The sequence below is a fragment of the Acipenser ruthenus genome, chromosome 18 (genome assembly GCF_902713425.1).
Source record: "Acipenser ruthenus chromosome 18, fAciRut3.2 maternal haplotype, whole genome shotgun sequence".
NCBI lineage: Eukaryota > Metazoa > Chordata > Actinopteri > Acipenseriformes > Acipenseridae > Acipenser > Acipenser ruthenus.
Genome location: NC_081206.1, coordinates 23,938,423 through 24,163,777, shown reverse-complemented (window position 1 = coordinate 24,163,777; position 225,355 = coordinate 23,938,423). Strand labels below are relative to the sequence as shown.

The 225,355-nt window shown below is 36.6% G+C and overlaps 9 protein-coding genes across 30 annotated transcripts; 4 read left to right on the top strand and 5 right to left on the bottom strand.

Annotated features, from left to right (window-relative positions):
- Positions 1-20,988: 20,988 nt before the first annotated feature.
- Positions 20,989-42,965, bottom strand: LOC117418231 (iron-sulfur protein NUBPL-like). 2 transcript variants are annotated; one of them, XM_058991628.1, is made up of 11 exons: positions 42,721-42,965; positions 41,369-41,516; positions 40,767-40,801; positions 40,194-40,284; positions 39,686-39,725; positions 39,159-39,249; positions 38,014-38,107; positions 31,118-31,203; positions 24,192-24,312; positions 23,377-23,459; positions 20,989-22,339 (listed from the first exon to the last, which is right to left on the bottom strand). In XM_058991628.1, the coding sequence occupies exons 1-11, from the start codon at positions 42,847-42,849 to the stop codon at positions 22,277-22,279; spliced, it is 981 nt and encodes a 326-aa protein (XP_058847611.1). In that variant the 5' UTR covers positions 42,850-42,965; the 3' UTR covers positions 20,989-22,276. The 2 variants fall into 2 exon arrangements, with proteins under 2 accessions (XP_058847611.1, XP_058847612.1); XM_058991629.1 differs by lacking the exon at positions 42,721-42,965 and adding an exon at positions 41,992-42,327.
- Positions 42,966-43,017: 52 nt separating this feature from the next.
- Positions 43,018-47,188, top strand: LOC117418238 (D-aminoacyl-tRNA deacylase 2-like). Its single transcript, XM_034031049.3, has 3 exons — positions 43,018-43,475; positions 44,011-44,080; positions 45,036-47,188. Exons 1-3 carry the CDS (start codon positions 43,365-43,367, stop codon positions 45,359-45,361), a joined length of 507 nt encoding a protein of 168 aa, XP_033886940.3. The 5' UTR covers positions 43,018-43,364; the 3' UTR covers positions 45,362-47,188.
- Positions 47,189-47,584: 396 nt separating this feature from the next.
- On the top strand, positions 47,585-79,190 carry LOC117418221 (HEAT repeat-containing protein 5A-like). Of its 2 annotated transcripts, XM_058991626.1 has the most exons (37): positions 47,585-47,791; positions 50,112-50,322; positions 50,941-51,152; positions 52,273-52,381; positions 53,513-53,662; positions 54,433-54,604; positions 55,332-55,489; positions 56,243-56,492; positions 57,022-57,177; positions 58,450-58,700; positions 58,899-59,010; positions 59,451-59,603; positions 60,425-60,524; positions 61,337-61,446; positions 62,532-62,695; positions 62,782-62,957; positions 63,077-63,182; positions 63,362-63,552; positions 64,119-64,278; positions 64,832-65,021; positions 65,331-65,500; positions 66,143-66,169; positions 68,413-68,557; positions 68,770-68,949; positions 69,575-69,814; positions 70,362-70,543; positions 70,713-70,781; positions 71,026-71,205; positions 71,308-71,527; positions 72,021-72,260; positions 73,717-73,844; positions 73,993-74,140; positions 74,679-74,951; positions 75,395-75,619; positions 76,034-76,185; positions 76,401-76,614; positions 77,154-79,190. In XM_058991626.1, the coding sequence occupies exons 2-37, from the start codon at positions 50,197-50,199 to the stop codon at positions 77,459-77,461; spliced, it is 6,147 nt and encodes a 2,048-aa protein (XP_058847609.1). In that variant the 5' UTR covers positions 47,585-47,791; positions 50,112-50,196; the 3' UTR covers positions 77,462-79,190. The 2 variants fall into 2 exon arrangements, with proteins under 2 accessions (XP_058847609.1, XP_058847610.1); XM_058991627.1 differs by lacking the exon at positions 66,143-66,169.
- Positions 79,191-80,885: 1,695 nt separating this feature from the next.
- Positions 80,886-113,593, top strand: LOC117418245 (E3 ubiquitin-protein ligase HECTD1-like). 13 transcript variants are annotated; one of them, XM_058991614.1, is made up of 42 exons: positions 80,886-81,028; positions 83,410-83,690; positions 87,898-88,132; positions 88,358-88,585; positions 88,701-88,982; positions 89,219-89,489; positions 89,802-89,878; positions 90,857-90,955; positions 91,057-91,171; positions 91,675-91,846; positions 91,983-92,121; positions 93,313-93,483; positions 93,987-94,227; positions 94,587-94,862; positions 95,371-95,447; positions 95,800-95,934; positions 96,232-96,378; positions 96,499-96,593; positions 96,683-96,788; positions 97,245-97,379; positions 97,490-97,629; positions 98,187-98,510; positions 99,359-99,525; positions 99,815-99,991; positions 102,106-102,921; positions 103,778-103,999; positions 104,244-104,422; positions 104,833-104,989; positions 105,164-105,386; positions 105,530-105,584; positions 105,835-106,017; positions 106,506-106,719; positions 107,088-107,173; positions 107,436-107,563; positions 108,093-108,294; positions 108,844-108,981; positions 109,759-110,366; positions 111,011-111,089; positions 111,181-111,274; positions 111,634-111,784; positions 112,196-112,340; positions 112,604-113,593. In XM_058991614.1, exons 2-42 carry the CDS (start codon positions 83,551-83,553, stop codon positions 112,739-112,741), a joined length of 7,767 nt encoding a protein of 2,588 aa, XP_058847597.1. In that variant the 5' UTR covers positions 80,886-81,028; positions 83,410-83,550; the 3' UTR covers positions 112,742-113,593. The 13 variants fall into 13 exon arrangements, with proteins under 13 accessions (XP_058847597.1, XP_058847595.1, XP_058847607.1 ...); XM_058991612.1 differs by having other exon boundaries at positions 93,984-94,227; XM_058991621.1 differs by having other exon boundaries at positions 80,887-81,028; positions 94,005-94,227; positions 94,587-94,850; positions 102,247-102,921.
- Positions 113,594-113,777: 184 nt separating this feature from the next.
- LOC117418289 (AP-4 complex subunit sigma-1) lies at positions 113,778-124,154 on the bottom strand. Of its 2 annotated transcripts, none has more exons than XM_034031190.3 (6): positions 123,986-124,154; positions 119,138-119,314; positions 117,672-117,758; positions 115,879-115,947; positions 115,157-115,168; positions 113,778-114,303 (listed from the first exon to the last, which is right to left on the bottom strand). In XM_034031190.3, the coding sequence occupies exons 2-6, from the start codon at positions 119,273-119,275 to the stop codon at positions 114,175-114,177; spliced, it is 435 nt and encodes a 144-aa protein (XP_033887081.1). In that variant the 5' UTR covers positions 119,276-119,314; positions 123,986-124,154; the 3' UTR covers positions 113,778-114,174. The 2 variants fall into 2 exon arrangements, with proteins under 2 accessions (XP_033887081.1, XP_034783559.1); XM_034927668.2 differs by lacking the exon at positions 123,986-124,154 and adding an exon at positions 123,210-123,277.
- LOC117418281 (striatin-3-like) lies at positions 123,344-148,335 on the top strand. The gene is made up of 16 exons (XM_034031178.3): positions 123,344-123,844; positions 134,253-134,356; positions 134,920-134,993; positions 136,889-136,970; positions 137,210-137,386; positions 138,072-138,222; positions 138,436-138,577; positions 140,635-140,768; positions 141,229-141,404; positions 141,901-141,948; positions 143,770-143,891; positions 144,224-144,391; positions 145,020-145,160; positions 145,762-145,869; positions 146,468-146,554; positions 146,637-148,335. The coding sequence occupies exons 1-16, from the start codon at positions 123,596-123,598 to the stop codon at positions 146,804-146,806; spliced, it is 2,133 nt and encodes a 710-aa protein (XP_033887069.3). The 5' UTR covers positions 123,344-123,595; the 3' UTR covers positions 146,807-148,335.
- Positions 148,336-149,347: 1,012 nt separating this feature from the next.
- LOC117418355 (cochlin-like) lies at positions 149,348-160,197 on the bottom strand. 4 transcript variants are annotated; one of them, XM_058991609.1, is made up of 12 exons: positions 160,011-160,197; positions 159,076-159,127; positions 157,732-157,776; positions 156,519-156,675; positions 154,407-154,540; positions 153,583-153,645; positions 153,277-153,327; positions 153,047-153,194; positions 152,208-152,311; positions 151,638-151,864; positions 150,867-151,383; positions 149,348-150,252 (listed from the first exon to the last, which is right to left on the bottom strand). In XM_058991609.1, exons 2-12 carry the CDS (start codon positions 159,107-159,109, stop codon positions 150,080-150,082), a joined length of 1,653 nt encoding a protein of 550 aa, XP_058847592.1. In that variant the 5' UTR covers positions 159,110-159,127; positions 160,011-160,197; the 3' UTR covers positions 149,348-150,079. The 4 variants fall into 4 exon arrangements, with proteins under 4 accessions (XP_058847592.1, XP_034761356.2, XP_058847593.1 ...); XM_034905465.2 differs by having other exon boundaries at positions 160,027-160,196; XM_058991610.1 differs by lacking the exon at positions 159,076-159,127 and adding an exon at positions 157,040-157,147 and having other exon boundaries at positions 160,027-160,196.
- Positions 160,198-169,543: 9,346 nt separating this feature from the next.
- Positions 169,544-202,188, bottom strand: LOC117422901 (sec1 family domain-containing protein 1). 4 transcript variants are annotated; one of them, XM_034038138.2, is made up of 25 exons: positions 202,072-202,188; positions 201,074-201,144; positions 200,481-200,569; positions 200,149-200,239; positions 199,922-200,044; positions 199,610-199,697; positions 199,047-199,136; positions 197,257-197,312; positions 196,379-196,464; positions 195,341-195,440; positions 190,409-190,548; positions 188,448-188,538; positions 187,497-187,570; positions 187,024-187,105; positions 184,549-184,645; positions 181,384-181,454; positions 181,149-181,228; positions 180,800-180,862; positions 179,067-179,142; positions 178,620-178,673; positions 174,059-174,111; positions 172,346-172,379; positions 171,150-171,215; positions 170,177-170,245; positions 169,544-169,793 (listed from the first exon to the last, which is right to left on the bottom strand). In XM_034038138.2, the coding sequence occupies exons 1-25, from the start codon at positions 202,100-202,102 to the stop codon at positions 169,770-169,772; spliced, it is 1,899 nt and encodes a 632-aa protein (XP_033894029.1). In that variant the 5' UTR covers positions 202,103-202,188; the 3' UTR covers positions 169,544-169,769. The 4 variants fall into 4 exon arrangements, with proteins under 4 accessions (XP_033894029.1, XP_033894038.1, XP_058847591.1 ...); XM_034038147.3 differs by having other exon boundaries at positions 202,076-202,170; XM_058991608.1 differs by lacking the exon at positions 202,072-202,188 and adding an exon at positions 202,047-202,068.
- Positions 202,189-202,793: 605 nt separating this feature from the next.
- On the bottom strand, positions 202,794-212,848 carry LOC117424722 (G2/M phase-specific E3 ubiquitin-protein ligase-like). Its single transcript, XM_058991606.1, has 15 exons — positions 212,703-212,848; positions 211,970-212,063; positions 210,973-211,070; positions 210,673-210,774; positions 209,040-209,164; positions 208,735-208,903; positions 208,361-208,467; positions 207,950-208,066; positions 207,339-207,463; positions 206,972-207,104; positions 206,350-206,663; positions 205,718-205,899; positions 204,969-205,141; positions 204,663-204,874; positions 202,794-204,033 (listed from the first exon to the last, which is right to left on the bottom strand). Exons 2-15 carry the CDS (start codon positions 212,013-212,015, stop codon positions 203,798-203,800), a joined length of 2,139 nt encoding a protein of 712 aa, XP_058847589.1. The 5' UTR covers positions 212,016-212,063; positions 212,703-212,848; the 3' UTR covers positions 202,794-203,797.
- Between the last annotated feature and the right edge of the window lie 12,507 nt (positions 212,849-225,355).

The following is a 225,355-nucleotide window of genomic DNA, read 5'->3' as shown; positions in this document are numbered from 1 at the left end:
GTAGCTTATCTTTGATCCCTTGGCTATGTCTTTATCTGCTACCAGATCTCAGGTTCACAGCTAGAGTTATTGGCGCCTGTTTAGTGTGTTCACTACAAAATTGTTCCTGAATAAATGAGCTCATAGTAAAACCTAGGCTGGATTAAAATGCACTTTCCCAGTTAAAATGTATATGCCTGCCTGGTTAACTCCGGCCACAATGGTTTCCATTGCTTTCAGACACACTTGCTCTTCTCCTGGCAAGCATGACAATGTCACAGTGTCCATTTTTTCTAAGTATAATGCTATAATAAAAAGCACTTCAGCTATCACAACAACAGTTATTTGATAAAATACTGGACATTTACAATTACAGACCTGGATACTGGTATGTGCCTGTTTAGAGGAAGGTTTAGTCATTATTGTTTTATTCTAACACTTTTTTTTCAAAATGGTTGTGTATCACTGGTATGTTTCTCTTTTTTTTTCTTAGTTGCATATCAGATTTTCAAACTGCTCTGTTAAAACATTTAAAAAAGTTAGGAGAAAGGTAAGGAAAGTTTACTTTTCTTTACTCTCCTAAATATGTTATCAGTGTGCTTCTGGTTAAAGGTGTCTGGCAACATAATTGCATTGTTTTCTTGGTACAGTATAATGAAACCATTTTCAATACACAAAATACACATATTAATAATTCACTATGTAACACAATTTTTGTTCCTGGGTAGTAAGTGTTATTTCCTAATTGCTTATGCCTCAAAAGTATAGAAAATGGCTATTATTCCCCACAAACTTTGCTTTTGTGACCAGGACAGTGATATTTTGAGATTTACCTATTTCCAATGAGAAAACGGGCGAATTTGTGTCTTTTTTGTTCACATAAAGTCAGAAAAAAACAACATATGAATCCAAATTTACATGTATTTATACTAAAGTAATACAAAAACTGACTACAAAAGATTTAGAAGTGAGTAGTTTTTCGAGATTTACGATTATACTGTAAATCACTTTCACGAATCAGCCCCCAAATGTAGTCTCCCATCATGTTCTTGTTATACTGTCCTTCATTGACAACTCATCCAGGAGCCTCAAAGCCATGCTGCTCCATAATGGTAACAAGTACCCGTCTCTTCCCCTGGCTCACTCGGTGCACCTCAAAGAGGATTACAACAGCATCAAGACCTTGCTGGACGCCTTGAAGTATGATGAGTACGACTGGGACCCCCGGAAGGTGCTGATGCCACCACTGCACATCAAATTGGGCCTTATGAAACAATTTGTCAGAGCTCTAGATAAGGAGTCGGCAGCCTTCAAGTACCTTCTAGACTTCTTCCCTAAGCTGTCTGAGGCAAAGGTCAAAGCCGGTGTCTTTGTCGGACCACAGATAAAGAAGATCCTGGAGTGCAATGAATTCCCCAAGAAGCTCACTAGTAAGGAGAAAGCAGCTTGGAACAGCTTTGTCGCAGTGGTTCGGGGCTTCCTGGGCAATCACAAGGCCGAAAACTATGTGAGCTGGTTGAGACTCTGGTGAAGAACTACGGCACAATGGGCTGTAGGATGTCCCTCAATGTCCATATCCTTGATGCTCATCTTGATAAATTCAAGGAAAACATGGGAGCGTACTCGGAGGAGCAAGGCGAGCGCTTCCACCAGGATATACTGGACTTTGAACGCCGCTACCAAGGACAGTATAACGAGAACATGATGGGAGACTACATTTGGGGGCTGATTCGTGAAAGTGATTTACAGTATAATCGTAAATCTCGAAAAACTACTCACTTCTAAATCTTTTGTTGTCATTTTTGTATTACTTGTTGTTTTTTTCTGACATTATGTGAACGAAAAGACTCAAATTCGCCCGTTTTCTCATTGGAAATAGGTACATTTCAAAATATCACTGTCCTGGTCACAAAAGCAAAGTTTGTGGGGAATAATAGCCATTTTCTATACTTTTGAGGCATAAGCAATTAGGAAATAACACTTACTACCCAGGAACCAAAAAAAAAAAAAATTTGTTACACGGTGCTTAGCCTAATCATTATATTAATCATAAGGATGATTAATATCATAATTATTTTATTTTATTATTATTATTATTATTTTTTTGTATGAAATGTTAAATGCTCAGAATGCTCAGATTTTAATACTTGGTTTCCGATCCTTCAGCACAGATTCGTCCTTTTTCGTGACATTTCTGTTCGCCATTGTGAAGTGTACATGTAGTTGTCATGGATTTCCTTACAGACTAGACATGCAACATACCTCGTTTCATCCTCTTAAAATGAGAGAAAATTCAAACAAAACCCACGATGCAGTCATATTCTATCAATATACCTTTTATATTATAGATGCATGTTTGGAAACAGTCTCTGTGCTTGTTTTTAAAATGTTTCTGTGTCTGCTTTATTTTTTTTACTCTGTTAGAATCCATCTCTCCCATCTAACTAATTCTGGCCTGAAGGAATATCGTACTGTATAGACAAACAGACTTGTGTGTTTTTTTTTTTATGTAGATGTCTTTGAGTCACAGTGGTTGTGCCTGTTGATGGTGAAGACACTTGCAAGGTTTTTAAATTATTTCAGGTAATTTCCTCTGGACTGTTCTCATTAATCAATCCAATTTGACAATCGATATGTCAACCTTCTCCTGCAAACTCTTAGCTTTCTCTTGTGCTTTCCTCTGTCTCTGCCCATTAGTGGTATGTAAGAGAATCCGTGATGGTCATTCCAGTCTGCAATGGAGGTACTGGAATAGAAACATGCAGAGTCAGATCTGCCTGCCGAAATGAGCCTAGTCTAGCTGCTCTGCTCAGTCCACTGCAATAAAAAAACATATAGACATATGGGGATTCTTTTTGTGAAGATGATAAACATACACATATCAAATTAGAAAGCAGACCATCTGCACATTCCAATCTCGCTTTTAGGTTCCGTGTTTTATAACAGACATTAATCATTTAACATGATTGCTTGTTTTAGCATGCCTAAGCACTTCTAAAGGTTTACCACAGTAACTTTGCATGGTAATTTAGCAGTTATCCCATGCTTTTCCCATGGTTGTTATACATTTCCTCTCTGTGCTTTATGCTAATATGTGTCTTATCATTCTCTCACTATGCTCTATTACACTTTGTTATGCTTTCACTCTGGGAAAACATTTATAACGGAAGTGCTACACAGAAGATTGAAATGTCATTATAGAAAAAAAAACAAACAGGTATATTATAACCCTGTGCAAAAAGGGAGTTAGGAACAAACTGACTTATCATAAGATAATCTCAAATCTGACTTCCGATGAAACTAGGCATTCCTCATAAACCAGTTTTGATTACAAGAAGACAAATGGCACAGAAACTAGGAGCCCAGCCCTAATGAAGCCATTCATGATATAAATAGCAAGCTGCTGTGTAAACCTACACATTAAGAGCAGCTCAGCCTTGATACAGCCATGAGTAGGGTAACGTCTGATTTAAAATCTAAACAGAAGGAAGTCTAAATAAATAAATAATTCTGGATAATACAGCTAACTTTTGAGTTATTTTAATATGCAAACAGTATACACAGACTACTCATAGATGAATAAATTATACACTATATTACAGACTGGTCAATAGCATATTGCATGACCATAGTCACATGAATCATGGCACAGGAAAACCCAAGGAAAACTGAAAACACTTTTTAAAATAGGAGATCTTGTAATTTATTATTGATATTTATCATGGTAAAAACTGCTTGATGAAAATATGTTTCCTCAGCCTGTTTCACAATTAATTTGGTTTTGTGGAACAGTTTATCGTTGGGAAAAGCTTTACTTAGTAATGTTGTTGCTTGTTTTTGTTCAAAATATTAGTTACTTAATGTCTCATCCGCGTGGGGATTAGCTAGCTGACATAATATATCCTAGTTGAAAGTCATACAGCTAATGAGCAATAAAATGGCTATTTATCATATTGTGTGACAATGTCAAATGACATGAACATAATGTCATGCATCTCATGAGTGCTGCAGGTAGATTATCAGGTTACAGAAATGAGTCACACAATGAGAAACCAGAATTAACTTTGCTGAAGTAATATTGCAAAGTGCACATATATCTGGGCTGTGGTGAGTATGCCAATTCAGGTCTTGACATTTGTTTTTGTAAAATGCATATATAGAATAAACGCAATTAAAAAAAACAACACATTTTTAAAACTTGCACACTGTTAAAAAGAACAGTGTAAACCGATTTCTTACAATACTGACCACAAACCTCATGGGTCTGATAACACACCTATTATATACCAGCAAGAAATACAGGGAGAGCTGCTTCACTACCTAGGGAGACCAATACTCTATCATTGAGGAGAAAAGTGTAGAATAATACAATATTAAAAAAGTAAAATATAGTTACCTCTGGATTGTTTTTTCCACAATCTAAATAAACCTATAACCCGTCGAAGGTGGCTGGATGCAGTGACCGGCAGTTTGTTGAATTGAGGAAGCCCAGAACTGCAGCTGCTCAAAGTGAATATGCAATGTTTAGCAAAAACATGGAAGGCTCAAGTCAATATGCTGTAAATCAAACATAGGCACACACAAAAGTAAAACAAATTAGCGAAAATAAGCCAAAGGATGTTATCCAAAATCCAGGGAGCTAGGAAACGAATATTTCAGTACAACACAATAGACACATAAATAAAAATAATTTCATTCTGCGTTGGTGGGGCCAGACTTGTATAAAATATGTATCTTTACTGAACAAACTGTTCATTTTGAGGTCTGTAAAAAGGCCTGAAATAGAAGACAAATGCATTATAATACAATTTTAAATGTAATGGTGTTATGTATTTACAGCTTTAAAATAACCATAATAACTAATTTCTGGGTTAATTATTCAGTCTCTACACTGAAATCGTGGCATGATACTATCAATACAAATTAGAAAATGTAAGCAGCAGAGAAGGCCTTTCCTATGTATCTGCAGACCCAGTGCTCTGGGTAGCACAAGCAGTGGGAGTCCAAGGATTAGACAAGCAGGGAGATGAACTGCTCCCACTTCCCCAAATAATGTGCTTCCTCCAGGGCAACCAAACTGAAAATGAGCTTGTTTTACATTGCAACAACGTTCAGTGCCCGTTTTAAAGAACGGTGTGCTGATCTTCCGCAGAATAAAATATAGTACAAGCTATTTTAAGCCCAGGGCCCATTGGTAAAAAATAGCTTTTCAAGCAGGAAAATCCATTTAACTGATGGGGGAGTTGGGTGTGGATGGGACTATTAAAGTAAACCCCCAGTGTTTGTATATGACAAAACCTCCAGCACTTCATATCTTTAGGCATGCTGCTTTTTATTATTATTATTTTACACACTCACAGAAACCACAGCAAAAGAACAGGCCTCTGCACCTCATGACCCTTTTCACACCACAGCTGGTAACAGTTACCAGACTTTGGTTGCAACTGGTGGAAAAGATGTCAAGTCAAGGTAGACCTTGCATTATTTTACAGAGCCAAAGCATAAACAGGGCCAAGCTTCCCTGCAACCTGTTAATTTCAACACCTTTTATTTGAACCACGGCAAGCAGCCCAATTACGGGTACCTCAGGACTGTAAGTTCACAGTGATTTAGCTAGGGTAACTGTAAGTTCACGGTGATTTAGTCAGGGTGACTGCATGTTCAGGGTGATTTAGCCAGGGTAACTGCAAGTTCAGGGTGACTATGCCAGGCCTTGTTTGTAACAGGTGAGACTCTGAATTCCCACAGCTTCCATGTTGGAACCCTCGCAGGAAGTGCCTGGAACTCAAAGAGCTGTGTATTCAATAAATACAGAGCAACATTTTCCACATCCCACAGGATTGGACTTTTGCCATTGCACAATGCGAAAAACATGTAGGCTGTAAAAATGGAATTGCTCGTAAGCATCTCAGAATGGGAATCAAACACGTTCAAAGCTGCGCGAAAAAACGTCTCTTAATTTTATTGCTTAAACGATCCCTATTAAAAAGCTGCAATAACTGGCCCTGTAGCCAGCTCTATGTACTGCATCTAGGCCCTTATCTACAGGTTCAGAAAGTTAGGCGAAATGGCAAAGTAAAATCTTTTTTCAGCATTCATGTGGTTTTTTTCATGCCATGCTCTGCACCATTTCCCACGGTTTAACCATTGTCCTTTACTTTAACTGCTGAGATTTTTTTTTTAGTTTGTCCTCTTCTTTGTAAACAGAGACCCACTGCTGAGAATATTGTATGATGGTTTTCATTGTGTAAATTCAAATACTGTGGCACTTTTCCTGGTTTCATTTTTAATATAATCCTTGTCTGCTTTACTAAATCCCTGGCCCCTGAGTCTCCACTGTACTTCGAATATTGCTGAAACAAACATCAATAAAAAAAATCTAATTAACAAGATAGACAGCAAGAGAACTGAGCCCAGCAGTCTGAAGGTTCTTCACTCAGTTATGAGGACATTGTATTTATTTATACTCTTATTACCAGGAAAACCTAGGAGATGGTGCACCTACCGAACATATGCAAAACTGGTACAACATTAAAGATATCCCTTTACTATTATTGCCCCTTAGTAGAAAACCATTGCATTGCCATTGTAATTCTATTGCTTGATAGCAAAGATCATTTATAGGTAAAATGTACTGTTAATTTCTAGATTTTAAAATAGAGCTAATAAAGAAAAAGTGGTAGCATGTGCTCTAAGCCAAATCCTACTGAATTTGTATACCTGCACAAGTTTGTACTTGAAAGAAATAATCATTTTGTATCAGCTTCATTAAAAAGAAAAAAAAAACTATCTGTATCTGAGGGAATATACTGATAGCTTTCCTAGACAGGATCCTGGGAAGACACAGTAATAGCATTACAGTACATGTTACCATGAGACAGTGACAAAGTTAAAAATGCAATGCAATACAGAAAATGCATTAAAGAAACAAAATCAAATCTCTGGCCAACAGCCAGAAATTGCAATATACTGCAATCTTCACAAATCATTTCGTAGATGTCCAATGATGTCTTTATTGTCGAGAGTAATCCAATGAAACTGGTGTCTCAGTGGGAAAAGGAAGCCAGCCCAATATGATTGTAGGTTTTCCCTAAATAAAGACATATACAGACGTGCTCAAATTTGTTGGTACCCTTACAGCTCATTGAAATAATGCTTCATTCCTCCTGAAAAGTGATGAAATTAAAATCTATTTTATCATGTATACTTGCATGCCTTTGGTATGTCATAAAATAAAGCAAAGAAGCTGTGAAATGAATTATTGCTTATTCTACAAAGATATTCTAAAATGGCCTGGACACATTTGTTGGTACCCCTTAGAAAAGATAATAAATAATTGGATTATAGTGATATTTCAAACTAATTAGTTTATTTAATTAGTATCACACATGTCTCCAATCTTGTAATCAGTCATTCAGCCTATTTAAATGGAGAAAAGTAGTCACTGTGCTGTCTGGTATCATTGTGTGCACCACACTGAACATGGACCAGAGAAAGCAAAGGAGAGAGTTGTCTGAGGAGATCAGAAAGAAAATAATAGACAAGCATGGTAAAGGTAAAGGCTACAAGACCATCTCCAAGCAGCTTGATGTTCCTGTGACAACAGTTGCAAATATTATTAAGAAGTTTAAGGTCCATGGAACTGTAGGCAACCTCCCTGGGCGCGGCCGCAAGAGGAAAATCAACCTCAGATTGAACAGAAGGATAGTGCGAATGGTAGAAAAAGAACCAAGGATAACTGCCAAAGAGATACAAGCTGAACTCCAAGGTGAAGGTACGTCAGTTTCTGATCGCACCATCCGTCGCTTTTTGAGCGAAAGTGGGCTCCATGGAAGAAGACCCAGGAGGACTCCACTTTTGAAAGAAAAACATAAAAAAGCCAGACTGGAATTTGCTAAAATGCATATTGACAAGCCACAATCCTTCTGGGAGAATGTCCTTTGGACAGATGAGTCAAAACTGGAGCTTTTTGGCAAGTCACATCACGTCACAGACGAAAAAATGAAGCTTTCAAAGAAAAGAACACCATACCTACAGTGAAACATGGAGGAGGCTCGGTTATGTTTTGGGGCTGCTTTGCTGCGCCTGGCACAGGGTGCCTTGAATCTGTGCAGGGCACAATGAAATCTCAAGACTATCAAGGCATTCTGGAGCGAAACGTACTGCCCAGTGTCAGAAAGCTCTGTCTCAGTCGCAGGTCATGGGTCCTCCAACAGGATAATGACCCAAAACACACAGCTAAAAGCACCCAAGAATGGATAAGAACAAAACATTGGACTATTCTGAAGTGGCCTTCTATGAGTCCTGATCTGAATCCTATCGAACATCTATGGAAAGAGCTGAAACTTGCAGTCTGGAGAAGGCACCCATCAAACCTGAGACAGCTGGAGCAGTTTGCTCAGGAAGAGTGGGCCAAACTACCTGTTAACAGGTGCAGAAGTCTCATTGAGAGCTACAGAAAACGTTTGATTGCAGTGATTGCCTCTAAAGGTTGTGCAACAAAATATTAGGTTAGCGGTCCCATCATTTTTGTCCATGCCATTTTCATTTGTTTTATTATTTACAATATTATGTTGAATAAAAAATCAAAAGCAAAGTCTGATTTCTATTAAATATGGAATAAACAATGGTGGATGCCAATTACTTTTGTCAGTTTCAAGTTATTTCAGAGAAAATTGTGCATTCTTCGTTTTTTGTGGAGGGGTACCAACAAATTTGAGCACGTCTGTATTGGCCATTCATCCTTTTTCTTTGAAAATGGATTTGCATAATGTAGAATCACTTGAGATACAGAAGACTTGCTATTTATTTATTGTTTCTATTTTTCATTGGCTGTACAGTAACCAGTCTGACATGATATATTATAAATAACATTAGTTAAATAACATTTAAAAAACAATGAGTTTCTTGAGAACGTCTTGAATACAAAACATCTGTTCCCAGTTGATTTAATATTATCATTTAATAACACCAGGCAAACTTAATCATTCAGTCCCATAAGCCCTTGTACTATGTACTGGCAATAGCATAATACCATCACACTGATGAGAGGCATGCCATTACTCTCTTTAGAGGGGGTGGGTTGAGTATGTCGATTTTCTTGGGTCATCGTGTGCCTTCTTTTACCCTGTGCAACAAGAAATGAAGTCCAGTTTTAAGAATGACTATCTTAGCTTAAAATACAGACTATAACATGGAATGGCATTCCATGGCTCGCCTGCTGTGTTTGGGTCTTGGTGGGGAAGGTCATTTGAACAAATGAAAACCTCAAAGGCCATTCTACTTTGCCCTGGCCCTGTCATAGACTGTAAGGGAGAACATGCATTCTTCCCTGACATAAATCATATTTTGGAAGTCTCAATCTGAAGTCAATCTAAGCCTATGGTAAGATAAGGGAAGTAATTGCTTAAAGCAGATGTCCCATAAAACCACTTCTTTTCAGTTTAGGTTCTTTAAGAAGCAATATGTTATAAATGGCTGCTAAATTCTAGAGTTTTTATCTACAGTGCAAATAACAATTTCAACAGTTGTTCTCAAATGTAAGACAAACAGCAGTTTTGATCACAGAATCTGATTATACACTATAGCCTGCATATGGTACGGTATTTGTGCAATTCGCACAATTAATTATGTAGCTTTACTGTATTTCCTGTGTACTGATAACATGCAAGAAAACCTAATGAAGCTAATATTTAACATGAGATAACCTTCTTAAACATGCAAAAAAAAAAATTTATACCTGTATGGGAAAACTACATCTTTACAATGTTCCGTTCTAGGGAAGCTTGGGAAAAAACGAAACAAGCTTGGATCAGATGTAGGCCACCTAAAATGAACAGCATTAACCACGCAATGAGTCAGACACAACTTGTATTGAAATCCAGACATTTGACACACAATTAACCCTTAAAAAGTTACACAACAGAACAAATTACTATTCAAGTCAGTATCTCCTGGAGCACTTAGATAAATCTCTTTGTGAGAGGCATACTTGCAAACACCCAGACACTAATATGCAAATTTTTTTTTTAATTGACTTCTGTGACTGAATATTGAAAACCTCTTTACGTTACCTCCAGCCTCAACATGATGCATAAAAAACCCATTCATCAACCTCTGCCATGGCCTCCAGTGACTCTGTGAGTGCCGGGTACTGCCTGCAGATTCCCTTGAGCTGGACTTCTGGCTTTAGGTGTACAAAATCCACCAAGATGCTCAGGTGGCTGACACCCAGTAGGTTTCTCCCCTCTGTCCTCAGCCACAGGGGGCGCTGAGGTCCAGACGCCAGCTCTCGTACCTCTCCACGTCTCTCTCTGGCGGGTGATCTTGCCTTGCCTCGGCAGGACTCAGCAGATCCCATTTCTAACACCAAGTGTAACAAGTGTGTTCTGATACTGTGTGGGCAACCGCTGAGAAACGAGAGACACAGAGGGTTTGTAGTTAAAACACCACTCAGGCATCCAGGTTTTAGTAGGAATCACAGGGGTTGCAGGCAGTTGCAGTTATTGGTGGCTGCCACTAGGGTACCAGCAATGGTATCCCTACTATGGAAGGAAATACACGCACGTGTACATAATAATACAAAAATCCAAAACAAAACACAATGATAAAAACAGCTAAAAGGGAGGTCCCGCTTCAGGAACCTTCCCTCTGCACAAACTAAATTACATTTTTGTGGGATTATAATTCCCCTAAATTAATCCTGGTTTAAACCGTGTTGTAGCTCACCCTGGTTCCACACACAGTGGTGAGGGTTCTTCTCCTTCAGGCTTGCAGATGAAAATACCAACCAAACGAAGAGCAAACGAAAAACAAAGAAACAGTCTCTTTTTAAAGGCAGGTGACCAGGGTTAATTGATTACCAATTCTTCAATTGACACCTGGCAACCTGCTGCGAATTCCTTTCAGTTATCTAAATTAAACTCACCTTTTTTATTTACAAACAAAACCACCACCAAAATACATTAAATTACAGGGGCAGGCCTCAGCCCTGCCACACATGTGTATTTACAGTTTATGTGACTATAAAACTTAGTGGTGAAATATGAGGGCTGTTCAACTGATCAGAAATCTGGATGTACAGCTATCTCACGAGATCTCATTGACATGCCTGGCCGATTTCAAGCAATGGATAAACGTGTATGAATCAGATACCCATTTACTGATATGTGCCGATAGTAAATCCTGCCTGCTCTGACAGTCCTTTCCCACTGGACTGAAGATAACAGAAGGGGCCGGGTTGGAATATCAGCTTCAGTTCTCTCAGCCACTGCGGCTTGCTAGGGTGACTCATCGGCTGCAAAACGCTTCTGTGTTGCAGTGGATTAGAAAAAAAGGATAAACTATTTGCTCTTTCGCTTTTCAAAGGCCTAATTTAGTTTTGGAAAAACCGCAGTGAATCACCCATCTTTAAAATGTTAAGAGTTGCAGACATTCTACAGATGTCTGAATTTATATAGGCGATTAAGAAAGGGGGGTTTGATTCAAGTTTTTAACCAGTTTTAACACTAGAGACCACTGCTAATGTTCTCTTACCACTTTCATGGAGCAGTTTTACTATAATAGGTACAGTATGCATCCCGATTTTCAACATATCAAATCTTAAAAAAGAGTATGTTTGGGCAATAGTAGATAGAACATGTCAATTAACTTTTCTGATGACATAAAAAATCGAAATCATAAAACCCTTACTGAGTTTTTGAGCATTTTCAAGAAGCATGAACATTTTTAAGAAAAAAAAATAAATAGTAATAATAATAACTGAAAAACAGAAGCCCTGTTTATGGATGAGTTGTGAATCAGTTTTGTGGATAAAACATTAGGACATGGTTGTAGATTTTTCTACATTCATTATCAACCTGAGTGATTCAAAAAGACAACTCCAGAAGAAAGGAGTCGTTATTGTATCTGTATGGAAATTGGCATGAGGCGTACACTGGGTCTGCAGCACTCATTTTAAACTATCCTTTGTTGCTTGTGATGCAAGAATGTAAAATAAGTTTAGTAGATTAGTGACTCAAGACTGGTATAGAAGTTTTGAACTAAAAAGAATGTGACACTGACTAACAATTTTGAAAGACCTAGAATCTTGACTAATGGCCAATTAACTTGATCAGATGAAGGGGCACAGTAAAAGTGAAACTGTTTTCTTGAGGAAGTTGAACCAACAGCAGTCTGTATGATCTACAACTTGAATATCTGCCAGGAGAAAAAAAAAAAGAAACACAATGAAGTTCTTTTGTTTGACTTTTATAGGATTAATTTACTGAAAATGTACTTACGTTGACTAATATTGCCAAAAAAATGTAATAAAGAAATCACTTCCCTATTATGGTGTTATTGTTTACCTTTGATTCAAACATGATATTTTCATTCAAGCAAGAAGTGTTTCAAATGTGTCTAGTACATATTAATGAAGTGCAATCGTGTATTTAACATTCATGTATTTGAGAAGTGTTTTTCTCCATTTTATCTGAGTTCAAATCTGTCTCATGTAGTTTCACTTCAGTCCCTGCTGGTCAAATGAATCCGTTGATTTAGTTCAATTGGTAACAGCTGCAGTTTGCTATAAAAGAGGCCTGGGACTGTACAAGCATGGAGACTGAGTAATGCTCATACTCTGAGGAGGGAGGTCTCTCCAGGTCAAGGTTAAGGTAAATTGAAGGGGCCAGTTTGGGGAAGCAAGCAGGCTGTCTGGTAGATAAGCATTAGCTTTTCTGAACATTTCTTTCAGTACTGATAATGCAAAACAAAACCCTTTACATTAAGGGACACTTAGTTGATGCACTAAAAACACCAACAAAGGTGGAATTACAATCTCAACTGATTTGCATATTTAAAGGTGTATTTCAACATTTCGATGATCTGAGTGTGTGTGAGTGGTGGGGGGAAGGGTATGTCTGTGTGTCAAACGTACATATTTACATGTGCATACGCTTGCTGTTGAATGTTACTGATAGCACACATTTTCTCTTTATAACTGTGCAAGCAATGAATTCCATTGTCATAAATTTTTACACAGCTATACAAGTTATTACAGACACTTTAGTAAAACACTTTACTGACTATCTGTGTTACATATTGGTATATGGTATTGGTAAAATCTGTATGAACTGTCATGATTTTTTGTGGCCTTATTGATTTAGGAGCTGTGCCAATATCGTAAATGTTAATACATAATCCACTATAGGTTTGTATGAATACGGTTATGCCCCAGATATATATGTGTGTGTTACAGAAGTCAGGTCTATAATTATACAGCATTTACATTAAATAAATGCAGCCTGTGACCACAGTGTTTGTTTCCCTCATACTGTAGCTGCACTCTTGAATTTTTCTACCCAAGGCTAAAGACCGCAGTTTCATATTTCCCTGTCAGTCAATGGGTACCTGGCAGCTACTCATACCAAGCCTTTCCCAGCTGAAGGTGTGGTTTATTCAGCATGTACAGTAATAATGTGTATTCATGGGATTTAGTTAGTGATGAGAATAAACAATTAAAAACCAGGAAGGGCTGGAATCATGTATGATGTTATATCAGGACAAAGAAAACAATGCAGAATCAATATGGGTCAGAATAATGGACACAAATTCAAAGGGCATAATAATAGGAGCACGCTATAGACTGCCAAATTCAGACGCTGAGCAAAATAATCTGTTGTACAATGACATTCGAAATGCGTGTAGAAAAGGAGAAGCCATACTAATGGGGGATTTCAACTTCCCTTGTATAAAATGGGAAAACCCGATGGGGGGCACGACGGACGAAATTGAAATGGTGGAAATGACAAATGACTGCTTCCTAAAGCAATTTGTCAAGGCACCGACTAGAGGGGAGGCATGCCTTGACTTAGTCTTTTCAAATAATGAAGACAGAATAATTAAAACAGAGGTCAGAGAGCCATTGGCAAACTCAGACCACAACATGGTCTCATTTGAAATATCTTTTAAAACCCCAAAAGTAATGACTAAAGCTAAGGTTTACAATTTTAGAAAAGCAAACTACGAAGGTATGAAACAGAAACTAATAGAAGTAGATTGGAGTAAAATAGAGAAAAAGGATGGCTGTTTTTTAAAAATGTAGTACTAGAGGCACAAAACAATTACATCCCAAAAGTAGACAAATCTAAATCTAAAACAAAATGGCCAAAATGGTTTAATAGATCAATTAAAAAAAATATTCAGCGAAAAAAGGCACTTTACAGGGCGTTTAAAAGGGACCAAAAACAAAGCACACAGAAAGAGTACTTGGAACTGCAAACACAAGTCAAAAAGGAAGTTAGAAAGGCCAAGAGAGAGATAGAAATCAATATTGCTGAGGGGGCTAAAACCAATTCCAAAATGTTTTTCCAATATTATAACAGCAAGAGAACATTCAAAGAGGAGGTTAAATGTCTAAGAGACACAAATGGCAAAATCATAGATGAAGAAAAAAAAAATAGCAAATATATTAAATGATTACTTTTCACAGGTTTTTACAAAGGAGAACACGGACAACATGCCCCACATGTCGACCTGTTCCTATCCAATTTTAAATAACTTTAGCATAACAGAGGCAGAAGTGTTAAAGGGACTAGGAGCTCTTAAAATAAACAAATCCCCTGGGCCGGATGAGATCCTCCCAATAGTACTCAAAGAAATGAAAGAAGTTATTTACAAACCGCTAACCAAGATCATGCAACAGTCTCTTGACACAGGGGTTGTACCGACAGACTGGAAAATAGCAAACATAATACCGATCCACAAAAAGGGAGACAAAACCGAACCAGGTAACTACAGACCAGTAAGCCTGACTTCTATTATATGTAAACTTATGGAAACTATAATAAGATCCAAAATGGAAAATTACCTATATGGTAACAATATCCTGGGAGACAGCCAGCATGGTTTTAGGAAAGGGAGATCATGTCTAACTAACCTACTTGACTTTTTTGAGGATGCAACATTGAAAATGGATAACTGCAAAGCATACAACATGGTCTATTTAAATTTCCAGAAAGCTTTTGACAAAGTCCCGCATAAAAGATTAATTCTCAAACTGAATGCAGTAGGGATTCAAGGAAATGCATGCACATGGATTAGGGAGTGGTTAACATGTAAAAAACAGAACAAAAATAGTAGGAGTGGCAAACACTGTTGAAGCAGCAAAGGTCATTCAAAATGATCTAGACAGCATTCAGAATTGGGCAGACACATGGCAAATGAAATTTAATAGAGAAAAGTGTAAAGTATTGCATGCGGGCAATAAAAATGTGCATTATAAATATCATATGGGAGATAGTGAAATTGAAGAAGGTAACTATGAAAAAGACCTAGGAGTTTATGTTGACTCAGAAATGTCTTCATCTAGACAATGTGGGGAAGCTATAAAAAAGGCTAACAAGATGCTCGGATATATTGTGAGAAGTGTTGAATTTAAATCAAGGGAAGTAATGTTAAAACTCTACAATGCATTAGTAAGACCTCACCTAGAATATTGTGTTCAGTTCTGGTCACCTCGTTACAAAAAGGATGTTGCTGCTCTAGAAAGAGTGCAAAGAAGAGCAACCAGAATTATCCCAGGTTTAAAAGGCATGTCGTATGCAGACAGGCTAAAAGAATTGAATCTATTCAGTCTTGAACAAAGAAGACTACGCGGTGATCTGATTCAAACATTCAAAATCCTAAAAGGTATAGACAATGTCAACCCGGGGGACTTCTTTGACTTGAAAAAAGAAAAAAGGACCAGGGGTCATAAATGGAGATTAGATAAAGGGGCATTCCGAACAGAAAATAGGAGGTACTTTTTTACACAGAGAATTGTGAGGGTCTGGAACCAACTCCCCAGTAATGTTGTTGAAGCTGACACCCTGGGATCCTTCAAGAAGCTGCTTGATGAGATTCTGGGATCAATAAGCTACTAACAACCAAACGAGCAAGATGAGCTGAATGGCCTCCTCTCGTTTGTAAACTTTCTTATTTTCTTATGTTCTTATGCACTGCCAGTAATATAAATAGGACAGCCTGCAATTTACTGTATACCAGTATTTCATATAAAACAACAACAAATAACAGTCATAAAAAAAAATACATTTCAAGAATATTGTAGAAAGTCTGTAAATAATCACAAACACATCACATAACGTGAACTGGTATGAGATTATAATCAGGCACAGTAATCATCTTCTTTCCCCAGAAGCTCTTCCTGCCCTGCCCTTATTACAAACCATGACACCCGGCCAGCCAGGACCTTCAGACAGCAGCTCTGCTGAGTGACATGAGACAGCGCCTTGAATAGTTTTGAAATGACAAGCTAATGCTGGCACAATGTTATTGGTTTGGCTGTTAAATTCCCATAAAATACAGTGAGCAAGCTAGGTTTTCCAGAGATGTAGAGTCAATCTTGTTGACAGAAACTCAAAAACTGTCAGACAGTTTTTTTATTTTCTTATGGCTTATATAGAGCATACCTTCCCTTCTGAGGAAGTGTACATAGTGAAAATGTAAATTGCAAAACATGAGTTTGGTTTTATCAGTATGTTAAAATGAATGCAGTGAACAAAATCGCACACTACCATTTAAAACTTAACTTAAAATTGTATGTTTTAAAACACAGTGAAATTACAGATCAGTGTTCTGAATTTATAGGTGAAATTTTCACAGGCAGACGTCTCTAGAAAAAATACAGTACTGAATATTATTAAAGATATACCGGAATACTGGTGTGTTTATGGTTGTTTTTCTTAAAATATCACTGATTTCAGCCTTGCTAAATGAATGTCTTCTCTATACGGTATCTAAAATGGATCATTAATTTTACGTACATCAGTATTAGACACTTGAACATTATTTGCTGTGCCAAAACCATGGCTTGTTAAAAGGGCACTAACTGCATAGCAACATACAATGTATTTGTATTTGCTTGCGATTGTAAGTCGCCCTGGATAAGGGCGTCTGCTAAGAAATAAATAATAATAATAACATAAAAATGAGGTAGTATTTGACACGGACACTAGTACTGCTTAGTAAAAAAGAACTTTTATTTACAACCATATGCATATTACTTTGAACTGTACACCATAAAAAGCAAACCTCAAAATCCCCATCAAACACATATGGTTTAGAAACATGTTATCGTTTCCCCATTAAATCATGAATTGATTACGACAGCCTTATCAATGTCATAAAACTAAGGGTTTGCCAATTATTGCTTCATTTTTACTGCGCTTCGAAAATGTTTTTAAATCTGAGTCAGTTCGTGCAGAGAGGGTATTACCCCTACAAAAATGCACCACAAACTCTAAATCTAACGTTTTATTTTATTTTTTTAAAGCAAATATGCACCATTTACAACTATTTCAAAATTGTATCTGCCTTTTTTTAGAATCCCTGTGCCTGTTTTTTTAATCACAAACAAGCTATTTGTATATTTGTATTACAAGAAAAAAAAATGCTGAAAATTTCAGTTAATTCTCAGAAATACAGTAGCAATACATCTGTGTGGGCAATGCATTGCCTCTTTTGATTACCTTTGGTGGGGAAAAAACAGAATCTAGGCAGGTCCTGTACACAGTTCATTAATATTCAAAAAGGTTGCAGCTCAGATCTCAGCCTTAACAAATGATATCCAAGGATAGGAGAATGAAAACAACAGTCCCTTTTCTTTCAAGGAAAAAGAACGGCTGCAGTGTGTGCCCTGGATAAAAAAAAAAAATGACTGGAGGAGTAATGCATACAGAAGTTCCATTTAAGATGCTTCCAGGAACACTTAATAGGACATTTTTCTTTGTTTGGCAACCAAAGTAAGAAAGATTGCTTACGACTGCAATCATGTTAACTAGAAATACCAATTGGATGTATTATTGTTCTTTCCTTCTATTTTGATCATATAAATGTATCTGAAACTGAAAATGATGTAACGTCATACAAAATCTGTATAAAACACACACAAACCATCTCTGTCATTATCCGTCTTTTGCATTCCACAGATTCTTCAGAGGTATTGTGTAATTGGTGTACCTTCAGGGGATAGCTTTATGAGTTCATGTGTATTTTTTTTTATAAACTGATACTGTATTATAAACGTCTAGATGTCACATGATCTAAACAAAGAGATAGAGAGATAGCTCTATTGCAAACCTCTTTCTACCATATTTTTTATTGTATTCAGATATGTTAGAGGGACAATACACCCTATCTGGGACGTGTTATTTAGATTTGTTTATGTTATTCAACAAAATTATCTAAATGCTGTCTGTTTATACATTAATATAGTTCATGTTGCAGCCTTGTGTCATTTTTAACAATTGGATGGCAAAAAAATGGCATGCTACTGGTCAACTATTTCAATATTGCAGACCTGTATAAAGGTCTAACAGTAACTCCACTCAAAATGACAGACCAGGAAATTAGAAAACTCACATATTTTCCATCTAGACATCTATTTCATCTGTCAATGATAATACCCAATGATAATACCCTGCCCCCCTCAGAAATACCAGATGTTTCCAGTTGTTTTCCTTAGAACCCATGTTTACAGGCTCCTTTGTAGATTAATTACGGGTCTAAATTGCAGGTAATGGGAATGGAAGAATGTTTTAAAGAAAACTCAGAGGTGTAGGGTGAGTTTAGAAACACATTTGTATATGCAAATTCACTTTCAGACACAGAAGAGGTATTAACAAATCAAAAGCAGTGCTGGGACTGAGTAACACAGGGCTGGGACTGAAATAAAATAGAAAGCCTGAATCAAAATATAGAGAGCTAAGTAAAGGGACCCTAAGAGGTGTGCACCAGCCATTTCTTCCAGAAACAAGATCTTCCATTGCATATCAACTCAATGTTTCAGGGGGAAATACATTACTGGTGCACACCCATCATTACACAAATTCTACCTTGCTCACAGACTACCCCAAAGTATTCATTTAATAAGTACATGCATAACTGTAGCATAATACAGGTGAAATCACCTTGAAAAATCATCGTTACCAGTTTGTTACCATCATAATTACTGTAAATCCTGTTTGTCACTCTCTGGGTAACATGAAGAATGACCCAGCTCTCTATATACTGCAGAACAGTTGCCTTGAGCTTTGAAAGGTTTATTAGGACGCATAAAGAGATGCAATATTAAAATGAGTTTGTGGTTTATATATTAGTTAAGCTAGTGGAAATATCTTCCAAAGAGGATGATTTTATAATGACCTTTCTGTGTTGTATTTGCACATACATAATAAGTATCCATGAAATATTAAATGCGCTTGCCTTTTAAATTTTAAAAAAATACTTTGATGATGGTCTTTTGAGTGGGTATTTTATGTAATGCTACACGGGGCAACCTTACCACAGACTGTTGGAGCAATAACTCTATGTCATAATTAAATACAAAAGGCTGTGTCTTGGGTACTAGAATGCTTGAGCAAACCCATGCAATTAAGTCATTTTTCTGAAACAGGCATTAATGCAGAGTGGACAGTCCCTCGGGTTTATAATGCCAAGCAACAAAAAAGCACTGAAATTCAGTTTGATGTTTTTTTTTTTTTTTAAACAGAAACATATAGACAGAATTTTATTTCATTTTGAGTTTGAAAATTTGACTGTCTGCACTATGCTGCATTATAGCTTTGACACAATACCATCATTACTGTGAGGGGGTGAAAATACCGTAAGTACGGTAATTTCAGCAATGCTTGATTTAATAACTGCTGCTTGCACTGTGCTAGTCAAGGTCAAATGCATTATTCTTTCTGCAAACTGCAATAGAAAGTCATGCACTTTCATTGTTTTTATACATTCTGTTTCAATAAGATTTAAAGATTAGATTGTAACATGGACAATAAAGCATGTTCCAGCTTCATAAAATGGTGCTTTGTATCTAATGGAGGTTTCCGTTAACACACAGCAGCACGTGGTGGCTAAATAAAGTAATTAGACTTTATTTTATTTTAGAAAATGAGTGATATAACTAGCAAAACATTAGTCACGAGACCCTTACAAGATTGCTATTTATATACGTTTTTTCTTGCCCAATTCTGTAAGTTCACCTCCTGTGTTACAAGAAAACCCCACCTGACCCTTGTCCTGATCCACACTAAGACTTGCTGTGAATCCGATTTACATCCAGAATTTTCAATTCACATTCAATATGTATGGATTTAATTATTACTAATATTTAATCATTATTAATATTACCTGTATGTGACTATATTAAAACACCCCTTCCTTATCCTTAAAATCCGAGGGCCGAGAATAACCGAGGCCAAGGCAAAACTAAATATCCTTGAGCTAGCTTGAGTACTTCTAAACACTTATTAACTGCCAAACGTGAATGTGCTGCTCAGTGCACTGAAGGAAGTACAAATACAGTACAGGCCCTCCCAATGTAACACAAGTTCGATCCACCTCTCTTTTCTTTTGAGTCGACGGCACAACCTGAATATGATAACGGCCACTCTCATTATAGGATCATTCTCCATTGAGAACCCCTATTTCTTCAGGAGAAATAAAGTCATGAATTTCATTGTAGCGATACCCAAGGTGACGCAATCAGTGACATGCACAATGTACAGTCCAATTTGGAAAGCTTTTTGACTCTGCATGATACATCTGAATGGCAGCTGCCAATACCTCTTGTAAATATGCAGTGTTACACAAGACAACTGGAAATTATTAAATAAGAGATTTTAATCGTAACAAGGATTGGAAACAGGGTAATTCCACAGTATTTATTTCAAGCAACAGTTTACTGCTGTACCCATAAAAATAGAAAAATCTACAAAAAAAGTCTTGTGCCCTTCAAGGTTTTAGTACATTTTTTAATTGTATACAGCAGTATAGCATACAGAAAATATAGTTGAATGGTTCAGCTCTTTCTATATATCCTGCAGTCCACAGAATTTGTAAATAGAAATACAAATAGGGAGAAATCACCTGCAAATCCTTCTCAATAATCCATTATAAAACGCTTCTGAAAGAGCTATTGTGGTATACAGGAACAATATGGGGGCTGCTCAGAGCTGAGAGAGCCAGGTCTGGCACGTATTGGCGGTTCATTCATTTGTGGGTGGCGAACTGGCTCCATGCACTCATACACACTTCCGGAAAGTCAATTAAATGTAGCTTTGTTTTAACATCTGCATGTCCTGTCCTGTTTATGGTAATCATGTGGGTGAAGGGAGTCTTTGCCCGTGAAACCAGAATATTTAGAAATGTTTATTTGTATCATTTTGTATTGCATGAATGATGATTCTATAGTAGATGTAATCATTTGTGTTGCTGAGATCAGTGGCATGCATATAAATGGTAATGGGGAAACCTAGAAATGAGATCTGTCAGATATGCACTACCCACTGATATAAGCAAAAGAGATTATTTAATGATGATGAGACTAGAAATACAGCTTCCTTGCAAAAGAGCAGGATTATGAATTGATGCAAACCATGCTTAATTATGTCTGTTAAACGATTTCTGTACTGTCTTTGTGAAATGCATCAAAGCAGGGTATTAAATACAGAAATGATACTACAGTAGTTAGAGGGCACACAAACAGGTGGAGTACACACACCACAATGGCATCTGCCATTTAAAAAAGGACAAAATTCTCTTACATTTTTCAACATAACATTATACAGCCAGTTGGTCACTTAACACTGTGACTAACAATTATGTCTTGTTTATCTTGAATATATTAGACTTTATTAGTGACATGGTCCTGACACTTCCATGTGCAAACCCCTTACCATTTAAAATATCATAAATATGTTCAAGGAAAATCCAGACTTGATTTCGTATTTATAGTCACCTTTATATTTTACTTTTGTATTTGTTTAAAATTGTATACAGATTATGAAATAATTCAATTACAGTGCATCAAATAAATATAAATGGTGAATCAATAGCCCAAAAAAACAGTTTGTTTTCAGTTAAATGTTTAGTAAATTACTACGCCTTTAAAATTTCTATTTTCTTTTACAACCTTCAATGTAATCACTTTACTATGCAATTTCTCATCGAATAACAATGGCTGCCAACTAAAGCACATAACAGAGAACAAGAGAGTTAACTTTATTCATGACAGACTTATTTACAGTAAAGAACTGTAATGCGATGAATCATCTTTTCCCTGAATGTATTTAAACAGAAAGTAGATCTGCCTTTATTACAATTTGCTTTTATGCATTTCAAAATGTGACAGCCGTGTAATAACAGGAGTTCTATTCGCTTTCAGAGGGGTCTGATGTCCACACCATCGCTGAACAAGCTACTCAGCACTGACAAGGCTGCTCCTGCCCAGATTTCCGCATTTCAGCATTCCTGGCACTCAGGCTGATAGAGCTGGCAGTCTTTTCACTACTTGAGCAGCAACCTTCAGGTAGGCTTTGGCCTGGAACAAAGAAACGATACTAATACCATTACTGCTGTATTTGCCAGACGAAAAGCCTGTAATGAATTATAAAGGACTTGGACCTCCAACTTTAAAATCTATAGAAAAGTCAATGGGCTGCGTACAGTGTGTTAGACTTGAAAACACTCTTTAAACTTTTAGTAGGTGTAACCGATATTGAAAGTAACTGTAAAATAGATGGATTAGGAACTGTATTCTACTTGACATGAATTCAAATTCAATATGCAAATTATTGATGCAGTCCATTGCCTTTTTCGTAGCATTTAAAAGGCATTTCAATCACCCACAATAAGACATACAGGGGCCTCCAGTATATTCCCATTGCCGGGAATATGTACCACAGCATGGGATAATAAATCCCTGGTAACGAACATAAAATTAAGATATTGATATTATTAATGCATCGTTAAAAATTACACTTTATTGAGAAAAGCACACACAGATTTTGTGATCACTGCACAATGTAGTGATCAGATCCACTAGAAGGAGTCTCTAAGTCGACATTTTAGTTGGTCAGCATTTCTTTATATCCTGCACCTGCCTATTTTTCTGTGGTTTAGAGGTCGAGGGATAAGAAGGGCCAACCGCACATAGTAAAAATCTAATTTGGGACGGATGCCATACCTCTATGGTAGATACAGGGACAGGAAACCATAGAAACAGCCCCCCCCCCCCCCCCCATCTTCTGATCTGGTGTTTGAGAAGAAAACAGACACTCCATTTATTGTGAATGATTGTGAAAGTAGAGTGGTAATTAGGGATGTCATTTAGTTACTGGCAAGTATAGAGTAGTTACAGGCCCTGATGAAAAGCTGGTAATTATATTAAATGGCTGGCAAACAGCAACCTAGAGTTTACTACTATGACCTGAACTCTTCAGAAAAAAGTTTAAATCACTATCATGCATATTTCATTCGTAATAACCGTGCATAACACTGATGGATGCATTGGCCAAAAGGTTTGTCTTCGTGTCATTTTGGACGAATGGATAAACGTCTTTATAAAATACAACAAACCTCTGGGCTGTCTGGCTTGGACACAACCACTGGCTGCCCTTTATCTGACATCTCTCTTATATTAATGTGTAATGGGATATCTCCTGCAAACAGACAAAGAAATATATTTCAAAGGGTCACCCCACATTTTAGGCAGCTTTCACATTTAAATTGCTGCAGTATTGACTTTGGTGCAAAACATACAGGTGTGGATTACTTCCAAGTTATACTTCTATGTTGCTAAACTCCACAGGCAACATTACAGTTCTGTTCTGTACAAATTTATTTTTTAAAACCTACAAAGACAATATTTTATTGTGTAATAATTGTATGTTTATATATATATGCTTCAAATATAACTGTATATATGTACAAACAGCTTAGCTTTCTTGTAAGATACCTGTGATCAAACAACCTAAAGAATCATAGAATACACTGGTGTGCAAAGTATGAAGCCAATGTCTCAAAGTGGCCATGACACTGAAAATATAAAAGTATATTTTATGAGATATTAACATCTGAAGTAGCGGTGGGTTGACAAGAATATATGAAGGTACAGTCCATACTCCTTAACATAGGCTTACACATGAAATAAATCACATTTAAATGTTGGACTATGAATAATGTATTACTGCATTACAGTAAGTAAAGCACAGTAATCCACTGAGGTCTTCTAAAGTGACAGTTCTGCCCAAGACTATGAGCTATTCCAGTTTTTACTGTAAGCCTAGTTAGACACAAATTGACTTATACTTACACTACAATAAATCATGGAATCAAACTGCTATGCAACAGGGTTATTATTTCCATCCCTGGACTTGTTACTGTATCCTTACCCAAGACTTCCACTCCAATGCTGTTTGCCAGCTCCGTTGCCCCATCTTCTCCAAATATATGGGTTTTGTGGTTGCAGTTCGGACAGTGGAACACACTCATGTTTTGGACAAGACCGAGAATCTGGAAGAATGAACAGATGCTTCAATGAGTAAAACATGATAGAGAGGGCTAGGTGGGGCAGGGGGTAATAAACTAGGGACATTTTTGGAAGCAAGAGATAAAATCGGGCTTAGGTCCAGTTTGGTAGACCCATCTTATACCTCAAAGGTTAAACACAGTTCACTAAATACACTGCATGTAAACACTGCCATTTAAAAAAGGAATGCGAAGGGATTACCAATGGCAGACTTAGTTGCTCTTACCTTAATTACTGTGGATGCTTCACATAGATGAACTGCCATGATTCTAGCGAGAGCAGGCAGATTGCCTTATTTGTCCTTGCTTGAAATAACCAGAATTAAGAAACAAATGCACTTTAAGAAGAAGAAAAACAAAAAACAAAACAAAGCCAAAATAAAAAGCAGCAGCAAGAAGCACCTCTTGATTTATGATCACTGCAGGGCTCCAGCAGTACCACTGCTGGGATGCCCAGACTGAATTAGGTCACTTCTACATTTTTTGTTTGTCTATTTAAAAAAAAAAATGAAAAGCAGATCCAGCATCATCTCTATTCAAGACAGACACTTCACACAAATCAATGCTATACAGGGGTCGCTGTAATTTATATCAAGTTTATTGTCCTCTTTGAAGAGATGAAATAAGATTGGAGCAGATCTGTACACCTTAATAATTGGAGGGTACTTTAACATGACAGCAATAATTAGCATCTGCAACTAAAGTGTGTGAACAAGCAATGAAGCTAAAATAGTCATTAGTGTGCCATGTCCAACTTCGGCAAGGCTAAAGCAAACCTACTGCTTACTTCATTATCCATTTAAATCTTACCTTTGCAATTCCACGACATTGTCTTTCCTGTTACTTTTTCATTTAATTTTCTTTGGCACTGCAAGCTGCCACGCTAATCTGCTAAGGCTAATTTGTTTTGTAAATTTTGTAAATGTAATTTGTTGAAAGTGAATCAAATGGTGGTGTACTTTGCAATGGAACTGAACGCACCAGAGTCTGTAGAAAAAGCTATTGACATATTTATTTACTGTAAAAAAAATTAAAATAATAATAATAATAATAATAATAATAATAATAATAATAATAATAATGTATCTGTATAAAGACAGCAATCATCTTTAAATAAATGTGCATAACCCAGTAGATCTTTTAACTGATAAGCCCTGCAATCATTACTGGGTGCAAAATGATAATCAATGCAAGACAGATGTGTCTGGATAAAGTAAGCGTGTTTTTTTTTTTTTTATCGTAAAGCCCAACTTCTGTTTGCACAATACCCCCCAGCAGCAGCTCATACTATTTAGAAAGATGGCCCTTCAGATAACAATGCTTTTTTTCGCTTCTGATTTTAATAGTTGTTGACAGCTGTTTTGTAACTTTCCAAATGTGTATTTTATTTCTAAAGCTACCAGTACCTAAAGGGGTGGGGAGTTTGTTCAGCCATTTTACACAAACCTTAAATTGAGAAGTAATTAGAAAGCAACAGTCTTAGCATACCAGGTCTACACACAATGTCCAGTATGAGGGCTGGGCAGTATATCGCTGGTTGTAAAAGCAAAGTCTACTAACTCCGTTTACGTGCCCACATACGTGGTTAAACGAGGCCCAACATGTCAGCATGGCCTGCTATGTCGTGTACTATATTGAAGCCTGAAATTGAGGGAATTAATCTGGCAGGGTATTAACAAATTTTTTCCACCAAGTGGATGATATCAGCCTTTTCATTCATGACCCCATGCAACACATTATACACAGGTCCACTGAAATTGCATCCAAGCCCTGTTCCCTTGCTTATTATACAAACCCTTCTGAAAATTGAAGTCTAAAACCCTTCACTATATAAAACGCCTGCACTGCCAGGCAGCACCTCTGACACACTGACAACCTACTACCAATCCTCCCATAATTAGAGGCACTGCAAAGCTCAGATTGCTTTGACACCCCACTGTTATGTAATTTTGAATAGCTAAGGTTAGTCTGAAACACTTAAGGGGAGACGGATCAAACCCCCCCCCCCCATCCCACCCCAATAATTTGAAAAGTATTATCCCTTCAGGATGTTAACACTGATTCAGTTTTTTTTCCTAAATCCTTGCAGTGCAGCTAAATACATTCCAGAAGTCCCTAAAATAAGCCTATTAAAAATGTTGTGTTGAAATGACAGCCAGCAAGTTATTGCATTTGACAGCTTCAATTAGTCTGTTGTGGGGCATATGTCAGCAGCAACACTAGGACTGCTGAACGGAGTAGAATTACTGAGTGAAGGACAAACATGTGAACAGTTCACAAACTGCAACTTATGATCCTCTGAGTTTTACCTTCTTCCGAAAATCAAGTGTACGCAGGGATCTAACACGCCCACGTTTAGCAGCGACAACTTGAAAGAAACTTTTATTCTGAGTGAGTTCTGCCGCGTACTGGCTAAATGAAATGAGAATTTACTTAATAGTAACAATTTAAGAAACCATGTCTATTTCAATATACACAGTACAGTATATATGATCACCTAAACTAGGCAGAGACCTCCTCTTTCCAGAGAGATTTATTTTTATTTGTCAATGCAAGTGCACCCGCGTATGCTCAGTCTCTAAATGTGAAGAAACAAAAACACATTTGGAATAAAATATCTGACATAGCAATATCTCAAAGTGCAATATCTTCCAAGTGCTATATTTCTAAAGTATTGGGATTATGTTTTGAGCTAGACAGGCTGCCCAGATAATGGTCCCAGCTAACGACACAGCTGAAGCCCAGGCTAACGGATTGGAACCAAGTCTGCACCTGTACCTCTCCCATCAATCTTGGTTCCACCTTGTCAGAGCAGGGAGGGGAGTGCCAGTAGTACAGAGCTCCTAAACAGCTAATTCTGCAAGGAAATACACTGTCATACCTGCACCCGTTCAAAATGCCACAGGAAGAAAGAACAAAGCACAAAAACAAGGGCATTCACAATCAGTTGACAAGCAGGAAAGGATATAAATGCAAAGCAGTATTTCAGAAAAGAAAAACAGCAACCTGTTTCTATTAATCAATGCTTTTGTGGTGCAGAGATTTAAATGTGTATTTTATTTTCACAAGAAACCTACTGTACATTTCATCGAAATTTAATTATGTTTGCTTTTTCACATGTCCACATCAGTCCATGTAATCTAGGCTTTACATCAACCCTCCTTTAACATACTGTATGTTATTCAAATATTCTGAAAATATTATGAAACTGCAACAATGTAACTAGAAGTATCATTAAATCAAAACCAACAATGGACCAATTATGTACCCAGATAACATTTAAAACACCCAGCACAAACACCTTATTATGTTGACCTTTCTTGGCCTGGATCACTTCCTGGACTCTTGATCGACGGCTCACATAACTACCCATAAATACACGCCCATCTTGGCTCATTCCTTTACCGTATGGTCATAGATGCCACAAAGTGTGGATTGGGCGCCTTATGTTTCTGTGTGATCTGCATGACTCGTTTTGAACTAGACAGCATGACAGCTCAATCCATCAATTTGACTCTTATACCAAAACTTGAACAGGCTTTATAAATGTGCGCTTCAGTGCCAATGGAGGTCTGGTTTGATTGAATGGCCTATCTTGCACACAACAAATCCATGTACTGAAAGACGCAGCGGCACAAAAACACGAAACAAACCGCCTGTGTTCATATTCATAGGCTTTCCTTCCTAACCCTTTAGTCTGTACAGTGCCGGAGGGCATACCTACCCATCAATGGATCAAGCATACCACTCTACATTTTGGCAACCTGCTGTTTCGATAATGCTTAAAAAGGAAAACACTAACCCTCTCATCAGGTTACTTCAGTTTATCAAAAAGCTTTGGCCACCTTATTTAGCTCTGAAGGCAAACAACCCTCGCCATCTATTGCTCAGTGCTCAAGTCATGCCCAACTGATGAATGAACCAAGCAAACAGCAAGACAAAGAAAAGACGTAAACACCCCACCTGCCATTAATCACATGGACACCCCAGACTGGCCTATAAACTATCCATGGTTAAGATTAGGGGCACACAACCCACCATCTATTCACTTCTGACTAATAACCTGTCAGGACCCGATGGGTCAGCAGAGTCAAGCTGCACTCCGTACAGAAAAATGTACTTGGTGTACATAAAATCTGTCATCAATTATGATTTAGGATGGTGAAAAATATATTAATGTGGTAATGCTAGCTAATAACTGCTCCAGTACAATATGCATTCGAAATATTTGCAAAACATGAATATCCTAGATTTGTTGGCATCCCTTTGTGATATTTACATGTGTGACTTACCTTGTGTCCAGTGCTGCCACGTGTTAATTTTCACTGCATGCCACTCACTTTCGTAATCGGAATTTGCTGCACACACCCATTATACCGTATTACTTTGAATTAACGGCGCTGCGTTTATTTTAAATTGCTAAAAACAGTTTTTGCCGCTTATTCAAGGGCGGCAGTAATTATAAGCACTATGGTTTTTGAAAGGTGCAATTTTTTATTGAGGTATTTGGGGGAGGCGTATATTGAAGTATATTTCTGCGGATACAACTTGATCAGGATGGCGAAGAAGGCCTACAACTTTAAACTGAAAGCTGTTGAGCTCGCAGATCAGATCAGTGTTTGACTAAATGAGGACACATACCAGTCTAGGGTGGAGAGAGAAACAACAACAAGAGAGAAATGTCAATTCAACACTGAGCAGGTAGGGGAAAATAAACCTTTCTTACAACAGTTTCTAAGCAGGGCTGAACTCTAATATATATACACGATGCGTTTCTTTCTCTTCAACCAGTAAGACAATCTCCTGGTCCAGGTAGGGCTTCGGTGAGGAAGATGATCCCGTGGCTATCCCCTAACAGCAACGCGACAGCGAGAGCTACACTAGCTTCTCCTTGACACTCAAAACATCACACCCCCCACTCTCTGAACTTCCTGTCTGTATCAGTACATAGTGCTGTGTACCTACGGTATTCTTTTTTTGTTCGGGTTCCATAAACTTTACAGTAAAATACCGGTATGCTCCAGTGTGGAATTGTATGCTTTTAAATACATTTTATTCAAGTTTATTCAATTAATCTTGTTTCTATTTGTTACATTACTGTGTTTTGTAGGCATTTCTTTATTAAGTGCTGCATTTATTTGAGCTGGGGTAGGGAAAAAAAATGTACACGTTTCATTATTGAGAGTGCCGTTTATTCGAGGACGGCGTCTATTACAAATCTGATAACCGAGTGAGGCGCTTATTCAAGGGCAACGGTAATTCAAAGTAATACGGTATATATGCTTTATCATTAACACTAATCAAACCTGGATTAAAATGTAATAAGCCCCCTTGGGTTGAGGGCCGTCACACTGTTTTGTGAATCAGGTGAGCCACATAGCCCCCTAACAGACTGGAAAAAAAAAACATTCCTGTTTCCTTGCATCTGCTGCTAGCATGCAGTACAAAAGTGTATGACCCCATACACATGTTATTTTGTGTCTACCAATATGCAAAAGGGCATTATATATTTGATCAATTTGTCCATGAGTTATTGTGTGACAAATACAAACAATATTAAACAGTTAGAGAAGGAGAAGGTAGATTGAAAGAGAATGTATCCACCTTGACAGGGCAGGCCTAATCATTTTAAATGCATCATGTGACCTCAGTTGGTGGCCTTCTTGGTTCTAGTCAGCAATACCAACATCAGCATGGATTAGAACAAAATGATCTCTACTCTGCAGCCTGTTGTACTTTTTTGTACATTCAAATCATGCTGTTTTTTGATCAAACCAATTTTCATTACTTAAAAACACACAAAAAAAACCCTCAAACTGGAAATGTAATCTATAATAATATTTAACAAATAATATTAAAGTTATTCTTTGCTCACATAATACAATCCACAACAAGCACCTCTGGCACCAAGCCAAGATCATGTAGTGACAAAGCAGTGAAATAGAAAACAGAAGACCAAGCAGGACAGGTATTACACTAACGCTGTGACTAAATTCTAATTACTTACTGGCAGGTAAAAATGATGGGCTTTTTTCCCCAGCAGTGAAGTACTTTAATTCTGCTGTGAGTAATCATAGAAATAGACTGATCATAAAAAAACACATATTCCAATGGCATAGCACACATGTAATCAAATAAATTTAGATTAACTCTTCAAGGGGCTGCCGCTGCTGCATACATTTACTATATTTATTTGTAAGGTAAAGTAACTGTCTAGTGTAACAATTATTCTCAGTTAATTACAGCACTAGAGTGCTTTCTTACAGGATTCAGCTTTTTACAAGAATGATCAGTCTGAAACACACTTCACTCCATTATGTGTGACAGTGGTTATGTGTACCTCCAGCAGTGTTGAGGAGTAACGCATTAGTGTAATTGGATTACACTTTTCAGTAACTTGTAACTGTAATGGCTCATTTTACAGAGAGGTAAAGAATGTGGTAATGGATTACATTTTACATGAACAAATAAGAAGTTGGTTTTAGTTACATTTAAAAAAAAAAAAAAAGAAGAAAAGGACTACGGCTAATACATAACATGGAAATAAGAAAGAACTTCATGTTTCATTGAATCAGTCCTGTCCTGGTGACTGGAGATATTTACCATTTAAGAGTCATACTGTCCATATTAAAATGTCAAAACCAAAATTTAAAACTGGCCAAAAGCTAAAACAGAATTTTTACTAAATGTATCTCCCTTACCAGTATCTCCTTCTTACACCAAGAAGCAATTATCTTATCACATCAGCAAGCAAATGCAGTGCTGAGAAAGGAAAGCTGTAAATGCTCACAGGCACATTGACTTTTCTGAACATCTCTGCTCCTCTCCGCGCATCCAGTAGAGCGATGTCTTGTGGAGTTGACACGATCACAGCGCCTGGAAGAGATCACACATTAACAAGCCCTTCAGTTTACATTCACATTTAAATAGGTGGTAAAATCGAAGAAGCAGAAACCCTTTCCTGTTACTGCCCTGAATCCTGGGTGACGCTTTCAGCTGTGTGGGCCACCAGTTCATTCAATGAGCAGCAACAGGCAGTTTTAGTGAACTGACATTAAATGGGTGGAAAGGAACACATAGGAGCCCATAAAAGTTTTGTAAAAACAAACCGAATGCTCCTATGTGAAGCTGAATGGCTCATTCTAAAGATGTTATTGGTTCACAACAAGTTTGACAACGGCTTTGCCAAATTAACTGCCAAACGGCTGATTTATCAGCAGGCCATAACATCAGTCACTCAAAGCACAAAGGGTCAACATTGTTCCTCACTTTATCACTGCAGGCTTTTCAGTTCCCCCAAAGACAAAGTGGGGAGTTTTTTTTAATCCAAGTTGCATAGGATTGGAAAGCATTTTACTTGGGGGCGACAGGCAGGATAGTTACTTGGGGGAGTGGCAACTGGAACGTGGTACACAACATGAAAGGAGATAAAGACGGCATATACCTAAAAGACAATGTTGGACAACATAAAATACTCTAGGATGTAAATAACATATATAGGTATCTGTATCCAGGTTTGGGCATGAAAATATTACAAATATATTTTTTATACTAATTTGACTTAAGTCTGAAAACAAACATGTTTATTATACAATACATGTATAATGTTTGTTCAAATATGTTTCCTTTCGTTGGGTAAGGGACAATGGAAGAGGAAACAGACACAATCAGGATGATTATTATTATTATTATTTATTTCTTAGCAGACGCTCTTATCCAGGGCGACTTACAATCGTAAGCAAAAACATTTCAAGCGTTACAATACAAGTAATACAATAAGAGCAAGAAATACAATAACTTTTGTTCAAGTAAAGTACAAGTTTGACAAACCACAATTCAATAATACAGCAGGTAATAGTGATAGTTACATCAGGATATGATTAAATAGTGATAGTTACATCAGGATGTGAGTAAATACAAGGTAATACAGGTTAAAAACTTGGCAGATTACAGTATTCTGAAGTACAGGATTAAATGCAGTAAAATAGGGGCTGATAAGAGCAAAATAAAGCACATTTACATGAAGGGTGATAGTGTCCCAGGATACAAACAGAGGAGTTCTACAGGTGCTCTTTGAAGAGGTGAGTCTTAAGGAGGCGCCGGAATGTGGTCAGGGACTGGGCAGTCCTGACATCTGTAGGAAGGTCATTCCACCACTGCGGAGCAAGGGTGGAGAAGGAGCGGGCTTTGGAGGCAGGGGAGCGTAGCGGTGGTAGAGCTAGTCTTCTAGTGCAGGCGGAGCGGAGAGGTCGAGTGGGGGTGTAGGGAGAGATGAGGGTCTGGAGGTAGCTGGGTGCAGACTGGTCAAGGCATCTGTAGGCTAGTACAAGAGTCTTGAACTGGATGCGAGCGGTGATCGGGAGCCAGTGGAGCGAGCGGAGTAGTGGAGTAGCGTGGGCGAAGCGAGGCAGCAATATAAAATGATCTCTCGTACAGTTTGGGAAAATGTATTGATTATTAACCACGCCACTGTTAAAAAAAGGCTGTTATTGCTGGGTCAAGTAGTAGCAATAATTCCTGACTATGGATGTAGATAGCAGGCAGGACACACTATAAAGAAAATTAATAAGATTACATTTTATGTTGATTCTTTCTTTATGATAACATAGCAATATAAAATTAGTTTTGCTGCACTACGACTTCCAAAATGTTAAACAGTGAGCAAACTAATGAAATATAAAAAAGCAATAAATAATACATGATCAGAGATTTGAGGATAACAAGAGGGATTGTGGGATGAGACAATTATTTCTATGCAACTGTCCATCACCATTGTAGTGCAAAAAGACTCATTGTAGTGCAAAATCCCCCGCTGAAGAGTGCAGGTAAAACCTCAGCAGAACACATTTCTCATCACAATCACTCATACAGAATGCCAATAGTAGGAAAAGAGAAGTACTGTGTGGAACACTGCTCAGCCCCTCCGCTGCCAAGTGCAATGGGAAAAGAAGAACGGATGGATGCTTTGCTTGACATACAATACCCGCCAGTATTAAAACTCTCAGCTGGCAGAGGATATACAAGAATAGAATAAAGAGGCTGGCTGTTGGCCAGGGCTAAATATGGATAAATAAGCATGATTGCAGGGTAAAACATTCAGCTGTCTCTTATTATTGAGATTCCTTCTGACATCTTATTGACACCTGTCAAAAGGTTTTAAAAGCCTGGATCCTAGTCTCAGCCACGATGAGCCATAGCTAACTACATGCTGATTTACAGTGAGAGACTGTGTTCTAGCAGCCTCTTAAATTCTATTAGCACAATTAGAGTTTTTATACATCGATGTTCTCTGGTATATTGAAATATCTAAAACAAATCTGAAGTGACACCATTCATGTTTGGAGTAATAAGAACACAAATAATTGTGCACTGATGCAACAAGGGTCGAGGCAATTTCAGATTTGTTTGTGCTGTCCAGGAGGCTGAGCAGTAGGTTATAGTTTTATAGTTTAGTATTTTATTTTATATACAATGACCCATAGGGAAAGACAGAGTGTTTTTCATCAATAATATAAGATTTCTTGAGAAAGATTTGCAGTATAGAAAAAAGCTGGGAGGCAGAGTATAATTGATAGCACCTTATTCATAGAGTTGGAGAGTGAGCTGAAATGAGTTTTCTAAGGCAATTTATCTTTACTGTCATATATATGTATATATTGAAATGATCAGGCAGCAATATATAATGGTGAGATTCAACCTAATGCTATGAGGTCAGAAATAAAAACAGGGAAATGACACCGGTAAATCCTGATAAATTCACCGTACTCAATAAAAAACGTATCATCTTATCCAAAATCTAGTATAATCACAATTATACCAGTAAATGATCACACACATTAATTAGCTATTTTCCTATGATCATCAAAACATGCAGGCATTAGCTGCGAGTTCATGCTTTTCAACTTTGAGCTTTTTCACCGGAATGTGCATTCACGTACAAACCTTTGTTTGAACATGGCAAAACCACATTGGTGGAGGAATGTAACCAAGAGGAACGGGCATGTATGGGAATGCTGCCCCTCAATATCGTGGCACTTGTGATCCTGCATGCAAGATCCTGCTCACATTGTAGCAGAATATTCTATTGGCACTCATTTATACCTTATGTATTGTATGTTTTTTTTTATTAATTATTTACATTATTCTACATTAAAGCATTGCATTCTTTCTCTCTTCTAAAAATACCAAATTGCAAGCTCCATTAGGAGGAAGATTCCTGATCTTGTTTTTTCTCCAATCCATTCATCTCCAAATCTGTTTCTTTCTTTTGATAATGCTACTTTATATTCCCAGCACAGTATTCTGACCTTAATTATGAAGCGTAGCATCTCCTCCGATGCTGTTATGTTATTACCTGCAATGCTGCATCTTAGAACTCTTATTTCAGTATAGCTGCATTCAGTGGAAACAGCAATTCGGTTTTCTATGATCATTAAAATGTGTATCTTGATATGCAGGTCACAGTACACTATGTATCATGTCTTGGTCCTGATGGGTTACATGCATACAGAGATGGAATAAAACCATCATTAGGTAGACTATTTTGTAAAACAAAAAAAAAAAACACCACCCCACAAATGATGTAAGGGAACATAAGGGAACTATAAATCACATTTATTAAGCATTATATTTCCATTTGCTTATACAAATCTGATGCCATTTTGCAATGATGTGCACAGCAATGAAGGTGGAGGCACCAAATAATATTTAGCAATAATATTTGAGGGCCACCACCACTGGTCATAATGGATCTTTAGCAGGCGCCTAGAAATGGTGTTGCACGGACTGTTAGAGAGAACACATGTTGTCTGCATTTTCACAGGGACATACTACACTCAGCACTCACATATCTATCTATCTATATATACAGTGCCTTGCAAAAGTATTCAGACCCCTGACCAATTCTCTCATATTACTGAATTACAAATGGTACATTGAAATTTCGTTCTGTTTGATATTTTATTTTAAAACACTGAAACTCAAAATCAATTATTGTAAGGTGACATTGGTTTTATGTTGGGAAATATTTTTAAGAAAAATAAAAAACTGAAATATCTTGCTTGCATAAAGTATTCAACCCCCACACATTAATATTTGGTAGAGCCACCTTTAGCTGCAATAACAGCTTTAAGTCTTTTGGGGTAAGTATGTACCAGCTTTGCACACAGTGTTGGAGTGATTTTGGCCCATTCTTCTTGGCAGATTTGCTCCAGGTTGTTCAGGTTGGTTGGACGACGCTTGTGGACCGCAATTTTCAAATAGTGCCACAGATTCTCAATGGGATTGAGATCAGGACTTTGACTGGGCCACTGTAGGACATTCACCTTTTTGTTCTTGAGCCACTCCAATGTTGCTTTGGCCTTGTGCTTGGGATCATTGTCCTGCTGAAAGGTGAATTTCCTCCCAAGCTTCAGTTTTTTAGCAGACTGAAGCAGGTTCTCTTGCAGTATTTCCCTGTATTTTGCTCCATCCATTCTTCCTTCAATTTTAACAAGATGCCCAGTCCCTGCTGATGAGAAGCATCCCCACTGCATGATGCTGCCACCACCATACTTCACTGTAGGGATGGTGTGTCTTGAGGCTGGGCAGTGTTAGGTTTGCGCCACACATAGCGCTTTGAGTTTTGGCCAAAAAGCTCTATCTTGGTCTCATCTGACCACAAAAACGTTTCCCACATCGCAGCTGGGTCACTCTCATGCTTTCTGGCAAACTCCAGACGTGCTTTCAGATGGTACTTTTTGAGTAACGGCTTCTTTCTTGCCACCCTCCCATACAGGCCAGTGTTATGCAGAGCTCTTGATATGGTTGACTGGTGCACCATTACTCCACTCCCAGCCACTGAACTCTGTAGCTCCTTCAAAGTGATTGTTGGCCTCTCTGTGGCTTCTCTCACAAGTCTCCTTCTTGTTTGAGCGCTGAGTTGTGAGGGACGGCCTTTTCTTGGCAGTGCCTGGGTGGTGTGATGCAGCTTCCACTTCCTGATTACTGATCCAACTGTGCTCACTGGGATATCCAAACACTTGGATATTATTTTGTACCCTTTCCCTAATCTATGTATTTGTATTACTTTATCTCTAACTTCTGTAGAATGCTCTTTGGTCTTCATTTTCCTTCAGATTCACAGCCTGGCCAATGATCCTTAAACAGTGGGGTTTTTATCCAGAAAATGTGACAGCAACTTTAATGGTTCACAGGTGGAGGCCAATGGTAAGTAATTGTGTCCTCGTTAGGGCAATTTCTTTCATCGGTGTAAACTGGGAGCTTCCACAGCACAGGGGTTGAATACTTATGCAAGCAAGACATTTCAGTTTTTTATTTTTCTTAAAAATATTTCCCAACATAAAACCAATGTCACTTACAATAATTGATTTTGAGTTTCAGTGTTTTAAAATAAAATATCAAACAGAACAAAATTTCAATGTACCATTTGTAATTCAGTAATATGAGAGAATTGGTCAGGGGTCTGAATACTTTTGCAAGGCACTGTATATATAATCTGTGACCAAATACATACATGTTTACACAACAGACCTTTCACAGCTGTCAATGTTCGTCTATGTGATGATGCCCCCTTGTGGACAGAAGTCGACAGAAATTGAATTTAAAAGGATTTTTTTATTTATTTGGTGTGTCCTAGAGAGGCTATCCCTACAGGTGGAGTAAGATGAGCTCATCATGGGATCGGAATTTGACACAGTCAAGGTGTAAACCTGTGCTTCCCGGAGTGCTTTACTCACCCAGTACATCTGCCAAATGAGCCTTTACCAGGTATTCTGAATTAACTGAACACATGTATCCAGGGGTTTCACATAAAACAGAACACTGTAGCTTTAAATGTAGCTCATCTCCATAAAAAAAACGAACCCACTGGTTATTATAATTTAATTGCCTTCTGTGTGTCTATTTTCTACATGATTTACTCTAACTCTAATAGAAACAGACCAGCAGATTGTTCAATTCCTTTTCCAGACTTCATTTCATTGGTACAGCATACAGTATATTAAAATCACTCCGCATGACAACCTCCAACATGCATTCTGATTAGCCGAGACAGCTGCCCATGAATTATAATTGTATATGTTCAGAAGCTTCCTGTCCAATCAGATTACTCCACTCAATCACATACTCTGACCTTTTTGTTTTACTAAGGATCACTGGCAGATTTATAAAGCTTTTGCACAGTTTATTCACCTTTTCATTTTCAATAGAATTAGAGATTTTAAATAGGTGACCATAAAGAATCTGTTAACATTTAGAAGATAGTGTTTTATACAGAGCTTTACTGTAACATACTGTAAGTAACATGAAGGAGATAGCAAAATGCAACATTAAATCCATTACAATGACTTCTTTCTGACTCATAATTAAGCAATATAGAACGACAGGGTGCGTGTGTCGTTGTGGGATATTGCTACACCTCAATTGCAATGTGCCTTCAATCACCCAAGAACTGTCAACATTCCACAATGACACACACCCTGAAGTGCCATATTGCAATTATGCAATGGCTATGAGGTCATTTGAAATCTAAAACAACTATCAAAAATAGGCCTAAAAAGAACCGTGGCAACGTCCGGAGATATGATTATTATGTCACATAGGCCATTGACATGAATAGAAGGACAATGGCTGCAGTTGTATAATATAACACACACCGTAGAGAATAATTTAGGCTAGTTTCTCTACCTGAAATTGGGATATTCTGAGTGATTGATAGCTGCACATCCCCTGTACCTGGAGGCATGTCTATCACCAGATAGTCCAGCTGTCCCCATTCTACCTGCCATAGGACGACACAAGAAGGCAATAGCTTAAAAACACAAAGGAATACAACAGAGAAGCAGTGAGCAGGATTTCCTTCTGCATGACCTTCACTCTTTATCTTTAATCTTTATTTTGTTTTTTATTCGGTCTGTATCGACCACAGGCATACACTACACACGCCTAAACCAAGGCTTATATCATAAATAAAAGTCAATGGAAAAAAATATCAAAGTCTTTACGTGCAATATGCACAGTTCTGTGAAAGCAAAATCAAACTGTTACAAAGCTAGTTAAAAACAAACAATCTGGGCACCGTTTTGAGTCCTTACATGAACTTTCTAGGTTTTTTTTTGTTTTTTTTTCAGTCCTCAAAACTAATAGGAATTTTACTTGGCAGTAAAGATCTTAATAATTCTACAAACAGTACTTTTGTTTTTCCAAGTAGTCTTGACTAAAATGCTTCATATAAACCACAGCTCACAGCCAGCGTGAATGCCGTCCTTCAGATGAGGACCGAAATCCTATAGTAAGTGACTCTGCAGCAGCAGTTACTCACACATAAATTTACCTCCTAGTCTCTGTAAGTCGCTTTGGATAAAAGTGTCTGCTAAAGGACTAATTAATAAGAATTATTATTATTAGTAGAGACTAAGCAGCTAAAGGTCCTGGTTTCATTTGACATTAAAGCTTGATGACAGATCCATAGACACATGAGAATAAGGAGAGTTGAAATGACCAGTGGCTAGCCTTGTCATTTGTTCAGTCCTGTTTAACAAAAGCCAATGTTACATGCACTTGTGTGGTTTACTCTTTTTAGTACAGCTTACCAAGGGTTGTTAAGGCATTGAGATGGAACTTCACCTTGCCTGTATCACCCTAAGTCTCCAATTCTGTCAATTAACAAGCACCACAATTCATCATAAAGATTCAAACAAAGAGAATGTATATACATCAAGAATCACTTTGAAGCTATAGAATATACTTTGTAGTTGTCTCTTCGCAAAGCCTTAGTTCCAAAACAACACAACCTTATTTTGAGGATCAAGCAAAGTACCATATCTCCTTACCTGTCGTAATAACCTCTCTATTGCAGACATGACCATGAGTCCTCTCCACACAATAGGTGCAGTCTCCTCAACAAGAAAGCCCATTGACATGCTGGTAGAGAGAAAAAAAAAAAATCTCGGCAATGCTTCAGAACCCCTTATGAAATCCAACTACACAAAGTTATCCAGCACCACATATGAATTCATTTTTTAAATGCATTTGTTTTGTTTCAGTTCTTACTTTAGATTATATATATATATATATATATATATATATATATATATATATATATATATATATATATATATATATATATATATATATATATATATTTTTTTTTTTTTAAAGCGATGATGCAGATTTTCTTTTGTATTATAAAATGTATTAATTTAATATTTATTCAAGTTCTTTTGCAGATTTCCCTGGTAGAAGTCCTGGTATGTTTTTTTTTTTGCCATTTTTCAAATCCAGCTGAATACTAAAATAATCTTGAAATAATAATTGTTGAATTTTTTTTACATTCATTTTTAAATTATGAAATACTTACCAAAGAACACCATAATTCACCAGCGGTCTCATTAGGTTTTCTGCAATAATACAAATAATAAAACAAATGTTATGTAAATTTATATATAAATTTACATAACCACCATTGTCATTGTCATGGTTATTATAATTACATTATTTAAAAAATAGTTAGCGTAAGTTAATTTGGATATCCCTCCAGAAAGCAGGTAATACTATTTTCACTTTAGTTTTACACTTTCAAATATTGAAAATAGCCACAAAAAAGTAGTTTTGGACACATAATAAATATATTATTTATTTAAAAAATTGCCCATTGCTGTATCTATGGAAAATGACATCCTCATATGAGTCTGTGATGCATTATCATCTTTACATGTCCTCATATGAGGTCGCCGTGCATGAAAGGGTTAACAGCACTGATCTATTGGAGGTGTGTGTGGAACCACAGCAGCACCGTAGATAATTTAATATCAAGCACTGTTCCTATAAATCGCTAATAAAGAAAGTGAAATGGCAGTCAGACATACTGTCAGTCAGTTCTGGGTTGCCTCTCAGATTCATCAGTTTGGGGATCGATGGACCATAAATATCTGCATCCAGTAATCCCACTGATTTACTCTGTCACAGCAGAAACAGGATTATAAGGGTGTGTATTTCATAAAGCAGTTTTTGTCAAGTATTTATAAATTGGGATAGAAGAGGGATTAATCATGGAAAATCACGATGTTAATCTTACAAATCTTGTAAATAACAACCCTGGCATACTTTTGAATTAATTAACTTTCTGAGTTGCATTGTGTTAGTTTTGTAACATTTCAAAATTACTCCTTCATATAATACATACAGTTTCTAAGTAGTATGGCGAAGATATACTCCTAATAGAATGTCAATGTGTAATGAGAGACTACCGGCATTACAACAGATGCCATGCAAGGAAAACTCAAAGAGGTGTTTGTAATCCAGGGATTCAAAAAAAAATATTGTGCATTATTTTAAATGATACATATACAGTTAAATAAAAATATCACATTGACTTCATTTGAAGCCGAGGTGTGTGGAACAGTATAATCCTGGTTTCAAAAGATGAATGCAATACTTACAGAATCATTTGCTGCTATTCCAAGGGCCAAGTTCACTGCAGCAAAAAGAAAGTACATTTTTTAAAGATAGAGTCCCCCTATCAAGTGCATATTGAATTTAATTTACTACATGAATTGCAAAACATGCCAGTGAGCAAGTTGCATTAACACTGTATTTTATCTAATAATTTCTGCTCACCATTATGTCACTGCAAAATGAGTTACTGAATAGCTGTCTGGGAGCTGTACTCTATGTAGTTATGCTGACTTATTAGACGATAACAGTGGTCCCTGGCATTTTACTGAAATGTTAGAGAACTGAAAACAAGTAAACAGCAGATGGCGCTCTTACTACTACAGTACTCGATTTACATCATGCTGCAGTCTTACTCCACTAACAAGACACAACACTGCATCAGCAATATGCAGTAAACATGAAAGCTGAATGTTGAAACTGCAGGATACCATGTAGGGTAAAAAAAAAAAAAAAAATACCAGGCAAGACTGCTCCTCCTAATGTCATCATAGTACATTAGCACTCCCTTAAAGATCATCTGTGTAAGAGACACCCTGTGAAGACCTTCAGATCAGACGCATTAAGAGGCCTGTAATAAGACTCTTACCTGCTGTGGTGGATTTCCCAACACCCCCTTTGCCTGAAGCGACTACCACAACCTGCTTCACCCCCAGTATGGGTTTCTGTTTAGGAAGTCCTCGTGCCATGTGCTGCCTTTGTCTCTCCTGCGCAGACTGTCCAGCAGGACCCGAAGACTGAGGGGGAAAAAGAGCAAAAAGTCAAACGCATGAATCCAAACAGGGAGTTTCATTCTTTATCATCACTGACATGGATGAGCACACTTTGTGACAAAGTTTTTTTTTCTCTTTTTCTGGTTCATTATTAAAATTTATAAATTAAAATTAAAATTAAAATTAAAAATAATAATAATAATAATAATAATAATAATAATAATAATAATAATAATAATAATAACATATTATACATGTCAAAACATTGTGTGGTTTTCCAAACAGAGTGGTTTGTGTATATCTCTTTAAAACCAGTTAAGTGCCAGAAAATAAGATGGAAAACAAACTGCTGTTCCCGCTGGGGTTTGAAAGAAACGTCCTTACTGCCAGCAGTGGGTTAGAGACAGACAGCCTGAGACAGAGAATGAGAACCCACTGTGTCTCCAAGACAGGATTTCAAGAAGTGCCAAACCGCCTTCATAATTTGGACAATACTTACAATAAACATGACCAAGTTGTAATTAGGCTATACGACAAATAACAGCTTCCTTTCAAAAAACAATCAGTTAAATTCCCCTGATAACATTGTTGGCTGCTTTCACTGGTGTCACTCTGACCTGGCTCCCTTAGAAAAACACATGTCACTGCTTATACATGTGGATAGCTGACAGAAAGCTGACCAGACTGCTAGCCTGCCAGTGTGGGTGACTTTGTTACTTAGTGAAGAGACCTAACAACACATGTTGCTCTATATAATCTGCCTTGTGTAAACTAGCCAATCATTTGTTATAGTTAAGATCTCTCCTAACTTGAAATCTGGGATTTTAAATGCCACACACAAGTACAATCAATAGCAAAATAAGTGGCCAATTCCACAGCAGGTTGAGCCATTCCTGGTTTTATTTAGACTGGATTGTTTGTGGAACTGTACTGTCTTATTAAACACAGGTGTGTCCAATTAAGATCAGCTTGCTAGGTCGTGCCCAGCATACCATTTGCTATATTTATTCTTTGGATTAAAAGTGTGGTTATTGTTCTGATTGCAAAATTGTTACACGAGCTTTCAAATGCTGCTTGTCAGATTGATTCATTATTCAATTGAAAACATTACACGTTGGCTTACAAAGAACAGCCTATTGCTGATTGCCATACAAGTTCAGTTGTTGTAAAGAAAATGTAATATTTACCAAGTTGAAATTACTTGATCACAATATGTCACAATGCTCACCTTGAAACGAAGGGAATGTTTTCTGCATGCTGCAGAGATGACAATGTGCTCATCACACCTGATGGCTGCCTTCACTTTACTGCAATTAATGACGTGTTTGTGGAAATGAAACACTCTGCTGTAAATCATTTTTTGTTTTCAGATTAACTTTTAACATCCATTTTGAAAACATGCAACATCCAGCAGTCAAGTTCGTTGTCGATTACTGATGACGTTTTTAAAACCCACGGGCGTCAACACAACCCGAGCTTTGACGTATAAATTAAGTTCAAAGAAATGGCAAAGTGAAAGTCGCCGAGCAGCGTTTCAGGTGTCGCTGCAGTGTTTCTGTTAATATTTCACAAAGTTGCAACTTCCACGCTCTCTGTTACATAGTGTCAGATTAATAATTAGACTGTAGCATTGTCAAGATGCTCATAAACCCCTCCTCAAGCATAAACCTATGCATGTAGCCTCGGTCTCGTCCTAGGTTTGAAGAAACGTGATCAAATATTGCTGCAAATTAATTCAGTAATGTATAACTAATTATACAAAATATTTGAATTGTAAAATAAACAGTCAAATACTGTTTACTTGAGCCGCTGTATCGAAGTGTGTAGGGTTTTGGCTTCCAGAGGGAGTGTTTTTCAAGTTACACAGACAAAATGATAGAATCAGACAGGGCTGTAGTTGCACGAAGTTTAGTTCAGCAATGCCTGTATGGCAGACTGCAAGTGAAGCCACCAACACAGGACTCGGAAGCAGAATGGGTTGAGGTACTGTAAACTACAGTTTGTTTTTGGTATATTTTTAAGCGTTTCTGCAGTGATCAGACATGTTTTATGTGTTAGCATTAGTCGTATTTACATGACACCTGACCGGAATATAAAAAAATGCATTAAGGTACTATTTCATCATTATTTAATTTTAATACAATCAAGTTGTATTTACATATATATATTTAATGCAGCAGCAAAGCAGATGGTATGTGATGTATATTTGACAGTGGATTATGTTTAAAAACTGTTTTTAAATCACGGTTTGTGTTAAATAGATGTCATGAAGGTGGTTCCCTACCAAATCTCCTGGTAATCTAAACGCACATCTGCGTGCTGGCCCTGAGTCTATAATCCTACTAAAAACAGCACCTTGGAATTGGCTGCACCACATCAAAGGAAATAAACAGGGGACCCTGTTTATGGTTTTGTTTTTAGGAATGTGCACACACTAAATAAAAAACCTGAGAGTACATTTTGGATATTACAGGATTTGAATAACAACGTGTTCTGACTTTATCTTTTTTTGTTTTAGATTCAGAGAGGAATGGTGATTTATATCTGCTTTTTCAAAGGGGCAACTGAAGAGACAATCCCTAAAATAGGTACAGTATATTTTTAAATGCATCACTACACCAGCTTCTTATGTGCTACTAGTGATCTAAAAAAAAAAAAAAAAAAAAAGATCGACTGGGCTCATGTTTAACATGGGGTAAAATATTCTATGGTATGGTATAACTGGGCATACTAGAAGATGTTAATATAATTTAAAGTAATTGTAGCTAGCTAGCTACAATTTTCTACAACACACACATTGTAGAATCCATTAACTAGAGGTCTCAAATGTGTAGTTTTGAAAGGAACCTATGTTTTAGCAAGCATGTATTTTCATTTTAAAACAACTATCTGGTACTACACTAGGTTAACAAAATCTCTGTTTGGATGACCTACTTTCTTGGTTATATAGCCTGGAGACTTGTCTCCACCCCTTTCAGGGCCTTCTTTCCTGTCATTAACCAACTAGATGTTTACCCTATTGACTGACATGTTTTCAGCCAGTAACAGACTTTGACCCAGAAGACACTGCTAAAATGAAATGACCCAGGAAGGCCATATATATATACTTTCTTGTGAGAAAGGCATAGCAACTTTTTTTTTAACCTAGCGTCATGTTTTAAAATGTATGCATCTTTGCTACAACAGGTGTTTATTTCAAAACTACACATTGTAAACATATATATAGTAAGGGAAATGTACATCAGGTAAGATTTATGAAATATCTTCATTACTAATTTAATTTTGAATTGGGCACAGCATGAAGGTAAAAATAATGGTTCAAGGTAAAGCACCAGATAAACCTTTGCTAGGGTGTTAAAATTGCAATACTATGTTAATTGTAACATTTAAGGTCTGTTTTTCATTTTACAGAAAGTAGCACTTTTACATCTAGTTTTTACTTGGACTACCTTACCTTACCTTAGATTAGTGCTAAGCTGCCTCTTTCAAGCAACACAGACTGTAAACACTTTTTGATAAGCACTGTATTAATTGTATTCACAGTGAGCACACTATTAAACGTGAAGCTGTGCGAGACAGAGACTGGTAGGTATGTGTCTGTTCTCGACCTGCCTGGGAATGTTCTGATAGTCCCACAGGCTACCCTGGGCGGTAAAGCCAAAGGAAAGAGCATGCAGTACCACGCCAACATCGGGAAGGAGGAGGGAATGCAGCTCTATGCCAGCTTTGTGGCTCAGTGTGAAAAAGAGCTCTCATCTTCCAGCAAATGCACTGAATCAGGAGTATTGGTCAAACATGGGACCTATGGGAATAGACAAGTATTGAAACTGGACACCAATGGACCTTATACACATTTGATTGAATTTTAACTGCATCACTCCTGATTTCTGTCCTGTTTCCGTTACCTCGTTTTTGTTTTGGGGCCAGGTGTTGCGACACGTCTTTTTATATTTCTGTTCCAAATTACATTTGTGAGATTCAAAATAAATATATTGCTGCTAAATCAAATGTAGCTATCAACTTTCTCAGTATCTCATCAGTTTGTGGAATTTTTTTTAACTAATGCTGAAATGTCATACTCCAGATGTTGTTTTATATATATATATATTTTTAATATCTAGTTATGTGAGAGAAAATTAAACAATATAGCAAACCTTAACGTGACATTACAATGTGATCTGATGCCCAAAAAAGTCAGATTGCAGTATCACATCAGTATCGGCGTCTACTATGTATTATAAAAATTTGCTTTACAGTATCATATCAGAATTATTTAGAATGGCCTGAATATGCCCTTTTATTAGACAAAATCATCCACTGTTTTATTTAAAATGTAATTTGAGAAAGAAATATGAACAACCTTACCAACTAAGAGGAATAAAAAATAGTTCTTAAACCATTAAAGAATTACAGTCAAACTTTATTTAAACCACCAGGACTACTGAAGTGGCACTAACATCCCTGTTGGCTCTTAGTGTCATAACTACTACATTCACATCTTTGCATCAAGAAATGTGATTTTTCTCAGTACATTTTGCATCATCCACGAGAATAATGTTGTTATATAATGACTATGGTTACATGTAATATAAAATGAATAATTACCATGCATTCCTGAAAGAAATATACACCTAAAATTAAAGAAAATACAATCCTTTTGCATGATGTTGTTCTGCTGTAAATGTGTTGCTGATAATGTTTGCTGTTTCCTTTCCTCTCAGAAATTGCTATTGATGTATTATTGCAGCTTGTGATTGCAACAGGGTTACGCTCGCCTTGGGTTGAAAACATGCATGGCTATAGCCACAAAACAAACGTTGAGGGGCAAGGGTCATGCATCAGCGCGCCCTGGGATGAAAATATGTAGCGTGAAACGATCGTGTCTAACCCGAATCTCACCCCGTAGATTGTAGAGCAAGGCAAATTTGAATGCAGTCAGGGCTGAACTCGGGTGAGTCACCCCGGGGCCGCCCTGTGTCGACTCGACCCGGGGTTGGATGGTGTAGTGTGAAAGTGGCTTAAGTTGTGAGAAAAGAACAAACAAAGCAGATCTTACTTCCAGAGCTCGGCAACTCTACGAAATCAACCCACCCTGAACTTAAGCAACCCCAGCCCTAAAACCTAACCCTAACCGAATACCTAACCCTAAACCTAACCATTAAAAACCATCTGATGCCCTCTGGACAGTTTGATGTGGTTATTCCTTTGTACTGCTATCAGAGATGCCGATTCGAGGTGTACCATCAAAATTGGTATGTGGGAAATCGGACACTGATTTTTGTGTTCCTAGTGCCTATTCAATGGGAAGACTATTTTGATTTGCACACCGAAAATAGATCGCTTCATTTTTGCCCAGTCACCGGTCGGGTGCCATAAGCATTTTCATAACAAATCGGTAAAGATTCTTAAGTTAATTCTTAAGTCAAGGTTCTGAAAAGTATCTGAACGGTGTTCCGGCTCGAATACACCAGTGTTCATAGGGAAAGTCTTAATAGATGTAAGAAATTGTATTGTATTATAGGCCTATATTGATACTGCTACAGCCAAGGTAGTTTGCTTTAAATTCAGTTTTGGTAAGTGGCATTAAACCAAAGTGTCTTTAGAAGCTATAGCAGGGAGATAATTTAAGACAGTCATCAGAAGCTGAAGTTGATTGGTGAAATATTCTTTATTGTTATTAAAGGTAGTCAATGTTGTTTGTGTTTTAAGGTGATTGCTGTTGTTATTTCCAAGTTTGACTTAGATGTCAGAATTTGTGACTTACTCTTGGCCCTTTGTACGCTCATAAAACCTTCAAACTCTTAAGGAGTATGGCTATTGGTTGAATGAACAGATATCACTGCTGACAAGTCCACTTTTCTCACCTTTTTAGTCAGAAACACCGTAGAAAAAGAATATAACAAGAAGAAGAATGTTTCCCACATTTGTTTTTTTTTTTTAATTATATTAGTTCGTTTCATTATATTACACCACAGTAATTGGCGACCTAGCCTACTGTAAAATGGCACAGGATCCCTAGGTCGTTACTTAACTGACGCCGATATCTAGTTGTTTTCAACTGCTGTATTTTTAAGCTCTGTGATCGATTCTCTCTCCCTGATTCCATTGATGTGCTCGTTGATTCTGAGTTCGACTGCCTTCTCCCGACTCGCAGTATTTCACACTGCTGTCTGAGTTCAGGCAGCTGCTGCGGTGTCTCAGCGCGTCTTTTTCAAAGCATTCCTTTGCTGTCACTACACCGGACACCCCAGGCTTTTGGAACTAGGAAACAAGAGGATTTCCGAATTCACGATCAACAGGTAAAGACGGAAAACCTCTTTTTTTGTAATTGGTGCGATTCTTGTAATTGGCTGGCATGCTTTCTGGAGAAGGGGTGTATGCAGTGTCCCTGCCTCTCTCTTGTCCAGGCCGGGGTTGTATGCCACCCTTACACGGGGCTGACTTCTTTTACATTTATATATTTTTTGTATTTTCCGATGGTGATTTACAAATACAAATTCTCGTTAAAAAATATATGTATTTTACTATTAGTATATTTTTTTCTATAATAATGCATATGAATGATTTAGAATGAATAATTGGCTCTTTAAAGTCTGATAACACAAATCCCACTGGTTAATTATTTGTGCTACTTATTTATTTGTAAATAAATAAACACCTAAATAATTATGTTCACCTTTATACCATCAAAAGTTTTGCATCTTTGAAATACTGAAAGATAACTCGTTTCCTGTTTGAACCAATACATTTATAAAATGAATAAAAGAACGCCGAGAACAAGTAGTGCGTTTCAGGCTGGTTTATCAGATTTTACGGATTTGTTTGTTTGGGTGTTTTAACATCTGGAAATACAGCGGTGGTTTCTGTCAATGTAAATCTGCTAGAAAGCGTGTTATAAATAATGCAACACTGTTTCTAATTGAAGCACATTTTCATTAGTTAAAATAGACTTGAGTGAAGAATACGATTGTCCAAGAGTTAATTGAGATTATTTTGTTCCCTAGTCAAAAAATACCGAGTCAGTGCATCAGCAGGGAGTGATATCGTAGCGATCCGCCCAAGACAATATTGTATAATTTCTGGTCTGAGGACCCCCCCAGACATTCATCAACACCCATTGGCAGAATACATAAAAAAATACATGGTAATAAAGGTTCCATGCAAGTACAACTGAAGGATGTAAATTTGCTTGGCAGTTGCTGATGTGCAATGATTAACTGTGCTTAAATTAGCAATATGATGTGTAGGATTGCTAATGAGCTGAATTGGTTGCACAAGCACCTTACAGGCTACTTGTAGTATTTGTATGTGCATCTGATGTACCCCCATCAGCACATGGAGTTATATGTAAAGCATCCAGTTTTGACGCACCCACGCCATCCTTTACCTTACTAACATGCAACACACAAATTGACCTCATACTGAGATTTGACATGCAGCCTTCAAGTTGAGATGTTTTGATCGTTTTGTGAAATCATAGTTGCGTCAGAGTGTGAGCTGTGCTTATCGATGTCCCTGTGCTGCTTTCCTCCGTAGATGTTTTTGAAAGGGTAACTTCCGAGTTTAGAGATGGATTGAAAAAATAATTTTGCTACGAGTCAGGTTGCATAGGAAAATTACTGTAATGTTATATTCCAGGCAGTCATGGGCATGGAGAGACTGTACAGATAAGCAATATTGCTGTAAAAATTGTTATTGGCAAAAGGTTTCAATCAGGACAAATCACAAAACAAAACCGGACTAAAAATAAACAGCACTGAAATTCATATGAATTCATTCATTAATCTGCAAAGCTGATCTCTGTATGAAATTGAGCTAAGGTATAAGCTGTGATTTCTCTTATGATAGTCTCTCTTAATGGCATTGGTGCATCAGTTAAACATAAAGCTGTATGTGTCAGAGAAGGATACTGTAATGGCTGCAAATGGACGTGTGAAGTAAAAATGGCTTTTAAGTGCTGTACATAATTCACCCAGCACTATTTACCAGGAAATAAATTGATTTATGCCTCTATATGTGTCAAAGTTTGAGAAAGCTCTGCTAATTAGTTACAGTGCCATTCTACCAGTAGTTGGAGCAGTGCTGTGCTGAAACTGAGCTAGTGTACAAAGGTTACATTGGCACTAATTTCTCACGGTGGGGGAGGGGGGTTACCTGTGAAAGAGACTTTCTCCAGAGAGCTGTGGTAATGTATCCAGCAGTTGCAGCTGTGCACCTGCTATGCACAGGACTCATGAATTATTCAGCCAGGCATTCACACTGTGTTACACACTGTCTTGTCTACAGTATGGCTCAGCTTACATTGTAATATTGATACTATCTAGTATGTCTAGTGTGTTCAGCAGTCTTCTGCGACCTTCAGAAACAGATTTTGAGATATTGAAACTCTTGCAAAGCTAGAATGGCAAGAAATAGTTCTGTGTTGGAGGTGTATTATTTGTGGTCAGTAATCATTTTATTTCCATCCCAAATGTCAGAGTTCTTGAAAACATTAGCTGGAAGAAACAATTCCACATATGGTGTTTCTTCATCTCCACATTTCATTTACTGATCAGTTTTTCTGAGTTTAAAAGAAAACCAAGCATTGCATTTTTTTAAGCTTTTTTTTTTTTGTTACAGATGCTGAAATGCTGTTGCATTAGCAGTAAGAAGCCCTGTTTTTTCTGTTGGCTGGGTGTTAAGCTGTTGTCACAGAGAGGGAGGAATGGAGTTGGCCCATGGCCTGTTGCTAAATGAAGAAGTCTGCAGTCAACTCAGCGAGCATCAGAAGGCAGAGTTTGTATTCGAATGGCTGAGATTCCTAAAGAAACTTTTAATTGCTGCTGACAGGGTAAGTAGGACCACTCTGTAATGTGGACAAGGTTTGCATGATTGGAGCTGGGCATGTCTCATCAATTAGGCAGCTTCTCTTCTGCAAGTCATCATAGCCTCATCTGAACTCTCCTGGTTCATTTTTAAGTATTCTCTGAGTGCCTGAGTACTGAGCCTAGGTTAAAGCAAAGTGTTGTGTCTGCTCTTGCTTTTTACTGGTCCATACAACGGCGTTAGCGAGGATCCTACCACATACTAGATGTACCTGACACATTTACAGTCTCAGTTTCATGGGCTTCCTCTAGGATTTTGTATTGAATACAAGGAACGTATAAATCCTGCATTGGATCTGCCAGAACATACTGCTAGACTTTAACAAGTAAGGAATTGATATTAGTGGCCAATGAGCCAGATTATTTAGAGAAGGATGGCAGCAGTGCCTGAACTCTTAAAATCGGCTCCTCTCCTGGCACTATGGGTATTACAGTAAGTTGACATTAAGCTTTGGTACTCTCTATGCACAATGATACCAAATTCTGTCTAGTGTAGTTTTGTAACATCCAGGCTTAATCCTTAGTGTCAATGTATTAACTGTGTTTTTTAAATCTTTGTCTGTGCTTTGGTTATGTGTCTCTAGGCTGATTTAAAGGAGAAACAGAAGAAACTTGTGGAACAATTGACAGCTCTGCTGAACAGCTCTCCAGGGCCTCCCACCCGCAGGCTCATTGCCAAGAACCTTGGAGTGCTCTACAGCGTAGGGGACACGTTCTCTGTGTACCAAACTGTGGATAAATGCAATGAAATCATTCGCAGCAAGGATGATTCCCCCAGCTATCTACCCACCAAACTGTGAGTCCAATATAGGTGCTGCTAGAAACCTGTATTCATTAAAATGGGTGATAATCTGAAAAATCTACTGGACTGCTCCGGATTTACACAAACAGTACCCCTATTCTAAGCATGATGGGTCATTTTATGGAGCTTACCCTACACAATATACCATAACAGTAAAAATGAAACCCACGATTGCTTGGGGAACCATACAATATAAAATGCTTTAAACATGTGTAGGTGAACGATTATCCGTTTTGCTGAATGTTGTAACAGAACAGTTCTGTCTGGAAACTGTACCTTATGCCACCTGAAATGTGGAAATGTTTTCGGTTCTAGTGTTGGAATGCAGCAGAAAAGCTATTCAGATCAACTTCCATTATTATTACTTCAATTGCATGTGAACTGGAGCTGAATTCTGTCTTACAGGCTGCACTTTTTAAATTATATATATATATATATAATTTAAAATCACAATAGATTAACATCCCCAGTAAAAGAGATATAATGAACGTCTGTATATATTTCACACTTTTTTGAGCTATAGCTTGAGAAAGATCCTAGTAACCTCAGCTGCAGAAATGGAAGCTTTGTCTTTGCAACCACTTGTCTGTTTTTCATAAACAGTCCTCTGCATTTGTTTTGCTATGCTATTCTACATGCAGCTCAGTGTTGGTGACCTACTTTCATGATACTGACATCTGTAAAGTGTTGATTTTATATGTTAAATGTATTTGAGATTGACCAACCAAATATACATAGTAGTGCACTGGTTATCACTGAATCTGTTTCTAGTTCAGTTATCAGTGGAGATAAACTAACTAGACACTGATTGTGAACTGTAATTATTTTACATATTAAAAATAAACCACCACAAAATATCCTTATTACTTGAGGCAGCAGGGATGTAGCGGGGGGAAATATGCAATAAAATGTATTGAAAGCAGTAACATTTTTCTGTTAAAGTTGACACTGCTAAGAAAAACGTAAACATCAGCTTTTTTAATGTACTTATTTAGTATTTTCTTCAGGAGCACATTTTTTTCCTTTTTTTTTTATAAAGATTTTTTTATTATTTTGCAGTCATATAAATGTCAGTAGACTGACAGGTTGATTAAACTTTATATTGTAATTTCAGTGCTGCAGTTGCATGCTTGGGTGCCTTGTATGAGCAACTGGGCAGGTTGCTGGGGAATTCCTTCACTGACACCGTAGGGAACTTGCTGAAAGCAATGAAGAGTGCAGAGGTAAGGAAGAGAAAATCAATCACGGAGTACAAAATGATAGGAAACATTACTATGGAGCTGTGCGAGCTACTGAGCCAAGGCTGCTGATTGTGGGTGTGAGCATCCAGATTACCCAGCGACTCGCTGCTTGACCTTGAACTACGCAGTACACCACCCAGCTGTAGAACTGGGTAAGGCTAGGGACTTCATAGAAATGACACATTGCATGCATCTATTTTGTAATCATATATGATTGTATATCTAATCCTATATAGAGAGATGAATGCATAGTGGTTTATTGGATCAGTGTATGTGTCCTATTACTTTCTAGTCTTGAAATACTTGATTTACACTAGGATAAATAATTATAACCCCACGTGTAGCAGTCCAGTGTATAGCCACTGAAAGGACACTGCAGCACTAGAGCAGAAGCGACAGAGGCAGAAATAGGGAAGCATCAAACAATATAAGTAAGGTTTCCAGGGGAGCAGTCCAAAGATAAATTGATGATTGATGCTTGGTGTGTTGGTGGTGGTTGTATATTTTGGGGCTATTTGTTGTATTGACTTGAAACAACGACAAATTAAGAATTTGTGTATAACTTTAACCTCCTATCCAATATAGCTATCACAATTGCTCCAAAATGTCTGACTGGATTTCTTTTACATTCGTATAAATGTGTGCCATTTTAGTTTGTAGAGAATCTGATCCAAGGTAACTTACAAGTGGCCATTTTTAGCAGGTGTGTTCATAATTTTGTACCTGAGATGTATTGTATTCTCTCCAGCACTGAGTAAAATTGAATGGGTTGGTCAAATGCCAATAATACATTTCTCACTATCTGTGAATATTGTAACCATGAGTGTCCAAAGATGAATCCAAATATGTATTTTTCCAACCAAACAAATCTAGTGAAATCTTTAATACCAGAAATCAGAATTAAGCGGCCACCTGTCCTGTACAACTGATTGACAAAGGCAACTTGAATAAGACCCTCAAACCTTTTAGTCCTTTTGGTGACCAGTTACTTCAGATTTAATTGTTAAACATGACAATCTATAAATCTATGTCCTGGTACATGTCTGATGTTTAGATTTCTAGAATTTAGCAATAAGCTTCCATTTTCCTGAATCCTTCTGTCTTCTCTGCTAGTCGCAGGGCCGTTATGAGATTATGTTGAGCTTGGAGAAGATTCTTCGTGGTCAAGGAGTGAGTGCTGTACCGTGTCACAGAGATATCTACAAAGCTGCTCGTTCCTGTCTGACTGATCGGTCCATGGCAGTTAGATGTGCTGCTGCTAAGGTATGCCATGCCATGGCATAACATGCCACATCGCCATAGACTGAAAGGAAATCGTTTCTGTGCTGAAAACTCAATTGGTCTACTATCTGTACTTGTGTACAGCATACTGTGTTGTGTACAATACATACACCTAAGTGAAAAAACTAAAAAACAGATACATGTATCTGCTAAAGACGTAGTTTATAGCTAAAGAAACTTGTGTTGACAACATCAAGAGCCAAGAGGTTACCAATACAAGTGATGGGCAGCTTGAATTAGCTACCAGTATGGAAAGATTTGACCTATGAAATCAGGTGTGGCAACAATTCCGAAATTCATTGAGAGTTTCAGTCTGAGACCCAGCAAAAATCAAAGAAAAATGAAAATGCCTTCCCCTGGGTTTAGATGAAAATGCAGACTGCGGAGTAATATGAGAGCCAGTTTTGCTTGCAGTAGCTGAACAAGGGGTTGTCTTCTGCAGCACTTATTTTAATAAGCACTGTGCCGATTTCTGCTGATACTGTAGGGCTTGAAGATTTGTTTGTTAAATAAAAAATATGCCGCTTTTCTAATGATTTATATACATTACACTGCAGTGTTTGATATTTAAACTGGTCCTGTTAAAGCTTCAAACTGACTTTCCCATATAATATTTGAGCATGTCTTATTTATTTATTATTTTTCACTGTAGCATGATCCAAAAGGTAAAGGTAGCATAAATGGTTTTGTAAGTATCTGTAATTTCCTTCCCACCTTAGACTCCCCTATTTAATACACATTTTCCCCCACAGTGTCTCTTTGAACTTCAAAACGAGGCTGTTTTTATGTGGAGCTCTGAGCTGGAGAATGTATCTACACTGTGCTTTAAGGCCTTTGAGGGCTCTAATTATGATGTGCGGGTGGCAGTTTCAAAGCTTTTAGGCACAATTCTTGCTACAGCTGTAATGCCTAAGCAAGCTCCAGGTAAGAGAAAGAAAAAAGAGCTTTGTTTATGCTCTTAAAGTAGTATTTTTGATAACTAATGGCTTCTGTTGTTAAGATATTGAAGTTAAAATATCATGAGAGTATAGTAAAATTACATACTTTTAAATTTTTGTTTTAATTAAAAAAAAAAAAAAATTACATACATGTTACAACTGTGAGACGATAACACTACTTAAGAGTCCTGACCCTTTCACTGAGAACAATTTTAATTCACTGTGTTTTTGGACGGACAGAGAATTGGGACTTAGGAATTGGTCCATGGTCTCACTTTTCTTATCTCAGGTCAATAAGTAAACATTGAAAAATGAGCAGCTGTCTGAACAAGATGCAATTGCATAGCTGTGCCCTCGTGGCTAATGGGAATTAAAGTGTGTTTAGTACTACAGAATGCTATTCAGATAGGTGACGCAGCTTTTAGCTTTTTAGGCAGTAGGCAATAGGCCACTGTACTTGAGAAATGGCAGACTCCCATTTGTCTCAAATTCAGAATTATATTTATGGTAACTGTATTTTACTTTGAATGTATGGAAATACAGTTTATTGCGTCTATTGGGGCTTATTGGTACTACCAATAAAAAGAAAATGCTGTATCTTTTTTGTTTCTGTTGTCGTTGTCGTCGTTGTCATTAGTACTGTGATTTTAATGTGCGGGTGTGATATCAGCCTCTTCACTGCATTCCCCTCTCCCATGATCTTCCCCGTTCAGGCCCAAGGCAAAGTTTTCGTAAGAGCTCCTTGGAGGATGTCATGGACCTCCTGGCCACAGGTTTCCTCCGCGGGGGTTCTGGGTTCCTGCGAGCCAGCGGAGATATGCTGAAGGGGACCAGCTCAGTCAGCAGGGACGTCAAAGTCGGTGTAACTCAGGTTGGTTCCTGAGCTTTTGTGGTGCCAAAGGACTGCCATTTGTTTATGAACTTGCCTGCAGAGCAGATGCTTTCAGAGCAAGTGCAGGCATCCATGAGGAAGATATTTTTAGAACATGTTGGTGTTCAGTCTTCAGTCTTAACCCATAACTTGCTGGGTGGTTTGTACAAAGTGCCAGTCTTTTTTTTTGTCTTGATTTTGTCAACATGTTTACTGTTTGTTTACTGCACTGTGAATAGTAGGCATACAAAAGGACTGATCTGAGCATCTAAGTGCACATTGTACTGTATAACTGTTTCTTTAGAAAAATAAAGGGTTCTCTTGGTTGTAGCTGTAACCTACACACTGCAGTCTGCTTGCAATTAAGCCTTTCTACTGTATGTAGCTGTTCTGAAAGTCGTGTAACACCAGAAAGCATTTTCTGACCATTTTTTTTAAAGGGGCGAAATTCAATCAAACGTAATCTGGGGGGAAAGGCATTTTTGGAAAAAGCACATTAAAACGCCATTAACAAAATTGAAATGGATTTACATGCTTTCTGTTAATTTTAATGGATTTGTATTTTCCTAAACACCTTTTTTCCAAGCTAAATGTTAATAAAAATTGGGCCCTTTGGTGAATGTGATATTTTGCAAGCCAAGAAATTTTCACCAAGTTACTGACTCAAACTTAATGTTATGTTGTTAGTTGGACTACAAACATATTGCATGTTTAATTGCCTTGAGGGTTTGACTGTATTTCAACTCCTTGTAGTCCTGTGTTGTGTTCGTCTCAACACTCGGGGGCCAGTGGCTGGAAAGGAATTTCTCTACCTTACTCGAACACATCCTGGAGCTGGTTTCCCATCCCAAAGCAACGCAGACCCAGATGGATGCTATCTGCTGTCGACGCTGTATCTCCTTTATCCTGCGAGCCACTGTGGGGGCCCTGCTCGGAGAGAAAGCACAAATCACAGCTGCCAAAGAGATTTGCCAGGCAGTAGGAAAACAAAAGAAAGCTGTAGGTACGGGAAAGAGGCTATTTTGGTTTTGATTGATCATCATTGTGTCGGCATGAATGCCAGAGCCTGAGAAACAGGAATGCATTCTGGGCTAAGGCCCTTTCCTTCAACACTTGGACGCAGGTTGAAATCTAACACAAGGCAGTGTTTTCAAAATCTTTAGTAATATCCCAGAAATTCTGTTTGAAGCTGAAAGGAATATAAATTACACGCTACACAAATTTCACAGACCTCGGTGAGCGCTAAATTAAAATACCCATCTTAGGCAAGGTAGTCCAAGATTTACACTCAAATATATACATTTTGAAACCTTTTAATAATGCAGTTGTTTGTGATGGTTATCCAAATGGATACAGTGATTAAAACATTTCAGTAGTTTCCCTTGTGATCAATACATACCTGTTTTTTTATTACCTTAGGTGCAGCAATCCTTTGTAATCTTTCTCTCTGTTAACTAAGGCATCTGAAGGACAGATTTTCCCTAGTAACATTTTGAGTGATCATTCCATTATCTTGTCTTTTTAAATGGTAGATGCAGCCATGAGCGACAGCAACATAGAGACAAGAGTGGGAACGACGGATGTATGTGCGAGCCAGCATGTGCTTGTGTGTGCGCTGCAGGAGCTGGGCAGCCTCATCCTGGGTCTGGGCACCACTGCTGCACCTCTTCTGCAGGATACTAACACAGGTATGTTGTGTATGTAAGTTGAAGACACACTGCCAGTACATGGGGTCACCAGACCAGATGGGGTCTCCAATGATAGCAGGTGTTCCATCAAAACTTATTTATGAATAAGGACGTGGGAATAAAAATATAAAAACAATCGTGATTATGTTGAGATCTTTCAGGAACGCGTGTAACGCAGAAGACAGCAATGGTAAGTCAAATGTTTTGTTGCAAACTCTACAGCCTGTTCAGAAGAACTCACAAGACAATGCTAGAGGTTCAAAACTTCACAGTATCAACCTTCAGTCAACAATCAAACTATTAATAGTTTCAAATAAATAACGGGGAGCAACTAGGCGTTGCTATTACCAGATACATTCAGATTTTGTGTTTTGCAAAAGGGATCTGTATTACATTGGATCTGAAACCTTTTCAAAAGGAGGAATACTTGATTTTTAGCATGATATTAACTTCTGGTCACGTATTTTAAGTTATATAACTGCCTTTTTCTAACTTTTTGGTCTTTTGTTTAGACGTTATAAACTACCTTGAATGTCTGTCTTCGTGCAGCGATGCCCTGTAATATTGATTTGATTAATTATTTATAGAGCTGATGTTTTGGCTTTATTGCTTAGTTGTGAGAGTTCTGTGCTATGCTTATAGTGGGCTGTGCATTGGCAGGTAGGCTCTGCTTCAGTAGCTGGGTGGTGGCCAGTAGCTGGCTTCCATTTATCATTTTGGGTTCTGGGAACTCTAGTCAATACTCGGCACTGCACTGCTTCAGCAGGAGTTTTAATATCAATCTCTTAACGTTTTCCACAGTTGATGCCTATTAATTCTGCTACAGACAGTGTGGCTACATCGCATATACACTGCATCTACGTAGTGACATTTGACATTGGTTCACTTTACCCAAAGCAGTTCAGACCTATACTTAAACATATATGGATAGTTACAGTAATAAGCACATATTACTTGGGGATTTCAAAAGCTCTGTGGGTATTCATTTTTGTGAAATGGTCCAGTTAAGGTTTTTTATATCCGTGGCGACCAGGATATACTGAAATCACCCGTCTCTATTTAAGTATGTTATACAAAAGTTTAATATACATCATTGGAATCTCTCATGTCTCAATCTGGAGGTACATGTCTGTCCCCTTGTGCATTTGGCACCCTTACATTTCCACATGTACCTACTGTGGCTGTAGATAAGTGTTTTACTGTTTGATCATACCGATGGCTCTCGTATTGTTTTTACAGCAGTGGTTACAAACGTTTGTTTTTCTCTTGTAGGTGTCCTGGACACGGTAATCTCTGTGCTACTCCACCCCAGTGCCTCGGCCCGACTATCAGCAGCTTGGTGTTTGCGCTGCCTTGCCGTGGCCTTGCCCTCCCATGTCTCTGTGCTGCTGGATCGCTGCTTGGAGAGGCTCGGCGCTCTCAAGTCCTGTCCTGAAGCAGTGTCAGGTTACAGCGCAGCCATTGCAGCTCTGCTTGGAGCGGTGCAGCAGTGTCCCCTGGGAATACCACACGGGAAGGGCAAGGTAACAGGTCTTTGATGCTCTGCTCAATAGTTTTACAGGAGGGGGGATTGTTGATAATAGACTTCTAGTGACATATGTTAATCTGTTTTCCAATTACTTATTTATGACCCCCTTGTCCCCTTAAACATATCCTCCGAAGAAGTAACTGCTGTTTACATTAATTGATATTTATTTGTGACTTTTTAATATCTTCTTTAGATGGTGATTAGGCTGGCAGAGGACCTGCTTCGATCCGCATCTCAAAACAGCCGCATTTCAGTACATCGGGTACAAGCTGGTTGGCTTTTGTTGTCTGCACTGATGACATTAGGTAGGTCAATAAATGTTATACATAAACTAGATGTTCTTGCCTCTTGGTATGTGTTAAGTTATTTCATGCATATGTAATTTGATGTACTGTAAGTTATGGACTATATACAAGTTGTCTCATCTGAATGCTTAATTACTGTGCCCATTATGTTGCTCCCCGACAGTAAAAGACTGATTTTTACTATCAAATAGTAATCCATTTATTTATTATTATTAATAATAATAATAATAATAATAATAATAATAATAATAATAATAATAATAACCAATTTTCCGTAAACAGGGTGGAGGATCCTTCCACTCTTTCAAAATAAAAAATGTGGTGTGTCATATGTAAATAATTGTTTTTTATTAAATTCTGGAATTACTGTGCAGTTTTTGGCCAATGTGTAATACAGTTAGCATGTTTTTATTGGTTCATGTGTCCTTTGGGACTTGCAGGCCCTGCGGTTGTTCATCATCATCTTCCGAGAATGCTGCTGCTGTGGAAGTGTGCCTTTCCCCAATCCCCGAAGGACCTGGACACGGAGAGGAGCCGGGGAGATTCCTTTACATGGCTGGTGACTTTGGAAGGCCGTGCTGGAGCACTGTGTGGTAAGCAAAGTAGCTTAATGAGGTGGAATAGTGTAAAGTATGCTCTTGTTCCACCATGTTCCAAGCTGCATAAAAATGCTGATATGACCAGCCTGGCACACACATTCCAATAAAAAAAACAAATGTTACATCTGCTCATAGAGTATGGGTAGTGTAATACTATTATAATTTAGTGAACATTGTTTTCCAATAAAACGAGAGCTTGTATGTACAGTACAGTACCATTCCCCGTGTAATTGGCAAGAGGTGGCAATTGCCGGTAAAGCGAGTCTGTCAGGATAACAAGTGTGTTTTCATACATTTTTAACCATGTCTTGACAACCTCTTATGCAGTTGTGTTTATGCTAGGTATGGGAATTGCAATAACCAGTTGGGCAGTTATCAGAATCTAGGTCAGGGTGAATTAGTTATTTTATTCAGCATATCACTTTATCAGATACATTTCCTAACATATTGTGTCACCCTCCCAGAATCTACAATTCTGTGAAAAGAAAATTCTACTGAGTGTACATAATAAACATTTAACTATCTAAAAATAGAATAGCTGGCTTTATACCAATCATGACATGAACATGACTACAATGTTAAATTACAGCAATCTGAGCTTCTAAATGTCAATGTAGAAATTTGACAAACAGCAGAACCTTTAAATAATTCAGTTTTGTAGAAATTAATATTCAGCTGATGGCTATGTTATCGCTCATGGGCTGAGAGAAAAGGTGATTCCATTAATCCTGCCTCTCCAGTACAGTCAGTCCCCACAGGGGGGAGCCTGCAAAGTGCTGTTCAAATGTTGTTGTTGTTTCTCATGTTTTCCCCAGTAATGAAAAGCTTTGTTTCACACTGTGGAGATCTTCTTACTGATGATGTCATCCAGAGACTTCTGCCACCACTTTCTTGTGCTGTAGCTTTATTAACACAGTAAGTTTACAGCATATGTGTTTAGGCATTGTATTTACAATTGCTGTGTCTGTTTGATGGTGTTTGATTCGCTTCCAGAGGGTTACAACTCTAACAGTTGACCCTGTGGGAAATGTTTGACCACCCCTGCTTACTTCCAGTTGTTGTTGTTTAACTAAGCAAGCCTCAGTATTTTGTTGCCATTAGGGAGGGATGACTATTCTTTGTGTTTTTTGATGCATGTCAAGTAGATGGAAAATCATTTAACTTCCATTTCTGGCTTGAGGGTTGAAATTGGCCAAAGCACACACTTTTAAATTTTATTAAAACCATTTTAAAATGATTTGTTTTGTTTTTTTAAAAGCCTGCTTTCTCACAATTTACTGGATACAAGCTCAAACTGTGCTGAATGCAAGAGGGTTTATTTCTTGAAACGGAGGCCTGAGTCATGTTTAAGCAGCACTGCCAATTTCTTTTGAAAGCCTTTGTCTACTGGTGCCCTTGAAACGCGTTAAACAAATCGTGGGATTCCGGCACAAAGTATTTTAAAAAGCTGCATTACTGGGTCTGGAACAGTGGCTAAATCCACTACAGTGCTCTGTTTATCTCTCTCCTATGTTGTATAGATCAGAATATCCACTGGGGATAAAAATGTGGGGGTTTTCTAGCTGTCAAACCTACCCTGAATAGAAACTTTGGGGAAAATCACAAAATGCTCCCGTCCTACTTTTTCTAGCTGGCGCCAAGACTTTAATTAATAGATTAACTCTGATTGCTGTGTTAATACAAATGTGTGCTTTAGCATGTAATGAACACATTATATGTTTTCTTAGGTTGCCTTCGCTGATCAAAGCATATGGGAATCCCATGAAAATTATAGCTATGCTCTTTAGGCAAAGACTTTATGAGATCCTTGCTTTGCTGCCCCCTAAGACCTATGAGGGTAAGTACATAAATCAAGCACATTGCACAGCTTGTCAGTAATGTATAGATATTACACAGTTCACTTTGGAGAATCGTTATTTGGAAATGTGGATGACGTTCTATCAATACATTCCTGTAAGGGGTCGATTTTGAGTGAATTTAATATAGCCACTGTTTAGATCAATAAAATAGGGGCACTTTTCTTGCTGAAGTTATTTATTTAGATAAAGAACCGCAGTGTTTATATATACAGTCATTTGGATCCATTGAATAGATCCTGTTCATTGCTAAATTTAGAATGCCTGAATGATGAATGGAAATACATTTAAATCTTTTCTTTTGAACCGAAATATCTTGCTTTTTTGTATTTTATACATTCATACTGTATTCTTGAGTTTGATCCGCTGTATCCTGGAAATGATGAAACACGTTAGAGAAGAAATAGGCTGATATATTAATGAGTCTGCAGATTTCCAGAAGCAAAGGCATTGCCTGTATAACCTGCCAAAAACCATCTTGCTAATCTACCAATCTGATGCTACTTTTCACTTTTGGCAGCTGCCTCCATTATATTGACATTGACTGCATCATTGATGTTTATCGATCTGGAAGGCAGTACTAAGCGTACATTATGTATTGAACAGACAGCTGTTCATTAATTATAACTGCCTACAAATTAGACAGTCTGCCTCAGGACTGTCTTTTGGCCACGTTCCTGGAGCGCTTCTTCAGTTAAGATGACGTTTGCACGTTTTAAGGTGGATATTGTGGAAGTAAAAAAATTAATATTGTGGCTGTACATTTTGGGAGAACATGGCCCAGTACAACTTTTGCATTTTGAAACTGGGTAACTTAAGTTCATTTTTGTATTGCTTTTGGTCTGGTGGTTTATGCATAAAATACAATAAAAACATGCATCCCATCTCTCCATACAGTATACATTTTCCTTAGTGCTCATTATTCTAATTATTAATTTACTTCAATAAAACCATTCCATGAGAGTGATCATTTCTCTTACACTTTAGCCATGGTACTGCTTTGCTTTTGTTGGTAGTAAAAAAAAAAAAAAAAAAAAAAATATTCCTTGTTTGTCAATACTTGCAGGAGGTTTCAACCAAATCCTCAAACAGCTGGTCACTGATTTGACTAGCCCTGAAAACCTGGTTTCTGCTGCATCGTTCCTGCTTCCGGCTCTCTGCCACCCTGATGATGTTCTCTTACTGGGGCCAGCACTACAGGAAACTGACCACAGGTTCATTGAGGAGCAGGTGTGCTTTCTTTAGTTTGCATTATTCCTATTTTTTAAGTACTCTTGTATGCGGATTTGTAACGGTATGCTTTGTAATTCTACCAGCTGCAGCAGGGTGGCAGTACGGGGGGAGGAAGCCTCGAATATGACCCCTGTGCTATCTGTGAGAAGGTATCGGAGGTGGATATTGTGCCTACGCCGCTGTCCCCAGCTCCGTCAGTCATCATAGCAGCAGTTGGTCTCTTTGGAGTTGTGTTCCCCCACATTTCAGCACAACAGAGGTAACTGGCTGCTGTAGTTTATGGAAATATAACCATATTAGGTATGTCTGCCAATAGTGTATGTCACTAACTGTTGTGTTTTGGTTTTTCTTTTTTTTTTTTTTTTTTTTTTTTTTTAGGGCCCAAATCCTGGAGCAGTGCTCAGAATCTATCAAACAAGTCAAAGGGTCTCGGCAGCAGACTGTCCAGATCCATGTGGTATCTGCATTCTGCAGTGCTTTAAAAGTAAGGCTTTTGATTATTGCTCAAAACTAAATGTAGAATGGGATGTTGTACTTTTAAGTACAACATCCATCTTAAAAAGACCAAATGAAACTCTCACTTTTAACTATACACACAAGTATAACATTGTTTAAGCCTTAAACTGTTCTGAACTTTCTAAACAGTAAAGTTTGTTTGTCCAGTGTCTGGGTAACAGTCGTGTGAGTTTGGGCCCGGAGGAGGTGAGGAAGCCTGCCTTGGCACTGGTTATGGGAGCCTTGGAAAGTGCCAACCCTCTGTTGAGATGTGCTGCAGCAGAGGCTTTGTCTCGACTGGCACAAGTTGCAAATGATGGGGCCTTTACTGTCGGAATAGCACAAATCAGCTTTGATAAGTAAGTAGAAATTGAAGACTTATATTTGTGCATATTAATATTTCAGAGATGGAAATAAGAGAATTCTAGGTTATACTCCCAAGTTTGTTTAGCTCCAGTGTATAGGTAACAAGCTTGTGTGTGTCTTATTAGACTCCTAGTAAAATCAGGAATGGATCACTGCTATGCTGCGGGAGTCTTATTTCCATCCCTGTATTTAGAAAGATTGTTGTCTAAACTACATATTCTGAGGTCACTTAACTCCCTTTCCTTCTAATCCTTGTCATGTTATGCTATACTCCTTAAGCAAATGCATTGTACAGTTTACATATGCCAGATTTATTTTCAGAACTATATCTTTGCCGAATGTTCTTTGTTATACTGCAGTCAGCAGTAATCCTTCCTAGACCTGTATACAGGTCTGTTGTGTTGAGAGTTGAGCAGAGACACAAGGTGGTCAAATGCTCAGATTCAGCTGACGTATTTTAAACAGCTACACCTGCCTTTACCCTTATCAAATTCTAACCCTCACAAGCTCTTTGAAGATCCACTTTTAATAATGTAATCTCTTTTCCGCTGTTCTTCAGGTTAAAGTCAGCCAGGGATGTGGTATCACGGACGGGACATTCCCTGGCTCTGGGATCTCTGTACCGCTATTTGGGTGGAATTGGCTCAAGTCAGCACCTCAGCGCTTGTGTTGGAATCTTAAGTGCCCTTTCTCAGGACAACACCTCACCAGAAGTTCAGGTAGGGCCTTCAGTGTTATTATTATTATTTGTTTATTTAGCTGACGCCTTTATCCAAGGCGACTTACAGAGACTAGGGTGTGTGAACTATGCATCAGCTGCAGAGTCACTTACAATTACGTCTCACCCGAAAGACGGAGCACAAAGAGGTTAAGTGACTTGCTCAGGGTCACACAATGAGTCAGTGGCTGAGGTGGGATTTGAACCTGGGACCTCCTGGACCTTTTCTTTAACCACTAGACCACACAGCCTCCTGTGTGGTCCAGTGCCATCTTGAAAGGCTATTGTAAAATATATTAAGTAGTGGAATAATGAAAGTTGTTGTTGGTTTTTTTTTTTTTTTTTTTTAAATGATACAAAATTACAGTATAAAGGATACAAAATTCAATTGGCTTACATTTATTGGAGTCGGGGAGGGGGTCTCCAATAACAGATCATTACTGAACTAGTCTAATTGCACTTTCTGTAACATCTAAATTAAGATTTAAAATTAAGCTTGAAACATTTTGTCCCTTGAGTCAGTTTGATCTCTGATGTGTTTCCTTGTTTTATAGATGTGGGCGTTGCATTCCCTGTCACTGGTGATAGACTCTGGAGGACCATTATACCATGTCCATGTGGAGCCCTCCTTTTCACTGGTTCTGATGCTGCTATTGGCTGTGCCTCCTGCTTATGTGGAAGTTCATCAGAGCCTTGGTCGCTGTTTAAATGCACTTATTACAACGCTTGGTCCTGAGCTGCAAGGTACTCCATTTACACAAAGGTGTCTTGGCACCTTATTTTAATGCATGCACTGTAAATTACGACTTGCATTATAAAGAAGCATGGTAATATTTTTTTTGGAATACAAAAATAATAAATTACATTTATTGTATTGTATTACATTTATTGCATTTGTCATGCACTTCATTCATTATATATGTCTCAAGCTGTCATTTTAAAACATGATACTGTAGTTTAATTTAGTCTCAAAGCTATGTCGAGCGATTGGTTTATTCTGTCACGCTGACCTGATGAAAAGCTATGGCAGTGAATGTGTCTCCCTCCTGCCAGGGAGCGGCTGCTCTGTCTCTTCCCTGAGGACCTCGTGTCTGGTTGGCTGTGCGGTGATGCAGGATAACCCTGACTGTTTGGTCCAGGCTCAGGCCATCTCCTGCCTGCAGCAGCTTCACATGTTTGCACCGCGGCACGTCAACCTGACCAGCCTTGTCCCCAGCCTCTGTGTAAGTGACACACAACCATACGAGTCAGAAAGCATGTAGAGAATGTGTGTGGGTATATGTGTCTTATATAAGATATTGGGCCACACCTAAATATCATCTACTTATCCATTTCTGAATTGTATCTCCTAGTTGCCCACAAAAAATATATATGTATATATTATCTCCTGGACTGACAATATTAGTTTTTCCTGGAGAAGTTTGAGTAAATTCCCTTAAAATTAAATTGCTGGTAATTCACAGACTAGTACTAGTGCGATCTTTTTATACTTTAGTAAAACCTGTACCATTTCTTTGTAATATTTTGTTATATGTTTTTTTGTTTTGATTTTTGTTTTTCATGCATTTTAATTTATGAAAGTATTGCGTCAACTCCCTGAGATGATTCTTCTTTATCAAGTGGCCGAATGTTTGTGAAGTGGCCTCTGAGTTTTCACCTACAAAGGTCAAGTAGACAGACACATGTCTTGAGGGCCACATTCCACGCCTAGGTCTAGATTTAGCCACCATCTCTGATGTCCTGGGTATTCCAATTTTCATAGTTCATTAAATAAAAAGAACTGTAAAATAAATATACTGTAAATGACAATGTTTCTGTTCCCGCAGTGGGGTTATAACTGCTATGTAATCTGCTCTCTTATACAGGAAATCTTGTTGGATAATTCTGTGTTGGTAGGTCCCTATCCCTAGCAGGTTTGCTGTGTCACATTTCCCTTGCATCCACTGTTGAATATGTTTTTGTTTTTCTATGCATCTATTCATTCATTATCTTTTTAAAAACTAACCTGATCCATAGAAAAGGGAGCATGACCAGGCATTGCTGTTTCTTTGTACCTCAATCTGGGGTAGTGTTAAGGCTGTGCTTCATATTTCTATTGGAAACTGATACTGCAGGATCACTGGAACTTTTCTAATGTTGTTCTATTGAGGATACTTCACAAACGAGACACTACGCGGTACCCCGGGGTAGTTCATTTTACATCATGATGATACTCCTCATGGCTCCCACATACCCAGTAAACAACAATAGGTTTGTACGCAGGTCACTTTTGAGAGTTGAGCCCTACACATAAAAAACAAAACAAATAATAAAGAAAAGTTAGGTAAAGATGCACCGTTTTGGCAGCATAACTAGGATTAAGACTATTATCGTCACTGTCAGTGACGCATCATTTTTATTTATATTTAAACATGTTTGTTGGATGTTCCCATGACAATAACCTAGCCGTTGTGCCATCAGTCCCTTTTAACCAGCTCGCACACACTCAAACTAATAGCAGCAGTTTCTCAATAGAACTCCTTGCAGCTGGTCCCAATGATACTGCTGTGTATCTAATATAGAATGTTCTTTGGCTACCCATGCTATTTCATTTATAAGAGAAAACAAAGTCCATGTCAGGGAAATAGTTTAATATTATTTCTTCAAAGAAGAAAAGAAAAACCTTAACACTGTCCCAGCCTCAGATATACCCCTTCTCACCTTTGTTTTTTTTTTTGGCTGGAACAGGACATGTTTTATGCTTTTCTCATTGCATACTGCAGGTTTTAACAGACAAATGGCCAGTGCAGCAAAAGCCTGCAACAGTAATGCTTCTGGTTATGATTTCTGTTTGTTTGTGTGTGTGTGGGGGGGGGGGCTTTTTTTCTAATTTTAACAATTGTCTTTCCAACATGGATGACAAATATTTGCTGTGTGTGTGTGATTTATTTTTGTGTTTTTGCATCTTTTTAAAATGTAATCTTGTGTTCTGGTGTAATGACAGGTAATGGCGTTTATCATTGTAATCTGAGCATGTTTGTGGGCTGAAGGAGTGAAAGCCGAATGGGGAAAAATCCTTGTGTCCTTGTCATCCACTGTATGCAGCATTCTGTTATAAACTGTGCATCCTCATTCTCATTGCTCAGTTTCTTTGCACATCATGCTCATTTGCTTCTGAGGGTGAGACAGGAAAGGCTGAAGCAGTAACTCTAAAATAAAATCATATATATATAACTTTACAAGTTCTGTACCTTTAGACATCTGAGCCATGTGAAACTGAGATCAGGAGACTATTCTATGCCAGAAGGCACAGCTAAACTTTAAGCAGGGGGAGGGGCTAGCTAACTATAACACCAGTGTGATAAGCCACTGTACTGTATTACAGCTCTTTTTCCAGTAATAATTCCACTGCATTTTCATAAGTAAAGCTTGTGATGCATTATCACCAGGGATCCTAGTTTTCCTCAATAAAAAATAAATAAATAAATCTGTGTTATTCCGCAATTAAAAGGCTAAAATTGACACAGGAAATATTTATTGGTACACTGTTAAATTCTAAGGAAGTTACAAGTTCACCAGTGCTATCAATCAATAATCTAAACTTTACAAATAGTATTTGTCTGTATGGCTAAAGTGTAAAACTAAAAATTCTTAGACCGCATTGAAAATCTGTGTTTATCCTCGTTATTCCACAGTAAACGGATTCCTAGGATCCCTGATTATCACCCATACTTACCTCTGGTTGACTCCATTATCTTCCATTATCACAACCAAGGAAATCCAAAGAGTACTGATCAACTTATTTAACTCCTTAATCTTTTGCATATGGTGCAAGTAAGAGGGGGAGGCTGTATTCAATGCATAAGTGTAAATTCCAATAATATGAAATGGCAAAACTGTGACTGTAACCAAACTAGAAATAAAAGCTGCATTTTATTTTGTTTTGAGTGCTTTTACATTATTTTGTGTTTTCTCCTTTCTGAAAAAGAATGGTGCACATTAGCTTCCACTATACTGTTAAATAAAAATCAGAAAATCAAACATATCTCAAAAGAACCATATGTGTTCAAATGAATTACAAGGGTTAGTGATTGTGAAAGAAACCCTGCAGTGTGTGTTGCAGGTGCTGATCTGCCCTGGTGAACTGTGTTTGCAGGTGAATTTGTGCAGTTCGTATCTGTCACTGAGGAGAGCTGTGGTGGCCTGCCTGCGTCAGCTTGCACAGAGGGAAGCGACTGAGGTTTCTGAACATGCTGTCACCCTCGTGAAAGACCTTTCAAACAGAGAACACACTCTCCTGGGTAAGATCCTTCATTAGGAGTTGAGCATTATTTACACCTGCCAGATGCTTTCTCTCCAAGAGAGATTTAGATACCCCCTTACTGTAAGGTAAGTAGATTCTGAACGTAAGGTAAAGCTACAAGAAGCTAGTTTAAGTTTAGAAGTTAAGGATGTTTTACCAGTTGAGGATTAACATGTATTTAACTGGAAGATGTAACTTTTCTGTGTGCAGATGTTACTATCAAAGAGACTGGTCTGGAGGGGGCCTTGTTCAGCCTTCTGGACAGGGAGTCGGATCGGCGCCTCTGCAGAGACATCAAGGAGACGTTGGGTCACATGCTGACATCCATGGCTGTGGGGAAGCTTTCACAATGGTTAAAGCTCTGCAAAGATGTGCTTTCTGCCTCTGCTGGTAAGAATAAAGCTTTTCCTGTGAGTAACAGAGCTCTGCTCTTGGAAAAAGCACTTCCCAGAGGTCACATTTTCTGTTTCATTGCAGTACCGTATGAGTAAAAACTGCTTCTGACCATAGGATTTATTTGGTGCATCTCAATGCATCCTTGTTTTTATATGCCTTTTTTGGGCATGGTCACAATCATGAGTTTACTTTTATGATTCACTTCACTTAATTCTGCCCACGGTTATTGAGTTAGGCCGAAGTTATTAACTGATCATGAAACATTAATTTGATCTCGTCAGTGCGACGTTTGAGTGCTTTCCTGCTAGATCATAACAACTTTGCATATTTCAATGTAATTGCTCTACTTGGTTTTTATCTTATTGTCAATAAATATCGGTATATCTACAAGGATCTCTAAAACAGAACTAAAATAGCTGAAGTTTCAAATCTTTCAGATTTTATGTACGTCAACCAAAATCCCTGAAGACAACCCTTGATCAGGCTGTATGTAATACTGACCTTTCCTGCCTTTATGAGCTCCCACTCGTTGATCACTGCGCTTAATAAAATATTCAGTGAAACAAGGCAGTAATTCCTATGGGGATCTAGCTTTAATGTATTTTATGTGCTCTTGCAGATTTTGCTACTGCTGCCCCGGTAGAGATGACTCAAGAGGAGGAGGATGGGGATCGTGTGGATGACGCCTCCGTGTTTACTTCCAAACCCGAGAAATCCTGCCCCTTCACCAACCCTCGCTGGGCCACCCGTGTGTTCGCAGCCGAGTGCGTCTGCCGGATCATCAGCCAGTGTGAGAACGAAGATGAGGCGCATTTCAACATGGCCCTCGCCCAGGAGAGGAGGCTGCGGGACCCCACCAGTAAGTCTGGATGGGATTTTGGATGGGTTAAAAGTGTGCCAATTGAGTAGGACTATGACTGTTCTCAATGTGTTCTTGTCTATTCTAGCTTGAATCTCGCATTCTATTTTATTTTTATCCCAGAGTATATTAATAGCTACCTATTATTCTCATAAGTAACTTGTCACTAATGTATGATCTAGAGAGTGATTTTAAATTAGGGTGGGGCGATTCAGAAAGCTCTAGTATCAAAGGTATTCGTGCCAGGAAGGCACAGTAGTGTGTTGTGTTGTGCTGTAATTCTTATTTGCTCATCAGTTTAGGTGGTGCCTGTAAGATAAATCAAATGCATCGTCCCGTATACCCTCCTATGATAGCTTCCTATCTATTGGTACCTACCAAATTTCACCATCTAGTCATGAACGTTGTTGCTGCACGCAAGATGAAAGGTATGTTGCAGGCAAAGAAGCTAGAAGCATGCTTGTCCTTATCAAACATGTACATGTACATCTCCGCAGCTTGGCACTGCCTTTCTCTATAGATGCTGATGAACTTGCCTTCCCTCCAGGTGATTTCCTGGTGTTGCACCTGGCAGACCTGATCCGAATGGCTTTCATGGCTGCCACTGACCACAGTGACCAGCTGCGCCTCTCTGGTCTGCAGACCCTGCTGGTCATCATCAGAAAGTTCGCAGCAGTTCCAGAACCAGAGTTTCCAGGGCATGTGATCCTGGAGCAGTATCAAGCCAGCGTAAGCATTCTTCTTTTTCTTTTCCCGATCTGAAGATGCAACAGCCATGGTCCAATGGCAGGAAAATGAAGAGGAAATGGCAGAAATGATTGTATCTTAACTTATTGACCATGCCACCTCCTGATTTTGAATTCGTTCCCACGTAGTTTTGGTTTGGTCCTTCTTTTAGGTGGGTGCAGCACTTAGACCAGCCTTCACTCCTGATACCCCTCCGGATGTGACTGCAAAAGCATGCCAGGTAAGAAAATAAACCTGACCTTCCCAGAGCAGCTCTCTATATAAACAAAGAACATTCTGAGAGAGAACTGGTTTATTTCAGCGGAGGCAATGCAGTCCAAGCAGCGTTTCAGTTTACTTTTATATAGTGCTTTATATAAGATGTGTAACAGATGGTAAATCTATGAAAATGAATGAATAAACTAGCTTTTTGTATTACCACTGTAAAGCTGAAATGAAACCTGAGTCATGCTTTCCATTTCCAGGTTTGCAGTGCCTGGATAGCCAGTGGAGTTGTAAGTGACCTTGGTGACCTGCGGAGAGTCCACCAGCTGCTGGCATCATCGCTGGTGAAGGTGCAGGCTGGGAAGGAGGCTCAGAACCAGCTGTACAATGAGAGCACATCCACCATGGAGACTCTGGCAGTGCTCAAGGCTTGGGCTGAGGTAGGAGCACCAGATGGAATATGAGTAACTGGATTGAAGCCAGCTTTTTGTTTTGTCCCTTTGCGCAATAATAATATATTTGTAATTTGTAATTTGTTTTAGGTCTATATTGTTGCAATAAAGTGCCAGAAGCTGTGTGACAGTCCTCCAAAGCAGCTTTCAAAGATTTATTGTGAAGACTACAGCAGTCCATCAGCAGAAGGGCTTCTCAACCTGGTTCAGGCAGACTTAACAACCCTCAGTAAGCTGTGGCTGGCAGCTCTGCAGGATTACACCCTCCTGACTCTACCGCAAGAGTACACAGCACAGCTCCCTGCTGGAGGTAGGATTTGTGTTACTAAGCATTTCGTATGCGTACAGATAAACTGGTTGGAATGGCATCATAACATTTGAGACGCATTAAGTTAGAGCATAATTAACGGGAAATACGAAAAGATATGTACATCTTGGCAGTCTTTGATTTGGAATTATGGTATTTTAAGTCCAAAGCTGCTTTACGTTGCATAAGTTTGAAGTATAATTGCTGGCTTGCAATACATCAAACACAAATCGCCAACTAGACAAGATCTGATTTACATCTAGTGCTAGAGAAACTTAAACATAGTTTACTTTTAGTGTGCCATGATAATACTTTTTTTTTTGTTTGTTTTACATTGAGATTTGTGTTTCATTGAGTTTGTGAGCATTAACACTCATGTTGTTTCTGAATATGGCTCAAAGTGATTCTTTTCTAGTGTGCCTGCAGGTTTTCAAAAGGTTCTTTTAAGATTCACCAGCTTACTTTCTGAACGTGTATTTTCCCTTTGTTTCCCCAGGTGGTGCATTTTACACAGCAGAAACAGTAGAACATGCCAGATCCCACTACGTTAGCTCCTGGGCTCCCATTCTTCACGCTACAGCAGTGTGGCTCAACAGCACAGGCTTCATCGTGGTGGACGAGGAGCCTGCTAACCTGTCCCGACCCGTGACTCCCACCACAATGGGGCAGTCAACCTCGCTGGCCAACGTCAAGTCTCCTGAGGATATTAACACAGATAGATTCTATCTGATATTGGGTCAGTGTCCCACAATTATATTCAGTTTTACACTGTACTGATAATAATTCACAGATATTTTCATTTTAAATTAAAAAGAATTACATCTCAGGTATGTAAAACAGCAAAATAGCCACAAAAAATAGGAAAAGCACACCATTACTTAACAAACTCCATTGTGTTGACTTTAGAAGCCCATCAGTGTAAAAAAGAACTAACTAAACCAAGCTTATGGGTTACAGCAACTTTACCAAAGTTTCACAGTAAATCACGGCCTGTCAAACAAGCCCTTTATCATTGGGATTGAACAGTTGTTGTTTTTTTTATATAAAGTGTGTACATAAAAATCTGGGTACTATTTCAGATGCAGAAAACAAAAGTGTTGGAATAATTTCTTTTATTTGTCTAGTTGAAAACAAGCATTGTTTTTAAGTGAAGCGTGCATTGCTTTAGAGTGCCAAGGCAACAAGAAGAGTCCTTGTCAGGCAGTAGGAATGGGAGCTTTATTCCTCCTTGTAAATTAGATTAATGGAAATGTTCCTGGTTAAACAAAATTTAAATCAATCAATAAATAAATATTAAACTGGCAAACTGATTACGTATTGAGCCAGGTCTGCTAACAGTACTAGAAGTGAATTCTGAAGCCAATACTCATACATTATGGATGCTTGAAAGTTATGTGTTTTTAAAATATGGTTTTAAGGCCCTGTCTAGACTACATAACCGATCTCGAACTGTACTCAGAAAAGCTTTAATTAATCCAGCTCAAAGCGTCCACGCTGAAGTACCGTTTCATGTTTAGTCTGACTTAATGCGTACAAACACTAAAATAGCTTGGTTACAGTTCCTAGCAGCGCAATGGAATGTGGAAGACATAGCGCTTCTTAGCATGAACGTTGTGGCTTTGTTTCTTAAAAACATGAGGTACTTTTTATCATAATGTGTGCGTTTTCATTTTGAACTCTGAAGTTCTTGACCAATTTAATTGCTCCAGATGCCGAAATTAAGGCACGTTGATATCTGATCGTGTCGCTCCATTATCCACCATTTTACAACAAGCCTCAGAAATTGTATACGGTACAGCAGTATTGATATTCTCAACTCCTTCAGGCGCCTGTTCTGAGTACTGTATTTGTGATGTCCACACGCGCAAAGCATAGCGGATAGCATTTTGGGATATTGGAGGATACACAAAAAATGTAGTTCGGTATTACGGCGGTATTACACACTTCTGACAAACCGCACTACCTGATGCGATCTAATTTAGAATCAGACTTGAGACTACCCCCTGAGGTGGTCTTGAGTATGGTTCTCGAGTACGGTATTAAACGCTGTGTAGTGTAGATGATAACCGTATTTAGCACTTTTAAGCTGGTTTATAAGGCATAGTGTGGACAGGGCCTAAGTGGCTGATACCTGTACTGCAGCCTAAAGGAGTTGGTATAACGTTTGACTAATCTGCTTTTATTAATTGCAGGTATATGTGTAGAGTTTCTATGCTCTCCTCGCTCGGATGCTCCAATGGAAAGTATCCCGGCCTGTTTGCAGTCACTGCAGTCTTTGCTGGATGTTCCATGGCCACGGTCGAAGATTGGTAATGATCAGGTAGCTTTTACAAGGCTTCGGTTTTTTTCTGATATTCATTTGCTAGCTGGTATGTGAGAATGTTCATATGTATCTATTACAGGGCTCTGATCCGCTGTGCAAACAGACTTAATTGGTAATGCGTAGCATGTGTTCTCCTTTTCTGCAGGCTCTGAGTGTTGAATTGCTGAATGTCCTCCATAGACTGATACTGACCAGGGAGTCTCCAGCCGTCCAGCTGGCTGTTCTGGAGCTGGTCAGGCAGATCATCTGTGCAGCGGAGGAGCATGTGAAGGAGAAGCGAAGGAGTGCAGAGGGTTAGCGTCTTTTGAATCACTCCTCCCAGCCTGTGTCAAATGTTGATTAGCTTGCATTGATCACATGAGTTGGTGCACTGGGTAATGCCTAGGGAGTTTAGTCCCTGAAACTTGGAATAAAAACAACTACCTTTAACCAGATAATAGAAGTCGTTTTGCTGCAAACCTCCAAAATACAAACATTGCCAGGCTTGTGTGTATCTCTTCACATGATGATTTGTGTTTTATTATTTTATTGGATGCATCTGTACATTTCCATTATTAAAACTGATACTGTACACACAATGCTTCATTTTTTGCTGTAAGAGAACCCCAACGGTTAACTTTTTGCGGTTCGGTATTTGTAGGTCACAAGAAGCATGCCAGAATACGGTGGTGGTGGTGTTAAGAAATTACTAGTAAAATACTACTGGCGTGTAAATCCTGCAGAACTCCTGTTTGGTGTACTCCCAGTAATCTGCATGCCTGAAGATACGCTGTTTAACTGCGGTCTTTGTACTTGTTAAAGGTGCTAATGACATTGTTTAATTGTTCTCAGTTGATGATGGTGCTGAAGAGAAGGAAACTCTGCCAGAGTTCGGAGAGGGAAAAGATACCGGAGGCCTGGTGCCTGGGAAATCGCTGGTATTTGCAACGCTGGAACTGTCCCTTTGTATTCTTGTACGGCAGCTACCACAGCTGAACCCCAAGCTTGTAGGCAGCCCCAGTGGCCATGGAGGCAAACCACAAACCCTGACGGAGAATGACTGCAAGCTGGTATCGGCAGCCTTGGGAATCCTGTCTGACCTTCCTTGCATCTGCTCACCTGAAGGTAGGATTGGGATACAAGATGATGCTGATCAAGAGAAATTCCAAATGAGAATCGGCATCTGTTTTCCATTACATCTCTACACAAAGAAGGCCAAAGTCAACCCAGGAAACTATTTTCAGGGGAATGAGTTACAGGAAATATGTTTTGCATAAATATTTATACAGTGTAGTTCAAAGTAAAACCGTCCTTAAGTCAAATACAGTAATAATTCAGTCACTGGTCTCCATTTTATTGTGATGAAAATCTGTTGGTTCTTTGCATATTATTTATTTATTTATTTATTTATTTATTTATTTTTGTATTTGAAAAAACTATGCATTAAAGTGTAAACATTTGTTTCACACAAAAACTCAGATTTTTGTCTTGCCCTGTATTTGCTCTTTTTTTTTTTAATTCAAATAAACCCTGCTGATACATTTATCTGCAAACCCTCTTGTCTGCAGGCAGTGTTTCTATCCTGCCTACCATTCTGTTCTTGATCACTGGTGTCCTCCGGGAGACGGCAGTGAAGGTGCCCAGTGGTCAGATCTCCCTGCCGGTCTCGGCGGCTCTGCAGGCTCTCAAAGCTGTGGTCTCCTCCCCTATGGCCAGGGCAGAAAAGAGCAGTGCTGCCTGGACCCGTCTGCTCCGCTGTGCTCTTGTTACCCTGCTGGACTTCTGGAACACGGGTAAGTCTGAACCAGAGATGTGGCTTCTATACATTTCATGCGTTCTGACACGGCTTCATACCAAAGAAAAAACATGCTCATAAATGTGGCTGACGAAGTCTTTAATCAAAGGGGTAAGGTAAACTTATAGAAACACAGATTATTAGCTATAGTGCCTATTTTTTTTGTGTTTGTAAATTAACTTCTTGTTCTATATACTAATACTCTACTGCTGAAATTGCATATACTAGCCTAAAGGGATTCATCCGAGTAAACAAAGGAAAGGTGTGCTCCGTTTTGTTGAACTTCCATGCCTATAAACACTCACTTTAAATAGATCATAACAAAATGTAGTGTTTAATGGTGCCATTTTGAGTGAGTTGAATATAAGAATCAACAGAAAACTTGAAAATAATAAAAATCTTTTCTCCTTAGATGAGATGCACCCAGAGTTAGATGACATCAGCCTGCTTACAGCGATCACTATATTCATTGTGTCTGCTAGTCCTGATGTTACAGCTGTCCAGTGCCTTCAGAGTCGGTGCATTGACAAGTTTAAAAGAAGCCTGGATTCGAAGGATCCCTTGGTAAAGACAAAGCATTTTCTCTGTTTTGTTGCTGCAGCACATTAATTTTATTTATGTCTATTTATTTTACGTACAAAATTAATCCTTTATATTGCGCTCGGCTTTAAGAAGAAACTGTTTTAACAACTGTTTTAACAGCAGATCAATTCCTTGAGGTTGGCCATTTCAAGGCCAACCTCTATAACACATGTTTTTTTTTTGTTCATCTTTCGTAGATACTGACCAGGTGCTACCAGCTGCTACTGTCCATCTTTCGGAACCCCAGCCAGGCTGTGTCTGTCCCCTACATCCAGTCCCTGGGGTCAGTGATCGTAAGCAGGCTCCAGAGAGTGGAGAAGAGAAAACCAGAGAGTTCTGCAGAGCTGCAGGCTATCCAGGAAGGGGTTAAAGCTCTTGAGGTCCTTGTGTCTATGGCTGATGAGGAACATCGTAAGTTGGCACAGTTGCAGCCTGGTTATGTGAAGAATCTACAGACATGCTGCCAGTTTAAGACAATCACTTATGAACTCATGAGGATACACCCTCAAGGAAACCAAATAGAGTAATTATTTCAGCTGCCAAATAGATAAGTAACTGTACTGTAAATATATATGAACAGGCACAATCTGTACTTCTGTTTATTGTGCATATGCAGTAGCTCTAGATAGCCTTGAAATGTTTTACAAGCCATGAGTTCAAAGTGAGCCATTTTACAAGAAAAATGCAGCCCAATTATATTTTGGCTGCTGTTTGTTCCTAGAACTTGTCTGCCATCACCCTTGTTTTTTTAGTGCTGGGGAATGCTGTGGTGTTGCAAGTGCCAACGTTTGGGTTTAACCAACCTTCTGTGTGTGCGTTTTCATTAGAACAAGAAATAATTTGCTGAAGAGAAAAGCTGGACCCTGGCATCCTGTTAAAATATGAGTCATGTCTGCTTATGCTCGGAGTGTTAGTTTGTATGGTAAATAACTTATTTTTCTTTCCCCTAGGATCTCAGCTCATGGCTATTCTGCTGCCCCTTCTTATTTCCTTCTTGCTGGATGAGAACGCTCTGGCCTGTGCACAAAACCCAGCACGAAATCTGCATGAGTTTGCTCTCCAGAACCTGATGCGAATCGGCCCTCGGTACTCTTCTGTCTTCAAAACCCTCATGGCCAGTTCTCCATCTATGAAGGCACGGCTGGAAGCGGCGGTCAAAGGCAATCAGGAGAGTGTCAAGGCCAAAACTGCTGCTCTACATTCCAAACCTCCAGAAAAGAATTCTCCCAGCATTCAACTCAAGACCAACTTTCTGTGATTCTCTCAGAATATACTGTGGTTTCAGATAGGGCTAACAAAAAAAAATAAGTGTTTTTACCTTTTCCTTACATTACACTGAACAGAATCTGCTAGGTTTTGACTTGACAAGGGGGTAGTTTTATTATAAATCAAGAGCAGTACCTTTTATGGTTAACACGGTTTTGTAATTCTTCAGATTAATTTGCCAAAAGGAGAGACAGCTGTTTTCTTCGGTCAGTTTGTTGTTACCTTGTTAGATGTGGAGTGAACCCCATGAAGGAAATTACTATCTCTACCACAAGGCTGATCTGGCATAGGTGAATATCACAGCCAATGAAGCAGAAGAACACAACATGTGCTTGTCTTTATTGCACTTTTAATGGGACAAGATATCATTCTTTAAAAAGTTGCTCTAAAAAGTTATAATATAGAGTAAGTAGACATAGCGGATACCACAGAAACTGCTCAATTAGTTTGCATTAAGGAATCACTTTCAGGCCAGTTTTCTGAACTGAACATGCAAGTATTAACCAAATCCCTGATATAATTGCACTATTGCTTCGTATATATACATTTTAAGATATAACGTACTGTAATTCTACAATAACACTGTTTAGAAACGTTGTTCATAAAAGGGTTCTAAAATAATAAACCATGCTGTCATTTGCATTAAGGTGCCATTTAAATATCAGAGGTCCTGTTTTTTTTGGAGGGTTTGTGTTAGTTTCTTTGTGACTGTCATTGTAATTCAGATGTAGGATAGTTTATAAAAGGGGCACTGTGACTCAGACTATTCAATTAAGAGCCACATTTACATATTGTCTCAGTTCTCAATGTTTTCAAGGATTCAAGTAGCCTAAAAGGGGCATTAATGATAACACGGATAGCTCGTATTTTTTGACATCCATTCACATATGTCCTAGGTAATTGAAGCTCAAACCAGGACTAAATATTTAAGTACTGTATATTTATCCATGGTATTAAACAACTAGATTTAACCCCTGACTAATTTTCTTTATAGATCACCATGTATTATCTTTTTATTATTTGGTAAGAGAGCAAAACTCACAATATTGACCCTAGCAAAACAATACAGTGCTACTACTAGAGCTGCACAGATGTGTTTTAAAAATGTATGTTTCCAGTCACTGCACTGGTGCTCATAGGGCTTTCTGATTATGCAGCTTGTCTTCACAATCCATTGAATAAAAATACAGTTGTACAAACTGCTTGAGGCAGCCACATACTTGCCATTATTGAATCTGTTTCGGGCATATTGTTAACTGAAATTAATTTGTGTGGTTTATGTTGCTACACAATTATTGTGTGTCTGATCATTGCTGTGTATATGATATGAAAAATTAGAAGATACTTGGGGGCAAAAAAAAGAAAATGTTTATCCAACATTTTCTAACATTTTATTGAAAATTAGTGCAATTGAATAAAAAATAAAAAAAGTATTAACCTGTTTTTATTTGTGGCCGTTTATGTCTAATCCTTTTATGTCACCATTACTCCTTGCAAATCAAACCCTGTTGATAAGTGTCCTAGTCTGAACACCTGTTTTCCTTCCAGACCACCTGAAGCACTTATGGCTGAGACAAGAAGGATGTAACATACTGTATTTGTAGGCTAAACATATTTTGTACATAGCATTGTAAATTGTACAGATTTAACAATTTGACTTAAATCCTAACATATAATTTCATTTTCTAATATGCTTGACAAATAAAGCCTCATTTTTTTCATTGCTGGTGTGATGGTTTCATTTTCTTAATGCATGAAAAGTCTGAGCTAAATAAGATTACAGAGGAATGTGACTGCCATTTTCTTAAATCAAGAACAGATGTTATTTTTGTTGCAAATTCCTTTTGATCTGGGAGCAAATATCCATCTTCCTGGATGGGTTGGCATAGGTACAGGGAGGCATGTGAGCTTAATAAGGATTGGATGTTTTCTAGCCATTCCTGGATATGTTTGATTTTAAGAACAACACCGTTTGTGTTAAACACAATTTAGGTAAGCCAAACTGTTTTTTCTTAATCATTCTGCCCTTTCAAACCATTGTATTAACCAACAAATATTTTTTGAATATTCCAGTATGGGAGATGATAGCAAATTAAATAATTACATAAGAAGAAATCAAACGGTATTGAATGTTTAGAATGCTTGCTTTTGTTCTTTTAAATGTCAATAAAAAATCCTAATCTGCCAATCCAACATATGAACTCAGTAAGTAGTACTGCTGTACTTTAGAACATCAGCCATTGATCATGATTTGACTGTCTTTGCATTAAAGTCACTGCAGTGATGAAATGACCAAACAACAGACTTCCTGAAAGTAAAGTAAGCAAGCTGAGAACCTTCTGTGCATGCCTATAAATGGATCACTAAAACAGTGTTACAAAATGACACACTGTTAATAGAATGGTATTACTGAAAAATACAGCTACCATCATGATTCTTGAAAATAGAAACTATGACTATTGTGATTTCAGGAAAAGGGGACAGATGGAAATGTAGTGGCTATTTCCAATTATGATACTCTCAATATAAAAAACTTTCTCAATAAATGCAACTTTCTCAATCATGAAACAGTTTTACACAGGGCACCCTTGACTTTTAACAGGCCTGCTGTTCTAGTAACCCTGTTTATTATTTATTTCTTAGTCTACACCCTTATCCAGGGCAACTTACAATTGTTACAAGATATCACATTATTTTTACATATAATTACCCATTTATACAGTTGAGTTTTTACTGGAGCAATCTAGGTAAAGTACCTTGCTCAAGGGTACAGCAACAGTGTCCCCCACCTGGGATTGAACCCAATCTAAATCGTCAGCAGAGTACTGAAGTCTCTCAAATGTGACAGGAACTGAAAGGATACAGGTAGTAAAGTATGTAGGGAGGGCTATAACTATAACCTGTGAGCAGGGTACTAGGTGTCAATAACCAGCACTGTCAATCTATCACTTTACACAAGCAATAATATCCCATGAATGAAAAACACATACATTTTCAAACCGGAGCAAAACACCTCAAATTTACGGACAGAGTAGGAAAAAAATCGACTGTGTCTAAAGTTTTAATAACATTTATTTATTTTTTTCTCCAATAAACATTGCTATTTTGGTTCTTCTAATTCGATTAATGTTTTATTTACATTATGTAGGCAGGTGTATCCCTGTTAAAAAAACAAAAAAAAACTAACAAACATTAAAAAAATAAATACACGAATACATACATTCACACATTGAGTACAGAATACATACACAAGCAAACACTGGAAGAATATAGCGCAAATGCAACACAATTACAATCAGAAAGTCTGTATTCAGAAAGTCTGTATTCAAATACAGTAAGTACAGTACAGCGTACAATATTTTTAGAGCGTCCCCTGCAGACAGAAAAAATAACTCCCGTTGCTGTATTACAACACGGTCTGTGTGATGATATGCAGAGAGACTCGTGATGCGGACGGGGAGCTTCAGCTTCACTCATTTCACCCCTGTGCAGCTCTCCATTTCACTCTGAAGAATATTCCTCTCTTCCACTTTTGACCTTTACGTTAAGAAAGAAAAGGGTAACGATAGTGTATTTATTGTTACATTTGTCAGTCGCTGCTTTTATTTGTCTGTAAATATTATTTTTGTTTTCTTCATCTCCCGTCAGTGGGTAAGTCTGTCTTGACTGTCGGGGTTTTAAACGTAAGGCCGCGATTTCCTGGGACGCAGAGCCGATTTTAGTGCAGAGGCCTACGCATAGCTTGTAACTTGAGCTTCGAGGTTTGACATAAGATGTTAGGCCTTATTTCGGCGAATGACCAAAACAACGACCAGTTTAACATTTCTTTGCATTTCGAACAAAGGAATATAATATTACAGAAATTAATCGATCTTGGAAGAATACGAGGATGTTTTGATGGCGTGTGTTAGTTTACTTTAGCCACAGTATTTGAGGTTTTGAATTAGTGTTACCATTATTATGAAATATTTTAAAAACTTTTCCACAACATATTAATGATTTAATTCTCAATTGAAAATATAACAGTGCTGTCTACCAGTGCTGGTTAAAATTACATTTAGACATGTATATGTATGCGACATGTTAACTTCAGTTACAGTTTTGTTTTAATGTAAAATTGTAAACAAACAAACAAAAAAAATCTCTATTTGTGTCAAAAAAGGCTCAGATTCTTTTTATATCTCAGTAGAAATTTTGTATACTTAAGAAAACAACTTGCCATGGTTTGTTTTGTAGTTAGGATATACCTTGGCTACCACAATGTTGTATATGAACAAAGACAATAGGTCTGGAAATTATACCGGATATTCACAAGAATCTAAGCTTAAGGAAAATGTAAGCCATTTAAAATAAATACATAAAATGAAATGCAGATTAAGTATTTGTTTGTTTACTGAAAGAAAAGGTTAGATAGAAAATCGCTGTAATGATGTCACCGAAGCTTTGTTTAAAGTTGAAAATACTTATTTGCTTGTTTGTTGTCGAACCCTGCCCATTTAAAACATTGTATACCTGTAAATAGGGTTTTTTTTTTAAGCAACTTTGACTACTTATGGGTGTCCTGAGGGAATACAGAATGGATTTTAAAGTGTGGTTTTAGTTAACTGGGGACAGTAAAGATATAAAATGACAACTGTAGTACTGGATTGAGTTTGCAGAGTGGTTTGTTTCATCAGTCGCCAAATATCTTTTGGTTGAATAAAGACCTTAACCGAACAGGCCTGCTTGATAATGGATACAACTATTCTCTGACTAATATCCTATGGTATTTTAATTTGTGAAAAAAACAAAAAAAACAAACAGTCCTTGACAAGCTCAATAACTGAGTTTCTTAACCATTGTTTTGAAAATGTTTGTTTGAGTAAAAAGCCTCAGGCCTACAAAACTTTGATTGGAGACCATGTGTGTCCAATGTTGCATACCACTTGCATTTTTTGTTATCCTGCTTTGACACCTGAATTCAGATCAATGTTTTGACACCCGAATACTGGGTCAGCCATGTGCTGTCGGGGACATAAGCTTTTGTTATTTTTTTATTGTTGATATTGTACCATTTTGATTATTGTTATGATATGTATTAAATTATTCTAAAAATAGAATTCAGCTAAATAGGTTGTTTATAAGAATGGGGGCAGTAAGGACTGCCTGTACTACAAATACTAAGCTGAAGTTTTCAAAACGTTTAGTTTAATACAGTATACAGATTAACAGTACTATTGTTGATTAAGGTTTAGCTATCTTTTTAAAAACTGTTCACAATAGCAGTCATTGTTCAGACTTCCACCATGTAAACACAGTACACTTAAGGAATATTTAAACAGGGGAGGCTGTGTGGTCCAGTGGTTAAAGAAAAGGGCTTGTAACCAGGAGGTCCCCGGTTCAAATCCCACCTCAGCCACTGACTCATTGTGTGACCCTGAGCAAGTCACTTAACCTCCTTGTGCTCCGTCTTTCGGGTGAGACGTAATTGTAAGCTACTCTGCAGCTGATGCATAGTTCACACACCCTAGTCTCTGTAAGTCGCCTTGGATAAAGGCGTCTGCTAAATAAACAAATAATAGTAATAATAAACAAGTACAGGCTATCACTGCAGTAAGTAATTAATAATTACACTAAAGGGAATTGCAAAGTTGTCATTTGATTCAGTTTGAAGACACTGACTGTATCCAAAGCCTTCTTTTAGGCAGCCAGACTGACAAAAAAGCCTAGCTTCTGGTTTTGAGTTAAGTAGCCACCTAATCAGCTTACACTCAAGGGCTTTTTTTGGTCCCAAACGGTTATAGTTTAGACTCTGAACCTTGAAAAGGTGGCTTATTACCGTGAGTGAAAATAGCTGGGTTTCTTGAGATAGCATGATTATATTTAGGTTGAGCACATGTAAAATAAAGCAATATTGGCTGAACTAATATAACATTTTATTATTGTTTTTCAATTGTACAGGTGAAGACTGCATGAGGCTGAAGGTGGAAAGGAAGTGAAGATTTTTTTTTTTTTTTTTGCAGCAACTATTGCTGTATTTCAGTTCTAGGCTTTAATCACTGAGTTCAACTCAGTTGATTTGGCTGGGTATTGGCAAGAAGCATGGCAGATGTGGACCCCGACACATTGCTGGAATGGCTGCAGATGGGGCAGGGAGACGAAAGGGACATGCAGTTGATAGCACTGGAACAGCTGTGCATGCTGCTTTTGATGTCTGACAATGTGGATCGGTGTTTTGAAACGTAAGTCTCTATACAATTTAGCTGTGGTCATTTATCTTAACTTTTGTCTCTAATTTGGTGCACTAATGAATAGTAAACCAGAAAAAAAGTTAAGCCCTTTGTTAGATGTGGTAAAGTATTGTGTTATGCTACTTGGTGAAATGTGTAAGCTTTTAGAATTTATTTTCTATTATAAATTAGCTTGATTTGCTAATAGTGTTTGTGGAATGTTTTTGTTGTGTGTAAAGCCTTTTAAACTTTAGAAGAGTGATGACTATCTACTTGATGCTGTGTGAATTTTAATATAGCCATGTTTGCATGAGGCAATTTGCACATTAGCATGTGGTAAATTCATTTGTGTAGGTAAATATTCTTTGCCTTTCTCTGTTGTGTTGCCAATCTATAACAAAAAGAACATAAAAAGGGCTTGTCCAAAGCCTACAGATTGATTAATGAGCAATAAATGTAAAACAGAGCCATTGGGGGTGGGGGGGAGGTTATTGAATATTGTTTTTCCGGGTGACTTTGAATTGTTATAGGTGCCTTAAACTACTCCCCCACAGACACACACACGTAAACTAACATCCCATATGTCACAGATTAAATGACCTCCTGTTGTGGTAGAAGCTCACCTTCCCAATATAGTGAGCTGAGCTGGGAAGTGTGGCACAGCTGGGTTACAGTCTTGCAAACATCTGAGGAGGGCTCTAGGCCAACAAACATTAATTGAGGTGTGAACACCACCTCTAAATTGTTTGTGGAAAAGTTCTGTTGCAGGTAGTGTACAGTAAACATTAACTGTTACATAGTTTTAACCTCTACCGATATCAACAAGATGTTTCAAGTTATGATGGCTATGTAGTAAATGCATTCACATGTAGCATATTGTACTTTGTTTCAAATCAAGCAGCAGCCCTTTAATAGGAAGGGAAATGTTTTCAGCCAGATGGTGGCTTGGTACATCATTGCCCTTGTACATCCTTCTGTTCATCATTGGGGCTGGAACAGGGCAAGACAAAACCACAACCTTCAGCCTGCTTGGCAAGTTGAAATTTGTCCCACAACATATTTCAATATGCGCAATGTTAATCGTTTGTTGGTGACTTTCCAAATATCTCCAAGGCCAAATAAGGGTGACGTAATTCTGTCAGTATTATAGGAGTGACATATCTGATGTTTAGTCAGATACTGTGCTTTTAAGTCAATTTTACTGAAGTGGTGAGACAATTTACAACACAGAATGGGATTCAATACTGATGCAGTAGAACCAAAAGATCCTCAAAACGAAAGGGGGTTCAGTGGTAAGGTTGCTCATGCAAGTGACAAATAAAACAGTTGATTTTAAATAAATAATTAATTAAATAGTTTTTTTTTGCCTTTTTAATACCAGTCAAAGGAAATCAGGACCATCTTGCATTTCTCTTCATATGCTTTTCTACTATTTCATAACTATGCTAAAACAAGGAATATAACAGCATGAAAATGCATGTGGTGACATTGTTATAATGTTAAAAATAATGGATCTGTACTGGTCAGCATTCCTGGGGTCAGAAACTTGAATTGTTGAAAGGGGCTGTGATTTCACAGGCAACATTGACTTCTTATTTTAGTTCTTTTCTGTGCTGTGATACAAAATAGTAAAAGTTTTAAACACACCTCGGTCTTCATTTCTTAATTTGCTCACCCTTTTAGGTTTTGCCTTCTTTGTGTGAGGCTTTCCTTCATTTTATTTGTCATACTGAAGATTAATGGAACAATCAAATGTGTGTAGGTTAATCAGTAAGCTGAATTTGGGTCAGGCATATTCATTCTGGACAGAATTCTTCTTGAACACAGATAGCCTGTGTAGTGGATAGCAAACTGTTTAGACAGAGGATCACATGATTAGGTTATCCATGGTAGATTATAAGCTTTGATGTCAACAAAAGGGTCATGTTCTATGTCACAAGTAACTAGATAGAACTCAGGTTTGTTTTCCCTGGAGGTTTACTATATATCCTGGGCTAGGTTTAAACCACAACTTTTTGCAGTTCTTGCTGAATCTTTCATAAAAGTGAACCTCAAAGGGATATATGTCATACAACAAAAAAAAGTTATGGTGGGGGAAAAAAAGAATGTTTTCCATGGAAGATGTACTCAACACCCTCCAGAGTCCTGTGCGCTGCAGCACTGTCTTCTTACCGGCGAACTGACCCGCTTTAATAAGACCTGCAGTTTGACCCGAATCTGCAAGTGTTTGTCCTGTACCTGTTGCCTGTGCCGACTGCCTCTCTCACCCTCTCAAATTCACGCACAGATATCTCTACCATTCTCCACAGATCAAGTTTATTCAATAGCTATACTACCAAGCAAACAAGACAAATGGATCTTGCAACATATCAAACAAGCGGCAATACAAACAGAGAACACTGCTCAGTTGGCTGACTCCTCCCTAATCGCCTCCTGCTTTAGTGCAGGAAATACCGGTACATTGACATTTTAATACATTATTTGGGAAAGGGTTACAGACGAGTACGCTTAAAGGACAGAAAACGTTTTTGGTGATTCAAATTCAGACCCGAGCTGCACCCAAAAATTAAATTCTGACCCGCACCTGAACTGCAAACTGTGAAAGTTCACATTCCGACCCAAACCCGACCCGCTTTTGCGGGTCACCCGCGGGCACCCGACGCGATACAGGGCTTTAACACCACCTATACCTGCAGGTGTAACTGGAACAAAAATGGTTACATCAATTCTTTAGTCATCTATAATATCATAGTATTATATAGTCAGATATAATATTACGATTTTTATTAAATAAATAAATAAATAAATAATGGCTACTTCCTGAATGTGTGTGAAATATTATTTCAATACCATGTGTGTGTTTTCCTGTTTAATTTTGTTAATGAATTAATTGTTCTTAAAGGGTACATAAGGACCTTTTTATTTTATTGTTACATTTTCCCATGTGTTGCTACAAATGTTTACGTAAGGTATGTGTATTCTTTTAAGTTTTTTTTTTACATTTTGACCACTTTTATTTTTAAACTTTTAGATTGCATTCCCTGCCTCAAGATGGCTTCACATGTACCTGCATGGACCTCTCAGAACTACATTTCCCATCATCCTCCTGCTCACATATGTAACTGAGATGGATTTACCTGTGAGCAGGAGGATGATGGGAAATGCAGTTCTGAGAGGCCGGGGTTGCTTAGTAACTGGTTTAGGGGTCCTTCAGAAACTGCTACGCTAATGTCACCTTGCTATCGTTATCAATCACACGTTTACTTGGTTGCTTATCAGTTATTAAAATAGGAATCACAAATCAAACAAAAAATGTCACTCTCCTCCATCTAAAAGATTGAAGTTGGCTTGTCAGAAATAGAGAGGAATTTACCACAGACTTGTCATTCATTAAAAGAAGTCGAGTGTCTGAATATCACGTCTACTGTCAATACTGCTGGACAGACTTCTCTGTGAAACATGTACATGGTGGGTATCATGACTGTATCACTCACATAGGTATGAAGAAACGCCAGCAATACGCAAAATCTGACACTCCCCATTAATGTTATTGGATACTACACAGTATTTTGTGTTTTGATAGGTGCAGAGTAGTACAACTTTAAATAAAAAAAAAAAAGTTAAATATTTCTTGAAATTGTTATTTTGATATATTTTTATAAAGTTTTGAGGTTGAATATTTCAATCCAGGTTTGATAGCACTACAAGATCATAAAACAATTACTAATATTTAAATCCAGAATAAATAGAATTCCAAAGAAAAAAAAGAAAAAATCAGTGTTTAAGTAATTTTATTGGGGTTTTTAAATTTCAAAATGCAGTGTGTTTACAATTACCAAAATTATAGATTGAACAGCAGAAATGAGGCCATTGGCTTGCCAGAGCCTAATAACCTTTTAATTTCTAGGGGTTAGCAGCCACTGGCCTTAAAAAAATCGTCTCGTTTGGTCGACAAATGCTACTATTTTCTCCTTTTATAAGTTGGCATCTCTGCATTTTTAACTTTTTGCTTCAGCTCAAAAACACTGTAAAGTGACTCTCCCATGTTTTATACATTATGTTTTTATTTATGCTTTGTATTTTACTTTAAGTGCCTAATTACTCATCCTTTTTCCTTTCAGACAAATACTCCTCTGATTTGCGACACTGTTTTTATGTCCTGTGAAGATAACCAGTGGTGTTAACTCTTTAAACTTTTTTTTTTTCCCAAAATGTGCAGGTGTCCCCCACGTACTTTTCTACCAGCACTATGTAAGATTTTTCTGGATGAAAGTGCTCCGGACAATGTGTTGGAGGTGACAGCACGTGCCATAACCTATTACCTGGATGTGTCTGCTGAATGTACTAGGAGGATTGTGGGAGTGGATGGAGCTATTAAAGCACTTTGTAACCGCTTGGTTGTTGTAGAACTCAATAACCGTACCAGCAGGGATCTAGCTGAACAATGTGTGAAGGTAAAAAATTGTAATTTGATTTCCCTTTTCATTAAAAAATATAACTACACATTTTGAACTTTTATTCAGACACAGTTTTGCTAAACTAGTATCCTCAGTAGAAGCAATGATAATAAATGTATACCTTTTTTGATACTGTGGATTTAGATCACATCCTAAGTGTTAGACAGGGATTTACAGATTGCTTATTCATGGCAGTATTCATAAATACATTTTGTTTTCTAGGTGCTTGAACTGATATGCACTCGAGAATCTGGTCCTGTATTTGAGGCTGGTGGACTAAACTGTGTTCTTAGCTTTATTCGGGACAGTGGTCATCTTGTTCATAAAGACACCTTACATTCTGCAATGGCTGTGGTGTCCAGGCTATGTGGGAAAATGGAACCCCAGGATTCATCACTGGAAACCTGTGTGGAGTCTTTATCGAGTCTGCTTAAACATGAAGATCATCAGGTAACAAGAAAACTTGATCAGCTGTTTCATAACAACAAAAACACCTGGTCTGTCCACTATTTTGGTGCAGCAAGTGGCAGTGTCTTGTTCATTTTCATATATTTAATTTGTTTAGGTTTCCGACGGGGCTCTGCGGTGTTTTGCCTCGTTGGCTGACAGATTTACCCGCCGTGGGGTTGACCCAGCCCCTTTAGCTAAACATGGATTGACAGAGGAGCTGCTGTCCCGAATGGCAGCAGCTGGAGGCGCTGTGTCTGGACCGTCTTCAACATGCAAACCAGGGCGGAGTGCCCCTGGAGCAACCACAACAGCAGCAGATTCCAAACTCAGCAATCAAGTGTCCACTATTGTCAGCCTGCTTTCAACACTCTGTAGGGGTTCCCCTCTTGTAACACATGTAAGAATATTTATGTTGATTTTGGCATTAACTTCCAAAAGAAATTATATGTATATAGTCAGACATAAGTAGTTCCCAATTGCCTTTAGTTAAATCTATTTGAAGTGGCATTGCATATGGGGATTACTGTATATTTACTTTGCAGATGTGTGCTGTTTTTTATAAATAAAAAAAAAAAGATTAAAAAAAAAAAGCTTGTGTTTTTAAACTTTCTATTTCTTTCTGTTTCTCTTTAGGATCTTCTGAGATCTGAACTCCCTGACTCGATAGAGAGCGCACTGCAGGGTGATGAAAGGTGTGTGCTGGACACCATGCGACTGGTTGATCTCCTCCTGGTGCTGCTTTTTGAAGGAAGGAAAGCTCTGCCAAAGTCTAATGTTGGATCCACTGGTAGAATCCCTGGCTTGAGAAGGCTTGACAGTTCTGGGGAACGCTCTCATCGACAGCTAATAGACTGCATTCGCAGTAAAGACACAGATGCGTTAATAGATGCTATTGATACCGGAGGTAAATTACTTTATTATTATTATTATTAGTTTGTTTTTATAATTTTTTTATGTGTGTGTTTTTTTTACCTTCAACTAGTGTCATAGCGTTCAGGATGTATAAGAAGTATACGTTTATTTTCCCCAGTGGGGAATGTGTCCGGTGATATATTGAAGGTGTATATGTCACATGTATTTTTACACATCTAGTTCTTCATAGCTGTGGTATGGGATATGTATGTAAAATTAATCTTTTTTAATAATTTCCTTTTCCAATGCAGTTGGAACATATTTAACATTTTTAACATATTTATTGTTAATTTCAATATTTTAGCCTTTGAAGTAAATTTCATGGATGATGTAGGACAAACCCTCTTGAACTGGGCCTCAGCATTTGGTACACAAGAAATGGTAAGCATACCTACATTGTCTTTTGTGACTTAACTTTTTGGGTCCGCCCGATATTAAATATCCCGCCGGCGACCTGGCCCTTGAACTGTTTTTACTCGGGCACTGTGAGAGACAGCCCTGCTTCATACGTCATTGGAAAGAGGAGATTCAGACCTAAAACTAGGTCATACTTGTGTATTTCCGGTAGATGACTATATTAAACCTTGAATGCAAGTGGTTTGGAATGTTGCTGCTGAGCTGAAAACAGACCTACCTTGGTGCAGTAAACAAACATTATCACAAAATCTTTACAAAATAAGAGAAATGGCTACATCGAAGGCACAAGGACCTATTTTCATATATATATATATATAATTTTTATAATTATTATTTTTTTTTGCTTTTGTGTATCGTATGCATGTGACCAGAGCTGTTTAGGGTTATGTTGCCATGGTGGCTATTCAGGACACAGTGAACAGCCCCATCTTGTGCCACATGATCAAGGTGCCTGGGATGAATAATTTGAATTTTGTTTTGTTTTTTCTTTTTGTTTTCTTTTGCACATTTTCAATGAATCATTTTTGGCCCCTTTTGTTTATATGGCCGTAATTCCTTTATTTTTTTTATCCAATTTCTTCAAAATAATGTATGACAGGTACCTGTAACCTTTATAGTTAGTTATAGCCACAAATGCAACAACAGTAAAAAAAAAAAAAAAAAAAACACATGGAAAAATAGCTCGGACTCTAAAGGGTACAAAGCATTGTGTTCAACTGTGTACCATCATCTTTGCTTTATGCCTTCATTAGTGTTATGACTTTACAGTGTTTGATAAGAATTGATCCACATTTGAAGAGAAACCAGAGGTCATATGTTCAAAGTGTCTTAGAAAAATAAGTGATTACCTTGCTGAGGTTTATTTCTATAGTAACCAAATGATAACTAGTTTTCAATTTGTGTCTTAATTGAAAGAGTCTAAAATACCTATATTTCTTATAGGTGGAATTTTTATGTGAAAGAGGAGCTGATGTCAATAGGGGTCAGAGGTCTTCTTCGTTGCATTATGCAGCTTGCTTTGGGAGGCCTCAAGTTGCAAAGGTATGGTATAACTGTTGGTCGACTGGTTTCTCAAATGTGTTTGATAATTTGCACCAAGATTGCTCTCTGATCAACTTTTTATATAAACCTTGTGTATGCAGACTTTGCTACGGCATGGAGCCAACCCTGATTTAAGAGACGAAGATGGCAAAACTCCTTTAGACAAAGCAAGAGAAAGAGGGCACAGTGAGGTGGTGGCAATTCTGCAGTCTCCAGGTGGGTAAAACTTGTGGGGCTGGGAAATGATTTGGAGAGAAATGCATAAAACAATAATTTACAACATAGTTCTTAGTCATTTTAAGATCTTTTCCTTTTTTTAAAAAAATCTTTACTAGCGCTTATCACTTTTGACCTGCAGTAGATGTTTCTTGTTGAGAGGGTAACCACGATATAAAAGCTAAATTGAGTTGAAGTTTAAATGGCAAATGATAAGGTTCTGACAACAAGAAGGACCTTCTAACTGGGACATGCTGCTAGATCAAATTAAGTTTGATTTACACGGAGTTTAACTCTTTCAGCACTAAGTAACTTTACAGAAACTTGCACTGAAAGATTAATCATCTAATAGATTAGATTAATCTATTAGATGAGTTCACTAGTTCAATAATGTGTCATTTCTTTGGAGAAATGTTCATTTAAAGTTGCCCTACCACCTGTATGGAGTCCCACAATATGTAAATGTATCCTTGAGGATTTGTATATCATTCACCAACCTGTAGGGGACTGGATGTGCCCAGTGAAAGGAGATGACAAAAAGAAAAAAGATGTTAATAAAGAAGAGGAAGAGACTAATGAACCAAAAGGAGATCCTGAAATGGCACCCATCTACTTGAAGAGATTGCTCCCAGTATTTGCACAGACTTTCCAACAAACTATGCTGCCTTCAATACGGTATGTACACAGAAATAAAACTGTTTAAGGTCCTGTTGGGTTTCGTAATTGCCCCCTCATCAGGAGTGATTGTACAGTGTAGTAATGACTTGGACTTAATTTCATTTTTTTTATTTTGGTCTTTCATTTTAAACAGAAAAGCAAGCCTAGCTTTAATCAGGAAAATGATCCACTACTGCTCTGAAGCTCTTCTTAAAGAGGTCTGTGATTCTGATGCAGGTCACAATTTACCCACAGTATTAGTTGAGATTACAGCCACTGTTCTTGATCAGGAGGTAAGTCCATTTTCATATTTTTGGTGTACTCCAAAAGTTTCTGTGCTGTATTTTATTAGTAATGATCTTGTTGTTGTATTATTTTCTTCTTTAATATTTTACTTTTAAGGGGCTCCCGAGTCGCGCATCCAGTAAAAGCACTCACTAGAGTGCAGGATGCGCTCTATAGCCTGGACGTCGCCGGTTCGAGTCCAGGCTATTCCACATCTGACCGTGGACGGGAGCTCCCAGGAGGCGGCGCTCAATTGGCCGAGCGTCACCCGGGGGGAGGGAGGGTTAGGTTGGCCAGGGTGTCCTCGGCTCACCGCACACCAGCGACCCCTGTAGTCTGGCTGGGTGCCTGCGGGCTTGCCTGTAAGCTGCCCAGAGCTGCGTTGTCCTCCGACGATGTAGCTCTGAGGCGGCTGCACGGTGAGTCTGCAGTGTGTAAAGAAGCAGGCGGCTGACGGCACACGCTTCGGAGGACAGCGTGTGTTCATCTTCGCCCCTCCCGAGTCAGCGCAGGGGTGGTAGCGGTGAGCTGAGCCTAAAAAATAATTGGGCATTTCAAATTGGGGAGAAATAATTAAAACTAATTGGCAACGACTAAATTAAAAAAATATATATATATATATATATATATATATATTACTTTAGAATTTTAATTTAAATAGAAATGGCCCCTTGGAGGGCGTTCTTCCTTTTTTATATGCACTCAGCTGGATGCTAATGAGAACTAGCAGTCAAATGGCCTGTAATCTTCAGCACGTGTTGAACTTTATTAAGGATTTGTCATTCAGACAGGGCAGAGAATCCTAACTCAGAGAATCCTAACTACAAGTACTATAGTTTGGAAGAGACAGTAAATCTAAAGCTGTGTTAAACCATGCTTTCTGAAATATTTTGTTATAGTAGTTGCTGTCTTGTTATATTCAGCTGTTTACTGATTGGGCCATTTTTGTCAAAATTGTGAAGAAGAAAAAAGTTTCTGAATTAACAATGTAATTTACCAGTATACAAAAAAAGCTATTTTTGAATGGCCCTACTGAAAGAGTAAAAGCAGTCTGGCCTCTATACCTGGATAGCAGTGTAAATTACTGTATGAAAATAAGTGTAATCTCTCTATCTCCTCTCTCTCTCTCTCTCTCTCTCTCTCTCTCTCTCTCTCTCTCTCTCTCTCTCTCTCTCTCTCTCTCTCTCTCTCTTTTACAGGATGATGATGATGGACACTTATTGGCCTTGCAGATCATAAGAGACTTGGTGGATAAAGGAGGTGATGTGTTCCTCGATCAGCTAGCCAGACTTGGGGTCATTAACAAAGTTTCAACTCTAGCAGGGCCAACTTCAGATGATGAAAATGAAGAAGAGTCCAAGCCAGAGAAGGTAAAATGAATTGATGATTCTGAGAAAACTTCAATTAAGCTTGTGGATCAGTGATTTTTGGTTTTAGATTTACATACTATACATGAAAGTTTTCTTGTTTATGTTCTGTGCTGAATTTACCATGTTGAAACTTAATATAGAAGTTTAAAATGCAGCTGAAGTCCTGTCTGTACTATAATGAAACTTGTATTTCCTGAGCCTGTACTTTTACCAGTTTGTTTTACTTCAATTTGGGTAAATCAATCCTTTTTAAATTAAAGGGAATTCAGCAATTTCATTAAATGCATGTAGAAAATGTACAATGTATGACAAACAATTGGCTTGCAGGAAATCTAAAATGTATCTAATTTACTGTTTTGGAAATGACTATTTGGAGCAGATGTTGAATAAAAAGTTACTTCTTAGATACCACATAAGGTGAGATGTTTTGGTTTGTTCAGTACTTGTGTACAAGTTGAGCTGCCATTTGTCCCACACATATTTTGTTCATTACATTAAAGCAGCTGTTACCGTTCCTCCAGGAGGATGAACCTCAGGAAGATGCTAAAGAGATTCAGCAGGGTAAACCTTACCATTGGAGAGACTGGTCAATCATCAGGGGAAGAGACTGCTTATACATCTGGAGTGATGCAGCTGCACTGGAGTTGTCAAATGGCAGCAATGGCTGGTTTAGATTTATACTAGATGGCAAATTGGCTACCATGTACTCAAGTGGCAGTCCTGAAGGGGGATCTGACAGTTCAGGTACAGTGGTTTGTTTTGTTTTTCCTTGTGAGAAGAAAATATTCAGTTTTGAACTTAACTGGTATGTATAGTATTTCTTTGTTTTACCTTTTTTATTTTATGAATTACAAGATTCTCCTATGTAGAAGTCATCTGGACACAGCTGGAGTCAGTCTTAGAGGGGAGGGGAATTTAGACAGTTGAAACAGTCTTATGAATGTATGATTCGGTGTTTTAAATTCTGGATGTTCTTGAAAAAGTTGAAATACGTTAGTGTGCAGGTTCTTCAATAAGTACCTTTTTGGGGAAAACATCACAAGAAGTTGCCACTCATCAAGTATTTTGCATTTGCTAATGATATTAATTCTTCGTTCAAACAGAAAGCAGAAGTGAATTTTTGGAGAAGTTACAAAGAGCTCGCAGTCAAGTGAAACCAGCCACTGCAAGCCAGCCTGTACTGTCCGCTCCTGGGCCTACTAAACTAACTGTGGGAAACTGGTCTCTCACCTGCCTGAAGGAAGGGGAAATCGCTATCCACAACTCAGATGGTCAGCAGGCAACTATATTAAAGGAAGATCTGCCAGGCTTTGTCTTCGAGTCTAACAGAGGGACCAAGCATTCATTCACTGCAGAAACATCCCTTGGTAAGTTTGTAGGTAAGTGTATAAATTGAGGACTATTGGTGTGAAAGGTTAGCATCACGCCAAGGCTGGTGAATGTCAGGAAGCAGACCCAGAGACCGAAGCTGTAGTTTAAAGGTGCTGTTGCACACTTATTTACCAACAAACAAAGAAAAAAGCACAAGGGCCAAAACAGAAGGTTTAAACAAACACTTGTCAGGCTGGGCATTCGTCTTCACTGACCAGTACACACCGTATCCCCAATACAGCACACAGGTAACTCGCCCAATCTCCCTCTCCTCACAAAGGATCCTAGTTGACTTTTTATACACCTGTGGCTGGAGCCTAATTAATCATCAGTTATTCTATTATTCACTCCAGCCATATTCTCATGTGGAGTTGGCAGGGGAAGATTAACTCCTTCCCTGACAACTCAACCTAACACGTGCTGACGAGGAAAGTTTTTTAATTAATTTTTATTGTGTAAACCTTTTAGTTATTACTAATTTCTTGATATTTATTATTTATTATGTCATTTTTATAGGGTCAGAGTTTGTAACAGGTTGGACTGGCAAAAGAGGAAGAAAACTGAAGTCCAAGTTAGAGAAAACTAAACAGAAGGTAGGTTGGAAAGAAGAGATGATCAAATTAAGTTTTTTGAGGTTGTGACTTTGATGTTTTTACAGTGTTTTTGCATGTGATTATGGTTTATGCATTTTTGGTACACTGATTTATTCTATGAATGTTTGTTTGTTTTGTCACATTCCATTATGAGTGTGGTCCACTAATGGTGCAAACCTTCTTTTAGCCTATTCATTTTGTTTACAAATTAACAGAGATGGCCTTCCCTGTATTCTGTGCCTCTAGGGATTCATTAACAAAAAAATATTGTTATCTTGCAGTAAAATGTTTTATTAAAGTGTGTTGGGAAACAGTCTTTTATTGGTCTGTTTTTTGTTATTTTCTATTTAAGGTGAGAACCATGGCCAGAGATTTGTATGGCGATCACTTCAAAGCTGTGGAGAGTATGCCTCGAGGAGTGGTTGTCACATTAAGGAACATTGCTACCCAACTGGAGTCTGCATGGGAGCTACATACAAACAGACAGGCAAGTAAATGATGGTGGATATGTATAGCTTTTTGATCTCTAAGACTGTATAACTGGTTTTATTTTGACCACATATGGACACTAAATTTGTGTGTAAAATTGTGTTCCGAGTAATAGTTAAAATGTGTGTTTTGTCTTTTGAGTTTTTAATATTTAAAATTTGTTAAATAAACTTAAGTGAGTCCTCAGCATTTACAACTGTTTACATGTCTTTAAAATGTAAATGTTATATACATAATGGACATACTTATTACAAATTATATACAAACTTTAAAAATGTCTTGTTTTGGGTTTTAGTTTATTGAGGGAGAAAACATGTGGAGGGATTTAATGAAGACTGCTTTGGAGAACCTGATTGTGGTTTTGAAGGATGAAACCACTATCTCACCTTATGAAATGTGTAGCAGTGGCCTAGTGCAAGCACTTTTTACAGTTCTCAACAATGTAAGTATTGTATGTCATAAGGTTATCATAATTGTTTTTTATTCCCAAACACATTGATCTTGCTTCTAATACTTGTGTTTTTTTTATTATTTTTGTAAAAATATTTTTTTAATTTTACAGAGTGTGGACTTAGATGTGAAAAATGATTGTAGGCCATTAATGGAAAGAATCAATGTCTTTAAAACAGCATTTTGTGAAAATGAAGATGATGAAAGGTAAGAGGATTTTGCACATACTTATTTCCCCCACATATATTTTAACTGATATTTTCTTTGATCTGTTTTTAATATATATATTTTTTCAGTCAACCTGCAGTTGCCTTAATTAGAAAGCTAATAGCAGTGTTGGAGTCCATTGAAAGGCTACCTCTTCACTTATATGATACCCCTGGATCATCATATAACCTGCAGGTAAAATACATAAAGTACAATGAAGCTATTTTTCCTTCTCCAGCTACAAAATTTGTAGTTCAGCAATTAACAATATTTTTTCTTCATTACTAATGAAGAAAATGTAGTGCATGACAAAGACAGATATAAGTATATAGCTACTGGGTGACCCTCCAAATAACCCAGGATTTAGATGTTTACATTTCTCACTTTTTCTTTTAGTGCATTATCATAGAGTGCATTAAACACATATACATTCAGTGAATACAAATCTTACCTAGGTACTTATCTATAGCATGTACACTTTTACCCTGTATGGATGACAGATTGGTTTAAAGGTTGTTGTCCTGCATTTTAGGACCGTATCAATGCAAAAGTAAGATTAATACTGTGTACGTGTAGGCTTTTTTTAATTTATTTATTTATTTATTTATTTATTTTAATATATATAAAAGTGTGTTTCTATGGTGGTTCTAGATTCTCACAAGAAGACTGAGGTTTCGATTGGAGCGTGCTCCAGGAGAAACGGCTTTAATAGACCGGACGGGACGAATGCTGAAAATGGAACCATTAGCGACTGTGGAGTCTTTGGAGCAGTACCTCCTGAAAATGGTAGGTTGAGGTGTTTTATTTTTGTGTATTTTCTTGTTTTTGTTTTTTACTCTATTGAAATTGGAGCTTGATGGGCATTTCTTTGTTGGTTACATTTAATTTAATTGCAGGTGGCAAAACAGTGGTATGACTTTGATAGATCGTCATTTGTGTTTGTCAAAAAACTGCGTGAAGGACAGACATTTACATTCAGACACCAGCATGACTTTGATGAAAATGGGATTGTGTATTGGATTGGGACAAATGCAAAGTAAGTTTCAGAATTAATGTTTTCTCAATAAAATTGTCACTGGTGGTGCCCAGTAGAAATTAACTATTATCATTGCCACATTCATTGTCTAACCTCTTTGACCTCTTGAACTAGTTAAAGGGGCATTCAGAACAGAAAATAGGAGGCACTTTTTTACACAGAGAATTGTGAGGGTCTGGAACCAACTCCCCAGTAATGTTGTTGAAGCTGACACCCTGGGATCCTTCAATAAGCTGTTTGAGATGCTGGCATCAATAAGCTACTAACAACCAAACAAGCAAGATGGGCTGAATTGCCTCCTCTTGTTTGTAAACTTTCTTATGTTCTTATTTCAATGATGCAAATCTTTTTCACACTTTCAGTTTTACACACCATTCTAGCTGATACTCCCCCTTTGATTATGCCCCTGGGGATGCTTTGTTTTGGTTCACAAACTCCCCTTTCTAGTTTCCTTTGGTTTCCAAACTGATTTGTACTTTGAATTAGTTATACTATGATAATCTCCTTTTTACTGACTTGCTTTTAATTTTGAATACTGTTCTTTTTATATTGTTTAGGACCGCATATGAATGGGTTAATCCTGCAGCCTATGGCCTGGTGGTGGTAACTTCATCAGAAGGGAGAAATTTGCCATATGGGCGTTTGGAGGACATTTTGAGTCGAGACAGCTCAGCATTGAATTGCCACACCAATGATGACAAGAATGCGTGGTTTGCAATAGATCTTGGACTCTGGGTGATTCCTTCTGCCTACAGCTTGCGACACGCGAGAGGATATGGAAGGTCTGCCCTGAGAAACTGGGTTTTCCAGGTTTCCAAGGATGGACAGAACTGGACAACAATGTATACCCATGTGGATGACTGTAGTCTCAATGAGCCAGGGTATGTCCTTAACTTATTCAGCCTTCTAAAATTTATAGTGAACTGCATGATGTCTTTTTGCTCTTCAAAATGCCTGCTCTAGTGCACTTGGGTTTGAGATCTGTCCTCTAAATCGCTACAGGTAGAGCGCTTTTAAAAAATAAATAAATAAATAAAATGCTTTGGGTTTTTTGTTCTGTACCACATCATGGATCATTATTGCTGTGTTACCGGTTTGACAACGTGGACAATAATCCTCACACTATCTGTGCACTAGTGTCCATTTTGAAAAGAGCCTTGAAACAGACTTTAAAGTTATAAGTGTAAAAAATTGTCAGGATGTTAACAATGAAAAGAAAACTTAGTGGTAAATTATTTAAACAGTTGTAGTAACACATGTGGACATGTAACACTATATTTTTTGGGACCACGCTACTTTTTAAAAGGCATTTGCAGACAGTACACTAATTGTAAGCCAACAGTGTTTTGGTTTCATTTATCTGTTTGCATCCACAATATACAGCAGGGAGGTCCATTGATTTTAAATTATAATGGTAGCGTAGAAATTCCTCCCTTTTTATTTAAAAAAAAAAAAAAAAAAAAATTGTACACCCAGATTTGACATCCCAATTAACTTTTATAAAAATAAGATCCAGAATTGAGTGCTAGATCCTGGTTGCAATCCACTTCAACTGTACAACTGTATATGGCTTTTGGAAAGTACTTCTGTAGAAAGTATTATTCTGCATCTCTGTATGGATATTTCAAAACCTAATTCCACCAACGGAAAATAAATACATTTTTTATTTTTTGTGTAATGTGTGTTTTTTTTTTTTTTAAACAAAATATTGCAAATACTATTTTTTCAGGTCTACAGCTACTTGGCCCTTGGATCCATCTAAGGATGAAAAGCAAGGATGGAGACACATTAGAATTAAGCAAATGGGAAAGAATGCTAGTGGCCAGACACACTACCTCTCTTTGTCAGGGTTTGAACTCTATGGAACTGTTAATGGAGTATGTGAAGACCAGTTAGGTAAGTAAAGTCTTTTTATATGGAAGTGGTAAGTTTATAGAATTTAACAGGCCACGGTACAGTTACTGTTGTATGACTCTAAAACTGTAAAGTACATAAATTACTACATTTTGCCAAAATTAATTCCTTTAAGGGCAGGATTCTAAGAAAAACAAAATACATGTATATACTGAACAGTGCAAAACTTTTTATTTTTATTGGTCTTTCAGTGTTGGATACAGTTTCCTTATGGTACAAAAAAAAAAGAATTTGTTACACAGTCTATATATTTACATTAATATTCCCACAGGAAAAGCAGTTAAAGAAGCAGAAGCTAATCTTCGACGACAGAGGCGTTTGTTTCGCTCTCAGGTTATGAAGTACATTGTGCCTGGAGCTCGTGTGGTTAGGGGTATCGACTGGAAATGGAGAGACCAGGATGGGAATCCACTAGGAGAGGGAACTGTTACAGGAGAAGTGCACAATGGTGAGGAGCTTGTTTTTTTTTCCCTGCATTAAATGGAGATTGTTAAAGGAGCAAAATATTAATGTTGATATTTAAAATATGTATCACATTGAAAAATACCAAACTGTTGAAATACTGCTGTGTATAATATGCTACAAATGAAATGTATTTATGAACTGAATTTATTTCAGAATGCATGACTAGTGAATGTGTCTTAAGATTTTTTTTACTTCCTTTGTGTACCAGGTTGGCAGTTATTATTTTCACATTTCTGTTTCAACAAGAAATATTAAACTGCTCATTTTGGATTCCCTTCCCAATGACATTCACCATCTGGCTGAGCTGTATAGTTATACATTTTATATGATAGTTACCATTTTTTATTATCTTGTTATGTTTCCCCCTCCATTTTTCTTCTCTGTTTTAAATGTTGGTTTTTACTTGCATAAAACACTTTGGGCTGTATGCATAAAAGCTGTTGTTTTCATGGGGTTTGAGAGCGAAATTATAACCCTGTTATTTCGGATTTAATTTACCTGTGATGTGTAAACCTGCCTTGTTTTGATAGTGGCTGTTGAAAGAAGTTGCGAAGGAATACTAAACAGCAATATGGAGGTTTATTATACACCAGGTTTATTAACATATATTGAGATACATGATCGACACGTGACCATTTTCATATTCAAGTACAACTTGGCTTTCATGTTTGTATTGTATTGTTGCATGTTTTCAAATGCCATGGAGTATATGTATGTTTTTTGGTGCTGGGACCTTAAATGCATATGCAGGATCATCAAGCATTCTAGTTCCCAGCCTGTTTGATCATAAGTGAAAATCCCAACATCGACTGAGAAAGTTATTATAATAAATCAAGCAGCGATATAAAAAAAAAAAAATGCAGTGACCATATGTACCTATTATAGTGTGTGGGTGGGGAGAGTAACATAGTTAAAAACAATAAATCACGCTACATATGAAGCAGATTTGAACAGATTAAAGTTTATACATCGAACACAAGTAAATTAGACTAGTATTCAAATTACATTTACAAACCATGAATATTAAATGAAGCGCTGATGGACGCGAAAGTATAATATTTGTTGACCTGAACATACACAACCGCAAAGACAATACAAAACCGTAAACCTCATTTGTACATCTCTGTAACTTAAATGAAACGCGTACCACAGTTATTTACAAACCAAAAACTTTTATACATACAGACTTTTACCTCTAACCTCTTTTTTATTCATTGTTTTAAGCTGCTATATACAATTGTTAATTTATGATATGGTAATGGATTCATTTTTTATATTTTTTTAAATATTACATTGATTTTTTTCACAATACAAACTTAACAGGTAATATTTTCATACTTAAGCATTCTTTTCATTGCAGTTAGATCTTTTTGGCAGTCACATTTTAATGTTTTTCCAATTTTCATAGTTTATTTTCATTTTTTGGCTCAGTGCATGTGAATGTCCTATAATTTGTGCACACGAAATATAAACTTCCATCACAGTATGATATTTTTCATGAAGGAAAGTATTCTTCAATCTCATTTCTTTGAGTGGCTTTAAGCTTGGCGTTTGCAATATTCTACTTGGCTTTCATCTTCTGTAACTCATTGCTTCACCTGGACCAGACTATATAATTTCAGTAATCTGAGCTGTTATGGCTTGTATTCATTCCTTAATAAGGTTTTGGTGTGGTGCCATCTTTCATAAGTGCCCTTTTTAGAGAGGACATTGGAGCCAAGAGTAATTTTTATATTATCTAAATTTAAAATATTTCTGAACCTTATGTTTGGTAACTAAAATGTCTAATAAAATTGTTGATTTACAATAAAGGACAAAACTCAAATTTCATCAAAGTGCGCAGTGACCATATATCCAAAATACAAAGGCTTCCCTAACATATACTGTATTAATTGAAAGGACAGATATCCATTGTTGCATTAACTTAAATGTTAAACACCAAATCCTGAGACTATAATAGGTGTTGAGTAACTCCCACCTAATAATGCAGGAGTTGTTGAAGGTGTAATAGTCTGGTCCAGTTTTAAGTGGAGCTGCTGTCTTGACTTGCTGCTGTCTGCTCTCTTCTGGGTCTCACAAACTCATGTCCCTTTCCAGGCTGGATTGATGTCACCTGGGATGCTGGTGGCTCAAACTCTTATCGTATGGGTGCTGAAGGAAAATATGACCTCAAGCTTGCGCCAGGGTACGACCCTGAGTCAGCGCCGTCACCCAAACCTGTTTCATCCACTGTTTCAGGCACAGCGCAGACGTGGAGCAGCTTGGTGAAAAATAACTGTCCGGACAAGTCTTCTACGGCTGGGGCGAGCTCCTCCAGCAGGAAGGGAAGCAGCAGCTCTGTGTGTAGTGTGGCCAGTAGCAGCGATATCAGTCTGAGTTCGGCGAAATTCGAACGCCGATCTGAAAGTTTGATGGAACATGGTACAGCCACAAACCTGGAAAGCCACGAACCCATTGTTGTTCTGTCAACTGCTGACAGCCTGCCGCATGCTGAAGTGGGGTCGGCTTCAAGCGCCAGCACCAGCACTTTAACAGCAGACACAGGAAGTGAAAACGCTACAAACCGCCCCACCACTGAATCTGGAGCAATATCTATGGGAATAGTTAGTGTGAGCTCACCAGATGTCAGCTCAGTGTCTGAATCCTCCAGCAAAGAAGCTAATTCGCAGCGCCCATTGTGCTCAGCAGCTAATACAAGACTGTCTGTGAGCTCCTTGCTGGCTGCTGGGGCACCAATGAGCTCCAGTGCAAGTGTACCCAACTTATCATCTCGCGAAGCCAGCCTAATGGAATCGTTTGTTCGGAGAGCTCCAAACATGTCACGTACAAATGCCACTAATAACATGAACCTGAGCCGCAGTAGCAGTGACAACAACACTAACACTTTAGGAAGGAATGTCCTGAGTACAGCCAGTGAGTATTGCTCCACTGTAGTATTACAGTCAGTTTTAATAGGCATTTACAACATTTAACAATAATAATTTGTGTGCATTTAAAATTTGAATATGAAAACATGAATCAGCCATCATTTGTTTCTTCAGTTTTGGGAATTTTGTAGTTAGTGTTCTTTCCCTCAGCCAGAGATATTTGGTGGTTTTCATATCAATTGCAAAGAGCTGGCCCCTCCCTATGAGAATAGGTATGAACAGAACTCATCATTATGATATAGTATGATAATGATGAGGGCGTTATTATGTACAGGTGTGGAAAATTAGGGAATTTATACCAAAGCAAGAAAAGAAAACAGGAAGGAGAGACAATCGGGTGGGGTGGATTATATATTAAAGTGATTATCCCTTCAAATCAGCAGAGGACTGATGTAACCTTCAAGTTATACCAGTCCTCTGTTAATTATTATTTTCCTTTGTGATACTCATCATAGTTGACTTTGGTTTTTAGTTTTACCTTGAAATAAGCTGAGTCAGTTGAGAATCTCCCAGACATGGCCTTGCAGCTTTTTATTTTTTTGTATTTGTTTTTTTATATAAATACAAATTCTAAGGAGAACAATCATTTGCTTCTGATATCTAATCAATTTTATAAACACATTCTAAATTTCCATGCATGTTTTAAGATCATTGTAAGAACAGCAGCACCAGTGTGGCATATTTTGATCTTGCATCTTTGTTAATGAGTGTTATGTTTTTGCAAAGCATGTTTTTAAGCTAACCATAGTTTATAAAATATCTTCTTAAAATCTAGATGCTGCTAGTAATTGCTTTTTAAATATTTTTTATAAACTAATATCCGTTCTCGCTTTCGATTGCAGCTTCTTCGCTCATGGCTGCCCAGAGTTTTCCTAACCTCACAACCACTGGTACCACCTCAACTGTTACAATGTCAACCTCCATAGTAACGAGCAGCAATAATGTAGCCACGGCAACCACAGGTTTGTCAGTCGGCCAGTCGCTCAGTAATACTCTAACGACCAGCCTGACCTCAACTTCTAGTGAGAGCGACACAGGTCAGGAAGCTGAATTTTCTTTATATGGTAGGCTATATTTAGGATTAAAAACATTAATTCCTGTTTTCTTTCTTCCTCCATAATCTTTTGATTATTTGACTTTTTTTTCAACCAAATTAAATGACACCCTGGTCATACCCATTCTTATCTATTTTCAAGGTGCTCTTTTTACTCTTTTATCTACTCAACTTTTCATTTTAATGTACTGTTTTTAATCTGTTTACTAATTTTCATATTGATAATGTTGTTCCTGTTGCTTTAACCACAACAGATTTCTTGGACAGCTGCCGTGCTAATACGTTATTGGCAGAGCTTGATGATGAGGAGGATCTGCCAGAACCAGATGAAGATGATGATGAGAATGAAGATGACAATCAGGAAGACCAGGAGTATGAGGAAGTTCTGGTACGATGCAGGGTAAACCTTGGTTTCCACATTAATATAAATAGGGTAAAACCTTATTGATTTTTTATCTGTTTAAAATCTTTTTAATTAAAACATGTACTAAAACTTAAATTCCCCTGTAAGTTCATTTAACTGAAAATAGCAATATAATACAACAAAAACTCATAATAAATACAATGCTGAAATCTTATGTTTAAATGTACACGTTTCAGAATGATTTAAGTAAAATTGTATTAAGTCAATGAATTTTTTTTTTTTTTTTCTTTTTTTTTTTTATTATTTAAAGAAAGACAATAAGTATCCGGTTTCTAAATTGTTTAATCCACAGTACATGGTGAACCTCTTTAAAGGGGTGCTGCCTTTTTTATGGCAAATTAAATATGTAATTGTTGCAAGTAATTATGAATGCATAGAGAGATTTAAGTACATTTTTTTTTTAACCTTTTGTTTGTAAGGAGGAGGAAGAATATGAAACTAAAGGTGGTCGCCGTAGAACCTGGGATGATGACTTTGTACTTAAACGTCAATTCTCTGCTTTAGTTCCTGCTTTTGACCCACGACCGGGTCGTACAAATGTTCAGCAAACAACGGACCTGGAAATTCCACCGCCAGGTACTCAAAACTTATTAAGTCTTGCATATCACAGACCTTGATTTAATTTATTTTTTACATAATAAGTTATAGTTTTTGTAGTAACCGGGAACTGAGAATGAACACACTTGTTTACTTATTACTTCTTGTCATATTCTGAATGAGATTGATATCCAGCAATTTATTTTTCAACAGGAACTCCTCGTTCAGAGGTACTTGAGGAAGTTGAGTGTGCACCATCTCCACATTTATCACTTATCCTAAAGGTAGCAGGGCTTGGAACGACCAGAGAAGTGGAACTACCTCTTTCAAACTACAAATCAACCATTTTCTACTATGTACAGAAATTACTGCAGCTTTCCTGTAATGGCAGCGTGAAATCGGATAAACTTAGACGGATTTGGGAGCCCACATATACGTACGTTTTTTTTTTTTTTTTTTGTGTGTGTGTTTTTTTTTGTGGATAAATAACTATTTTGAAATGTTCCAGTAGGATTGCAAAATCACCCACATAAAAGCAGAGATACAATTTCAATTAACTGTAATATTATGTGTTTGTAGGATAATGTACAGAGAAATGAAGGATTCTGACAAAGAAAAGGAAAGCAGAAAGATGGTAATCCTTTACTCTTTGCTTACTAATCATTTACTATTAAGTACTTTTGGCTGTTTTTTAAATGAGGTGTGTTGATGCTCTTTAGTTAGAAATTGTAGAGAACAAAATACTAACCTTTTCATTATGGCATTGTAAATGTGTATTTTTTTAAAACTGCATGTTGCTATAGTGGTAATTCTGTTGTAATGCATGTGTATTCCATAAGACTTTACAATCAGGAAAGACCAACATTTGGTTCTTCCTGTTGTAGGGTTGCTGGTCTGTAGAGCATGTGGAACAGTACCTTGGCACTGATGAATTACCAAAGAATGACTTGATAACCTACCTGCAGAAGAATGCAGACTCAGCTTTCCTTCGCCGCTGGAAATTAACCGGCACTAATAAAAGTATTAGGAAAAGCAGAAATTGTTCTCAGCTCATAGCTGCATACAAGGTATAGAACGGCATCAGATATTTTTTTTTCTTTAATTTAAAGCTATGCACAATTTTAGAGTTTAGTTCGTGTTAATTATTTTCTGAGGTTTGATGTTTTGAAATTATGCTGCCAAATGTCTAAACGTTGGAGTAAAACGAAGCTTTTACTATGTATGAATTTGAAATTTAAGGCAAAAAAAAAAAAAAGAAAAGTCAAACTTGTACTTGACTAGTTCATCCACTAGAGCGTGGCTTATTCCATTTTAGATAAAAAAAAAAAAAAAAAATTAGTTTGTATTGCCAATATTAATAAAGCTCTCCTTGTTGACATTTAAATCAGTTTTACTATTAACATGCTTTGCGTAGTGATTATTCCTGAATATTGTTTAAAATGTTAACTCAGTAAGTGAAGTATGAGAGAGATTGAAGTACAAAACAATATGATGTTATTGTTGTGTCAGTTCTGTCACAACAAATGTAGCAATTGTTTAAACATTTTTTTTGCAGGATTTCTGCGAACATGGATCAAAGTCTTCTGGACTAAGCCATGGATCCCTTTCCTCTCTTCAGATCTGTGATATTCTTAGTTCTGCAAGAGAGCAGGCTCAGGCCAAAGCAGGCAGTGGTCAGAATGCTTGTGGTGTGGAGGATGTCTTGCAGTTGCTTCGTATTCTTTTCATTATTGGCAGTGATCCGTACTCAACAAGAACACCACAGGAAGGTACACCTACTAGATGGGGTTTTTTTGTATATGAAGTTGGTATTTGCATGGGGTTTTCAAAAATGTTTTTTATTTTTTATTTAGCTGTGGTTTGTTAAATAATTTAAATTTGTTTTGCAAGCTTGTTTTTGTTTGTTTTTTATTGTTGTCTACCATGGAGCTGAGTGGCCAGAGAATGGGAACGTGTACTACCTGTGTTAATGAAACTGTACAGACTGGCTTACGAAGCCTCAATAGAAAACTAAGACAAAAAAAAAATTTAAAAAAAATTGGGGGACCTTATTTGTCACCTGTGTATTAACCTATAGGTGGGATCTTTTACATTTAAATAAGTCATACCTAAATAACATATTTCTTTTTCATTAAAGAACTAGATGAACAGCTTCAATTCAATGTTTCGCCAGAGGAATTCGCTAGCAAAAAGGTTACAACCAAAATCCTGCAACAGATTGAGGTAATTTTAGTTTTCATCCATAATTGGTGCTCATGCCGATTAGGAAGACACAAAGGCCTTTTTGGGCAGCATTGTGGAGTATTGGTTAGGGCTTAGGGCTCTGGACTCTTGACCGGAGGGTCGTGGGTTCAATCCCAGGTGGGGGACACTGCTGCTGTACCCTTGAGCAAGGTACTTTACCTAGATTGCTCCAGTAAAAAGCCAAACAACTGATAACAATATTTGATCTAATGTAAATTCTGTTTCTGTTTTTTGAATGCAGGAACCTTTGGCATTAGCTAGTGGTGCATTGCCTGACTGGTGTGAGCAGTTAACCAGCAAGTGCCCTTTCTTGATACCTTTTGAAACAAGACAGCTTTATTTTACTTGCACAGCTTTTGGGGCATCAAGGTAAGCATCTATATATAATTATGAATATCTGTCAGCCAAGTTGGCCAAGGTTTTGGCGAGATCATTACAGTCGCCGAAAAGTCTTCTACCTGAATTACAAATGCCTTCCTTCAGTGCTACTTAATGTCAAAAGTCATTATGTATGGGGGCTGGTGGTTATCATGTTTTAAATAAATAATAATTTGCCCTATGGATATTCTTTGGTTCCTAAACTTTTTAGGGGAGTGCATGTTTTAGTCCTGGCTGTGGTAAGTCTCCGGTCCTTGCAGAGTGAGTGTTGCATTGGCTTTGGTGCTCATGCAGATTAGGAAGACAAAGGCCTTTTTGTTTTCCAAAGGCCGGTAGTTCGCTGAAATGTACTCTACAGTTTCTGGGTGTAAAGAGGCAATTGGCTTGGTTGTGGAATCAGAGGGTGTCCTCTGACCTTCATTTCTCATTATCTGTTGTGGGGAATTGTTACGGTGATGGAATGTAATTGGACATTTTACATGGTGGTAAAATGATCATTTACAATTTTTTGTTTACTCAGAGCAATAGTGTGGCTCCAGAATCGTCGCGAGGCAACAATGGAACGCTCAAGGCCCACTACCACAGTGAGGCGAGATGATCCTGGGGAGTTCCGAGTGGGGCGACTGAAACACGAGAGAGTGAAGGTTCCAAGAGGAGACAGTCTGATGGAGTGGGCAGAAAATGTGATGCAAATTCATGCGGATAGAAAATCTGTTTTAGAGGTGTGTCTGTCTGTCTGTCTGTCTATATATATATATATATATATATATATATATATATATATATATATATATATATATATATATATATATATATATATATATATATATAATATATATATATATATACGTACAATCACTTCAGTTATTTTTTTTCCCTTTTGGTGTGTTTCATATTGGTATACTTTTTATGCATGCAGACAGCAGGGTTCAAAGTGACAATTTGTTAGGAACTGGTCTTCAAAGCCTGTTTGCAATATTGTGATTATCACTCTTTGGGTCCTATTCACAAAGCTTCAATTCCTGAGTTATAGCAGTGTGTCAAAATTAAAGATTGGTAAACCAAAGTTTTACAAATATCAGACTTTATTTTTTATAACATCCTTTAAATAACTCAAGCTTTGTGGATAAGGCTCTACATTACAATGTTCACACCAATATCATACCATTTTGGAACAATAAAGTGTTCAGTCTGCTTTGATGGTTTTAAAAACACTATTTTAATGTTGTTGGTTTACAAAATTGTGAGTTTGTTGTATTTTTTCTTTACAGGTGGAGTTTTTGGGTGAAGAAGGAACAGGTTTGGGACCCACATTGGAGTTCTATGCATTGGTAGCAGCAGAGTTCCAGAGGAAATCGCTGGGAATTTGGCTTTGTGATGATGATTTTCCAGATGATGAATCTCGACAGGTATTTTTCCCCCTGATACAATAAAACAAATTGACATCCTGAAATTGTAGTATACATTTTTCCATGACACTCAATTTAATAAAGTTTTCCATTAATTCAGGAAACAGTATTTTTAAAATCAAAGACTAAAATACATTTGTTAATTTAAACATCCCTATGAAAGTAGCTTTTCTATCTTGTTAACCTGCTGCCGCTACTTCAGCTAATAAGACATGATATGCAGACTTTTAGTGTTATGGAAACTCCTTAGGCAAAATCTAATGCTACCTTTCACTTTGATTTATGACCTAAAATGACTGCCTATCGGGCTTATGGGACTTTTTTTTTTTTTTTCGTTTTTGAGATTTTGGCTTCTGTATGCTTTATTATGGGTTTTGCAGAAAATTCACTGCCACATTGTTTAAACTATTGGTTATATCAATGTTCCAGACCTCACTTTTTTTGAGGTTTTTTATAAACCTTTTACTCAGATATGCCATTCTCCTTTATGTCCCTGGCATGCTTTTGTTTTTCAAAACTCAAATTTCTAGTTTAGTGCTTTTATGTTGGTGCTTTACTGTTTAATCACAACTTTACCAAAAACAATCAATCAATCAATCAAATTGATTTTGTATAGTGCCTTTTATGCCAAGGCATCCCAAAGCGTTTCACATGACAAATAAATATACTATACAATAATATAATATAGTATACAATAAAATATATTTAAAAAAAACTACTACTTAAATTTGTTGGTTTACTAGTTTACAGTCTTATTTAATTTTGCTTACATTGCAGGTTGACCTGGGAGGTGGACTTAAACCACCTGGGTATTATGTCCAACGATCCTGTGGACTTTTCCCTGCTCCGTTCCCACAGGATAGTGATGAACTGGACAGAATTAGCAAGCTCTTCCTTTTCCTGGGTGTTTTCCTGGCAAAATGTATACAAGACAACCGATTGGTGGACTTGCCAATTAGTAGACCTTTCTTTAAGTTAATGTGTATGGGAGACATCAAAAGCAATATGAGCAAATTGCTTTATGAGTCAAGGGGGGATGGAGATTTGCATTTTTCTGAAATCCAGTCCGAGGCATCAACTGAAGAAGGGCATGATACCTATTCGGTTGGAAGTTTTGATGAAGACTCTAAATCGGAGTTTATCCTTGACCCACCTAAACCCAAGCCACCAGCTTGGTACCATGGCATCTTGACCTGGGAAGACTTTGAATTGGTGAACCCCCACAGGGCCAAGTTTCTGAAGAAAGTTAAAGAACTTGCAGTAAAGAGGCGTCTCATACTGAGTAATAAGGCTTTGTCAGAGGATGAAAAGAATACAAGACTGCAGGACCTCATGTTAAAGAATCCATCTGGTTCAGGACCACCACTTAGCATTGAAGATTTAGGGTATGGAATTTTCAGTTATGTTTTGACAGTAAAATAGAAAAAGCTGTTGAAATTTGGGATTTTAGTTTAGCCTTTTTTATGGATTTGTATTGGGTTGGATTAATGTCAGACACTTTTGAGAAGTAAAAATTACTGATAGTAATTGCAAGTTTACATATCCCCTTGATGCCCTGAGGCCACAAATGTGGTCTTGTCACTCATGGGTACAAAAAATAAAAAACAACAGACTGAAGGGGATATTCTAAACAAAAGGTTTAAGTAATAACCTCAGAGACTAAGTGAGACCTAGTGACTGATTCAGACCGTTACTACAGGTTGTCAGTCAGCACGACACCTCAGCTGGCAAACTGCAAGCAAACAGCTTCTGGACTGTCAGCAGCTTGAACTATAGCGCAAGTGGTTGTCAAGCCCTACTACTTAAAGAAGAAATAGTAAACCAAATTCCAACTTATTTTTTTCCATTAAATCATTTTGAACTACATCTAAATAAAATAAAAATGTAAACAACTTGGTGTTACATTTTAGGAATTGATGTCAAAAAGACTCATAACTAGCCAGTGTATATTTGTGTGGTACTTAACTGTTTATGCAAGATTTATCTTAAGCAGTCATGATTAATTTGACATCTTATTTTTTAATCCCAGATTGAATTTTCAGTTTTGCCCTTCATCCAAAGTACATGGATTTACAGCAGTGGATCTGAAACCCAATGGGGAGGATGAGGTAGGTGTTTTCCATAGATTAACCCATGATTTACAAGATGCCAGATGCATTCCCATTAACTGTTAATTTATTTCATGTCTTGTCTTTTTAGATGGTGACAATCGATAATGCTGAAGAGTATGTTGATCTGATGTTTGACTTCTGTATGCACACAGCTATTCAGAAACAGATGGAATCATTTAGAGGTAAAGCAATTTCCAGTAGATGTGTTTGGGTAATGAAAACAGAAAATGAAATGCTAGCTTTGAGCTGAAAAGTATGCTATTCAGATTAAACTGTTGTAAATAAAAGATTATATAGAAAAAGTTAAATGGCAATAAACATTCTACTCTGTATTTATTATGTGGGATGTTATTTACGAGGAGAAAGATGACTGGAGTAAAACTTGCAGCCTACCAAACTAACCACTAAAATACATTTATTTTGTTTGGAGTTGACCCAAGAAATGTTTTTAGTAAGAAGTCTGATATCTTGTGATGTATGCAATGAGTCTCAGTTATAAGATTTGTTTTATTTAAAATATGCTTTGTGTATTATTTCTTAGATGGCTTTAACAGAGTTTTCCCAATGGAAAAGCTGAGCTCTTTCAGCCATGAGGAGGTTCAGATGATTCTGTGTGGAAATCAATCACCATCATGGACAGCTGAGGACATCATTAATTATACTGAACCCAAACTGGGTTACAACCGTGAGAGGTACAGGATTTAAAATACAGCTATCCTCATTCAACATGAGATGCAGATGATGCATACCATTACTTTTCCTTACCATGAGTGAGTCAGAGTAAAATAAATATGATGCTGTCATATTTGTTGGCAGTACACTAGGTGGGGCTGTAACTTTTTGCTGCAGATTTAATTTAAGATTCTAAAATTGGTGTTTATTCTGGATAGATTGTGGGGGAGATATACATATTGTGATGTTTTAACCTTGAGGAAATATTAATCATGATGTACCTAGAGAAAGTTACATTTTACAACTAAGTACTATTGTTTATGATGATGATTACTAATAGGAATCTGATGGAGAATTTCAAACATCTTAATTCTGTTGACCACATTATGGATTCTGGAATTGCAGTGTGTATTTTCAATTTGCCTTCACAGCCCTGGATTCATGAGATTTGTCAGGGTACTCTGTGGCATGTCCTCAGATGAAAGGAAAGCATTCCTGCAGTTCACAACTGGATGTTCTACCCTTCCACCTGGTGGTCTGGCTAACCTTCACCCACGGCTGACCATAGTGCGCAAGGTACATGATGATAATATATATGTGTATACATTAGTCTCTTGTTATAGTTTAGTTATCTGTTAGCATCTCTTCTTTCAACATATTTAATGGTGAACTGTAGAAGAGTGGAAGGAAACTAAAGTAGGGTATATTTTATAACATGGAACCAATTTTGAAATATGAAATTGAACTGATCAAGCTGGAGTAGGGTCCCAGCAGTGGGAAAATCCATTTCAGCATACATAATGTTCTTGGTACTAATAGTATATATATTTTTTTTCTAGGTTGACGCAGCAGATGCAAGCTATCCATCAGTAAACACATGTGTTCACTACCTTAAGTTGCCTGAGTATTCATCTGAGGAGATCATGAGAGACCGCTTGCTTGCTGCAACCATGGAGAAAGGCTTTCATCTTAATTGAGCAGACTGTTGCGATGACGGGTGGCTGACTGAACTTGATACTAGAAAAGCCTGTTGTGTTTGTGTGCAGAAAAAAAAATCCAAGCTGTGCTCTGATAAAACTTTTCTTTTTTTCCAGAGCTTTAGGAAAAAAGTTACATATTAACTCTATTAACTGCTGCTGAAAAACACAGGGAAAATTCCTGTACCCCACACGGCCAGCAAATAATGGCACGGAGCACTGTGTGCTGCTTCAAGGGCTTGTGAGACTGGAACCCAGGGCAGTTTGTTCATGTTTTCAGTGTTTTACTGTTTCGTTTCTGACTGTGCATTTGTGTAAAGTTCCATGTAATTCTGTGCACCGTTAGGTACCATGGTTCACTACACTTGCCATTGTTATTCAAACCTCCTTGCCCACCCCATTTTGCTAGCCTTAAGCAAAATGGTTTAAAGCCCTGCTTCTGTAGATTTGTAACTGTAGAGTGTATGGGCATTTCTTGAAGAGGATTTTACTTTTACTAGTGCCTGCACTGTTTTGAGTTTTAGGTTTTATTTTTCTGCTCATCTTACTGGTATACAATCATGCACATGCTTTCTTTATCCTTTGTTTGTTACTGTGTGAGTTTGTTTTGATTCTTTAATGCCCTGCTACGAAGATCAAATCCCTGAGTGCATTTGTGTAATTTTACAATAAAAGCTATAGAAAAAACACTGGTTCTAGGTGCAAGGCACACAAAGCAAGCTAAGCTTTTCCTTGTATTTTCTTTGTATATTATAAACATTTATTTAACTCAAGTTGCAGTTTGAAGTAAAACAAAATATTTTCAAATGTGTATGCTCCAAAAATAATCATTAAAATGTTTGCAAAAGTAAAGGCGGTGCTGTTGCTTATTATTTTAAATTTGTCACATTGAATTACTGTTTTAGGTGCCTGACTTTACTAACCAAGACAGCTTTGTGGTTATGTCAGAAAAAGCATTTGGCAGACAGGGAAACCATTATCCGATGGGTTAGGTGTAGGCATGTGCAGAACTGACATTTTCCTTAATTGTTACCAGTTGTTTTTATTTTTGTAATTTTTAAATAGCAAACTATTTCATAAATATCTTACTATATGAACATTTGATAGTCTAAACCAGATAAGCTCATATTCACACAATACAAATGGATATTTTCTACCACAAGTATGTAACACACTTTATTCAGAAGGCAAAAGTGATCTTTTTCAATACAGTTGTCTTAATATGCATAAGCTTTGTTATCTTGATATGCATAAGCTTTGTTATCCACATGCTAGGCTCCGTTCTTCTTTTGGTTCCTGTGTCTCCTTCAATGTTGACAAATATTCTAATAAGATGCTACGAAAACACAATCTCTGGGAGGTATTTTTAGTATTAGTCACCCATGATCACTTTTAAAAGTCTTAAAAATTGTCTTCAGGAAGGAATGTCTAGCTCAGCTTTCTGCCATTTTATCAAGGACCAGCAGAGGGGCCAGTATTCTGCTTTTGTTTGTCTCCACAATGCAGCCATTTAAAATCATCTCATCCAAAATAATGTGCACTTTGTCCAGGTTGAACATTATCTAAGGCTTTAGGTTAAGGAACACAAACTAAAATAAATGCTGTAGAGCAATATGTTTACGAAGGATTATATATATGATTTATAACGCTTCTCAACCATCTAAATAACCAATATCCTGGCAATCATCAAAATTGCTTATTTGACAACATTATTCTTGATTATGCTTTCAGTAAAGAATGCCATGTAACAAATCTATGTTGTTTATCCATTATAGTTTAGTTATTTTCATGTGCATATTTCAGCTTTAAAAGCGCTGCCTGGATTGCAGAATGTGGGGCAATTTTCTTAGCATATGCCTTTGAATTGGAAGGTTATGGATTTGAGGTAAGAGTTGCATTGATAAATGTTTTAATTTCTTTCTTAAATCGGTACCTTGGAGAAGGTGTTCTACCTGTATAAAGGGTAGTAAATTGTACCTAATTAAAGAATTGTTAGGGGAGCTAATCTTGAGGATGGGCTCCAACAACAGTTTTAACCACATACTTTGAAATCAGGTGCACCTATATTAAACATGTCTGGAATCTTCAGAGTAATACAATATACACCTCTATCACTTAGATCATACTTAGCATTATTGCATTTTAAGTGACTAGTGTTTCATAATAGAATTACATTTTTTTGTGAGTTTTATCTTGCGGTTTTCTCTGTATTTTGCCCCCTTTTATATCTTCAAAATGTCAGTCACACCTTCTTGACACCCATCCATTATTGCAGCATCCAATCCTCAATGCACTTTCTTACTGCCTTATCAATTTGTCTGCAGCTGGATATATGGCAGACAGCAACATAAAGAGCAGGCAGAGGTAGCAGTTACGGTAACAACTTGAAAAATTTGTTTTATAGAAAAAGGATACATCCAACTCGCTCTAGGTGAAGGGAAAAACATGAATGCTGAATTAGTTATGAAACAATACAATAGTCTTATATTGATATATTGGATTGCTACCTTTGAGTAATTAAGCATTAATGTGGCAATAAGGGAACAGCTTATCTTGTGCTATTCTACAGATGGAGGAGAGCTGTGAAAACAACACGTGGCTCCCCCATGATGTCTCAATACCGGCGCCAACAACCCTGCCCATAACCCAAGAAAGCATTGTACTCGCCACTTTTTGTCGTCCCATACCAGAACTATCAGCACGGATGGCTTGTGTACTTTTCTATTTAATAATGGTAACATGATACCTGTTGTCTAGTAATTGCCTCACAGATAAATATTTAGGTAAATTGTTTACCAACACAATTACTGCACCTACCCAGTCGTACTGTCCTACACAAATACTATAGTGTTTTCAAAGTAAAAAAACAAAGAAAGTACGACCGCTGTTTGGATTTTTTATAAAATGATACACAACATGGGGGTTTCCATGTGTGGTTATTTACACGTGACGTGGCGATGCGCGTACACATTTGGTTGAGCAGCTTGAGAGGATCAGGTTTGTCGCAGAAAACTGCAACTGTAATGTATAGGACCATTTTCATTTGACTCGAGCACAATGTCTTGAGTAACATTAGAACATACATGGAAACTCCCCGATTGTGACTTCAACACAGATAAGAACAAACCTTAACTCACCACTCTGCTGAAATACTTGTCCAGAACTTCCACAAAATTATGTACCAGTTCATACACTGCCAGCTCATTCTGAAAACAAAAAATAAGTTCTTTTTTTAAACAAATTCCTTGTTAGGACTTATATAACTGAAACTACCTTTTTTGTGGTACACAGTACAAAATATAGAGAATGAACCAACTGGAAATGGCTCCAATAGATTTGGTGCCACTGGCTGTAACTACATCCACAAGTCAAAACATTCTCTGACTACCACCAAAGGGTTAATTTATATTGCACAAAACTCATGACCAAAGACTGTTAGAATACAGTTGTGTGTCAAATATAAAGCCAACATCTCAAAGTGTTTGACATGACTAGTATGTGAGCATTATTCAGTGTGAGGTCAATGTCACTGCACATTGCAGCTATGCAGATTCAACAATGCAGTGCAGTGTCAGTGACACCAGTGGTGCTATTACTAGATTATAACCCGGTAAGTACCCATATACAGGGCTGCTTAATGAACAATGATGCATCCTCTGATTTGCAACCTGTTATTTGCTTGCCAATTGGAATACATCTCTTAATAGCAAAATGGCATTTCTTTACACAGGGTCTGGCACACCAGGCTGATTGAAAATCTGGATACCTGCTTTACAGGAATATCTTACTTCCAATCTTGGTCCTACTCTTTTCCTTGCCTACATCAATGACACAGTGGGTAAATAAAAATACCCTAACACGAACACCTAATAGAGAACCATATTCATAAATCATTTACCACCTTGCTAATTTAACACCAGCATTATTTCTAAAAAGCAAAGAAACCAGTGATGTTAAAACGCTTCCAATAAATAGCGCTTTAGTGGTTTCAGTTGCAATTGAGTTTGTTTTTTGAGAAACAAAAGAATGGTGCTAACTTATCACACTGGTAAATGCTTTGTGAATATGAAGGTTCATCACGCTTTGCAACAGGGGCTCCTTGGCATGGTCATTACATGCTAAAGCTGGCAGCAGGGAGCCATACTGTGCAGAAGTCAATTTGTATCGATACCCTACATCTGCCCAAAGGTTTGGCAGGCTGCTGTTGTTTAGTCTGAACATGTCCAAATCACAAGCTTGGACAAAGTGAGCTAATTCAGCACTGCAGAAATGTGGCTGGAGCTGCCAGTCTTTTTAAAATATCAAATATTAGCCCTAAAGACAAACAGCTGGGTCCCAGCACAGTTTGAGGAAAGCACCCAGTGGTACTTTATGTAGAAGCTTCATAATGCATCATGTTTCCTTTGCCTTTCATCAGCTGGCACATACAGTAACAACGCTGGTGCAGAGTAAACCACCATTTGCTGTGTTCCTGTCCCCTTGAGCAAGTATCTATTTCTGTCTATGTCCAGGCTGAAGTGATGTTTCTATTGTGTCTTGGCACTGCAGATACTTATTCCCAGGTCAGCTGGCTTCCTGTTCCCAGCAGGATTATTTTAGGACTTGAGCAGAGCCCCCAGCTGTGACTCTGCCACCCAATACACATACTTATAGACAAAATTATACAGTAACCACCCATTACCTTGCTTACTTTAAAAAGTAGTAAAACAATCTATTAATTATGCACCTTGATAGCATAATGAAACTACACTTCGTCATGTGAAAATTCTAAATGCTTCACACTCCCAGTACCACTGTACTTCTTAAACATTAAGGTAACAGTTAAAATACAATAATTAACAAGAACTACCAATTAAGAACATGTGAAAAATGACAACAATTAGCTTTCAATTAAGTTTTTATCTATTAGTTATAAAAGAAAACTGCTTACCTCTGCTTCGTCCACTCCAATCACAATAAAAAGTGCTGCATACTGTCGATAGACCAGCTTGAAATCTTTATACTCAACGAAGGAACACTGGAAAAAAGGCATGGATTAGCAGCTGTATTACAACACATGACAAATGGCTTTATAGCGATAAACATTTTCTGGCTAGTTGGTGACTTGAATCAAGGGCTGAATATAAAAACTGTGATTTGGTGAGAGGTTTGTGCAGCGCTAAAACAATTCTGTATTTGGAGTTATTTTAACAAAATTAATCTCGAACCATTTCTGAGAAGGCAATGAAACAGGCTTTGTAATGGTGCTTCATAATAATTAAATATGATCTAAAAATGTACCACTTGATATGCAATGGCCCATATGCTCTCACAAAGTCCCCCAGCTATTTGAGAGTACCTGCTTGATAAAATTTTCACAGTAAAGTATGCTTACATTCTGACCTCTATGCTTCCCCAGCATTTCCAGCACATTTTATGCAGTTACATTTCCACCTGAAGTTATTCAAGGTGTTTTTTGCCTCAGTGTTTTCTCGTCCTTGCTACTCGTTGTGTGGCATGCAGCTATTTTACAATATATGAATTGACATAAATAAAGTGGCTTGAAATAACCAACAGAACGACATTTCCACTTCTATATATCGGCCTTTCATTTGAAAAAAAGCAGTTAACTATAAGCTCCCCCAATATGCATATTGTGAGTTGCAGCATGTAATTGGCAATAAATAACCCACTAACCATCCAACCACCCTTAAAATTTTAACATTTAAGATTCAAACAACTGTCTGAGTTTAAGATCTGAGCCTTGTAGACGGTATTCTAACTGGCCTTGATGCAGGCCACTGCACTATAACTCTCATGGCTATTGTGACAGCTTATAAAATGGACACTGATTGAAAACACCAACTTCATTAATATTATTTGTTAATTCCTGAGTATTTAATACATTACAGAGATTACAACGATATGCATATAACTATTATTAATCATCTCTTGCAACAGATAGATTACATGCACATTTCTACGCTTTACAGAGCAATATAACTAGACAGGGTGGAGAGACCAATGGGCCACAACATGCATGCTGGTCTGCTTCCTCATTCCAGTTAAATCAAGTGAGAATGAGACTTTGCAACCCTCTTGGGCCCACTTGCTCTATAGTAAAGAGGAGGTGGGGTTGAAGGGTCATGTTGTCATGTTGTACGGGCAACTAGACATATCATCTAAGCAAGCTCAAAAGGCAAAAAGATAAACAGAAAAAACATTCTGAAAGACTGCAATTAACAGCATACTGTTTTACACATAGCTGCAGTGCAAAGTGGCCAACTGACATCTGACCTTTTTATAAATCTTAACACACCATTTGATATTTTGTTTTACAACAAAAGTAAATAAACCACGCAAACATCTCAAACATTAAAATAATGCTGAAGCTGATTCAGAACCATAGTTGCCTACCTCGTCCTTTGTCCGGGAGAGGCAGCTTTTAATTACATCTGCTTCTAAAGAAGTCCTTTTATGGATCTCCACATGTTCAAAATATTTAGACAGCCTGGTTTGACCTTGCTTGTTCACCATCAAAAAAAACTTGATCATTTTCACTCAGTGGTTTTCTTCGATTCTAAACACCAAGACCTGTAATTAAAATGTACAACTTCAGTGAACTCCCAGAGTGTGTGCAAACAAGAAGAAATGAAAGGTTAAAGGGAATTGATCTATCAAAATGCAGGATTATTGTACAACAGAAACAAATAACTCTTCCATGGTATATCTATCCTCTTCACAAGCTTTTCAAATGTAGTAGTGAGACTAGTACATTTAACAGGAAGCGGGGTTTACTTCATTTGAGAGTAAACCTATGCCACTTTCTGCCTCTGATGTGCATGAGGTTTATACAGTGGGATTTAAATGACAGCGTCCATCAAGAGGGGTTACATCCCTGTGTAAATGCATCATTCTGCTTGTTTAATGTTACCTCAAATCAACCTGTATTACAGGTAACAGTGCCAACACATTAATACTGTATATGAACTACATTCCAAATAGCAATACTAAATAGAACTGCATTAATGAGAATGAAAATCAAGTGCTGCATGCCACTGATAGAGGAGAATGAAAAGACACAAGGAAGGTTAACAGCAGGATATGTTCACCCAGAAGCTGTGCTTAGACAGTAATTCCCATGGCTTGTGGCCCTTGTGATTAATACATATCTAACACTCACCAAGTTACTTTCAACGCCTATTATCAATCTTGTTACACACATCTATCTCCCTTTTTTTTCTAGCATGATGGTCCCTGGGGTAATGTTGCATCCCACACTCCTGAAATAATTTTTACTTTTTAGTGCAGTATTGTATTAATGAATGCGTAATTGCACAGAATGTGTGCTAGTATAACAGAAGCATGGATGTTTTTTGAAAGCGATTTTATTAGTTTCACTTTAACTCAGTGTAGATCATTTATCCTAGCACCAGACTACTGTATATAAATTCATTTCCTGTGTTTTAGGATTGGGATACCACCTGCACCTCGTGCTATTTTTGCTGTGGATAATTGGATTATAGTTATATTTCAAACTAATTAGTTTCTTTAATTAGTATCACACATGTCTCCAATCTTGTAATCAGTCATTCAGCCTATTTAAATGGAGAAAAGTAGTCACTGTGCTGTCTGGTATCATTGTGTGCACCACACTGAACATGGACCAGAGAAAGCAAAGGAGAGAGTTGTCTGAGGAGATCAGAAAGAAAATAATAGACAAACATGGTAAAGGTAAAGGCTACAAGACCATCTCCAAGCAGCTTGATGTTCCTGTGACAACAGTTGCAAATGTTATTAAGAAGTTTAAGGTCCATGGAACTGTAGCCAACCTCCCTGGGCGCGGCCGCAAGAGGAAAATCGACCCCAGATTGAACAGAAGGATAGTGCGAATGGTAGAAAAAGAACCAAGGATAACTGCCAAAGAGATACAAGCTGAACTCCAAGGTGAAGGTACGTCAGTTTCTGATCGCATCATCCGTCACTTTTTGAGCGAAAGTGGGCTCCATGGAAGAAGACCCAGGAGGACTCCACTTTTGAAAGAAAAACAGAAAAAGAAAAAGCCAGACTGGAATTTGCTAAAATGCATATTGACAAGCCACAATCAGTTATGTTTTGGGGCTGCTTTGCTGCGCCTGGCACAGGGTGCCTTGAATCTGTGCAGGGCACAATGAAATCTCAAGACTATCAAGGCATTCTGGAGCGAAACGTACTGCCCAGTGTCAGAAAGCTCTATCTCAGTTGCAGGTCATGGGTCCTCCAACAGGATAATGACCCAAAACACACAGCTAAAAGCACCCAAGAATGGATAAGAACAAAACATTGGACTATTCTGAAGTGGCCTTCTATGAGTCCTGATCTGAATTCTATCGAACATCTATGGAAAGAGCTGAAACTGAGACAGCTGGAGCAGTTTGCTCAGGAAGAGTGGGCCAAACTACCTGTTAACAGGTGCAGAAGTCTCATTGAGAGCTACAGAAAACGTTTGATTGCAGTGATTGCCTCTAAAGGTTGTGCAACAAAATATTAGGTTAGCGGTCCCATCATTTTTGTCCATGCCATTTTCATTTGTTTTATTATTTACAATATTATGTTGAATAAAAAATCAAAAGCAAAGTCTGATTTCTATTAAATATGGAATAAACAATGGTGGATGCCAATTACTTTTGTCAGTTTCAAGTTATTTCAGAGAAAATTGTGCATTCTTCGTTTTTTGTGGAGGGGTACCAACAAATTTGAGCACGTCTGTATGTCTATCTCAATTATTATCAACTCTGATTTTCCTCAAGTCTGATCACCAGAATGGCCCATGGAGTAATTTGCCGAAGTTGGCCTGCTTGCTAGCAGCCTTCTTTCAGTCTGTCAGCTCTACTGTCTTCATCAACTTCCCTAAAATGGATCTGGAACATCAATATGCAGTTTTTATATAATACGGCATGTCAAGACAGAATAATCAGTCTTGTGAAGCCCATTTAGACAAAATTGATTGTTTGTCTGTGTGTTCCAGTAACATTATGAACCACACACACACACATACACAAACTTGTGTGCTTCCAAACATTACAAAATGACAGTAAAATGCTGAAACAGTAAAACAAAGTAAAAACTGATTACCACAGTTAACAAGCAACCCAAGGTAATAGATAAATGATTAACCTAGGTTTAGACAAAGCCAATGTCATTTCTCATACCCTGATTTACAGCTACGTGACTTGCTTGCTGGATCACACAGCACAGTAGCGTATATACCTACTGACCTACAAACCTAACCTCGAAATGATTCCTATCTAGGGAGACCAGAAGTCCCGCTTTTTCCATCAAAGGTCCCAGTGTCCTGACGTTTTTCTCAAAGTCTAAAAAAATCTCATTTTTCAGCCACTACCTTTTGTCAAAATACTGTAAACAACCGCTTCCTATATAACTTAGTTTTAAAAAAAGGTACTAGGGTAATCAAGAACATTATTTTTATAAAGAGATTAACACAGACAGACATACATGCTTAATCCTCAGTGATCCATGCTTTTACGTTTAGTTTATATTCAATATGAATCTACAATTATGTGTTGTACAGGAATTGTGTAGCTGTTCAGTTCTGGTGAAATTTAGCCCAAACGTAAATTTATTTTTAATGACAATCTACAGAATGTATTATTATTATTATTATTATTATTATTATTATTATTATTATTATTATTAATAATAATGATAATAATAATAATAATAATAATAATAATAATCTCAATATAACAGTAGCAACACATATATAACACAATATGTCAATTTAAACTAATTAGGCATAAATTATACACCTGGGAGTGCACTGAAATTAGTTTTGAAAATCTGGTCATCCTATTCCTATCCATGTATGTTTCATTTCCAGCTTGTATCATAGAAGCTGTGCTTTGTTAGGTTTCATGTGTTTCTATGTTTTGTAAACTGGCTAAATTGCTCATGCTGTCAGCAGGCATAACTAGCCAGTAAGCCTATGAAGTAGGACTGGCATCAAAGAGTCATTTTGCTTCAGTGTACTCTTCATTATGTCTGGAAGGAAGTTGCATGATTAAAAGCAAAATTATTTATATGAAAACCTATTTGTTAATTAATATCCTGGTGCAACTACAGACAGCAGGGCTCGAACATCACTTTTCACTACTTTCATTAATTCCCAGCTGTTTGTTTAATATAGTTATTTGTTTTGCATATAACACTTAAATATCTACTTTTACATAACAACAGGTAAACACATATTTTCACTGAAGATCAATTCAGCCTTTTATCATGGTTTAGACAGACACTCAATGCCAGATGCTAATCATTTAAAATCCAGTCTATCCGATTTCCTTCCGGAATACTGCAATAAATCTAAATGAAGTATTACTAAGCAATGCTGCGAACAGCATGAAAAACACTATATTAAAGTGCACACATATTTTTGGCATTCAGAAATACCACAAAATGTGTAGCAGGTACAACACCTTAGCTCACCCACATTTTTATGAAGTGTGTAACACCAGCCAAACCACTCCTTAGTTTTTGCCTACATGTAATGAGCACGCATGCCCAGTGTTTGACAGTACTGTATATGGGTAATAAAAAAAAGGACTTGGTGTGCGTGTCCCATCATGCACTGCGTGCCCATTCTCCCTCACCCCCGCAGTGAGGAGACAGCAGCCTGAGTCACACACTCACATCCAGGGAATGTAATGGCGGCCGGCAGCTCGGCGCTGCTCTGACACAAAACCCAAACTCCACATAACAAACCTTCCGCGGCACCACGGGAAGGGCGTTTACAAACTATACACCGAGATATTTGTATTAAAAAGGACCTATACAAGAACAGACTGTAGTATTTTTTGTACTTTTTTTTTTTTTTTAATGGATGAACACCCCGGAGGAGGCGGAATAGCCGCTCCAAGGCAGCAGCTGCAACAGCAAGGGAATAATAATAACGTGAATTCACAGCCTGGAGCTGGAGGGGGTGCCGGGATGGGACAGCAACAACAGGACGAGATGCCTCGTCCTCAGCAGTACACAATCCCGGGGATCCTACACTACATCCAGCACGAATGGGCCCGATTCGAGATGGAGAGGGCTCATTGGGAGGTCGAGAGGGCCGAGCTTCAGGTACCGGTATCCAAATGAAAAATGTACAGCAGTAAAAGCATAGCCTCTTGCACCCAACACAGACTAGTAAATTAGGACAGGGGAACCCGAAAATATTGAAACGGTACAGACGGAATACAGCGTGGAATGGATGGCGTTTACCTGCTTGTCGTTTCCGTGCGAAGTCTGGACTGTCAGGTTATTATTTTTTTCGGTATAAATCAGGAAAAGCAGAAGAAAACCGAGTGATGTTGTAACTGTTACAACTGCTGAGCGAGCCTACAAGCAGCCATTTTGGTTTTGCCAATATGGCGTCTGCCTGTGCTGCTTTCTGTGTTGTTGTTGTTGTGCCGATCTGAATCGAAATTACGTAACCCTTCATATTATCAATGGACCCGACACTAGTTTTTAAATAGGATGCAGTACGTTGCATCGACAGCCGTTTCCTGAAATCAAACTTATACAACAAATGCAGTTTGTGACACTGACAGAAAGGCAATACACAGATCGTGGCTGACTTGCATCAGTGTATATATTGTATTTACGTTACCCTTATTGCGGCTGGCAGTTAAGGCTAATCAATATAATTTGCACTGCAACAGATATAAAAAAAATAAATAAATAAACCCCAGCCATAGTACTCTTCCGTTTAGTGACTATGGCAGAAGCAAAGCACGTTGTTTGAATCAAGTGTGACAACAACTCCACTGCTCTGGAGACGGGAAACTTACCATCCCATTGTCATTGTTTAAATGTGTATTCCAACTTGATTTGTAGAGCTACTGTATGCAATTTGAAACACTTTTTTTTTTAATTAAGCTTTTAATAAATTATATATATCGGTGGTACCTTAGTTGATGACACGCTTGTAGATATTATTTTTGTCATCAGCTTAATTAAGGCCTGTTTGATCTCATGCATTTTTTTTTTGGTTAACACTGTTGGTGACATTAGATGAGGTCCATCTATTTTTAAAATGGTGAGACTGGGAGTAAGTCAATGGGATCTGGTTTGTAACTGAGCCAAATGTAACAACTTAGTGGAGAGACTGGAGCCAGTACTGTGGCTTTGAGACAGAGAATGACAGGTGTCTAAAAAATAGGTCAAGAAGGAATGGCTAATAGTGTATCTCCCACAAGCTGAATTCCTATGCAAGAAAATGCAACTTGGTGTTACACTCTATTCAGGAACAGTTTCCTTCCAAAGAGAGTTGATTATCATTGGCACAGCTTCTGTTTATAATGGGATTTGGCAACTCAGCGACCTGCAAATTCATTTGGTAGTGTGTGGTCTTGTGCCTGGTTGCAAGGTTCTTTAGATTTTGATTGACAGGCTACATTTTCTTAATCAGTAGTAAACTTTTATGCTCTTACACATTTCTTTATTAAAGCTCTTTTCTTTTTCAATATATGTTGAGCTGTGGGTAATACAGTTTTCCACAATTTTATCTTTTGATACCCTATTGGTCAATTCATGCTTCTTTTAATGACATTTGACAAATGGGAAAATACATTTTATTCATCTTGGTTCACTGGTATCACATTCAGGATTTAGAAGGTATGCTGGTAATGCTGTCTTTGTGTTTGTAAATTACTTAAAACAAACCAGTTTACTTATGTTTAATCTGGTTTGAACTTTGCACATCCAATTTATCCATTTTTTATTATTTTTTATTGCACAGCCTATATTGGACATATACAATACATTATGCTGGTTGTGGGAGAAGCTATGAGCAAAACAGGGCCTAGTCTATACTAAATGAAGCTGAAGCTGTTCTTGAAAGCCTGCCCTAGCTTTGCACTAAACAGCCCTGCTCTGGCTCTCATCTCCATTAACTGATGTGTTTGAAAAGTAAAAGAAAAAACAATATAATTCTATCTATTTAAATGTAGGCTAATCCAAGTTAGCTTTGATCAATCAAACTGTTGGTAACTGATTAATCTTCAGAGTTAAATTAAAGGTAGCAGATTCTAGGAGGCTTAATTGATTCAAAGCATCTGCATAATATCCAGATTATATTACTAAAACAAAAAGACACATGTTTAATGCTGTTTACTGTTTGTGTCCAATAGAATAATTCAAAGAATGGTATGTGGTTCTGAGGTTTATATTATGTTTTATTGTATACTAAGTTTAAATCCGGTTTTGGCAAGTGAAACAGTTTTGATTATCGCAAACCCTGTTTTTAAAATAATGCACACATTTTAAGTTTTTGAAAGGGGCTTTTGACAAATAAGATAGAAAAGGCCTCTTCTGATATTTGAATTCAGAAAAAAATAATTCTGTTCTTGTAGAGATGCAATGTCTGTAATGAAATTATTTTTTATTTTTATATTTTAATAGAGCTGTAACACATTGTTGGAGGTAACCATGTAGGCAGCACACTGTAACAATGGCTTAATAATTTAAAGAACAGAAAGTCGGTGTTGAATGTAGATGTTATGCAATGCAAAAATCTACGGCGCTCCAAGCATTCCATTTCATCTCTGGAATGTAGAGGTCAGTAAGGCTGGATGTGAGGCTATAAAGTTAATGTGTTAACAAGCTTTATCTGCATACCAGTTAAGATGATGTTTCTGTTTCAGGAGGTTTTCCTGGTAATCATTGGTGCTTTGGGGCACCTGAGTTCACAAAACTTGATGTTAAGCTTGCACTGCTGCCTGTGTTCTGTAATCTTTATAACATTTCATAACAAAAGCATACACTGGAAGAATATTTCTTTGCCAGAGCATGTTGTGGGCAAAATTAGCATAAGTGGGAAGGAATAATTCTGGCATGAATAAATCCAATTCATATAGAAACTTGTAGTTTCCTTACCGTTTTACTTCTGAATGAATTGCATTCTTTGAAAGTAACCTTGTAAATCTGTACTGAACATTGAACACAGTAAGGAAAGCACATGTTTCTGCCATTTTCAAGATTCGTTAATAAATCTAGAGCAGGTGGAGCCAACAGAGTTCAAAGATCACATGACTTTCTGGAATGAGGAAATTCAGCACCACAGGAAGTTGCAGTAGGATACACAGTCGGAACTAAATTAATCTAAAAGTAAGACAGTATCTATAATAAGGACAAATGAAAAAATGTATAATAATCAGTGTAACAAGCCTGTCAGTGACATTCATCACCCACCACAGGTGTGAATATAAAATTATAGATATCTGTGTCATGATAAAGTAGATCAACATATCCACCAATAGAAGTTTGACATGCATGCAGATTACGGACAGTCTTGATAAACACATCTCTAGATATGTAAAAACGTGTGTAACTGAAGGAAGAATGGAAAACAGATTCTGATACTCTAGTAAGTTGTGCAAAAGAATGCCCTTAGCAAGTTTGATCACAATTGGGCAAAGTGTTCTCTATATGTAAAACTGTCATTGAGACATATGTATGTATGTCTCCGATATATCCCCTGGCAGCGTTATGCATTCCCAGAGGGTGGTATAACAACAGTGTAGACTACTACTGAAATCATTAACTATTTTTTTTATAGATGTTATAAGGAACAGGTTCGTAATGGCATGTTGTGCTTTGCAATGTTTGGAGACCGCAGTTTAACTGCAATGTTATTGTCGCTTGGGTAATTGGGATATCATTTTGAAAATATGATTCAGAATCTATTAGTATTCCATCTGAATTTAAATTTTAGAGAGAGGTGACTGGAACTTGTTGAAGAGCATTTCATAATCCTGTGCACCAAAAAAAACATTATTTTGTCCTGATGCTGTTTTTTGCAGTAGGGGCTTTTTAACATGCCAATGCCCATATACTTGGGCTACTTGGGAAAACTTGTTTCTGGATCATGTGGTGCATCTGGGACTTAGAAAAGTTATGCTTCCGCCCCCACAAACAGACAGGCTGAACTTGTTGAGAAGATTGCTAGAATAGAAACCACCACAGAACAGGTGGAGTGTCCCTGCTGTGAAAATCTATTTGTTCAAGAGGGAGCAATCCTTGTAATTGCTGTACAGCATATTTAGCTTATTAGTGTACATTTGAATTAGGGTATTTCTTGGGGGATATATATTTTGTATGTAAAAAATAAATAAATAAATTAATTGGGATGGTAGAGGAGGGTCTCCCTTTACTTTAGTGACCTCTTGTTTGTTTTGTTTAACTCTTTCCCTCTCCCCCAACACACTTGCATCATGTAGGTTGGAGGGGATGTGTCTGCCTTTCCTTAAAGCTGGTTTGCTGTGGTTTCCTGTCGGAAATCTTTCTGGGCCAGGTTGTACAATTCTTCCTGTACTCAAACAGGAACAGGGATCACAGTTTACTCTCAACAAATCATCAGATTTCCAGGCTTGCATCTTAAATAACTCTCACAGATTTAAAATGTTGCAGGAAGTACTGTTAGGATCCCACTTACTGTAAATCTACCCCAAGAAAGAAACTAGAATAATCTGTTATTTGCAGTCAGTGCCATTCGTAGACATTGTCATAGCAGTTGCACTGTGCCACACAGAAGTCGGTGGGCATGACCTATTTACATTTAACTTTTTTCCTTTGAAAATTAACAGTGAAAATAATGTTTTTGCATGCTTTACTTGTCAGCATTTACAATCTTGCAGTTCCATTCCAGGTTTAGAATAATTCAATAAAATTCCTTTTAGAACCTGGACAAATTAATTGGTTCATTGTTGATGACGGAATAATGAACAAAGACCTGCAGTAGAAGTACTGAGGATACCCCCATGTAATATGTCAACCTCCTTAGAGAAAAGTTACATTACATTCTAGGGGTGTGCAGGTACGTGTAATTCCTTTTAAGAAGTTTTCGCAAAACAAATATATATCAGTATACATTTGCTAGTTTCACAACATATTTTCATTGTCAGTTTACCGCCTTAGTCCAGCAGTAAAAATGTCAGTGCCCTGGGTAAACTAAATTTGCTTTCAATCTGTTTTGGTACCTCATGAAATTACAGAATTGATAGAAATGAGAAATGCATATCACAACTTGTTGTTCCATGCACCAGTTTACCATATATATATATATATCCCACAAGACGAACACAGGATTTTCATGTTAGGATATTCGCTCAAAATTTAAATTTACTTTTGGATATTCGTTCGTTTTCAAAAAGTAATCAAAGCCATTATCTTGCTCAGAACGCAGGTGTGTGTGTGCCTTTATTTTACAGCAAGATGTTACAATATATAACACGTAAAAGTAGAAAAATATCCCAGGAGTAAAGAATAAGTTGTGTAGGCCTTACTTTACCCCAGTGAATTAACTACAAAACAAAGGATACCAAATAGCAGTTCAAGTTAAACATTGTTTTGTTTATACCTGAAATAAATAATACATAAAGTTGACACAGCATTTTATTTATTTTGTACTTTTTTGTTCGTTCCTTGCCATTGCCTTTTCTTCACAGTAGCCATAGACATGTTTTCATGAAGTAATAACATGAGGTTTACTTGTGCTTTGTGTAGCTGAACAAGCAAATCAAAACTGAAATTTAACTTAACACTGCAAATAAAACAAATGTGGAAATGGCGTTGTAAAATGAAGGGGTTCTGGTTTATTACATTCCACATAACAGAAAGTCGCAACAAAAAATATAGAATATATAAAATCTATATAAAAATCACAACACAACATTTCCAGCAAGTTCGGCACTCTAAGCGAGGCATTTCAGAATGACGTGCTTGCCTTTTTTCTGTCCCATGAGATTCTGACTCGCACTAAAGCAGCAAAACGCGTTTTTGGCCCAGGTGGCCTTCCATAGAGATCACTATGCATGCGCACACATAATCTGGTTTGTTTACTTTTTGCTGTCTAAAATACTGACTCGCTTCTCAAATCTCAAGCAGCACAGTGACTTTAGCCGGTAGTGATCGCACATCCTAATCTGTTTCCGCTAAGCCTAATTACTTTTTGGTGACAAAAACTGTTAAATAGCAACTGTCAATCCCATTTTATTATTATTTTCTAGATTGCTTTTTTAAAATCCATAGCCCTACCCTTATTTGAGATTGTAGGTGACATTGACAGAAAATGATTTTCTTTTTAAACAAGAACAGTCTTCAAAGCAGGCGCTTGTATAGATGAGTAATACTGAATGGGTGGGTGGTTAGCCTCACATTCCAAGAGTAAGTGCTCACGAATAGTTTGTGGGAGAGTCATGTTGTGATTGGATCATTTACTCTCATGTTCCCAGGTCTCATTGATTTCTGGGTATGTTTTTTTTATATATAAAAAAAAACATTTTGTATGGACATTTATTCTCTGATTACATTAGTGATGAATACTAGACTACTGAGTTAAATTTTTCTGTCTTGAAAAGGATGTACACATATTTTTTATTATGATTCCCATGGTAATTGTGTGGTCCAAAATTGTTCGCTTTTTTAGAAATGTGCTCCCTAATTACTTGCTACCAAGGTGATATTTATTTATTCTGTCAAGATTGTTTAGGATTAACATTGGCAGTAGTTTTACAATGTTGTGCATAATAAGGTTTAAACACCATAGCAGAGTAGGCTGCCTGGAAACATGTAATTGAGCGATACTTTAATGTTTACATCAGTGATCGTCAGGATTAAAATCTGGGTTAACACCAGCTTTTGAAGTCAAGGAGTCCATTTCTGTAGAAGTGGTTGTTGTTTTTAGTTCTGATGGCCCCTACAAGCCCTGTCTGCAAGGCATTGCAGGACCTTTTAGAATATATGTTTTTCAAAAATAACTTGCTCATTTAGTAACCATATTGTAACCCACTCGCTAGTCAGGACAGAAGACCAATGGGCAACCTCTGTTCCCGCTACCAAGCCAATTGCCTCTTCCAAACCTTGGCACAAACAGGATTTAAACTATCCTTGCATAACCCCCTTACTCAATTGCACATTTTTTAAATGCAGAAGTGTTGAGAAACAAAGTTTGCCACAGACACAAAGCTACAGGGAAAATACACACCTGGACTGGGCAACTTCCAAAGAAACCGCATAACATGTCTCAATTAGAATTTGTAATTCTTTACATCTGAAGAAAATATTTTCAAAACTTTTTACAACTGCAAAATAGTGTGCAAGTCAGGACTTAAATTTTCCTGTGGATAACTGAGACACAACATATCATTTCAGTCCCTTTTACTAAGGCAGGAGGTGAGATTCCAAAATGTTAATTGTAAAAAATGGTCATTCTCAATAATATATTTCTCAACAGATGAAAGGCATTCTTTAATAAAAGACAGTAGAACTAAAACTATCACACACATTTACAGTAATACAGCACACACACATGTCTGTCTCAATGTCATTATATACTCACAACCCAATAGCAAATTATATAATATGTTATGCTTTATATTGTGAATAACTTTTAAAAGCTAAATTATTATTTTTGAAAAATATATATTTGGCTTTTTGCTGATTCTTTTCTTAAACATGCTGCATTTCCCTCCTGAAGGAAAAGCAGAAATTGAACCTACAGTAGAGTGTGGGTTGGTTGTAAGTTTTTATGCAATGTAATTAAGCAGCTAAAAAGATTCATGTCCTGTGCGTTGGAATTGTCATGGTTTTTACTTTAGTTTCTGGAAGACGGCAATAAAACAATGATCATTAAATATACTGAGTCTTGGAGCATAAAATGCCCGCAGTGGTCCACCATATCCTTTCGTTTTGCAGTGTGGTTAGGATTTTTGAGCAACCTATTAACTTTACAGTTGGTGTTTGTACTCTGCTTCCCACTTGAAGGTGGTGATATTTCATGCATCTGGTGCAGTGTCCCCATGTATTTATATTTGGTCCCATTATGTCGGGTAGGGAAAGGATTTGAACTTTGAACATGTAGATAAAACTTGTCGCCACCACATGAACATAAACGGTTTCTGTTGTATCAGTGTCAGCTGGTGTGTTTGTGGGGAAAAAAAGATGATTTAACAGATACTGCGTGAAAGGAAATGCAGAGTTACACAGTACAACAAATACACAGGCTAATGATGACAGAGACGAGACTATTGCAAATGAATTACACAGTACATTTCCCTTTGGCCCTGATTTTCTCTCACTGGAATCAACACTCTTGACACCCATCTTTCCAGTTATAACAGTGTCATCTTGCAATTCAGAGTTGTCAGCCAGTCATCCATACAGTAGCTTATTCACATGACATATGGCATTTGAATGTGTATTGCAAACATTTCACACATTAACTTGGTGGATCCTTAACCGAGTTAAATAGATTAGTATCTGCAAGAATTTGTACAGATATGTTGACAGCTTCATGTGGCGATCTTTTTAATTTAAGGTGAATCCACTTGTTTGTCAGGCATGCCTGAAGTTTAAAACACACATTAACAATAACACCCCCTCAAATGTATGCATCTAAATTAAAATTAACACATGGCCTCTCTGTATGCAGTCCTATTCAGCACATTTGTAAAAATGTTACACTTGTTTTTCAACTTGAATTTCTTTTAATAAAAAAAGTTTAATACATACCAGATCCTGTACTGTGAAATCAATACAAGCAAAAGTAAAATGCACTCCCTTTATTCTGCTGAGCATATACATACATTCAGTTTTATTTTGTTTATAAAAGTGGGTCAAAGCAGGTTGTACTCTGCTCTGTTCCAAGGTTGCTGAGGTCATAAACCTCTTCTCACATCCTGTATGTAATTCCAAAAGTTTGTACAGCCAATAGAGGAAGAGCATAATGCAGCATCTGTCCCATGCACCCGATCTACAGCCAAAAATATGATATCATCACTTTAAAAAAAAAACACATGCAAAGATGGCGTTGGTTGCATTCTGACAAATGGGATTATACCTGGGTAAAGCGTTATGATCAATTTGAACTCCCTTTATAACACTAACCATGTGAACTTGAATCACAGGAGAGGTACGCTGGAATCTACCCTGCAGCTCGCGCTGCCTGTTCCTGTTACAGAGTGTAAGCAGGGCTTTTAGTCACGACTCAAGAACTTGTGGAGGATGGAACAGCATTTGGACTCGCACTTGGTGTGAAACTTTTAAAATAAAACAAAAAGGATGATTGGTATTAACTGGCTTTAGTTAACAGACAACAAATGACCAAAGATTTCTTGCCGTCACTGAAGCAGTTTCCATACAATTACTGTAGTGTACGGGGCACAGACTTGCAACATTGTACATTCTAGGAATTGGATTTGAAATCAGGGATTGAATCCTACAGTATGCAGCCAGCTCTATTCAGTGTTATTTTAGGTTTATGGAAATCTCTTGCAATTGTGTCCACAACTGCCATGACTAGCCTCTTCAAAAAAAGAAAAAAACTATTTACAAGCAAATTTAAATGAATCCAGAAGTGAAAGCTTCATATTTTTGGGGCTTGATGGTGCATAATATATATATATATTTTTTTTAATCCAGGAATGACCAGGATGATTATTTTTTTTTTATTTGTATTTTGTTGTTGCAGTACTCAAAGGTATATGTAGATTCATATTATTATGCATTCATATAAATTCTAGTGGACATTGCATATTTTAGTTGACCATGATACAGCAGGTAAAATATATGCAGATGGATGATTGTAAATATAATTGAAGGTTAGTTTACTTGGTAAACAAAATGGTTGTCCTAGGGAACTTGGCATTGGTCACTCCTAGTAGTAAAAATAGCCTTAGTTATTTATGGTTGCTTTTTAGTAATGTAGATCATATTACAATATATTGCACATGGTGTTGGTGAACTGTAAACAGGGATTCTAAACTATCTAACAATAGTATTGACTTTTGAGTTGTATGCTATTCTATAACAAGACCAACAAGATCTTTCACATCTGGTAAATGCAGTAGATTAAGAGTCTGTTGGACTTTCTGGGTAACGGTGGGTATGTGACAAGAATTAAAATGAAGTACAACTGGGACAAGGTCGGCCTCACTTTCTGTTCATGTTGCTACTCATTCCTACTGCAGTGGAAGATAGGAGGTCAAGTTTACCCCAATTGTGTCTTAACATAGGTGTAAATATAACTGTAGAACCTCAAACTTCAATTTGTACAATAGCTTTTAAGTTCATGCAATTACTTTAAGGTTGCATATCATTGTCAAGTTCTACTGTAAACGATGTTTACATGTTTCAGGGATGGAAATAAGACCCCCATTGCATAGCAGTTTGATCCATTCCTGGCTTTACTATAAGTGTAATAAGATGCACCTGAGCTTGTTACCTATACACTGTGGCTAATCAAGCTCGTAGTAAAACCTGTAATGGGAGAAACTGCTATGCAGTAGGAGTCTTATTTCCATCTTTGATGTTTGGAATAGCTCAGAGAATACTTAAACGCTTTCAAATTTTCTTCAGTATGGAAAAGCTTACTTGTCCAATTGTTAAAATAATTTGCTTGAACATTACCGATATAAAAATAAATAATGTTTTGAAGTTGCGGATAATCCTGTTTTGAGGTGGTGATAAATACATTGTCCTCCTTTTTTAGGCTCGGATAGCATTTCTACAAGGAGAAAGAAAGGGTCAAGAAAATTTAAAGAATGATCTAGTAAGAAGAATAAAAATGTTAGAATATGCATTAAAACAAGAAAGGTAAGTGACATAAAGTATTTTTTTTATATTGTTGAGATGTTTGTATATAGCTTTATAATCCATTTTAAGTGTCATATAAGTTATTTACACAAATGTTCACAAATGCAGATTCAGAAAGTTAGTGAAAAAAAAAAGTTTTAAAAAAGTTCATTTGTGTCAGCAGCAGTTAACATTTTTGGCTCAAATGTTTGGGTTAGTTTTGGGAAAACTAGATGACCTTTCAAACATGTTGATTTGATTTGGAATGACCCTGTGCATTTTACTGTTCTGTCATGTTTAATGAAATTGTTGAAGCCATTCATGTAATGTTAGCTGATACCAAACTTCTTGTCACTTATAACCCATTAAAAGCTTGCCCCTAGTTTTCAGAATTGGATATTTCATTATGAACTGCTAATGTTGCTTTAGCTTTATGGTTAAATGTTACCCACATCTTTGCTTACTGTTAATACAATACATTTGAGTATAATATATGTCAATATAACCACAATGTTCCTATAGGATGTAATCAATTTGTGGTTTCTAGCTGCTTCTGAAAAATTGAATTTCTCTTCCACTTCTAGGGCAAAGTATCATAAATTAAAATACGGCACAGAATTAAATCAAGGTGACTTAAAGATGCCAACCTTTGAATCAGGTAACAAATTTTATTATTTTCTTTTTTTCTTTTTTTTTAATAAATCACAGCTATCCAGGTGCTTACCTTGAATGATAACTTAAGTAATAACTGTTTTATTAAGTGTATCTTTTGGGAATTGCATTTATTACAAGTTTTAAATATGACTATTATTGAGTGATTTCTAAAACAACAAAACCTTGCGTGCCCTCTAATGAATTCCCAAATTGATGTTGCCGTAATGGGATATTGTACCTTTTAAATCACAATTTCTGAATTTATTTGCATTTGAACAAATGTGGCAAAAATATTTTTGGAGAACTTTATTTTCAAGGATATTAGATTTAAACAGCAACATTTTTTATTTAAATTATTAAGTTTGTGTGTTTTGCTCTAGGGTATACAGTAGCTGACATTTTGGGTGCAAGAATTGTATGTTACCGGAGAGTTCCACTTTTCAGTTGTAACAATAGATTACTTGTTTTGTTTTTTTTATATAGTTTTGTATTTAAATGTTTTGAAAGTGTAAAAGTGGGCAAGTTGGTGATTGTCTTCATCTTCATCCTAGCATTCCCTTTACACATAAATAGTTCAATTTTGTGCAATGAGGATTGTCTACAGTCTTTTAGCAAGCTTTTTATTCATGAGTTTTGAGATTGTCCTCTATTCTGTTTAGGGCATTCCTTATGCAGTGAATGAAATTCAGTCCTATTAAGAATTCAGCTGTCTCCGGTCACAAAAGATAACATTTTTACGACATTAGTCATTAGTTGCGACATTCTGAATCCAAGATTTTTTAAATGTATAATTATTGGACTTTTGACAGTAGAAAAAAGAAACTACTGTTGGCGTTGATTTTAGTGAAGACTATTAATCTCAAAATTAAATTGTAATTTAAGATTATACTCTATTTAAGTAGTATGTATTGCATTTCATGTTTTTTGGATTATTAATGACACTACATTTAGAAATAATTGTATAAGTGTACATTAATTGCTTAGGTTTAAGATTGATCTACAGCCCTATCTAAAAGTTTTGTATTAGCATAGGTGTTTTCTTTCAGTACTTCTATAGCTTTCCAGAGAAGATGTGATTGCCGTTTGGTATTTTGATGTACCTGTCTACACTTCAGTCATTCTTCACTGCTTTTTGGAACGCTAAGGAATATGCTATGGGAATTAGTTGAATACAAGTGCCATTTCTAACATGTATTTTTGTATTACAAGAGTGGTATTTTCCTTTAAGTAATCACATTAAAAAAAAATAGTAATAAAAAATGTTGAAGTGCGTTTGTCATTTTAACTTCCTAGCTAATTTTGTTCTGGAAAAGAACTTCTGTAGAATGCTGCATACAGCAAGTACAGTAGTTCTGCTAAATGTAACCATACTGTACAGTAAAAAGAACAATGCCACTGTCTGTTTAGTCTTTTCATGTTGAGCACAAAAGGATATAATTTCCCCTTTTTGGTAAAAAATATGTCTGATTTTTATAATCTCAAAGACTTTCGTGAGAGCAGATCTGGTTGTACTACTTGTAATTAATACCGGATAGGTTATTTACGAAATATCTTTTATCTAAAATCTCAATTTATTTTTGTACTTCCCTAAATCTATTCACTCACTTGCCATATTACTTTCAGCTTTTTACTTGCAAATAAAGGACCAGTTGTGTTTATGAATGGGTAAATACTTGTGGCCATTGATGTTTAATCCAGACATTGCATACATTATTACTAAATATAATTACTTAAACACAAGTTGCAAAATAATTGGTGCAAGGTGAGGATTAATGGATAATACAAAATTAAGTGTTATAAGAACTGTTCGTAAGAGGATATAATACACTGTTTATCACAAGTGCTGCAGAAGGTCACTAATCTCCCTAACTGATTGCTTGTTTGTTTTTTCTCTTGTAGAAGAAACCAAAGAGACAGAGGTCCCAGCAGTACCTCAGAACAGCCAGTTAACATGGAAACAAGGCAGACAATTGCTTAGACAGTAAGTAATGATATGAAAGATAAACCTGTAAACAAGTTTTCCAGTTAGGAACAGGTTATTAAACAGATTTTACAAATTGTCTACAGTGTCCTATTTATTATTTTCATGTACAAGTTAGCTGAACAATCACATTTCCAATTGAATTGTTTTGTTATACCAAGATTTTGTTTTGTTTGTTTTAAATGCTACGTTTATGTTGGAAGTAATATGCTTATTTTTTTTTTCTCATCTCTCTACAGGTATCTTCAGGAAGTAGGTTACACAGATACAATATTAGATGTACGGTCCCAAAGGGTACGGTCTTTACTAGGGCTGTCGGGCTCTGAGCAAAATGGCTCAGTAGAGACAAAAAATCTGGAACAGATTCTCAATGGAGGAGAATCTCCAGCAAAACAAAAGGGACAAGACTTAAAAAGGTACTATGTTTGTTCCTTTGCTAACTGCCTTTGATGTGAAAGTTATAAAAGTTCATTTTTAAGTTTGACTTCAAAGTACATATTTATAGCAATTATTGGTATTGGACTGCTGACAACAAATGGCACATTCAGGAAATTCTATTTATCTTGTGGTTTGATCATTGTCTTTTAATTACCCAGTCAAGAGCTTCAAATCTAGTTTCATCCTTTTTTCTATGCTCTTGTGTAAATGCTTTAAACCATAAAGAAAACCTGTGTGAACGTGAGTAACACAAATATTAATAAGAATGAATTTCTAGGTGTGCGCTTCTTCTAGTACTACTTATAAATATGTACTTTTAAGTTTGTCTGTAATGATTTTTCTAACAAAAAAGATATACAGTTAACATTAATCTGTAATAGATTGTCCAAGTTGAATTGCAAACCTTAATATATTTGCTTTGTGCTACTTTCAAGGATTTTATTGCGTATCTGGAAAATATCTATTGCTACTTGGACTTCTATCAAGAGTCTGCCTTGATCTAGTGTTACTTTGCAACAACTCCTTACACTTTTCAAAATAACCAATAAATTAATTCTGAAAACTGTTTTGTCTTGTGAAATTCACCAGCTTTTAGCAAGGTTTAGTTGATGAATGTGTGTATCCGTGATAATCATCAAGCTGTCTTAACTGTATTGTGTACAGGAATCCAGGAGATGTTCTGGAAACATTTAACTTCTTAGAAAATGCAGATGACAGTGACGAAGATGATGACGATGATGAAGAGGGAGATCTTGTGTCAGACATCACAGGTGGAAAACAAAAGCACAGAATAAACAAGAAACATAAAATCAAGGTAATCTGGTCACAAAAATGAACTATTATGATATGTAATGAAGCATATGGTTATTCAGGAAACCTATAGTTAGCTGGAACTGTACAAATGTAATCGTATCATAGTGTGATATTTATACTTATTTTATTCTGCCATATATTTAACAATACAGTTCTAGAGAGACTGGTATAGAAGCTCTGTACAAATGGTGGGATATTTTTGTGGTAATTGCAGATCGGTAATGAGGGACTGGCAGCAGACCTCCCTGATGATCCAGACACAGAGGAGGCCCTGAAGGAATTTGATTTCTTAGTGACAGCGGAAGATGGGGAAGGAGCTGGGGAAGCAAGAAGTTCAGGGGATGGAACAGAGTGGGGTAAGGCAGCTTACTGAAATTCTGATTTGCAGTAGTCGTCAAATGGTAGGATGCCGGTGTAAACAATAATTTTGATTTGCCTCTTGCCTTTTCTGCTTGCTTGAATTGCTGATTTACAGTATTATACTCCGAGGAGTATTTAAGAGCGTATTAAATGTTATAATATGCTATACTGGGTAGGTATTTAACTGGCGGTCTAAAATGCCTCTGAACACTCCTAACCTTGTCATTCCCTCTGCATTAGGTCTAAAATGTAGTGTAATGTAAAAAAAAAAATCCTCCACCTGCCAACTAAAAAGCCAGTCGATCAGATCATCATTAAAACCGTACTAGCACAGCTTCACTGTATATACATGGATATGGCTCTGTAAAATGTAAAAGCAGGCCATTCAGGCATTTTGGAGCAATCATGGTACAGAGGAAAACCTCTGCAATGTTCTGTCCCTTGTTGCGTATTTTGCTACCATCAGTGCTAGTATTTAAAATGTCTTGCTCGCAAACATTTCATGTTTTATAGTATGGGTCTTGCGGCTCTCGACTATGGAAATTTTAATATGCGGCTTGTAGGGTGTTGAGGTTTTTTTTGTAGGGGGGATCTTGATGCACAGCTGGTTGTAAAAGAAAGAAAGTGGTAAACACACCAGTAAATGCTATTTATGTCGCATTGAAAATGTTTGTGGAACAACATGAATGTCATTTTATTTTTGAATTTGCATTTTTTTAAATGAAAATTGAACACACCATTTCCACTCTTTTTCAATGTAGTTCCATTTAATGTTTTACCCCAGGGCATATCAGTAACAGCAGTATTAAAATACTATAGCATATACTGTAAACTAGCTCTGCCAATCTTTGGAGACTATGAATTGCCATTTCTAGAAGCACAGATATATTCAGGGTTATGCTTACACCATGAGAATGCATCCCCCATGAAATCTGCACAGCTGCTACTATGGGTTGACTTTCAGGCACTTCGTTTGTTGTTGAATTCAAAACCAGAAACTCTGGAGCTTTAAGACTGCTTAAATTCTGGGAACACTCAGCTCTACAAAATGTTGACTGCAGTAGTTACCTTAATAAACTGTTTGTTATTGATGGGCATTCTTGGCTTTCTTTAGGGTGGTGATGATGGAATTTATTTAAAACAGAACAGTTCCCTGTTTTTTTTTTTTGGTTTTTTTTAAATAAAAAAACAGCACCTCTGTACACAGTTACATTAACCTGTGTAATAAGGGTTCAAATGTTAGGTGAAGTGTACATATTGGCTAGTGTTGTGTGGCTGTTCTGTCAAAAATGACAGTGTCCAGTGATTCTGCTAGAATGTGTGTATTCAAAACATTTGTATCTTTCCTATGTTAATTTTACCACCGAGACAGTTATTTTATCTGCACTTTCATTGCAGTTTTCTGCAAGTATGCTTCAGTAATCGGGCATCTCCACAAATCCAGATGAATGATGATAGTGTAATTGTATGGTTTATGTAATCCATGAACATGTACATTTTATGTTTTCTTTAGGCTGTGCTAAGTGAAATAGCACCTCATTTAAACAAGCAGTCTAATTGGAAGCCAGGACAATGAAAATCACAAAGTATTGCTTGTCTTGTGGCTGGATTTGTATGAAGATAAAATGCACAGCTTTTTTATTTTTTTATTTAATATTTTAACGTTTTTTTTTTTTTTTTTTTTTTTTTTACCATTCCTGTATCAATTTCACTTTGTTCAGTCAAAAAAAATGGAGGTAAAAGTGCCATATTGCAAATAGTAATTGCCCCCCCCCCACACACACACACACACATACACACACACACTCACTGTGTGTGCTGACATACCATAACTGAAACTGTACTGAAATATTCTGCAAGTCTAGCTGATGTTGCTGATAAATGATCTGCTACCTCTTTAGGTAAACAGTTTACCAGATGTATTTTCTTGAACTAAATGATATGATTTGCATGAATGTTATGTCCAATAAACTTGCCTCTGTTCACCTTCACCTCTTTTCTGCTATAGCCTGGCTTTTGTTTACAATTCTCAGTTCTCAATTTCTTTTTTTAGCTGAGCCTTTAGCATTTCCATCTGGTGGTGGCAAGTCATTTATTATGGGTTCTGATGACGTGCTGGAAAGTGTCCTGGGCCTTGGTGACTTGGCAGATCTAACGGTTACAAATGATGCTGATTACAGCTATGACGTAAGTACTCATTGGATGTGGAATTATGGATAGCTGGATAAAAATGTAACCCTCTTCTCCCAAAAGACCCCCCTCCCCCTAAGAAGTATTTGGTGGGTTCACTAAAACTTTGTGTAGATGATGCATGACAAATCAAATATTTTTCTTTAAGAATGTTAGTTTATAAGTATTTTTTGCTGCCGATACCTCTCATCTGTTTGTCAAACTGACTTAATAATTATATTTTTATTTCTGATTTAATCTTAAGACAGTTGTGTCCATCTTAATTATGTTCAGTAAAACATAACTTTCATTCAAATATTTAGTTAAAAAAAGATAGTGATGTCATCTATAGTGTATTTTAGGAGAATGAATCTGTATGAGCATTAACTTATTAACGTTGTAAATGGATAGTAGCAGGGGTTCATGATTTGTGTGGCCTTTATACAACAGCTGTGTAACTGCACTGTTCTATCTTTAGTTGCCAGCTAATAAGGATGCCTTCAGGAAGACATGGAATCCCAAGTATACACTACGCAGCCACTTTGATGGAGTGAGATCCTTAGTGTTTCACCCAGTAGAGCCTGTGCTGGTAACAGCCTCTGAGGACCACACGCTGAAACTCTGGAACCTGCAGAAAACAGTTCCTGCCAAAAAGCAAGTATCTTACTACTCAAAGTAATCCAGTCTTTCAAATTATTAGACTTCTTGTATAGGAAGCCAGTTTGTCATCTTCTTCTAAACAGCATTTCTGTAAAGATGTCAGTAAAACAAGGATTCAACAGTCTTCAGTATGGAAACTAATTATTTCCATGATACAATATATAGTTTTATAACCGCTTAGGCATATATGCATTTTTAAAGGTTGAAGACACTTGCCATCTACTATGGTTCACCCTGTGTTGTATGAATTCCCCTCACGCAATTGTATTGCTGTATCATCTGCCTGCTGCTTTTATTAGAATTGGTTTTGTTTACACAAGGATCAGCTTACTCCAATAAATGTTTTGCACATGACCTATTTTATGTAACAAGGTATAGATATATGCCTGTGTTCTTCACATTGTTCACAAAGCCTGAAAGAATAATTGTATTGTTACATATTGTCACACTGTTGTAAATATTTAATTACTTTTTCATCTTGTTCTTGCAGGAGTGCATCATTAGATGTTGAGCCTATTTATACATTCAGAGCCCATGTGTAAGTGTCTTCTTACTTGAATACAGGCTGTCAAGTATTGCTTGACTGAGTATCTTGTTTTTTTTACTACATCGACCCAATTTTCATTTTTTATTGTCAAATCAAATGTTATTCATATAGTTACTTTGATGCAAAAAATATCTCAAAGCGCTGTACAAGACAAAACAAAAGAAAGTCAAAATAAAATACATTTGTATAGAGAAATAGAGTAAAAAGAAAGCAAGAGCAAAAAGAAACAGTTTGGTACAATAAAATATAGTGCTGGGACGAACACAGGATTTTCATGTCCGTTCGGATATTCATTCGTTTTCAAAAAGTAATAAGACATTATATTGCTCAGAACGCAGGCCGAGACAGCATAGCAGCAAGGGCAGGGGGCATGGCCCCTGTGTGTATTTTACAGCAAGACGTTACACTATGTAACACATTAAAGTAGGAAAATATCCCAGGAGTAAAGAATACGTTGTATAGGCCTTACTTTACCCCAGTGAAAACTACAAAACAAAGGATGCCAAATAGCAGTTCAAGTTAAACGTCGTTTTGTTTATTCCCGAAATAAATAGTACATAAAGTTGACACAGTATTTTGTTTATTTTTTACTTTTTTGTTCATTCCTTGCCATTGCCTTTTCTTCACAGTAAACAGTGGCCATAGACACGTCTTCATAAAGTAATAACATGAGGTTTACTTGTGCTTTGTGTAGCTGAATAAGCAAACGAAAACTGAAATTTAATTTAACACTGCAAATAAAACAAATGTGGAAATGTAATTTATTACATTCCACATAACAGAAAGTCGCAACAAAAAATATAGAATATATAAAATCTATATAAAAATCACAACATAACATTTCCAGCAAGTTGGGCACTCTTTAAGCGAGGCATTTCAGAATGATGTGCTTGCCTTTTTTCTGTCCCATGAGATTGACTCGCTCTAAAGCAGCGAAACAAGTTTTTGACCCAGATGGCCTCCCATAGAGATCACTATGCGTGCGCACGCATAATCTTGTTTGTTTACTTTTTGCTGTCTTAAACTTTTAAATAGAGGCTCAAGAGCTGCTGTCTGTGTTTTTATATATAATCTCACATGTCACACAGAGCTCTTTTTCATTTGCCATTTTTAAAACTGTCGCACTTTTGGTGAGGTGGTAAATAAGTGCAAGGTATTTTTGTCATCCGAATACATGTCAAAAAATATTCGTTCGAATATTCAGATATTTGTCCCAGCACTAATATAATGTTAAAAATATATATTTGTAAAAAATAAATCAACTCTAAACTTCAGTGGGAGCCAGTGCTGTGAGGCCAACACAGGAGTTGTGTGGTCTCTTTCTTTTTTTTTTTTTAGTTCGCTGAGAATCCTAGCAGCTGCTTTCTATATAAGCTGCAGACAAGTTATGGCATGACCTGGGAGCCAAGCAAATAGAGCATTGCAGTTGTCAAGTCGGTAACACACAAAGGCATAGATTAGTTTCTCGGCATCAGACAAGAGAGAAATTACTGAAGTCAAGCAATGTGTCTTAGATGGTAAAAATGAACTTTGGTGACTTTACAGATATAAGACTCATTCAAAAGATAAATAAGATCCCCACATTTTTCTGTATGTGTGTTACCGGTTAAATTGTCCAGATCTCTTTGCAAATATTTTGTGGCTTCTAGTTGCAAATCATTTTTGGGGCATCCACTTCTTCACATCAGTAATGCATTCAGTTAAGGTTGATACAGCCAGGGTATCACCAGGTTTTACGCGAGCCATGAAAGGGGCTGTATAAAATGAATGTGTTATTGTTGTTACATCTTTTTCCTTGGTTTCCCTTCACAGAGGACCTGTATTGTCATTGGCAATCAGCTCCAATGGAGAACATTGTTTTAGTGGTGGTATTGATGCTGCTATTCAGTGGTGGAACATGCCCAGTTCTAATGTAGATCCTTATGACACATACGGTAGGTATCTCTTGTTTGCTTAAAACTTATCTAAAGTTGGTAGACCTATTGCACCTTGTACATTGAATACATCTAACTGTTATAGTTGAGACCTGAGGTGCCTTTTTAAAAAAACAAATTGAATACAATGGGAGAATCTTACCTTGCTGTACATTTATGGATACAAATATTTTCAGTCCCTGACGTACTTTTAAGTAAAACAGGTCTGCCTAATAACTATCTGGTCCTCCTGTCTTCTAAAACCCATAACGGGAGGGAGAGAGAGTCAATGTATAAATATTTGTGTTAAGAATTTCTGCTGTGTTTTCATAAGCTGTTTTAATACTTTTCAGATCCGAATGTTCTTGCTGGCACGTTTCTTGGCCACACAGATGCTGTATGGGGCCTTGCATTTAGTGGTATTAAGAACAGGCTGCTCTCCTGCTCAGCAGATGGCACTATTAGGTTATGGAATTCTTCAGAGAAGTCGCCTTGTATAAGCACATATAATGCAGAAAAGGGTAAATTTAATAAATTTTACATTCCATTTACTCCATTTGTAAAAATGTTAAAAATAAATAGCTGAAGTTTGTTGGACATGTGAAATGGTATTAACTGTCTGAAACTCTTAATGTGGTGCTTACTATCCAACAGTGCAAACTACTTATAACACATTGGATGTTTATATCATACCCCATGGTTCTCTGCAACCTCTAAAAAAAAAAAAAAAAAGTTTGTACTTGGATTTTAATTAATCCAATGCATGGATCAAGCCAAAGCAAATCATATGTCCTACGTATTAATTTTGATTGCCCATATACATTTCTTATTATTATTATTATTATTATTATTATTATTATTATTATTATTATTATTTATTTCTTAGCAGATGCCCTTATCCAGGGCGACTTACAGTCGTTACAAGATATCACATTATTTTTACATACAATTATTATTTTATATTAAGACACAAGCTAGGTGAAATTAATTTAAAAAAGCAGGGTAAACCATTATAACGTGGTTCAAAGTCAATCCATACTTTTAAATTAAAATAAATAAATAAATAAATATATCAAATTTAATTGGAGAAAAATGTTTTTGCACAAGTTGCATATGTGTCAGTTTTACTTGTTTCTTCTTTTTTTGCAGAGCATGGAATTCCTACATCTGTTGATTTTAATGGATGTGACCCAGCTCACATGGTGGCCTCTTTTCATAATGGAAACACGGTTATTTATGATTTAGAGACATCTCGGCCAGCTGTGGTTTTGGCATCACAGGTGGATGCAAGTAAGTTCTTCTGTCTGCACAACAATTAGTCTGCTTTCCTCTGAGGTGGGCACTTCCAGATACAACACACCTGCACTGAGCTATGCATTTATTACAAACCTCTCAAAATAAATAGGCATGCCGATCATGGTAATAGGATCTGATGTCTCTCAGGATATATTCTGCACAGCGTAGTGTGCAGGCATTCATTCTTTGTTCTCCTAACAGCCGTTTATCACTATCAATTTGACACATTTTCTTTAATGTTGTGAATTTATGTGTTGTAGTAAAACAGATTAATTTCATCATTTCTTTCTTTCCTAAATCAAATCTTATTGTAGGACAAAAGGAAAATCTAATTCTGTATTGGTTAATTCATTTTAGGTTGTTAAACCTGCTGTGAAATTAATGATGTTCCATAGCTTGATTAAAATACTACTACTACTACTACTACTACTACTACTACTACTACTGCTACTACTGCTACTGCTACTACTGCTACTACTACTACTACTACTACTACTACTACTACTACTACTACTAATAATAATAATAATAATAATAATAATAATAAAACCTTGCTTCTATACTTGGCTAAAGTGTTTGTTTATTTTTTTTTCAGATTCACCTTTAGGTAGTCATATAAACAGTGTGGTTAGTCATCCCACATTACCTGTTACAATTACCGCTCATGAAGATAGACACATCAAGTTCTTTGACAATAAAACAGGTAAGAGATATTTATTGTGAGTTTAGAGCCTCCATATTTTATATTTAAAACATCAGATTTAAAGCATCATAATTTCATCATGAAACATTGAGGGGAAATCTAGTGAAAGTAGAGGACACTTATGCTACTTCTGTTTTACAATGCGCTCAAATGTATTTTCAAGGTATGTGTTTACACTGGGGTTGTACAAAACATGAAACACTATCTAGTTGTCTGCAGAGCCATTTGTTGCTGTTCCTCTGTGATAACCCACTGTAATTCTTTAAGTTGAGCGTGCTAATCTGCAGCCATCCTGTAGAATTACAAGTAGTGCCATGTAGTGGGGAATAGCATTTACTACAAAAAAGCTAATTCCCAGTATGTTGCATTTATTAGTTTTGTCCATTGTATGGACTTGCAGTTAAGTTGACCTAGTCTGCTTGCTAAGTGTCTTCACCTACGGCTTGGCCTCTTGCCTTTACATCACAGTCAAGTACCAAACGTTAACACCCTCTAATCAGGTTCTATTACCTAATAATATTATTTCTGTAACTTAATGTTTGTATTTGTGCAATGTAAACGATGAAGATAAATGCATGTGTGTGTTTACGGGCTCTAGGTAAACTGATCCATGCAATGGTGGCTCACCTGGATGCTGTTACAAGTCTGGCTGTGGATCCAAATGGAATCTACCTGATGTCAGGAAGTAAGTATGATATTAAAATGGCAAAAATCAGCCATATTAAAAGTTTGATTTACTAAATCCATTTAACTTTACTAACTCCTAGGCCATGACTGCTCTATTCGCCTTTGGAACCTGGACAGCAAGACGTGTGTACAGGAAATCACTGCCCACCGGAAAAAGTCGGATGAATCCATTTATGATGTAGCGTTCCATCCATCAAAGGCATATATAGCCAGTGCAGGAGCTGATGCCCTTGCCAAAGTGTTTGTGTAATGTAATATATTAGCCCTTAATAGCAGGTGAGCTTGGACACAAAAGAGGGATTACTTCACTGCCTTGAGTAACAAGATTACCATTTAGACACTACATCGTATCTGCCTTTCCACTTGATTCTCAGAAGATGGGCAGCGCAGGTACCAAGTGGTGAAGTTCTCACCAAAATCCTCAAATAATAACTTCAAACTAATTCATGTAACTGTAATTACTGCAAGTAAAAACAGAAAACCAGTATTTGTAGCCTTGACTGGGTTTGAACTGAGCTATATCTGTTAAGTAGGTGTATTTAAGTAAAAGTGGAGTCTAATTTTACAACGGTCAATTATGTTGGACTCTGTGCTGCCTTAGGGATAGGAATGTGGTGCTCTGCTTGGGAAAGTGACATCACAAAATAGCGATACTCATTCAGTTAGTGCCGTGCAGTTGATTTATGAGCTCAGTTGCCTGTTTAATCCATCATTTAATGTTAAAAAAAACAATATTTTAGCATTAGTTTCATGAAAACCATTTTTTTGCAAAAAAAAATCTAGTTTTTATAAGCTTTTTATATATAAGTAGCCTGTCATAACAGTGCTCAGAAGTTTGTTTTTTAAAAAAAAAAAGAAAGAGGTTTTATTCACAATGCCCTGCTTATACTGATCTCACTGACCCACTGCAATGTAACCACACTCTACCCTTCTTCATTCTGAGATGATCTCAGCTAGTCCTTACTTATGGATGCTATTTTTAACAATTGCTTTAAACCGTCTTATCAGATTATTGAGGACTGTAGAAACAATGTGTTTAAATGGAACACAGAGTTCAGTGCTTACAGTGAACTCTTTTTTAAAATAAATAGCAGCTTCCTATCACTATGTGATATTTTTGTACATCTTACTGTATTTACAAGTTTATTTATCACGGGTTAGACAATTTAATGCTATTGTCCTGTTATTTATTTCACTTTTCTGTTGGTCTTTATACCTTTTTTTTGTTTGTTTTAATAAGTCCTTGTAAGCCCTGTTTGTGTAAGACAGGGCTATGGCAAACAAAACAGAATTCCAAAAACTATAAAGTTAGTATGAACAGATGTTTTTAAGTACAGACCAAGTTTATTTTATGTCAGATAATAGGGGCTTTTCTGCCCCAATGGAACTGGAAGGTGAAGTCCCAAGAGAAACACAATGTATTTGTTGGGAGGGTTGAAAGAGAATGCAATGGAACTTAATCACGATTTGAAATCTGCTGTTTGGTGAAGCTTTCCCTGCTTTGATTTTTATTATTTTTATTTTTTTGAACTGTGCATAAGTTTATGATGTAACAGATTTTTTTGTTTGTGTAATGCATGATTAATACAATAAAGTATTTTTTCTAGTCTTCCACAAAAAAAAAAGATTTCTGATCAGTTTGCGAGTTTTGATGAGTTTTGTAAGGTTTTTGTTTTACAAACTATGAATCAGCAAGTTTTTAAGATTGTACCACATAGCAAAAGTACAGCTGTTGAAAAGTAATGTATATAAAATGTCTATAATAAATATTAAATGGTGTACCTGTATATTGTCTTGGAATTATTTAAGTTTGATCTCTGATATGTCCTTTTAAAATATCTAATAATTTAAAAGACAGGATGTCAGCCATAAGTTTCTAGATTATTCTTAAATATAGTTGTAGATGAATTAGGTTGACAAATCCACACCTCATCCAACCTAGATTTCTAATGCCTGGTTATACAGTACTATATAATTCTATAATCTGGCCTATGGCAGTCATATGACTTTTTGCCTTGTGGACGATGGAAACAAGATGCTTTTATGTCATTGATTAAAATGTGGTACCTAACTGTATTCTATGATCCTCTTGGTCAAGTTATATGATTGTTATTGTCCAAAGCCACAATGGACTGTTCAGTAATCAAGTTTCAAGATAAAACATGTTCAGGTATCAGCGTAAAATCTGGTACAGCTACATCCCAGGATTGTTTCCATTCAGCATACATTGAATGCAGGTTTACGTTAGTGATACCTGATTAGCTGAAAATTATATTTTTTGGAAAAACAAACTTACCATGGATGTTGTTACAAGGAGGTGATCTAAATTGTATCAATGTAGGTTTTAATGACTTACTTTTTCATGGTACTGGCATGTGAGGTGCTGAGCTATTTAATTGGATACTTTTGTTTGCAACTAATTATTTTTAGTTCAAAGAATCCACTGTTTACCGAGATGCCATTTTTTGTTTTCCTGTAATAATATTATGTAATGGAACCAGATATATATTCCTACGAAAATATTATTTAAAAATCAATGATCCAGTCTCAACACAGCTAGTGACTGCTGCCCTCCAATGCTACACGGATGATTTTAAATGACATACTGTTTTCTCTACCTTTTTAAAACATATTTTCTCTTGTGGTATTTGGTAGTTGTCAGTTGCTGTCATTTAGTTTTGTGATTTTGTATGGTTAGTTCAGTTCATAAGACACCAAGTCTAATATAAACTCAGATCCCTGATGAAATGTAAGAATGTTATTCTTAAACAAACACAAAGATCCAATTCAGTTGAAAGCTTTAAATGTTTATTATTCCATGTAAATACAACACTATAGAGGTTGAAAATAAAATACATTTCTTTCACATAATACTGAATGTTGACATACAAACAGTAATAGTCCACAAACCATTGCAAAAAGAAAAATTAAATAGTTACTCGGTTTATCCTTTTGTGAACAGTCTTGTAAGAAAGGTTTATATACTGGTTCTGATCCGTTTATATACTGGTCCACTTTCTACCTTTTAGAATAATTCCTTTTGTACAGCTGAATCGGTATAGCACAAGCCAATTTGTTTCCAACTCAGAAACAAGCATGCAAGTAATTCTGTGCCAAATATACAATGACCATACCACAAGGAAGAAGAGTTCTCTATATTAGTTTGGATTTCACTTTTTCTTCCCTGCATATCAAAAGTTGTGCAGAGGATTAATTCATTCAACCAATAGGCTTTTGGCTTTCATTTCAGACTTCATAACCTGCAGAGATCCATTACACAGTTATATACTGTATCCATTCAACACTGCTGCCATTTTAAACTAAAATGGACAGATAATTAGTGTAAGTTTTACAGTGTATGCATTACTGGGCTTTGATACTATTCTGCAAGGCTATGTAGGGTAGATTTCACGTCATGCATGGGCAAAGCATTTACGCTAGTGTTGCAAGCCTGCTAAGCCATTGTGCCACTTCCAGGCGTTTTCTCTTTTGAAAAAGGCAACTCTATCTTTTTTTTTTGTTCTTAGTGTGGCTCTGTGAAATCTCTGCAGATGCCTTTAATGATGGGCTGCTCAAACTGGTGCAATCCTGTGAACTCTCTGGTGAAGAAGGCATGCGACTCTTTGGGTTCAGAGGCCATAGCTTTGAGGTCCTCCATTGGTGCCCAGGCCACCCCAACAGAATACACAGTAATGCCTAAAAGAAACAAATGAGGGTTTTAAAAACGTACAGGACTTGCACACTTAGGATTTATACACTGAAGGTACACTTGGATAAGAACCTTTTAAAATAGGCAAAACATGGTCTAAGCTACCATTTTTGTTTCTGTGTTAAAAAACAAAAGCAACTTTGACACTTTTGCTTTTAATTGAAGTCTGAAACTGCCACATTTTTAAACCTTTGACATCTAAGCTACTCCCTCTTTCCCTCAGGAACTTATCCCACACAATAGAAGCAACATTGGCATGCAAGGATGTGTGGGAGTAGGCTGGGAACTGACAACACAATGCAGAAGCAGCCAAATAATGACTAGAGCCAATAAACTCCAGTGTACATGTTTGTGGCTTTGAGACTGGGCATGTGGATGCCCAACAGGTACACTCCCTTATACCTGTCAAGCTGAAAACAGATGGCGGAGATTAGATATTTTACTAGTTTACTTAACCCACAGAAGCAATACTTGCTTTTTGGCTTTTGTATCTGCTGTGCTTACTATTTTTTAAACCGTAATTGGGGGGGATCTAGTAGATATTCTTTAATATAAACAATACAAAGTTTTATTACAGAAGTAGTTTTATTACAGAACATACCTTCCTTCTGTGCAGAAACAGCAGGGCCTCGGATTTCATCATAAGACTGGCCATCAGTAATAATAACTATGAAGTTCCTGTTGGCGCCTCTTTTCAGTGGATTGTACAAGTTACTGACTGTGTATGAAATGGCTTCCCCAGTTGCCGTCCCACCACTCATGTAGCGAATACCACGGACAGCAGCAAGAGTATCTTCTTTTGTCGTGTAGTCATGGAATCCAATCTCTTTTTTCTGGTCGTATGTAAACTGGACAGCCCCTATTTTGCTCCCAATATCTGAGATTTCAAAAGCATCGACAATGTTGGCAATAAAGTCAAGCACCAGGCGAAAGTTACTGTCCCCCACGCTGCTGGATCCATCGATCAGGAAGGCGATGTTCACAGAGTTATAGCAGGTCTTGCTGCAAAGCATCTGCTCTTCAGCGCACAGCCTCTGTGCTAGAGGCTTCACAAACTTGGTTGTGCTGAACCAGCTGGGCATATTGTAAGAAAATGAGTTATTGTCTTTGCAAACAGCCTGGATGAGAAACAAAAATGAAAATAAAGTAAATTCATATTTGAAATTCAGATTTGGACCCTGCCTAGTGATGCTGTCTGGCTGCAAACAATGGTAATTAGAGCAAATGCATTTTACCCTGTCTGGAATGGGTTTCCATTCAGAAGCTACTCTCCCATCCACTGAATGTCCTAGTCTGGATTCACTTTGCTAAATAAACGGGCCCGTGGTACATTCACTTTAAAGCAGCTATTACAGTGTCTGTCCTGCTTTACCTTCTGCACAAACCCCCTGTCTTGCACCATGCCAAGCTCCTCGGGTGCCGGCTTTGCCACAGAGACGACGAACACGTTGATGCCAGACTCCCTGGCCACTGTGGCAGCCTCTTCTATGTCGTCAGAGGGCCAGCCATCCACAAACATTACAGTCACACGAGGGAAGCCCCTCCGAGCCCCGTTCTCAGGGGTAAAGAACGTCTCTGCAGTGTGCCGCAGGGCCTTCCCTGTGAAAGAGACAATGCAATGAGAATTACACAGTAAGTATCATTAACCGTCATTAAATCAAGCTCAAATATACTAAACTACTTCATCTAGTATCCTTTGGGATAAAAATATGTTCTAAACCTCCCTTATGGTTACCAGCAATTTAAACCTTTGTATTCACCTTTCAATTAACCAAACCAAGCATGTGCTTTTACATCTTTAAAATGAATATTTAATTCATGATTAAATTATGAATGAAGTTTTGTTTTTCTTTTGCATGTAATCATTTTTGTCACAGTTTAGCTTCAAACAGCAAAAGTCCACCTTTGTAGATGTAATCTTTAGATAGTATTAAGTATTCACCTGTATTTGTGTTTCCACCTCTGAAAGCCACCTCCTTAATGGCAAAAACAACATCCTTAGGCTGCGTGAAGTTTTTAAGGTAGAATTCGGTTTTGGGGTTTTCACTGAAAAAAGGAAAGACAAATACCTCCATCCTTAAAGGTTTTATAAGTACCACGTTGTTAAAGCATTTCAATGCCATTTTTTTTTTTTCATGCGAGCTTCCATTTAATTGGAATACCCTTCCTGTATTGAAGAAGTGTTAATATTACTTCACTATTTTCACTTGCTCACTAAAACTGACCTACATTACATTGAATTTTCTCCAAGGCAGGCTTTACTGTATGAAGGCTTGGCATTTCACAATGCCTTAAAGGACCTTGACCCTGTCAATTTAGCTGAACTGCCAGTAGGATGCATGTTAATGTTATTTTTTTATATAGGTATTATTTTATCATTAATTTACTGTTGATTCAAAATGAAGACCCAGCACAAGTGAGGTTTGCCTATCACTCTTTCATTCATTTGATAATGAATATTTTATTAACTGACATATATCTAGTAATTCTACTGATATTTCAAAAAAGATATTCACACATTGTATTGCAATAAAAATAAAAAAATAAAAATAGCTAGTAGTAGAGGCATATTAAATACTAGTTTGTTTGTCGTTGTAAAAACATTCTGCTGAGAACATTGGTTGGACAATTTAAAATGCAGTGCATCATAAAGTAAATTATATTTATGAACATTGTTATTTCTCACAACTGCTTATTCAATACATAATCCTATTATAGTGTAAAACTAACACACAGTTGTACCATTTTTTAATGGCAGAGCCCCTGCATGCTGTAATATACCTGACTTGTACAATCCCTAAGTGTGGTCCCTCAGGGCCTATCCCCAGCATCAGGGCTAGCTTGCTGATGAAGTTCTTCTGCAGGTTGAACCTGCGTCTTCCAATGTTGTAGCTTCCATCCAGCAGAAACACAATATCAACTTTACAGTCTGAAGGAAAAGACGTGGATCAGTTCACATGTTGTACTATAGAGAAGCCAGTCAATGAAGCGCAGTAGAAAAACAATCTTACCTTTGTTTCCATTGTTAGCTTTTTTCACATTTTTCTTAACAGTTTTCTTTGCTAAAACAATCAAATAGAAAAGTCGAGTCTGTTAGCTGTATGGAGTCTCTATCCAGGAATAGCAGACCCTATCCTGCCCTGTGTAACACCCTGCTTTCCTATTTATCACCCATTGTTTCTGCTCTGTTGCTTTTCTCTTCAGTATGTGGAAACATTTCTTAATTTGATACTTTATATTTCTTCCTAGGAGATACGTTATATTGTTATAACAGTGTAACGACAGAAAATCTTAATGAGACTTAAACTTATACAAACCTGAATTTGGCAGTGCAGTTGCTTTTGGCTGACCAGAGACCTCGATTGGGATGGTCTGAGCCCCTTAGAGAGAAGGAGGAACACAACATAATTACTGTTCACATGGGGTAATATCTGAAGTGAGTTATAATCTGAGATCCATGCTGGCAATACAATTCACAAAGCCATTTCTTTCTGGAGCTAGAGTAAGACCCATCGAATTTCCAAAATGAAGCAACCAATTTAACATTACAAAGGCTCTTAGGCATTCTTAAGTTGTTTATTCCTAGTTCTGTAACATTAACAGCTGTTTTCCACCTTTTAAATATCAAAGAAGGAGTTCATTATAAAATAATAGTACAATTAAGTTAACGTCAAGGTATGAATGAAAGGTATCATGCAGATTCAGAGCAAAGACTTTTTGGAAATGTTTCATAATGTAACCAAAGCAATACTGAAAGAAGGGGGATCTTTAAAATAATAATAATAATAATAATTATATATATATATATATATATATATATATATATATATATATATATATATATATATATATATATATATATATATATATATATTAAAAAGTCAATAACAAAAGCTGAAGAATTTTTGCAGGACATACATCTAAAGAAACATACACATACAAGCCAAGAGAGCAAAAATTAAACAGAGTCATCTACTCCCCAAAAAAGAAATCCTTGAAAAAGCAAAATAGAACAAAATCTACACAGGTCGTATTTGTGAACATTTATTAGGCAGGTATAATTGGTACAATAGCTGATAAAGCCATTGTCTATTCACAGACAGTTAAGGGCTTTTCATATTGGTAAAACGTCGCCACCTACTGGACACAGAGAAGGATGAAATCCATCTGGAGAGCGTCTGAGATTTGATGCCGTGTCCATAGGAGCTGAGGTAGTTTTCTTGGCCAGACAGTTTCTGAATTCTTACTGGACCGCCTGCTGTGCTGATCACACCTCTGAGAGGGACAAAAAGATGCATATATAAATCAGGTCTTCATTTGTTTTTATTTATAAAGGTTTTATTTATAGACGTTCATGATGTATTATGTTGTTTAAAAAGTATGTTATTTTGGTAAGTCCTGTTTGTTCAGTAGCCCATCAGATTGGGTCTTTTCTCTCAGTTATTCATACTGATCAACAACCAGTGACTCACTGAGCTGCTTTGTTACTTTTGGCTGGCAACTGAACAGCTGCAGAAAAGTACTTAGAAGTTTTCAACTGCACTGCCAAAATGCATGTTTACCCAAGGCCAAGTTAATACATTGCAATCACTATTACACAGCCTTAATCATTTCTTAATTTTACATTCCACCTATATTGTTGCCTTTTCTGGTAGATATTCTAAATATATGTATACATCATTATACCTTTATCTGTTATATGACCTTTTTATTTTAAGCAAGTAGACAGGCTATACATTTAAGTGTAATTGTGGTTGTCTAGTTTAGGCCTCAAGTAAATCAAATGCGGAGCTTGCAACTTATCTTGAGGCAGTCACAGGAACACCAGGGCATAGTTTGAATAGTAGTATTTCTAGGCTGTGCTAGTTTTACAATATAAATACTTCTTTGTTTATGGGGAATGTAGGAGTTAAACTTTTAGAAAGAGTTTTATTTTTAGGAGTTGAACAAAGAGCTATTTAAAGGGAAACTAATGGATACTATGCAAAAATTCTGGGCTGCAATCCTCCTCCTTTTTAACTTTTTAACCTGGGGCTGGGGTCTCAGTTAGGTTGCAGGATGGAAGAGGCCTCTTGCTGGGTGAAAAACTCATTCTCGTCCAACAGCTTGACAGTGTGACACATTGTTTCAGGCTTAATCATGCAGCGACACGGGCAAGCATTTCTCCCATACAGAGCAGAGTCTCTGTGCAGAATGTTGCTGCTTTGAACTTGTTTTGGACTTTATTTCACACTGTGCTGGCGCCTTGTTTCCTGTGTTCAGCAGTCTTACCTCTACTGGCTAGGCTGGGGGAAATGAATGAGACACGTTCCGTTGTCCGTAAGATTAATGAAGCAGATGAAATTTAAAAGGCATGTGATGGGAGCAGTGCTGTTTTTTTAATCTCTTTCCAGAACAGCAGAATTGCAGATGGTTGGTATAGAAAAGGACCTCTGCTCTTTTGAGTCAGTGTTTGTGTGCAAGATTATTTTGATGAGTACTGAGGAAATGGAGTCCTTTAGGGTTTCCTAGCTCCTGATCAGGAATGTATGTATACAGGCATTAGTTGATGCAGCAAATTGCAAACTGATGAGCCTGCATTAGACTTTTGTTAAAAAGCCAAAAACAGTCAAGTTTTAATCAAAATAGACATAAATTAGGTCACGAGTTAAAACTTTTTGGACTTCCTAAAAAAATGTTTTTATGTTTTCTATTTGTGTAAATAAATATTTTCAATACCAGGCAAAATGTAACTAAAAGCTGACACAATGCAGCATTTGTTATTCATAAAGGCTTTTATTATAAAAAGCTTTGTCGATACACTTTGTTATCTTGATAGTATAAATACTTATAAGCTTGCAAAAAGGTGTTATATATGCAACATAGAATTATATTTATCAATGTGTACCACTTCTACGAACGTCGAAACAAGCAGATCATTTAATGAATTAAAGGTATGTTGAAGTTGCTTGTTACTAGTTGTTTCCCCCCCCTTACACTAAAGTGGTTGCACCTGCAATACAGCAACCATGATAAACGCATCTACAGTATACAACCATGCTGTGCTTTGTTTCAGAACACCAGCAGATGTCACTATTCAAGTAGGTTTGGAGACTACTTTTACTTTGGTTCATCAGGCTTTAGTAGAGAAACAGGCGCTGGTTTGGATACGCAAATGAAAAATACTAGTATGCATTATCAAAAAGTTGGTTTTAGGTCCTGGTAAGATGATGAATTATGGCATTTTTGCATCCAATATGTTGAGCCTTATTACCTGTGAATAGCAGATCCACAAATGCTGGAGACTGAGGCATAAACTCCTGACCCAAACACAGAGAACTGCCAGAGAGGACACTCCGAGGGGCACTCCACCAATGCTGTCTCATCTGTGAAATCAGCCCCGCGGGTTGCACAGGATATAGGTACGGGGGCTTTAAGGACAAGTAGGCTGGTGTTAAACATAGTCAACAAAATGTACATGTCACAATTGTGACTCAAAGTAGCATATTCTTGCTTGAAAAGGCTATAATTTTAGGGATGGTAAAAAGTAGGATATTAAAAAATGGCCTTATATGAACATATTTATTTTTCAATATTCAGTTTTTGAATTAAATAAAAACAAAAATATTTGCTTTATGTAAAAATTGATCTTATTCAATAAAACATTCAGTTCTTGAGTTAAATTAAATGTGTTGTTCTTTATTTAATTATTCTTCACAGAATGTTACAGCTGACCCTACCCCCTGTTACAAGTGACCATGACCATGGGGTCAATTATAACATCGAACATCTTACATTTCATGCGCTCTTGCTGTATGTATACCAGCTCTTAAAACATGGGGATTGGTAGAAGATAGATGTAAGTTGTTTGTATCAAAGTCTGGTCAAACTAGCTCAAACCGTCTGTGCGTAATGGAGAGAAAGGTAAAAAAAAATGTTACATCTGTCCCCAGTCTCCCCCATATATATTATACTTTATTCAAACTTTATGAATTATGGGCTACACTCCTCGCCGCCTCCCCCCCCCCCAAAAAAAAACAAAAACATAATGGTTAATGTGTATGACAGAATTTTCCTATATGGTGTGATATATTTCAAATGACATTTATCAAGTTTTTGCTCCACTGCAAAATATACATTATTTTTAAGGACTCGAAAGTCAATACTAGCATGTAGACATTTTTTTTTACAATAATTTAAAACCTCACTGAAATAACATTTAAAAAGATGCTGATAAGGGTAACTAATCAAGACTAAGAACACAATTGATTTTTGTTTGTATATAGTTTTTTACATTACATTTTCATTGTATTTCTTAAAATGTATTTATATTTGATTTATGTGAAAAAAGCCTTTTGACAAACTGCATCTTACCTAATAAACCTAAATTTGCCCCCTAGATAACATGCCATTCCACACCCTTAATATCAGCTTATTCAGTATTCAATCTAGTCCTGACTATCAAACATGAAATAAAACATACTTACAATTTGCTTCGGACCCTACTGCTGTAGAAGCTAGTGAAAGGATACCTAAACAAATGAAATGGAAGTTTAGAAAGACTTCTCAATAATGATTAGCATGCACGACGATGAGTATTTTATTAATTGCAATACTGCTTAAAGAGTAAGTTGTGGGGTTCCAACAAATAAAGTTCCACGTCCCCACATGTTGCTACAACTGTTTAAATAACTTACCTGTCATTTGTCTTTTCATTGTAACATCCTGACAACTTTTTACACTTATAATTTTAAAGATGGTTTCAAAGCTCTTTTCAAAATGTCTGCTCTAGTGCACTGATAGTGTAAGGATTATTGCCCACATTGTCAAACAGATAACACAGCAATAACGATCCAGGATGTGGTAAGGAACTGAAAAGCCAGAGCACTTGTTATGTTTTTTTTTTTTTTTTAAATCGCTTTACCTGCAGTGATTTGGAGGACATATCTCAAACCCCAGTGCACTAGAGCGGCCATTTAAAAAAAAAGCTTTGAAATGGACTTTAAATGTAAAAAGTTGTCAGGATGTTAACAATGGAAAGAAAAATGACAGGTAGATTATTTATACAGCTGTAGAAACACGTGGGGATGCATAACGCTATATTTCTCGGAACCCCGCTACTTACCCTTTAAATCACTGCTATTACATTGTGTATATAAAAATAGAACTGGTAGAATCTCATACTAATTCTGATAAAATACTGGGTACCTGGGTAGTTTTCAGGTCATTTTAAGCTCACATCCAATAGTATTATTCATGTAAAACAAGCACACATTTTCTTTTTTTGCAGCCTCTTAGTTTAGGAAACTATGAGAAAATGTAACCAGTGCTGTAATATAGGGGGCAGCAGTGTGGAGTAGTGGTTAGGGCTTTGGACTCTTGACCGGAGGGTCGTGGGTTCAATCTCTGCTAGGGGACACTGCTGCTGTACCCTTGAGCAAGGTACTTTACCTAGATTGCTCCAGTAAAAACCCAAATGTATAAATGGGTAATTGTATGAAAAAAAAAATAATGTGATATCTTGTAACAATTGTAAGTCGCTCTGGATAAGGGCGTCTGCTAAGAAATAAATAATAATAATAATAATATAGCAAATCTTATCTAAAAGATAACTGAGAGAACTGATTTTCAAAGTCGTGGTACCCTTTTACCAACTGACAAAAAACTGTATCTGAACAGATCACTGCAGCATTGTTTTTAGTTGCTGTACAATGGGTTTGACTCATGCATTCCCATTTCTGTGCACGAAAACAATAGGAATCTCATCCTGTATTGTGCAAAGGCAATTACTGTAAAATGTGTGGACCTCTCCGTCTAGGCTGCATACATACCCAAAGCAAACAAAACTGTTGAAAGAATGGACATGATGACAAGATTTCACACCTACAAAAAAGGATCAAATACCTGTTATAACAGCTTGCTAATAAGGTATATGTCAGAAAATATTAATATAATATAATATATCCTGCATTGTAGTTAATGCTTTATGAAGTACAAATGCACTTGCTTCTAACCAAGCCAATATTCGCTCTTGAAAGAGGGAACCCACAGAAACAAGTACAAAATTGTTCAACTAAATAAAAATGTATAAAAATATCAATAAATGCATACATAAAGATTGGTGCATGTATATATAGTGTAGTAGCCAGTTGACACAGTATATTGTCAGTACATCCTGTTTAATAGAAACAATTTATAATTGCATGATTTTGTTTAAATAATAAAAAAGGCATTTCCTATTTGGTCCATTGTCAATATAACCTCCCAAAATGACATGCCCATTAAACTTAAAAGTTGTATCGCAGTACAACATATTAGTTTTCTCTATATTGTATTACACAGGATATCAAAACAGACAATGCATAGATTAGTTAGTTAATTAAAATACAAACTGCAAACTGCTGATCAAATGCATATTTCAAAAAGAGAAATGAATTGCAAACTCATGACATCTGTTAAAACCCTTTTATAATATTTTCCAAACAGGTAGAGGAAGGTGATTTTTTACTGACTAACTATTATTATTAAGACACTTTGTTCAGAAGGTACCTTAGGGGCCATGCACTTGTATTAAAAAGAAACACCTTACTCTGCTTTAACAGTACAGAACTCCACCTAAACTAAAACATATTCCACATAATTATATACACACTGTATAAGCGCAGTCTGCTTTGCTAATTTATGTGACATGAAAAAAATAGCAAGTATATACTTTTATATTTTTCTTACATAAAATGACTAAATAAATAACTAAATAAAAACATACAATCCTAAATTCTTACAAGCAGTGATGGGTCCTTGACAGTAAAATCCAGGTGGAGGGAACTAAAGTCCTGTTGAAATCCTAGCTGAAAAAGTTATTTTTTCTTTTTTTTTCTCCCAAACGCTTTTCAGCTCCTCCTTTCTCTATTTTGTGAGGAGAGGACAGCTGCACCTCCTTAAATATTGTCCCCGAACTTCCCAAATCTAGCTCACATTCTTTGTGACATCAAGCCGAGGCGTTCCTAAGGTGAGTGTTTTTTTCTTCCCACTTCTTTGTTACTTTCTAGCAAATATTGACTTCAAGTCCTTCTGCAGATGGATGCTTACATAACTGTATGTTGTAGAAATAAAATGGCTTAACTTGAAAGCATTCTAAAATGATGTTAAATTACCCATAAGTGTATACTGCACATTTAATAAAGATCATACTTTTAGGGAATCATAATAAACTGGTTATTATGCATTTTTATGAAACCCATCCCAAAACAGAAGTATATGAAGCTGATTAATCACACTTCAGTAACTTTGGGGAATGGAATAATCACTTTTAGAATCGTAAGTCGATAAGGTATCCAGTTACTGGACATGATGTGCCTGGCACCAGCAGTTACAGACTTTGTGTAGTCCAAAGCTTCCTTTAGGACAGAGCTTCCCAACCCTGGTCCTGGGGACCCCATGTGTCCTGGTTTTCATTCCAAATAAGCTCTCAATTACTCAACTAAACCCTTAGTTGAACTAATTAGACCTTTTTACTTGTTTTCAGCTTTTAAACAGTTGCAGATTTCAAGCTAGCTATAACATTTTATAAGTAACTTGAACACTGCAACTTTTTAGGAGCTGAGAACAATTAAAAATGTCTAATTAAACAAATCAATAGTCCAATTAAAGGTCTAGTTAAGTATTTGAGAGCTGTTGGAATGAAAGCCAGAAGACACATGGTCCCCAGGACCAGGGTTGGGAAGCCCTGCTTTCATGAAATGGGACCGATGTATTGTAAGCAAGACCCCTATCTACTATTTACTATTTACAACAAACTCATGAAGTAATTATCATGTGTTTGTAGACAAGCAATTTGGATATGAACTATCTGTTTAAGCACTTATAGGGTCATTGCAAGCCACATTTGGCACACATATTGAGTACCTAAGGCTATATACTATAATTGTATAATAATAATAATAATATCTTTATATGGTACCTTTCACAGTGGGCCACCATCACAAAGTGCTTTACAGAGGTAGGCTGTGAACTGTGCATTATATGCAGAGTCACTTACAATAGGACACTGATTTAACATCTCATCCGCAGGATGGAGCACAAGGAGGTTAAATGACTTGCTCAGGGTCACACAGTGAGTCAGTTAGTGATAGAGGTGGGATTTAAACCAGTGACCTTCTGGTTACAAGCCCTGGACTTTAACCACTGGACCACACTGCCTCCTTATTTTTATTTTATTGCAGTAATAATATTATTCGTCTTGCAGTAATAATATTATTCAACTGAAAAATGTAAACTACAAATGAAATGCATTCATTGCTAGATGTTATTGGACAGATTCATGTCCGTAGATCTGCTTTGCATAAACAGAACATTAACTTCTTAAAATATTTATTCAAAACACTCTGCAGTACAAATGTCACAGCAAAAGAACAAATAAACAGCTCTGAAGTATTTGTAAAGCTAGGTTGTTACTATATTTTACAACTAGTTTATCTAAAACACTTTATTAATAATTAGATAATCTGTTAAGCATCTAATATAGTATTATCTGGTGGGATGCAAGGCGACAGGGAAGGAGGGTGACTTGTGCCCCCATGGCACATCAATCATCCACAGCCGTCAGTATGGTTTTACTAATACGTAATTCTCTCTGTTCATAACCTGCCACCTAGTACTCAGATTAAAATTGTGCTGTATCCCACTACCGAAATTTCTAATGCAGTGAACTGAACTGAATTGAATGATTATTGGAGAAGGTAGTCTTTACAATGCACCTCCTACTGCATGGAACTGCATTTGCAGCTTACACATTTTTCCCACTGAAATGTACATAGCTGGTTCCAGAAACCATTTTTTTCATCCAAGAAACTGACACCACTCCACAGAGTATTTTCCAAACTCTTTTTTTCTTTCTGATTTGTAAATGGACACTATAGTTTCAATCCTCAAACAGGGTGTAGGTATTTCTGGAAGTCTTCTTTGGACACTATGCAGCTATGGCTAAAAGTTTTGCATCACCATATTGAATTACATACTGTACCGCTTTGTAGTTTTCAATATACATAACGAAAAACTGACAAAAATGGAAAAAGAATGACATTTTGAAACCTAACATGAAATACAATACTACTATTATGGCTTCCGGTAGACTTCTGCGGTTTCATTTTGTAGTTTCTATTACATGATGTTAAATGAAATTAAATCAAAATGATGTTCATAGTTTGTTTTTTTTAATTATGTCTCAATCCTAAAATTCTAGGTGATGCAAAACGTTTGGCCAGAGCAGTAGACACATAGTCAGTTATATTGCTAAATGGCTGCCCATCTAAATGCCTGGGTTTAAAGTCTACAGTTTACTATGCTTTCATCATGCTTATAGTATGCCATAGTTCACTGTGTTTTTTGGTTTACTGTACATGGTTATGCTATTACCACGGTTAACTACTTTAACATTTAATATTCTAAATGACAATGCAATAACATAATGATCAAAACAGAGCAGTCTACATGTCTTTGAACAGGTCTGTTGTGAACTTGTCTATTTTCACACTGTGGGGAAGTTTTTACTAGCCTGAGTCTAGATTGTTCATTCTGCAAAAAAACACAGCAGGGGTGCTGCTGCTGCTGCTGCTGCTACAGTAGCACCAATCCACAGAAGACTGTTGGTTTGTGAAGGAAGCCACAGTAAAGAACAATTCAGCAGAAAAGCGAATACCATACAATGTTTTATTCTCCTTGTAATTTGTACATTACATTTCTTCTGGACAGGTTCAGGTCACATATATCAGCATCGACAATCTGTTTGTAACAAAGGGAACCACTTCACGGTTTCTTACTCTAAAGTATTTTAGAAATCTTTGTGCTTGTCACTTGTACTCTTACATTCATGTACATTTGATCTATCCCAGTTCTTTCCCAAATGAAATGTTCCTCAACTCTATGGTTATAGCAGCTGTAGTTCTGAAACTGTGGTTTGTATAAAACCCTTCAAGTCCAGCATGGTTTGAAATAAATGAAGGATTATTTTAGGATCAATTATTTAGTTTTTTTTAAAACTGGTTTATTTCTTTGTATTTGCATTTGGGGAGTCTTTATGAGCACCTTATGGAAGACCATCGCTTGTATTCTGAATCAAAGATGCCAATAATCAGAATCTGGTTCAGGGACAGAAATTGGGCAATACTGGGTAAAATCCTAAAATCATATCCTAACTAGAGGGATGTTTGCAACAGCTGGCAAACCTCACCCATGATTATGGTCATTGATGTATTAATAGACAGCAGGTGGGTTTTGAGTTTCTTGGGGGGGGGGGGGGGGGGGTTGATATAAACAAATGATGAAGCGCATTTTCAAACCATTCCAACAAGGGGTTCAGTAGTTATAAGCCTGCCAAGATTTGTAGAATCCAACAAACAAACATTCAAACAAGAAAACCTATTAAGGTAGTATGGGAATTAAGTTACTAATTTTCAGTTTTGATCTTAACTCTACTATATTATTTATTTTTCTTTGTTACTCTTGGTCTCAAACTCTTTTTTGGATGGCTTTCTTTGGCTACAGTCTGCCTAGCAAACCAATTCCCATTTGTAAAGCTGAAAATGATTAAGATGTACAACTGGCCAAAAGATAAATAGACCTTCCTTCAAGCAACTTGTGCTTGTGAATAATCATACCTGTACTGAGTCACTTCTGAGTGGCTTCAGTAATTAAAGGGTTATGGGTCATTATTGGCTGGAATTATCTCAATACTAGTATGGTAACATTGGGAACAGTCACCCAAGACTTACACACTCCGATCAGCATTTCCTTTAGGAATTGCATTAGCTGATTGTTTCAATATTAGTTACTGGCATTTCTGAAAACCCATTTTGAAATAAAATATATACAGCAAGTGACAAATTAAATCTGTGCTGTATCTGGTTAGATTTTGGGTTTAATTTGATGTATTTTCAAAAAGTCTCTTTTTACATATTAATATAAACAGTATGGACCTGGCAAAGACACAGTCTCAGTCATGTGTTCTTACTTTATATACAGTATAACAGCATTTATACAAGATAAAGAAAAGTGAAAACTACAGTCTTTTGGCTTTACAGATAACCACTTTTTAAAATACTGGGGTGTAAAAACAGCATGGAAAAGGACTTACAGTATACTATTAACCCATTAAGTGCCATTGTCCACATCTGAGCACAGGCTACTTTTGTAATTTTTGGAGCAATTTTAACTGGCATCTACCTATTATTTAAATGTTCTCTTCAACTATATTGTTATAATAACTTGCTCTAACCACAAAAGTTAAGTCTAAATATAATTACATGAATACAGCTTGTGTTCTGATTTTTTTTTCAAAGAAAAATGTATCTGGTATTTAATGGGTTCATGATTAAACTCCTCATTGCATGTCTGAAATGTCCGTCTCTGTGACTGAAAAGGATCATTTATATGCTCACAGCACCGTTGTGCTCTTAATAAAACAAATGCCACTGGTTCATTAATGGAAAGCACCCAAGTGTGATATAAAATATTTTCAGTAAGCAGGTGATCATCACAAGAAGAAATTGGCTGAACAACTCAAAGTACTTTTTCTTGCTAATTCGTTTGGTCTGAGAAAAATAAGCTTGTGGAATAGTGAAGTGACATGAAGTGACACGCCTGATTCTGCTGAGTCCAAGAGACTCAAATTTACATCAATGTGATCATTTAGAGAGAATGTTCCCAGAGCATAAAGAAGACTGATAAGAACCTGCACTGAAACGGCTGGGTTGTATTCTGTCCTTAACAAAGTAGTGTGTTATAGTACCGCATTTCAAAATGTATATATAACAACAACAAAAACACCACCGCCACTAATAATAATAATAATAATAATAATAATAATAATAATAATAATAATAATAATAATAATAATAATAATAACAATAAAATTGTATGCATATTAAATACTCCAAACTCCAAACAAGATATACTGACAAAATAAAATAAAAGTCAAAATGCAGTCAGTTTATGCACCAGTGAAAAATACACCCCAACATCTCCCCTTAGCATGAACCTGCTTTCTCCATTATCAGTTCACTGGAGTGTTAAAAAATGGGGGGACACTATGCCAATGCAATGCTTTTTGTCAAACCATGCACACACTCTGTTGTTTTGCTATTAATAACTTGGTTTTTGGTTGGTTTACTTTGTATGCCGTCACCTGTCTCAGCTGTACACTTTCCAAAGGCCCTTTTCCCACCACAAGGGCACAGAGCAGCAGAGTAGCACATAGATGGCATGGAAGGGATTAGGCAGTAGTGTTCAATTGGTGCTTTAGGAATGCTGGATATCCCCATTGTATCTGCTGACTTATGATCATTATTTTCACAGCGAAGTCTTTGCAGTGGATTTGTCATTGTGTTATTATGGTTAATTAGTACATAACATATCAGTAAAGTATGGTACTGTACCTTTTTTATTTCTATACTATAGCACACACTTAAATGTCACCAACACCAATCTTAAAGAGGAAGCAGGGTTCTGAAAAATCTAGCGTTACACGTCCCCATGTGTTGCTCCAGCTGTTTGAATAATGTACCTGTCACTGTTCTTTTCACTGTTAACAGTTCTAGCAACATGTGGGGACACGTGCAATGTTATATTTTTTGGAACCCCGCTACTTACTCTTTAACATGACAGTTTAACATGGTTGCAAAACCACTTAGGTTCTTATATTAATAAGTTATTGTAAAATACATTTAATGTTAGTTTGGATAAACACAGCTGCATAGCATGAAAGGCTCCCTAGTAATTGAGTGCAATACTTTGTCATTTAATCATATCTATTAAACCTGATATTGGGAGGTCCTTTAGTATCACAGTTGCCTACCCGTAGCAGCTTATTTATGAGAAGTATGCACTTCATCACAAAAAGACAGCTGATTCTGAACTGGCCGTAATCCATAAAAATGAGTGATCATACAGAAAGTATTGCTAATGCTCCTACTTTACAGCATTAATAAAAAATGTATGATTGATGAAGTGACTTTCTTGGAAGATCCTTCAGTTTCCGAGATTTATCTTTGTTTTTTTTTATTGGCAGACAACTTGTTAAAATGTGTATGTATAGTTTCGAGTTTACTTGTATATCATTAGCCCCAAATTATGCATGAGCTCAAAGTGCTAAGTAATGTTTTTATACCAAGAACCTGCTTTCTGCAACTTTAATGAATGCTTTCTAATCCAGTTGCTAATCACTTGTAATGTAGTCCATCAGGGTCCCTGATTCATGAATAACCTGCTGTGCACTGGGTTCGAATTCAACACTACTTCCTTTTGGCAGCTTCCTCTCATCAGGGCGTCGTACAGACAGAGCCTTCTCAGTGGCAGCTCATTAACAGGTTTCTCGAGCGGAAACATCAGGATCACGAAGATGATTGTAAGAACAGCAGCGGTATTCTAATGGGTTTAAGAGCTTTGTCATTACAAACACCCCCTTTCAGGGACTGTATTGATTTTTATATTCTCTGAAAATAGGTTTGAGTCCTATTTCCTGCCCATTGAACCAGGTGGCTTCAAATAAAATCTATTATATCTTATTGGGTCTACACTTAAATATGTACCAAACTATTATATATGGCTGCATGTTCTTGTCCTGCATTAGCATTGAGCTCTTAATTGTTGTTTTCTGCATTACCCCAGTGATAGGAATAAGGTAGGTTAGCCCATTTTATCTTGATCCATATTTTAAAAACTGATTGATGGATTGACAAAAGTGAAATACAAAACATTTTATTGGAAATTCAACAACAATACATTCACAACTGAATTGAAAAAAATCATAGCAGCTAGGCCAGGCAACAGTGTTAAACGCAGGGTCCCATAATTAACAATATCATTACCCGTGCCATTGTTTCACACAACATTATCAAAGAGAATTACAATTCATTAACATAATCAATAAGGTTACCAAAACAGACAGGACAAATGACAGACACAAATCTGGTGATGTGGCGCTCATTAACAAACTTGGGTCCTATAAGGAAGAAGGGCCCATTTTCATGATTTAAGAGGCAGCCACAATCACTTGCCTTCCTGTGAAAGAGTTTAACTTCCAGTCTAGAGCTTGGTGGAGAGGGCACCGGAAGAGGTTCTTCATCTACTCATCCCGAGTCCCTGGATTGACCCCAGGCTCACATTCCTTCTCCACGATGTACTTGTCCACCTTCTGTGGAGAAGCCTCTAGTTGGTTAGGCTTGTTTTGCTTCCTTTGGTCGAACTTCACAGGCTCTTGCTCTTGCCTCTTGCTCAGGCAGTGGAAAAGGCTGCAGAGATCTTTGCGGAACTTGGAGCTCATGCACATGTAGATGAAGGGGTTGTAGAAACTGGCGGATTTGGAAAACAGGCATTTATTTGAAAACGTACCAGAAACTTATGATACTGCAAAGCAAAGGTCACAAGAAAGATATGGGAACGAATGCCAGGTCTAAAGCAGAATGGCAAAGAATAAAGTGCATTGACAAATTGGGTATCCTGGTAGGGTTTTTACAGTACTGTGTTCTGTCTAAAATAAATCAGTGCCCTCAGATTACTGCTCATTTGAACCCCTATTATTGCAATTAGTAAGAATCCTGTTCCTTGTTTGTGAGCCAACGCACCTAGAACACTGCAGTTTTCAGCGTTCTAACACTGAGGGAGCGTAAAGATCTGCTAGATAATTCTGTCAGCAACTTTAATAAGGAAGCGGCAGCCAAAGTATCTTGGCAGGGGACTGGCATACCTTGGTGAGGCTGGCATCCTTTGATGTATCCAATGATGCTGATGGCTGTCAAGAGTATTAATGCTGATTAGACCAAAGATCAGGATTAGGAATCCATCTGCCTGACAGAGACAACCTTTTCAGATTAGCATGAAGGGCAGTGAAGGGCAGGTGCTTTTAGACAAACTAATACCATAGATACCAATTTGCTCTTCTCTTAGTACTGAAAGTACCAGTATTTATAAGGCCAGCACATTATCTATGAGCTGAATAAGAGAATATCAAGTAAAGCTGTGGTTAAACTGGCTGGTGGTCACTAGTGTTTTAGCATTATATAATTGAAGGTTAAGATGCAGTCGTATCTAAGTACAGAGAGAGTGGTGTTTCTTTGTGAGCTTCAATTCTCTATATAATTTTACCAACATTTTGACTGTTGATTCTCTGTGGATGTAAATGCAAGAAAAACATAAGTTTGTACTGGTATTGATTCTCAGTAAAGTTGAAGTAAAAATAAATTGTCACAATTTTTTTTTGTTTTTTTGTTTATGTACAACTCCAAAAAAATTCCAGTACCGGTACACAGTTAAATTTAAATAAGCCACGCTCTATTAACACAATTTGCTTACTCACTTAATGCCACTAGCTACATTCCTATTGCTGTTTCTCTTTCTTCAGAGACCCTGTAGACAGAGTTGCTGTGTCGCAACACGGTGGAGCTGTCTGGCAGCAACCTGTCCATTCTTTCCATTGCAATCTGCTTAGTGATTCCACCCGTAGGACCTCACCAAAGACTCATGCCACGTCCAGATCAGACGCACTAGTGACAGGGAACTGTTGTTGAAATCTCTTCAGTCGTATTGTTTCGACAGCTTTTCTAATGCACGCGGTAACATCTTTGTTCCACATCTGTCAATCAGACAAAGATTTTGTATTTCGAAGAAGAGGAGGAGGCTATCCCAATTGAGAACCATGCATGCGGAAGAGTGTCCTTTAATCTTGTTGGTTTGTAATTGGTTTGAACACCGTTGCCCTCCGCGTTCTTAATCAGTTAATGGTCTTACTTCGACTGATCCTGTGATAGATAGCGCCAGGCAATCTTATTAGCCATTTCAGAGTAATCAAAAGGCGAATGAACTTAATGTCAGTGGTGAAGTTTACACGTGCAGCAACCAATACTCCCATGGAATGTCCCTTCTATCATCGCAATAGACAAGACTTTTTGAAAAAGTCACTATAGGCAGCTCCATCTATCTCAAAATGCAATTTGTATATTTTTAGCAATGTAAATGCAATCTTTATGCCAACAGCCATTTATGTACATGTTTATGCATATACTGTATGTATTAATGTTCAACCCACTACCTAACATGGAGCAAATCATTTAAACACAGATATATATGGGAAGATTAAATAAGCAGCTGGAAGGTTATTAACCCTATTCAGGTTGCATTCCTGAAATTCAGTGCTTTAAACACATTGTTAGAGCATGTTTGAAGGCAACTACAGTATGCTTCAGAGAAAAATATTTCTAGTCACAAAATCCCTTATACTGTGCAGAAAACAAAAAACAGAAATATCAATAATGTTTAATTGTTAGTTCATTTTATTTGCTTTATGTGTACAGGAATGGAATTAAGCAAAGGTTTTAAAATAGCAAAGTTTATCAGACATTATCAAATACATGAAATACCATGGCTTAAGATACTAGTGGAAAGTTACAGCGGTTGTCTATGAAGAAAGGGTATTATTTGTACTCTTGAGGATCTCAACGAAGGTGGATGCTGAAAAACACAAATCTTCATTTTTCTATTTCTGTCCAAGCTGTGATAACTAAGAACAGCAGAAGAAGAAAAAAAAAGAAAGATATTAGTTTGGCAAAGAGTCACATAAAATCTTCAGTACATTTTCATAACTAAATAAATACTTAAATCCAAAAAATAACAAATATTTACAAATGTAATAAGATATCTATACAGAAAATGAGTGCATGTATTGAAAACAAACATACAAAAACAGTTAAAACAGTACTGTTAAATACTGGGGGTCATATATTACATTTAAACACTAGCATTGAATACCTTCAATGTCTCTTCATGTGTAAGTGGAAATTTGCCCCCTTTTTATTTCCACACACCTGAGAAACAGTAACATACCCAAAGGTGCAATATTTAAAAGCAGTATTGAAAATAAACTTAGCAGCAATATATATATACCTGTTTTAGAAACTGGGAGGCATTGAAGAGTTCACTGCATCCATATAGCACATGTTTTCCGGGTTTTGCCTGTAAAAGTAGGTTTCAAACTTAAAGCTAAAAATTGATGGGCTTTGCATTCAAAAGATCAATGGTGTATAAGACATGCTACATGTGAGTTTAAAAGTCCAATATTCATGGGCTTTGTCCTACTGTGCCACACGTTACTTCATTATCTGTATGCCCTCAACTCAACACACCTCTGGATAATACAGGGCTTAGCCACACTTAACATGATTCTCACTAGAAACTAACATTGACGGCTTTTGGTTTTTATCTGAATTATTTAAAAAATGTAGCTAGGCAGATGTCTATAAGCATCAGTACAAATCTAAGTTTTAATTTCAAGTATGCGATTAACAAAATATTTTTGTATATCAGTTTCCTGAAAACCTGAAGCCTTACCTCTATAAAATGATGCACAATGAAACCCTAAATATTGTTTGACTCATTTAATCAAAATTCAATTCAGTATCTTGTATATGTATTTCAATATGAGATGAGCATGTTTAAGTTAGGTTGTGCATAGGGTGTCTCTGGTCACTTGAGAATGTTTTTGGGGATTTATAGCATATATTTTGTCCCTCCATTGTGTCTATTGGTGTTGCGTGGGGATATTGTTCACACAAGAGGCTGTGTGGCCAGTGGTTAAAGAAAAGGGCTTGTAACCAGGAGGTCCCCGGTTCAGCTCAGCCACTGACTCACTGCGTGACCCTAAGCAAGTCACTTAACCTCCTTGTGCTCTTTTTTCGGGTGAAACTTTTTCTATTGCAGTCTTCTTTACATACACCTTGTTAACCACTCCCAGTTGCACAGATTCTATACAAAGTAAAGCTGATATCTGTATAAAATGGAACAATGGATAGTGTTTAGGACATTTGATTTGTAAAAGAAGAGCTCAGATTATAAACCCCATTTAAAATGCATTACTTACCTTAGTATAATCAACAAGATTCTGATATTCAATGTAATTTCCTCCACCAACCACAAATACAATTGCCTGAAAAAAAAAAACACATGAAAAGGCAAATATAATATTTGAATGGCTTGGAAAAATACATTTTCTGACAAGTTTCTATTCATGAAATTACTTTAAATTGCCCCGGAGTTAACCTTTCTATCTGTTTCATAGGAGATATATTTTTAAAGAGGGGATTATACAGAAAGTAGATTACAGAACATCTGTTTGTTTAAACAAACAAACCAAGAATACATTACAATGTGACTTTTCTAGGATATCATCTACCGATTGGGGCCAGAAAGCACCAGACATGCAAAGGAGAATAAAAGTTAGGCCTGTCTGTTAAATCCAGCATACACTATAATGCTACTAAAGGATAATGTGTTATAAATCAGAATGACCATGTTAGTACTTCCAGCATGTCTACACAGTGCTTCCCCTTTCTCATTTGCCCCATAGTGCCATTACAGTAGTCCTTTTATATTCATTACCAGGTGGAACACAGAAAGAACATTCTTGTAACTATGGCTACTGACGATGGCGTTATAAAGGGAGTATTTTATCTAGTTCAATTACTAAACACTTGTTAACCTATTCATTTCTGAAATCCAAAAAAAACAACAAAAAAAAAACTTTGCATTTCTTTTACAAGCGTAGAAATCAACTTGAACTATGACCAAACCAAACTGTTTAATATATATTTAGTTTATGAATTCAGCCTGTCAAACCCTAAATCAGACTTTTCAAATGTTTTCGCTGCCACTATGTGGGGATCCAGTGCTTTTCAAGGGGTCATTATACCCATTAGGAGACCTGCTTTTTTCACTTCTCACAGCTGAAAGGGCACTGAAGCTCCTCTCTTGAGCAGTCCCAATTTGGGTACTAAAACTTTCTTGCTTGTGCTACGGTGTACTCTCAACATTTCAGCAGGATTCTGGCAAGAAAAATCAAACCGCTCTTAATCATGGCAGTGAACCAGGATTCATTAGGGGCTGTACGCAAGTTTACACAAACTGAAAACACAAAAGAATTACTGAGCTACAAAAAGGTGCACAGTTAACCAGGGAAGCATAATTCAGGTAGTATACATACGATATGAATGATATTTCCCCTTCAAAAATAACAATGAACTAGTCAAAGTATCTAGTAAGCTTTTCCTTCTGACTTACCTCTTGGAATGGATTCTTGTTTCTTGGGACAGAACTACAAATAGAAAAAGAATGCTGGAAATGAGACACATATTCAATTGAAAATGCACCTGTATTAAAACCGGTTCCTTACTACCAGTTTTAATTGGTAAGAAATACTGTACTACCAGTTTTAATTGGTAAGGAATAATGCCCAACAACTTTCTATGCAGCCTTTTTAATAAGGCATATATATTTTTGTCTTTAAAATAGTCCCAATCACAAAGGCAGATACCGTTCTCTTTGTCATCTTATTCACACTAAGATTCCAAGAGCATCTCTGCAGAACATGTATCAAGAACATGTGCTCTTAGGACAATAACCTTAATTAAACATTTTTACTGGAATTATTTCAAGCATGTTTAGGAAGGACATTTATTGTGTTAAGTAAATTGACACAAATACATCTTGCTATGTGGTATTAGAAAGGAATATAATGTATTCATATAAAAAAATAAAATTCTTTGAAATCCATATATTGCTTGGTAATTTGGTAGCAGTCCTAATTATTGTGTCTGTAATCTAACCTGAAGTCATTAGTAGGATTTCTAAAAAAATAAATAAAAAATAACCACTGCATTCAAAAGCTTAATGATTATTCTCCCATTTTATCCTGATTACTGAATCTTGGTAAGTGCTAACTGTTGTCTTATTATGTTTGCCATGGATTTAGGGTTCCCAGTTACCCACCTAACAAAAGGAATGATTTATAAAAGGATAGATGCCTTGTGTAATTTCTTAAGCAATTAGTGTCTTAACTGTATCAGTTTTGAAAGCACAGCGTTGTGTGCCATGTTCGTACCATAACCTAACAGCAGAGGTTTTCGAGTGCAAGCTTGCTTTCTTGAAGATAAAAGGATTCGTATTCAGTCCACTCTGTTATGTCTGTCAGTAATTGTGCCTCTAACCACTCTCTAAGAGGCCAGGCACACATTAAGGAACACAATGAATCTAAGCAGCAGACAGCATTTTCCAGATGTAGAAAATCCACAAATTTACACAAAGCTGTCTTAGAAACTAGTCAGCAAAACGTTCCAACATACATGGGCTACATTTTCTTCACAGCTTTTTTCACTACCAAACTACCAATGTGACAGTTTGTTATTGTGTTATTCTTTGTAAATATGGTCCATTATGTTGAATATATAAAGGATACAACATTTTTGTAAAGAAAATCAGTTTGAAAATCTGCTAAGCAAACAGAGAACATCTTCTTGAGAATCGCGACTCTGTATTAGCCACTTCTATTACCTTTGGAAATGTTCCAGTGCTACAAGGGCCAACTTAAATACAGCTAATGGAGGAACTGACAAATAGGTTAGATTCTCAAAGCTATTTACTCTGAATCGTCACTAGAATATTTTTTCCAGAAAAGAAAAACACACACAAGAGTTACAAACAGAAAAATCATGATTTGGGGTAAATAGCTTTGGAATCTAGTCAAATGTGTTATTTAAGACCTTATCCATTCTAAAGGAAAGGACACACTCAGAATGTTAAAAAATGAACTTTAAACCCTAAAAGTCAATTCTGTATTTCACATAGCAAACTTTGCATGTTTAGAATATATCATCCATTTCTGATTTATACCAATGTCATGTTATTCTGAATTGAATGCTCTTCTTGACAGCTGTCCACTGTGACAAGCGACAGGTGTTCAGAAATATGCAAAAAGAAGACTTGAAGCCATCTCACCTTTCACTGCCACGAAGCATTTTGGGATCAAAATATCTGTAGTCATCCGTTTCCTGTGGAGCAGTACAAAACGGCTCTTCAAATTAAATGAAACATTCACATGCAATTATTTAAAATTATGCTGAACATTTCTAACCATGGCAAAACAAAACTGCACTAGTTGCTGTGCTGCTGTGTTAAAACATTTTATATGCAGTATTTTCAGGATGTATTATTTAACTGTCTAAACCTTGGCCATGGTGGACAGTGGCTATGTTTACAACAAAAAAATAAAGGTAGCATGCTATGATGGCAGCACTATTCCTGAAAAAAAAATACATTACATTTAAATGTAAATTGCATTAAAATAGGTGTTTATAACAACTTTAAGATTTCAGAATGCTGTTACAGAAACGTACCAATTTTACTTACATTGTCGTGGTTCCTCCAAGCACTCCATTTTAACATTTTAAATTGGAATATATAAATATTAACAAAGTGACATTTTAAATATACCTTTTCCTTTCAGACACATGCTGCACAAGCTGTCAGTAATACAAGTCATTGCTGTAAATGAGGCTCTGATCCAAATCTTTGATTTGAACAGTTTTCAATTTCTGATATGGGATAGTCTGTGGCAGATGATCCTTACGTCTACTAAAGAGGCTTTATTGGCTAGGTCTGTTTTATTACTTTAAAAACAAGAGTATGAAAATGTATACTGTGAATGCATTTCAAAAAATGCAACAGAAAAATAAATTATAATGAAACCTACACCATTCAGATCATTTCAGTTTCCAGTAAATGTCTTCCATACGCAGTAAAAGAAAACAGTATGTCCATCAACAAAGTAAATAAGGATTTTAATTAACACTGCACTGACTAGTGACTAAAGCTCAGTTACAAACACTTTCCAATAAGAACAGCATGCAGGCTGCTGTGAAGATCCAATTTTGGTTTTGGCTCACCTATTCGTTAAACTTCTCTAAGTGCCATTTCCAAAGCACATTTACTGTGTACGTGTGGCGGAGTGTCCCGCCCCTATTTATTATTATTTGTATTTTTGTTTGCGGCGCGGGTAAAAGCGCAGCGTCTTTTATTATATATTTAAAAACCCTGTGAGTATGCATGGCTGATCAGCTACTGATTATTTAACTAGCTGACAGTCATGCATCCTTACCAAACGCGTGCAGACTCTGGCCGAGGGATAATATGATAATTAACTACTAGTTAATCCCTCGGCCAGAGTATATAAACCTGCAGCTCTCTGCACTCGGGGTGGAGTGTTGGGGAGAGTACGGGAGAGCGGAGAGAGAAAGAGCGCAAGGAGAATAAGACAATTAACAATTGCTAAAACGTGCTGGATTAGCCAGCACGACACTTACTTGTTTGTTTGTTTATTCGTTTGGCCCTTGTGCCTTTTTGTTTTGTGTTTTGTTTAAATCTTTTGTTTATTAATAAATACGCTGAGTGCCATTGCACTCAGCTTCAACCGCCCATCCATTGTTTTGGTTTCTACTTCCTGGTCCGTGACGTCACCACTGCGAGCCAGACTGTCACAGTACCACACAGCAGCAGAACGATAATACACTAGAAGAAAAATGACCCTTCCACTAACACACACACACACACACACTGTGCTACAGCTCAGGATTCAGAAGTCAAATATAGTCCAGAAGGCATTTAGGTTCTATTATGCCCATCTGTGGATGCATTTGTAACAAATCATGGAAAACCACTGGGGGCAGCGAATGGGAAAAGTGAGGCATAAATCAAACCCATCTTCAATAAACTGTGCTGCTCAGAATGGATTTAAATCATAATTTCTACAATTAAAATGATATCAACTCTGTCTACGAATGACTAGTAAGCAGGCATTTAAGCAGTCTCAAGTTAAAAAAACATTTACATTTCATGTTCTAGACGCATAGCTGATCTTAGTTGGAACAAACTACTACCTACTGCTGTGTGGAAAATTACAGATTTCTTTCATAATGGCACCAAAGTGTATAAATTAACAATTTTGAAACGCTAAAAATAAACACTTGTGTTTATTTTCCATTTGTGTGATTAATGTTAAGAGGATTTATTAACAATGACAGGGCTTAGGTCAGCAGGGGAATCCACGGCTCACCATGCACCAGCGACCCCTGGTGGCCTCGTTGTGTTTCTGCAGTGCGAAACATGACGGATTGGCAGAAGCATGTTTTGGAGGACACATGTTCCAGCTGCCGTTTCCGCAAGTCGGCGGGGGGGGGGGGGGTTGCGAGCGGTGAGCCAAGGATACAGATAATAATTGGGCATACAAAATTGGGGAGAAAAACCGGGGTAAAAAATTGGCGACGACTAAATTTAAATATAAATAAATAAATAAATAAATAAATAAATAAATAAAAGTTAGCAAAACATTAACAGTGATATTCAAATATGATTCTTCTCCACAAAATTCAAAAGCTTAGTCTATTTTCAACAATAATTTATTATTTGCAATGTGTACAATTATTACAGTAAAGTAGTGCTATTCCATGAATGGTGTTGAGTGGTTTATTTAAGGCTAATGTCATGAGTTAAATAAATCACAGAACAGTATGAATGTTAATGGAAAATTAAACTAAAGTATGTTTAAACCAAAAAGACCAAGCGGTATGCAGTGTCATTAGGAACAGTGCAATTTGCTCAGTCATTCTGTCATTAGGATTTGAATAAATGCAAGACACATCCGGTAAAAATAAAAATAAATTTAAAAAAGCAGCGTTGAATATGAAACCCTCATTGAATGCTAGCCAACACTTTGTTGTATACTATTTATATATTTTTTTTAGAAAACCAAAACATACTGAAGATGTGTGCCTTACATTTTGTTATTAAAAATAAAAATACATCAATATGTTCTTTAAGGATATGGACCCCTTGTGTTAGGTTGATTAGATTTTTCTTTTAATGGAATTTTAATTGAGGTTTTTTATTATTATTATTGGAGATGGACAACAAAGTGAATGTTGTGAAGCAGCTTAATGAAGTATCTCAACTGTTCTTGTCATTGTCATGTCTAAGGTATGTTGATGCGCAGGGCACGGCTGAATCAAATCCAGCACACCAGCTAAAAAGAATACTTATGCATTTATCAGGCACATATATTTGTCAAACTATTGACTTGCTGTACCAATAAAGTTGTGCAACTCATATCATTGTAGTATTGATTGTGGAGGTGTATGGTTTCTGAACAAAACCCAATCAAAGAAGAAGAATGGTATTGTTTGGTTCACATAATGCTAGATTACATACAGCTAACTTTTGGCCATAGCTATACAATATATGTGAACAAGAGGTTTTGAAACTTGAGATCATGCAGTGGTATACTGCAAGTCAGAAAGCGACGCTGTATTCTGTGATTTAAAATAACCCTATGGAGAATGAGACTTAACAAGACTATTTGCAATATGAAAAATCATTAACAGACTGGCAAGTCTGCTTTTAATTTATTATGAATCTAAAACATGTGCATACTACGGTTGTGCAAAGTGCAAAAGACATTTTGAATAGACCACAGACAAGCACATTTTACTGTTTAAGGAAGTCTCTAGACTGTTCCATCCACAATTCAAAACAAACTCTTGTTTCTAATCAATTTTTCTAACTAAATATATTTTATTTGTTGGCAGTACTTCAATTTAAATTAAATATAATAAATGGCTAGACACAAAATGTCAGGCATCAGTAACAGCAAAGAAGCAAAAGGGGTAATAGAAGACAAAAAGGGAGCTTCAATCCAGACACGAGTAATATTGCAAAGAATGTGTTTTTATTATATTAACGCTGAATTTAAATTTCTGGAGGGGTCCAGTTTCCAAATATATATGTTTCTAAAATCTTACAGCAAAATAATGAGGAAGGTGCCAATTTAGTTGTGTGCCATTTTACTTTCATGACAATAAATTCTATATAAATGTGCAGGTGTTCCAAACCTTTGTACAGCATCTCTGCATCAGGGTCTGGATAAGCACCGCAATATGCAGGGGTGCCACTGAGGCCCAGTATTTAAAGATTTACCTTTGTTCTTTTCATTCAGATATGATTATGTACACCTATATACATTTCATATGCTGCTAAGTTTTTTTTTTGTTTTGTTTTATCAGAAGATGGGTAGAAAAATTTATATATATATATATATATATAAAAAAAAGTAAAATTAGGTTAAAAAACAAAAAGTGAAAAAGATGAATAAAGAGATACTTTTTCCAGCGAGTGGTATTTAAACAAAACGAAAAACAAAACAAAACTTTTCCACACATCGAATGCATATCAAATACAATCTGAATGCCAGCATCAAAGATAATTTGTGTTACATTCCTAATGAAAAGATACTTGTAGCATTCAACCTCCCCATGATCCAGTATTGAAAATTAAATCTATACTTATACAGTATGTTTATACTGTAAATGCTACCGTCAACAACTAAAATGTATTTTCCTGGCTTTTTTTCAATAAAGCAACTTCAATTCTAAAGCCAAAGCAACCAAGGTTTAACCTTAAAAGATAACCTTTTAAATTGATTCATAAACGAAATGATTGAATAACTTACAGGGTTGGATTTCATGTCCATGAGGCTGTCCAGGGTGCGAGTCACTGGCAAATTCTGTAGGGCGAAAATAAATAATAAAAAAAACCTGCTACATTTGATTCCTTTTATATTTCTAGAATTTATGAATACAAGTTATTAATTTTAAAGAAGCTTTGTTTGACCACTGAATAATTTTCAGAAGGCAAGTCAAGGGTATCAAGAAATGTCAAGTCAAGGGTATCAAGAAATGTCAAGTCAAGGGTATCAAGAAATGTCAAGTCAAGGGTATCAAGAAATGTATATATCATATTATAAAATGTTAGTTACATGCTATAGGCAAACAATTCAAAACACATACAATATGTAGCACACACCCTTTTCATTTGTTATTCAAATGTAATCCCTCAATGTATTATTCATAAAATCAGAACAGATTTTGCACAATACATCTGCTACAGTTCTACTCACTTGTTGCTTCAATACTAGATTCTTCACTCCTTCCATCACAAACTGGGACCCTGAATTCATTACCCTTGAAAACAAGCTGGAACCGAAACAAAGAAATTAAACACACAGCGGTTCACAAACCTGCTGGTAATCCATTTCAGCCTCCACAGCAGTCCTGAACAGATATACTGTGACCACTTACATTATGAAATGCCAATGACAGAATTTAAACAGCATGAAGAAAATAAATAAGCTGCTTTAAGACATTTATTTATATCTATTTATTAAATCAGGAATGATTTTAAAACATCTGCTCTGAGAGCATAGCACTTGTAATGGATCAAAACACAGTAATGAAAAACTCACTTCAACGTGTGCAGGGCATACCGTAAAAATCGGTTTATAGGTCGCACTGGCGTAAAAGTCGCTCCCCACTTCGAGGCTTCAATTTTAGGAAAATTTACAAATTCATTGTATGAATTCAAATTTAAAAGAAAAATAATTAAACAGTGTTGCTTCATCAATTAAAAGCAAAAAAAAAAAAAAAAACTAAACAGTGCACCATTCAATTGCATTCAATTTCCAGCTGTACAAATACATTCATTTTGTTTTGTTAATCACAACCATAACCATACACATACTTTACAAGTGTACCACTGCGTTGCACTAACATGTAGAACAAGTTACAGTATGTATTAAAGTCATTCAAAAGTACTCCATTCAAACAAAATGTTTTCTATATCGTGCCATAAACACTTTCATCCTATCAGCTTGTTTTTCTTTGGCCATTTTAAAGTTTGTGTTTGTTTCATCTCCAGTCACGTAATGTTTTTTCAGAATTGCGATTAACATGCATTTTGGCAAATTCAACAAAATGCAATTTCAACTCTGTTGAGTAGCATTTCTTTTTTTTTTTTTTTTTCTTTACTGTCCTACTTTATCCCGTCTCAAAGTCACCTGTATTATTATAGCATTGCAGTTACAACGAACAGTAAACTTGAAAAGTTTACTACTTGGCTATCTAACCAATCTAATCAATGGTTCGGGAGGGTGAGAATAAGGACATTCATAGAGACTGACAGCTATTGTGTTAACACTAAGTGAAACAGTATAGTGGTTTTTGAGAGGAGGTCAGTCAAGAGTCTGAAAGCTTGCGTTTAACATTCAAAATGACGAAGGGTATTGAGAGTAAGAAATTTAAACTTTTAATTAGAACAGTGGTTTTGTGTTTCTACCTAACAACATAACCTGAATGCCATAGATCCTGAACAAATAAATTGGGTTGTTGACAGATGAGTTTGTGTGAGACATAACCGTGGCTGTAGTAATCCCATTGTGGCACTGGTACAGTAGTTTAATATTAGACACACTGGTGCATACATCGCACCAGTGTACGAGTCACCCCCGACCCCCCTTTTACGGGCCCTGCAAAAATGTCTAGAAAATCGACTTATTCACCGTTTTTTACGGTATATATATTTTTTTAATTATATGTAGAGGAATAGCTAGGCTATTGAGCATTTGTTTTTGCCTCTTCACAACTGTATATTTCAAAGCCACTCTGATGTGTACAAAATGCTAGTTTATAGAAAACAGACCACAAGCTCTAAGAGTGACAATTTCCTTCTATGAATCTTGTGTAGTACTTTACCTCCAATTTAGACAAATATTGACTTGAACGTCTATCACAGTGGTTCTTGCGTAATCAATTATAATTCCTAGCATGGCACATAAAACCCCCAAAGGGTGCTTACCCCATTGTTTTAGTTCCACTGTTGCCGTAGTTAGTTGGCCCTGCAGCCATTTTGGCAAAGGCTCTGACATTAGAGAAAAAAACACATAATTAATTTGTTTAATTGGGACAGTAATGCTATTTGTTTTGATTACCAATGTTTATGAAAGAACATACTTTTGACTTGTTTAACTAATTTTTCATTTGGTTGAGAGAAGAGGCTTCATTATGCAATGTTTACAAGACATTTTATGTAAAAGCAGCTTCTTAATTGAATACTTTTTTTCTCATTCTATCTATCTAAAAACATAAATTCAAGATTTTAATTATATATAATATATATATAAAAAAGCTATTTAAAAGTTGCTTACTTCCACTGCTTGATGTAGTTTAAAGGAGAAAGGTTACATCCAGCATCAGTTAATGCTTTTTTGTACTGTTCCAGGTCAAACTGTAAACAACATATGTGATATACTTTTAGTATTGCAATGGGGACAAACTGAGAACCTAATATTAGACAGGCTTAATGAAGGAGCAAAGTATTGGTTTTCCGACAATACTTTACATATCCTAAATAATATATGGTATTAAAATAAGATGAAATACCTCAGAGGGTGGCTGTAGTGAACTGATGTAATAGATCAGAAACAGTCTCATCTTATCCTCAGGAGTGCCCGCTGTGGAAATTGAAAATGTAGGAGGTTGTAAACATTTTGTAAACTCAAAATGTAATGAAGCAGGAGAAAGGAATCCTTTAGCTCAATTGTAAATTGTTGTGAACAATTATCTCTTGAGGCATAATGTAAGGGGAATAGCATATTTGATAGAATTCAGTAGCTTGTAAACATGAAGCCAAATGGTTAGTTAACTCAATATTAGCAGTGAAACTGTTAATTTTCACTGGACAACACTTGTAGAAAATTATAGAAAACGTCTCTGTGCCAACTGTACAGACAGTAGTGCGACCTGTCTTATTGCTAAGGCCAGGTTAAAAACAATGTATTTCATGCTGGTATATTCTACTCCCTATAGGCAGTACTTGGAACAAATAGATTTTTCTTGTCTCTTCTTTTGGGAACTTGACACAGTCATAACAGCTAACATCATTGGTTATCAAAATATCCTTTTTTTCTTCAATTATTCTAAAATGTAATACTGTAAATGTAGCGATGCCTTTGAATCATTTTATGAAAATATCACCTGGATAAAATGGCACTATAATACCCTCAATCCCTGATAGATAACTACAATGTTACTGATGAAAATAAAATAATGATAATAAAACTACTGGTTCTCAAATTGGATGGCAATTGAATAGGATTAGTTTATCCATTTCCTACACACATTTCACTCACCATGCTGGAATGATGGGTGAATGCTAATATATAAGTGTGACATACAGATGGATGGATGAAAAGAGAGACAGACCCCCCCCCCCCCCCTCCATATCTCCAGAATCTGATACTCTCAAGAATCAATGCTAAAAAGTTAATAGTAAGTTTCATGACAATTTGGTAAGCAATAGCTTATAATAAGAGTAGCTCTCAACAGAACAGAAGCTACACATTACAAGTCAGAGATCCACTGGCACAATCACTGTTTGCTTGTTATGCATTTTTGCTTTGAAATTTGATTAATCACAATTTAAAATGTAGGTTAATATGCATGTAAAAAAAAACTGTGCTTGGCAAGAGACTGAGGAATATGATTTATTAATTGATGTGCATATTTTACTTCCTCACATGAGAGCAATTGTCTCTTTCAGTCTGCCTAACTGGCCTAATGACAAGCAAAAATGTAACCTTCACAAAGCACAAATCTGCTGGCTATTTTCTTCAAATCACTCGCGTCTGACAGCAAAAACACACAGATCTTTCTTTCGTTTCAGCTAGGAGCTATTTTCTTTGTTTTGCTTTTACATTTACATATGTCATTACTTCAATTTCTTGCCTGAAATCTTTCATTAGTACGACTGCATATCTTTCCTTCATTTTTTCCATTTTGTCATGAAACGCTAGACTAGATTTTGTGATTCAGCATTTGAGTGTATGAATCCTGATTAAAAAAATAAATACATCTTGCCAGTAATTATTTAAATTGACTAAAAATAGACATGTGTGAGTTTTCAGCAAAAAAATTAAATACCAATTTAAAATACATTTTATTCATCAACTATTTATGAATAAATGTACATAAAATATATTTCGCCTATATTACCATGATGCTTCCCAGTGTATAAAAAACACAACAAGCAAGCTAAAAAATTAAATTGTTAAGGTCTAAGTACATGGACATGTTCCATAATGTTATTCCTACAAAACACGTTGCTACTGTACATGGTCATGGTCATGCAACATTGAGACACGTAAAACAGAAAATAGCAGACATCATCATGAGGTACTAGCCAAATACTAGCAAAACTTTGGTCTGGAATTATTTAATGCCATTTACAGTTTTATAGCTACACTTGGAAATAATAAAAAAAGACATTATGAAGGCTTCCCAAGTGATCCCCCAGAAAATGTACAAAAAAAAGACGATGGTAATATTATACTTTTAAATGCGTTTCCAATATTACTATTGTGCATTTACGGTGTTTTCTTTATTATTATTGTATGACCCTTTGATATTTATGAATCTGCTCTTTCATCCATTTCTTTGTAGTATAAATGATTAGGCTAATTAAAAAAAAACATTTTAAAAGGCCACTGAGATTAAAAAGCTTTTAAATTATGCATTACCTTACTTAAACAAACCTTTAATATGCTAAACCAAAACAGAATCCATAAAGACACAATTCTAGTTGGTTATTGTTTTATTTTACATTGGTGCTAAACACAATACCGTATTCCTTCGAATTTAAGATGCACTTTTTAACAATTTTTCCCCCTCAATAATGGCTTGCATCTTAAATACAATTAAAAATGCAAACAAAAGACTTGACTGCTTGAGTACACAAACAGGAACGTGACTGGCTGCCCGAGAAAAGAACAAAAACGTTACTGCCCGATCTCAAATCACCCATGACATGAAAACAATACCACAGTTCAGAAACAGGGAGAAAAACAGGCGCGAGTCATCACGACTGGAAATGAGAAGCAGCGTACAACTGTAACGCTCTGTGTGACAGCAGACAGACGCAAACTGCTTCCATACAACATTTTCTTACATGCGGAATTGAGGTTGTATCTTTGTAAATGCATCTTTATTTGATGTTTTATTTTTTCCTCAAAGTGAGGGTGGTACATTTGGGCTGCATCTTAAATTCAAGGGAATACAGTACTTGCTTGAATAAATCTTAAATTTCTGAACCAGGCAACATCTTTCAAATGAAAACAGAATTCTGCATGCTTAGGAAATATCTTTCAATGTTTGTTTAAAAGCCTCAGTAACTATAGCAGCAGATACTATTCAGATGTACTTGATAAACAGACATACTGCTCACTGGCCCGAATCCTTGTTCTTTAATCAAACTGCTACTGATTCTTCCAACAGGAAGTACACAGTCTCAAACACACAACTGTTATTGGCACCAGGCTTTTATAAGAGTTTTCCTTGAAAGGAAGTTGGATCAGTATGAAAAACTTAAACCCAAAAGGACTGTACAGCCAAATAATTCCTACCAAATCAGGACGTAGCTTAACTGATTTGAGAACATGGGATACAAGTAAACCCTCTGCTTCAAGAAGGATGCAGTAATATAGTTACATCCTGAGCTTGCACTCATTGTTTAACATTTTGCTTATAAAATCATGCAGTTTCTGTACCTACCATCTGGATCACTGATCATGTCCAGCAAAGATTTGTCCAGTGTAGATTTGCTCATCAGTTTTTCTTCACACTCAAAGTAAACATCAAGTTTGCGGGTCTGCGAATACATGTTTCAAGGAAATGTCACATAATTGAGGCATTCAGGAATTACAGAGTCACTGAGATTTCCCAGTTACTCGACTGTTAAAATGTCTAAACGTGTATCATTCTTAAGAGTTGGATGAACTCAAAACCCTTTATTTTATCTTGTATAATTCAAGTGTCAGCTGGTGGGTAAAGACATCAGATCATATTAATTAATTTGGTGATGTCCAACAGTTTTGTGTTTGGAAGTAAATGGATAATATTTGGGGCAATTTTGTGTGTTATGTGAACATGGGGCTATTCAAGCATACCATATTTTAGGGGTCTGACTAGTGTAAAATTGAAACTTTTAGAAAACAGACCATTTTGGGATACTGCTGCAATTGTTTGCTCAAAATATTATGAATTATCTATTCATGAATATCAAGATTTATGCTAACTTGAACAAAAAACAATGACACCCATTTTTACTACAGGGTGTAAACCTCTACACCAACACTGCCTCAATACTTGATGGATATGTGTGTATTTAAACTTTTGGAGGCCTTCACTAAAAGTATAGAACTGCTTATCCATTGGCTGCCTGTTAATTAAAATCGCATGAAATCACAGACAGTTTCCTGGGGTATTACATAAGTGTATTTTTTTTTTAAGTTTCCAAAATTTTAAATGGTGTCATTTTGACAACGCTGGGTATTTTTCAAAACCTAACTGCTATGTTCTCATGGCAGGACACTCACTGCCTATCCTATTTCCTGACTTGTTTTTTTAAGAAAAAACAACCACTTGAGCCGAAATCAAAATAAAGCAGTAGATGCTCCCCCACAGTCTCAGTCACATCAAACACTAAAAGCTCATGAAACAATGTCAATGACTGGACCTGCTGCAGTAATCCCATAGTGCACTGTGGTACATACTTTACTTTGAAGTCAAACTATTACTGAATATCCAAAATAGATACCAGTGGGCCCACACAAATACTTTTATTTCTACACTTTTTCTTTTTGATTTTGCTCCTGGGTAAAACACCATCAGGATGGATGCAAGGGTGGTTAGATAATTGAAATTTCCACCAAAATCTTTTTGCAACTGATTTTAGTTTAAAACATAAAATAGAGCCACAAAGGGAAGTAATTATTCCAGCACCTAGTGCTAAAATTAGGTCAGCCCTTGTATCTGTTACAGTGGTTATATTTACACAGTAGCCGTGTATTATTTTTAGTAAAAGACAAAAGATAACTACCAAAACTTGACGGACATTGAGGCACTTGTAGTTAACCTGGCATCTTTACAAGTGTTTTAAGTTGTAGCAGATGAGACCCTCGTCTTTTTACATGATGTAATACATTCCACTTGATTCATCTGTCAATGCCTGAAGTAACTTAAATGAGCCAAGGGAAAGAGTCTTTCTTTTCAAAGTATAATAACTGACAACCCTTATTATAAACATATTCTTAAAAAACATTTAAGAGTTTATTTAGATGGAGTGAGTGAGTATACAGTACAATCAAATGTGACAGCTCATATTAAAACAGAACTAAGAGTTTCAGTAAACACTTCAGATGTCTGATTTATTCCATACCTAACCCCGAAGAATAGCCCATTCTAGCTGCTGGGGTGTCTTTCGGTGCCAGAACAACACAACATCGAAAGGATAGGCCCTTAGAAGATGTTTTGTTGTGTGATAAAATCTCATGTGGACAATTATCTCTTCTAAAGTTTACTGGAGAGCATTTATTATTGTTTGTTTCTAGGCACACTTTCCTCTAAATACACATATGTTGTCTGCCTGTCTGTGAGCTGGAGAGGTCACTCTGATCAAGGCAGTACCATTCGTAAAAGTACAGTAACTCAGACTATTTGATTGTGGCTTCTTAAGAATCCTATATCAAGTACAAATACAAACAAAAGGGACACCGAGTTCCTACAAATTGTATAACAACAGTAATGCATCAAAGAGAAAGAATGAAGAAATATCCACTGAAAACTAAAATACCAATAGAATAAGAAAGTTTGCATTCTGTATTTAAAAAAAAAAATGAACTCATGTGACATTACAGGAAACTTAAAGAGAAAATAAAGCCTTTTCAACAGCTGTTTCTTTCGAGCTGAAAGACTTGATCAGCAACCTGAATCTGAACCTAAAAAAAGAACAACTTGTTCCAATAGCTTTATTTTTGTGTGGTCCTACTGATGGCAAGCTTTGGACATTTCTGTTTGTTTTCGACTTCGTATTCCAATCACTTCACAGGAAGGGCATTATACATATTTTTAACAGAATAGAAAAATAACAAATATTGGCAAGAGCCTAATACATGTTATAAATAAAACACACATTCTTGTTGGAAGAGAGTCATATATGCAGCAGTAGGAATACTAGAACAGGCTTACCTTAATGTGTTCTAACACAGCTGTTGCAACATTTGTATGAAGGTCAATAAGTCTCTTTTTCTCAAGCAACTCTGGAAGGGAGCTTTAAAATAAACAAACAAAAGTTTTGGTGAAGGGTCAGAACAGAAATATTCAGCTTTATCTTAAATAGAGATAATGTAATTGTCACACTAGCTTTTTGAAGTTATTATTATTATTATTATTATTTATTGTTATTATTATTATTATTATTATTATTATTATTATTATTATTATTATTATTATTATTATTATTTATTTCTTAGCAGGCGCCCTTATCCAGGGCGACTTACAGTCATAAACAAAAACACATTTACTCTTTACGTCTAATATATAATGCACAAGTGGCACAGCCAACGAAATAGCAGTGCTCCACAAGATCAGAACGGAGGTGAAAAGGTAAAGCACTGTTTATACATTTCATACTGAAAAAAGTTCTGAACATGCTTATCTACCTTACTGCAGAGGTAAGCTTTGCTGTGTTATCAGATAACATACTGATTGCACCTTCATCCTCTCCTTCTAGCCCCTGTGCAAAACCAAAAAAAATGTCAGGCATAATCCATACACAGTTACTAGACATAGCAAAGGATATATAATAGACATACACCTCTCATTTATATAAAAAAAAATACAATATCCATGACATTCTCCTACTTTTCTGCATAAGCTTGCGGAACTAGCCATTACAAACATAGTTACTGTGTGCGAAGATATTAAACAATAGCTCTTTGTGCATGTATTCAAGCATCTAGTGTTTGAAACAGATTGCAGTCTATTGCCCTACTGTTGTTCACTACCACAGATCTGTGCAACAGTAAAGACATACATGGAAATCTACTTGCATCAGTTATTTAGTTGTATTATACATTTTTAAAAAGGTCTTGTGAGAGTTTACATAAATATGTATGGGGGAGTAAATGAAGCTTTATATAATCTAGAATGTAGTGATTAGAGCGGTTAAGATGATGACGATTATTATTAATTAGCTGTGGGATTTGTTTCTTACCTACCTTTCAGATGTCTTTTTTTTTTTTTTTTTTTTAACTTTGGATTAGTGCCCCTTAGTATTTTTGGTGATAAATTCAGCATGCATGATAAAAATGAGGTACTGACAACTTTGGAGACATGTGTTCTTATTATCCATGACCAACTCTCTGCCTGGATCCCCCACAATGGTGCAATCAAATACTTGTACATTCACTCCAAGTTTTCCTTTATGTAAGGCTGCCAATTACACTGAAGTAGTGCTCATTGAATTTGTATAAAAGGTACTGTACAATGATAACAGCACCCTATCACAGAATTCATTCAAATGTTAGAAATAAAGGTGTGTTTTTTTTTTTTTTTTTTTTTAAACACACCTTTTTGTGTAATTAATTTGTATCACTTGACAACATTCTTACCATGATGCTTTTAAGATGTTTAACCTCATCTTCTTGGGCCCTGTATGTATCCAATTCCTGCTGTACAGACTCTGCTACTTCCGGGAAAGGGCTAGAATAACACATCACATTACACCTCATATGACACATACAGAGAGGGAAAGATGTAGGTAATCCTTCTAATAAACCAGAGTTTGGAGAGAAATTGGGGAATTGCCAAACATGCAAGGTTTTAATGCATTAAGCGAATATCCGAACATGAAAATCCTGTGTTTTTCCAGCACTAATATAGATATATATATATATATCTATATATAGCTCTGGAAAAAATTAAGAGACCACTGCAAAATTAGCAGTTTCTCTGGTTTTACTATTTATAGGTATGTGTTTGGGTAAAATGAACATTTTTGTTTTATTCTATAAACTACTGACAACATTTCTCCCAAATTCCAAATAAAAATATTGTCATTTAGAGCATTTATTTGCAGAAAATGACAACTGGTCAAAATAACAAAAAAGATGCAGTGTTGTCAGACCTCGAATAATGCAAAAAAAATAAGTTCATATTCATTTTTAAACAACACAATACTAATGTTTTAACTTAGGAAGAGTTCAGAAATCAATATTTGGTGGAATAACCCTGATTTTCAAGCACAGCTTTCATGCGTCTTGGCATGCTGTCCACCAGTCTTTCACATTGATGTTGGGTGACTTTATGCCACTCCTGGCGCAAAAATTCAAGCAGCTCGGCTTTGTTTGATGGCTTGTGACCATCCATCTTCCACATGATCACATTCCAGAGGTTTTCAATGGGGTTCAGGTCTGGAGATTGGGCTGGCCATGACAGGGTCTTGATCTGGTGGTCCTCCATCCACACCTTGATTGACCTGGCTGTGTGGCATGGAGCATTGTCCTGCTGGAAAAACCAATCCTCAGAGTTGGGGAACATTGTCAGAGCAGAAGGAAGCAAGTTTTCTTCCAGGACAACCTTGTACTTGGCTTGATTCATGCGTCCTTCACAAAGACAAATCTGCCCGATTCCAGCCTTGCTGAAGCACCCCCAGATGAGTCCAATTTTCAGCTTTGCCCAACACCTTGTCGTCTAATGGTTAGACGGAGACCTGGAGAGGCCTACAAGCCACAGTGTCTCGCACCCACTGTGAAATGTGGTGGAGGATCGGTGATGATCTGGGGGTGCTTCAGCAAGGCTGGAATTGGGCAGATTTGTCTTTGTGAAGGACGCATGAATCAAGCCAAGTACAAGGTTGTCCTGGAAGAAAACTTGCTTCCTTCTGCTCTGACAATGTTCCCCAACTCTGAGGATTGGTTTTTCCAGCAGGACAATGCTCCATGCCACACAGCCAGGTCAATCAAGGTGTGGATGGAGGACCACCAGATCAAGACCCTGTCATGGCCAGCCCAATCTCCAGACCTGAACCCCATTAAAAACTTCTGGAATGTGATCAAGAGGAAGATGGATGGTCACAAGCCATCAAACAAAGCCGAGCTGCTTGAATTTTTGCGCCAGGAGTGGCATAAAGTCACCCAACATCAATGTGAAAGACTGGTGGACAGCATGCCAAGACGCATGAAAGCTGTGCTTGAAAATCAGGGTTATTCCACCAAATATTGATTTCTGAACTCTTCCTAAGTTAAAACATTAGTATTGTGTTGTTTAAAAATGAATATGAACTTATTTTCTTTGCATTATTCGAGGTCTGACAACACTGCATCTTTTTTGTTATTTTGACCAGTTGTCATTTTCTGCAAATAAATGCTCTAAATGACAATATTTTTATTTGGAATTTGGGAGAAATGTTGTCAGTAGTTTATAGAATAAAACAAAAATGTTCATTTTACCCAAACACATACCTATAAATAGTAAAACCAGAGAAACTGATAATTTTGCAGTGCTCTCTCTCTCTCGAATATAATATAATTACTCAATATTTAACACTTTATTTTTTCAAGAGAGCACCCACCTGCCCTTATGTTTTTGCCAAAACTTATCAGCAGCTGTCAAGTCATAGCTTTTTCTGTTCTTTTTCTTTGGTCTTGCACCAGCTGGTGAGTTTTCATGACCAGTGGACACTTCCATGTCTACTCTGTTCAAATGGAAATCCTGCAACAACAACAACAACAATAACAACAAGTGATGTCTGCAGCACAAATATGAACAGCTTATGTAGTTCATTACATCTGTGTTAAAGGCTGTTGAAAGCATGAAAAGATTAACTCAACTTTTCATTTATTTAGCGACTTACAATTGATTTACAAAAGTTATGATGTCAATGGTTTTTTAAAATTTGATTAACTGAATTTCTGCCGGCACTAGGCTTTTGTCTACCGCAGTTAAAACATAATGGTTTTGTAAAAATGCCTTTAAACTGACTTATTTAATATACTTCTCTCATAACCGAAATGGTTAACCGAAATAAAGCAAAAAGTACCAGACAAAGTGGAAAATAGCTAACAGCGTATTTTACTGGATAAACAGCAAGAACAAATAAAAGTCAAAACACATGTGGCATGTTTTTGAAGTCATTTCAAATCCAATACCTGGCAGTTTGGATATAATAATATTTGATTATTAATTGTGGCGTACACTGAAGATTTAAAGACAGTTTAAAAGGTCATTGAAAGATTTTTCCGCCAAGAAAGTGACCAAAATTTTAATAATAAAAAAAAATATACAGAAATTGCATTCACATGTATATAAAATTAGCTATTCCAGCCTTCCAAAACAATTATATCATCCAAAACATAGTACAAACATCAAACATATGATCAATCTCTTAAGGACTTCAGGACACTTGGGAATAATCTATACAAAATATAAAAAAAAAATTAATTTCTATTCCCCAGTGGACACTAAATCTAAAAATCCAAGTACAACCATTACCGCAATAACGTTTTTGATGTTTGTTGTGTGATTAACAGCCAAATTTGGAGTCATGGTCGTCACTCCGGCCAAGTTACAATAAAGGATTAAGGAAAAACCATATTTGTTCAGCAGTGTCTTCTGGGTCAAAGCACGTTACTAGCTGAAAACAGGTCAGTGAATAGGGGAAGCAGCTGGTTGGTAAAGAAGACGTTGAAGGTGTGGGGTCAAATGACAAAGCAAGTGTAGTACCAGATAGAACGTTTTGAGAAAAACAAAAAGAATGAATACAATGCCAGGGTTCATAATTCGGAGACCGCATTGTTTGCGTTTCGCCTTACAACGTATATTGGCATTTTTGTTCCCAAAATGATTTACAATGCCCACAAGCCAAATTAATATTGTAGCGTACGGTGGAAAATGAAGGAAGGAGACACACAGGTACTCGAATCCACGGTTTATTGGGATGATTATTCACAGTCCGTTAGCCTGGGCCACACCAAAAGCAAACAGTCTTGCACTCTCACAGCAGCACATTCACACAGCAGCTTGTCTCACTCTTTAGCGCAGCACATTTATTTCTCCTACAGCAGCCCTCATTGAAGTCAATCTTATCAAGAAAAGTTTTTCTTTGTCTTTTAACCATCTACGCAAAGTAGATTCTGCACATTTATATCTTTTTAAACTGCTGCTTGAGTTTCACCTTTTCTTACTCTGTCCACCGCATCGACTTTCATTGTAACAGAAAAAGATTTTCTTTTTTTGCCGTCTGCCATGCTTCGTACTGTATATTTGGAACGTTGCATTATGGTGGAAATGGGAGACACGACCTTACTGTGTTATAACCGATTCTGCACTGTATCAGGTTGAGTTAGAACGAGGTAGCACTGTATATGTTTACCATACCATGTGTTTCTTTCACAACAAATACAGTTTTATGGAATTGTGTTAGCTTCAGTCACTTTAAACACGTTTGAGGCTAATGCAAAAGCAAATGACAAAAGAAATTTGGCTATCTGACGAAGTATTTATTTTATGTAATTTTTGGCTTGCTAAATAAATACGTGTATGATGAAGAATTTTGTTTTTGTGTTCCTGTCACTGCAAATTATATATCTATATATATATATATATATATATATATATCTATATCTATCTATCTATCTATCTATCTATATCTATATCTATATACACACACATATATACATATATATATATATATATATACACACTGCTGTGCAAAAGTCTTAGACATGTTGCATTTTTCTACTCTGATGCATTATGCATCAACAACTTACTCTTGCAGAAGGCACGGGTGTCGTCGTCCATCAAATCAACAGTATGAAGGACACTCTTGAAATCAGGACTTAAATTATGTGTTGCAGTAAGTAAGTATACCTCTGTTAAGAAAGGGGAACAAGACTAAAAGGCTAAAATATGCACAAGAACACAGAAACTGGACTATGGAACAATGGTCAAAGGTGCTTTGGACTGTTGATGGATGGACAATAACGCTTGTGCCTTCTGTTCGTTCTGTTGTCAATTCGACGCTCGTCTTCTTTCTATTCCTTAAGGATATTATCTTCAAGTATTGCTCATCCTTGTTAGACAGCTTTTTGGGTCTTCCAGTCCTGTGTTTGTCAATTACAGATGATGTTTCTCTGTACTTGTTGATTATGCTTTGGATACCCACACCTTGTGATGCAAACTATTTACCTCAATGTTTTTCCTTCCTTATGCAAGTCAAGGTTGTTATAATAGTAGAAAACACTAGTGGAGGCTTTGAGTAAATTGTTGATGCTCATAATGCATCAGAGTAGTAAAATGCAACATGTATAAGACTTTTGCACAGCAGTCTATATATTTTTGGTTAAAGCTGTAAGGTTAACAATCTGAGTTAAAGAACAAAATGCAGTAATATAAGACATGTTCAAGCATTTGGTGCCAAACCCGATACTTTCCTTGAACTAGCAGTCCAACCATCCATTTTCCACTATTCTTTTGCCTTTAGCATAACTTTTGAACATCTTTGGAAACATTTGCTTCACTCGTCTGTTACTTTGAATTCAATTAGAAATATGGCTTTAAACTCCAGCATCAACAATTACCAACTGTTCTCTTCTGAGAAATGTGCCTTTCCATGTGTCCCGACACCAATATTTTCTTACAATAGTTACCATCAGTTACCGTCATTAATCTAATACTGGAACTTTATTCAGCACACTGTCATCATTATATATTAATGATTAATCATATGTCTTCATTATTTTCTGATGTGTAAAAAAAATAAAATAAAAAAAGGGCATCAAAGGCTTCCATACCACCGATGGGGAAAGTCTTTAACCCAAGTTTTGCACATTCTGGAATCTTATTTATTCTATAAAATTACTACTATAAAAGAAAGGCCAAAATAATAGGTGAAAACACTAGTAAATGCAATTAAATACAATTTCAAGAAATACATATGCGTTAGCCACATAGCGCAGCAAATGTAACAGAGTTTGTATCTTCAATTCAGGCCCTCTTTTCTAATCATTTATTTTTTATTCCATTTTATAAAAGCAATCCGCAGTTTTTTTTTCCCCCCCAGAATTCAGTTCAAGTCAGTTTGATTTGGCTTGACATAAAAAAATATATACATATATATGGATATAATTTACTAAATTCTCTAGAACAAAAGGCTTTCACAGTTGTACATCCTGTCCTTTGTAAAGGAGTATGGACATGCCAAACAAACAGTTTGACAGATGAAATCTTCGTGGCACAATGTTCTTGTTTTAAATGTCGTATGACATTTGTTTTACAATTTTTTTGTACTTGTAGCTTTCCTACTACAACCAACAGGGTAAGATGTTGCAGATATTTATATATCTATCTAATTAGAATAAAATTATTAAATTATTAACAATTAATTTCATGGAAGTCTACAAAACAACTTGCAAATGAATTACTAGTACAGCAAACAAGGAGTTTATTTAAAACTATCTAAATAGTGGTGTTACTGCAGTAATTAATAAATAAATAAATAAATAAATAAATAAATAAAAATAATAGTGAACCTTATGTTAATGTATTTTTTTTTATTGTATGGAGTAGTGCTAAAAAGTTGGTCTATAAATCACCCCAGGGGGAAAATATCAGATGGATTAATATAGAGTTAAGATTGGCAGCATTTATATCTGTCACTATTTAGACAAATAAAACAGACCCTAAAGTGTGAGCCTGCCCTGGCCCAACTATATGTAGGTCTCTCCAAATTACTGGATGGAGGAAGTGACTTAGCAAAAGCAAATGACATTGGAGACAGGTATCAAAATACAGAAAATGAGAGAGAGAGAGAGAGAGAGAGAGGAGAGAGATTATACAGTACTAACTGGGTAATATTAATGAACTAGCTTCAGATTGATGATGGAACAAGAGGAGACCGAGTTCCACAAACTAGTTTATCATACCTATCCTGACAATGTGTAAAAATATGCACAATTTATTTTTTCTTCAAAAATGTAGTAATCGCCAATTGTTCTTACCCCATTTTTCTCCCAATTTGAAATGGCCAATTGCATTATTTTAGGCTGAGCTCACTGCTACCACCCCAGCGCTGACTTGGGAGCGGCGAAGACGAACACACGCTGTCCTCCGAAACGTGTTTTTCACTCTGCAGGCCCGCCATGCAGCTACCTCAGAGCTACAGCGTTGGAGGACAACACAGCTCTGGGCATCTGACAGGCAAACCCGCAGGCGCCCGGCCAGTCCACAGGGGTCGCTGGTGCGCACTGAGCCGAGGACACCCTGGCCGACTTAAGCCCTCCCCACCCGGGAAAAGCTCGGCCAATTGTGCGCCGCTCCTTGGGAGCTGTGGTCCACGGTTGGCTGTGGAATAGCCTGGACTCAAACCAGCAACCTCCAGGCTATAGGGCGCATCCTGCGGAGCACCTTTACTGCATGCGCCACTCAGTGAGCCCTGATATGCACAATTCTTTTTACACAAAACATTTTACTTTTAGACAATGAGAAAGCAAGAGTTTTTCCTTACCAAAACATCATGTACCAATGCCTGATACGTCCATGTATGGTGCAGTGGGGTGGCCAAATCTAGGTTTCTGTCCACAAGAACTAACAAAGGTCTTTGGAAGCTGCAGACAACAATCAGAAATTCATCATAAGCCAAGTGTTCAATATCCCTTTTTGAAAAGGTTTTCTAATGGCACTTATATATATGTCTAGATCTGTGCATTAGCAACTTTATGGGCCTCATTCAATAATCAGTGGTAAATTACCAGAATTACCGCATGGCGGGGGGGCGGGAAGCCACACCGCTCTCAAAAATGAACCAGCGGTAGCTCTTTTCATTAAGCTAATTATATGCACAAATAAAGCAAGCTAAATGATTAATTTGCAAGTTGTCACAACGTGCAGAATTCAGTACACAGAATTGAACATGCGGAATTATGCATGAGGTTTCCACACGGTATTATAGTATATATAAAGGTGCTTGAAAGAAAAGGTAAGTACGGTTCAAGTAGGAGAGAGTGAGGAATGTAAAGTTTACAGACCAAGAGCTAAATGTACTGGCAGAAGAAGTGGTGGGGAATTCTGAAAGGCTTTATGGTGCTAAAGCAGTGAGAACATTAACTACAATTAAACATTAAAGGACCAAATAAATGCGCTCCATAGGAGGAGGGTGGGGGTCTCGTCCCAAATCACAGTGTCCTGCGAGACAGTCAAAGCAGAGAAAGAAATTGTTAACGGAACATTTATGTTTAACTCTGCAAATCAAATAAATGTGTTTGTTCAAGTGCATGGTGACTATATAAATATATTAACATAGCCAAGTGTTGGATATACACCTTAGAATCATTCATTTTTACATTTAAAAATTATTTGTGTGCTGCATACAGATACTCTCGCCTGACTGTGTCACTGTTAGGCACGGCTCCACAATTCAGGATTTTTTTCATTAAAAATACAGCAGGTGTACAAAGCAAGCAGAACAGGGCTTACTACATGCAAAACACGTTACCGCTGCTTAGTGAATGAGGCCCTATATATCAAAGATGCAGTCATGGAATACCTGAATTGTCCAGCCCCGATGGTGTCCCCAGTAAAAAGGCTGTTTCTCGCATCTCTTAGGTTTTCACGGAGCTTCTTATCCAGTTTCTTAAAGGGTGAAACAGAAAGTTAGATTTTCAGGTCTTAACCACAAAATATAATGTACTGTACTGTACATGATTAGTAGTAACGAAGGCAGTTTTCCATGAGATTTTCATGATGAATATAAAATATCGTGTGTGATCCGATTGTCTAGCTCTCTCAGTGGCAGATAGATAGATAGATAGATAGATAGATAGATAGATAGATAGATAGATATTCTAACTATCTATCTATCTATCTATCTATCAACAGATGGGCTGCAATGAATTACACGGTTATAATTTCATCAAGGTGTACTGGTGACTTCACCAGAACCCTGAGATGCAATTACTGTATAACCCAAAGTAAATCACTTGAGGTTTTAAATTTTAAATCACAGTAAAACATCACAAATCAGTCGCTGCTGTAGGTATGTTTTCACAAAGACAGTTTTCTTGGGTTCTTGTTTTCTTGGTTTCCGGTGTTTGATTCTCTGGCTTCTACGTGGGAATTTCAAAACAAGCCCACATTTTCAGTACTTGGAATTTAAATAAAAACTAGTCAACAGTTTTAATGATGACAGGGAATTCCTCGAAAAACAGTTGGGAAAGTCCTAATTTGGATAATACATACATTTTTAATTTAAATGTACAACTTCTATTTTTAAGACATTCAATTTGTTTACAGACTTGCAGATCTCAAAGAATGTTTACAATATATATATAATTCCCAATGATTCTCTATACATACATTAGAGTAAAATTACTAAAATAAACGTTAATACTTATTACTGATTATAAAATAATTGCCAATTCTTACCACTGCTACCATTTCAGCTGCATTCCCCCTTGGACATCTTATTATGGGAACAGCACCTAATAAAACAAATGTAATATGCTTTTAAACATGGCTAATGGGTTGAACAGAAGGTAGTTTTGCCATGTGTACCTTGACACGTCCATCAAGCGTTTTAAGGGTGTGCTATTAATATTAGAAAAAAAAAAAGAAACTTAAGGTGTATTCAAATATTCATTTTCACTTTCACAGTGTATTGCAAAATAAAATCACCGCTGAATATCTAATGACAACAAATGTTCAAAGTGAGCATCTTTGCCACAAAAACCTTAAGACAAATGAAGACTCCTTGACATAATAATCAAAGTCTGGGTCACTGGAAAGCTATTCAGGAGTGTGTTGTCACAGCCCTTGAAGAAGGGGGTGCTGCTTTGGTGTCTGGAAATATAACAATACGAAATACGTCCTTGATAGCATTCCGAGTTATCTTTTTTCAATAAATGTGATAGAACCCTTTTTATACACTGAGATTGCATCTCAAATCTTCACCTGTCATAGAAAGCCTATTCTCATGCATTTCAAAATTGACGCAAGTCGGAGGTAACCTGTGTTTGATTGCTGGGCTTAAAACAAATGCGAATTTCGCAAGAACAGTTGCAGGGATTTTTTTCCCTTCTGCCATGAGCAAAAGTTGTGCATGTGAACCAGGTTTAAAATGAGAGTTGCGGGAGAAAAAAAAAAAAAAAACCCTCGCTCATTTTTTGTTTTTAAATCACAAGTGTTTTTTCCTCAACTCTACAGATGTGTTTGACTTCACTTAACTAATTCGCAAACAAGTTAAAATACTATTTAAATACTATTTACTCCTATCAAAAGGGAGCTTAGAGATCACTAATCTTTGTTTAAATTAACTTTAGTTCTAGTTGTTCAGAGTGGTGTGAGAACTGAAAAAAAAAACACCAATAGATTAATTTCCTGTTTAGATTAATTCAGATGTATTAATTTCCGCAGCCTTACGATATTAGCAATTTCTGTGCAATTTCTGTGTATTTCACAGACTTGTGAATATGTGCAAGACATTCACAATGCAAGCAGAGTTGCATACATTTACAAAATCTTTGAATATCTGACTGATTGATTCTCTATGTGTTTGACTGACATTTTTTTGGACAAAGACACACTGCAGCTCCCGCTGGAAAGGAATTTCCTGGTGTAACTGGAGGTTTAATGCAAACCGAATAAAAACAGATTATGCAAAAGACACAAAGAAAGTCCACAGTTATTGTGAACAATAGGAAGGCAAGAGCAGCCAAAGTCTGGGAAACATATGTAAAACATATTGTAAAATGTATTTAATATCACACAAGGTATCTTGAAACTTAGTTATAATACTATATCAGGTCAAATGCACCAATTTGGGTCACGTTTCTTTAGAACAGTAGCTGTATTCAAAGTTTCAACAGGGTCTGGTATAAATTAGACTAAACCTGGGAATTATGGTTAATAATATCTCATAGTAAAACTGCAACTGTAGTTCTACTTTTCACATTAGACAGTTGGTGCCACCAGGCTTTCTAAAATGGTATGACAGTTATTATTGTTCAATCAATCTGCAAAGAGTAACCAATCAAAGAAATAAATTAGACTTCATTATGCTAATTAGGGGTTCTGCATTAGATGGCTTAAATATTAGACCTTCCTACCCGTATTGGAAGGTTACTTCCGACAAGACAATGGTTTAACGGTTACATTTTATCTCAAAGCATACTGGTGCCCCTCCAAAAACAGATTTCCAAGCACAAAAATGAACTTACCTAATGTAACAAAGAAGCAGAAGAGACTGTCAACTATTGTGTCCATGATGATCTCCATATCTGTGTCCATGATATCCGATCTGTTGATGGCTTTAAAATAAATGAGACTCTTCGTAACCAATACTTCATCACATCATTTTTTTCATTTAAGTGCATCATGTTGTGTTACTGTAACAATATGCATTATTAAAAGAAAATCCATCTTGCATGCATTTTTGAGATTTGGCTTCAATACAGGATATATGATTTACCTGTAAGTATATCTACAGTACCTATTTAAACCTGGCAAGTACTATACAACCTGGTACCTGACTGGCATTCTCAGAAGAGACTCTCACAGCAACAAACCCATGATATTAGAGGTCCTTAAACATTACCCTCAGCAAAGCAACTGTATTTTCTTTCATTAAAAACAAAACGCTGTTATAAGCATACCATAGCTTTTATATACAGTTTTAAAATGTAACGTATACCTTTTGGAATCTTATCCCCCCCACCTCCCCCTTTCAACAAACAATACTTCTAGAACTCAACAATAAACAACTAGTAAAATTGTAACCTACCATGGTACGAGACGAGCTCTTTGTTTTGATTACAGAGTACAAACATGTCATCTTCCAGTGTAATAAAGTTCAGATACTGATCAAAAACCTGTCAAAATATTTGGATTTACTATTAATATGGTGGATACAAATTAAACACATTTTCTAGGGGTGACTGCAAACCACACAAACAGAGAAATACAAGAAATAATAATCCATGAGGAATAGAAATTCAAATAACTTTCTGAATAAGTATTTAACCATCAAGTTTCTCAACACAGACAATACATTTCTACACACTACACAATACAACAATCTGTACAGCAGACTGACCTTTGTAACCTGGTTTACTGCATTAGCTCCCAAGGCCGCACTTGCAATATCTTCCAATTTACTTCTTGAAATGGCAGATATAAAGTTCAAGTAGTAAGATTCATAAAGCTGATTCCGAAGGTCCTAAAAAAAAATTAAAAAAAGAAAAATATATATAGAATTTCTATATCATTCCCTGCATATTTTTTAGAGGACAAACCATTTTCTATTTATTTATTTTACATTACCTGACATATCCTGTCAATATTTTCTTCAGTTGGCATAACAAAATAAATGGCTGGAACATCTGGGATGGGGTCTCTATCAGAATGCAATAGGCTAAATAACAGAAATAACATTTTAAAACAATTAGGGTTTCATCAAAAAAAAACATAAACTACTCAGTTAATGAAAGATCTTTATTTCAATTAACTTGGCTCTGCCATTACAGTTTATATATACATTATTTTTCATGAAAACTATTTTAGATTCACGTGTAAAATCATGCTTTTAAAATCCAAATTGAATAAGGTTTATACACATCAACCCCAATGTGTGCAGAAAGACAATATTAACTTACAGGTGCAGTGTGATCCCCATGTCTCTTAACTCTTTCACTGCAAGCAGTGGCGAGATGATATCCTGACCAAATCTGTCATAAATTAGCACCTACACCAGGCAGCAAAAGAAAATTAATCTGAATTACACACAGTCAAGATTCTGTGAATTTGCATTATTGTATTCTTTTAACCATTTCCAGGGTGGCTCTGTATCTACTGTACAAGCACATAACCCACTAGCTGTCAAGTGCAAGCAAATACAACAATACATATTTTATTTTGTTTTTAATAAGGCACCTTTGGTATTGTACATTGAATTGCAATACAGCTTGCATATACACACATGCAGGGCTGGATTAACGCTGGGGCTTTAGGGGCTGCAGCCCGGAACCTCAGATTCTGAGGGGCCCCCAGAAATCTATATCTAGAATACAATACATAAAATAAATAAGTAGGGTGTGACTGTATAGATCGAAACATGGCTGTTTTACCAAGCCCTATTCAGTAGGAGCAGCAAATTGACAAGAAATAGCCATTCACAATTCCTTACTATGTTGTTCAATGATATTATTGTTACAAATGGCTGTTCTTTTATATGTCCATATTCCCTTACCTTCCATACTGGCTCCGATGCGCTGTTTTTAACTGGAGGGACATTGAAATTTAGCATCCGCTTCAAAGCAGCTGTCAAAAAGAAATACGATTAAAAATAAAATACAACTGCAACAAACTTCAATCAGCTGCATGCAATAAAACAAAGTGCAGCTTTATTTTTATATGGGAATTGTTGCTGTTTTTCATAAATAGCGTAGCTTTTGTTTTAATCGCCTTACATGAGTAACAACCAACATTTCAAAATCCAATATCAACATTAAGTCAAGTGCTTTATCATTGTATTGTTATCCCCTTAGCACAGGTAGTTAAAGTACTTTCTAGTCGAAGTATAAAAAACACCCAGGTCAAGTCACGGCAACTGCACCTAAATGCTGTCGACCACTGTGTTTATATTTAAAATGTATTTATACTGTATGAATTAAAACACATAAGCAGCTGTTTATGTGTATATCTACACAGGCACAAAACTGCCAATCAATACACCTTGCCAATTGAATTAGTGATAGTGTATTATTATTATTATTATTACAGACTGTGGATGATGTCTCTAATTAATAAGCCACAAAACAAATTTAGTTTAACGTTTAAAAAACTTATTTTGTACTGTTCTAAATACATACGTAGAAAAAGCAGTGCTCATTACGGTAACTTGTATTTCCTGGTGTCAGTCTTTATCTTAGCCACTGGCAGTTCAAATCATCTTATAAAAATAAACAGTATAACTAGGCAATATGATTTTCAATTCAGATATTTTAAACACGACTCATGAACCACGTCGTTAACACAATGCTGATGTATGTTTACATACATGTACATAGATATTACGATTATGCTATCAATGGAATTTGATCACTTAATAATTCTGTAAAAATTCTGGCATAAGCTACATTAATAGAGAACACTGCCCTGCATACACTCCCCATCTCATATATTTAATCATTTTTTTTGCAAATGAAAAATAAAACGCTCACTGATGTAAATAATATCTTTACAAACCTGCCTGTTTTTCTCTGACGGACGCTGCCATCTTTAATGTTTCTGAACCATTCAATGACGAAACACCGGATGACGTGGCAGGTCTGAGAGTGCTGGGAACAGAAGTTAGGGACAGTCTTCTTTTTCTAAACAATTAATAAGACGCAGTATCTGCGGTAAGTAGATGGACGTCATTTTTGTTTTCGTTGTATTAAATATGAAAGAGGCGTAAATACAGATACACTACTGTCAGTTGGGAAAAGCAGATCTTTTGCCTTTCCAAGTGATAGTGGCATAATAATAATACTTTAAAATGGTTTGAAATATCATATGAACATTTGGGAAATGTGGCGTGAATTATTTAAAGCTGCTGTATATCCACCGAGGGTCCTCCGTTCAAGTGCAATTAAAAAATAAATAAATAAATAAGGAAAAAAACTTTTTTGGAACCAACATATATATTTTTTTATTAATAAAACCGACTTTGTTTACTGTCCAGTTTATTTACATCCCTCAAATGTAATTTGTGCTGTGCAGAAGGTTGCACCAACTAAAAAACATTTTTGCTACTTCCTGTAGTGGTATATAACATGTACAGCATGACATTTTCAACATGGGCTTCAAAACCTTCATATTATATATATATATATATATATATATTTTAAACTACAGAAAAATAAATAAACACATTAGGATTATTTGAAAATACTGTTTACTGATTTACCTCCATGACAGATGTTCTTCATTGTGGCATGCCTGACACCCACTGTTTCTATTAGGCCATGTTTGGCACTACAGTAATTATAAACTTTGGGGGTTGTAGGTTCAAAGAAAGTCAAGAACTGAGAAATGCACAAATATGCTTTTTATTTTGTAATGAGGTGCACACACTTAGAAGAATGCCAGTAAACACACAAAGAAGGATAGCTTTCTCATTGATACAATCATGTTTCTTTAAATGTTGAACAGTAAATAAAACTAGAGGGTACCGGCCTCCTAAAAATCCTTAATAAGTGACTACTACAATCATTTGAGGGCTGTATTTACATAAACTTGCACACAACTTTAAACAATAAAGTGTCCAGTGAATCCTATAGTATGTCACACTTAAATGTCTGCAATGGACTTCAGCATAGTGTGAGCAGCTTGACTTATGTACATTTAAAAAAATAAACAAAAAAGAAAAAAGAAATATACAGTAAATAAATATAAAACCTAAATAAAATTAACTGAGATTTGTGCAAAATGAGATTTGAGACATCCAGCTAAGTAATTATTTTGATTGCAATGAAAAGATACTGCCAATACACTGAAATCAATTATAATATGAATAATTGTTTTTCACAGTAATTTCTGGGGAGTAGAAATAAAAGTAGCTTTTAGAAAAGCACAAACAGACAGTTATTTCAAAAAGCCTCTCCCGCCACACTTTAAACATTTTTCTTTTAATTATTTATAATTATGGTCATTGATTTTAAGTATCATTCATTCAGGCTTACAAACAGTGAAATGTACAGCATGCACATGTAACATTTTCTCTATACTTAAGATATTGACCAAATAAAAGTAAAAAGACACACCTTTTCAATAAGTTAGTGGGTACACTGGAAGTTACTTTTTTTCTCATGGCTATTACTAAGACACCCCCAATTTCTAGACATATAATATTTACAGATAGAACATTTTCACAAATACTTCACAGACAAACATTTAGAAAAAATGGGAAAAGTACATTCTTTCTACTATTTTATATACTGCAACAGATGGCGTAGTCCATGTTCCTTCTAAATTCTTCGTAAGTTTGAACTATTGGCAGTTTCAGGCTATTGAAGGATGTCTCCCCTTGTGGGAACATTTCTTGAAGCTGGCCTTGACTATGGAGAAACTCTATAGAAGGTTCAGGGACAAAGCCCATGGGAGGAACTGCATCAGCTGCTGTTGCAAATACAAGAATGGTCTCCAGAGATACAGGACATGCAGAATCTACAAAAAACACAGTAAAATAATTAATAGTATCAATAAAGCATCCAAAATGAAAATCATTTAATGTTGCAACAAAGCTGGAAACTATACTGATCATTTGAAAAAAGGAGTAACATAGGCATATCTCTGTTGTGAATATAGATTGTCAAAAAGGACTGTTTAATGGCCTGTTCAGCAACCATGCGGTAAAGCAAAATTGATTAAAAAAACAACAACAAGAAAACTTGAGGATCTGATGAACTTTTCACGTCGGGTTGATTTGGAATAAAAACTCAGTTTGGGATTCTTGCATGTTGGATTACGATTTGGTGCACTTAATGATTCATGTCAGATTGGTTTTGAATAAATTCAATTTGTGATTTTTGCTTTTTGTACTGCATTGTAATTATTTAATGAATAGGATAAAGCAAAGGCAGTATACTTTATACATGTGACAAACAGGTACATGTAATTCTACTTTTATTCACAATCTCATCTCATTAACTTACTCCAACAGTTTATCGTTCACTATGATTGTCCTTTCGCTATAACAAACCCATCGATATAACAAACAAAAGGCTTGGACCCCAACAGGTTTGTTATAGCGAGGGTGTACTTTATAATCATTATCAAACACATTAGGAGCCTACCTTCACAGTCCTGTAAGTATTGCCTCCAGAAGCCAATAACTTTAGTCTCACGTAGCTTTCTATTCCCATCGAGAGAATAGTGGACTGTGAAAAGGTCACCAAGTTTAGCTGATGTAAGTTTTTGTGGTTTGTGGCAAAACAATTCAGCGAAGGCTTCTGGGAACAACTGAATTTTTTCCAAAAGGCCAAGGATTTTTAGCCCTTCACAGAATCTAAAAACAAAAGTACAGCACAACATTAAACAATCTGCATGATGGAGGGTGCCCAAAAATTGTTTAACAACAAAATGTATCAAAGACTGCACACCTCTGAATGGGCACATGCATTCGTGTAATCAAATGGAAGTTCAGGATGTCTTTCATCAATATTTCCTTGTCACACAAAGTCCAGTCTGGTCTTAAACATCCGGCTACAGCCAGGTACTCAGAAGCTTCCTTAATTGCGGTTTGCAGCTCATCCTGAGTCAATGCCTCTTCAATCTGAAAGACACAAAAAAAGATTTAGCGAATTAGTCAATTATCCCAATCCCCTAATATAGCTGCATAGTGACACCCATGAGAAGTGACGCTACAACAGCTTTCAAGTTCATCCAGTTGCTTGCTGCCAGTGTAAGACCTTATGTTTTCATTGTAAACTGCTAAATTATTCCAAATACCCTGTTGCAGATCATTTCAGACTTCCATTGCATAGCAGTTTGAGCTTAATTTAACATTGAATGCATCATTTGTAACTTACTTTTAAGCCTGGAATGGCTCACACTGCTCTGCAACAGGATTCTTAAATGATTCAGCCTGGAAGCACTATACAGAAGGGTTTGAAACATTTGCAGATTCAAATGGTTGACTGCATGTGTAAGACAATCTTTTTATACACCAGTAACACATTGATAACAATAGAAATGCTTATAAAGTGTATTATGCCAAACCAAATCTTGACTGTTCCAAGGTCTGGCAGTTTCCTTCGGTTGCCTCGCCCAATCCCCCATATTTGTAAGAAAAGAACAGAAACATGGACCTGGCATCCTCATTTTTATTTCCAGCTTTTAGATTTGTTACCTTCTTGACCTTTTGTTTGGCACATGCATCAGCCAGGTCCTCAAGGGTGGGTACAATATTTTCTGGTCCGTACAGCACGCAATTAAAGAGCATTTTTGAGAAGAACCCAGGAGCAGGGCCACCGTGTACGAGGGACAGTCCAATCATCCGTCCAGCATCATAGTACAGATCCTCCCTCACAGCTGTAAAGAAAGAAAATACTGGTGTCAAAACAGTACAAGTGCAATAGGTTTGTGCTGGGTAAGTAAAAAGACATAAGGTAATTAAATGTATTAATCACAACAAAACATCTCATATAAACAAATACTAATGTCTCCATGCAAAGCCAGTGAGCAAGGTCATTGAGTTAAGATTCCATTTAACTGCCTAAATGTTTAAACCCACTGCGTTGTTTAAGTTCAAGAGAAGAAAACTGTAAAATGCTTAATACGTGGAAAGTATTTAAAATGTAAACTATTAACATCCCTAGTCTCCCCAAGATTCACAGTAGAAAATCAGTGGCATATTTTCTTTGGACAATATGATTCCTCATGATTTCTAAATTAAATTCTTCATGATGTGGTAAAGTATTACATATTTTATGTACATCTGAAACAGTTGACACATTTTTGATAATTAAGAATGTTTGTTACCTTGAGGGTCCAGTGCTAAGTTCTTACTACAAGAGCCCTCAAATAGTGAGGAATTTTCGAGTTTATGTATCAGTAGACGTAGAAATTCCCTCCTCTGTCCATGATTGTTTGCCACAATTTCAAAACTGGTTCTTGTGTTTGTAAACTTCACAGCAATTAGATGGTGGGGATCAAACCCTTTACGCCTCAAAGCGCACAAGGCACCCCTAAAGACATCTTCTTTGTTGATGGTAAATCTTGTGAATTCAAGTGTGTTAATCTGCACTTCTAGTTCCTTTAAAATCTCCATAGTTGGTAATGTCTGTAATGATTGCCTGTGAAAAAAATTAAAAATATTTTTAGAAATAAACTATACAATAAACATCTAAATATATTTATTGATTTCAAAATATTTAAGGATTATAATTTAACTGCTGATTAATACAAAATATGTTGAAATCAAGACACAAAACTACAATGTGATTCGCAACACATTTGTTCAGAGCCACTTTAAGGGCAGTCTGAGGCTTTCAAGAGTTCTGTAATTGTAAACGGGCTAAAACTGCAAATATTTCTATAAGACAAAGGATACTACTTCTCATTCATTGCCATTATTGTTGACTGCTTTAGTTCTAACACACACCTGCTCGGAATATCCCTGTGGTAAGGGGCCGAAAGTCTTGACCCTTTTGGAGAACGTTTTAATAATTGCTTTGCGGTTTCATTCTTCATTGGGGAAGAGGCCAACGAACTAACACTGGTCCTTTGTAAAGTCCCTGGGAAGGAAAAAGGTTAAAAAAAATGTTAGCATCTAACTTTTGCAAAGCATTCCTTAATCCTTTATACTTATAATTCGGATACTAAAACCCCAAATTGCTGCTTAAATGGTCAATTGGACTGTCTCTTTACATTTTCTCCCACAACAATCAATAACAAATAAACATATTAATACTGTTTTCTGATCAGACAAACAAAATCTAAGAAGTTTAGGCTGGGAGGGTCATCATTACCTGTTTTGTGAATGATGGCTCTGCATTCTGTGCACACCCAATTTTCTTGCAACCTTTTTAGAGAAGAGCAGGATCGATGAGTTCCTCTGGAACCACAGTACTGGCACCTTACAATCTCCCACTTGCTGAAAGATAACATGTTCGACTTAAACCAAACTGTAAATAATGCAGGTTTTTATATTATTGCAGCAGCTAGAATTTTCATTGGAATTGTAACCTGATATAAGTTCAATATACAATATTGACAGCAATACAATATGAAAGATGAAATTGCTCCCAACATTTATGTTTAACACAGTAAATTATTTTAATTAATTAATTAGCATTACTCCTTTAAACAATAAGGGTCCTCTTCAAAGAGCTCTAATAAAAGCATTCTAAATAAAGTATTCATTAAATATTTCTAGCTCCTATCACAGGATACACTGTTTCATAATAACTACTACTGTAGGCCACCAAATGTTTCTTGATTGATGAAAAAAATGATTTAAAGTTGGTATGAATACATGTGACCCTTATCCCATTTAAGATTTACTTATTGTGACATTAGTGCCTCGTTATACCCCTAAGCATAGAACTTTTCAAAGCTAGTAGACTAACGTATGTTATACCTGTCGGGCTGACTGTATTCTCTTCCTTTTCTGCAAAAACAGTGACGGACATCGCAGTGTTGATAGGATTGCAAGAGTTCACTATATGCATTTTCCTCTAGCTCCCAGGAGGCATCCCTGAAAAAATAAAGATGCTGCTTTAAAACACTGAAACCTATCATGTACCCCAAATGGAGAATTTGATAATACAAGAAAAATCTGCATGCTGTACACGACTAGGTAGTGTACCTTGCACAATAAATGCACATTTCCTTATTAAATATTAAATGGGATTGAGCCAATAAATAAATAAGTAAACAAAATAAATAAATAAAGTATTGTAAGCATGTGCCACTTGCTCTTACATTAGTCATCATGCAAAAAAAGGTAAAATACAAAGAGCTACTGTAACTGCTATAACAAATGACTTACCTCTCTGGGATGTATATACCCATCCTGAGCATCTCTTGCTGAAACTTGTCTTTGTTGTTGCATATAGTGCACCTAAAAAAGAACATTCCAGCACTATAGGCCTGATGCTAAGGAGAGGAAAACAAAAACAAAATATAAATATAAAATGATTCACCTGTTCCTCATAGTCGATAAGGTAATGCTGTTCTCATATAATAAATATGGTTATGTTTAAATGTAAATATATTTCAAATTAATACACTTGAGACTTGTTGGGACAGTATGTACAATGGGAGTAATATAACCACTATGTTTATTTTCCAGTTTTTAATACATATTTTTAAAAGGAAGTATTCCAACAAAATGTTTGTGTCAAACATGTTTCACATATTTACCTGTACACAGTCCCTGTGGAAACAGCTACTGTTACAACAGGGACATTTCAAAACACTGTAAGACAAGGCTGGCTCAATGAATTCCAGGCATATGGTACAGGAGTATGGACCACTCAACCTGTTTGACACTGCTGTGCTCTGAACAGGCCTGTGGATCCAGCAGAATGACCTATGTAGATATGAAGCAATTCATGCATTTTAGTAAAATGTTATTTTTGGCATACTAACTTTATAACAACCAGGTATTAAGGAAACCCCAAACCCCAACCCCCGCCCTGCCCCTGTTTAAATGCCCTTGAACTTACGGAAACATTTCTGTAAACTGGAAAATGCACTCTTTCTTTAATCCACAAGGGAAATGGAAGCTCTTTCGACACTCTTTAACCGAACATCCAACAGACGCTCCTCTCTTCTTGCAAAAATGACAAGCCTAGAAATAAATACATACCGGTATATATAAAAATCCATCCATCCATCCATTATCATTAACTGCTTACTCCTTTACAGGGTCGCAGTGAGCCGGAGCCTAACCCGGCATACACAGGGCACAAGGCGAGACTACACCCTGGACGGGACGCCAGTCCATCGCAGGGCACCACACACTCACTCACACAAAGGGCAATTTAGAGTGACCAATCAACCTAGACAGCATGTCTTTGGACTGTGGGAGGAAACCGGAGTACCCGGGGAAAACCCACGCGAACACGAGGAGAACATGCAAACTCCACACAGATAGTACCCTAGGCCGGATTTGAACGCAGGATCCTGGCGCTGTGAGGCAGCAGCGCTAACCACTACGCCACCGTGCCGCCACATATATATATAAAAAATACTATATAACAATACAGGCAAACTTCACTATAACGAACACCCGTTTTTAAAGATCCCAACAGCAAGAATCGATTTTTTCAATGCAAATTAGCCCTATTAGAATGATCATGTACAGGATCGACCTGGATACAACGATCACAGTACTGACTGACACTGAACTTTCTCCAGTGTCAAGTGTGTTATTCTCAGTGAAAACAAAGACCATGGTTGACTAATTCAAAGATAACGCTAATTCAAAGATGACCTATTGCAGTTCGAATCATGCATGACGAATGCAATCATTGCCTGTCCGTCATCTTCACACAAACTGCAACCAGGCAACGGGCGTGAGGAGCAATCTACGCTGATAGTTTTTTCAAGAGAAAGGACCTGTAATTACTGTATTCAGCATGTAAGTGTACATTTGTTTCCTTTTTCATTTCTTTACTGTTTTCTTTTAAACATACCTGTAGCAGGACGATTGCCCTGCACAGGGGGAAATTAGTGTTGGTGTAATTTATATGTGGAAACAGGTTTGTTTTGTGTGCTTTTTGGAGTTTGTGTGTTTAATCAAATGATTGTTAACAGACGGGCGCTCGATTGAGACTTGCTGCCTGCCTGTCTTCTGTATGTGTCCTCTGTGCGTTACCATCGTTGGTAGTGTCACATGACCCGTTTGTTTACTTTCTATTTTGTGTTTAATAAATCCTGTGCGCCTGTGCCGGCGTTTCAACTCCAACTCCAACTCCCATGTCTCTCTGTCTTGCAATGCGGTTACCCACACATGTGACATGAGTACCTTGTCACAATACCATTTAAATGTTGATCAATGTGAAGGAATCTTCATAAAAGTACAATATATTGATGTTCAATTCAAATTTGCCATTTTGTCATTCTGATACAGAAAAATGCCAAACCCTATTATAGTGAACACCCTGATATAATAGTGAAGTTAGCCTGTATATACTGTATATATTAGTGTGGCCTGTAGCGTAATTGACGAAAAGAACAAAATTAACAGACCAAGCAAAACCTGGTTTACCAACTCTTTTTAATGCCTTGTTTGACCTCAAGTCTTTCATGTTTCATTATATACTGTAGTACCAGTAATGTACATTATTAACTCACCAATTTAGAAGATCTATTGATCTCCTTTTGTATGTCTTCAACTAAAAATCCACAGATCCCTTCATTTTCTTCACCACGTTGATAGACACCACTGGACATAAGCTATTTTGATAAAATAAAAACAAAGGTTTTTTTAACTTTACATTCAGTCTAACGTTGGATTCCCTGTCCTCGAAAGCCACACACTTTTAAAACCAACTTTTAAAAGAAGTTGAACAGCACTGGCTGCTATAAAAGATAAGAGTAAACGGTTGTCAGCATTTTTTTTGTTTTTGAGCCAAGAATTAGCTTGTCACTTACCAGGCAGAAATAATGAAGTGTAATGTTGTGCTTTAAGCAAGTCTTCTTCTCCCCATACTTTTCTGGACAGTCATCAGGCAGTTTACAGAAAACACAAGCTGAAACAACAAAGTTTATTTTAGAAAATTATTTTTTTCAATTTAACACTATCAAATGACGACTTTCTAATTGAATTCCTTCTAGACTGGAAGGCGAGACAGAATTTGTTGGTGAATAGAAGGTATCCATAAATAGTGAGTGTGACCAAGGCTGAAATTATTCCTTCACATGTGAAAAAAACATAAAAGCAGGTGTTTTGTTTTGTTTTGTTGAGAGATTCAATAATGCTTATCTTTTACTACAACTTATCTCTGAAAACAAAAAATCATATTGAGCATTATTGTTGGATCTCTATTTCTCAGGAGAAAAGTCTGTCCAAAAACAACCAGTCATAAGTTTAGTGGTAAAATATCAAACCAATTCCAGTGGACAAACATTTCAGATAACAACAATTATAACAGATAGATAAAGGTATCAGTTAAACATGTAGCCTATGTCTCGTACTGGCCTAGTTATATCTATGGAAGGTCAACAGGAGATACCCCATAAATTATACCCAACACGTGTCTTTTAAAATAATTAAAATAAAGAAGCAGAACTGCATCTTATCACAACAGCAAATGACAGCTGGGGGAAACAGAAAATTCAAATATCATCTCTTGAGGTTTCAACTTTTGATAAACAAATACACTGGGCAGTCCTGAATGAAACTCATACAGAATTTTCAAACATCTGTTTCTATTCACATGTTACTGATATAATAATGTAAAATGAACAGATAACTGAGCTGTAACAAAAATTAATGTAATTATTGTCTAAATAAAATGATCAAATAGGCCATGTACTGTATCTTTAGCCAGACTTTTTTTTCCAGTTGTCTTAAAAAGGGCAGTAGCCTAAACAGTTCTTCACAAGCCTATGCGGATATGTGTGGTGGTGTTATGTGTAGAATACTCACGCTGGTTCTGAATGTTCTCCACTTCTGCACGTTTGTTTTTTTTCATTGTTAAGCAAGCGAGATACAGTAGATGCTAAATAAGAGAATGGTTCACCTATTTAAAAAACAAAAACAATTCAACTTAAACGGATGCTCTACATATCTTATACATTACTGTGTGTTTCTCTGTTTTGTTTCAATAACAACAGGGTGTCAAAATTCAGGGATGGAAATAAGACCATGGACACACACATACATCATGAAGTCGTACGTATCAGGTCTATCAGTATTTCTAATTATGAGGAAATATCGTTTTTTTCTTTCAGTCAGTTTACGCCTCAGATTGCAATATTTACTTTTTGTTTGGTTTTGTTTTTTTAGGATTCACATTACGGTTCAGTACAGTGTTTCATGACACTTATGTTTATGTGGTTTTTGTGTCCTCCACCCCCCACCATTTGTTAAATTTAAAACGATATAAAAATACACTGTATGAAGCAACATCAAACCAAACAACACTTAAGTCATGATACAAGTCGCGATACGATGCAGTATGTGAAAAAGCTGAGTAAAACAAAACAACAAACTCAAAACAAAACAAAAAAGTTTAAATTGACAAAAAAATGATAGTGAAACCAAAACAAATCAATTTCTAATGTACATTTAAAATATAAGTTGTACGACAGCACAGATAAAACTATTTGTACATGAGTTTTTTTTTGTTTGTTTTTTATAACAATAACGAAGAACTTACCAGCGACTATTTCTTGCTTTTAAATAGACCCCAACTATTTCGAATCTGACTCTTCGTACACATTCATTCAGCTGCTCCAATGAAAATTGTGTTTCCAAAATTCAAACTCAAACATCCGGGTGAGGTGCGGTGGAGTACAGGAAGTGGATACAAAACCAGAGTTTCTGATTGGAGTTACAGTTTGTTGTGTGTTTTCATTGGCCGAGCGTTTGCATTAATGAGACGATATTTGGGGCGTGGCTCCTCGAGTTGTCTGGCGTGCTGTTTTATTGAAACGTGTCCGTTGTTGTTAAATTGAGAATTCAACCACGTGTTTCTGTAATACGTAGTCACAAATCATGTCAACCGAGAAGGACAAAAACAAGGGGGGAAAAAAGAAATTTGCAACCGACAACATAGCATGGTATTTCCAATGATATGGAACATACATTATTCTGGAATTCTATTCAGAAGTAAAATACATACATACATACATACATACATAAAACGTTAAGATTGTGTTTTTGGAAGGCAATGATGTTCTAGGTTGCTTTTTAGACTGCTTGCCAGGAAACTGCTCATGTTCTTTATCAAGTCACGTCTTGATTGGAATAAATAAATAAATAAAAATTGTCAATAAAGTTTGCATGTAGGTTACTATGTGTAACGACCATTTGTCTGGCAATTGTCTCGACAAATGATATCCTCTGGCACATTTAAAAAAAAAAAATCCGCCTCCATCTCTTTGCACAGCTAAAATAATGTAATGGGATTGAAAAAATGCGACTTGTACCAAACTACAATTAGCGCTGTTATTATGTCCTAAAATTCTATCCAACGCTGTGGGGATACACAGAACGGCTAAATTCAGCAATGCAAACCACACTTTTTTGTATTATTCTTTAGCAGTATGTACACTAGAGGGAACCCTCGGCATGCTGACAGGATCTGTTCCACTGCAAACAAATATACACGCATTTCCTGTATGGTAAATGAGTGAAGTGTCAAAACCAAGTCAATTCACAGTACATGTATCCAATGTGTGTAATTCATTTCTACTGGTATTTTAACTGGCAGCCCTTTACTTAGCAAAGGTGTTAAATTCAACAACGGATCTCTAAAACAACAACAATAACATTTGAGTGCTCTAACATGCAATTTTCACAGCAAATTACCAAAATTACAAAAATAAAACAAAAAATACTAGGCTTTTACTGAATTTTTGTGCATTGAGGAAACCTTTTATGTATTGCTGTGTCTGCATTATTTTTTAATTATATGTTCAGTTTCTACTCTGTTTTAGGACAGTTATATTCTGTACTTACAAACTCAGTATATTGTGAATACCTGTACAAGCAAGAGGATGAGTGTTTATATACTCCAGTGTATACCACCTTACTTAATTGAGATAGTACGGACAAGCTGGTCTGTAAAATCACTTGATCTGAAAAAAGCTTTAGTGGACGCGTGGCTGTTGTGAAATTGTGGCAGCTGGTAGTTGGCCAGCAAGGTAGGTCACTTGGTATGTCCAAGTTTAGAAAACCAGCATGCTCTCGTTCTCATAAATCACCCAGTTGAGCCACAGGGTATCCAGAGCTGTACTTTGTAATCAAATCCACGCTTTAGTAAAGTTCCAGCATAAAAACTGGGGTCAGGAAATTACATAACAGACTCCCTTTTTAATTGTAATTTGATTGCAGACCGACTGTTCCCTAGAGCTACATATGTTATGTTATTATTTTTAAATGTCCTGCTATATAATAGGGCTACAAAACATTTTTTTTAATACCACACACTGATAGCGCTATAAAGATTTGTGCTCATGAAATCAACTGAAAAACAACACCTTAGAAATACATCTGAGATGGGATTTTTCAATCAGGGAACAAAGACACAGACAAGACCTATTAGTTGGGCTGAAATCTTTAGTCTTTTTTCCTTTTAAGATGCTCTCATATAATCCAAATGTTCATTTCCAGACCTATTCAGGACCAGTGAAGTATATGATTTTTCTATTTAGATTGCTGAATAGCAAATTGAGAACTTATCCAAATGCAGCTAATTACGTTGGTCAAGCTTTGTCCTGGACACAATAATCCTGCAGGCTCTGCATTCACTTTTTACTAATCAGCTATTGCTGCAGGGCCAAGGGCTTTAAATACGCACACTAATTATAGCCATATACAATGCTATAACAGGGACCTTTAAAGCCTTTTCACAATTAAATGAATGGTTTATGCAACATTTCCCAGTGTAATAGGAAAAATGTTAATAAATACAATGAAATGATCAAGAGAAAAAAAAAACAGCAAGACTTTTTAAAGCTCACATGTCCTGTGTGGCATCCTGAGTGTTATTTCATAAAAAAATAACAACTACAGTACAGTAGAGATGAGGCAGCACGTACAACCAGAGTCACCTTAAATAACACAATACAGGGGTCAAGCACCCTATTAGAAAAATCTGATTTTAAAGCTGCTAAATACCTGCTAAATTACAGGACATTTTTGATAAAACTTAATATTCATCTTTCTTCGTCCATATTATTCAAAGCAAATTTCACAGAACAGGAGCAAGGGCTGCGACGGAGAGGCGAAGCCTCTTTGTTTGGAATGGAAATGAGAGTTCTTGTAACTAGGGAACGAAAAACCAGGTTCTCCCTTTGACTTGGAGAGCTGTTCCGGTGAGCTTCATTGCCCCCAAGGGAAAAACAGCCTGCGGAATAAGAAAGAAAAGGTACCAAGGGGTCATCCCCCCACATTCAGAGGACCACTTGCTGAGGGTGCCACTGTGGCCAGACCACCAGCTCGGAACGAGAGCACGTATCACCTGGGGGAAGACTGGGTGAGGCGGCACAGCCATCCTCCAAGAACAGGAAGTGAGCTCCACTTACCCCCAGAGGGAGAACAGTTTCAGAGGTGCTGTAGCACAGTGAGGGAGGAAGCAAGGATTATATAATCATTGGGAGGAAGGAGGAAGGAGGAAAATGAAAAGCAAGATGAGAAAACAGGTTGTGAACCAGGGTTTAAATACAGAGGGAATGAAGATTGACAGGGAGTACTATGACTATGAATAGTGGAGATTGATAGGAAGCAGAATGGGGGAGGAGCCCTAGCTCTTGCCCCCTGAAACACCCAAAGGTTACGAAAATTGCTAATCATTTCATTTTAAGGTGTAAATTATAGGACCAGTTTACAAACAGGTTGTAACATTGAATTCACTGTATCAATCTGCTTGTTGATCTTTAGGATGAAAGTCATAAGCAACTTCCTTTAGAGAATGCAAATAAACTTGACATCAAACTAAGTAAATGTAGAAATGTAAACATAAAAAAAGAAACACTTTTATTAATTTGGTATTTGTAGATGTGGGCAGTATGTTTTCTTAATTTCTTTATGTCACATACACTGAAGCTTGCTTTGAATATTTTTTATAATAATCTCTTGTAATAGTGATTGAGCCTCAGTTTAACTCCTGTGTTATTTGTTGTTATTTTAATGAAGTTGAAACTATAACTCATGCAAACAAACTGATATATAAATATCAAATATACATATGGATATTATATTAAACTGCCTATGTCTTTCAAAATAGGAATTATCTTCTCCAAATTGCTTCTTATTGCAGCAAATTAGAGCTAACACTAAATAATAACACTAAAATTATACATGGGTGGCAATTTTTTTTTTCATAATGAATCCATTTTAAAATAATGATTGTACCTGCTGGCTGTACAGTAACTCATTTCCTCTACATTTTATAAAATACCACAGCGGTGCATATCAATATAGTACACCTACAGCCTATTATAGTTGGACGTATGACAAAGCTAGTTCTGGTTGAAGGTATTGCATCTAAGTACAGTTTAATTGTGCTGCTGTGCACATCAGGGTGGCAAAAGAATTACCCTAAAATAAGAGCATGTGGTCCAAGGAATGATGCAATATATTTCCATGACAGGTATAATTAGAAACAGGAGGTAGTTCTGGGTCTCTCGGTGTCTGACTGTGCACAACACAAATTGTTAGTGATTGTATGTATATAACCTGTTGAATAAGTTGGCATATTGAATTACATAACGCTTTGTAGTTTTCCATATACTGTACTTAAAGAAACATTGAACAATTCCTTTCGAAATCTAACATGAAATACGGTACAACTATTATGTGTTCCGGTAGAGTTTAGACTTTTTTGTAGTTTCTTTGATTACATGATGTTAAATAAAAGATCAAAATAATGTTCTAAAATTGTAGGTGATGCAAAACATTTGGCCATATTTGTATGTATGTATGTGTATATATATATATATATATATATATATATATATATATATATATATATATATATATATACACACACAGTCACAGACAAAAGTATTTGGGCAGTTAAAAAAAATGGAAAAAACCACAAAGAAAGTGATTTGTATAATTTCTAATTGTTCTGTTGAAAGAGATAAATTAAAGTAGAGATTCAGCTTTATAATAAAACAACAAATTAATACATAAAATGCATAAAATGAAAAATAGCATGCACAAACTAATTTCATACTTTGATCAAATGTATTTGGGCAATCAGCATATTTAGTATGAAACCCATTCGCTGCTAATTATTGACAACTATTGACAATTATCATGATTGAAAACCAACACCTGGTGATAATTATAGAATAAATAAATACATAATCAAGTGCTGAAAAATAAACTGGAAATTTGCGATTCAAAAAAGCAACAAAAATGGTTAAAACTAAAGAGTAGAGCAACAATCTCAAAATGGCAGTAATACTATACTAAATGAAAAAGGAGAAACTACCAGAAAAATAGGCTATTATTGACAAACATAGGAGAACATAACTTTCTATTTTAGATTGAGTTTTATTTTTAACTTATGGGTGAACATGTCATTTTGTCATAAATCAGTTATTTATAATGTGTGTTTTAACATACTGTATCATTGCTGTTTCTGTATGGCACATGTTAATACTGTCAATAAAGCTAGTGGGAGGTGAACAGCACAGCCTACACACAAACATGCATCTATGCAAGAAGAAACCTAATGATGTTCAGAAGGCATGTGAGATACTCCTGCAGGATACTCAACCACAACAAAATATACTTCAGCAGGCTGATGTTCACAGTGTATCTGCTAGCTGATGGAAATGAATTCATCTGTATTGACACATTTAGAAAGTTTCACATCTCTCTCTACTTAACATTCAAAGGTGATAATTGCGAGGCTGCTGATTCTTTCCCCCTTGTAACAAAGTTTTATGTAATGAATAGTTTTTACAGTGTTATTAATAACCTTATTACAGAACTTGTTCCATGTTTCTATCTATCTATCTATCTATCTATCTATCTATCTATCTATCTATCTATCTATCTATCTATCTATATATATATATATATATATATATATATATATATATATATATATATATATATATATATATATATATTCAAAAATCCATTCAAATCTTAATTATTAAAAATATAAAGATAGGATCAACATTGTGTCATCTTGTCTTCAGTCATATTACAATAACAGTTTTTTTAATCCTATATGACCAATCTTTCCATTTCATCTTATCATTGTTTAATTATTAGTATTGCCTTTTAACTGAAAGCAATGGTTGTTACCCATACAGTGACAAGCCAAATACTAACCTATTTTAGACCTCGATAAAATGTTATGAATATTTGCTGACAGTACTTTAGTTACAAATTTAGCCTGCTGACTCCCTTCATCTGAAATTGTTGACTGTTTATCAATGATAAATATAATCATATTTTTTTTGCATATCCGCCACAAATGTGGCAAGTTCAACAGGCTCCTTTTTGTACAAGTGAAATGTGATAAACCAGACTGAAGGTTCAATATAGCCCTCAATCAATACACTATCAAAAGCAGACCAATACTGAATGCAAACAATGCGTTTTGTTGAGTGTCAGTACTAAAAAGCAGGTTGTCCCTCTGCAATGCATTAGAGAATATGACATGTGTATGAATTTGGGGTTACCTGCATTCATTGAAACTGAAAAACACGTTTAATAAGTTTGGTGTTACGGCAGGTTAATTATCTGTCTATGTAACCAGCTGAACGGTGTCCATGTCCCTCATTAGGCAGAAATGCTACAGATGTGCAAATGGTACCCCGCAATAACACTCACTAAACTAAACTCACACGCAATAATCACCTTCAGCTATCATCCTTTTAAAATCACAAACACCTCACTCCAGCGATGACAGGATGTCACCCTTCTCCACTAGGGCATGGCACAAAGTCCCATCTGTACGGCAGTTCACAAGTCTAGCTGTACACCAGGGCATACATCTGCCAGAAGGTTAGGAAAAGCTCTCCTGAACTCCTTCCAACAACTCTTGTAAGTAACACCTTGGTTTTGTTAGCAGAGTTAATAAACTTAATGTTGTGCTTTAAAAAATGCAGTTCCTTTAGATGACAAAGGTGATCAAACTTAAAAAAAGGTGAAATGCTGAACATCTACTTTGTATCATTAGCACAGTTATATGGTGTTCTTGAATACATTATTCAGAATGATGTTAGCTTATATAACATAGGCCTATACAATTAGGAAAGGAAAAGTTAGATTGCATGAAGGTAGACAAAGCCTAATTTTAAGAAACTAACAATAACACACTGCAAAGAAACTCTACTGTATAGGCTTTTATCAATGTAAAAAAAAAAAAAAAACACACACATACGAAGTTGTTTTTAAAATTTGTTGTGAAAGATGTTTTCATCTCAAGCAGTTTGTTTAACAGTGGATTAACCTACCAGCAATGCTGATGTGTTAGCCGGTAACACAATACTGAATTTAGAACCTGGACTAAAAGATAGAGATCAACTTATAGTTTTTTAAAAATAAACACACTTAAAGATATTTCAGATTTTATGCTTGGTTAAAACTCACAACAACAGGCAATTTGCATTATGAAACATAACGCTGTTTTCTAGGGTTTTGCTAAATCAAATACAAACATAAAATCATGGCTTTATTGGATTGCTCTGGTCTGTATAGCTACGAATGACACTAGATGGCAGTATGTAACTATAAAAACCAAAGTTGTTATAGCTGTCACTAAGCTTGAGTTTGTTTTTCTTATGGTGGAATAATTTAAATATTTACATTTTTGTACTATTGAAAATAAATAACACACTAATTGCTTTCCAATTACAACAATAAACAGAAGAAGGCTCGAACGAATACAGCAAATGGAGCTCTTAATAAGCTTTATATGACAATCATGTTTTGGAAATACCAATACTATAGAGTTTAGAGTTTAAAATATCAGTTTAAAAGACAGTTAGGCTACTACTAAGCAAAAAAAGAGTCAGCTAAAACAAATCCCAAACAATAAAGCACTAGCTTGAATATTTTAAATAGACTTAAAATATAATGTACAGTACTGTGATAAACACAGTGAACTCCATACCTTGTCATTCTGTTCAGATACTTGTCTCTGTTGTCAGTCTAGTTTTTTCTTCTATCTGTGAGCTTTGGGAGAACGTGTTCAGGTATTATCTCCACTTATCCCCCATAGATTTAGCAGCTGTACCTGTAGATCAGTAGATGACTGTAAAATCCCATACATGTTGGGAATACACAATGGCTTTTTAAATGTACAATACTCCCTCAATATTTCACCATTTAATAATTCATTAATTTGATTAATGCACTGCTAGGCCATATGGATAGTAAAAAGTCCAGTATTTCTCTATATAAGGGCCCTTCACTAATTCACAGTTTTTAATATTTTCCGATGTGTAAGTCAGATGGGCAGCAGTGTGGAGTAGTGGTTAGGGCTCTGGACTGTTGACCACAGGGTTGTGGGTTCAATCCCAGGTGGCGGACACTGCTGCTGTACCCTTGAGCAAGGTACTTTACCTAGATTGCTCCAGTAAAAAAAACCAAAAAAACAACTGTATAAATGGGTAATTGTATGTAAAAAATAATGTAATTGTATGTACAAATAATGTGATATCTTGTAACAATTGTAAGTTGCCCTGGATAAGGGCATCTGCTAAGAAATAAAAATAATAATAATAATAGCAAAATGAAAAGGTTGCACTGTATATTAAAAAAAAAAGATCAATCTGCCAATAATGAACCTGTTATAATATTGAGAGGGTTTGGTGATGTGGTTGAGGAGTGTGTACTAAATACAAATAATCCAGTAACACCATGCATTCCACACTGGACCAGTGTTGTTCTTAAAACAGCAACAGAGCAGGACTGCAATGTGCTTACAGGTATGCTTTATGAATACAGTTGTCTGGTGTGCAATACCCATTTCTTGATATTTGACAGATTTACCTTTTTATGTTAATTCTGAATATGTTTGTGTCTTTTGAATTTACTGAATCAACCCTGCTAAATTGTTATTTTACTTGTGTTTTATTTTTTAAGAAAGCTAGTACTGTAAGATGATGTTATTGTTTTGCATTTTTTTTGGCAATGATCCACTAGGAATTTAAGTGATACATCCTGAACTCATTTCACTTGTGTGCTTTGAGCAACCTTTTTTTTAATCACTAGTTAAAATTGTAGCAACAGGCTTCATATCCTGTTGTTTAAACAGTGTGCCACCTAGTCATTATGGTATAGCAGTACATTCATTATCCCAATGTAAAAAACACAATATGTGTCAATTTTGCAACACATGTCCCTGTCCTCTATGGGAGAATAAGCATGCATGACTATTGAATAACAAATGCACTATACTGTATATGATAGACCATACTCTGTTCTGTTCTCCAGTTTCCTCCTATAGGGCTGTTTCTATACCTGTACCTGGTGGGACCAATTCTTAAGCTCCAGAATCTGCATGGCTATTGTTCTTCACTCAGAAAACCCATCTTACACATGAAATGGTGCAATGGAGAGCTATCAGCATAATCAGACAATCATCTCTCCAAACTCCACACAGCTCCCTATCAACACTGGCTGCTATTCACCAATGATTTGCTCTGCTTCCCCTTGAATCAATGCTGCGATGACTAAAGAGTTCAGATTCCCACTCCAATCAGAAAATCAGGTTAGCAAGAGATAACAAAGTCTTTTCCAAAGCGTAGAAGGAAGTCTCTTACATGCAGGTTCCTTATAGCCTTATAGAATCCTAAATGATACTAAATAGTAGACAATGGGTGACATTCTATTACTTAGGCACATTTTTTACTTCTAATGCTGTCAACATTACTAGATACTAGATACATTAAACATTTAAGCTATGCATCAATTGAGATGTTATTTTTTGTATCCTCATATGTGTTAACTAAACAACTCTAAATTGTTATCAACAAAGCAATACTTCTATTGATCATTTTTAGCTGTTACAAGGATGCATGTCTGAAATTTATGATGCAGTTTAAGATGGAAACATAATATTGATAATATTGAAAAAACACATATGGATTATCTTATTTCTGTCTTTTTAATCTAATATAGAGATCTGTTACAACATAGACGTGTATAAGTAAAACTTGTCTTGCATATTGTATGAATACAGAAGGATGGCCCCTGCTGTTTGTATGCATGTCATCTGCATAATTCAATCAAATCCTGCAGAATTGTTGATTGTGGTAAAGAGGCTGGGCTGTGTTTGTTCTTGTTATTATGTGTTATTTTTGTTTCTGATTCACAGTTAAGCAGTCATTATTGTTATTGTTATTGTTATTATACAGATTCCCAACAGATTTATTTAAATACCTGCAGTTTGAATGCATTTATTATTTCTTTTAGAAATCTGGCAAAACATAGATGAAGAAGGGATACTGGCCCTCACTGATTTCACATCCAGGCTTCTTCTTCTATCTGAGTGTAAACAGAACATCTTAATAAGACAGCAACCTGCTAGTTTGACAAAGGACTGGAATTACAAAGGACTGGAATTACAGAAACTAATTAAGTCAATTAAACACAGGTGAGGTGCTAATTCATCACTTACAAACCCTATTTTAAGCATATTAATTGCAGTGTAACAGTCATCCAATCTCAGAATATCCAGCCTTGAAACATTTTTTTCATAAGCAAACAGGCATCCAAAACAAATAACTCTTGAAAATGGGGTGGCATATGGATTAAACTAGAGATCATTCAGTAATAGATCTTTTTGATGATTATGTAGAAATGTACTTAATATGTATTCATTTTGCCTCTCTTTCTGTAGCATTTTAGAATTAGAAATATAATTTGAGAAGTAGGCAACATGCATAGAAAATCATTTTAAATTCCACTGCTTAGCAGTAGGAGTATATCTAGACATTAGCAAGAAGGTCATGTGGCATCATTAATTTTTTTACAACTTTTGATGTGCTATGATTATGTGACCATCAACCAAGAGAACACCTATAGTTTTTCTCTTTTTTTTTTTTTTCAAAGAAATCACATGTGATTATTAGGCTGTGGAGCAACTGTGAACTAGTACTACAAATTGGAGAATACGTGGGACACTCCTTGAAAAAAGTCAAATTAAATCATCAGTCCCCAGTTAGTAGCCACTTCCAATATTATTTTTGCTGCAGGGAATTGACTCATCGCTCCAGTACATATATTTGTAACAGCTTGGGGTATATGATCTCATATGGCTTAGGGAAATTGCTGTCAGCACAAGCCAAATAATGTTGTCTCTTTGACCCTGAGGAATGACTGAAAAGTGTAATGTCTAATTATCAAGCCCCTCTACTCAGCTTGGTAGTCCCACCCTAGCACAGTGTCACTGATCTGGCTCACACTGTCACCTCTTTGTCTCTGTCAATGAAAATTGAGTTTCTACCAAGTGATAAAATGTACTTGGTAATCATGAATGTGACATGTCCCTGTGGTTTAGGTATAACTTGAGGAGACGAAACACAAGAGACTATTGACACTTTGTTCCCTGAAATGAATCAAAATTCCTTACAAGGACCTTTTGCCTTTTGAAACAATCTGCACCCTTTAAAGCTCTACTAAAACTCTACTGGTTTATTGATTTTTTAAAAGATAAAATAAACTTTGCCTCTTTGGTATTATGCTTCAAGTGAAATTGTGCAGTGAAAGAGAAAACTGCATGCATGTGATACAGCCCTGATTCAGTAACTGTGTCAAGGGTGTCATCTGCTTGCTTGCTGTTTGAAAACCCCTCTGTTGTTTGGTTTCAGGCCAATGAGGTCATAAGAGGGTGGAGGAAATACTGCTGCGAGGGAACTACAAAGTTCCATTGCAGGGCAAAGACAACTACGCTATCATTGGGCATGATTTACTTCTAACAACATATAAGAGAAACTTCTCCCAAAATAAAAGGCCAGACACAATAAAAGCTGCTGTATACATTGAAGAGGAACATTTGGAAGATAAAAGAACTGTAAGGTAACAAAAGTCAAGTTGTTACAAATACAATGATCTTGCTGAAGGTTTATGTATCTTGCTTTGCCTTTGCTATGCCTTGCTTGATTATAATTAATTCATTCTGTTTGATAATTAAAAGAAGCCTTTTCATTTTTTTTTGTCAATTTTCATGGAAGTAAATGTTCGATTGATGACTAATAAAACATTATGTTGAAAAAAAATGTAAAATAGGTAATCTAGTTTGCATGGTTGTATAATTGCAATTAGTTTTGTGTGGAATGTAGTTTTGGCCTAAATTAAGTTAAAAAAAAAAAAAAAAAAACTTTTCAGTGGGTAGTATTTTTCTTTTTATTATTTTAATATCTTTAAAAGTTATATGTGTGGAAATGTACAAAAAGGTTTATAGTTTTATTTTAATATCTCATTCTAAATCTGTTAAGACTTTTTTTCTCCAAGTTGGAGAATAATAATAATAATAATAATAATAATAATAATAATAATAATAATAATAATAATAATAATAATTCTCTTGAAATATAATTTAAATACACCATGCAACTCCGAGTTGAAAGTATTTAATAATTCAATATTACAGTGTGTAAATATCTACTGTCATTCCTCTTTATACGGCTGCACATCAGGTAGAGGAAGGCTATGTTCCAGTAAACAAGCTTGCTTCAACATTATTTTCTTACAGAGCATTGACTCCTTAACATTTTTTCAAGCATTGTGTTTAGCTGTCAAGCATGAAACGCACAGCTGAAGAGCCAAATTTATTATGCAAACAAGAAAAGGATTAATATTCCACCCATTAGTATGCAGGTTCAGTGTATTTTCTGTAATGTTTCATAGCAACCTTACATAATTACACTCCTCTTAAGGAAACAGTTCTTTCGCATGGAATTGCAATCACATGTAATGTCGTTTATCTTTGTGCTGTTTGTCTTGACCTTGACCTTAACCTTGTTTGTATTCATATACATTGCTTCATTTTCCATGGTTCTATTCTGCTACATAAAATCTGTTTGGAATTTGTATATAAGATTTAAATAACGCTCCCCTTATAAATTTCATTTTCAAATTATATGTTTCTTTTATTTGTATGTTAAGATACAATCATTATTTAAAAAGTATATAAAGCACTTCAGTCAGAAAGGCAAATGAAAGGCCAGTAAAACCAGCAAGACCAGTCAGGGCTTTTAATCGCAACACAACACGCCTGCGACAATGTAAACAGGCTGAGCCAATGAGAAAGCCTTTTTGTGTAGTAAAACCAATCAGTGAATATTCAAGATGGGCTCTGTAGTATCTGTAATTTTAAGTCATTTGAAC

Excerpts from the sequence above, each read along its gene's own strand:
- LOC117418238 (XM_034031049.3), top strand. The coding sequence starts at position 43,365 with ATGATAGAATCAGACAGGGCTGTAGTTGCACGAAGTTTAGTTCAGCAA. Across the intron at positions 43,476-44,010 it reads CGGAAGCAGAATGGGTTGAG|ATTCAGAGAGGAATGGTGAT; the intron begins GTACTGTAAACT and ends TTTTTGTTTTAG. Across the intron at positions 44,081-45,035 it reads AGAGACAATCCCTAAAATAG|TGAGCACACTATTAAACGTG; the intron begins GTACAGTATATT and ends TTGTATTCACAG.
- LOC117418289 (XM_034031190.3), bottom strand. The coding sequence starts at position 119,275 with ATGATCAAGTTTTTTTTGATGGTGAACAAGCAAGGTCAAACCAGGCTG. Across the intron at positions 117,759-119,137 it reads TCTCCCGGACAAAGGACGAG|TGTTCCTTCGTTGAGTATAA; the intron begins GTAGGCAACTAT and ends CCTTTTTTCCAG. Across the intron at positions 115,948-117,671 it reads TTGGAGTGGACGAAGCAGAG|AATGAGCTGGCAGTGTATGA; the intron begins GTAAGCAGTTTT and ends TTTTGTTTTCAG.
- LOC117418221 (XM_058991626.1), top strand. The coding sequence starts at position 50,197 with ATGGAGTTGGCCCATGGCCTGTTGCTAAATGAAGAAGTCTGCAGTCAA. Across the intron at positions 54,605-55,331 it reads AATGCCTAAGCAAGCTCCAG|GCCCAAGGCAAAGTTTTCGT; the intron begins GTAAGAGAAAGA and ends TTCCCCGTTCAG. Across the intron at positions 63,553-64,118 it reads GCACAAATCAGCTTTGATAA|GTTAAAGTCAGCCAGGGATG; the intron begins GTAAGTAGAAAT and ends GCTGTTCTTCAG.
- LOC117424722 (XM_058991606.1), bottom strand. The coding sequence starts at position 212,015 with ATGAAAAAAAACAAACGTGCAGAAGTGGAGAACATTCAGAACCAGC. Across the intron at positions 208,904-209,039 it reads CAGTTTACAGAAATGTTTCC|GTCATTCTGCTGGATCCACA; the intron begins GTAAGTTCAAGG and ends ATATCTACATAG. Across the intron at positions 205,900-206,349 it reads CTTAGCACTGGACCCTCAAG|CTGTGAGGGAGGATCTGTAC; the intron begins GTAACAAACATT and ends CTTTCTTTACAG.
- LOC117418245 (XM_058991612.1), top strand. The coding sequence starts at position 83,551 with ATGGCAGATGTGGACCCCGACACATTGCTGGAATGGCTGCAGATGGGG. Across the intron at positions 99,992-102,105 it reads TACAGGAGAAGTGCACAATG|GCTGGATTGATGTCACCTGG; the intron begins GTGAGGAGCTTG and ends GTCCCTTTCCAG. Across the intron at positions 110,367-111,010 it reads CTTAGCATTGAAGATTTAGG|ATTGAATTTTCAGTTTTGCC; the intron begins GTATGGAATTTT and ends TTTTAATCCCAG.
- LOC117418355 (XM_058991609.1), bottom strand. The coding sequence starts at position 159,109 with ATGTCCATTCTTTCAACAGTTTTGTTTGCTTTGG. Across the intron at positions 153,195-153,276 it reads AGCTAACAATGGAAACAAAG|ACTGTAAAGTTGATATTGTG; the intron begins GTAAGATTGTTT and ends CTTTTCCTTCAG. Across the intron at positions 150,253-150,866 it reads TGTTTCTGCACAGAAGGAAG|GCATTACTGTGTATTCTGTT; the intron begins GTATGTTCTGTA and ends TGTTTCTTTTAG.
- LOC117418281 (XM_034031178.3), top strand. The coding sequence starts at position 123,596 with ATGGATGAACACCCCGGAGGAGGCGGAATAGCCGCTCCAAGGCAGCAG. Across the intron at positions 141,405-141,900 it reads AAAACAGTTCCTGCCAAAAA|GAGTGCATCATTAGATGTTG; the intron begins GCAAGTATCTTA and ends TTGTTCTTGCAG. Across the intron at positions 141,949-143,769 it reads TATACATTCAGAGCCCATGT|AGGACCTGTATTGTCATTGG; the intron begins GTAAGTGTCTTC and ends TTCCCTTCACAG.
- LOC117422901 (XM_034038138.2), bottom strand. The coding sequence starts at position 202,102 with ATGGCAGCGTCCGTCAGAGAAAAACAGGCAG. Across the intron at positions 199,137-199,609 it reads AGAGCTCGTCTCGTACCATG|CCATCAACAGATCGGATATC; the intron begins GTAGGTTACAAT and ends TTTATTTTAAAG. Across the intron at positions 171,216-172,345 it reads ACAAGAATCCATTCCAAGAG|GCAATTGTATTTGTGGTTGG; the intron begins GTAAGTCAGAAG and ends TTTTTTTTTCAG.
- LOC117418231 (XM_058991628.1), bottom strand. The coding sequence starts at position 42,849 with ATGATTTACAGCAGAGTGTTTCATTTCCACAAACACGTCATTAATTGC. Across the intron at positions 41,517-42,720 it reads AACATTCCCTTCGTTTCAAG|TCTTCGGGTCCTGCTGGACA; the intron begins GTGAGCATTGTG and ends TTTCCCCCTCAG. Across the intron at positions 38,108-39,158 it reads TAGAGAGGTTATTACGACAG|GTAGAATGGGGACAGCTGGA; the intron begins GTAAGGAGATAT and ends GTCCTATGGCAG.